Source organism: Cavia porcellus, unplaced genomic scaffold (assembly GCF_034190915.1).
Source record: "Cavia porcellus strain 051 isolate PalLab524CR breed Dunkin Hartley unplaced genomic scaffold, mCavPor4.1 scaffold_13, whole genome shotgun sequence".
Taxonomy (NCBI): Eukaryota; Metazoa; Chordata; class Mammalia; order Rodentia; family Caviidae; genus Cavia; species Cavia porcellus.
Genome location: NW_026947496.1, coordinates 23,709,927 through 23,975,582, shown reverse-complemented (window position 1 = coordinate 23,975,582; position 265,656 = coordinate 23,709,927). Strand labels below are relative to the sequence as shown.

Here is a 265,656-nt window from a genome sequence, read left to right as displayed (position 1 = left end):
GGGACTTCAAAATAAGATGATATTATATCAGCACTAGCTATTATATTATTTGTTTTCTTCAAAATATTATTTGTTTTCTTCAAAAAATATTTTCAAAAAATATTTTGAAGCAAACAAAACCAGAATAGAACCATTCCAATTAATGAAAACATTATAAGGCTTCAAAGCAATATAATGGGGAATCATGTTTACCGCATATTTTTATGTATTCTTACCATTTCTTACACTGTGGAAACTATTCAGTATTTATACATGTGAGTTTGATTTATTTCGCTTATCAGTATGGTCTCAAGCTGTGCCCATTTATTGATAAATATCTCAATGTGATCATTCTTTATAGCTGAGTAATACTCCATTGCAAAAAAAATACCATAACTTTTTTATCCATTCCTCAGTGGATGGACACTTGGGTTGTTTCCAAGACCTGGCAATTACAAATTGTGCTGCTACAAACATGGGTACATATATCACTGTGGTATGAAGTTTTCAGTTCTTTTGGGAATATGCCTAGAAGTGGAATAGCTGGAACAAATGGGACTTCCAATCCCAGATTTTTGAGAAATCTCCAGACTGACCTCCACAATGGCTGTACCAGTGTACACTCCCACCAACAGTGCAGGAGAGTTATTTTTTCCCCACAGCCTTTCCAGCATTTATTGTTGGTAGTTTTCTTGATCCTGGCCATTCTTTAAATAGTGAGATGGAATCTCAGTGTGATTTTAATTTGCATTTCTCTAATGAGTAATGATGATGAACATTTTTTCATGTATTTATTTGCCATTTGTATTTCTTCATCTTAGAATTGTGTATTCATCTCAGATGCCCATTTTTGGATTGAATCTTTAAATTATGGGGGGTCTGATTTTTTCAAATTCTTTATATGTTTTAGACAGAAGTCCTTTATCTAAGGGACAATTCACTAAGATTTTTTTCCCAGTTTGTGGGTTTTCTTTTCACTATGCTGGAGATTTCTTTTGACGTGCAGAAACTTTTTAATAAGAGGCGATCCCAGTTATTGATTCTGGGAAGTATTTCCTGTGCAGTTTGATTCCTGTTCATGAATTCTCTACCTACACCTATGTCTTCAAGGTTTCTACCCAATTTGTCTTCCAATAGATTTAGTGTTTCTGTTTTAATATTCAGATCTTTGATCCACGTAGATTTTTAATTTAATATATGGTGATAGGCATGGGTCTAGTTTTAGTTTTCAGCATGTGGAGAGCCAGGTTTTCCAACACCATTTATTAAAGAGACTGTTGTTCTTCCAGTGAACATGTTTGGTCCCTTTATCAAAAATAAGGTGGTTGAGTGTGTTTGTAGTTGTGGTTGTATCTTGTAATCTATTCCATTGTTCTTCAGCTCTGTTTTGATTCCAGTACCATGCTGATTTTATTACAATTGCTTTGTAGTATAACTTCAAGTCAGGGATTGTGATGCCTCCTGCCTTTCCTTTGCTGCTTAGAATAGTCTTTGCTATTCTAGGTCTCTTCTGGTTTCAGATGAATTTGAGGAGTAATTTCTCTAGATCCATAGGGTATGTTGATGGTAGTTTTATTGGGATTGCATTGAATCTGTATAGCAGTTTTGGGAGAAGGGCCATTTTCACAATATTTATGCTTCCTATCTAAGAGCAAGGGATGTCTTTCCATTTTCTGAGATCCTCTTCAATTTCTTTTTTCAGTGTATTATAATTTTCCTTGTATAGGTCTTTCACTTCTTTCGTGAGAGTAATTCCTAAATATTTCATTTTTTTGGTTGCTACTGTGAAGGGTGTGGCTTCTCTTATTTCTATCTCTGTGATCTTGTTTTTAGTGTATAGAAGTGCTATTGATTTTTGAGTATTGATTTTGTATCCAATTACATTGCTGAATTTATTTATTATATCTAGGAGTCTTTGAATGGAGTTTTGGGGGTCTTCTATGTAGAGTATCATGTCATCTGCAAATAATGATAATTTAACTTCTCTTCCTATATTTACCCCTTTTTTCTCTCTCTTCTCTAATTGCTCTGGCTAGTATTTCCAGTACTATATTAAATAGGTGTGGTGATAAGGGACATCCTTGTCTTGTGCCTGATTTCAAGGTAAAAGCCTTCAATCTTTGGCCATTCTGTATGATACTGGCTGTTGGTTTCTCATAGATGGCCTTTATTATATTGAGCTAAAGACCATCTATTCCAATTTTCTGTAAGGTTCTTATCATAAATGAGTGTTGGAGTTTATCAAAAGCTTTTTCGGCATCAATAGAGGTGATCATGTGATTCTTACTTTTGGCTTTATTGATATGGTGGATTATATTGATTAATCTATGTATGTTGAACCATCCCTGCATGCCTGGGATGAATCCTACTTGGTCATGGTGTATAATCTTCTTGATGATTTGCTGCATTGTATTTGCCAATATTTTATTGTGGATTTTGGCATCTGTGTTCATTAGAGAGATTGGCCTATAGTTCTCTTTTTTAGTTGGGTCTTTCTCAGGTTTTGGTACTAGAGTAATATTTGCTTCCAGGATTTCTTCCCTTTCAATTTCACTGAAGTGTTTGAGGAGTGTTGGCATTAAGTCTTCTTTGTATTTCTTGTAGAATTCTGCAGTGAATTCATCTGGGCCTGGGCACTTCTTTCTAGGTAAGGACTTAATTACATTATCAATTCCATTAATTAATATTGGGTTATTCAGCAGTTTTACATCTTCTTGACCTAGCTTTGGTACTTCATATGGTTCTAAGAATCTATGAATTTCTTATGTGTTATTAAACTTATGAGAGTAAAGGTTTTCAAAATAGGTGCTGATGATCTTCTGTATTTCTACACAGTCTGTAGTCATTTCACCTTTTTCGTTCCTTATTGCATGAATTTGAGCTTTTTCTTCCCTTTTTAAAATAAGCTTAGCTAGGGGCTTATTAATTTTATTTATTCTTTCAAAGAACCAACTCTTTGATTCATTGATTCTTTGGGTTATTTTCTTAGTCTGTATTGCAATAATTTCTGCTCTGATTTTTATAATTTCCTCCCTTCTTTTGGTTTGGGCTTGACCTGCTCTTCTTGTTCTAGATATCTGAGGTGTAGTATCAGGTTATTTATTTATATTTGTTCTGTTTTCCTGATGTGGGAACTCAGTGCAATAAACTTCCCTCTGATGACAGCTTTCATTCCATCCCACAGATTCCAGTAAATTGTATTTGTATTTTTGTTTGCTTGTAGTTAGTGCTTAATTTCTTCTTTAATTTCCCCTGTGACCCACTGATTACTCAAGAGTGTGTAATTCAGTTTCCATGTGTTTGTGGGATTTTTGCAGCATCTTTTATCATTAATTTCTATTTTCATGGTGCTACGATCTGATAACATACATGGGGTAATTTCAGCTCTTTTGCATTTATTTAAATATGTTCTGTGGCCTAATATGTGATCTATTTTAGAGAATGTCCCATATACTACTGAGAAGAATGTGTATTCTGATATTGTTGTGTGGAACACTCTGTGTATATCTAACTGGATTTTAATGCAGTTGTTCACAGGTGTGATTCAGTTCTGTTATTTCTTTGCTGATTTTCTGTCTGGTTGGTCTGTCCCTTGGTGTCAGTGGTGTGTTAAGGTCTCCTGTTATAATTGTGTTACTGCTAATTTGGTTTTTCATTTCTGTTAATACTTGCTTTATATAACTGGGTGCTCTGGAATTTGGTGCATATATATTTAAGATTGTTATCTCTTCCTCTTGAAGTGTTCCCCTAACCAGTATGTAATGACCTTCTTTATCTCTTCTGATCATTATTGACTTGAATTTCACATTGTCTTCAAACAAAATTGCTACCCCCACTTTTTTGGGGGGTTCCTGTTGCATGAAGTATTATTTTCTATCCTCTGACTTTCAGTCTGTGAGTATCCTTTTGGGTTAGATGGGTGCCTTGTAGACAGCATGTGATTGGATGTTGTTTCTTGATCCATTCTTCCAATCTGTTTCTTTTAATTGGTGCATTGAGACCATTTACATTAATGGTTATAACTGTTATATGTTGGTTTATCATTGACATATTATCTTTCTTCTGTTGAATCTTTATCTTTCTGTTCTGTTTCATTATCTGCTTTGCTTAGTGGTCTTTTCCCTAACAGTATCTAAACTGTCTTTCAGCAATCTTTGCAGGGTTGTCTTGGTGATCATGAAGTTCTTCTGTTGTTCTTTGTCATGGAAGTATCTTATTTCTCCATCGATTTTGAAGGACAGTTTTGCAGGGTACATCAGTCTGGATTGGAAGTCATTTTCCTTTAGGATCTGAAATACTTCACTCCATGCTCTTCTGGACTTTACTGTTTGTGCTGAGAAGTCTGCTGTGACTCTGATAGGTCTTCCTTTATGGGTGATCTGTCTTTTCTCTCTGACAGCTTTTAATATTCTATTCTTATGCTGGATTTCTGGGATGGTGATTATTATATGTCTGGGTGTAGTTTTATTTTGGTTATGACTATTTGGAGATCTATATGCTTCACTGATCCTGATGTCAGTTTCCATTCTCATGTATGGGAAAATTTCAACTATTACTTCTCTAAATATTCTCTTGACATCCTTTATGTTGTCCCCTTCTTTTTCATTTATCCCTATCAATTGTATGTTTTTTTCTTTGCATCATCTTGCAGCTGTTGAATTGTTATTTCCTGATTCCTTGTTATTTTTAAAAGATCTTTCCTTTCCCATTCAGTAGCTGCAATCTTGTCTTCAAGGTCTGAAATTCTATCTTCCCTTTCATTGAGGCAGTTTTTACAACTTTCAATGGAATTTTTGATTTCCTGTATATTTCTTTGCATCTGCTTTATGTATTCTGTTTGTTTCTTATGTTGTTCATCCAGGGATTCTGCCTTTTTGTTTAGTTTCTCCAATTTTTTAACTGTGTCTTCTTTAGGTATGTTCAGCATCTCTTTCATTACTTTCATCATTTCTTCTTTTACCTGGGAGATTATTTCTAGATTGAATTCCTTTAAGGCTTCCCAGGGTTGCTTCTTTATTTCAGTTGCTATTATTTCAGATATTTCAGGTGTTTGGCATATATTTTCTTCTATGTACATAGCTCATAATGTTTCTCGGGATGGCCTGAAGGTTTGAGATTGCATTTTGGTCTTTTGCTTTGTCATTCTCTTATATTTTTATGCTTCAAGTGTTGTTCCAAGGCTTCCCCTTGATGTGTTGGAAATCATCTCCTGTGCCCTAGGTTCCTGGGACTGAATGAAAGTTGCTGAGCCTGGTCCAGTTAAGGCCCTCAGGCCCTCCCACGCCACCTTCAGTGTTTCAGGTAGCTGGACAGGCACCTAACTACTGTGGATGATGGGTTGAAACTCTCCCGGGTGAAGACCAATGCCCTGGAACTCACTTCACCTACTCTGAAATCCTGTAATTGAAGAAGGTCACTGGACATACTATAAGTCGTCCACAAAACCTCCCAAGGCTAGTCTAGTGTGCCTGGGCTCTGGATGGGTCCTTGAGCTCTGGAAGAGATGATCTTAAAGTCTTCCAGGGCTTGAGGTAGGGCAAATTACCTCCGCTGCAACTGTTTCCCTGTTTGGGAGAAGGTCACGGGGCGTGTCCTGGGCAGGCATGAAACCTGCCAAGCGCAGCCCAGTGTGGCTGGGCTCTTGGCGGGTCCTTGAGCTCTGGAAAAGATGTTCTTAAAGTCTCCCCTATCTTTATATTATTGTCTGCATTTTTCTTCTTTGTCATTCATTTTTTCCTGCAGTGGTTCTCTAACATTGTTAATTTTCTTTTACTCCTAAGAGAACCCAAATCTCATTTTTCTCTCTACCTTCTCATATTCCACTGATTAATTTTTCAAATTTAGCTTTCTTCATTCTCAGATTATCTTCTACATTTATCAGTGTAGCTACTAAGCTTCATGAATTTCTACATAGCTAGTTAACTTTATGTTACTGCTATTGAATATTATTCTATTATTAGTAAAGGTAGAGTTGTTTCATTTAGTAGATATTCACTATAGATCAATAGTGGGCCAGTGCTTGGTTTATCTTAGTGTTCATTATAGAATTATAGATCTCTTTTCTATGGTTAAGGGTGGTACATTATTTGTCCTTAAGGTTTTTTAATACTCGGTTTGTGTAAGGTTTTTTAATACTCAGTAGGTGTAATTGATGCTGATTTATTGCTGTAGGCAAGTTGATATAGCTGTTGCTCTTAAGTTATTCTCTTGGGATGCCACTATGTTGATTGCCTTGGAGTTAGAAAAAGTATTATGGCCCATTTTTCAAGCATTGGATAATGAGTCAAATATGCTGTGACCTTCCAATCCAAGTAAATAAAGATGATTGTTAGTTTCCGGGACAGAGGCAAAGGCCAATAGTTAGCCACATCCAGAGGACACAACTGAAAAATAGACTTTAACTAAAGTGATCTCCATACTGAAAACAAAGCTTTTCAAAAAATTTATCTGCCAGCCTCAACACAAAGAAACAAAAAATAGCAACATGAGATGACATACCAACAAAATGCCTTCAAGAACTCCCAACACCCCTAAAGCTGAAAGAGGCATCAAAGGAGAGGAATTATTGAAATGATGTCATAGGAGATAATGAACCAGACCAAAAAAGGCATTTGGCAAGCTTACAGAAGAAATAAGTAGACAGACATTGTATTAAATAAACAAAGCAGTCAGCACATCTGTGGAAAATACCAATAAAAATGTAGTAGAGATAAACAGAATGATGTAAAACATGAATGAATAGCATAGGTAAATTAGAATCCTTAAAAAGGTTCTAAGTAGAAACTCCAGCAATTAAAAATTCTATGCAAAGTGTGGTCAGCACAGGGACTAATGTGAGGACAGCGTGTCAGAACTAGAAGACAGGGCTGTTGTTGGTGACCAATTGATGAGAGATGCCTTAAAAGGAACAAGAGAACATGAAAACAACACAAAGAAGACTACTCTGGATTAGTCAGAATTAGTGGAAAATCAGAAGACAGCATAACTAGAATAAAAACCCAGCACACTAAAATAAGGGCAGAAAACTTTTCAAATAAAGAAAATTTAATGAACAGGTACATGAAGAATATAAAACCTGAAGTAGCCATGATCAGAAAAAAAAAAAATAGCCCCATGTGTGACACATCAGACTCATAATCCTGGAAGTCCAACACAAGAACAGAATCTTAAAAGGACTTAGAAAAAAAACAACAAATAATTTATAAAAATAAACCGATTAGAATTACAGCAAACTCCTCAATACAAACCTGAAGAGTCAGGACGGCCTTTCAAATATGCTGGAAAAATAAATTATTTTCATGATAAAGAGCACTTAAAGAAATTCATGACCACAAAATCAGCGCTCCAAACAATTCAGAAGGAGACCCTAGAAAGAGAAAAAGAAACTAACAATGAAAAAATATCTACTAGACTGTATACATCAGGTAAGGTAAGCAGTTAATTAGAAGAAATTTGGGACTCAGCAAAACGAAAATAAGGCAATGCCAGGACTACATCAACACCTATCAGTAATAATGCTCAGTGTGAAAGGTCTCAGAGTCCCAAGCAAAAGACACAGACTGGCAAAGTGGATCAGGAAACAAAATCGAATGGTATGCTGTATATAAGAAACACATTTAACACAAAAACTAAAAACCAAATGATGGAAAATGATGTTCCATGCAACAGAACCCCCTCCAAAAGGAGGTGTAGCTGTCCTATATTCAGACAAAATGGACTTCAATCCAAAATTATTGAAAGAGGTAAAGAAATTCATGACATCTTGGTTAAGAGACTAACACAACAAGAAGAGATAACAATTATAAACGCATATCCACCAAACAACAGCACTTAATGAAAAAGGCACTACTACGTATAAAAAATCAGATAAAAGTAATCACAATTATAGTGGAGGACCTCTATACCCCACCATCAGAAATAGATCAAACAGAAAAAAGTCAACAAAGAAATATGAGTTGAATACAATCTTAAAAAAAATGTATTCAATAGATATCTCCAGAGGATGCCACTAAGCAACAGAATACCTATGCTTCTCAGCAGCACAGGAACTTTCACCAAAGTAAATCATATACTAGCCAATAAAGCCTACTTAAGTGGAAAATATCTGAAATTATAGCATGTATATTATCAGATCATAATGCAGTGAAACTAGAAATCAGTGAAAAAGAACCACAGAAATTATGCAAGTTCATAGAAACTAAATGATATACTTTTAAATAAATAATGGGTTACAGAAGAAATTAAGAAAGAAATAAACAAGGCATTGTGGTAAATACTTGTAATTCCCACACTCAGGAAGCTAACGTAGGAAGATTCCCACAAGTTTGAGGCCATCCTGGACTACACTGAAGACCCTGTCTCAAAAAACAAAAAATGAAATGAAAAACCAAAATGAAACTAAATCAAACTAAACTAAACAAAAAAGAAAAGGGATAGTTTCTAGATAACTAAATGCTAGTACAATTTCCAACAAGAGCAGTCCTAAGAGGAAAGTTTACAGCTGAGGAGCTCCAAGTCATAAAAACAGAGTGAACCCAGATGAATAGCCTAAAAATGAACCTTAAAATTTGAGAAAACAACATTTGAACCCAAAGCTAATACAAGGAAGGAAATTATGTAGATCAGAGCACTAATCATTGAAATTGAGACCAAAAACTCAATATAATCAATGAATCAAAGTTGATTCATGACAAAATAAACAAAATAGACAAACTCTCAAGCTCTTGGCCAATCAGAGAGAGAAAGACAGAGAGAGAGACACACACAGAGACAGAGACAGAGACAGAGACAGAGACAGAGACAGAGAGAGAAAGAGAGAGAGACACAGAGAGAATCTGTGGAATTTTCTAATTGGGGAGACTTTTTGTCATTGCTAAAAGGGAAAGAAGAACTTTCAATGGGAGCAAAAATTCAAAAGGGAGGGGTAGGATGGGTGGCTGGATGACAGGAGAACCCTCTCTGGGGATTCTTCCAGCTAGGGGCTGGCACTTTTGCCTCAAGCCAGGTATACTTAAAAGGCTCTTTTTTTCTTTTACATTTCTCTGGATTATTTGATGTATAGTTATTATGTGTCCATGAGAAAGAAAAGTCTTATAGTTCTCATCAGTTTGTGGAGAACTTGGATTCTCAGTCTCTGAGGACCAGGCTTTCCTTCATTTGCTGCCACCATGGACACAATAGAAGCATTGTTAGGGCTTCTGGTTGGAATAAATGACCACAGCAACTCTGCTAGCTTATAAGGTAGTTTTGTGGAAATAGGAAAGAAAAAATCTCTGTTTTCAAGCTGCCTCCAGTTGGAAATGGTTGCAATGTGGTGATTTTGTGGTATGACCAGATACATAAATCGGTGATGTCATTGAAGGAAATGGCACCTACATACATATAGCCTGTTGTACAGTGCACTACCTGCACACCTCAATATGGCCTTCCCAATGAATACTGATTTATACAGTGTTTTACAGTTTTAAAAAGCTTTCATCAGGCTGAGGATACAGGTGAGTGGTAGAGCATTTGCCTACGATGTGCAAGGCCCTGGATTCACTCTCCAGCACTGACAAAAGCTTGTTTAAGGGCTGTCAGGATGACACAACTAGGTAGTGGGAAGTGCTTTTGGGTCCCAGCTGTTATCTAATGTAATTCCCTTCATATGTTTGTGATATCAAGAGAATGACTTACAGATCAGTATCTTTCTTTACTTGTTTTGCTTGAACTTTTTTTTTTCCCTTTCTTCAACCTTTTCTGAATATCTTTTTAAAAATCTGAGTTGGATTGAAATATAGCTCAGCGTTAGAGTGCTTGCTTGCCATGTACAAGGCCCCAGTATTGCATAAAAGAAAGAAAAAAAGAAAGACAAGAGAAAAAAGAAAGATAGTTTGAGTTGAGGGGAAGTTGCAATTAAAACTGTTTCTTTAGATCTCCAACTTGTTTCCATTTTTGATGCTCATTTGTAAATATTAAATAAGAATTCATCTCTTGAAAACTTCCCTAAAGTCTTTTTTCATTTTTAAGATGGCACAGTAATTGGTCCTTAGTACTCAATGGAAATTGCCAGAACTTAACTTAGATTCCCAAGGAGCTAGTACATTTGACAAACTTCCCAGCCTCAGGAGTTTAATTTTGTCATTGCTTTGAATGACAAAATGAGCATATATTTTAAAGTCTTGTTTCCCTCCATTTATTTAACTCATATATCACAAAATGAAGGAATTTTTTTTGTGTTCCAATAAAACTTTATTTATAAAACACTTGCAGAAGGCCACAGTGTTTCTTTTTTTTTTTTTTTTTTCTTTAAAAGGAAAAAGAGAAAAAAAAGCAGAACAAAACAAAACAGTGTAAGGGTACAAGTAATTCAGAACCACAAAACAAAAACAAAACAGTAAGCTATCACCAGTTAATAGATTACACGCTATCATCTTAGAAACGGTGTTTCAGGTCACAGGATCAAAGCATACAAAGTGAACATTCCAATAGTGAGACTGCAAATAGTTGTGTTCAGTAATCCAATAAAAAATATTAATATGGTCTTCTATTTAACACACCGAAACACCCTTGCTGTTGTATCCTTTAGGGCACTTTTTTTCCCTCTCTTTATTACAATAAAATTTACACATTTTGGGTTTTATTGCTCCCTTAGATCTTATTACTTTTTTTTTTGTAAGAGAATAAAATCAAGCATGATAAAACAAAGCTGTCAGTCAAAACCAAGGATAGACATAGCACATGATGTAAAAATAGAGTACAAGGTTATCAACAATGGTTACCATAATGCCTCTTGCTTCCTTAAGAAGAATTGTCTATCTCATTAGGTATTATAAAGTTGAACAAAACAGTAGAGAACAAGACCAATAAATCCTAAACATTGCAAATTTTTCAGAACCTCAAAAGAAGATAATAGTCAAACCAGAATGGGCATCGTAGTGAATCTTATTGCCTTCAAAGTAGTTGCCTATACTCTGATACTTGTTACTTTCATACAGAGCAGAATAGAGTGTAATCAGTCAAAACAAGATAATGGGGGTATTACACGACTTCAAATTAATAGGAAATCAAAAAAGTTACTATAATATATCCTGCTAGTTTTTTTTATTTTTTCCCCTTAATTTAAAAAAAGAAATTTTAAAAATTAAATAATACAAAATGAAGAAATTAAGAGTGCAAATAGCTTTAGTGGTTAATCTTTTGCATTTTACACTGAGTAAATTAACACAAAGAGATTAAATGATTTAACCAGAACTACAGAGAGAGAGAGAGAGAGAGAGAGAGAGAGAGAGAGATAGAGACAAAACGTCAGAATTAGAAAAATGGTCTCAACTAACAGAGATTAATATATCCAAAATTTAGAGCTGAAGTGAACATCTGTTTTTGTTGATAGGCTGACACTGATTTCTCCTTTGGGTAACAGAATCCCATTTTTTTCTTTGGAAACTTTCCTGGCTTTTAGTCTAAAATGATGAGGTTGAAAGACATATGGTGCAGGCTGGACCACAGTGATGTATCCCTGGCTCTTGGTTCAGAGAGGAACACGTGACCCATCCAGAGCCAGTGAGATTCCATCCTGGGATTTTTGAGGGGAGGATGAAGTCTCTGGTTACCAAGAGGATGAGAGGCAGGCTTGAAACTGTAGGTAGCCATCTTGCCCTCTTAGAGAATGTGTTGCAAGGAAATGGAGCCATAGTAAGGAAAACAAGACCTCAGGGTGGTAAAAGACCAATTCTGAAAACTGTGAGGCCCTGAAATGTAGATGTGGCTGAACGGGGAATATCCTTGGACTCTTCAGTTTCTGACTAATCACTTATGCTTCAGTGAACCAGTCAGTAAATCTCCTTTTTTTTTTTTTTTTTGGTTTGTTTGTTTTGCTTGCCTAAGGATGCTTGAATTGGATTTTTTGTCATTTATAACCACAGAAATGACCAGAGAGCTAACTGATAAGTGTAGGACTGACAGAACCTAGTAGACTCTGAGGAGACATTCTTACTCATAGTAAACTGAGATCTGATTTCCTCAAATATGTAAGTTTGAGAAATTCAATTAAACAAGGTAAGTTTAATTGTGTATGAAAGGGATATTTCTAACTCCTAGAAACAAATGATGATAAACTCCATCCTTTCTACACTGGACATTTCTCCCTTTGGGGGTTTTGTGTGTAACTGTTTTTAAGAAAGGGACAAACTATAAAAATGGGGCAGTGACTAGGCTGGTATGGAATATTACAGTATTATTCAAAGAACAGAAGTTAAGGCAAGGAATGTGAAATCATGGGAGGAGAATCTTTTCCTGTGCTTTAACCAATTATGAGCCCAATTTTTAAGTACAGGAAGTCCAAAGACTGCATGTTTTGTTTCATTAATTTTAGAAGGTAATAGAGCAGAAAATATAAAAACTATAGTTTTATCAAATTTATTCAATACAAGAATTGACTGGTGGAAATATCATCTGCTTAAGAGATGCTCGGGATAGTCAGTACCTAAGCGACCATACTGCCCGAACGACGCTCAGGGTAAACAGTTAAGTGACTAAATTCTGTCCATTGGAAGAAAATGTATAGTATCATTTTTTCTTTAACAAAACTAGGAATAGTGGTTAAGAATTTCTAAAAGGTATATTGTAAATCAACATGATAAAAGAATTTCAACCAATGTACTCTTTTTAGGGTGTCTGTCATGGGTTACATATGAATTCCATATGTTGGTTATTTTTGAGGAAAAACCCAGTTGACATAAAAATGTTTCATTCTTGAAGTAGACTCCCCCTCCTGTCACCCAGTTAATAGCGGAGAGAAGGAAGAGTGTTTATACTTTATTGTATTGAATTTATAGAGCCCAGAACAATGCCAAGGTAACAGTGCTATAAATACATGTTCAATAGATATTATGAGTGCTTATGGTAAAACATTTACACTTTTTTTGTGATAATGTTGATGCAACTCAGGGTTCAAATATGCTAAGCAAGCACTCTACCACTGAACCATTACCCAGGCTTTTAATTTGTACTTTTAACCCACATGGTATGCACAAGCTTAGGCCTGACTCTTATCCTTAAAGAAGGAATTAAATGTTGCTTTATTTAGTTTATATATATTTTATGCAAACTATTACCATAACCCATCACACTGTATCATGTTGTGGTATTTATTCCTGCCAATAAAGCACTCTGAAAAGTACTATGTCTTACCAAACTCCATATGAATGTACTAGTCAGCTCAAAGGGATAAAAAGAACAGGAAAAGAAGGTTTTTGAAAGGAGGGAGTAAACTATACTATTTTTTTTAAGAAGATGATGAATGTTGACATAGAAAACACCAAAGAAGGTAGGTATGGTGGCACAGGCTTGGAATCCCAGCACTCTGAGATGTGCAGACAGGAGGATCACAAATTTGAGTCCAGTGTGGGAAACTTACCAATTTAGCAAGAGCCTGTCTTGAAACACAGGAGAGCTGAAGATGTAGCTAAGTGTGAAGACCCTGAATTCAATACTTAGTATTGGAAGGCAAAAAAGAAAGAAAAAGAAAAAGCAAACCACCAAGAATCTATATACAAATCAAATAAACAAGATTAAAAATAAGGATGTAAAAGATTGTTCTATGTAAGAGAACGCTGTTCCCTGATGGTGTCCAGTGTTTCTAGTCTCGCTCCCTCCTACCCACAGAATTGGCTGGGACGATCGTTGAACAGGAGGAGAAGTTAATAAAAGGTTCAGTTAATATGATTATCAATGTGGGGGAAAAACGGAAATATGATTTCTACTTCACACCATATCCAAAACTTATTTACAGATGAGGCAAGAATTTAAATTTGAATCCAAGTTTTAAAATAAGTAACTTTTATTTAGGCTAAAGGAAGGGGGGAAAAAGTAAAGAAAGAAAAGGGGAAAAAATGAAGGAAGTAGGCAAGGAGAGCGAAGATATGTCCCACGCACAGGATGGGCCACTGCAGAAACAGGAACACAGCGAAACCTGAAGGTCACAGTGGCTGCAAAGTCAAAGGGCGCCATTCTTATACTCTCTCAGAGCTAGTCCATTGGAAGATGTTCTGCCCGCGCATCCTGGCCATGACTGACAGGTCACTTCCTGCGGTCACCATCTCTGTTCCAGATCTCTGCAATTGACAGATTAGATCCTATCTTCCAACCGGCCTGCCATGCCCTAATCTTCTGCCTCAATACCAATTTCAAAAAAATTGCACACCATAAAGAATGATAAACTTGAGGCTTTTGGATGCAATGAGAAGCCATATTCATAAGTGAAATAAATCAGACTTGTGTGTATAAACACTATGTTGTCTGGATAGTGTAAGAAACTGAAAGAGTAAATAAGATCCAAAAGTTACAATAGATATAGTAAAAGGGAAAGAAACTGTGCAAAGGAAAATTACATTGTTTGATCATTCTTGCATGCCTGTATCTGGTAACCTGAGCAATTACTTTGATGATAAACAATGTGCAGTATAACAACCATTGTTAAATTCTTATCATCTTGGTTTGAAATCCTATATTGCTATTGTTTTTTGTTGTTGTCGTTGTCGTTTTGCTTTTGGGTTTTTTTTTTTTTGTTTGTTTGTTTGTGTGCTTCTTGATTTTTCCATGTTTTTTTCTCTTTAAAATAAAAAAATTTAATGAACAAAACACATACTATATAAAAAGAGAACATGTATATTTGCAACAAAAATATAAATGACTAGAACAAATCTAATAAACATGATAAAAGCACTTATGAAGAGAATTGATATTTTATTCAAAGCCTTAAAAACAGTTTGAAGAAATGAAAGGAAATACCACACTCCTGAAATAGAAGACTACATACCTCATAAAAATTCAAATTCTCAAATAGAGAAATAAGTTCAACTTGACTTCAACTAACTCCCAAGGAACAAATAAACTGGTTCTAATACATATGTGTATGTATATATATATATGGAAAAAGTAGAAGATGAAATAACCACTAAAGTCAAGAAAAAGCAAGTTCCAAATTAGTCAATATGCCCCTGAAGAGCTGTATCAGGGAATATTCTTGCCAGATACCAATGATGAGAACATATCTGTAGTAATAACAGCACTGTAATATTGGCCCAGGGTAGCAAGTAAACTCATGGGATAAAATACTGACCTTAGAAACAAATCAATGTATAAATACCAGTTGCTATATGACAGAGCTGGAATTGCAGATTGGTGAGAATAAATGGGAGAAGTTAATAAAAGGTTTTGGTAATCTGATTATCAGTGTAGGAGGAAAAAAAGAAATATGATTTCTATCTCACACCATACCTAAGAATTATTTACAGATGAGACAAGAATTTAAATTTGAATATAAGTTTTAAAATAAGCAACTATTTCATCCAGAGTTCTTTATTTATTTAGAGCCTACACACTAAGCTGTATCTCCAGCTGTTTTTATCCTTTTTATTTTGAGTCATGGCCTCACTAAGTTGCTAAATTGCCCATTGTGGGCTCAGACTTGTGATTCTCTTGCCTCAGTCTCAGAGCACTGGGATTACAGGCATGCACCACTATGCCTGGTTAATTCAGGGTTCTTAAGAAAAATAGAACCACTTGAATACATGGATGTATTAATAGATAGATAAATAGATAATAGATGAATGGATAAGGATTTACTATGAGGAATTGGGCTATGTGCTAATGGATGCCAGAAAATTCTACAATATGCACGAATTAGAAGCTCATATTCTTTGTCTTTTTCCAGTATTGGCGATGGAACTCAGGGCCTTTGCACTGGGTTACATTTCTAACCCTGTTTTGATTTTTTAATTTTTGAGACAAAGTTTTCCAAATTGCTAAATTTCCCAGACTAGGCTCATATTTATAATCCACTTGGGTCAGCCTGCCAGAGTGCTGGGATTTCAGGTGTGTGCCACCACATATGGCTGAAAGATTTTTTTTTTTTTGAGACAGAGTCTTGCTATGTAGTTCAAGCTGGTTTTTAACTCACTATGTAGCCCAACTTGGCCTCAAAATCATAGCAATGCTCCTGTCTTAGCCTCCAGAATACTTGGATTACAGTAAAAGATTCTTAATTATAACACAACAATAATAGAAGAGATAGGAAAGAGTGAATAAATTTAAATTAATACTATTTATTTGAAACTTCAAGATGAAAGATATGTCACAAGCTGGAAGAAGATATTTACATAAATTATGGCACATAAATGTTTAATATTAGCATTCATAACATAAAAAAATCCTAAAATTAAAAAAGGTTAAAGCCAAAGGAAATTATAGAATGTAAGTGAAAAGTAATACACACTTCAGAGAAGAGAACACATGAGCAAGAAACAAATTAAAAGATGCTCAACTTCACTATTACCAACAAGAAATAATAAAAGTCCATCACCTTCTCTGAGTGGTGAGAATTATAGAGACTGACAATATCAAATCTTAGGGAGAAGGTGGAGCATTTGGAGTTTAACACACTACTGTTGTGAAGGATAATTTGTAAACAATCACTTTGGGAAAAAATGGTCTCTATCTTATAATGACGGATGTTGATTTCACCTACAACCCAAGAATATCAGTCCTAAATATATATGACAGAGATATTCTACCTGGTTGCCAGGTGTCTGTGTTACTTTCTTGTTGCAGAGACACAAAACCTGATACCTACAACTCAAAGGAGGAACAGCTTATTTTGGCTCACAGTATGTAGAGGTTTCAGTCCATAGACATCTGGCTCCAAGGTGCAGCATCATGAAGGGTGTGGCAGAGGAGAAAGAGCTTATGGCATATTAGACAGGAAATAAGGATCAAGGAAAGAATGAAAAACATAGACTTTGCAAGGCCATTGCTGTAGTGACTCACCTCCTCCAACCTGGCTTCACCTTCCAAATCACACCAATCCACTGATGAGTGTTACACTCCCATGACTCAGTCACCTTCCAAAAGTCCCACCTGTGAACATGTGAGGCTTTGAGAGGACTTCCAGCCATAAACAGTAGGACTGGGAGTCAAGAATATTCATTATAGAGTTCTTTTTTTAAAGCTGGAAATCTAACAAGAGGGACCAGGGATTTAGCTCAGCACCCTAAGCCCCTGCCTGGCAAGCACAAGTTGTGAGTTCAATCCCTGATACAAAAAAAAAAAAAAAAAAAAATCTAAAAACAACTCAAATGTCCATGAAGCAAATAATTATTTTAAAATTAAGGTATAGTGTGCAAAAGGAATACTATCTAACAGAATAATGAATGAATCATTTTATCACATTTCTATATGGATGAACCTCACAAACATAATATTCAGGACTAAAACCCCACAAGTAAAGGAGGTTTCTTTCCTCTTGCCTTTGTGATCCTAGAGATCAAGACCATGCCCAGCCAAGCATGATAGTGCATGCTTGTAATCCCAGAATTTGCAAGACCGAGGCAGTAGGATTACAGTGGATTTAAGGCCAGCCTGAAATACATAAAGAGACCCTGTCTCAAGAAAACCAAACCAAACCAAGACAAAACAAAATAAAATGACAATGACAACACAAAGCTCAAGATCTTTTAAATGATTGGCATGGAGTAATTCTCATACAGAGGTCAAAACAGATCAACTTAACAATACTACATATGCTTAGAGATATACATGCAATAAATCTACAAAGATAAGTAAATAATTAACACAAATAATTTTACCTCTGTAGCTTGTTTGTGATGTAAGGATAAGAGGCACATGGGAATTTTTAAAGGCAGTGACTTTCAAACACTTGGCTCATATCTCCCTTAAAGAATTTTGAACCATGTACTTGTTTCTTGTGTTAGCTAGATTTCCACCACTACAACAAAATGCCTGAGATAACTAACTTACAAGTAGAAACGTTTATTTTGGCTTACAGTTTTTGAGGGATCAAGCTCCACTGCTTTGGGCCTGCAGCAAGGCAGAACATCATGGTGGGAACACATGGTGGAGTGAAACTAATCACCTCATGGCCAGAAAGCAAAAGAGAAAGAAGGGAAAGACCAGTGTTCTACAGTTCCCTCTGGGGTGCACCCTCAGTGACCTAAGGATCTCCCATGAGACCCCCACATCTTAAATATTCTGTCACTTCCTTGGGGATCAGTTCTTTAACACACAAGTCTGTGGGGGATACTGAACAACAAAACTGCAGAATTTCTCCATTTTAAAAATGATGTCTGCATCTTTTCATTATAAGCTGAACAGTTGAAAAGAAAGTAATTTCTAGCATATTGCAAATATTTCTTAAAAATTAAACTGTCATATACTTCTCAGAAAAGTATTCAGTGAACTCTAAAACTGTAACACTTTGGTACTGCCACCATCGAACCATTGAGAAAGTTCATAAAGTCCTTTAACATTGAAAAAGTACATCATCCTGTTTTCTTCTTGAATTATATCTCTATTCCATCTTTTTTACAGTTTAATTCTAATATAATACACTTGTATGCCTGAATATCTTCTATTGGTTACTCTATCAGGATTATCCAAAACAAAATATGCATATATTAAATTCAAACATTCATATAATAGCTTGAAGTCTTAAGTTTTTAAGGTTAAAAATTCTTCTAGATTGTTATTTTTATAATTATTTTTAGTACACTTTTGATCACAACTACTTAAATAAACTTTAAATAAAATGACAATAGTATGACTTTGATTCCAGCTACTCAGGAGGGTGATACAAGAGAATAGCTTGAGCCCAGGAGTTTAAGGTCAGTTTGAGAAACATAGTGAGTCATCATTCCTGAAAGAAAGAAAAAAAGAAAGAGAAAGAGAGAGAGAAGAAAACTCCTTAAATATATCATAGTAATGATAAATAATTAGGAAAGTTTCCTGGAAATACATCTTTTGATGAGAACAATCATGAAGTACTTAGCTTATTTAAGATTTTTTTTATTAGTAAGAGATAAATGATAATCATTTTATTGGGTGAGATAAGGAATCACTGTATCTATAAAATATTTCATTATATAAGTTACAAAACAGGTTTTTATTAGTACATTTAATATCAGATATAAAAATTATAAGAAATACTGTACAAGTTTTACATTGGGTTTTACGCAATGTGGTCTTGAAAATCTTGTCAAGCCCAGAAAATATTTCAGTCATACTGAAAAGAGTCAGAATCACTTCCTTATTTTTCTTCAGTTACCCAAGATATCCTTATTTCCAGTAAGAGGCAAGGAGAGAGTATTTGGCCTGACTGAAAAGAAATGTTTTTATAAGAAAAGCCCAAGTTTTTAGTATTCAGTATTTCTTACTCGTGTACTTTCATCTATCTTCCCCAGGATGTTTCTCAGGTTTTGAAAGTGAGTTGGTATTTATATATCCTAATTTTTTTGAATTTTTTCTTTAATTAAGACAAACATAAGAAATGACTAAATAATTTTTTTTGAAACAATAAGGGGGAGATTGAGATAAAACAGGACATAACAATATAACAATAGAGGTCACAGCATGACTGTTTCAATAACCTAGTACTTCACCACCTTATAACCTGACTTAATAGTAGTTACCATAGTGTCTTTTTCTTTGAAATATTTGGGTAAAACTTCATATACTCTAGCTTCAAATATTTTCATATCAAGAAGCCCAGAATAAAGCCTTTCTAATTAATGAGTGAAAACTTTATAAGGCTTCAAGGCCACCTAACAAGGGACAACGTTGATAACCATTGTTGATAAACTTGTACTCTGTTCTACACCATGTGCTATGTCTATCCTTGGTATTGACTGACAGCTTTGTTTTGCCATATTTGACTGTATTCTTCCCCCCCCCCAAAGAAAGTAATAAGCACTAAGGAGTAATAAAATCCAAGATGTGTAAATTTTGTTGTAAAAAAGAGAGGGAAAAAAAAAAAAAGAAAAAGAGCTCTGACGGATATAACAGCAAGTGTGTTTGGGGGTGTTAAATAGCTGACTTTATCAATGTTTTTGGAACATTGAACACAGCTGTTTGCAGTCTCCCTGTTTGAATGTCCACCTTGTGTTCTTTGATACTGTGATTTGAGGAACTATTTTCAAGAAAATAGTGTGTAATCTACTAGCAGGTAATTTCTTACTGTTATGGTTTTTTGTTTTGTTTTGTTTTGTAGTTCTGTATTGCGTGTACCCTTACGCCGCTTTGGTTTGTTTTGTGTTTTTCTCTTTTTCCTCTTAAATAAAAAAAAAAAAAAAAAAAAAAAAAAGAAAGTGAGTTGGGGGCCAGATGTGGTGTCAAGCACCAGCAGTCGCCACCTACTTGGGAGGCCGATGCAGGACTATGCCAAAAACGTGCCATCGAAGAAAGAGGACAAAGTTATTATGGTGCATTAATCACTTTTCTGTTGATGAGACATAGTATCAAAAATGGAGAGATTTAATTTGGCTCATGGTTGAGGGGATTCACTCCATGGCCGGCTGGCTCCATGATAGAGGGCTATAGTTGACTCCTCTCATGACAGCCATGAAACAGGCAGAACAAGGAGAAGCCAGGAAGGAAGCTATTCCCCCAAATGTGCACTCCCAGTGGCATGCTTTTTCCAACCATGTCCCTGTTCTAGCAGCACAGTTAGCTGTGAAATCTTCGACTCATTGTGAATCAGTCCACTGATGAGTATAGCACACCCTCTTTGCAATCGTCTCCTCATAGCCCTGTCTTTGTACATATGAAACTTCTGGGGGAGCATCTTAAGTATAAACAACAATATTCCACATTAGTCCCCAAAAGATTCATGTCCAGCTTATTATGTAAACTGCATTTAGTGCATCATTAAGAAACACCAGTCTTAACAGATCCCACATTACTGAAAAGTCTAAATCTGAGATTCAAGGCAAACTCCTAGCTGTTAACTCTTATAAAAATAAAAAATGAGTTATATAATCCCAAAGTACAATGACACAGGGTAAACATTTTTATTCCAAAAGAGAGGGACAAGGAAATAGAATCAGATCAAGTTAAAATGGAAGTTTAGTAGCAAAGACACTAAATCCTGCATGTGGTGTGATAAAATGTGAGTATCAAAGGCTTGGGTAGCCCCACAACAGTGGTCTTGCTAGTTACAACTCATATGACCTCAATTCACTTCACTCTCAGGCTGCCACTGACTTGGGCAGATGCTCTCTATTCGGGGAGTCTCTGACTTCCTGTGGTCACCACTGCACCTTTGGATTCATTCCCAGAGTTTCACACACTGTGCACTTGGGAGCTCCCTGCTTGACATAGCAGGACTTCCTTTAAAATCTTACTGGATGCTTTCCTGATCCTACAACTCATGCATTTGTGTACTGGGAAATCCAGTATTAAGTGGATGTCACAAAGTCATTGTCAGTGAGATCAGTCAACTTGGACTATAGCTATAATAGCATGATGGACTGAACCCTAGGGAATCACTTCTATAGGGATCCTTCTCAAACAGAAGTCCCAGGTGCTCACTTCTTAAATGAAAGGTTCATACTTTTGCGCCATTAAGTCTGTGATGGATAGGGTCTTGCTAATTGCTGAGATGACTTCAAGGCATCTTTCTTCTTGTCCTGGAACAAAGTACTTGGTTTCTTTTTAATGGTGTTAGTTTCTTCATCAACTTTTGGTTCCAAGTTTACATGAAGTTCCTTCTTGATCAAAATTCAAGTTTTTCAACTTTTTATGCTCGCCTTTTGCTCCCAGTTCTAACCTTAAATCTGAATAAAAACAGCCAGCAGTACTCATGCCACAGCCTGAATGTTTGTTTGCCTTGAAATTTCCTCTGCCAGATTAAGTAGCCCACCACTCTTGATTTTGGTATCCTACAAAGGATTATGAAATGAGAAAAATGTAGCAAATTTTCTGCCCATGTATAACACATACAATGTCTAGTCCAACTGCCAATGGAGTCCTTGTGAAACCTCCTAAGCCTGGCCTTTACTGTCCAGACTCAAGAGTCTTCAGTGTTCTGTTCTTTATATCAGCATTCTGTTCTTCTGAGCTCTGACATAGTCATCTGTCAAACTCTATTGCTAGCATTCTAGGGCTTCTCTAGCTAGCATCTGCAAACCTTTCTAAATTCTTCCCTCAAACCAGTACCTTAGCCTTCTAAACCACATGGTCAACTACAGGCACAGCAACAGCCTTACTTCCCTGGTGTCAATTTTCTGTATTAGTTATCTTTCTGTTACTGAGATACAATATCTAACACCCACAATTTAAAGGAGGAAATGTTTAATTTGGAGCACCTGTTTGCAAACCTGGCCACTATCCAAATCACCACAAAGGAAAAAAAAAGAAGAAGAGGAAGAGTCTGAGCAGGAGTAGGAGAGGGAGAAGGAATTCAGGTGTAGAAGGAAAATAAAAGTGATGGGAAGGAGAAAAGGATGGGAGGGACCTGGGCTGCATCTGTGGAGAAGGGGCACTGGGCAAAATTTGCCCGTGGAAGGGTGCTGAAGGATCTTTGAAAACTAGTGATGTCATCTATTTAATGTGAAGGCTTTTGAATGTCTGCACCATGGATTTTCTGATCCTTTTATATCTTTAGTAAATGGACACAAATAGATGCTAAATTTGAATGATGGAAGAGTGAGGGCCAAAAGATCAGGAACAAGGGTTGGGATTGGAGAAATTTCCAATTGGCAAGATCCTACAGCTATCATTTGGCTTATACCTGGTTGTTCCCCCCACCCCACATCCTAATGCACTCACAGGTGAGGGTTAGGGAAGTAACTGAATCATGGAGGTATGATACTCACCAGTAGTTTAGTCCACTGCTGTGTTTATAGGTAAATAAAGAAGGAAGAGAAGCCTTGTCTGAGGAAGTGGGCCAGTGGGTCAGGGCCTGGGTCCATAACCTTCTGCCTTCCTCAACTGCTTTGTGTTTTGCATGTCCACACCATGAGCTGTTTCTCATCTGTCCTGGTCCTCTGCTTTGCTACCCTGCCTGCCTTGGAACCAGCTGACTATGGACTGCAACTTCTACAAACTGTGAGCCAAAATAAACCTTTCTTCCTTACAATTGTACATCTTGGGTATTGTGTCTTAGTGATGAGAAAATAACTGAAATGAGCTGGCATAGGATTTTGCACAGAGTATGTAATCTTAGGCTTGGTTTAATTTATCTGAATTTCACAAGACAGATTCTGGGTAGATCTAAGATCCATATGTGTCTATACAAGCATATGCAAAATATGATTCTGTCAACTTTAACTTAACACACGAATATGCTAAACAAAGATGCTGGCAAGTTAACATGCTTGAAAGTGCCATGAATTCTTGTTAGTTATAAATTGGTAAATGCTTCTTTACTGTATTTAATATTAATGGAAATAATTTAAAGTATAATGCTCAAAAGTGTATAAGTGATTAAGTTTTCTTTTCTATCACTTCTTATAACATGAGGTTATTAAAAACATTGAGACTCTACAATGGGTTGGCTGAGTTCTATTTTTGGTGATAATTTCAGCGTGGTGTGAAGCAGTACATTCTCATCTGAATACGTATCCCTAAAATTCACCTTTGACATAATCTACAATGTGGTGGTAGTTGAAGGTGGGGCTTTGGGAGTTGCTTAGGTCAAATGCTGGAACCTGATTGTGGACTTAGCCTTTAGAATGGTGAGCACTTTCTGTTGCTTATAAATTACTCAGTGGCTGCTGCATGATCTCTCAAGATTATGCCCAGAATCTAATCACGTCTCACCTGTCCTCTTACCAGCCCTTTACCTCTATCCTGGTCTGTTGGTTGGAGTCTTGCAATAGCTGACTATTTTCCTCGCTCTTGTCCAAGTCTTCCTCAGTGTCTATTTTCAAAATGTGACCAGAGTGGTTTTATAAATAGAAACCAGATTTACTCCTCAGCACCAGTTCTTGTAGTAGCTCCCCATGGCAGGCAGAGGAACTGACAAGCTTATTACAATGGCCTCCAAATACCCACAGACCCTCCTCTCCCTGTTTTGCTCGTTCATTTCTTTTCTCTCTCACTCACTCTGTTCCAGCAGTATTGGGCAGACTGCTATTTCTTCCCTCTGCTAAGCCTGCTCCTGTCTTAGGCCTATCGCTTTAGATGGTTTTTCTTTCTGGAAGACTCTTTATGTAGAAATCTTTTTGGGTAACCCGTTCATCTCCTTCAGGTCTCTGTTTAAATGAGATCATCCTAATGAGGGAACCGTAATTACTCCATTAAACACTGAAACATATTCACCTTGCCCTCATTGGCTACATTCTCATTCTTCCCTATGTGCTCATTATCATCTAACATAATACTATTAATTTTTGTTTATATTCTTCCCCTGACAGAGTATAGGTTTCAAGAGGGGAGGCGTTTTGTCTGTTAATGGATATGTAAGTCAAACGCCTAGCACGGTGCTCTATTAATAACAGCCCTTCTGTAAACTGTTGCTTAGTGTTGATCCACAAAGCAAAGCTCTGTAATCTGGGGAAGATCAATTCTGAAGGATGTCCCTGAAACAAGTCCTGTGATCAGCTTAATTTGAATCCTCTTGGAAATTGATGAGTATCCTTTAGGATATTTTCATGATCTCTGTGGGCATCAAAACTTGCTTTAGAAGATACTTTGACAGCATTGACCAATAACAACTGAAAAATGTTTAGAAATGAAATGAAAGGTGTAGAGTATGTGAAAAGAGCCTGGTGAATAGGGAAAATACCTATTTTAGTCCTACAAATAAAAAATTTTCCTCTATAGTCAGCATCTAGGGCAGGCTAGTCTAGTCTGTCCACTGACAGCTAGACAGGCTCAGAACAATAAGCTGGGTCACGAGGATTTTGGTGGAAAATAGAAGAGACAGTCATGAATCTGGCTGGCTGCATTGATTGCCAGGAAACTATCTGCCCATTGATTTCAAAACACTGTCATGTTTGGTAATTATCCTTGGCGCAGGGAATCTTGCTGTACAACCTAGAAGAGGGAAGAGTGAAGTCAAAGATTCAAAGTGTTCTCTGAGAGCAGTACACAGGCCAAGGCTGAAATGCTAACACCTTGGAGCTTCCGGAAGCTGAAGACAACAGGGGCCTCAGCAACAACTTCCATGGGGTGGACAGAGCAGGAGAGATGGAGGGCGAAGTGCTGGGATCTTAGGACCCAAAGCATCTTAGCCTCCAGGGGCATTAGGAGAGGCTGTAGCTGGGTTTTCTTTTTTTTTTTTTTCCCTGCAGCCAACCAGGGAATCTTCACAGGGTCCGTTTTTGTCTACCTCTATGTTCTCAAACATTATCTTTAATCATATTTTATTATGCATAGGTCATTTCTTTGGCAATAGTCAGTATTTGGACTCTAGCCAAAGAAGTGAGAGGTAAGGAAAAAAAAAAGAGAGAGAAAGCCTGTGAATACTTAATCTAAAATGACATAGCATTTATCTATTTAAAGTTGAAGTACTGGACTTCATTTCTTCCAGGGTTCTTTATGTGCTCTGCTGAAGTCTAGTGACTCCCAGGCAATCTATAAAGGTCTCCAGGTCACAGAGGAACCCAACTAGCAAGAACGAGAGTGACAGCTGAAACAGGAGAGCAGAGGAGATGGAAAGACTAGAAAATAGACACAATAATTGAGAATCTTACCCTTCTGGGTGAAGCTGAGTGCAGGGATGTCCTTGATGGGTCAACAGAGTCCAAGAGAGCAGAGTGCTGCAGGAATTCATGTTCACAACAACACTCAACAACATTCAAGAATCACTCAGTGATCACTAACTCTGTATATGGATGCCAGAGCATGTGAGATCCATTTTAGAAAGACCTCCTTCCTCCAAGGCTAAAGTTAAAAATAAAAAGTTAGCTTGCAAAAGGTAAGCTTCAATCAGAGTTATTTTTTAATCAGTTATCTTGTGACAAGTTATTTCACATATTATCTTTCCTTTAGTTCTTACACCAGCCCTAAGAGTTGGTTTTATTTATTCCCACTTTGTAGAGGAGGAAGTTAATTGAATTGCTCAAAGGCAATCTAGGAAAAGGCAGTACTTGTTTTCAGAACAAGTTTTGTTTTGGTCTAAGAGATTGGCTGTTTGGAGTATTCTTTACCTGCCCCAGTTCTATGTTTTAGGCTGAAATGCTGAACACTCAGAAGCTGCACAAAATTACGTGACAAATGTTGTTTTGAGCATTTTTGATTAATGAAATCTTGTTAGCAGACTTCATTCCTGCATCACGGTATCATTAGCTAATTTCTGTTACACATTCTTCATGACTGGTTCCTTTTTGAGTTTGGAATATTACTGCAAATTCTGTCTTTGGACACATTAGTACCTCTTGAGTAAGATGATTTGTGCTGATTTATTCCAAATTACTCAGTGATACAGTATTTCTAAGGGGAAAAATGTAGTAACTCTGAAATAGTTAAAATTGGGTAAGGGCTGGGGATTTAGCTTAGCGGCATAAGCACCTGCTTAGCAAGTGTGAGGTCATGAGTTCCATCCCTGGTACAAAAAAAAAAAAAAACAAAAAAAAAAAAACCAAAAAACAAAAAAAATAAAACAAAAACAAAAAACAAAAAACAAAAAAACTGGGTAGCTGCTCAGTTATTAGTTTCTTTATTTTCTGAATGTGTGATAATATAAAAGCATTTCACTTTGATCTCAAGTTTATAAAATATGTTTGACAGACAATAGTATGTGCTCCATGAAAACACAGATCAGTCGAGCAAAAACATAAAGAAATGGAGCACTGATTACAAAACCTAAACCCTCTAAATATTTGTGGATAAAGTGTAAAGAAACCATTCAAAAACAAGGATGGTCCTCATTTGGGCCCATTTTGACCATTATTCAGATAAGCTGTCAAATGTTATACCTGAAGCTTAATGTTCTATGCAACCAACAATTTCTGTCATTTTCATGAAGATGGACTCTTACTGTAGTAAAAAAAGACTCTATGTAATTAAAAACAACAGAGTAATGCCCAAATTTGAACTTTATTTTTACTGAATAAGTTGGCCACAATGATCAAGAACTTAGTATTCTTATTCATAAAATAGATATGATGATGATATAATAATAAAAGTGATACCAGTAATGTTATCTGCCCTTCCAACTTCACGAAGCTGTTGAAATGAATGAAACAAATTTTCACTGTGAATTTGCAGTTGCATTACATAAATATATCATTGAAATGACAATTTGTATTTACATGAGTCACTCCTGAAGATAGCTTTAATCCAGTTTTGTTAGTGATTATCCTTGATTGAATCTGATTGAATGTATCATTAAAATTTTATCTCCTTGAGAGTTTCTACCTCTGTAAATTTTGAACATGGTCTTGATTCACATTTGCTGTTTGATTATCTCTGGCTGGGTCTATATTGGCATGTGATTGGTATGGCTTTTTATTAGTCTAGGGTAACAGGCAGCCTGCCTGAATGTATCAGAATAATTTTCAAATTTTTCTGTCTAGCTTTTAATTTCATCAGGCTGTGCAGTAAATCTCCTAGATAATGTTCATTTTGAGCTTGGCTCCATAAGTGAGGGTACAAAAACTGTTGTTAATACAAGCCTCATTCTTTATTTATTCTTGGCCTGGGGGTTGAACCCATAGCTTCATGCATGCTAGGCAAGTGCTGAACCACTGAACTAGGACACAGTCTTGCTAAGTTGTCCAGCCTGCCTCAACCTTTCCAGTAGCTGTGACATCAGGCATGTACACCATGTCTGACTGATACTAAGGCTCACATTCTTGCAGAGATAGGACAATGTGCCTTCAGCCTGACCCTTCCATTCTAATTTTTGGAAGCCAAGTATTTTGCCTGGTTCATAGGAATGACAAGCCTGCATCAGATATGTAGGTGGGCTCCATGACAGAGAAAGAAATGCTTTGTTTTAGAGGGAGCAACATGTAATGGCTAGGAACTCAGGCTCTGAAATCAGACATGTGTTACTTAATTAACTTCATTAAATACTACCGGATTACTTAAATTCTTTAAATCTGGTATCTTATTGTAACAGAGATGATCATAATTACCATGTGGATTATCAATGATGCATTAAATGACTTTGTAAAAATTACATCTAAAATATGATTATCATTAGGAATCCACAGTTGACAAAGGATGGAAACTGAAATACAAATGAAGGAAAAGAGAGCAATGTGTCCACAGTGCAGCTGCCCACAGAAGCTTACTTGTCCTGTGAGCGCTGCAGAGGCTGGGCTCCTCCACTGACTTCCTACACCGAGCCCTTCTCTTCATATCCCCTGCATCCCACACACACTGGGAGATGCTGCAGCCTGGCAGGAACCTTACTAGCACTCACTGTGAACAAGCAAAGCTCTCCACCAGCTCTGAGTAAAGAGAGGATAAACAAGGTGACCTTGGCGTGTGTCCTCACCCCCAACTGCTGAGGACTCTCCAGTCTGCAAAGGGAAGAAGGGAATTGTGTGGAGACTCAGGCTTTATGCATAGAGTCATGGGGAATTGCATGTACATTCTCTTGTTGGAGTGTTGGATCTTCATATCAGCTATAATCTCTCCTTTTTCTACTCACCCTTCAGCAAAATGTATATCCCCACCCCAAGAACATGGGAAAACAAGGAAACAAAGACCCTCTATAAGTTGTTCCAAATATTTCAAGGCAAATTGAAGGGCCACTTGTGGAGAGGAAAGCAAGCATCAGGGAGCAGGGGTTTACAAGTTGATTAAAGAAGGGGTAAAGAAACTTAGTGAGTTCAAAGGGGATATAACCCGAAAGCTCATGAAATTATCACACAGAATGACAAATAGCAACAAGTAAAATGTGGAGGAGTTGACCAAAGTGGTTCAAAACATGAATGACAAATCTACCAAAGATTCCACAAAAAGATATCAGACAGAAATAACAGAAATTAAAAAATTGTATAGAATGTATAAATTGCAGAAATGTCCAACGTGAAGACAAGCTTTTGGAAACTGAGGTTAAAAATGATAAATTATTACAAATAACTCAGAAAAACTTTTAAAATGATGAGAATAAGAAAAATTTACTCAATAGCCATTAGACAGCTCTGAGAAGACCAACTTAAGGCTAACTGGAGTTAGAAACTAGAAGACAGTGCACTTGGAATGAAAATTCTCTTTACAGAAATCATAATAAAAATCTTCCCAAGTGTAAGGAAAGACTTCAACATACAGGCAAGCAAGACATAGAACCTCAACCAATTATGATGAGAAAAGAAACTCCCCATGATACATCTTAATCAAAATTCCAGATGTCCAATAAAAAGAGAGAATCTTAAAAGCTGTCAGAGGAAAGCCAAAAAAAAAAAAAAAATTCATGTACAGTGGACCCTTGACTTACACATTCAATTGGTTCCCGAGGGCTGGTTGTGACCCAGGTTGTCAACTGAAGACTCAAGTTCCTCTATACAGCCTTCAAAGTCTCTCTCCTGCATACAGGCAGATCTCAGTGTTATTGCAGAGACACTAGCCCAGGATTTCTCAGTTAACCTCATAGTGGGAAGAATGTTGTAACACTCCTTCCAGAACTCTTTATGGGTTAAATCTGTATTTGAGACCATCTGGAAACATAAGTGGCCAGTACTGTGGTCATAACTCAAGACTTTGGTTGTAAATTGAAACTAAAATTCCAGTCACCACTGAAGTTGTTCATGTGGTAGTCTGGTCATAACTCAAGAGTCTGCTATATAAAGGTAAAGCCATTAAGATTACAGCAGACCTCTTAACACAAACTGTAGAAGCCAGGAGAACCTGGAGTGATGCATTTCAAATCCTAGGAGAAATCAGTTTCCAACCCAGATTAACATACCCTATGAAACTTTCTTTCAAAATATGTGTACAAAGAAGGACCTTCCATGAAAAAGAACAATTTGAGATTCATAAGCTCCAAAATAGCACTTCAGAAAAATAATTAAGAATCTTAGATGGAGGCATAGAGCCAACAGAGCCTAAAATCTAAATGTAATGAAGGCAAGGCAAACATAAACAAATAAAGCAGTCATCAACACAAAAAGAACATAATGACTGGAATAAATCAACAGCATTCAGTGATAACTCTCATTGTGAACAGCCTTAATTCCACTATTAAGAGACACAGAAGACTGGGTCAAAAACAGAATCCAATAATCTGTTGCATTCAAGAAACCTATCTAATAAAAAGATATTCAAAGAATAAAAATTAAGGAATGGAAAACAGTATTTCATACACCAACACTTGAAAGGCAAACAGGGGTAGCAATTTTATTCTCAAAGTAAACTTCAAGTTAAATGGATTAGAAGAGGTAAAGAAGTCAATACTCACTAGTTAAGGCAACAATCCAACAGGTGAGATAATGATTTTGAATATATATGCACCAAACACTGGAATACCTATCTTCATGAAATAATACTAGTAGATATATAAAAGATCAGAAAAAAACATGAACACAATCATAATAGGTGCTCTCAATACTCTAGTTGAACAAGGAACCAGAGCAACAAAACAAATTATCAACAAAGAAATATAAAAGTTGAACCATTTCTTTAAACAAATGGACTTAATAGACATCTATAGAGTATTCTACCCAACAATAGCAGAATACACATTCATCTTAGTAATACATGGAGTTTTCTCCAAAATAGACCTAATTCTATCTTACAAAGCCTGCTTAAATAAATACAAAAGAATCAAAATCATCCTGTGGTTACTATCAGGCCATTGTGCATTGAAACCAGAAATCAATCATAGCAAAACCCACAAAAAATTTAGAAACACCTGGAAACTTAGTATCACAGTTCTGAATCCTTAGTGGATTACAGAAGAAATCAAAGAAGAAATTAACAATTTTTGGAAGCAAACAACAATGCCAGCATAACACTCAGAACCTCTGGGACACAGTGAAAGCTGTCCTAAGAGGATGTTCACTGCAGTAAATGCTCACATTAGAAAAACAGAGTGAACTGAAATAAATAACATAATTATAACCCCAAGATACTCAGAAAGTAAAAGCAATTGAAATGCAAATCAAATTTAAGAAGGACATCATAAAAATATCAGAGTGGAAATTAATGAAATTGAGATCAATAAACAATACAAAGAATCAACAAATTAAACTGGTTCTTTGAAGACAAAGTATAGTATCTATATGTATTGGAACAATGCTTGTGGATAGGATAAAGTAGGATAAAGAAGGATAAAGTAGAGACATTTGTAGGAAAATGGGTATCTAGAAAACATAATGTTAAGTGAAATAAATCAGACATGCAAACTTAAATATTAACTACCCACAATGACTTATGTATCTCAAACATGCACTAAAAAGAATAAAAGAATTATAATAGTAATAATGAAAATGAAGATCTAGAAAATAAGGCCAGGAGGTGGATGGGGAAGGCAAGGGGAATAAAAAGAATCAAGATATGTTCAGTACATGTACCCACTTTCTAAGACTAATATAAACACTGTGTACTTCAAACCCATAGTAATAGTTACATTATTTATAATGAATAGTTACAATATTCATCCACAGTATAATTCATCCTCTCTCTTAGATCTGTGCCTTCTCATAGTCATTTTAGTGTTTATTGTATAATAATGTTTCAGATACTTTTCTCATTGCTGAGACCAAATACCAGACACCCAAAGTTAACAGGGGGAAAGGTTTATTTAGCTCACAGTGTGTAGAGGTTTCAGTTCTTAGCTGTCTGGCTCCAAGGCAGGGCAGCATGGCAGAGGGGCACCGCAGAGGAGAAACAGTCCCTGGAGGGCAGAAGGCAGGAAGGCAGCAAAGCTGTAAAGTAGTGAGATAGCAAGTGGCAAGTGGCAGAAGCAGCCACACCAGCAGAAGCTTCCCTTTGTTGGTCATCTAGGCTACACCTCGCCCAGGATGCGGTTATTTTTATCCACCCTTTTCATCTCAGCATCACACACTATGTCCAGCTACCTCTGAAAAGCCCCTTTTATCACTGCATGAGGGCTTGGGGGGAACATTAACACAAGCCATAACACATAGCATCAACAGAACTATTAAGTTTTAAGTTCTATGACCCTTTCTTTATAAAAATCTAAGCATAGTTTTACTGCATTTGTTTGGCTTTTTGAGGCAGGATCTTGCTGTGTAGTTCAGGCTGGCCTCAAATTTGCAATCCTCCTGTCTCAGCCTCCAGAATGCTGGGATCATAGGTGTGAACTACCAAGCCCAGCTCAGTTACTGCATTTCAAAGATTTTAGAATAGATTATAATCTATGCTTTCTTGAAGAGGAAAAAAAAAAAAAACTTGTTCAGGACTAATTGTTTTTAAAAGAAATCTACGTCTTTGCAAAAAATATTCTTTTGGAGTCTGAGGTGCCTAACCCTGTTTCCAGAGGAAAAAAAGTGGTTTGAAGCATGGCTTCAAATAATAAGTACCCAAACTACTTGTTTAGTTTTGCTTTCTAGCAATTCACATCTGTTTTTTTCTTTTGCTCTCCCTCCTTCTTTCCCGTTCTTTCTTTTGTGAGTTGGGGGTCTTGCTATGCTGTCCAGGCTAGTGTCAAACTTTTGGGGCTCAAGTGATCTTTCTGCCTCAACCTACAAAGTAGCTGTGACTGTAGGTACATACATTTGGTTCTCTGTCTCTGTCCCTCTCCAAAAATAGTGCTTTCAAGTCCCTTCTGACTTGAAATACCTTGCCAAAACTGGGATCTTGCACCAAGATAAAACACACACTGAACAACAGACATGGTGGCACATGCCTATAAGCCCAGTATTTGGGAGGCTGAGGCAGGAGGATCACTGTAAGTTCAAGGCCAGCCTGGGCTACAAAGTGAGTTAAAGGCTAACCTAAACTGCATAGTGAAATGGCCTGGTTTAGGGACGTTTTCGGCAGGGTTGGAGAAAGAACCCTAGCCAGCAGCTCTGGTGACTGCACCAGGAGCCCTGCGCCGGTGGAGAGGAAGTGGCTGCCAGTGTGTGACAGCCTGCAGCTTGATTTGAAGCTGGAGTCTGCGGCAAGTCACTGCTGTGGTCAGATGCTCCACCACTGAAACTTGACTCAGAGGCGGCTTCCGGATGTTTCCCTGTTGAGCCTGATGGCCACAGGGGCTTACTTTCTTCCCTCCCTCTTTCTTTCTTTTTGTGTAACTGGGGACTAAACCCAGATCTTTGCACTGCGCCGAGTAAACATTTTTCAGTTTTTATTTCCAGGCAGGGTCTTTCTAAATTACCCAAGCTGGGCTTGCAGTTTCTTCCATCTTGCTTCAACCTCCCATAATGACAGCATTACAGGCGAGGCCCATGTCTGTCTTTTACTTTCTGCCCATCAGCTCAGGGTACTACTTTTCTTTAACTTTTTTATCCAGAAATTCCTGGAAAGAGGCCTTCCGGAGTTAAAGAACAAAACAAAACAACAGGGTAACCCTATATTATCCAGGTTGATCCCAAACTCCTGGGCTCAGGCGACATCCTCCTATCTCAGCCTTCTGAGTTAGTTGGGACTACAAAGCATGCACCCTCACGGCCGATTTGAGATTTTTATTTTTCTCGAAATTTCTCAACAATTGAAAACCTTTTCCAAGCACAGAGCCAAGTGGGTGCCTGAGAGCAGAGAGGGCGAGGAGAAGGGCCTGGCACTCTTGTGCAGGACCCGCGGCAGCAAATCACTCCACGGTGCGCACTATAAACCAGGAAACAGCATCTCTTAGCGGGGTTAACAATCTTGATCCTAAGGGATCAGAGGCCAGCAGAGCTCCACACGAGCTTGCGCGACACAGGGCGTGTCCCACTGGGGAGCTGGACGCTGAAGTTGACCGGGGCGGTAAACAGTCGGGTGCAGCAAGGCGGGGGCGTAGAGAACCTCAGCCGGCGAGGCAGGAGGATGGGGGCGGGGTCGGGCATGGCTCCGCCCCCGAGCCCCTCCCGGCCAATGGCCGGCGAGCGCAGCCGAGCGGGAAGGCGCGGCCCCGCCCCCTCCCGAGTGCGCGCCCCACCGGGGCCGAGCGAGTGCCGAGCTGTGGCGGGGCCGGGCCGGGCAGCCGCTCCGAAGATGCGGGATGGCTGCGGACGCGCCGCCGGCCGGCCTGTCCCCCCGAACTACGGGCTCCACCTGTCTGCACCCGCTCAGCGAGCTGCTGCGCATCCCGCTGGACCAGGTAACCGCGGGGCCGCGCGCCTGCCGGGCGAGGGCGCGTGGGTGGGGTGTCGCCCCCGCCGGCCCGCTCCCGGCGTTTGTCCCGGCGACGACGTGAACGCACGCGTTGATGTTTCTCTTCTGTCAGTGTGAAAAATACTCGTACCCTGCCGTGGCAAGCTCTCTGAAACTTTTTTTCCGGCTTAAACTCGGGACCTTCTCTAAACTACCTCCCCTCCCCTTTTACTTTTTAATTTTGCGACAGGGTCTTGTCAAGTTGTCCTGAGTGGACTTCAGCTTTCGATCTTCCTGCCTCAGCCTCCCAAAGTACTGGGGTTACATTTCTGCGTTCCACGCCCTGTTGGCCTGAATTTTTTAAAAATAGTTTTGATTTATAATCAAATTCTGAAGTAGACTGTTAAATGAATTCAGTGTTTCTTCCATCAGGGGGGTCGCTGTTACAGTTTGAGTGATCCCACTTCAAATATGAGCCTAATTGATTGTTGACTGTCATCCAGAGCTTTCTGAAGGAGACCCCAGGGTTTTAGACTAAAGATGTAAGACCGTCCAGTCCGGGTGACAGTTATTTTGTAACCACTTTTGATGCCTGTCAGAGAGGGAGGAGCCACACGCAGGATTCTGTGGTTTTGTGGGGGACTGGTTTATTCAGTCTGTGTATTCTTGAAGATAGCCTTGAGGTTTGAGGCTTAGAAGCAGGAGAGCTTAGTGACAAAGGGCAGCCGGAAGAGTTATTTCCACTGTGCAGGAATTAATCTGCTACCACTATAATTACACATGGCAGCCTGGGGAGCTGGTGAACATCTGTAAATACCAGCACGCTGGGAGGCTGAGGCAGGAGGATTCAGAGTTCAAGCCCAGCCCAGAAAACAGTAAAACCTGCTTCAAACTGAAAAATGTGGTGCAGTACTGAAGACCTTGGGCTCAATCTCTAATACCAAAGAGCAAAACAAAACAAGTGAAGATTACAGATGGCAGCAGCAGCTCAGTAAAAAATCTTGTGGAGGTTGAAGCTGGCTGGATCAGGTGTGTACTGATGCACGTGGATGGAAGCAGAGCTGGGCCGGATGCTGAAGGAGGACCCACCGTGCAGGAGCTTTTGTCTCACACTTTCTGGCTGGTTTATTGCGCTTTCTTCTCACTACTGCTCATTTTCCTTTCCTTCTAACAAGAGCGTACCTGCAGCCCTTTCCACTCCTGTCCTTCCAGCAATGAGGAAGTGAGTCCTGGCTGTCTGCCCTATTCAGCTACTGTTTACTTCACCAGCCACCCCAAGCTAAGGTTACACCCGGGATCTGACCACTGCCTTCCCATTGGCTGCAAAATCCAGAAAATCGTTATTGTGAGAGAGGTATATCAGATGTTAAGACATTTTAGCTTCCGGGTCAAGTTCTTTGTTACCTGCAAAAACTGAAATGTCTTTTGAGCACTCTGGGTTATAAAGAACTTTCTGTCTTTCAGTTGAGTCTTCCTGTCATCTGGGTAACTCCAGGGCACCCTGAGATCAGGATGCCTGTGTGCAACTAGGCCTACAGTGGTGAGGAGTCTATCTTACCTTTTCTGTTTCCACGGACTTATGCCAGCCTGGCAACCTCCTAACAATGATGGCTATGAAATTATTTTCTTTAATTAGAGACAAAAAGAGCACAGCAATTTGATACAGAGGGGCGGCATGGAGAAGTGTACTGAAAACAGCACTTGGAAAAGAGTCCTTATGCATTGTGCGGACACAGAGGTCCCATGGTTAGTTGGATACAAACCTTCTCTTACCCAGCGTGAATTAGGCAGGAGCTTTCCTTTCCCTCTCTGTGAGGGTGAAATTTGTCCCTAATCATCTTCTCATGCCTCCTCTACTTTATGAGGATCGTGGAGTGTGACTCAATCTGCCTTTCAACCAACCCTAGCCTTCCAAGTTTGCAATATTAACTCAGCTACCAGCTGGGGATTCTGTCCTGTTGACCTCATTCATATATGTGGCACCTGATTGTGTGTCAGGAGCTAGAAAAGCTGAAAAAGAAATTGTGTCCAGGTTTTAAGGGACTTGCAGTTTGTTGGTGGCAGTTTTGGATACCAAGGATATCTTTCCTTAACAGTACCCCCAAACTTTGTGTTTTTGCCTAGAGATATCAGTTCAATTTTAAGCTGGGATTCTTTGGGTGTCTTTCGTTTTCCTCTCAATTTAGCATCTGCAAAAAAAAGGAGAAGAAAAAAATAGAGCAGGAAATCAGAATCCAGGAAAGGATTTTGAAATGAAAGCTTCATAGGTTTAGGAGCAGTTACACAAGCTTGTGTTACAGTTCAAGTCTGGGTGAGTGAAGACCAGCTCTACATGCCTGGCATTGAGGACAGATGGTGACACCAACAGTGGGCTTTGATTATTCCACGGGTGCCTGTGGTCTTGGTTTCTCTACCCTCATGCAGGTCACCTGGTTAGTTCTCTTGGCCGTGCTTGGAAAGCCAACCTCCACTTCTTATCTCAGGCTTGTCCTTCATTGAAAGCCCAGCTCACATTGCATAGTCATTATTAAATCCATTAAATATTTATTTAATCCTATTAGTACCAGGTACCTGGCCATGTGGTAGAAATTGAAGGTTTAAAAAAAAAAAAAAAAAAGCCCAGGTCTCCAATGTAGAAGAGTCTGTATATCAGGAGAGGAGATGAGAGGGCTGTATACATGTACAGATGGTGCACACTCACTATTGGTAAATATTTTTGGTGCTTTGTGGCTCATAAAGTCTTTGTCACATCTACCTACCTCTGTCTTTTTGGTAGCTTGGGAACAGCCTCAGGTAATAGGTAAACAGGTGGGGGTAGCTGTGTTCCTGTAAAATTTAGGGGACACCCAAGTTTGAATTTCATGTAATTTTCAATGTCATTAAAGTTTCTTGTTTTGCTTTTTATTTTTCAGTCTTTTAATGCTATAAAACATATGTAGCATAAAGGCCACATAAAAACAGTTAGGGAGGGGGCTGGAGTTATAGCTCAGTGGTATAGTGCCTGCCTGGCAAGTGCAAGGTTCTGAGTTTGATTCCCAGTACACACACACACACACACACACCAAAACAAAAAAAACCAAACTCAGCAGAGGGTTGAATTTGGCCCGACGGCTGGAATTTGCAGGCTTCTGCTGTGTAGACCATGGAGGAGATGGAGGAAGTGGTAGGGGTTTTGAGGAGAGTAAAAATTTACAGTCTTTTTGTTTTGTTTTTGGGGATCATACCCAGGGTCTTTGCGCTGAGCTACATCCCTAGCAACCCCCTCTCTCCCCTGCCGACTTTTTTTGAGACAAGATCTTGCTGAGTTGCCCCTGCTGGGATGGAACTTGTGTCTTCCTGCATCATTCTCCCAGAGACCTGGGATTATAGATGTGCATCACCATGCTGGGTTTAGAGTAGTCGATGAGGGGACTGCAGAAGGAGCTGACCAGGCTGACTGTAACGGGCTGCAGACATACTCAAGCCACTGAGAAGCATCCATTTTAAAGCCATGCGTATGTGTCCATGTGTGTCTTTGTCTCTCAGCATCTCCCTTCAGGAACAAAAGTGAAAGACAGTTGCAACTTTTCAGACAAGGCTGTTGGAGAGCTAAGCCTGGTGCCGAAAGATGCTGACAAGTAGTTGGACGTGAATTAACAGTGAAAAGGGAAGATGAGGACTGGGAGGAGCAGGTGCAGAGTTGTTGAGAGAACTCGGGGCTGGGATTTCCTGGGAAAGATGCTTTTCTGGTGAGCGTAGGGCTGAAAGTTGCCTCGGTTCTGAAAAAGGTCTGACCCTTTCTTGCTGACCTTGACTTTATTGTGGTGGTGGTAAAGTGGGAGCAGAGGGAGGTCAGCGGGGAGGGAGGAAGGGGGGTAGGTGAGTCACCGGGAGCAGGAAGTCGAAAGCAGCACCTGGCTGCAAGCTGAGATGTGGAGCTGGTGTTGGGCTTGTGGGCTGGGGGTGAGTGGAAGGGTCTTTATGGGCAGAGGTGCGCCCCTGGGGTCCCAGCGGCTGATCCAGAGTTTGAGTTCCTGGAGCTGCATTCTAATGTGGTGGAGAGTTCCTATGCTTCTGAAAGCAGCACAGGGCTGCGGGTGTTTGGGGGCAAGACTGTGACATGGAAGCCTCTCCTGTGCACAGCTGCGGGGCTCAGTGATGATGGAGTTGGGGTGTCCCTCAGCCCCTTAACCCATCCAACTCACACACAGACTCTGAGTGAGCCTGGACAGGACCACCCGGTGTCACAACTGGCAGACTGACTTGGATAATAATTGAAAGGAGGACAGAGAGAGTGCTGGTGTGACCATGTGGTTCCAGATAATAAAGCAGAGGCCCAGTGGACCCTGTGTGGCTATAACTTTCCTGTTGTGGACAACAGTTGGTCTTCACCGCTTGCCTCAGTTTACCTGCTGTGTTTGTGAGCTAAGTGTGGTGCTGTGCTCCTGTAGTCATGGTTACTTGGGAGGCTGAGGCAGAAGAGTTGACATTTTGTGGTCAGCCTGGACAATTTAGTGAGACATTGACTCAAAAATAAAAAGAGCTGGAGATGCAGCTCGGGGTGAGGTCCTGGGCTCGTCTCCCAGTATGTGTCTTGCACACCTTCCAGCCTCCGCTTACACACTTCCTCCTCCCAGGAGCAGTCTTCCTCATCCCTGGTCCTTGGGCCCTACGAACCCTTTGTTCTCTCTGCTGCTGTCACCCTGACCCTTCATCTCCTCCAGAGCCAGAGCGGGCCCGGCGTTTTCCCCATAGTTCTTACCTTTGTTGTTGCTATAGTTACTTTTATTATAATTTTAACTGAAGACTATATTTATATAAGCAGCTGAAGGCCATAAAGCACAGCCTCTCCTTGTAGTTTGAAAGAAGATCAAATTGGAGTGAGAACCTGGTCTAATACAAGGAAGAAGGCAGACAAAACTGTCCTTTAAAAAGCTACACTTGTGTCTAAAGTACATGTGGTTTTTTTGGAAAGAAAATGTATATTCTTGCTGCCCAAAGTGAACATTTTATTGGTGTTTATGACAAATAGCCTGTACTGTTATAATTGCTCCTCATAACTTATAAACTTGACACCAAAGTAATATAAGGTCATCACCATACACAGGGTACCACTGCCTCTTGAGAGTTCTGACTGGTAAGCTCAGCCTAGTCTTTCCGTTGCTCGGAGCTCCTTATCCTTGCTGAATCATTAGCTTCTATATTGGCTTATACCACAGATACTTATTTCTTTGTCTTTCTGCCCTGACTGAGTCTGGAAGAGTATTTTCAGTCTTCCTTTTGAGTGCACTGTGCAGGATATTGGGATAGAATAGGGACCCAGAGCTTATTAGGATCCACAAACCTGGAAGCACTTGTTAACTTCTGGTCCTGAGAAGAAACCCCTGTGACACAGCAGTCCCGGTGCCGCAGGGAAGGTGGGAATGCCAGGTCTCTGCCTAAGGACAGGGCATCTGGCACTTCAAGGCCTCTACAGAGGATGTGGGGAACTCTGGGAGTGGCTGCCATGGGCGAAGTGGAGGGGACTGTATATGTGTGTGGGGAGGACCAGGGGAAACAGCTGGAATACTGTTCCAGGAGGAAGCTCTCTCAGCACAAGCAATGAGATGCCAGAAAAACGTAACTTTCCTTATGGTAGTGACTGTTAAGAGAAAAAATGTTAAGGAATTGAGTTTAAAATGGAATTGTCTTTCCTGTCTGGTTCATGATTTGGGTGGCATTCTATTTATAAGATAGAAAGGCTATTTATAAGATAGATCGCTGAGCTGTGCAGAGGAGGTGAGCTTTGGCAGGGGAAGCAGAATGAGAAACAAAATGCAGAGTGGTCATTCCAAAGTTGGTTTCCTTGTGGGACTAAAATGATGGGATTTTTCTTAACATGGGCTCAAGGGCTGACTGGCCTCTTGGCTTCTCTTATAGTAAGGACTGAATCCAGGGCCTTTTATTCCTCATTTTGATGCAGGATCTAAGTCACCAGGTTGCCCAAGCTGGGGTTGAATTTGCCATCTTCCTGTCAGCCTCCCAGAGTGCTGGGATTACAGGGCTTACCTGGGCCATGTTTCTTTTGATGGCTGTGAATCTTTGGAAATTGGACCATTTTCAAGTTCATTTTGTTTACATGGTACCTGGCACCGGTGTCTCCATCCTGGTTTGGTCTGATCTGCCCAGCCTGGTGCGAGAGCTTAGTCCAAAACCATGGCGGCCCATAACTCTTACTTCACACCATGGAGAGTAAAGGTTGGACACTTCTGCATGCTTGGGATAAAGTATGAACCAAATACATGTTTGTTGAATTGAAAAGGAATTTTATTTACATTCTTGGTGTGGAATGAATGACTAAGTTACAATGAAATTGGGAACCAGTTCTTTCTATCATCAGAGTTAGGCTTATTTTTTATATGGAGCCTTAATTTCAAGTTGAACAGCGCCCTCCTGCCCCAGTATTGGAAGGTGAAACCAGGCAGCCTCTGAGCCTCTGAGCTGAGCTGCCTTATTTACTTACTGCCTTGGGGATTGAATCCAGGGCCTTCACACTGAGCTGCATCCCCAGTCCTTTAGTTTTTAATTTTGAGTCAGAGTCTCACTAAATTACAGAGTTTTCCAAGCTAAGCACGGACTTGTGATCCTCCTGCCTCAGGTTGTCTTAGTGTGCTGGGATTACAGTTGTGTGCGATCTTTCTTTCCTTTCTCTTCCTCTGTCTGTCTTTCTCTCTCTCATACTGGAATAAACTCAGGCCCTCACTTGTGCTACCCAGACCTCATACCACTGAACAATATCCCCGGCTCTTTTTAATTTATTTGAGCCAAGATCTCACTAAGCCACCCAGGCTGGCCTTGAACTTTAATTCTCCTGCCTCAGCCTTTTGAATTCCTGAGATGACAGATGTGCACCACTATGCCCAGCTAAATAGGCCTGTTTCTAATTTGAAAAGTAATTTATAGCTCAATTGCTGTCAATTAAATGTTCATCTTGGGTTGCTTAATTATAACACACTGCATTCCCATTTCATTGTGTGCACTTCAAATAGTCATTACTGGCAATTGTAAGTGTAGATTTTTCTATCCTTTCTGTTCCAGTTGTCTCAGATTTGTGTGGCCAACATGGAGAAATTTCCTTTGGTAATCTAAAGGCAAGTCACACATATGAGGAACTTCCAGTGTTCTGTATGGTGGGCTTTGGGTTACATTTATGAAGAAAAATAATAAAAAAGATTGCATCTAGAGAGATACAAGCTGGGAATATCTTTTGTACCAAAGCAGCTTGTAAGAAGAATTCAGGATGTGTCTTTTAGTAACTGTGGCTGTGTGCCTCTGAGATTTTCTATTTTAAGCCAGCCAGCCCTTTTAGTAAACAAGATAAAAGGAAAATTTACTGCAGTTTTATTAACAATTTCTAGTAGTTTTGCCAGGAGCAGGATGGAGTGTACTCAGTGGAAAAAGTAACTTCAAGTAGTATATGTTGGTTAAAAAATGTGCTTTATTCAAAGACCACTAACCTAAGGAGGTGAACTGTTAAACTCATTTGTATTGTATTAGTTATCCAGAAAAAATGTTCTCTTGGTGAATTTCCAACTTCCTTGTAATAGTAGAGCTCTGTAAGTTTTTTAAGTTATTGGTGGTTAATTTTCCTTTATTTATTAGTCATACCGATTTCAGTTGAGGTGTAGTTTTGAAAGTCCATAGTAACCTGAAAACATCTAAAAAATATTGAATTAAGATTTCTGAGCTAATATTGCTGGGAATTCCTCCAATCATCATGTAACCATAAGTATTCAGTTCTTAGGGTGGTCCCCCCCCCCCAAAAAAAAAAAAAAAACCCCCCCCACAGAACTCAGGTAGGCTACACTGGAAAATTCATGCTAACATTGTTCTAAACTCTTACTTCAAACAGAAAATTTACTTTAGAATTTTAAAATGTAATCGGGCAGTTTTTCTTTTCTTCTCCTTTTCTTTTCTTTTTTTCCCTTCTACTTTGTCCCATCCATGATTGAGGCAGATGAATCGGCAGAGGTACGCAAAGGGTTGCTAAGCGCTAGAGGAACTTGCTGAAGTCTTTAGTCATTTTGTGAATTTTGTGAATTGTTTTAGCCGTAAGTCTCACTGGCCTGAGGCATTTTTGATTGTGATGCTCCCAATAACCCAATCCCAAGTAGTCTTTTCTTTCTTTTTTTTGAGAGGGTCTTGTGATGCAGTTCAGGCTGGCCTCTATCTCACAGCAGTCCTCCTGCCTTAGCCTCCCAAGTGCTGGAATTACAGGCGTGCACCACCATACCCTGCTCCCCAGTAGTATTTTTTGCTGGGCCTATATGTTAGAACTTTTTGTTTCATCCTTTTTTGGTTTTTATTTGTATAACTGCAGATTAGGAAAATTAACTTTCTGATGAGGCAGGTTAGTGTCAAAGTCACAGGATAAATAATGAAAGGTCAGTCTCTTTCCTCTGCCTGGCTCTCATTTTCCTGGCTGGACAATTTTCTACCCCATGGCAGCCCCCAGGTACATCCTTTCAGAGATAGACTGTATCTGTACCCAGAATCTCTATGCTTTCCTGACAGTGATAGCTTATGTATCGTCCACCTCTTGCTCTTTATGTTTTATTTTTTATTTTCCTTTAGCTTACCATAGTTCATGGGACTTGATTCATATCTGCACATATAGAGCTCTTGAGACATCTAACTTCCTTTCTGAAGGCTGTTTTTGTTCTTCCAGGAACACTCGTGCCCTTTAGCACATGCTGAACACGCCGGTGTGGGGTCACAGGGTTTGAGAGGGGTCTGTGCTCACAAAGTCAAGTGCCCCTTCCCCTGGGAGCTGCGAGAGGACAGCAGTGAGCTGCTCAGGGAGGAAGAGGACCGTTTTAATTTCCATTGTCTCTGCAGATGGAGGGCAGTGACTCTGGATACCACTTGCCTTTTAGGGATGGAAATGGTTCTGCCCCTAACTAAGCTGAGTCACCAAAGCCCTTCTTGGAAGTTCCTTGTGCCCTCAGATGCTAGAAAAGATGCCCTTTAAGAGCAGTTCAGCTTTGAGCCAGCCATGGTGGTGCACTCCTATAATCCTAGCACTCTGGAGGCTGATGCCAGCTTAAGGCCAGCCTGGGCTACATAGTAAGACCCTGTCTCAAAAAACAAACAAACAAACAACCCAACAGCTCAGACTAGATCAGATCAGACTAACTCTGATTTCAAATCCTCCAGTAGGAGCAAGAAAGCATTGGTTTTGATCATTAGAGAAACAGTTTGTTGGATAAAGACAATGAACCAAGACTATTCTTCCATTTGTCAGTGAACTTAGCTAAAAGGATTGTACTTATAAATTTCACTTTTAAAAATGTTTTTCTAGATGAAAGGTGTGGCTCTGGAATCTTCTGTCTTCCCTCATTTCCTTGTTAGGATAAAGCCAGGGTGCCTTAGGGGGTTGTGTGTGTCACTCAGAGGAAGATTGGTAGGGAGGATCCTCTGTTTCTTGTCCCTTGGGGAGGTGGAGGTGCTTGGTTTCCTTTCTCCACTCTGGAGGAAAATTGACCACTGAAAATAAGCATTCATTTGTCCGCAGGTTATTTAACAAAAGAGAAGCAGACCATGGATGTAAAGCAGACCATTTTATGCACATTGTGGAGGGAAAACAAAAAAGATTTTCTAAAAAGTTAAAAAAAAAGTTGTAATGGTTTACAAAGAGATGAATAAATGGTGATCTTATGGTATCTTATTTTCAGCCTTACTGAGTTAATAATGTTTATTCAATTTTATAGTTAAGTTCTACTAAGTAGTCAAACTTAAACTGACATTTTATCTTTGCACTGACTGTATCTAAAGTCTTAGATATAGCTTTATCCAATTGCCTGTTTTGTTACCTTAGTTTGAAAGATAAGCCATAAACTAAAGAGTCATGTTATCAGGACACAGGGCAGGACTGTTTCATCATAATGAAAAATGAATTATGGCTGTGTTGAGCTAGTTACAATTCTAGTGACAACCTGAGGGAAGATTGTGGGCTGTAAGTGGATGACTTATGACTTTTTATGAGAGCAGAAAAGCCACCTCTGTGTACCCAGCAACCTTCAGACACTCATTGGGGTAGTTATGCATCTAGCTTGTCCCAGTGGTAGTTTCCAGAAGAATTGGGGAAGTCAGAAAGGAGCCAGGAACATGTTTATAAGGACAGCACTGAGGCTGAAGATTGCTAAACAAAAGGAAATGAAATTAAATGAGTGAAAAGTGACTAAGAAGGGCAGAAGCCATATGAAGACCTCTGAATGCTGGTGCTTGGTGAGGTGACCGTGGATGGGTGTGGCACTAATGTGTCTCATTTCCTGAAGACAGTGACTCTGAACTTGATGACCCGAGGAGAGCTATTTTGTTCTATTAATTTTTAATGACCTCTCTTTAGGCCAGGGGAAAATTCTCATATCACCAGAGTACGCTCATAAAACCTAAAAACAAACATTGTTACGTAAACTACTAAGTAAATTCCAATCTTTTTGAATTTTGTCAGATTTCTCAGTGAGGAGCCCGTGACTTATAATTCACCTATTAAAGTCTATAATTTAGCATTTTAAGTATATTCACTGGGGATGTACAACCATTGTCACAGTCTAATTTTACACTACTTTTCTATCCTCTAAAAAGAGCCTCATCTCATCAGCAGTCCCATTTCCTTCAGATTCTGTCTCTCTGCATCCCTCTCTTGCCCACCCCACATACGTTTTCCCCATGTAACTTTGCCTACCTGGATCTCACATATAAATGGCCTCATGTGCAGTATGTGGTCTTTGTGGTTGACTTTTCTCATTTTCAAGAGTCTTTTGTGATTTTCTTCTGGATGCTTGTTCTTTGTGGGAATACTGAGAACTGGGTTAAGGTGCAATCCTTTTGAGGGAATAATGGATTTACTTCTGGCAGGCTACCTGGAGCTCAGTCAATCCATAGTCACTTAACACTTTGCTTCCTGCTTTGGATTTTATCTTTGGCCATACGGGGCACATAAGTTTAGACCCCTTCCAAACTCTCTGCCTAAGGGAGTCTTGGCACTTTGGTTCCCTGCTCCGTGTGGCCTGTATAAACACGTGCATGTGCAGTCTCCCTCCGGGAAGGGCCAGCTTTTCTCCTGATGTGTTTCTTTCCAGAGCTTTAGGGAGGGTCCTGGTTCCAAGACGTGGCTTGGCTTTGTGGACAGCTTCCATTTCCTTCTGCTCCTTTCTAGAACTTTCTTTTCAAATTCTAGGCTATTTGGGTAAGAAATGATTCATGTCAGACAGGCACTGAGGGACATGGCTCTGATTTCTTTTTCTTTGGTGTCTGTTTTCTGAGGAATTTTTTCTTAACAGCTTAGCTGTGCATGGGAGTGATCCAAACAGTAGTGTTAACTTGGGATTACTTTAATATAAACACAGGTGACAAATAAGCCCAAGGACACGTACTTCTGTTCCTTTGCTCTGTAGTTGAGGGACCTATAAGAAGTGACAGTGAGCAAAGGGTACACTAGGCATGGATCTTGATTCCTACTGGCAACTCTAATAAAGGGCTTTCTTGAAGAAACAGCCAATTCTAAGACTAGGCCAAGAAATTTACAAGGTGGGTCTAGAACATTTCACAGTGACAGAAAGTATGGAAGTCTTAAAAGACAAAATGAAAATAAAATTCATAAATGAGAAATGGGATGTCAGATGACATAGGAGTTAACTGAAACTGGACAAAGCTAGAATACTTCAGGCAATCATGTAAATAAAGATTGCAGAAGTATAGATTAAAGAAATACAGATTATAGATCTATATTTTAATATCTATAGAAGTTTTAGATTATACTTCAAAGAATAAATAAGCATTCTGTGTATATGTACTGATATACATAAATGATTGAGTAGGTAAATAGATGTAAGCAAATAGATCTCCCTGCAGAATTCTAAGTAGGCTATGTAGACACTGTCTCCTTAAGGAAGTCAAACATACTCCATTCCTTGAAAGGAAGGAAGCCACAGTCACTTCTTTTCCCAGAGAGCAGTATGGAGGGTGGGTGAAGAGACTTCCTTCATAGAGGAGAAGCCTAGCAGACCTTCCCACAGCCAGGTGCTAAAGGTTGACATCAGCAGGGGTAGCCAGCTTGACGGTGTGCCACTTCTAATAGGACATGGTGGGGATTTAGGGCTAGGGACGCAGCTCAGTGGGAGAGGACTTGCCTGTGACCATGTGTATACCTCTGTGCCCTTCCTTGCTAAAACCCATCGCCTATCTAATTATGAGAAAAATACCAGGCAAATCATAACCAAGAGTTTTCTACAAAATACCTGACCTAGGTCAAATAATGATATGTTGTGTATTTCAAAATAGGAGAAGAGTAGATTTTAAATGTTCCAATCACAGATAAGTTATAAATGTTTGAAGTGATGGATATGGCTATTACTCTGTTAATCATTATGCATTGTATTCATGTATTGAGACATTACACTGTGGCACATATGTATGCACAATCATTACATGTTAATGAAGGATAAAAACTAAGAAAATCCTTTAAAAATCTAAAAATATTTTTGTGTATAGCGTAGGTGCCATCAGTATATGAATAAATAAAGAACATGTAGTGTATATGCTCAACTGAGTACTGTTTAGTCATAAAGGAAAAGAGTATGCCATTTGCAGGAAAATGGATAGAACTGGGTATCGTTATATTAAGTCAGATATACCAGACTCAAAAAGACAAGTATCACATGTCTTCCCTGATATGTGGAACGTGCAGTTAGTTAGTGGAGGTAGACTGTAATTAGAAAGAGGAGGGGAAGAAGAGAGAGAGAGAGAGGAGCTAGCTATGTGGGCTGTGTGAGATGGATATGATCAAAATATATGCATGTATGAAAATACCACAAAAAAACCAATATTTTGTAGAATTAACAGAACTAATAAAATGCATTTAATTTTTTTTTAATTTAGAAGAAAACATTGTGCCAATGGTAAGTTTCTGGTTTTGATAACAGTCATCTAAGGTGTTAATATTGGAGAAGAATTTGGGTAAGAAGTATGTGGGAACTGTGTATTGTTTTTGTCACTTTACCATAGGCCTAAAATTATTTCAAAATACAAAGTTAAAAATTTTGGGGGAAAAGAACAAAAGAGTGCTCTGTTGCATAAAATACATACTGATCAAATAGAGGAGGGTGTTGTATCTCTGATTCTCTTACCTTAGGAGGTAAACCTTTATTTTAAAAGATAAACATAACTCACATTAGGAGTGTATATACACAGAAGGAACATAATTCACAGGGAAGAAACCTGTCAAGGTCATCAAAACTCAGGAAAGTTCTAGAAACTGGTCACAATAGGAGGAGCTTAAGGAGACAAGACGGGAACTGTAATATGGTGTCTTGGATGGGTTCTGGAACAGAAAAGGAGTGTTAGATAAATACAAAAAAACCTGATAAAGATGGGCTTTCGTTAATAATGTCAGAAAATGAAAGTACAGCAGTTTACTTTGGGGATCTTAATCAGCCTTCTTTTAAAACTTTTTGTGTGTGTCTTTAAAATTTTTCCCCTATTACTTATTAATTCTGTCTTTATTTTCAAGTCTAGAATAAGGAAATACTTAGTAAAACAGAGCAGATGTTCCAATGGTCCGGGCCAGAGAGGTTGTCTTTGTATGGAGAGGACTTGGAAAAAGCAGAAACATTAAGCCCCTCAGTTTTTCTCAGTATTTTTCTTTTAAAGTAGAAACAAGAAGCTAGTGTGTTAGTTAGCTTTCTGTTGCAGTGACAAAGTACTTGAGGTATGCAACTTGCAAGGAGGAAGGATTTATTTTGACCATGGTTCAGTCCATGGTCTCTTGGTCCTGTTGCTTTGAGCCCATGGCCACACTTACACAGTGGGAGTGCATGGTGGAGGAGGCCCCCCATAAAGCGGGAAAGTGGGGAGGGTGATCTGGCGGTTGGTCTTACAGTCCCCTCAAGGACAAACCCCCAGTGACCTAACTTCCTCTATTAGACTCTTCCTCCTAACGGTTCTGCCCCCTACCAGTAGTGCCACAGGCTGGTGACCAAACCCTTAACACAGGGGGCCTTTTGGGTGATGTTTAAGATCCACACTACAGCAGATGGAATAATAGGAAAGTAGGCAGGTAGGCATATACTTCTAATCTCAGCACCCTGGAAAACTGAGGCAAGTGGGTCACAAAATTGAGCCCAGTGTGAGCAACTTACTGACTTCCTGAGGACCTGTCTCTAAATGAAAAAGAAAAAGGGTTGGGGATGTAGGTCAGTGCAAAAGCCCTGGATTGAGTCCCCAGTACTATTAAAAAAAAAAAAAAAAAAAGAGTAATAGCAAAGCAACTAGTTAATTATCATCAAGTTATTTCAGATTTTTTTTTTTTTTTTTTTGGTATGAGAATTAAAGCAGAGGAAACTTCATTATCATGCCAATTGAAATTGGCCTGGTGCTGGGAGAGTTGTTCAGTCACTTATGTGAGTGATTCCACTTTGACTTTAAGCTTAGTGTTTTGTTACCTGCTCCAAGATCCTCGTTCAAAACAATAATGTCCTATAAATTTTACTTAATAATGATGATAATGTATCAATATAGTTCATTTACTATAATAAGTGCACTATGCCATTGCAAGACTCTATTAAGGGAAGCTGGTTACAGAGTGTATGAGAACTCTGTACTATAGACATGCATTCTCTGGAAATCTGAAACCATTATAAAAAAGTTTATTTAAAAAGGAATATTTATTTGTAACATCAGATCGTTAGTTGTACTGTATGTGAGAACATCAAGCTTGCCATATTGTTGGAAATGGAAACTGGGGTCAGTATTTTTATCCCAAGGGAATATTTTAATCAAAAGAATGCAAAGTCAGCATGCACGTATGTTGGTATATGTTTGTATTTAGATGTATGTACTTTTTTCTTAAAGTTGGCTTCATTAAAATGTTTGTGTATGCCCTAAATGATTTCAATAAAAATATAAAGGGCCCTTCTTTTGTTTCAAATCTTCAAGCTCCTTGTTAGGTAACTTTCTCTGAGTGCATAGTCGCTTAATAAGTGAAACACTTCTCTCCCCATAACATCAAATGGCAAAACCCCACCCAAATAAAACCCTTCATGCAATAACCCTTGCTCACTGAGCTATCCATCCCCTCATTGAATTTGGACCTTGGAATGCTGTTTCGCCTTTCAGTTCTCTGTTTAGTCGATCTTTATTACAGAACCATTCTAAGTATATATTATTTACGCCACAAGAACACATGCAAAAGTCTGCTCCTGAGGGATGTATGGATCCAGCTTGATGTAACTGCAGCTATCTTGATTTTAACTGCCATATTGCCTGCCAGGTGATCCTGGTAAACATCTCAAACCCTGCAGTACAAACAGAGTTTTTAGGATAGAGAGTCAAGTGTTTCACACCAGTGATGCCCAGACTGTTCCTTAACTGACACTGGATGTGATAGTAGTTTTTGAGACAGATCAGGCATGTTCATTTGACCCTGGTCTCCCTTTATCATGCTTAGCACATGAATTGCTTTCTTTCCTGTTTTGCTGCCACCTATGACACACTTCTGTCTGTAAATCTTTAATAAACTGCACTTTGTGCAGTTGTAGAGTCTTGGTTACTTTTACTTTTCTGTCATTGCTGAGACAAAATACCTGACACCAAAGTAGGGAAGGAAAGGTTTATTTATCTTACAGTTTTGGAGATTTCAGTCCATATTCTGCTGGCTCCAAGGCAGGCTGGTGTGGCTGAGGGGCAGTTGTTCATAGCAGCCACAAACACCAAGAGCACAAAGGGCAAAAGAGAGGAAAAAAAAACCCTACACTTTCTTCCCTCCCTTATATTGTATGCCGGCTCTGCCCCTGGGCAAGTGCAACACTCACACCACTAATTGCATCACTAGACAATGAACCAATCACAAATGCTAGATTCAGCCACCTCCATGATAGTATGAGGTTTGGGGGCCACCTAGACACCAACCATAACATGTAGATCTAAGGGAAATTTGCCTCTTTCTTTGTTCCCAGGATGCCTTCTGCCTTTCATGACTGGTTCTCATACACTGAGATTAAGTTTTTCCAAAAGAAAGAATTAATTAAGTAGAAGTAGATAAAACTTCAGATTCAGGTTGTGCAGGGGATATTTGCGTTTCTTCCTGAGATGTGTTAGGTGAACTCACCTTGTTCTATGTTCACCTTGTTCACAGTTCTAACTGGAATAGAACTGTGAAAAGCTGGGTGCTTGGCCTAGAGCCAGCACTTATTAGATGTGTAACCTTGGGTGAGCGATTTAAACTTCCCGACCCTGATTTCTTATCTGAAATGAACTGATAATAACCATATTAAGGAGTTGCTGTGATGATCAAATGAGGTAGGTGATCCATGGGAAAGGTTACGGTGAATAGAGGAGTCAGTGTGAGTAGGATATGTTTGCTGTTGTTTCTCCATTGTCCACTCATGCCATTTTGAAGCTAGTAGAGAAAAGTGCTTCACATTATCATGTTTCCTAAATTTAGGAAATACAGGTTTCTTGTTTCTCAGGTGTTTATTTTTAATGGTCTAGGTTGGACCATGGTTGTACTCCATTGAACTACCAAAGATTTCATATTTCCTTGGGCTGCTGTAATGGACGGATGGGATGCCTTGGCAGGGGGGTGGTATGGGTGGTGTTTGGAGGGGAAGTCTGGTTTGTAGTTAGTAGCTAGAAGAAGATGAAGATTGGAGTTGGGGGATAATGAGGGATGAGGGGATTTAAGGTGCTTGAAGGCAGAAAAGATGGGGCAAAAGAAGGTAGTGAGTGAGGATATGGGTGACAGATGGAAAGAACAGTTCTTTAGATTATAGTGAGATAGGAAGGTGGAAATCTAATCTAAAATGTAAGTGTAATATATGCCGAGGAAGTATGAAAAAAATCTCTTAAAGGGATGACTTTAATCAGGTAAAGATTACTTTTTATCATTGATTGTTGGGTTAGTTTGGGTGTATTCATAACCACAGTAAGAATTAAAAAAAACTGCTGTATTCTTGAACAGACTCTAAGCCACAGTTTTTTTTTTTTTTTTAAATCTGCTTTCTAGCTGTTTGGATATAAAAGACATAACATCTCTGTCTTCCAGTGAAGGGAAGATACAGCCTTGTTCCAGAAGTGTGGGCCATATGTATCCTTATTGTACTCTATCATGTGGGAGTATTTGTACCTTCACCTTTTGGTCAGAACTTTTAGATTTTAATATTTCCTACACTGTTCTACTGTGCTAACCACTCTACATGGATTATCTCATCTAAGGTTCATAGCAACTGTGTGTGATAGGAAATAACATGTTTTCATAAAATGCCTCCCTCTCCCTGGGAGGTAAGTGACTGGTGTGCGATTCATAGCAGGTCAGCAGTCCAGTCTGGATATGGGCCCAGGCAATGTGAGTTCCAGTCCTGGACTCTTATCTGCTCTAGCATTTTATGCCTAAGTGCATTAAGAACCGCCTGAAGGGAGGAGAGATGATTCAGAGGATATCTGAGTGAATGTGGGAATGAATCAGGTTACTAAGCAGTTTTGCAACTGTCTTGTTTAGCTTGTCCAGTGTGGTGAAATGACCCAAGGGACTTGTTTTGCTTTCTTATTCATAGCAGGTGATACTGCAGTAGTGCAGGTGGCTGCTAAGGTCCTCTTTGCAGGTCAAATTGCGGCTCTCCCCACGTTGTTGTGTGGCGTAAAACTGGATTTCAGCTTTTAAGGAAGGACAATAGCAGACTAAGCAGTAGCTGAAGGAAGGTGGGCAGGAAAGTTTGCGGCCTTGAACACAACTATTTCATGAGGAGACGTAGCTGAAGCAAGTGGCCAACCATGGAACCATGTGCCTATAAATTCTCATAGCCAGGAGACTGAGGCAGGAGCTCACTTGAGCTTACAGGGTTGAGGCTGGCCTGGGCAGCATAGCAAGACTTGGTCTAAAAAAGAAAAGCAGATAAATGGAAAAGTAGTCCTGGAGCTTAGATACCATGTGATAGAAGTTGGAGAGAATAATTTCACAGTGTCCTCAGCAAATTAAGCTCCCACAGGTGGAGCCTGTTGTAAAGTGAATGTGCTTATTCAGGAGAGTTGTGATCCCTGTGGAGTTGAGTCCCGAATCCCTGGTGATGTGTCATCCCTGGTGATGAGAACTGTCACCACTGGGAACTACCTTCTTCCTTCATAACATCCCTGCCTGCCGGCCCCCAGTTCTGCCAGTCCACGGTGACTGGTGTTTTAATACAAACTGTGACAAGTAAGTCAGTGATGTAAGGAGAAACTTCTCATTGAGTTTGAGGATGAGAAGATTCCTAAATGTTTAGTAGAGCAAGAGTTAGATTGCAGTATGGTGTATTCAAGCTGTGGAGTCACAGTGTCAAAGAAAATGAGTCTGATAGGCATTCATCGTGCTGAATAAAAGAGTAGGTTGTAGAACAGTGTGCACATGATGGTCCCACCCCTATTTAAATTAAAAGGATAATACTGTATCTATCTATCTATCTGTCTGTCTGTCTATCAGTTGATCTAGTTGAATGATAGTCACCAAACCATAGATAGAAGTCACAGTGAGCTTGAACCTGTCAGTCACCCATGTTACCAGGGAAGGTAAGGGAAACTTTATTTAAACAGGTAAAATAGTGCAAGATCTCTTGTACCACATGGTGACCATAGTTAATAACTATATACCAATTCTTGAAAATTGCAGAGTACATTTTTAATATTTTGATATTTTTTTAACTTTGTACACAAAAATAGGTGTAAAGTGAAAAGTGTGTCAGTTGATTTACTCATGCTGAAATGCATACCTATTTCAAAACAACATGTTCTACATGATAAATACTTTAAATTTTTGTCATTTAAAATCTTTAAAAGAAAACAATGTCTGGTCCTTGAATCAATAGGACTGTAGCATTTGTTTGAATATTATTGAGGTGGGAAGAAGGCTTGAATGGTATCAACTGGAATAAAGAAAAGAAAGAGCATTAAGATGCAAAGGAATCAAGTAATGGTGTAAAATACCAGGCGGTGTGGTGGGCTTCATGGGAGGTGGGGGATATTCCCGTCATGAAGCCATGAGTAGAGGAAGAGGACAGAGGTGACACAGATTTGTGACACAGAGGTGACACAGATTTGAATGTCTTGGAAAGTGGGAGTGCTTCAGAAAGGAGCAGGGGGACTGGCAATGCAGGCTGAAAGGAGACGTGAGCCCTGCGAAGAAGAGAGAAATCCCCAGCAGGCACGCAGAGCCCTGAGGGATCTTTGGTATCCAAGGACAGATGAAACCAGGAAAGCTGATAAGCTCAGGAGGAGAGGGACACTGAGACCCAGAGAGACCCCTGGGGACACTGCAGTTCATGTGAGTGGAGGAGTCCAAGAGAGAGGACCAGAACAGAAGCAAGGAGTTGGTTGAGGTGAGAGGATGTTACCAGCCCTCGGGGAAGAAGGGTTGAAGTTTTTTGGAGAAGAAAATTGTAGGAAACGGTGAATAAGACAGACTGCAGTGTTTAGGAAGGAATGAGGTAGGAGGGAGCAGATGTCTGTGTGGACTGCTCCTCCGGGAAGTTTGATGGCCTTGAAGAAGAGAGGCAGATGCAATGGTAGGGAGGATTGAGGAGAGTTTTATTTCTGTATTTAAGGTAGAAAGGAGCAGGCTGTATGTGAAGACCAGAGAAGATGCTGTTAAAGGCAGAGTGAAAGGAGTATGTAAGCGGGCAAGGGATCCAGAGCTTGGTCACAGAGGGCCTTGGAGGGTCGCTTCCACTGGCAGTATGATTGTGAGCCAACAGCGCTCACGGGGAGAGATGTGAGGAGCTTCTCTCTAATGGCCCTGCCTTGGGCTTTTCATTCAAGTTAAGAATGCTGGGTGAAAATTAATTTATGTGTATTTATTATACAAATAGAGCTAAATAAATGAAAAGGATCAGGTGGTAGGACAAAGCCCAAAGTCTCCAGGACCTAAGCACTCTTCAGGGAACTCAAAATGTCCACAGCTCACAGACCTGATTGCTAGACTCTGATCACTGTCAGTCATCTGGACACAGCTTTGTACATATGGATCCTTGGGCTGTGTCTCTGATTTTTCTGAGTCAATTTTAGTGAATCTGAAGAGTCAGTGTAACCTTTAGAATAAACTGTCTAGGATGAACTGTGGGTCTTCAAGAGGAAGCACAATTTTTCAGGGTAAAAAACTCTTTAAAATTGTGTGAAGAATTAGCACTGATTCCTCTAGGGATTTTTTCTAAATTTTTACTCACTCAGGAATTTCATGTTTCCTATGGTGATCCAGCAACTCGCTATTTCCAAGCTGAGGCAGCCTCAGTGAGTTCAGGTATGTGTTTTGTTATTCACTGTCCTTAACTCTCTCCTGTTCTTCCCAAGACTTGAGGGCATCTCTGAACATCCTTTAATCCAGCCATGAAGGTGATTTCTGGTTCCCAGTTACCTGTCATGCCCCATAGAGTGTTTCAGCTTTACTTTTAGTCTTGGAAAGAAAACCTTCATTCTGTTAAGTTTCGTCCATGACCTGACCAATAGACATTATTCTTTTTTTCTTATTCTTTCATATTAATTAATTAGGAGACTCACTGATTTGATTGATTTCCTCTTTCTCTTTTTGTTGAAAGTAGAGATAGCTAAGTTTCTTATGGTTTTGTCAATTGAGAAATAATAATTTGAAACTGTTTTCAGAGGGGAAGTGGACAGAACAAGTGAATGCTATGAAAGGCCTGCAGAGACTCATCTTGGTGAACAGCTCCTGTTAAGTGTTGTGGAGGAGCCATGTAGATGCTTGTGCCAGATGTGGTTCATGTAGTTGATTAGGGAAGTTTGTTAAGAATTAGCTTAACAATAATTGTATTCCTCTCATCCTTTCATAGGTAGGAAGACTTAGGCCTTAATAACATTTCATCATTTGCCTAACTAATGACAGGTGCTGACTAGTGACAGAACTGGTGCCTGATGTCAAAGTCCGCTTTCTTTCCCATTTTTAATCTACCAAGTACTGTGTTTATTTCTTCAGAGTCACTAATGAAGTGTGGCCATTTAAGAAGACTAGAGGCCAAGTACAGTGGTGCATACCTGTACTCCCTGCTACTCTGGAGGCTGAGGCAGGATTGTAAGTTCGAGGCAATTTGTTAAGATTTTTTGTATTAGTCACTTTTCTATTCCTGGAAAAAAACACACCAGTCATCTGCAATTTAGGGTGGAAAGGGTTATTTTGGCTCACAGTTTAAGAGGATACAGTTCATGGTTGGCTGGCTCCAAGGTAAAAATGACATGATGGAAAGGGATGGTGGAGGAAAGTTCCCAAATGGTGGTTCCCAAACCAGGAACTGAAAAGAAAAAGAAGAGTCTGAGTGAGAGATATGCCGTTTAAATGCATGCCCTGAGTGACCTAGCTCCTCCAGCTGGGCTGCTTCCTGACAACACATTTAGCTATGAACTTCTCAATAGATGATTTCATACTCATACTAGACTCATATCTATCACTATGCACTAAACTAAAATTGAAATGGGTCAAACATCTAAATGTTAAAATAGAAACACTAAATCTTCCGGAAAAGAGAATAGGCAGATCTCTTGAAGAGAGGGAAGGATTTAATGAACAAAAGCATGATTACACACAGGAAATAATACACAAGAATGACTCACTGGGATCTCATCCTATTGAAAAGCTTTTGCACAGCAAAAGGAATAACTAACAGAGTGAAAAGACAACCCAGAGAGAGAAAAAATTTTAGCCAGTTGTCCTTCAAAGGACTTAAATCTAGAAAATACGAAAAAAAAGACCTGACACCTTCCACCAAATTTAAAGACCCAGTCCAAAAATGGTCATCTGAGATGAACACGTGCTTCTCAGATGAAGAAATATAAGCAGCAAATAAATATATATGAAAACATGTTCAGCAACACTGGTTACTAAAGAGATGCAAATTAAAACAGTGCTGAAATTCCATTCCCAGAAAAGAATGGCTATCATCAAGAAATCAACCAATAGCAAATGTTGGCAGGGCTGTGGGAACAAAAGGAACCCTTCTCTACCGTTGGTAGAGTGCGGATTGGTGAAACCACTGTGGAAATCAATGTAGAGATTCCTCAAAAAACTAGAATTAGAGGTTCCATCTTCCCAGAAGAATTAAACACATCATAGCATAGATCACTATATACACACCCATGTTTATAGCAGCACAGTTTGTAATAGCTAAATCTTGGAAACAACCCGAGACCCCATCAACCAAGGACTAGATAAAGAAGATAGGACTTTTTTAATACAATGGAATACTACTCTGCCATAACAAAGATAGACTTGAGACATTTCTAGGGAAGTGGACGTAGCTTGAGACCATACTCTAAAGTGAAATAAATCAGACACTCATGTGTAAACATCATATTGTCTTCCTGATAAGAGAAATTGAAAGAATAACTAGGAACCAAAATGTATAGTAGATTTTGTGAAATGGGAAGAAATTGTTCAGATGGAAAGAGGAACTAGGGTAGGGAAAGAGGGAAAAAAAGATGAGAAAACGGAAAAAGAACCCAGTAATAGATAAATCTGCTATTAAACAGCCTTCCCCGTGATCCAGTGACTTTCCAAAAGCCCCACCTCAGAATACATAAAATGTGGGAGATAGTTTAGGTCTTAACTGTAAGACCCGATCTTAACAAGTTTAAGAAAAGGAGCTCGGAGTGTCATTTGGCATTCCCAGTATTGTAGGATTGGGGGAAGTGCAAATGAAGTAGTTGTTTGGCGTTTAAACATTCCAGGCAGTGTAGGAATTCACTCTTAATCCTTGGAAGGACTTTATATTAATGTCTGAATGAACAAGTTGTGGCAGTCAAAGATGTTTTAGTGGAATAAGTATACAAAGTTATTTTTAATCCCAAAGATGTTGAAATTGCAATAACGGTCTCCAACTGACTTGGTAAGTAGCTTTGTAACCATGTTTACAGACTGCAGATTTTGCTTAAAGCTAAACAGGTCAGGATGCCCAAGGGTTTATACTTTGCTGTCCGTATGTTGGAGCAGGGAACCTGTTCAGTGAATTGGGATGCATCACGGGGACTGACCCAAGGTCCTGTGATTTTTTTTTCTGAGTTTCTGGTTAGTTTATTTTTTTCTGGAGTAGGCATTTTCTTTCTCATGTGTTTCTGCTGAGTCCCAGAGGCAGCTACGGTTTTTCCCCCTTTGCCTTGTCCAAGGGGAACCATTTGTGCTGCTGCTTCAGAGACTCTGACCCACAGTGACAGCGCTGCAGGCCAGCCTTGCCACAGGCCCTCCAGACTCAGAGACCCTGCAGCCAGCCAGGGAAGCTCTTGCTAGTGAGCTTGCTTCCAGGCAGCGACTTCTCCATTCCACACAGGACGGCGCTCAGTTGCTCCTTCTGTTTTTCTTGCTCTCATCACAGCCTGCAGGGAAAGTGAGGAAGCAGAGTGTTTTCAGGTGCTGCCCAGTAGAGAGAAAAGACCTGGCTACAACCACACAAGAGGAATGACTGATAATGGCGTCCATAGCAGATGAAGCTGTGGCCTCGCTGTTTACCTTTCTTCTCTTCGCAGAGGGCATGTAAGCAAGATGGTGCTGTCAGCAAAATGTGGCCACTTCCTTCCTCCCATTTGCTTTTTGAGGTGAGGCAGCAAGTCAGATAGACTCGGCCTGGACAGTAACATTTAGTCTTTTCATCTCTTCAGTGGAGACAGTAATACCTGTCTCATAGGTTTGTCAAAAAGGTAGGATGAAAAATATATAGAGAGTGATTGGATCCTAAAGAATAACGTGAGTTCACGTTTCCATGTATTGGGCACTGCTTAGGCACTGGACTTCCTGTCTTAGGATTCTTCAGAGGAATAGAACCAGCAATATCCATCTGTCTGTGTATATGCCTATCTGATTATTTATCTGTCTAGGTTGATGTATTTTAAGCAATTGGCCCATGAGACAGTGGAAGTTTGGCAAGTCCAAAATCTGCAGGTGGGCTTGCCTGCTGCAGACCCTGAAAAAAGGTTGCAATTCAAGTTTGAAGACCATCTTGCTGGCAGGATTCCCTCCTCCTAGTGGGAGGAGTCTTTTTCTAATAAATTCTACTGAGCAGATGAAGCCCACTCATATTATAAGGATACTTTATTTCACTCATTGCCTACTGATTTAAATGTTAATATTATCTTCAAACAAACAACCAAAAAAAAAAAAAAACCTTTTACAGAAACTTAGGCAATCATAGTGCATCACATATCTATATATCTGCCCCAGCCAAGATGACACATAAAATTAAGCAGCATATTTCTAAAGATGAATAAAACTTATTTCCTGTCTACAGAGAAGTTAGATTTTGCTAACACATACATCCATGATACAATTAAAATGGTAGATACATAGTACTGTAGTGGTAATGTGAGGCAGACCTCTAACCAGGGTGCAAGCAGGAGTGTGAGAATAAGAGAATCCTTCCTGGTGGAGAAAGAGTAAAGGAAGAGGAATTGACTTCTTCATGTGGAAAGTGGGTGAACCTGAAGGCTTTCAGCCTGGAAGAGACATTGTTGGATCTCTCTTCACCATAGTTGAGTTGGTGGAGGATGGTTGGGGAGGTACACAGTAAGTGGCCACCACAAAATTTGGGAACTCTTGTAAACACACCAGAGCTAGTCATCCATCCAGGGATGGAGTCTGAACTCTTTGTCTTGTCTTAGTACCTGCTCTCTGAAGGTCACTGCCTTAACTTTGCCTACCTGTTTGCCAATGTTTCCTTCCAATATGGTCTATAATGGATTATCACCAGATTTTCTCCACCCAGCTACTGTGATATTATGGTAGACAGTGTGTCATCCTATGCTTGTTTCCCTAGGCCCATTAGCATTGGGACCAGGGACACTTATGATCATTCAGGACCAGGCTGGACTTCCCCATCAGCATCAGCACTTGGATGGTTCACTGACATGCTCTCCAGTGGGCCTCATCTAGGCCTTGCCTCTTTGTGCCTATCTTGCTGTTAATTATTGATCCAAAACCCTACAGAGTACAAAAATATTACTAAATTTAAGTAAAAAAGATAAGAATGATGGTTAGGAGTTTGGTGTTGACCAGAGTATTATGGTCAGCAATACTTCGATGGGATTGTAGTTGTCCAGGGTCCTGTCTTAAGCTGTGTTTCTTTATCTGGTTGTTGTTAGGAGACTTATACTTGCTGGAGCTTGAGGATAGACATCAATCCAACAGAATGCTATTTGAGTCATTTCCTGTGGCTAAGATGAAGATGTTGAATGACGTTGGTTGGCCATTTCTAGCTCAGATGTAAGTTGTGTTCTAAAAATACAGTGAATGTTTTAGAAAGTTTAATATAGTAAAAGACACATAGTTGTTAATCCCAAAAATATTCCCCCTAGCTTTGAACACCTTTATCCCATCATTTTTGCCACTTTCTGAAGCAATTCTAGAATTTCTCTTTTGTGAATGGCTTTAATTGTGCTGCTGTGGATGCCTCATTGTTCTGAATCAATTCAAAACATTAACTGTTCATGATCATTTTTCTTTAGGGAAGAGAAGTTGCACAGTGACAGAGATCTGGTGAATAAGGTGGATGAGGGTACAGTACCATATATTTCTAAGTCTACTGTTTTAGTTACTTTTCTCTCTCATGGTTGAAACAAAATACCTAATGCCCAAAATTAGGGAAGGGGAGGTTTATTTCTTTTTTTTTTTGTCTTTTTCCTTTTTATCGGTACCAGGGATCGAACCCATGACTGCCTGCTTGCAAGGCAGGCACTTATGCTGCTGAGCTAAATCCTCAGCCCAAGAGAGAGGTTTATTTCTTACATTTCTTGGAGGTTTCAGTCCATACTTAGTTGGCTCCAAGGCAGGGTGGCATGGTTGAGAGGCAGTGGTTCATAGGTGCCGCAAATGGCAAGTGCGAACTGGAAAGAGAGAGAGAAACACTTTCTTCCCACCATTACACTGTATGCTGGCTCCACCCCCGGGCTGATGTAGCACTCACACCACCAATCCGAGTGCTAGACAATGAACCAGTCACAACACTAGATTCAGCTGAGTCCATGATTGCTTGAGACTTGGAGGAGCCACTGACCTAAACCATGGCATGTACCTTTCTGTTGGATAGTACTTGGCTGCAGCATTCACTTACAGTTTTGATCACACCACAACTCTCTTATGATAAAGGACTTCAAAACTGTTTCAGCAAGTGGCAAGAATGATGAGATAATTGTGTTTGAGGTGAGGGGGAGTATTTTGAGGAGGTTAATGGCAGTGTGTCCTTTACTATAATGACTTTTTTTTTTTTTTAAAAAAAGTAAGTGTCTCCTATGTATTTCAATCACCACTTGTAAAAGACTTTCTCAGAAAATTTCAGGTATAATCAGGAGCTAAGAGAGCTAGCTAGGTGGGTACACTGGTTATAAGTGCTGGATGGATCTACAGCATTTATGTGGCTGTTCCTGGCTCAGCTGGCTATGGCACTTGTTCAATTATGGCATTGGGGGGAGGGCATCATCACATAACCTTAGTTGTTATTTTTGTATTTTACACTTTTTAGTGGAATGCTTATAGACCTCTCCTTTCTGTGAGCACATTGTTTCCAGGTGGATCCTACTGCGGATTAGTTTACAGTTTATTTTAGTTCTAGGCTGGACTTGAGTACAGGGCAGCCTGCCAGTCACCTTGAGTGAGAGAGTAACAAAAGGAAGCAGAGGACAGAGAGTTCTTGGCCTCAGCCTCACCTGTGCTGGGAGGAGAGGGAACTCAGGCCAGGGGAGTCTCACATCTAAAGAGCACTATGTAGTGACTTACTCTTTTTATAAATGCAAGGCCAATTGTTTTCTGAAATTTCTCCAGCAGTGAAAGATTTCCTGTCATTGTCCATGGTTGTGACAACTGTCAGGATTTGAAGGTAGCCTTGTGGTCCTTGGCTGAGCTGCTAGTCAATTAAGAAGGACACACAGGTCTCACCTAAGGTTCTGCACATGCGGGCAGCCTCCGGGCAGGAAGGCAATGGAACGAGAGGCAGAGACTGGATCCTCACTACATTGCCATTCTGCCCAGGGAGGGGATCTTTTTCCCTCCCTTGCGCATTGTGAGACAAGGAGAGGGGAAAATGGAGGAAACAAGGTTACTTCTGGGCATTTTAGAAATGAGTTTTTGTTTATGTGTAGACACAGGAGTGGTGACGCCTGCCAGATACTGCTGTGTTCTGTTGTCTGCAGCCTCCCTGCCCTCAGGTATATTGAACTCTAGCTCCCAGTGCAGTAGTATTAAGAGATGGGCCTTTGGGGGGAAGCCATTAGGTTGTGAGTGCTCTGCTTATCTGTCCCTTTTGCCATTCTGAAACCTCAAGCCACACATCTGTGTGGAGTGAGCCCTGTCCTGATAGAAGACTTGCGGGTGTCTTGATTGTGGACTTTGGAGCCTCCAGATTATGGGACCATAACTTTCTGTTGTTTATCAATGACTCAGTACTAAATTGCTTCTTGAGTAGTAAGCACAGATGGGCTAAGATAGATGTTAAGCGCTTTCCATGCATTACTCAGGTTCTCCCTACCCTGGAAGCAGGTAAGCATTCATGCTCTGGTTTTGTTTTGCTCAAATTTATCCTTCCATCTATGTAGGTAAAGATTACTTAAACCCATTCGGGTCATCATCCTTGACTGTCAAGCCCAGACCATCCTGTCTGAGAAATTGTGTGTGCCAGTTTCCCTCTTTAAATTCATTACAAAGGTAAAATGATCTTGCAGTAATAAGGAACTCTGAATATAAATCCATACATCCATTCTCTTTCATAGCACTCTGTTTTGGGAGATGCATTCTCCACGTCATGTAGTCCCTCCTGGATCATCTGCTTGTAGTGCAGATGGGAGCTGTCCTGGGTGACACCACAGGGTCTGTGTCTCCCATGTATTGATGGTCTGTTGTGTTATGCCTTTCTCCAGAAGGCTGGTACCCAAGCTTCTGCCATTTTGATGAGCCTAGTGCTGCAAAGCATGATGTTTGAAGCCAGAGACCTTCTCTTTGGGAATATTGATGTAATTGAATAAATATGTGACTGCTGTTTCTCTGCTTTAGAATTTAAGGAGGAAGAAAATGAACGAAAGAAAAGTCTAGCAGGAGAAGATTCAATAAGTGGGAGCAAGGGAAAGAGGAAGGTAGAAGTGACATGGTAACAGAAGGAGAAAGAAAAGAAATTTTTTAAAAAAAGGACCTTGCACTAGGTGATGGTATGGGGCAGACTGTTGGGCTTCCTGTGTCACTGAGTGGTCCCATCCTTCTGATAACCCAGGGATGGGCTTCCTTGTGTTATGGGGGTCCTTTGGAGGAGGGGTATTGCCACAGCAGCAGCTAGGGTGCCTCTGTTGTGGCTGGGTTGTCATTTCATAATTCATTTTTTTCTACTGTGGCTGCCAAGCTGGGAGAAGCCCATAACAGGCAAGTCCTTTGGCAGCTGAGAAGCAGGCAAAATGAAATCATTTATTTCCTACTTTACCCTATCATTAACACTGCCTAAAACTGATCAATTCAAGATAATCACTTGCTAATATTTCTATTTTAGTCATATATCTCATTAAACTTAGTTTGGGGACATTAGACTGATTTCTAGGCATTTTGCTATCTTTAATTCTTAAATTTTAAATTCTAATTAAGTCTTTCTGTGGCTCTGGTTTAAAACATTTTGCTCATTTCCTTGAGAGAATCCATTTATTAAGTCAAAGTTTTTATTAAATTCATTTGCCCATGGATAAGTTATGTGTTTCTGAATGTTTAAAAAAAGTAACAAGCAATTGATTTTTAAGTGGTAGAAGGGAGACTTGGTTCATACTTAGGGGCCAGGAATGCTTATTGAAACTCTAGTAATTCAGCCATGTTAAGGGTCAAGGTGGAGTTTTGTTGACAGGTTCTAGGTGTTGATGTGTCTTGAACTTAGTTGGTAAAGATTAGGGGCCGCTGTTCCTGTAAAGCTCAGAGTTAAACAGAGCCATGTTATGGAGTAAGAAGGGGGTTAACCAGCTGCCTGCGGGGCCTGAGTTCACACTTGGGAGGCTGACAGGAGGTAGAAGGATTGAACAAAGGGTGGCAGAGAGGCAGAAAGATGGGCACACCTGGAGATGTATGCAAATGGAAAGTAGGGAAGGCAAGTGGGAGGGTTCGGGAAAGAGAATGAGAGAGAAGCTGGATGTGGCGGCCATATGCCTGTAATCCCAGCACTTGGAAGGCTGAGAGAGTTCAAGGCCAGCCCAGACTACACAGAGACCCTGTTTCAAACCACAACACCCCTACCAAAAGAAAAAAAGAAAGGAACGAGAGCAAAATGTAAGGAAGCTGAAGATCAAGGTGCAAGAGGGGTTTGTTGAAAAAGCCCATAAAAGTGTCTCCTTGGGCAATGCAAAGAGCAATCAGGTCAGGTTCCTGTCTCCAGGGAAGAGACCGTGTAGTAGTGGAGATGCCATACAGTGAGGCGGATACTTACGGTGCAGGATTGTGTGTCACAGGTGCAGTAGGCTGGCACGAGCAAGTTGCAGTGGTCATCAAGAGGAGGGAGAAGCCTGTGTTTGTCTGCCCTGAGTTTTGGAGAGAAGTTTCTGCTTTACTTATTTTTTAATCTAACCATTGGGAAGTCCCTGATACTCAGGAGACACCTAGTGTGTGTCTGGTGAGCTGAGCTTTGAGGAGGAATGGATGTTTTTTGGGAAAGCTTTGTCCCCTTGCCCAGTATCCAGTGCCAGGAGAACATAGTTATTCATAGACTGTCTGTATAGAGAATCAGAGACATTTCACGAATGGAATCACTTAATTATTAGCAGTCAGATGGCAACTGGCCTGCTCTCTTATGCTAATTTACTTCTTCTCAGCCTATGTGTTAAGCAGTTGTAAGACTTTTGGAATTAGAAAAAACCTTCCAAGTTATTAACATAGTTTCCTGATGCCCTGGGTGTGAGATTCCTGGTGCCTTGTTGAGTCGTACTGGATGCTGACGGCAGCCTATGGTTGTGTGTCACAGAGGTGCTCAGTGGCAGACTAGGATTAGGAAACTGACACCCTCACTGTGATGCCAGGAACCCTTGGAAGGACTATCATGTCCAAAACAATAACAAGTATTATTCTCTAATACTTATTTCCAGAATTCTGTGATACTTCCTTGACATTTGCATGTTTCTAGGACTTTAGCCATTTGATAAACATCACAAGATTGAGCCTTCATTTCAGCCGGTAGTCATGGCATAGTTAGCCTGTGCTCAGAAGGGAGGTGGTTTCTTTTATTTTGTTTTGTTTCAGTGACATTGAGAATTGAACCCAGGGGCTGTGCATTGAGCTGCATCCCCTGCTTTTTTACTTTTTATTTTGAGATCGTGTCTTGCTAATTTGCTAAGTTATCCAAGTTGGGCATATTGTGATCCTTCTGACTCAGCTTCCTACAGTGCTTGGATTACAGGTGTGGACCACCGTGCCCAGCTAGACAGGTGCTCTTGTGTGGGGCTGTGTTTCAAAGTACATTATTTGAACATGCTTGCAGGGACTTTCCTGGCCTGTGTCGTTGTGGGCAGGCATCCCTCTGCTCAGCTCACCCGCTGGGAGTTCCTGGGAACTAACGAGTAGCAGCAGACACTCACTTCTGCTTATACCGTGGAATAGTCCAATTCAACTATAAAACAGAAACAGAAAACCACCACAGGAGGAAGGAAGTTGCATTTTGGCTTAGCAGGGTTCCCAAGGTAACTGTTTTAAGGTTTACACTTTTGAGAAAATTAATTGTACAAGATAATGATTGAAAAATAAAGTCAATGTTTGAATTGAAAATTTATTACAGTAAACATATCACCATAATCCCCTTCAAAATATCCCACTGTTGTTGCCACTTTCTGAGGCAGTTCTGGAAATGCTCTCTCACGAGTGTCTTTAATTGTGTGGTTGTGGCTACCTGGATGTTAAAAATCTTTTCAGAGTGTTTCCCTTTCGAAAGGTTCTGAGTCCAGTGGATAGAGTAGATGCGGACATGATGTGATGTCTTTATGAACCTGTCTTTCTGCAGGATGGCACTTCGCAGCAGCGTTCACTGCAGTTTTGATTGCATCTCATAAAGACTCTCAGCAAAGAGGACTTCCAGAAAGAACTGCTTCGAAAAGTGGCAAGAATGCTGGCATAAGTGTATTCAAAGCAAGGAGGAGTGTTTAGAGGAGGATTACTGCCAGGTGTCTTGTTTTGTATTTTTTTTTCCAAAAGGATCATTCCTGTATATTTTAAGGGGTTTATATAGAAAACCTAAGTAGTTTTTCCTCCATGTTAGGGTAGAGTCACTTGAATACTGGGTTGACATTCAAGAACCTTTTAAGCAGCTGTGGAACTCATGCGTGTTGGAAGTGAGGCTTAGCTGCAGCAAATCTGCCAGTTATCTTGTGTTCTGCTATCAGGGCCTTAGAGAAACTGTCATCGGAGTAAGGGGAAGGAGGGAAAGCGGCTGTGCAAGAGTAGCTGGGCTGGGCTGGGCTTTGGGGAAAGGAAGAAAGGGAAGAAACAAAAAAGAGAAAATGGCTAGAGAAAGCTGTTTGGGGGGGGGGGATGCCTCAGCAGCATTTGCTGGGTTTCATGAGAAAGCACCGCACTGCTCTTTTCTTTGTTGGCTGCCTCTGTTTCCTGGTGGGCTTTTGAAATAGGTGTGTTTACTACCACAGCATTCCCCAGGTAGGTTGCAGGGCTTCTGTTTGCTGCATAGGGATGTAAAGCAGGACCAGGTATCACTTCCTGGAGATCAAAGGCCATTTTGCTAGCAGAAGGTGACTCAGTGTTGGCTTGGTTTTCCTTGTTGAAACTCCACCTTTGTAGGCCTTTATCTTTGTTCCTTTCAGAGTGTGACAGAAATTCTTGATGGGTAGGTTCAATTGTTTAAAATTTGGGAATTTCTGATACATGTGAAGTATCTTTGTAAACTATCAAGGTCTATCATTTTAGTTCATAATTTCGAAGCTAGATTTCTTTATAATTTTTGAAATGGAATGAGAATGAGTAATCCTCTTATTCTGGGACTATTTAAAGGCTTAGCTTTAACAAATTAGCCGTCTCTGAAGTAAAATCATTGCTGTCAAGAATAGAGTCCTTACTGGCTTTATTATACATAACTAGTTGTCCTGAAAATACGACCTAATTGGAAAATAACCAATCTTGAAAACTAGAGGTCAGAAATACCAACCCCAGTCAGCCTTACCTGCCTTACTGACATAAGGGAATGAAACTCCTAACCTACTGTATGTCCGGTACAGGTTTGTGTTCTCTAAAATCAAAGAATGAATTTTAGGAACAATGGAGGTTAAGAGTGGAATGTATTTATTAAGAGGAAGAAAACTTCTGCCTGAGAGAGATAGAAGGGGTCCCAAGTGGGCTGCCAAAGACTGTCTTTTTTAGGCACTTTTATAGAGTAAAGTCATGAGGTGAGATGGATCCAAGGTGGGGAAAAATGGGAACTCACAAGGTGGGCATAAGTGGGGGCAGAACTGTGGTCAACCAAAGAGATTAATTGCTCAGGTAAAATTGATAAAGTCAAGAACAAATGGGAGAGTGAGTCATGCAGTAAGCTGCTAGTGAGCAGTGACCCTTCCTGGAGGGGTTGGGATGCTGACTCCTGACTTCCTCAGGGTGATAGAGAACTATTTGGACTGTGGATCCTTAAGATGTTGTGTTTGCTTTGCCTTTTGTCTTGAGATCTGGCCCACAGCAGGAGATGTTTGACTTTTTCAAAGCTGCAAGGTATCTGGCCTTCTGCACTGGTTCCTTTGAGGGCTCAGCCCTGTAATATTTCTAACTAACTCAGCTGCCTGTAACATTACCTTGGCGACTCTGTACTGCAGGTCAGGCAAGAATAGTTCTATTAAGACTGGCATTTTTGATCTCTAGCTTTCAAGGCTGATTCTTTTCCAGTTAAGTCATATTTTGGGGGAAATATGGGTGATATCTTACATATCTTAACGTATGCAAACTGTATATATCTAACTGGATGGACTAGGGAACATTTCTGTTTTACAGATGAATAAGGTAATTGCTATAAACTGTGCCAAAATTAACCATTCCTACTCAAGTTGGGGGTGTCTGATGTTGTATCTCAGAGATGGAAAAGTGACTAAGAAACAAGCATCACCACACTGGGGACCATGTTTCCAGTACATGAACTTTGGGGAGCAAACGTATCTGAACCATGGTAACACCTATATTGTAGGTTTCATTTTTTAGAGCAAACACAGCGCCACTCTCTGGAAGATGGGCAAAGGTCACTCCATTCATTTAAAGTAGCATCCTGAGTAGGTAACTGACCCCTGACTGTGCTTTTGTAATGCAAATATACTTTAGCATAGCAGTAGCCAGCTATGCATCTTAGTAGCTGCACTGGGGGAATATAAGGAGTAATTTTTGTGTTCACTCACAGATAAATGGCAAGATATGTGCCCCTGTGTCAAAGTTGCAGCAGATGAGTTTTACCCATGTTATGTGCCATGTTATATTTTTGAGTATTTTTGTTTTGTTAAATGTTTTTTTTTCTTTTGATTTTTCCCAATTGAGTGTAATGTTGCATGATAATCGGCTTTCACAACTTTGGGAGGAGGTTGAAAGTGAGGTATCAGGCAATTCAGCCACTGATGATAACTTGATTTCATGTAAGTCAAAGCAGTTGTGACAGTGAGATGGAGCAGGATATGACAGAGAAGTGCAGAATGAAGACCTTGATTCAGATGAGGAAGAAAATGGTAATGTAAATAAGTATTTGCCTAGTCAGAATGCAACAAAGTGGTCATGCATACCTGAAGGATCCAGTGTTAGAACTAGGTCAGGAAATGTTGCTAGATTCTTGCCAAGGGTGAAACCTATTGAATAGAATGTCAACACTGTGATGTGGTATTGGAATTGTAATGAATGATATGCTACATAAAGTTGTGAACTACACTAATAATGAAATGCAAATAAAGCATTCTGTGTGTACCAATAGTAACACTCAAAAACATATTTATCACGACACCTCACTATCTGAAATAAAAGCCTTGATAGCAGGATTTCATTATTCTAATTGTTAGAATCTAACTGATTTATGGTGAAGTGACAGAGGTGGCATTGAGATTTTTAAAATAATAATGACACACAAGAGATTTGGTTTCCTTCAAGTTCAAAACCTATGTTTTGAGGGCAAAAAGACCTACCAGGATGGAAAAAAAATCTGACAGTTTGACTGTTTACTCATTTTTGAAAGCTTTCTTTTGAACTGTCAAACATTTTATATACCATTCAAATACAAGACAGTTGATGAATGACTTGCATTATTTTATGGTTGTTGAAGCCTTCAGCAGTATGTCAGGTAAACCTTCCAAATACCGTATAAAAATATATGTAATATATGTTCTGGTGGATGCGAAGATATTTTATCCCTTAAATTTAGAAATTTGGCTTGGAACTCAACCACCAGGTCTGTATCATGCACTAATAAACTGTTCGATGTTGTTGTGAATAGACTTGTTGCATCTATTTCAGAAAGTAAGCCAAATGTCACATTGAACAGCTGTTGCTAACAGAACTCCAGTTGATCAGCACAGGAACTATTTGCTAGAATAAAATAGAGATTTCCAAAAAAATGTTGCAAGTTCACAATAGGGAAATATATAGTACAATCTTTGGGAGAGAGAAGGACATAACATTGGCCTTCTGTATGGTGAAGAATTGGTATTGATAGTGTCAACATTGCACTGTGATGGTAAGATTGAAAATGAAGCCGTGGGTGGTGGTGCCCACCTGTAGTCCCAGTGCTGGGGTGGAGGTAGGGACTGAGGCAGGAAGATCTTGTGAGTTCAAAGTCAACCTGTGCTGTGTAGTGAGTTCAAGGCCAGCCTGGATTACATAGTGAGACCCTGTCTCAAAAAATCAAACAAACAAACCAAAAAGATTGATAGTGAATGCTTAATACTCATGAAGACAGAAATGGTCACATTTTACAACAAAGTAAAAAGCAGAGTAGGTGGTGTTGGTGAGTTATGCAGCAACTGTGATGTCACTCAAAACACAAAATGTTGGCCAATAGTTGTGTTTTACTCAATTGTAAACATGTCAGGCATAATTTACAAAGAAAATGACAAGCACAAAATATCATGGAGAAATTTTCTTAGCAGATTGGCACTGGACTTGATAAATGATAATTATAACAGGAAGAATAGTATATATCTGGCAAAAGACCACCTCAAAAAGATTCTAGAGCAGATCAGTGAATAGACAGGTTCACAAGAATCACAAGACATCTGAAGAATATCACAAGACCTCTGAAGAAGACAAGAAGACCAGTAAGATGTCAAATGTGTCCTACCAAAGAAGACAGGAAAACAAAACACATGTGCTATCAGTGTGAGCAGTACTTGTGTATGGAACATGCTGTTGCATGTGTGAAAACTGTCTTAGTTATGATAATTCAAGTAAAGATTATTTTTGTCCTAGAATTTTACTTGTATTTTCATTGTGGTTCACATAGGAATTTATTTTGTTATTTTTTAGATTAGAAGTAAACAAACATGTTAAAATGTTAGTTTGTTCTGAACATTTATTACATATAGATATTTTATTGATAGTTTATTTTCCTGATAAGTGTACATTGTATAATATAATAAGAAGCTCCTGACAGAAGAGGAAGACAAGAGTGGGGACAAGTGTGGCCTGCTGAACAGGAAAGGAAAGCTAAGCACACATGTGCTGTCAGTGAGAGCGAGACTTGTGTATGGAACATGCTGCTGTCATGGATGAAGACTGTCTTAGAGGAGATCATTGAAGCAAAGATCATTTCTGTGGTAGAGTTTTGTTTGTATTTCCATTGTCATTGACAGAGAAATTTATTTCTGCTGTTAGATTATTGTAAGCAAATAAACAGTTGATGTTGAAAATGTTCATGTTTATTCTAAACACTCTATATATTAAAAATGTAATATTTTTATTTTCTTAAGTACATTTTGTTTAATATAATAAAATTCATAAAATTAAAACTAATAATTCATCTGTAGAAATACTTGTAAAAAATAAACATGGGTGTTATACATGCCCCTATAATGTGCCTATCCAAGAATCTTCTGTGCTGAGAGAGAAATAAGAGAAGCCACACCCTTCACACTAGCAACCCAGAAAATGAAATATTTAGGAATTACTCTCACAAAAGAAGTGAAAGACCTATACAGGGAAAATTATAATCCATTGAAAAATGAAATTGAAGATGATCTCAGGAAGTGGAAAGACATCCCTTGCTCATGGATAGGAAGAATAAATATTGTGAAAATGGCCATTCTCCCAAAACTGTTATACAGATTCAATGCAATCCCGATAAAAATACCATCAACATACCTCATAGATCTCGAGAAATCAATCCTAAAATTCATCTGGAACCAGAAAAGACCTAGAATAGCAAGGACAGTTCTAAGCAGCAAAGGCAAGGCAGGAGGCGTCACAGTCCCTGACTTGAAGTTATACTACAAAGCAACTGTAATAAAATCAACATGGTACTGGAATCAAAACAGAGTTGAAGATCAATGGAATAGATTAGAAGATACAACCACAACTACAAACACACTCAACCACCTCATCTTTGATAAAGGGGCCAAACAGGTTCACTGGAAGAATGACAGTCTCTTTAATAAATGGTGTTGGAAAAACTGGCTCTCCATATGCCGAAAACTAAAACTAGACCCATGCCTGTCACCATATACTAAAATAAAATCTAAATGGATCAAAGATCTGAATATTAAAACAAACACTAAATCAATTGGAAGACAAATTGGGTAAAAACCTTGAAGACATAGGGGTAGGTAGAGAATTCATGAACAAGGCTCAAACCGCACGGGAAATACTTCCCAGAGTCAATAACTGGGATCATATCTTATTAAAAAGTTTCTGCACATCGAAAGAAATCTCTAACATAGTGAAAAGAAAACCCACAAACTGGGAAAAAATCCTAGTGAACTGTCCCTCAGACAAAGGACTTCTGTCTAAAATATACAAAGAATTAAAAAAAATCAGACCCCCAAAATTCAAAGACCCCATCCAAAAATGGGCATCGGAGATGAATAAACAATTTTCAGATGAAGAAATAAAAACGGCAAATAAATATATGAAAAAATGTTCAGCATCACTAGTCATTAGAGAAATGCAAATTAAAACCACACTGAGATTTCATCTCACTCCTGAAAGAATGGCCAAGATCGAGAAAACCACCAACAACAAATGCTGGAGAGGCTGTGGGGAAAAAGGAACTCTCCTGCACTGTTGGTGGGAGTGTAGACTGGTGCAACCATTGTGGAGGTCAGTCTGGAGATTTCTCAGAAAGCTGGGACTGGAAGCACCATTTGACCCAGCTATTCCACTCCTAGGCATATTCTCAGAAGAACTGAAAGCATCATACCACAGGGATATATGTGCACCCATGTTTATAGCAGCATAATTTGTAATAGCCAGATCTTGGAAACAACCTAAGTGTCCATCAACTGAGGAATGGATAAAAAAGTTGTGATATTTTTATACAATGGAGTACTACTCAGCTATAAAGAATGATCACATTGAGACATTTATAAATAAATGGACACAGGTCGAGACCATACTTATAAGTGAAATAAATCAAACTCATCTGTATAAATACTGAATAGTTTCCCTAGTGTAAGAAACGATGAGAATACATGAAAGTACATGGTAATCATGATTCCCAGTCACACTGGTTTGAAGCCATATAATGTTTTCACTCATTACTTGGAATGGTTTTAATTTTGGTGGTTTTATTTTATTGTCAGTGATACTACAAATAACTATTTTGAAGAGAATGAGCATAATAGCTAGCGCTGATTTAATATCATCCTGTTTTGAAGCCCCATCAAGTTGTTGTTCATTTGTTTCCATTGGTTCTAACATGTAGTACCTCATTATATCTTAATGTATGTGATAGTATAAGCAAGTTTTTTATAGACAAAGAGAATATAGAAATTGATGATTGGTTTCTGCTAGCTGGTTCTAAATACCCTGTAATAATTTCATTCTCTTGAATGGTCTCACACTGTCTTGATAAATTTGATGCTATAGTATACAAAGTTAGACTCAAATATTTCATGGAAAGAGTCACTATGGTAACTACTATTAATGTCAAGCTATCTGGGGGTGAAACACAATGATGGTTAAATTTTTCAATTCTGACCAGTGTTGTTACATTGATATGTTTTTTTTTTAATCTCAGTCTCCCGCCTTTTTCTTTCCTTTTTTAAAAAATTAATTTATTTCTTAGTATCTTTTAACTAAGGGAAAACTAAATTAAAAATAGTGCGATAGATTATAGTAATTTTTTTTTGTTTCCCTATTAGCCTGATTTGAAACCCTGTAGTGTTCTCCATATCTTGTTCTGACTGATTTTATTGTATTCTGTTTCACTTAATAGTATCAAGTTTGAGGGTATAGGCAACCATTTGGAAGGCAACCAGATATTCTATGATACCTGTTATTATTTGACTATTATCTTCTCTGGAATCCTGTAAGCTCTCTAATGTGGTTTTATTGGTCTTATGTACAGTTTTGTTCAATTCTTTTATACTAGCTGATATAGGCTACTGTTTTTAGGATAACAAGAGGCATAATGGTAACTGTTGTTGATCACCTAGTAATCACCCCCCCACCTTTTTTTTTCATTTTATGCTATGTCCATCCTCCTGATCTAAATGACTCTGTTTTGCTTTGTCACATTGGGTTTTTCTTTGGTCCATCTTGTTTTGTTTTTTGTTTTTTGGCCTTTTTTTCAATCTTTTTTCTTTTCCTCTTCAAAGAAAAAGTTAAAAAAAACTGTGGAAGTAATGGAAACTAAAATGCGTGATTGTTAGTGTAAAAAAGAGAGGAAGGAAAGTGATCTAAAGGATATAACTGCAAGTTTATTTAAATGTGTAGGATAGAGAACCATATTGCTGAGTTTTTCTTGGATCATTGAACAGAACTGATTGCAATCTCACTGTATTAATCTCCACTTTGTATGCTTTAATTTTGTAATCTGGACAGCTGTTTGTAAGCTGACAATGTGTGATCTATTAACTGGTGAACTCTTACTGTATGTTTTTTCTGTTGAAATTCTGTGTTGCTTCTAGCCTTTTACTGTCTTGCTTCGTTTAGTTTTGTTTTTCTCTTTAAATAAAAAAATAAAAAAGAATCTACTATGCTGCCTAACTGTGGGTCCAGGATGAATCCAGAGTGCACGATTAGCATTATTAGAAAAAGTCACGTGGTATGCCATTATTTTTAAGGTTCTTTCAGATCCTCTCATTTGATTTGAAACACATAAACTCTGCAGGAGGCCTGGTGTTATTGTTAGTCCCACCTTTCATCTGAGTTCACAGAGGCCCCATAAGTGGTGGCGTAGGGTTACTGGGGCCTCCTGTAGCCTATGAACTTGTGGGGTTGGGGGAACTGCTTACCCATCTGGGCCACATTCTGTTCATGTAGCACCAGTGGTCTCCTGGCAGTTAGTAGAGGTGAGCGAAGTCATGTGAGCATCGGGCTAGATAGGCCTTTGCTTTTCACCTCTAGAGCAGAAAGACAGTCTTCCAATGAGTGAAGCAGAATATCTGGGTATAATATTGTCTTTACTGGCCTAGGATGTGACTAAAGGGAAAGCAGAGAGAGAGAGAGAGAGAGAGAGAGAGAGAGAGAGAGAGAGAGAAGTTGGGGTTTGTCTTTGGAACTAGTGGTTATGGGTGACAATAAGTGGTATCTGTTGTGATCATCTGGAACATTTTTAAGCATGCATGCATTCATTTACTCTGTAGAGACTAAATACTTCCTGTGAGCCAGACACTGTGTGAGATGCTGAGGATCCTTGGAGTAATAAACTACTGGAGATCTGTGAATGAGACTTTCACATTATATTGGAAACACAATTAGACCTTGTATAGAGTTTTTATTATTTACATCGTGCTATGATCACTAAGTTCTCATCTGAGCCTTATAACTGGATTGTGACCCTTACCGCATCCTTTTTGTCTTTTGTCTTCTCTTCATGCTTTAAGTACAGTATTCCTAAACAACTACCTGCAGTGGCTAGCCCTGCCTGCAGTACTCAGGTTTAAAAAGTTGTCTGGCTTCTGGTCTACATCTTTTTAAGTCAACCATAATTCTAATTCTTTTTTGTGTCCTCCAGTGGACAAATGGCCACATGTATTTTGACTGTATTTCAGGTGTTTTCCAAAATGAGCCATTAATCATTTCTGATGAAATGTTTCCATTTTGTTATCTTTTAAAAACCTCTTTAACTCTGATTTAAATCCTGGATTTACTTCCAGAAGTTTTTTTTTTTTTTTTTTTTTTTTTAATAGAAGCAGATGTCTAGAAAATAATGATTTTGGTTACTTAGAAGTCACAAAAATCCTCCCTCACCTTTTCTTCATGGAATTCATTCAGGGAAACAAAACCGTGTTTATATGTCTGTTCCCTTTTTGTCTTTTTTCCCCCCTTGTCTGTTATGGATTAAAAACTGGTGGTCAACTTAATGTGGAATTAGATCACCATGGTGCTGAGTGTAGATGTTCACCTGAGGAAAGTTGCCAGCATAAATAGAGACGTGGAAAAGGAGAAGTGAGGTGTTGTGGGTTCTCCTGTGTGTTGCTGTTTGAGCGGTGGTTCTGGAGGAGCTCATCACGACTAGCTTTCCCTAGTGTGAGTTTGATCATTGTCATTGGAGGAGCTCAGGACCTTGTTGGTGAGAGTGCCTGTGGTTCACTTTGGGGGAGCTCTGGTCCTTACTTCAAGCATCACTTCCTGGCTCTGGAGGAGAAGACCTGTGCAGTTTAATCTCCAGGACAAACTCATCATGCTGGCTTTCTGGCATGTACTCAACTGTTCTTATTGTTGGAGGAGCTTGGGGCCTTTGTGTTGCTAAGAATGGCTGTGGTGTTTTTCAGGACAGCCCTGGTTTTTATTATGAGCATGACTTCTTGGCTCCAGGGTAGAACCCTCAGTCTACCATCACAGCTCCCTAACCCTGCTGGCATAGACTTTCCAGCTTCTGCTACTGACCTTTGAGCCTTCCCAGCACAGATCTGTAAAAAAGACTGCTGTGGGTCCTTCTTGTGGGCTCTAGACCTCCAGTTGGACTCGTGACAGGCATTGTTATGGGTTCTAGGTTTTCATCTGGACTCATGCAGGACATTGCTGTGGGATCCAGGCCCTTGGCTAAACCTATGTCTTTAATGTTTTCGATAGATTTCCTGCATTTCTTTGTGTTAAATCTGGGTGACCATCATAAGTAATATTATAAATTCTGTGTCCTGACTTTAATTGTTCTCTGCATAACCCCTAACTATAACACTGTCCTATGTTTTCCTATTATGTTGAAACACACACATTATGTTTACCATTACATAAATTACTGATATTAAATATGCTGTTATTAACTGTGTTACCATAGTTATATACACATCTATAACCACAGTTATATACACATATAATATTTTACATTTTTGTGCTTGTGGGACTTTTCCTTGTAAGTTTTTAATTGGAATTTTTTTGGACCAGAACTTAAGATCTTTGCTAATTAGAAAATGGGGGACTGGGGATTTAGCTTAGTGGTGTGTCTGCTTGGTAAGCGTGAGGTCGTGAGTTGGATCCTTGGTAAAAAAGAAAAAAGAAAATAGGCAAAAAGGCTCTCTTCCCATTCTCACTGGTTTTGAGAGCAAGAGTTGAAGGAATAGGCAGCAGGCCCCTTTCTGATTCAATAATTATTACACATGAAATTTAGCCATTTCCAGACATCAGGGTTTTTTGAAGCTTATTCCACTGCATACTTAATATTTTGTCCTTTATTTTCCTTCCGTAAGAATGAAAAGGACTTTCTGCTGTCAGTGATATTGCCTGGCTTGTATTAGTGTGGTGAACTATATAACATTTTCCTTTTAAATTGAGAGTGAGGATTTGATCTATTTCAGCTATTTCATTAGCTTTGTTTTATATTAATTTCATCTCAACAGGTATATATGAAATAACTGCATATATTTATAATTTGTTGTTGTTTGGCTGCACTGGGAATTGAACCCAGAACTTTTACACTAAGCTACATCTTCAGAATATTTTTTGTTTGTTTGTTTGTTTGTTCCATTTTGGGACAGGGTCTCCCTAAGTTGCCTAAATGGTATTTGAACTTGTGACCCTCCTGCCTCAGCCTCTCAAGTGCTGGGATCCTAGATGTGTAGCAGCATGCTTTGCTGACTTTAATAATTGAAGAAATGACACCTGTGTCACAGAGATGACTACTTCTGATAAAGTCACCTGTGACTCCAAAACATTCCATGCTAACACATCAGCCTTCCAGTATAGGTTTTCTGAGTGCCTGGTATAAGCCTGGAAGATTTTAGAGATCTTTAGAGTTGAATTTAAAAATCCCAAGCCTTCCCCTTCTCCTATAACTCTATAGACCCATGATGGTGAACTTTTCAGAGCTTTCAGTCATACAAACAGCCTTCTGTGCATACATACCATAGGTCCTCCACCACTGCTGTGGAGAGATGAAAGGTGAGAGGATTTCTGTAGGTAGATGGAAAATGGGAGGATTAATAAGCACCAATAGAAAATTGCTTATAATTTAAAATGACAGTTTTTGCCCTTTAATTGGTAACTTGTTTCCTTTTTTTAGACCTGGTCTCACTGGGTGGTTCAGGCTGGACTTGCATGCACTGTGTTGCCCAGGTTGGTTTTGAACATAGTGTGATCCTCCTGCCTCGGTCTCCCAAGTGTTGGGATTACAGGTGGGCATCACCACACCCATCACTTGTTTCCTTGTTTTTGAAAACTGTCATCAGGGCTGCTGCTGAGTAGGGTAAGAGGAAGTAGGGATGTGCAGTTATTTGGATTCTTGGTTTGCACTGGCTTTACTTTTTGTTATACACACATATTTTGGCAAAGGTGATTGGATAATAGGAGTTCAAAATACATTAGTTCCTACGGATCAGTCAGAATTGCAAGCCCTCATTCCAGAATGGCCACAAAACTGTGGGTCTCTCTACTCTTGGAGCTGTGCCATTTGTGCTGTATCCCAGCTGACCCTACAAAATCTGTTTCTTAAAAGCTAAATGACAGTGTGTTTTATTTTCAAATTAAACAAAATTGAAATGAATTTTGGTTTGAGACTTGAGAATTTCACAACACAGTAAGATAGTTGGTCACACCCTAGGGTGTTGCCTAAGAAAATAGAGCCCTAGTTCTGTGTTTTGATTTGTCCCCAAATGCCTTACTCAGACACATCTCAAATAACAAATAGTAATGTTGGAAAGAATGGAGTGTATTTAGCTATAGAGAGCACTTCTTTTGAAATGATCAAGTTTTTACTTAAGTACACCAAGAAAGAAAACGTTTAAGTCGGGGTTTATTTGTTTTGGTTAGTTTTGTTTTTGTTTAGAAGGCAACATAGATTATTAGGAAAACAAGTAACTTGGGAGTTTGTTTCCTTCTTTCTCTTCCTTAAATAACCTTATTTATCCTCTTGTTTTATTCACTGGGAAAATGCTGATGATTTTGGAATTACTGCCTCTTTAGTGATGTCAAACAACCAAATACACTGTGTACGTTGGGTGGGGGGAATTTTTTTTAATAAGAAAGTTGACATGATATCATAATACGATTGATTGGTGCTGGTTGAGTAATTTTTGGTTCATTTTAAATTTCAAGTGTAGATGTGAATGTTTAAGAATTTAAAATCAAATAATAAGATTAAAAATGAGTAATAAATATGGTCTCTTTAAAGCACCATTGTTAACCAAAATCTCATTTGGAAGATTCTGGACCAGTTGCCTTTTTATATGTAGGACGTAACAGTTCCTTGGGTGACAGGAGATTGTTATGCTTTGGCTTTGAAATGTCTCCCAAAATTCACATGCTGAGGATTTGGTTACCAGGTGTTGAGCTCTTTGGAGAGTGACTGGGTTAGGAGGACTGTCAATTAATCAAGTGGATTAATCCATGATGAGATCATAATTTGATGGCATTGTTGAGAGACAGGACATGGTTCTAGGTGAAGGAGTGGATAATGGGCTGTGACCTTGGGGACTGCATGTTGTCCTATGTCCCTTCTCTGCCTCTTGCTCTCTCTGCTTCCTGGCTGCCAGGGGGTGAGCAGCTCTCCGCTATCACATCCTCTGCCATAATGTCATGCCTCACTTCAGGCCCATAGTAGTGGAACCAGCTGACTGTGGACTGAAGTCTCTGCAACTGTGAACCCAAATAAATATTTTTCTTCTCTTATTTGTTAATTTTGGGTATTTTTTTTTCTCAGCAACAAAAAGCTGATCAATACAGAGGTCATTAATTTGTTAGGCTATCTGATTTTGGGGGAGTCACCTTCTTTTGAAGGATGTGGGAAGAAATTGGTCAGCTCTGTTTAGTGCCATTGAGCTTTTCTCCTTCACATTGTGTTGAGTAAACAGTTCGATGGAACAAGAGATGATGATAATAGTGTCTGGCATGTGTTGCCTATTTAATGCTGTGATAAGCACCAGTGCATTGGACATACGTTAACTCAATTCTGTGAGTGTAGCTGTATCATTCCTGTTTCGTAGAAAAGCCAGGGACCCAGGCTGAATTGCTTAGTTAAGGTTATACAGTGATTTGGGTGGGATTCCATCTCAAGCCTGACTTTATAGTTTGTGCTGTAACTCGTCACTAACTCTCAGTTACTGTTGATTGAAATGTATTTCTTTCATTTGGAAAACTCACTCCTTTTATAGTAAATGCATGAAAACAGTACTTTAGTGGTTAATAAACTCATTGACCAAAAGCCAATAATAAATGAAAAAATGTTCAACAAGTAGTCAGACAAGTGAAAATTGAAATTAATGTAATATCGTTTATTTTACCATCTGAGAAAATAAAGCAAATTCATACTTGCAGTGTTGGCACAGAAAAGGGTAGCACACTCTGATATGTGCCTGGCAGGAGTGAAAAATGGCTCCAACTGTTGGGAAATGTCACTGACAATATTCTTTAAAATTTTAAATAAATATGCTATTTGACAGAGTTAGGAATCTATCTTAGAGACATAAACTCATCCGTACCTAAGGATATGGATACAAGGATATTTTTATGGTGGTGTTTGTAATATCAAAAACTGGAAAAATATTCGGAAGTGATTGGATGTTTTATGTCATATCCGTAGTATCAGAGTTCTGGACAGCTAATAAAATAACCACTCTGCTTTCACTCCTAGATGTGGAACTAATTTGGAAACAAGGCCCAGTGAACACACAGAGGGTGATGGAAACGTTAGCATTAGTAATGAAGCTGACTGGCCACTGTAGGTTTCCTGTCTCCTTCTGCTTGAGTGAGACTGACTTGTCCCCTCAGTTCCTGGCACTGCTGAGTGGCTCCATAGACTTTTGGAGGGGTTGGGTGGAGGTGGGGTGGTCACTTACTTTCCCCAGGGAGGATGGACAGAGAGTGGAAATAGTCCCTCCACATTTTCCTTCTTAAGAGTTGAAGGGGACATTACCTGAATGTTCATATATCCTTCCTCATAGTGTGAAATAGTAAGCAGTTTTTACAAGTTAGCTCAATATGAGTTGACTCAGAAAGATGTCCATCTTTTTAGTCGAGTGAAAAAACAATTGACCCGGTAGGTTTTATACCATGGTTGTATTAAACTAAAGGAGAAACGAGTGTATATGAGTATATTTTTGGTTGTTTTTTGCAGTGTAGAGAAAAGTATCTGATCTGCCAAGAAGGAAGGTTGGTGGGTGTGGAAGGCCGAGGAGGGATGGCTGCGGTGTTTTTTATTGTGCATCTCTGTATTGTTTAATTTTAGAGTGAGTGTTTTATAAAAAAATGAAATTAGATGAAAAAGTAAAACTATGTGGCTTCTTATTAGTGACTTCATTTAGATGTAAGTTTTACTGAATATATGGAAGAAAGATCTGAAGTTTTATAGTATGTTTCATTCATTTATTCCTGGAATATAGGTTATTAGTTTGATTAGCTTTTGCCCATTCTGTATGGACCAATTGTTTTTCTATTCCTTTTTGTTTGTTTGTTTTTGTTTTTTGAGCTAGGCTCCTACTACTGTGTAGTTCAGGCTGGTCTTCAACTTGCTGTGAAACTCAGGATGGCCTTGAACTCAGGTCCTCCTGCATTGTCCTCCTATGTGGTAGGATTGTAGACATGCACCACCATGACTAGCTTCCCTACCTTTTTAAATGATATACTACACTAACCTTTCTTCCTTCCCTCCATCTCTCTTCCCCTCCTTTGTTGTCTGGAAGGTTTAATATTCTTTAAAAAGTTTTTTTAGTGTATGTTGTGATACATAACAGTCACAACCACCTTGGTGCAGAGTACATGCACATAGCGTATTTTGATCGTTTTTACTCCTTTCCATTCTTGTCTCCCCTCACTGCTTGTGCAGATCCATCCCCTTCCCATCTTCACAAAGTCTGTCCCCCAGTTACTACTGTTATATCTAGATGTGCCCCAAAGCCCTGTACTGTCACAGGGGCTTATCATAGGCGGCTGGATCTAGAATGTGCGATGCTGGGATCAAGGAGGCAATGCGAGGATTAAGGCTGTGAGTGTTACCTGCCCTAAGGGGTAACCTGGAGAAGATACAAGGGACAGAAAGAAGTTTTTTGCTAGTCACTTGCTGCTTGCTGCCACACTGCTGTCTGCCTTCCGGCTGCCATAAACCATTTCTCCTCTGTGGTGCCTCTCTGTGCTATGCCACCCTGCCTTGGACCCAGCCGACTATGGACTGAAATGTCTATAAACTGTGAGCTAAATAAACCTCTTCTCCTTTAACTTTGGGTATTTTGTCTCAGTAATGAAGACACCTACCCTCTCTCTTTTATTTTGCTCTAGTCAAACCTTTCGTGTAGCCATCTGCTGATTCATTAAACAGGTTGCATGGAGCAGCAAGGGAGTGAGTTTATTTAGCCAGATGGCAGTCACAGTTTTTCAATCAATAAAGATGTCATAGTTCACATTGATGATACGGTTTTGAGTCTATAAAGCTGAAGCAGAAACAGATCGATCCACAGAGTCAGGAGATCCTAGCCATGGAAACCATTTCCCTCTGTGGACTAGATTTCTTATCCACAAATGAAAGCACAGACAGGATGATTGCTAGTAATCTAAGATTCTCATGTCTTTGCTTCACTTTATGCCTTTAAACACTGTATCGTGTACTCACCAATGCCCCTTGCTTTCTTGTTAGTGTGGTGAATTGAAGAGGTACTGTCAGCCTTAGCTACTGGTGTCATCTGGGGAACTTTCAAGAAAAGATCAGAGAGGGACCCTTGCACCTAATAAGGTGCTAACATCAGTCCTTTTAAAAACAAAACTTGATTTTTAAAGTATCAGTTAAGAAAATGAACTTTAATTTTTAAATAGAACACCCTGGTTGATGGGCGTGCTCAGTGTTGAGGGAGCCATTGTCTTTGAGTGGTCTAACTAGTTAGTTGACTTTATAATTTGCAGTGAATCTAGCATTTGTGGAGCTTTATAGTTTACGAAGTACTCGTATTGAATGCCCACTGCAGTCTTGTGGATAGATTGTTCTGCACAACCTCAAAAGTGGTCGCTGTCCCTAGGATCAAGAGAATGATCCAGGCTTAGCTGGGTAGACCAGGTCACATGAAAAACGTCAGGAGTTTTGAAATATGTGTATTACACACATATATATATATATATATACACACATATAAAAACCATATATGAAACAGTATAATTTTATACACATATTACATGTGTTATATATTTACATTATATTAAGTATAATGTAAACATTATACCTGTGTATATACACAGGTATATTAAGTATAATATAAACATTATACCTGTGTATATACACAGGTATATTAAGTATAATATAAACATTATACCTGTGTATATACACAGATATATTAAGTATAATGTAGACATTATACCTGTGTATATACACACACATGCACAAACATACCAACAGTTGCTACTGATCTCTTTCTGTGTATGAAATTGACACTGCTAAGCACCAATCAAGGCAGTAACGTTGTCCCCACACATTCCACTTCATCATCAGTGGTGTGAACCCCTCCCTCCCTGTGGAGGCCCAGGGTTCTTCATTCAGACCTTAGTCCTCGCTGGTCCCCACTGACTCCTGCACAATGTTTTATTTCCACCCCACAAAACCAGGGATGGTGGAGAGCCCTGGGAACACATGCTAGACCTGAAGCAGGTGTCTGTCATTTGGATCCAAATTATCTCCCAGTGGCTCCTGTGTTAAAAGTTTGGTCTCTGGCTGGTGATACTGTTGAGAGGCTGTGAAACTCTTAAGAGGCAGAGCCCAAGGGGAGGAAGTTAGGTCACTGGGGGCGGGCCCTTGAAGGGGATACTGGGGCCCTGGGCCTTCCTCTCCCTTTGTTACTTGGTCACCAGGAGAAGAGCAAGGCTTCATCCACCATGGCTTCCACCTTGATGTGCAGCCTGCCATAGGCCCAAAGTAACAATAAGCAGCCATGGACTGGAATCTCTGAAGCTGAGCCAGAAGAAACCTTTCCTCCTTTAAGATGTCTGTTTTAGGGTTTTTTTTTTTTTTTTTTTTTTTTTTTTTTTTTAGTAGTAGGAACTGAACTCATGACCTTGTACTTGCCAGGCAGGTGCTTATGCCACTGAGCTAAGTCCCCGGCCCTCACTTAGATATTTTGACAGCAACAGAAAACTGACTAATATTCAGGACATGTGAATTCAGCTTCCATCTTGATGCTCAAGGGCTGTGTGGGCCAGGTGGCAACACTTCATATCTCAGGACTCCAGTGTCTTTGTCAGGAAAAGGAGATGTTGGGATTGGGCAGGAATGTTGAATTAAATGAATGCTTGTATCATGACAAGCAGAGGTGCTGAAGAACCAGTATTCTGAGTTTAAATCCCTTTCTTGATACTGACCAGGTATGTAATTCCTGGGTAAATTTTTATGCTCGCTTGTGACTTAATTTCCTTATGTATAAAATGAAAGAACCTCAGAATTATGAAGAAATTACACAGGCAAAAGGCCTTAGGTCAGTTCCTGGCCATAAATTCTAACTATTTTTATTATTAACTGGCTTCCATTGGAATTGACTCTACTGGGGGAATTTTGCTTCCAGAGCAGATGGGTGGACATGTTAATGGACAGGTTTTCCTAAATGGTTCTAAATTTTTTGTCTCTTATATGGCCCTGAATTTTATTCAGTGTTCCCTGTCTACTAGACAGAAGATTATAAGGATATGATTTCTGGGCAGGGAGCAAGCTGGAGGTGATTCTAAGAATATATCGCCTACATATTTTAAGAGCTTTCCTTATCATGGCTAACAAGACAGCACAGCCCCTCCCCACATATCTGTTGGAATTAGTGTTTAAAATGCTTTCATTCTAAATCATAACTCATACATATGTACAATATTCACAGGATAAAGAAAGCCAGAAGTCTTTCTGTGCAGTTAAACTCTAACCAATATGGAAGGACTGTTTCTCTGAGAGCTAAGAGGGATTATCCCATTCCACAGGGGCTTGATGACTTACTTGGAACTAGTGGAGGAGGCTTGGAATGTGAGAAACAAAACGTGAGGAGGCGGGACAGGAGAGAGGGGAGAGAGAATGACTCTCTAAGAACCATGTTTGGAAAGGATTTTAGTCCTAGCCAGATCACTTCAGATCTGCCTTTATGTAAGCCTGAGACCTTGGGGAACAGTCATGCCCAATAGTCTGTCCCTCAGGTGGACTCAGGGTGCTGCCCTACAGCTGAATAGTTGAGGATTTAAACACTTAGGTTCCTCACAGTACATTAAGGATTGTTGAGAAGATTGAATGAGATTAGAGATCTGAAGCATTAGAATAACTACCATTTGTTGAGCTCTTGGCACATCTAATACATGCTCAATAAATGCTGATCAGCTCTGCTTTAGAATTGTGTGTTTGAAACAAATACCAGAGGAGAATGAGCTTTCCCCAGATGCTCAACCCATCATAAGCTCGTAAGTTTCTGATGGAGGCAGGAGCTGAGGTGCAGGGACAGCCACTGCAGGTACCTCTCAGCAGCTGGGTTTGGCCGTGGGACCTCCAGGCAGTTGGTTCCAGCTTCCACTCAGCATCCCACACATCTTTTGGTTTGGGGCCTGGTCGCTTTCCACCAGTGGAAGAAGGACAGTGAAGTCTGTTTCACATCATGTGGCTGAATAGAGGGTTTTTATTGGGCAATTTTATGGGCTGAATGTTGAAGGCCTAACTCCTTGGATCTGAGAATGTGACTATATTTGGAGATGGGGTCTTCAAAGAGGCAGTACAAATGAGATCATTAGGATCGGCCAATATCTAGTATGACTGATGTCCTTACACAAGAGGAGATTAGGTCACACATACACCCAGAGGCAGGACCATGTGTGCACACAGCAAGCCAACCAAGAGGCCTTGGTGGAAGCAAGCCCTGCAGACACCTTCAGCTCAGATTTCTAGCTTCCAGAATTGCGAGATAATAAATTTCTGTTGTTTTAGCCACCAGTTTGTGGTACTTTATTATGGCGGTTGTAGAAAAATAATATAGGCAGCTATTAACTTTTCCCTGAATGGTGGGATTTCAAATGGAGAGAATGTTGGGGTTGAGGAGAGGCAGCCCACAAGTGTGGGGAAGAACTCAGGATGGGTGTTAAACCCTGGTGACTTTACAAAGTTTGTGACTTCAGAATGCTTGGCATTGTCTTTCTATGTAATGTGGGAGCAAGCTACTGCATAATGCTTAAGCAGAGTCATTTAGGAAAGATTTAAGCCTGTGCCCCATGCAAAGTAAGCACTCAGTAAAAGACACAAACGGTTATGATGAGAGGAATTATCAGCTAAAAGTTTGTTTGGTTATAAATTATATGAATTGATTATCTTAAATAACATTTGCTTATCCACAAGCTTGGCCAAAAAAAAGAGCCCTTATTACAGATTTAAAAACATGTCTTGCTGACATCCCAAGGAGTTTGGAATGAAAGTATAACAAGGATCTCTTTGAAAGTGAAGTATGGTACAAACCCTTATTGTTCTGTGGTACAGAGGGAATAGCATTTTTATATTCTTCCCTAACCACACTTATTTGTGGGAGTAATGCAGAGAGTTCTATTAGTGGCAGAAAAATAGTTTGTCTTTAAATAAGGAATTGTTTGATTAGATTGGTTTTATTTTGGCACATACAAGGCAGTGTTGCTGAGAAAACTATTCCAGGCCTGGACAGTTGCCTGCACCTCATTGGTGAACCGCTGGTAAACCACTGTAGGGAGGGAAATAATTTTGGCCTGTTAATATTTGCTATTTGTTAAAAATAGCATACTGCATCTCTTCATTAGGAGCAAGGTGATATTTTTAGCTCCTGACAAAGTTTTTAAAAAATTCTTATTTACTTATTTTATTTATTTATTTTGAAAGCCATGAAGTCTATAATCTCCCAATAATACCTTTTTAGCAGCACACCAAAGTAGAAAGGTTTAAGACTCATGTTTGAAATCTGCAGCACAGTTTGATTGGGGTTGGTGGAACAACAAAGCAAACATTTGGGCATGTTTTTTATTTCCTTGCAGTGATTTTGAAATCTTGCAAGAGCTGTGGAAACTGAGCTCCTGCTGAATCTGAATTCTACCAGTGTTGCTTGTGTTGAGGAATGTGTTGGAAACAGCTGTGGTCTACTGTTTCTTTCTGCAGAAGGGCCCACATAATACTTCAATTGTGGACAGCATATTGTTGGATATCCTGAACGAAAGTACAGCTTTCTTTGCTGTTTTGGAGACAGGGGAGTGATAGAGAAGTAAAAAACTTTACACATATTCCCTTTAAATGTGAAGGGTTTATTAAAGAATATCATGCTGCAGAACCTCTCAATTCTTTTTGGCCACCCATATTGCTACTCTTGGTATTTTGCTGCCTGTACGAAGTGTGTTTTTCTTCAAGATAAAATACTTTATAGGTTGACTCCATTTATGGTGAGGTCCTCTCTAACCTTTATCTCCTGCAGATTTTAAAACAGCATTCCCGAGAATAAATAGAATTAAATGAGGAATTTTTATATGTGGAAGATAGACTTGGATAACAGCCATAGGCATGATAAGCTTTTCAGAACTTTTCAGTGTGTGTGTGTGTGTGTGTGTGTGTGTGTGTGTGTGTGTATGAAAAACTCCACATGAGTTTTACAGCTCCAAATTGTACAAAAAAATGTATTTTAAAATTTTTCCTAGATTTCTGTTACTCTGGCATAGTTGTCATATTCAACTTTATATACTGTCTTTAATTTTTTTCCATATGTCACTGTTGGTTTTTAAACAGTTGTAACTAACTGTACATACAGTTTTATATCCTGTTTTTTAATCAGTTATAGCAAATGTTTTTCATTTTATTATAGCTGCTTTATAAAACCCAGTTTTAATGATGGCATACTATCATATTCAGTGAATTTACCATTGCTTACTATCCTGTTGTTATCCTCAGTCAGATGGCTTTTATTTAATCATGTATATCATGCCTCAGTATTTTGGGGGGCATTTTGTTCTTTATCATCTAATGAATAAATTTACAAGAATCAGTCAAAAGTTATGGCTGGCAGCAAATGCCACCATACTCCTTTTGCAAAGGATAGTGGTGCAGGTAACTTCTTTGGTTGTTCCATATGCTGAGCAGCATCTTTATAGCTGTTGAATTTCTGTCACCTTTTTGCTACTAACAATAATGCTAAGATGAATGTTTCTCATGCAAAATTTTTGTGCATATTTAAATGGTGGTAATAGTATTGGGTTTAAGTTTTATAGCCACACACACAAGTATGCCAAAAATGTAATAACCTTTTAATTTGTCTTTACTGAATTTAGGGTATGTAGCTCCCAAGCTACATTTGCCAATTTTAGGCAGTGTGCATCCACTGTAAGCCTGGTTACCTTAAGGGGTTGTCCATGGCATCTGCTGGAGCCCTGAGGGTTTGCACATGTCCTTGGCTTTGGGAGGGCATCTGTTCCATCACTTCTGCACAGGTGCAGCACAGCCTGTGATCTTGTTTGGCTTCTTATTGCTATAGGTGCTGCTGCCCTCAACCTGTTTGGTAGCTCTGGTTGGCAGGTTCACACTCAGTGATCTCAACTGCAAGGCAATACCCTGTCAGGTGTGCCAGCTCTCATCCTGCTCTCTTCTGTTCCTAGAGCCCTGAAGAGGGTGCTGAGGTGTGCAGGTCTTTCCTTTCACAACCAAGCAGTCTCCTGCAAGCAGTGCTGCCTGACAGGGCTGCACATCCCCTTGCGTGCTCTCTAAGAAGGGAGGCAACCGGCAGGTCTCCATCATCCCTCCAGATGTGTCTAGGGCTCCCATTAGTTTCTATAGTCTTGATGCTTGGTTTCCACCTCACCCCTCACATTCTAAGTGTCAGCTCTGGGTCTCCTGAGTCTAGGGACGCACCCACTAAGTCTACTGACCAAATGCTTTATTTTGTGCAGAAAAATAGCCTTTCCATCATTTAGAGTTTTTCATCCCTCCTTAATTATAGTAGAAACTGTAAATTTTTTTTTGTCTTTTTTTTTGCTTTTTTATCGGTACCGGGGATCGAACTCACGACTGCCTGCTTGCAAGGCAGGCGCTTATGCCGCTGAGCTAAATCCCCAGCCCCTGAGCTAAATCCCCAGCCCCAGAAACTGTAAATTTTTTTTCAGCTTTGCTTTTGATTTATGAAGAAAGGCTTTTAGAATTAAAAAGAAAAAAATTATCTTTCCTTATTCTCCTTCTGGAAACTGTTTTAACTTTCAGATTTGTATCAGCTTCAGGTTTATAAAACTCTTCTTAGGAGCTGAAGACCCAGAGATTGACTCTATTGTAGATTATTTGCTCTCCTTTAGGAAGAAGCCTGAAGTCTTAGGCTTGCTGTAGAATTAGAACTCCCAACCTATTAGATGTCAGATATGCTGAGCCTGTGGTCCCACCATGTTGAGAAATGAAGTTGCAAACCAAAGGAAGAAATTAGGAGAGTTCTGTTGGAAATTAGGAGAGAAGAATAGCTCCCAGTTTTGCAAGAGGGGTCCAGAATTGGGTGGCCTCCAAGGCCCTTTGTCAGGGGTAATTTATATAGCAAAGTCACAATCTGGGCACAACATGAATAAAACTTCCATCAACCCTTAGGATTACAAGTGTAGTCCTTTAGCTAAAACCGATCCAATAGGGAAGCAGGTCATGTAGCAAGAGTACATGGAAAGAACAAAGGTATTTTGGGGAAGGGATAGGTCCAGGTGCACTGATCATCCACCTGGGTGACTGATGCCTATCTGGACGTCGTGGACCATATGGTACTAATTCCCGTATAATTCCAAGTCAGTGCTTATCCTTTTGGGGGACATGGAGGCCTGGCTATTGCATCTTTGTCTTGAGGCTGGGCCTTCTTCAGATGCACCTCCAGCCTCCATTCTAATCTCTATTTTTCGCTGATTCCTTGAGGGCCCAGTCCTTCTCTGACTGCATATTAATTTCTCTCTAAAAAAAAAAAAAATTTCTCTCTAAATTAGCTGCCTATACTAGGCTGGTGTCTGCAAGCCAGATGAGCTTGGTTTGAGGTAAGCAGGGAGGAGAAGACTTTTAACAGCTCCACGGTAGTTAACTGCTTATTGAATTCATTCTCTGCACACTTTATGCAAGTGTTAATTTTGTAGATGTAGAATAACTTAATGGAAAATGCCAAGTACCGTTTCAAGCGATCATATATGAGGTATAAACAAAAATTTTGTTTATTTTAAAAAATATATTACAGGAAAAGACACATGAATCTCTCTCAGAGTGCTCCCTCTCACTTTCAGCACGCTTGTCCCATCATTCCTGCCACTTTCAGAAGCGGTTCTGGGAATCCTCTTTCGTGTCTTTACAAAGTGTGAGCAAAAATGGTGAGAGCTCCTGCCAAGTGCCATCCAATGGAAAGGCAGACTAATAAAAATATTCCAGTGTGTCTCTACCCCTCTTATTCACTGAAGCTAGCACATGTAACTTCTGGGTCTTCCCTAAAATCAAAGTGACCATGAAAGGTAAATATTTTGAATTAATGCTGGACATAAAGTTCTTTCCTCCCCACTGCTTCCTTCTCCTCCCCTCCTATTCTGTCCCCTCCCCTCACTTTCTCTCTCTCCTTTGTTCTCCTCTTTCTTTCTCTTGTGGTACTAGGGACTGAACCTAGAGCCTCTGCATTGAGCTATATCCCCGGCCCTTTTAAAATGTTTAATTTTGAGGCAGGTTCTAACCAAGTTGCTCAGACCAGGTCTGAATTTTTGATGGTTCTGCCACAGGCTTCCAGAGTGCTGGGATAACAGACAGAAGTAACTGTGCCTGGCTGCAAATCTGTATTTCTAACAGGTGTCTAGATGATGCTAGACCAGGAACTACACACTTGCAAGCCACTGCCCTGTCCCTGGAGCATTCCTTATTGCTTAATAATTTCTGGCCAAACCAATAAAAATGGGGCCCATTACCCTATGGCCACTCTGGCCAAGAGCTGGTTCCTGGGTTGGGAGAATGAGAAAATGTGATTGATCACCAGCAGATGAACACAGTCTTGATTTTCCATTTGCTGATTCCTTAACATTCTCAACCTTGCTAAGATGATTTTTTTCTTGTGCCTCCTCTCTGTGTGAATGTCAGTACTGGTTGTTCAATGGCCAAATTTTGCATGGCAGGCTTCTCAGTCACTTTTCCCATGTCTTTTTTTGGTACTGGGGATTGAACTCAAGACCTTGCCAGGCAGGCACTTATGCCACTGAGCTTATCTCCAGCCCCTTCCCCATGTCTTTTAAAGCAGAACATAAAGGTGAGCCATAGTGGGAACAGGTTTTTGGGAAGACTGGAGAAGCATAATTTCAAGTAGAGAGGAAGGTCAAAGCAGTCAACTTTTGAAACCTAAATAAAAATTCACTCAATGTTGTATCCTCTAAAAGTTGTAAGGGGGCTACAGTTTTGTTGCATTTTCCTGGGGAGACAAAATAAGCCTTTGTGGAGCTGATGTCTGCGCACCCCCCCCCCAACCCTGATGAATTTCTGTAACAGCTGCAGCTCACTGTAGCATGAAAAACCACCCATGGCAGTGCTGAGGGCTTATTCATATCTTCAATCTTTTTTTATTAATTGCTTTCTAAAAATGGATAAATGCTGAACTTTTTATCTTGAATATTTCCAAGGGTTTGAGTTATTTTTCTAGTTTTCACTAATGGTTAAGCCACTTAAATGCATTTGGAATTTGATTTGTGTAAATTTAAACTGCAGTGATACATGTTTGTTCTTTTTATCATCATCATCATTATTTTTAAGTGCAGAATATATTTATTGAGGGAAAGCTTCTTCTGAGAGAGAGACAGGAGTCCCGTTGGCTTGCCCTATTACTATTTTTTTGATGGTACTGGAGATTGAATCCAGGGCCTGTGCACTGAGCTACATCATCAGCTCTTTTTTATTTTGAGACAGTGCCACACCCAGGTTGGCCTTGAATTTATTGATCCTTTCACCTCAGCCTTCCAGAATGCTGGAATTTCAGGAATTTTCCACCATGCTTGGCTGTTCATTCCTTTTAAGAACTCCTACAGGCTCTAGGGAGTTGCTTTCTATTTTCTTTTAGATAAAATTTTCTTTGTTTTGCAGTTTTGGAGATTGAACTCAAGACCTCTTGTTTGCCAGGCAGATGCTTTACTACTGAGCTATACACCCCCACCCTGTAGGTTAAATATTCTTGAGGCATATAGCACAGACTTTTTTTCCTAAGGAAGTTTGACATCTACTCTGCATTGTGGACTGGGCTTGGCTCTGGAAGTTTAATGGAAGGCTATGTCTCTTGTGTCACAGCTTGAATTCAAGCAATTATTTTGCTTAGTTGGTGCGAATTTGAAATTAGAAAATATCTTGGTGAAGACTTTGACTTCTTAGGGACTAAACAAGAGAACTATTTTGCCCAACTTTGCATCTTTAAAGGTGCCTTCTTTCTCTTAGGGTAGAGCTTGAGGTGGGGAAAGACACCCAGCTCCAGACTCAAGCTTTGGCTCTTTGTATTTAAAGCTTCTTGTTTGTGGAAGGGAAAGCAGCCTTGGTCTAGCTTCAAGGGGTTGGAGAAGACACCATTATCTCATAATTTCTTTTTTTTAAATTAAGATTTATTGGTACATTTTAGGTATACCATAATGATCACATTCATCATAGGAAATTTGCACCTATACATTATACACCTTAATTATTTTTTTCCCATTCCCCTACCCGCCCTTCAACCTTTTCTCTTCATATTTAAAATTTGCTTTCCATTTTTCCTTCTTTTCTCATTTTTCCTTTTTCTTCCTTTCCCTTAATTTCCTCCTTAGTTTCCTTTCCCGTTTGAACATTTTCTTCCTATTTCACAATATCTGTTGTACATTTCAGTCCTTATTTTCTCACTTTAGTTTCTCACAGTAGACCAACAAGGTGATATTTATACTTGTGTGTCTGATTTATTTCACACTGATTTATGGTCTCAAGGTGTCTACATTTAGCAAGAAGAATCTCAAGCTTATCCTTCAGAGTAACACTCTATTGTATATAAAACACACATCTTCATTCATTCATCACTTGGTGGACCTTTAGGCTGATTCCAGGATTTTAGCTCCTAATTTCGTACCCTACTTGGAGGTATGGTGATCTTTTTTGGCTCTCCCCAAACTCAGGTGTGAGATGACCACCTTTGTGGTGCCAGGGTTGGAACCAGGGCCTTTTACAACCTCAGCAAGCACTCGCCCTCAAGGCCGCATCCCCACCTGGACTTGCATGTTGGTGTGGCCATCGCGAAAATGAAAGGGAATCACACAGCGGCAGCAGAGTGAAGGTCTCTATTCTGTGCTCTCTCCGCAGGTTAACTTTGTGGCATCCCAGCTGTTTGCCTTGCTTGCTGCTTTCTGGTTTCGTGTCTACTTACATCCTGGGAAAACAAGTTCTGAGGTCCGGCATGCATTTGCCACCATTTTGGGCATTTATTTTGCCATTTTTTGCTTTGGCTGGTGAGTATGGATTTTATAAACTCTGATGTTTAGGGTTTGGTGGCAGTATTCTTGATATTGAACTAAGGTAAGAAATATATAGTATTATAAGATACCATGCGATAAAATATGAATTATAAAATATTTATTTTAAGAAAATCAAACCAGTAGATGAACTATTCAGTGGAAGTCAATGACTTTTTTCTTAAAATTAGTCATAACAGGTGAATCTTGGAAGTGGCCGGTGAGTCCATTGGCTGATAAATGAACAAAGAAAATGTGCTATCTATGTATACACAATGGAGTACTACTCAGCCATAAAGAAGAATAAAATTTGAGTTGTTTGTAGGAAAATGGATGCACCTGGGGCCATAGTATTAAATGAGATAAACGAGACACAAAATATTAAATATTTCATGGTTTCTTTCATATGAGAAACCCAATGTATAAATAAAGAGAAAAAAGATAGATGATGGGAAACATGGAGGTAGACTTTGTGGAAATGGAAAGCAGATCTGGGAATAAGGTGCGAAAAGCAGGACAGGGAAAGGGGTGGGGGAAGTAAAACGGTTTAAGATGTGATATGTAAATTTACCAATTCCACATGGTGAGTGTATTGCAACCACATGTTTCTAAAAATAGTTTTCTGAAAGAGTAAACTTCTACAGCCATGCAAGTGGGGTGCTTTAAGATTTAATTTTTGCAAAGAACCTTTCCTGACCTTTGCAGACATTGGTATATTTGCAGCATCCCTGTTGGAGACACTAGTGGTCCTGCATTTCTAGTGGAATCCTGATTTTAGTGCAGGTTTAGGGACTTTGAATTATTCTGTAGTAGGTAGAGCATTGTTAAAGCTGCTAGTCTAAACTTTCCTCTGCTGGGTTAAACCGGACAAACACCTGGGAGCAGCACTTCCTAAAAGTTTTAGGGAGAAACATGTCTAGAAGGGTATCTTCAGGGAGTCTGTGAGTTTGTTCAGGGTACTAGAATACTGCTCCTAACTCTTCAACAAACATTGGAGAAAAGGTGAGTCTTTTGAATCAGGCACTGGGTAAAAGTCTTGGTACCTGGCAAAGCCCAGTTTTGACATTGGTACTTGATAACAAATAAAATAGAGAAGAAAGAACTCCTTTCTGTGGCTCATCAGTTGTATACAGATAGGAAGAAAAAGTAGAATCATTCCATGTATGAGTTCCTGCGTTATGAATGCTACATTTGGCAAACGAGGTCATGATTTCCTGGTGTCATTTCAAGATATAGTGTCTTAATTACATAGAACAGTATTTGGTTCATTTTCTTACGTCAACATGAGTAAAGTGATCACTTGCTTTTTGTGGGGCTAGGGGTGGAGGTGGAGTAGCCAGTAGGTATGTAGTATGAAATGTATTTACCATGAATGTTATTAGGTATGTTAGTATGAAATACATTTCTTTCCTTATGTTTTAAAGGTATTCCATACATCTCTTTGTGCTGGTGTTAATATGCTATGGAATTATGGTCACCGCAAGTGTATCCAATATTCACAGGTAAGACTTTGAGCAGTGCAGGGTGAGGATGTGTGTGTGTGGGAGAGAGATTTTTGAGATGAAGGTGTGCTTTTACTGTTTTCCATAAGTGGTGAATCTTAACTTCCCTAGGATATGTTCTCATGCATCTTCACAAGAAATCTTGTAAGGAGTGTTGTTGAATTTGGGGAAGATTTTCTGGGTGACTATAGATATCTAAACTTCTTGAAGTGTATATTTTAAACCTCTGCAACAAAGCTGTTTAAAAAGAAAGAAGGACTTTTGCTGTGATGTTTTGATTTTAAGCTGCAGTACTAATTTAATTCTACCCAGAAGGTTCTGTGCTTGGATTTGCCATTGAGATGGATGCGCATGCTATCAGTTTTGCTTTGTCTGTGTTTCCCATGGTCTTGCTCAGATCTCAGTGTTGGCTCTGCCTTCTGGGGACACTGGAATGCAAATTCGATGAGAATAAAAGCTTTCTCTTTTGTTTATTGTTGCATGCTCAATATCTAGAATAATGCCCAGCACAAGTAAGGGCTCAGTAAGTATTTATGGGATGAGTGAATTGCTTTTAAAAGGCACTTACCCTTTTCTGAGTTCTCTTCTGATGGCTTCTTTCAAAAGCACATACGTTTTGCCTTTTTTTTTCCTTCAGAAAAATTCTGTGATTAATAAGACTCTCCTTCACACAATAGTTTTCCTTCTCAAAAACATCGGCATTTAACTTTGGATATATAATGGTGTGGTTGTTTGTTACTAGTTTACGATTTTCAGAGGAAAATATTTTTTTTACCTGGTTTAAACTTTAAAGTCATTCAACTTAGCATCCAGATGAGCTCTGAACATTTGAATTTTATTCATCTTTTTTCTCAGCTCCATTCTTGAAAGGATAGTATTATTCTTCCAGAAGGGAAACAGGAAATCCATTTTGCTGTTCTAAAAAAAAAAATAGGTTTTGGTGTGCCTTACAGATGACAAAATGCTTATCAAAGCTTTAAAGTTTTTAAAATAATGAGAGTATTGTGTCTTGCTAAGCCATTGCTAATACCTACGTGTTGTAATTTCTGAGCTCTCCTTACATCTGTGTTATGCTGATGGGTGTAGCCCACTTTTCAGAAGGTCAAGAACTTCTGCACACACCTGTTCCATGGCAGAGCCAGTCTCTGGGATATTCCAGCCTTGGTAGAGCTGAGCGTTCACACCAGGCAGTGACTGTTTCATCACAGTAATACTGTGGTAGCAGAGGGCTCTTCCATAACAGTGAGAAGGAAAGATGCCAAGTTCTTATTCCTTCTACGTGCTTATGTGGTTGCCAATATCACAGGGGAAAGGAATGGGTCAGAGTTCTCAATGGGTGGACTCAGTGTGAATTTTAAAAAAATATCCACAGTTACTCTTTATGGATTCAGGGAAAAAGCACTGGCCTGGAGTTAGAACATCTTGACAGGCCACACAGGTTCTTTGTACACAAATTGGGGTTTAGAGTAGTTTGAAGTTATCTTCAAGACTGTGATTTCATGATTCTTTGAGAATGACTTCTCTTTACTTCCCTAGCCAAGAGTAAGGTTCTGTCATATGGCTGGAAAGAGGAGGGAAAATCAGTATTTGCTGCCATATGCTGCTAACCCATTTCTGAACTGATTTTGTTCTTAGGAAATTTTAGCATTCTTGAGGGTAACACCTGTGTTCCCTTCCCTGCCATTATGTTGGACATGAGTCACAGGCCTCAGTTAACCATGTATGGAGCACCCGGAGCAGTGGTTTGTGTCTCCTAGGAGAGAGACCAGTGTAAAAACAAGGTGGTGCAATTGTCAGTTCTGGAGTGTCTGCTTTGAGCCCAGACACAGAACAAACTCTTCTTGGTATGTTTCATTATTTTTGATGCATCAGCTGTTTTTTAATATATCACTTACTACTGCTTTTCATTATTTCAAATGTATTTTTCCTAAGACAACTTTATGAAATGTAATTTTTTCTCCCTGAGATGAGGAGATGAAAACTCAGAGAGGTGAATAGACACACTGTTGAATGAAGTTTTCACCAAGTGAACACACCCGTGTAACCAGCATCAGGCCAATAGGAGAATATTGCCACCCCTCCTGTACTGATCTCTGCTGCACACTTTCCTAAAATAACCACTCTTTCAGCTTCTCACCCGTGATTTACTTTAACCAGTGCTGGGCTTTGAGCTCCTGTTAGTCTGTCTCTGGAATGCATATTTTCTCAACCACTCCTGAATTCCTTAGATTTTCAGGTCTGTCCAGGGCATGAATGCATTGCTCTGTCACATGGAGATTCAGCACTCCGCTGCACCCTTGACAGCTGGGGTCTAATTACAACAGTTGAGTTGTGTCTGCTTTACCCCCAGAGCCAGGGCAAGGTCTGGGTGGACTCTTGTTGAGGACAAAGGGAAGCAGCAGGCCTGGCTGCATCTCAGCTGGTTCTGGAAGAATCTGCCCTTTCCTTCTGCCTACAGCTGATGCTCCCGGTGGAAGAAGGGAAAGAATGTGGAAGGCAGCAAGGTCCAGCTCTGTTACGCTCCTGTATCAACTCTTACGGGAGTTTTTTTCTTAGACCTTTGCTTTGTTGGCTGTCTTTCTGTTTTGAAAAAATGAATCCAAGGTAGGAAAAAATCTTTTTTATAGTACAGGTTGAGTATCTCTTCTCTGAAATACTTGGGACAGAAGTTTGCGACTTCTGAGATTTTCAAGTTTTGGAATATTTATCTAGACTTTAATGGTTGAGTATCCCAAATCCAAAAATGTGAAAACTGAAATGTTTCAAATCTGAAATGTGTCAAGTTCCAACATGACACTGAAAAGTTTTTAGGTTTCAGAGCATTTCAGATTTTGGATTTTTGGATTAGACTATCCTGTAAGTTTGTGCTAGTCAGCTTTTTGTAGCTGTGACAAAATGCCTGATATAAACAGCTCAGCGGAGGAAGGCTGTATTTTGGCTCATGGTGTCAGTACGTGGCCAGCTGGCTCTATTGCTTTTCATCCTGTGGTAAGGAAACATCACGGAGGAAGAGTGTGGTGGAGGAAATCTGCTCCGCTTGTGGCAGCCAGACAGCAGAAAGAGAGGAAAGAGAGCCAGAGAAGAGGGAGCTGTGGACAAGATGTAGTCTTCAGAGGCCTCCCCTGCCCCAGCTACTTAGTTCCTCTGGCTGGGTCCTGCACTGTAATGGTCCATTCAGCCAGGAACTTAGCGATGGGTGAATCCATCCCACCTCTAAACGTGGCTGCCTCAGAGACGAAGCCCTCAATACATAAGTCTTCAGGGGGACACTTCACAGTTAAATTGTAACAAACATCATGTTAAATGATGGTAAAGAAAAGTTATGGTTATGTAGTGCTGTAGAGTTTATAGAACTCTTTCATGCGCGTTATCTAGCTACCTTTATTGCCTTATTATACCATTCCTTAAAGGTATAGACTGGTATAGGAAGACTTAGTCTTCCTATGTTAATTTCACCATGATTTAGTATTAGGATATTCATCTTTCCTCTTTTATGATACATGTTAAAAGTTACACCTTCTCAGTTTATGTCTGCATCTCATGGGCTCCTGAATCATTTAAAATGTGTAATTATGTATTTGTTTCAATTTATTTTTGTTAATATAACTGATCTCTCCTATGTGTTAAGCCAGTGTTTGGGATGCCCAGTGTCACAGTGAGCTGGGGAAACTGATGTTTTCATAGATAATTTTTAATGTTATAATTACAAAAGTTAGCACATAACACTAGAAAATTGCAGACAGTTGGGGAATGAATGTGTGGAAAAGCAGAGAGCAGGAGGTGGGGTGGGGTGGATGGAGCAGGACAAGCCAAGTGACAGTGAGAAGTGAACTGAGCTGAGCCTTCTGTGATAGAGAGTTTCCAGATGAGCTATAGGATGGAGAAAGGCATTGCGGGCAGAGAAAGGAACATGCAGGACGACACCTGGCCTGAAAACACAGGATGCCATTGTGGAACCTGAGTGATCCACGTCATTTCAATATTAAGTGGACATAGTGCTTGACTAGAGATGAGTTTAGAAAGGTGAGGTAGAGCTGGTAGAGCTTGGGAAGCACTGTGCCTGCCATGCTTGGGAGTTTTAATTTGGCGAGACAGTGGGATCTATTGCAGACTTACAATAAGAGTAGCATTCACAGATTTGTTTATTCACTCAGCGCAGTGTAGTAGACATGGCTAACAAAATACACTTGGCCTTCTCTGCCTTCAAGGAGCTCACAATCTTCTGGTTGTCAGATGACTGAATTCTCATTGTAGTCTCACATGCTGGAAAGAGGATAGGAAGTCCTCACAAGGATCCGTTTTATAAAGGAGCTAATCCCATTCACTGAGATAACCTTAATAACCTAATCACTTTCCATAAATCTTCATACCATTGCATTGGAGGTTAAACTTCAGCATTTCAGTTGTTTTTCTGGGGAGGAGGGGAAATATTCATCCCATTGTACAGATTATCACATATATTTATAACTACAGTTTGATAAATGTTATAAATGACAACAATGTGCATGTAAGAACTCCTGTGTCTGTGTCTGCTGCTCATGTGTGTATTAGTGGTTTATACTGTGTAGAAGTCTGGGCTCCTCTCTGAAGTAGGTCAGGGAGTGTTAATTAGTCAGTGGTACCTGAAGCCGGAGGCATGAGTAGGGAGGTCCTGAGCAGAGCATCACACTGAAGGGGTAGGTGTAAGAAGGTAAGCTGAACAGTGAGCCTCGGAAGAATTATCCAGAGAGGTGGGAAGAAAACAAGGGGAATGGAAGCCAAGAGAAAGGTCAGCAGTGTGATACTGATTTGTATTTTGTGAATATCATCATGTAAAATATGATTATTTGTGAAGAATCACATGCCAGACCTTAGAGATCAGTGGTTCCCTGTCCTGGCTGCTCATTGGAATACACCTGCCCGGTGCACCTGGTACCAATTAAACCAGGATGTCTACGGAAAGGCCCCTGGCATCTGTAGTCTGTGAGACTGCCTAGATGATTGCATTACCCTTCAGGGCTATAAGAGCATGCGTTGCGGTCCAGGTGAGAAGAGCGGGTGAGAGGGTGGGTAGACCGGAGGGACTGCGCTGTAGCTGGGGCAGAGAGACTTGGTGATCACCTATGTATAGACGACGTGTATTGTGTGCATGATCATTATACATAATAACCTAGTCCTCTTGCTTTTGGTTTTAGATACACCTTTTTTGTAGCAATGGGATACCTGACAATATGCCATATCAGCCGAATATACATCTTCCACTATGGAATTCTCACTACAGACTTTTCTGGGTGAGTATTTTAATTTGAATGGGGGAGGGTGAGAGCTGGCTTTGATGAAGTCTCTTAGGGTCAGTAAATATGAAGGTTATAAGAATCTTCATGGCAGGTGAAACCAGTTGGTAAGATACTGTGGAAATGAGGGTGAGATTGAAGATTTGATTGTTCTGTAAAGTTATTACTTATGCTATGTTGTAAAGCAAAGGTCACAAAACTATACTCAGTGTACCTCTGTCCCACTTTCCATTTTCTGGGTTTTTTTTTTTTTTACATTTTTATTGGAACACAACCAGAATTTATTCATATGTTTTCTCTGGCTGCTGCTGCACTACTGTGGAAGAGCTGAGTAGCTGCAGTGGGAAATACAGATTGCAAAGCCTAAAATCTTTACTGCTTGGCTCTTTATAGAAAGGTTGCTAACTCTGATTCTAAGGTCCATAGCACACGGCTAGCATTCATCTCTTAGTTAATAATACAGAATTCTTCCATGCTACTTTAGATAGATAGCTACTGCCTTGACCCCTTTGGGTGTCCCTTGGTTTTCCTGGTCCCTTCTGCAACCTTGTGACCTCTAGAAGCTACAAAGGTAATGCCTCGTGCAGTGCAAGGGCCCCACGTGCTGGTGAAAATCTTAACTGTCACTAGCGCCTTAAGGTGGTGGACCATGGTCACTTGGTAGAGACTAGCTGGATCAGTGAGAATTCTACATTCCATTGAGGTTAGTTAGGGAACAACTTCGAATGACTCTTGAGGAAGAACACTGAAGCAGAATTGTTTCTGGTGACAGGTTTATTATTCACATTACTTCCTGAAGAGTTTGGCGTGTTCTCTGTAGCAGCCTCAGGTCAGGGAGACTCTGAGATCTTTCTGCAATTCAGCTGCTTCCGATTTACTGATTTGTGAGAACATAGGCAAAGAAAGAGTTCGTGTCTTCGAACTGCATAGATTGTGCTTAAACTAAGCTGCCCCACTGAAGAAGGCTCATGAAGGCAAAAAGAGAGTTGTTTGGGGGCAACATTTAAATCTTCACAATTGTGGTTTGGTCTCAGATGGCCTTACATGTATCCGTTCTTACCAAGGCTTCTGGGATTTAAAATTTTTTTTTAAATTTACATGTAAATTTTTAAAGTTCAGAGATTGAACTCAGTGCCTTTGTGTTGAACTAAATCCCCAGCCCTTTGAGATAAGGTCTAGGTAAGTCCCTAACTTGCCCAAGCTGAGCTTGAAATTGCCATCCTCCTGCTGCAGCCTCCCAGAATACCGGGATTGTAAATGTGTGTCACCATGCTGGGCATGCATTTTGGATTTTATATGTTTTCTTTCCCACCATGTGTCTCTCCCCCAACATCATGAAGCGTACTTCTTCAGTTTCTCTGGGAAGAGTTCACAAACATTATTTTATCTTTACATTTTTTGTAGTGTTATTAAAACACAAAATATGGGAGCAGCAAAGGTAATGTTATAGCCAAGAAGTTACAGCATGAACACCTCCCCATAGTGTTTAATCAGCAAACTTTCTGGTTTGGTTTCACCCCGAAGCCCTGTCATATTTAGAAGTATTCTTGGCACTTAATAGGTGGCCAATAAATGATGAATTAATACTCTGGTCTTTCTCAACTCTCCCCTCCATGGTTGCAGTTTCCAGGAGACTCAGTTTTATTATTGAACATGTCGTCTAGCCATGTTGATTAGGATAGTGAACAAAAAATTATTTCTTTTCTTTTCTTTATGATCTTCCTGAGGATTGAACTTTAGGTCTTCACACTGATCTAAATCTACAGCTCTTTATATTTTTTAAAATTTATTTTTATCTTGCTAAGTTACAGGAGCAGGACTGTTAACTTGCAGTCCTCTTGCTTCAGCCTCCCAGAGTCCTGGGATTACACCACACCCACCTAAACAAAAAGCTTTGACTTTAGTCTGTAAGTACGTTATTATTATTATTATTATTATTATTATTATTATTATTTTGGTACCGGAATCAAACTCAGGACCTTGCATTTGCCAGGCAGGTACTTATGCTGCTGAGCTGTATGCCCAGCACTTAAGTACATTATTACACATTTCTTATGCATATCATTTTGTCTTTGGGGGCAGGAAGCATTCATTCATTTCAGCAGCAGTTTTCCGGGCAAGCGCTTATGCTGGTGAGCTAAATCCCCTGCCCTCAGGAGCAGTTTTCGAGCCCCTGATATGTTAGGCACAATGCCAGCTGTCAGAGGCACTGTGCATTCTAAGCAGCAGGAAAGGTACTCCAGGCAGAGGAAATGGCTCTGCAGAGGCACAGAATTATGACACAGATGCCCTGGAGGTCTCAAAAGGTCACCTTCTTCTCTCTTATCACCTTCATCTCTGTGTCACCAGGTGCTATCAGGCCAGTGGCTTGGCTGTCATTAGACTCCAATCACTGCTTCTGATGCCTGTTGCCACCATTCTGAACCACAGTGTCTAGCACCTGCTGACCTCACTGTCCTTCCCTCCACCTTGCCCCGCTGCCCTCTTACCTGTGAGAATGAAGCTCTATTATTATTATTATTATTATTTTTTTTTTTTTTGCAGAACCAGGGATTGAACTCACGACCTTATGCTTGCTCTAAACTACTGAGCAGATGCTAATCTGCACCTGCTGAACTCTGCCTCCTATCCTCTCATCTCCTATCTCTTTGCGCCACGTGGAGTTTATGGTCCACACTTGCTGGGTTAGTTCTCACCTCTGTGCCCCAGTGAGAAAATCTTTTCCCACTTTTGCCAATCTGGAAACCTCTCACTTCATTTTTAAAAATATAAATCAAAGGTTTGATCTTTACAAAGTTTCCCTTATTTCTATACCTTGTTCTCCACTCTGGAGTCAGAGTCATGTATTTTGGACTCTTAGCACCTGGCTTTCACTGGCCAGTGCTGCTAAGGCTTCTCAATCATCATCATCAGTTGCTTGGCATGTGGAGCTGGCACCATGGCACTACTCTTATCATTTGTGGAGTTTGCTTATGACATCATGTGTGTTTATTTCCACACTTGATTCCAACTGTACTTGTGTATTTGTGCAAGGCTTCTTCAGAGAACTGAACAAATATATGTGTGTGTGTGTGTGTGTGTGTGTGTGTGTGTGTGTGTATAAAGAGGTTTGCTGTGGGAGTTGTCTCATGGTTGTGGAGGACATCATGTCCTGCAAGCTTGAGAATCAGAGAGCCTGATGGTGTGAATTCAGTTTGAGACCAAGGGCCTGGACCCTAGGTTAGGGACTGTGGAAGTCTTTGAGTCTGAGGCCTGGAAACATAGAGTTCAGATGTTTGAAGGCATAAGATCAATGTTCTAGAAAAAACATTGTTCTAGAATGTTCTAAAAAGAGAGGAGTTCACGTTTCCTCTGTTTTTTTTTTTTTTTTTTTTGTTGTTGTTGTTGTTGTTGTTGTTGTTGTATCCAGGCCCTCAATGAACTAGATGATGGGTTCCACATTAGTGAGGGCAGATATTCTTTACTCTATTAATTCAAAAACACTCATGTACAATACCCAGAAATAGTGCTTTGCTAGTGGTCTGAGCATCTCTTAACCCAGTCAAGATGACACTTAAAGTTTACCATCATACCTTTTTACATGAGCTGAATTTGTGTGGATGTGAAAGGAGAGATAGTGGTTTCTCTATAACTAGATTAGGTTCTTTGGAAAGCTAGCAAAGCAAAGTTAGTACAATAATAATTGCTGTTGAATGCAATGTGGATGAGAAATCTAAGGATGAGGAAGCATTGTAAGTATTGAGTTCTTCAGTCAGATTGCTTTGTAAGCATCCATCTTTATTTACCTTCTTGTGGTGTGCTAGGAGAAATGACTTTGGAGATGGTGGGTGGGTTTATGTAAGAGGATACCCTCATTCAGCAGATGCATACTGCAAGGAAAGGTTTTGACTGCATCAAACACTCATTGGTTCATTAGTTAACAGACACTGATTGGGAACCCTTTATACCAGGCATAGTTACAAGAGGTAGGAGTGAGCCAAGACTGCAGAATGAGTGTGCACCTGCCTGTTTTGGAATCATGTAGAAAATTAAAATGTGATCATACCATGGTATGCTGGGCTTAATAGTATCTTCCCAAAATTCATGTTTCCCCAGAACCTGTTAGGTTAGGATTTGGAAATGGTATCTTTGCAGATACAATTACTTAAGAAATCAACTCATTCTGGAGTAGGATGTACTTTAGATCCAGTATGGCAAGAGTCATAGTTGGAAGGTCATGAAGATGGTTGTGTGAAGATGGAGGCCTGAAGTGGAGAGGTGTAAAGGTGAGCCGAGAAATGCCATAAGCCACACAAAGGAAGAAGCATGCAGCAGATTTTACCTCAGACCCTCCAGAAGTAGCCAACCCTGTTGACATCCGAATCTTGGACTTCTAGTCTCCAAAGCTGTGAGGGATAAATAAATCCTGTTGTAACCCACTAGGCTTGTGCAAATTGGAAATTCATGACCAGTATTTAATGATTCTGCATTTCTTTGATGCATTAACAGCTGTCTCACGTTCCTGACTGTGTTGGGTTAAGAGCACCTCTTCTGCCCACATGTGTGGTCACTCCTTACGTCTCATCTTTTTGCTCTATTAAAACCATCCACTCTTGAATAATTTTCAAATCATTTTTAGCCTAATCAAAATTGTGGAAAGTTACCAAAAGGAAAAACTATCCAGGGCATTTGGTGGAAATAGCCAAGCGCATGTGAAATGTGTTGGGTTTGGGGTCTGACAGCTGAGGAGGATGGCTGTCAGCTTCTGTCAGCCTCACTTGTAGCAGCAGCCTCTTGATAAATTTTCTCGAGTAATGTTTACTGTGTGATGTTTTTTTGGATCTCTTTGAATTATGAAATCTGACATTACACACAAAGCTGCAGAATGTTTAAACTAGAAAGGACACTGTTTGTGGGTAAGGAATGTAAAGAAAATATGTCTGTTACCTGACTATGACATATAATTTACTTCTCTGATTGCCAAGTGGCCATATAGTCCTGTTTTTAGGTCTGTTACTGGTTTTTGTTTTGATAGATTAGTGTTTTTTCTTGCTATTGTAAATGCATGGTGCCTCACTAATATAAACCCTTGTTTTGGGAGAGGCCTGTCTATGTGAGAGGTATGTGCCACTCTGAAATTGACAGATGTTTCGTATCAAAAATTGTCAGAGGTTCCTTTCCAGTGTCTGTTCTCATTTCAGTCATGGAAACGATCACATGTTCTCTTTCAGAATGGAACTAATTTAACTCTGCTGCTTACTGCAGTTGACATACTATGTTTAGTATTTTGTGAAGAGATGGTGTTTTGATCTTGAACGTGGTGCTGTAAATCAGCCTGATGAGGTAACTTCTCTGGTGAGCATGAGAGCAGTTATATAATGCATGACACACTTGATCAGTGCCTTAGAGTAAGTCCAGATGGGAATTGAGGGGCATTGGACGTTTGGGTCAGGTAACATCTATATGTGCTTTTAATTTTGGAGAACACATATACTTGCTCTTTAGGCTCTTCCAGGATTTTAAATTTTAAGTGATCAGGTTTCCATGGACTGGACTTGAATTAATGGTAAAAGTAACACACCAGGACCACATTTGCTAGTGCTGCTAATACAGTTTATGATAATACCTATAGTGGTAAGTGTTCTTTATGATTTGTTGGTGTGACTTTGGGCAGTGAAAAGGATTAGAATGCTTACTATTTTCCTGGGGGAAGCTAAACAATTGTAACAAACCTGGTACTTGGTTCCTTTTCGGTTTGTGATACTGAGCTGATTCTTCTCCTTTGCTTACAGAAGGGTACAAATTGAGTTTTCTATGAGGGCAACAGCAAGAACTCTAACTTCCCTCTTGCAGTCTAGGCCAGATTCAGGCAGATAATTGATCTCTCAACATGTTAGCAATTCAGGTTGCCTGTGTGTTTTTGAAAACATGAAATGCAAACTCTTGCACACTGCTGGTAGGAGTATAAATTGGAATCAACCTTCTGGAAGGCAATTTTGCTATAAATTTCAAGTAAGAAGTTTTTAAAGTTCATATTGCCATAATAGACTAAGTTTGTAGAAGTCCAATTACTATAAAGAAATAAAATTTATTTGTAACTATGTTCAACTATTGTCAATGACAGTGAAAAACCAGAAGCCTCCTAAGTCAACCAAAAGAGGTAAATGATCAAATTAAGGTGTTAATATGCCTCCGCTGAAAACCATGCCTTCAAAGACTATAAAACCACAAGACAAATATTCATGTATGTGTCAAGATTGCAGGTTTTCTTTGAATGTGGATGTGCGTAGAAAGAGAGGGAGGAAACCATTAAAGTGTCAAGGCAGAGATCCTGCCCAGGAGTATCATTCATGATTATAGTCATTGTACTTACTTATGTTGCTGTCATAATGAGGAGTCTGGAATGTTATTTAAATATATTTGCATGCATCTTAAAAAATTATGGCGAACTATAGCCGGCATGGTCATTGGAAGAATAGCCATCTGAGTTTTCTTTATCTTAGTGGAGCATTGTAGAAGAAATGTTCTTCACCTGCCCTCACTGGTGATGGACATCCTTTACTCTGTGGTTCCAAGGGAAATGTTGTCCTCTGTGACTGTGTAACATCCTGGCCACCATACCTGCTCAGCCCAGTATGTTCAGATAATTGGGTTGTGGAATACAGAAGAAAAGGTATTTGCAGAGATTTCAAAATTTGCCTGTCTCACATTTCTCTTTAGGCCATTGTCAGCTTTTCAGTAATTAGCAGTCACCTGGAGTTTAATTCTGCAGTAAAGTTATACCAAATATTTTTGGTTTGTCCCCTGATAGATGAAGAATTGGTGATATTGTTGTAGTTGGCTACCAAAGTGTAGCGGTTACATTTGTACGGGGGGTAGAACCCATGCCCTTTGTGCTGAGCTACACCTTCAGCCCTTTTTTATTTTTTATTTTGAGACAGGGCCTTGTTAAGTTACTGAGTTGCCAGAATGGGCTTAACTTGTGATTCTCCTGCTTCTGCCACTCAAAGAGTTCTGGAATTATAAGCTTGTATCACTATGCCTGGTTTAGGAGTTAAATCTTTGAAATGAGTGTGAGGCCTCATTGTCTTGAGAAAATTCTTCCCCTGCTTAAAGGAGCCATTTATGAATCTTCCCTTGATTTTGTTCTTCTGAGTATACGTATGTTTGTGTACGAGCTTTGTGTATTTGCCTGAAAGAAACATAAATTCCAACCATAAACTGACAAATGAGTTTGTTTCATATTTTGATTCAAATGCAACAGCTGGTGGAATTTAAGTTTTATCCCAAGTCAGTATTTCTAAGGATTTGATTTTTAATTTCAGTAACTTTCCAATCTAAATTTTTTTGTTTGACCTATCCATAAGGTTAAATAAGTTTATTAATTAAAAAGTATTCACAGAGGCAAGGCTTTGAGTAAGATGATAAGCAGTTTTTCCTTGTACTCTCAGAAAAGTAAGTATGTAGGAGAATTCTAAACCTACTTTCCTTTTAGTGAGCAGGTTCTGGTATGTGGTATGTTGGTCAGCTTTAGCATACTCACTAGTATGTTGTGTTTTTTAAAGCCGTGATTGCATGTGTGAGTTGTTTCTTCTTTAAGTTACTAAAAAAACCCTTCTTTTTAAAAAAAATAAATGAGTTTATTGGTGCATTTAGGTATACATATTGATCACATTCATTATACAGAGTTTGTACATAATGTAACTTGTATAACCTGTATATAATATAACTTGATTTCTTTTTTTCTCATTCTCCTCCTCTCCCTTCAACCCCTCTTCCTCTCTTTATTTACAAAAGCTTTGCTTCTTTTGATATTTAAAACACAAGCATATATTGTTCAAAGTATAGTCATGATAGGCAGCAACATTTGAGCCACAGGATTTTAGTATTTTTTTTTTTTCTAAATAGAATGTCTTCTCTAAGGTGTGACAATACATGGTTCTTACATAGACCTACTGGTCCATTTTCTTACTGATTTAGTAGTTATTGACGTGCTGTGGCTCTCCATTATTCTGTGTTGCCCTAATTTGGATCTTCTGAGAAGCAGATGCCAAAATGAGAACAGATGTGTAAGAGATTTTGGGGGTGAAATGCATTCCCTGCTGGCCAGGCATAAATGGGGAGGGAGATGGATGAGGCTGAGCCTTCAGACTGAAATGCAGATTTGATTTCTATGAAGGAGAGAGAAGGAAGAGAGATGTTAGATGTTCATGCAGTTCTAAGGACATTTTTTATGTTAAATTCTGTAAAGAACTTTTAGCTCCAAGTTAAAATTCCTAGGGTAGAGAAGTACCACAATTTGCAGGGAGTGGCCTGCCTCATTATTTCTGCTATGCGCAGTCACTGGCTGGGTGCTGCTCAAGGAGGCATGGCCTCTGCCTGAACACCTGGGTGAGACTGGAGCACAGCAGCTGGGGTCAAGACCTCCCAGCAGCCTGTGTGATAGAGGCAACCTCATGACAGTCAGATAGGTAACTGTTAGGCTACTAAGGACTGTGCTGAACTATGCCTAATCATGGAATACATTGAACAGAATTTAGAAGAAAACAAATTTGTTTCTACAGAGTCAGAAAGGTAGGCTAAGCCCATGATACATTCTGTTTATTGTATCTACTGTATTTTAAGGTTCTAGGATGAAGTTATGAATTGAGTACATTGTAAGAATGTACATGGTTTGCTGTTAATGTGGTCACTAGAGAGTGTGCTGTACATTTAAAAAATGATGTGCTGGCCTTTGTATAAGAAGGTTGGTTCCTAAGGTATTCAGACTTCTAGCCACCGAAAAAAACAAAAAAATCTTTGGAAAGGAAACTATTATGCTTTGAAGGCCATATTTGGAGAATACCTTGAATGTCATGTCTAGTGTGATCCTTATTAAGAAAAGAGTACATGGCCTCTGTTACACATTGTGGGCTAGAGGTCCCTTTGAAAATCAAGAGCGTGAGCTGCAGTGTTATATTGGGTTGTTAAGATCAAGGTAGACTTATGAAAAAGCTTTTGTGTATGGTAGCCCTTATTTCTAGGACCAAATCTCAGTGCTCCAGAAGAGCAATTATTTTTTCAGTATGAGAGGGTTGGTCTAATGAGTATCACCGATGATCACGTCTTGCTACTTACTCTTGGTGATTTGGCAGCCTTGTTTGCTGCAGTTATTCTCATGATTCTGGCAGAACCCAGCTACCCTTCCATTCTTCCACAGTCAAGCCCATTTCCCCTTGCTTTGTCTTTTTCATTTGTTTATTTATTTTTAAAAAGAGTAAAGCAGAACAGTAAAATGAAACAAAACAGTAATAGGACAGTAGGAAATCCGCAATCATTACTGTATTGCGTATTATTATTCTCTAAATAGTTCCCAGACCATGGGCCCCAGGCCGCAAGGTCAGCCAAACAGCATAACTGTCAGGTGGCTTCCCTACTTCAGTTTTTACCATCTCAGCCTGTGTTGAGTCTGGTTGCTTATAGGGTGGGGTGGGGCGGGGGTGGCTTCCTTGCTGTTTCTGCCCGGCCGGTATCTCTTGTCTTTTTGTGCAGCTCAGGAATCTTGTTTTAAGTGGTGGTCATTGACACTTGGGCTTTTGCAAATAGGATATAAAGTTAGGCATAGGTGTAAAAATTTCAAAGGATAGTTGGTCAATACTTTCTTTAAAGTAGTTTATCTTTTGAGTGTTTATAGTCTAAAATATTTTATGCATGTTATAAGATGAGCAAAATTTGGATAAGAAAGTGTGCTAATGTGAAAGTAGAAGAATATAGACAAATGTCAAATGCAGCCAAAGATGGTTTGTGTCTGACTCTGTCTGCCTGTATGTTGCGTCTGACTGAGCACAAGGCTCAGGGACTGCGTGGCATCCCAGATGACCCCATAAAGCTGTGATAGGACATGAATCAGGCCTCACCCTTGTAAATAAATAAACTGTTAATCTACTGGGCTCAAAGACTATAAATTATGCAAAAAGCCACAAGAATAAAGGTCAAAAAATCAAGCAAGACTAATATGGTAGATCAGTGAGATTTTCTCTTGACTTGTTGAGCAGCGCTAAAGTCCAAATTTTGTGCCCTGTTCAAAATTTTTGTTACCCTCATCTCAGAAGGTCATGATCTTAGGAGGTGGGGCCTTTGAAAGGTGATTAGATCATGAGGTGTGAGCCCTCTTGAGTGGAATTAGACTTGCAGAAGCAGCCCCAGAGAGCTCTGTTACCCTTCCACCACTGTGAGTACAAAAAGATAACCATCTTGAAAGCAAATCCTTAGCTAGGCACAGGATCTGCCAGCACCTTGACCTCTGACTTCCCAGCCTCCAGAAGTGTAAGAAATAAAATATGTATCAGAATGAAATATAAACCACGTAGTTCAAGCCACCTATTCTGTTATGGCAGCTTGAGTGAATTTAGGTAAGATTAGACAAACAGAGTTATTAAAGCTACGAACCTAGAGCAGAAGATTAGGAAATCAAATTCCTTTTATTTCACTATTTTTTTTAAAACTTTTTGAGTCTCACTGTGTTTGTTGGGCTGGCCTTGAACTCCTGGGCTCAAGTGATTTCTTCTGTTGCAGCCTCACGGGTAGCTGGCACTATAGGCAGACACCACTGTATGTTGCTCAGTTTTTAAATGTTTTTACTGTATCTTTTTTGAGATGCAATTTGTATGCCGTACAGGTGAATAGTTTTTAGGATATTCAGCAAATGAATTCACAGAATAACATCACAATTCATTTTATATTTTCATTACCCCTCAAAAGAAACCCAGATGTCATTCTTCATTTCCTCTCATTAAAAAGACTTTTGTTACCTCAGTGAATTATCCTACAATCCATTTTTTATATGTGTACCACTTCTGAGGCAGGTTTTTATATTATGACTTTTATGAACTGAAGGTTGGTGTTTTGTAAATGGTTTGTTGACAGGTAGCTGAATTTTATAAATGCATCTTTTACTGTGTGGACATGGAAGGATTGCCTTTGGCCGAGAAAGCACATTAGAGCGTATTTGTGTGAAGAGGGTAACACAACTGTGTGTCACTTCCCATTGGGAGCACATTCAGAGAAATGTGTTGGTGATCTTGTCCGTGTGTGAACATACTAGCTTCCTTACACAAATCCAGGTGTTACCGCCCTCTACATGTCCAGTCTATAAGGTGTTATATAGTAACTGCTATGGGCAGTGGTCACCCAGCAGTAGGTATTTGTGTATCTAAGCATTTCTAAACAGGCTTATTTACATGAGCGTCACCACAAACATGTGAGTAATACCTGACAGCGGGCCACTGTGATGGCTGCAGTGTCCTCTGGTGACAAGGATCTCTCAGCCTCGTGTTAGTCTTGTGCAACCATTGTTACATATGTGCTCATTGACTGAAGCATTTTACATAGTGCATGACTGTGTATACCAAGATGGGATTAACAACTATCATAAATGTTTTAGTTAAAAATTATTGCAGTAAAAGATGTAAGACATATTGCTATTAACATGTTCACAGTGGGGCTATAATTTGTATGTCCCACTGCCAGGTTGCTGTGGCCTGTCAGTGGTACATGTGTGACTCTTCTATTGGGTGGCATGGGACAGTCATGTACGTACTACAGGGGGTTCAAGCCTGTGGGAGCGTGGTAAATTCCTCCCCTCAAATACTCCTGCTTGCGTCAAACACACGTCATTTTGCCACTTTCGGAAGCAGTTCTGGAAGCCCCTCTTTGTGAGGGTCTTCAGTTGCACTGTGCTGTTTACCCTTCATGTTATTTTGACTTTGGGAAAGAGGCAAACGTGGCATGGGGGCAGAGCTGGTGAATAAAGTGAATGAGGGAACACTGTAATGTCTCTTACGAGCCTGCCTTTCTATTGGATGGCACTCAGTGGCAAGCATTCACTGTATTTTGGAGCACATTTTATAAAGACACTTATGAAAGAAGACTTACAGAGCTGCTTCAGAAATTGGCAGGAGTGATGGAAGAAGTGCATTAGAAGTGGGAGTGGGGTTAACGGCTATGTGTCTTCTATTTAAAATGAAAAATAATTTAAACAGTGTAGTTTATTTTATCACACTGTGTGTGTGTGTGTGTGTGTGTGTGTGTGTGTGTGTGTGTACACGTGCCTGTGTCTGTCTCTCTATGGGTCTCTTGCTCTGTGTCTTAATCTCCAGGTGGACCGAGGCATTGGCTTGGGCGTCTCCCAGACCAGTGCGTCTCACAGTTTAACGTGGGCTTGATGTCCCTCGCGATCTTGTTAAATAGACTCTGCACTGGCGTCTGGGCAACTGCATTCCTCCAGGCGATGCTGTGGTGCTGTTGCTGTTGCTGTTGCTGAGGGACTGTCCAGTGTGCTCTTACTGTCCAGTGTTGCCATATCTATTTATTTAAACTGATTTGGGGGGAAGTAAAAATTAAATATTTTTAATTCAGTGTTTTTATACTTTGCTTAGTAAGCTTTGAGGTGGAAAAACACCATGTAAACAAACAGAATAGAAGTTCCTATTGTGGTTTCTTCTGCTTTTCTTTTTTTTGGCTGGTCTTGATTTTCCTATTTTCCTTCTAGGCCTCTGATGATTGTCACCCAGAAGATCACCACCTTGGCCTTCCAAATTCACGATGGTGAGAAAGGCAACCCTCCTTTCAGTTCTCAGAGTGAACCTGTCCTTTTTATATACATACGCAGTCTGAAGTGTAGACAAGTGCAGACAGATCCTGTTTATCTTCTTTAGAACTTTGAGACTTCTGTAGCCAGAGCCTTTTACTTTCCCAGTGAATACCCACTGTGTCTCATGTGAATGTGTCTTTTGTATTTGCTGAAATATTTGCTGTAAGAACAGTGGGTTTTCTATTTATTTTTGTAATGTTTTAAAGCTAATTTGTGACACTTTCTGACCTTCTTATCTGTTAAGAAGTGGCCTCTTTTTTGCCTTGGTTTAATCTCTGAAAAGCTTACAAGGTAGTAAAAGATGAAATGGCATTGACTACTTAATCGTTTTTTAATGCTAGTGTTTTGGCTTGGAAAATTTTCTGATGCGATTATCCTGACCCTATGAAAGCTGGCATGAGGAGGAATCGTCTGTTTGTATTAAACTGAACATTTTTTTTCCACTCATGTTCTTTCTAGAAATGATCTGAATGTGTAATTTACACTGTTAAAACTAAACTCCTGGGGAGAGAAGATTATTTCAGCTGGGCAGAAGATTTCAATATGGGTTTAGGAGATCTCCAGGTGCAATTAGCAAAAGTATATTCTGTGGATTTGTGCTGCTCTGGAAAATGCTTCTGACTATTGAAGTTTCTTTATGTGTGGACAGATTGAGAAGGTTTCTCTCTGATGGCTAGTTTTTTTTTTTTTGTTTGTTTGTTTTTGCTTAAAGCTTGGGAGCTGATTAAATTTCATTTGACCCCGGGTGTCCCTACTTCATACTTGGTTGGTGTTTATTTATTCTATAGAGGACCAAGTAATTTTATACCAAGGATGGAGTCTTTCTAGGGTGACCACCCTGGTTTGCTCAGTACTGGGAAGTTCCCAGGATGTGGGGTTTTTAAGTGCCATTGTCAAAGAATCCAAGGTGAGAGGTGAGTTGTTTATACTAAAACTCCATTTGGTAGTGGCTGTAGATTAACATGAGCAAAATAAACCAATAGCTAAAGTTGATTTACTCCCTAACATTGCCAGTTATGTACTCTTTGTTGAGACCTTCAACCTTCCAAGGAGCTGGGGTTACAGGCTTATTCGACTATATCCTATTTAATCTTTTTGGTTTTTGGTAGTGTTGGGGATTGAACCCAAGTCTTACCCACCCATCCCCAATTTTTAAAAAAAATTTTAAAACAGTCTTGATAAATTGCCAAGTTGCTCTTGCTCAGACTGAGCTCCAATTTTCAGTCTTTTTGCCTTAGACTCCTAGAGTATTGGGATTTCAGGGATGTTCCACCATGCCCTGCTAAATTTTACTTTTTAAGATATTCTTAGTTTACTGTATTTTCTGGAGCATCTTTTATGTGGAGCAAAAATGTTATTTGCCTTTGGCCATTTTTCCTGTGTGTGGGAGGAACAAGGAGATTCTGGAAGCCTCCGCCTTCTCTTAGGCACGTCTTGAATTGCTTTCATAGTTGGTGATCATAATCAGTCGTTACTGATTGGGTAGGCTTATATTGCTTGTAAGACAATGTTTCAGTTTCTCTGATCCCAACTTAACTGATATAGGAAGAACATGTGTGTTTTGGTTAGGAGTTCGTTGGCTGTAAATGTATTTGAAGAAGAAAAAAAATCTGATAATTCCTTTGTGCTTTTCTTGCACTCGGGGTTACATTTTTCCTGTTGTTTGGAAGAGGAAAGTCCCCATTTTTTCCCTATTATATCCCATCACAACTGTCTCAGCTTTTAAAAGATACTGCACTGGCATAATTGGGGGATTGAAACTGGTGCAGCCTGTGAATGACAAGCTCACTGTCTGCTGTGGCAGTGAAATCATACTGTGGCAATGGTATGGGAGGAAATGGGGAAGGTCCATGTCAGGCTCTGCACATTAAGTAGAAGGAAGCTTTGAACGCAACCCCGCTTTTCCTAGGAATCTGTAGAGCACACACATTTGTGACTTCAGGAGCACTTTGATCCAGGCCCTCCTTAGCCCTGACCCACAGGGGACGGAGCCCAGGGCCTCTTTAGTGCCAAGCACACGCTGCCTCTGAGCATGGCTCAGACCCCCACAGGACATTAAAAAAAAAAACCTCAGGAATTCTTGATGATTTATAAGGTGGTAATAATTTGTTTCCCAACTGAATTCAATAAGACTCCTCTAGGATTGTTTAATTCACACGCATCATCTTATTCATAATTTTTTTTTTTTTTTTTTTTTTTTTTTTTTTGTATTTCACAGGACTAGGTCGAAAGACTGAAGACCTCTCTGGTGAGCAGCACCGACTTGCTGTGAAGTGAGTTAATGATATACTTCAGCCCTGTATATCAGTGTCTAGAGATTTTTCCTTCCTTTTTGTAATAGCTATAGATTAATTCCATTATTTCGATCTGATAGTATTTATTTAATGAATATGTTATTGATAGATACTTGGACTGCCTTCCAGCCTTTGAAAGATGGTGAGTGATGAGTAACCTTATGCATGAGTCATTTTAAATGGATTTGTGTCTAGCTCTAGGACAGGTTTCCAGAAGTTGTGTTGTTAGGGCAAGGAGTAAATGGATCTGTAACTTTGTTAGCTGTACAAGATTATCCTTTATCAAAATTGTTTAGTCTACTCCAGAATTATTTTTATTGAGCATGTGTCTGGGGCCCTCAGGTCACAGCTGATTATTAATGCATGCCAGTGTGTTAAAAAGCCAGAGCCTGGAAAAAGATAGGAAGCAAGGAAGGAAAAATAAATGGGGCTAGGGGAAGCTGGAGGTGAGCATCGGCCTATGTTGATGGGCACTAGAAAGGGGGGCAGTGTTAGAGAGGAAGGAAGGGCAGGTATCATAAAGTAGGAGAGAGTGACACTGATCTGGCGATGAGAGAGACCTCTGAACAGGACGTTAGGGCAGGTGGTGCAGCCCTGGCTGGGGCTCCTGCAGGAGACTATCACGGGATAACTGGGGTAAGTAAGGAGGGTCCCGGATGCTTCCTTCATTAAGGAATCAAGACGTGGAAGCAAGGGAAACCACTGGAAGAGTCCAACGCATCAAGTTCTTTGCTCAGCATTATGGAGCATAAGTGATAGTGGGCCCAGGCCCAGTGGCTGGGTGGTTAGCAGTGCGCTTCTGGAAGCCTTTCCCACAGCACTGTCCTGCTACAGCAGGCTCCCAGCTGCCGCTCAGTTCTTGCTGGAGCTTTCCCCTGCATCACTGTGGTCTCTTGTTCAGACCCTCATGCCTGGATGACAAAGCAGACAGCGAACTGCAGTGGGGCTGTGGCCTCTTCAAAGTGAAAACTGGATCCACTTGTGCTTTGTTTTGTATTTATTTTGGCAGTCATGAGGGAGTTGCAGTTGGGGGAAGTTTCCTATTTCAAAGCTTCTCGATCAGCTAACAGTTCAGGTTTTCAACTTGCCATACATTTATTACCTTCATTACTTGCGGTGGAAAATAAAGCCGTGAGAGAAAAGAGTATTTCCTAACCCCAAAGCAGTCCTGCCTGGAGCCTGTACAGCGATATCACCACTAGAGGGCGCCACACAGCCCTATGTCTTCTCTGACACCTGCTTCATTAACTTCTCCTTTCAACAAGAGTCCACGGGTGGGATTTTTCTAGAAAACAGACAAAGGAAAGTCTAATCACACATAATAATCTACCAAGATAACTATTGTGTGTATTACTCAATTACTTACATATTTTGAAAAAAATCAAGGGTTGAAAGATTTTCAACTTTTAAATGTTATTTTCACAGGGTGAAGCCTTCTTTTTTGGAATATTTAAGTTACCTTCTCAATTTCATGAGCATTATTGCTGGGCCTTGTAACAACTTCAAGGACTATGTAGCCTTCATTGAAGGGAGACATGTACACATGAAGTTGTTGGGTGTGAACTGGAAGCAAAAAGGTTTGCACAGCTTGCCGGAGCCTTCTCCAAACGTAAGTGTTTCGTGCCAAGCGTTTCCTCAGAGGTCCAGAGGACAGAGCTTTGCTGCCAGACTAACACACTAATAATTGTTCTAATTAAAAAGCCCGAGTGGAAAAAAGAAATAAGGAGAAAAAGATGAAGGCTTAGTGAGTAACTTCCCCCCCCAGTCTGTAAGCATTTGCTTAAAATACCAGTATTGACATTTTTTTGCATTAAAAATTTTTGTGTGTGTGTTGGAGTGCTTAGCTGGGAGCCAGGAACTGTCTCCAGTACCTTGTAAATATTCATTCACTTAAGCCTGTGTTTGCCCTCTAAGAAGGAGATGTTGTAATGCCATATTATAACTAAACTGTCGTTATGAAGGCGAAAGTTATAGATCTGTGGAATGACATTTCCTGGAATGTTACAGAAACTGAGCCAAATCGTTACCTCCAGAGGAATTTAAAAACTGAGCACCTGTTAAGCCCCCAGCAGAGAATGCGTGAACCATCCTAGAAGGCAAAAGCTTTCCACTACCTGGTCAAGTGTTGGGTCATATGGTGGCTCAGGTATTCAATCTCCCACACAGAGTTCCTGGTATCTGAGCCTCTGTTCTCTTGGCTACCATTTCCTGGGCTCTGCTGGCTACAGTGTGGAAGGCAAATAGACATTTTTTTGGTGGAATGCTGCCATCTGGGATCGTAGCCATTTCTCTTACATTTTAGGTAATGAAATCACTTACCTTTTGTATTACCTCACACCACAGCTTAAAGGAGGAGAGGTTTAATTTAGCTCACAGTTTCAGAAGGTTCAGTTCGAGGCTGGCTGACTGCAAGTCAGAAACATAGAGCAATGGGATGACAGCAAACTGGCTGAGATGCAGAGCAGGGGAGCAGTTTAGAGAGGGGTGGGAGAGGGACCAGACATAGTATCTTCATGATTCACCCAGACGGATGCCTGAGGGCATGCGTAAATAATCTGTGAGAGGTTTCTTAGTTTGATGAAATTGATATGCCAAGACGAACAGTTCGTTGCACCTTTTGCTTGTAGCATTTGCTGAAATAAGTTTTCCTCTACCTGGTATACATTTAGTCTCAAGTGTATATTCTGCATCTAAATACGCCCTCTAATCATTGTCATGTGTTCTGTGTCATGAGGAACAGTATCTGTCACTCCTCCTTCTGGGAATAATGCTCTTACTGCTGTTGGAGCAACAGTGTTTTTAATGTACTCGTCCCCAAATCATTGTCCTCATCGCAAGCCTTCTGAGTGGTTATGCTGATTTTCTCCCGTTTCCAGAGAGCTGTGATTCAGAAGTTGTGCGTCACCTTAGTGTCTCTCCTTTTGTTTCTGACACTCACAAAGACATTCCCCATCACCTGCCTTGCTGATGACTGGTTTGTGCATAAAGCAGACTTTCTGACTCGGCTCTTCTACTTATATGTGGTCATGCAAGCTGCAAAGCCCAAGTATTATTTTGCATGGACATTAGGTAAGTTGGATCCAGTGGCCTTCAGTGAATGAAAAATAAGGTGGCATTCTTTGAATGGCTTAGCAAGAACATTTGGGATCACTTAAAAAAAATAATCCAGCTGGGAACAGTTGAGCCAGACTCACTTTAAGCTTTTCAATACAGCCTTGTTTTCTTCTACCCTTCATGAACTCAGTTACCTGTGATAAGGGGGAAACCAGTCCTGGCAGAGGTCTAAACCCACTGTTATTAACAGTTGCAGGACTGCAAAGCTTCGGTTTGTATCAATCAAACTTGGTCTTCAGGTGCAGTGAAAGTTAAGTGAAAATTCCAGAATGAATAATAATACAGGGTGCATACTGAGTTTATTTTACCACCACATGAAATTTAAATCACACTTGTTTATGTTGGTTGAAAAATGTTGGTTAAGAATTAAATTTTAGAAAGACACTGATGGGAAGTTCTTTTCATTTTTTAATATAGAAAATTCAACTTCATTTGGCTTATCATCCTTTTTTTTTCCCTGTGGGGCAACTTGGTCAATAGTAAGCTTTTATCTCTTCCTTCTTAAACAATTTTAAACTGGAGGTTTTTCTTTTTTTGAAGCTTTCGTGAGCTTCAAAAGTGAGCGATAAACTCCTGTGTGTACCTGCTGTGGCTAGTAGAGGATTTTGATAAGGTGTAGCAGCCATATCTATTTCACACTGGGGTCTTTGTGAGGATGAAAGTTTAATATCTCAACTGGACTGGGTGTCTAGTTACTTCTCTCATTTCTGACACAAACTACCCGACACCCAGAGTTAAGGGAGGAAAGCTTTATTTAGCTCACAGTTTATAGAGGTTTCAGTCCGTAGTCATCTGGCTCCATGGCAGGATAGTGTGGCAGAGGAGAAACAGCTCATGGTGGCCAGACTATAGCAAAGCAAGAGGCGGAAGACAAGCCTCTCTGTTCCTTATATTGTATCCAGGGTACTGAGATTAGGGCGGTACCAACCCCATCAGTGGACTGATTTAGTAATTAAGCACCCTTAATCCTGGTATTGTACCATGAAAAAGTCATCAAGTCTAGACTCAGACACCTCTGAAAAAGTTGCACCGGTGATCTCATGAGGCTTTGGGGGGACATTTAGGCACAAACCACCACAAGCAGCGACTTGACTACTTGAATCAAATGGATTATGGAACTCTGTTCTTAATGTTTAGCCAGTATTTCTTGAGTGGGGGAACAGGACTTCATTGATGTTATTCTTTTAGCTCATGTTTCAGGTTTTAAGCTACAGATAAAATTTACAGATGCCAAATTACTTTTTTTGATTATTATTTTACTGTAATAAACTATATGTAACAAAACATGTACTTTAACCATCTTAATTGTCGGGGACCTGGCTTATATTCCCAATCTCCCAAATATGTGTATGGCTAAGACCTAAATAAATGAGACAACTGGTATGATTTTAGGGCTCCATGGGGGTCAAAACCCTGTTGCAGAGTTCTTGACTCTGTGGCTATGATGAGGGCTAAGACAAAGAGCTTCTCTGGGCTGCCCATATTTATTAGTATTCAAACAAAGAGAGGGGATACTGAGGAAAGTGTGGGAAATGAGCAGGACCTTGGGAGTCACTTCAAAGACTTCTCCAAGTAGTAAATTGTGCCAATTTAGGAGAACTGTTTTATCTCTATGATATTTATGGTAGGAGTGAGACTGCAGGAGTGAGATCCCTGCAGCTACAGTCTCTACCTAGTTAACTAGGGTTGGAGCCAGAGTGTCCGCAGCTGTGGCCTCATATTGTCCTTGAGGTATCTCTGGCCTCTACAGGCCTTGGCCAGGACCTGTGATTCATAGAGGTTCACTTACTATGAATCAGCGCCCATCGCCAGGCAAGGGGCCTAGGCCGAAGACAGACTCACAGATAAACATAGAAAGCCAATTAGTTAATTTTAAATCTTGCTCAGAGCCGCTTCCTAGTGGTCTCCTACACTTAGTATGTATAATTCTATGGCATTAATTTCACTCATAATCCTACAACATCACCCCATATGGAAACTCTGTATGTATTAGACAATAATTTCCCATTGCTTTCCTGGGACAGGTTTTTTTTTTGTTGTTGTTGTTTTTTTGAGATAAGATCTTGCTGTATAGTATAACTCAGGTTAGCTTTGAACTCCCTATGTAGCTGACCTTGAATTTGCAGCAATCCCCCTGCCTCAGCCTCCCTCATGCTGAGGTTACAGGTGTTTCCCTCCACGCCTGATTTGGCCCAGGTAATTTTAAAGAGCCAGATCATTCATGCACAAGTGACAGTCAGGAATTCCTGATTTAGAGCTATTCTAAGATTTGCAGTGTATGGCATCTTGATTCTGGTTACTTTCAGTTTAATTCAAGGAGCTTTTGCTGAGTACCAGGCCTAGTACTAGGAGGTATGAAAAATAGTTAATGTTTAAAGTTACAAGATATCACAATAAAAGACACATTTCTATTAATCCTTCCAAAATACATCTTGCTTTGGACACACTTAACCCATTGTTCTCGCAATTTTTCTGAAGCAGTTCTTGAAGTCCTCTTATGGGAGTGTCTTTGTGCTGCCCTGGCTGCCTTGATGCCCTGAATGATTCAAAACATTTACCTTTCCCTGTCATTTTGACTTAGGGAGAAGCTAGAAGTTTCATGGTGCCAGATCCACTGAATAAGGTGGGGGACGGCACACTGTAAGGTTTTCACGAGCCTGCTCTTTTGTTGGATAGCCTCTACAGCAGCATTCGCCATGTTTTTGACCGTCCCTTGTAAAGACATTCTTGAAAGAAGACTTCCAAAACTGCTTCAGAAAGTGAAAAAAAAAAATAGGACACGTGTGTTCAATGCGATGGGAGAGTATTTCGATGGGAACGGATGGCAGTGTGCCTTTTACTGTAACACATTTTAAAACTTTAAGCAAATACTGTATTTTTAAAATCAGTCCTCGTGAGAGGAACTCAAAGCTGGGTAAGACACCTGCCCTGCCTCAAGATAGTGACGCTTAGGGGAACACAGACATGTTCCCGTGCCAGGCAGTCTGTGCCAAGAGCTGTCCCACTGATGGGAATGCAGAGACAGTGATACATGTGCACTGGTCTCTAAGGAAGGCTTTAAAGGTTTCTTTTGATCTGATTCTTTGTTCTGCTCTTGCTTTATTATTTAAAATCATCCTTTCTGTATGTGCATATGCAGGCATGTAGCGGAGAGGGAGAGCATGAGAGTGACCCCCCTCCTTTTACAGCTCTCCTTCCTCACTTACCGTCCTTTTCTCTGCCTTTTTTCCCTCCCCTCCCTGTTCTTATATTTTGTATCCCAAGGCTTAAGGGCTGGCCTCTGGACTAAATCAGCTCCTGATTAAGGAGGAAAGAAAGGCCATTCCGTGGCCTCTAGGGAAAGTCGGCCATGAGGTGGGTTGTGGGTTTTGCTGGCGGGCCTGGGCGGGGGTGGTACAGGAACGGGGTGTCTGCACCGTTTTGCCCTGTTGGGTGTTCCCTAGATGTTTTCAGTGAACAAATGACCCGTTCTGTGTGGGCTGAACTCATTTTCTTTCCCAGCCCCTCTACTCTTTTCTTTCTTCTTTTAGCTGCTCTAGTAGGAATGCTTCATTAATTCGTATGGCCTCAATTGTAAGTTTGTTACAGTTCAGACTGCATGGGCTGGTCTGAAATTAACCTTTGTATTATTTATGAATAAAGAAGCAACGAATAGTGTATCAGGGAATAGTTAAACTGCTTAACTGAATAATTATTTTAGCCAGCTCTTTAAAACACCATTTACATGTAATTGATGTGGTAATTACACGATTATAAATTTAATCCTTAAAGCTGGGCCTTGCAAGGCATCTCAGCTGAGCCACACTCTGTTAGCCTAGCTCTAGATACTGTTTATATTAGAATAATATAACTATTTTCTTTGGATTTAACATCTAATTCTGGTTATTTCCCTGCTACTAATTGGTTCTAATTAGAGAGATGCAACTGTAGCCCAGGCTGTGTTCTTTAGGATCACAGGCTGCGACACATGGGTATCCAGAATTTATCTGTAATAATGGTTCATGCACAAGGGAAGGAAGTTTGGGCCAGCAGCTCAGAATCGCTTAACCGCTCTGGGGCTAAGACAAACTGCGGGTTCCATGGTTATGCGCAGGGTTTAATTGTTCTGTGAGTCAGTACTTAGGTCATTTGCTATTTTGTTTCAGGATGGTTAACAAGTCATTGAGTCAGAGTTCTAGTATTCCAATTCTGGCATTGTTTACCACCTGACTGGACTTAATGTTTACCTACATGTCTAACCTCAGTTCCCCTCACAGGCTAATTGAGGGTGGCAATAATAGTAAGAATGGTTGGAGAATGTTTCTTGAGTGTCTGTTACCTTAATTCAGGCTCTGTGCTGAGCACTTTTAGTCCTTCCAACAGTCCTTTCAAATAGGTGCTCCCCCCAGCCATGGGGATTGAGCAGGGCCTTTGCATGGGACTCTAGCTCCAGCTGTTTTTTAAACTTGGAGACAAGGTTTTGCTGTGTGCCAAGTTGCCAATGCTGGGCTTAAACTTGCAATCTTCTTGTTCATTTGTGGGGTTACAGGTGTGCCCAACATGCCTGGCGCAAACAGGTGCTTTTTACTTAGAGAATAGGTTTCTAGGAGTCGGACGAATCCCATGAACATACATGCAGCAGGCTGCCGTGCTTACCCTTACCAACCTCTTAGCACTTGAAGGTTCCATGAGACACACCTGTAGGGTACTGAGTCCTGGAAAGAGGAAGATGAACACTGAAACAGATGCATACACACATGCACATATGCATACACACACACACACACACACACACACACACACACACGGGTTATCATTGTTCTGCTCTTTTAGGTCTGACCAGGTGGGCCAGAAATGGAACTGGAGGTGGAAGCGTGAACCTAGGAGCCTGAGGCAGTCCACTTACCCTCTGAGTTGTCCGCACAGACCTCTGGGGCTCTTCTTCGCCCAGTTCATTTATCTCTGTAATTTGCAAATTTATCCCACACATGTAAAACCATTCAGTTTCTTAGGGGCGTGCATACTCTCACTTTGCTGTTCCTTTTCTTTGCTACTGAGTTTCTCTCCAGTTGGCTTGGGAGGATCAGACAGAAGGACTTTTAATCCTTTCTTCTTATTCCTCCTCCTCTTCTTTCTCATTCACCTCTTCTTTTTCCTTCTCCCCCTTCCCCTCCTTATTTTTTGAGTCAGGATCTTGCTTTGTAGTCCAGACTGGCCTTGAACTCACTATGTGGCCCAGGATGGCCTCAAACTCAACAGCAGTCCTCCTGCCTCAGCCTTCCAAGTGCTGGGATTAAAGGCCTGTATTACCATGCCTGGCTAATCCTTCTTAAAAGAAACCAGATCACTGTACAGTGAGATCAAGCCTGAGGCAGGCAGCCTTCAGTCACCAGCTATACCAAAAATAAATCAGACAAACATCATATAAAGTGTTTGTTTTCGTTTCGTTTTGTTGTCTTCGTAGCGCTGGTGATGGAACTTCGGAGACGAGTGCCTCAGTGACCTTTTTGTTTAGCTTCTCCAGTTCTTATTATCATGTTCCATATCCTACAGACATCTTGCACCTTTCCTCTTAGCAGGTACTCACTAAATGCTATGGAATAAATAAATAAAAATCAAGGCTGTGAGCAGCCAGCACCCACTTAACCTCATTCTCAGCCTAGAACAGGTTATTATTTTAAAATAACTCTTTTGAAGTCCATTTTGATTTGGACTCAGACTCTTACAGGAAGTATTTCTCTAAAATCTCCTTTAGGTCTAAAGTCTTTTCCTTAAGACTTAAGGAAATCAGTTTGATTGTTTCCTTTAGGAAAATATACTAACACAATTTGAAATACAATAAATAAAAAGAAAAACATAGCCTCTTGATCATCATCATAAGTGTATTGGGTTCATCTGGTCAACACGTGATTACAAAGACACTTAATTAAGGAACTGATTAGAGGTGAAACAGTCACTGTAAGGGAGGCAAGTTCTTGTAGGTCAGGGAAGAAGGTAAAGACGTTTGAAATAAGCATTCAGAATGACTGCATGAGTCGGATGGCTTTGGTCATCTGTCCACATGTGGCCTCCACTGCACCGGGCCCAAATTCACAGCCCCAGTTCTGTTCCTTGTCTTGGATTTTAAACGCTTTTTCTACTGCATCCAGGCTTCTGGTGTCCTGCTACAACTCACGTCTGACGTGTTCAGGGTCAGCTTCAGTTCTCCTTCCAGCGCTGGTCTCCTCTTGCCGTAGTGTGCTTCTTAGTAACGCCCTGCCATGTGCAGTGACAACTCTCCATCTTCTGCTGGGTCCTTTGATATTTTTTCTGGAGAGCTTCTGAGCTTAGGTATATTTTTGTCTCCTTCTCCTCTCATAAGAACTTGGTCACTAAATCCTACTGTTTACCTTTCTGTTTAGCTTCTCCAAGTTTCATTTATTTTCATTTTTGGAGTTCTATAAACATCCAGCACCTTTCCTTTTAGCTCACTGACTGCTATGGAATGAATAAATAAAAATCAAAGTCATGAACAATGAAAAATATTTTTCAGGCTCATACTGCTATCAGGTCCTTTGGTTTTATTTTTGTTCCTTTTCTGGGGCATTACCATATATTTCTCAGTGTTGAAGACCCTTGGCTTCTTTTACGCAGTGACGTAACTTTCGGTCCATATCCTAAAGTATTTTTTTGAAAACTACAGCTGATGCCGTCAATAATGCAGCTGGTTTCGGGTTCAGCGGAGTGGATAAGAATGGAAATTCCCACTGGGATCTTCTTTCGAACCTAAACATCTGGAAAATTGAGGTGAGTATGTCATGCTTTTGAATCAGACTTCCAGGTAACTCAGTTTGCTTTGAGTGTGATCTGAGTTCCATTTCAGGTGTTGATGCAGTTCTTATCGAATGTCTGAGGGAAGAAGAGCTGCTCTCGGATATGCCAGGCCTCACAGCCTCTTGGACATCTTGCATTTTAGAGAATTTTATTCTTTAAGAACAAAAATACCTGCTTTCTTGACACTTTTAATCATTCAAGAATGACACCAAAAGTCTGAAAAAGAGCCAGGCAAATCTTTATGTTGTTTACTTTCTTGCTCTTTTTAGGCTTAGAAGGAGTGAATGTCAGTTTCTCTTGTCCACATTTATTTCAGTCAAGAACACAGGCTGGAGGCGCCTGTATTTGGAGTTTAAAAACTGGTTTCTTTGGAAACAGTTACAATCTACTTGCTTTTAAGAAAAATTGTCATGGGCAGTTTTTTTCAGACCACTAAGTCAGTGTGGTTTTTCTCTTTCCCTGTTTTTATTCTTGGACCGTGATTCTCTGTGTGTCTTCACCATCAGCTGTGGTCTCTTTGGGCTACACCCTTCTTGGACTTTTTTTTTTTTTTGGCTTTGTTGACACCAGGTAGACAGGAATGCCAGGTCACACAGCTTTTTCTCCTCGCAGTTGCGGAGGAAGAACACACAGAAGATTTGGCTCTCTGGCCCAAGTGACTCATCTTTGCTATTGGATGGGGTTTTCTGTCTTCCTAGGGCAGACCCAGTGTGTTTGGAGAGTTTGGGCAGGGGCTGGTATAACAGGAAGCAAAGGATGTGTGGAGACTGAGCATCTCTCACCCTCAGGGCTTGGTAGAAACTAGGCCAAAAAGAGCCAAGGAGAAACCACCTTTCTCCTGAGGCTTTTTGCACTGGCTGCCTGCAAAAAAGTGATCTGCCTTTACTGAACAAAACATGGTAGGATTAGATTTTCTTTCCTTCTCCTTCCCTTCCTCCTTGCATTGAGTCATGGTTACTTCAAAAGCCAAACAAGGAGAAAGAAGCAGGAGCACTGAGACTGGTACCTTACCAAATTCATATGTTCAATTGAAATTCTTCATGCTGATTACTGAGGTTAAATTCAACAGATATTCATTATATCAATTGAAGGCCACTATGGGCCAAATAGTTACTTTTGGGTAGTTCTAAAGGCTCCAGGTGCTCCTGTGGGCAGCAGACCTTAGAAGATGTGTGAACGTGGCCAGAAATCCAGAATTTGTTCTGAATAAACATTCATGCTTTGACCTTTGGTTGCCTTGTGAGAGGCAAAAAGCTGGGTCCTGTCAGAGAACCCTGTCTTAATGGACAAGTTCCAGCCTTCAGAATGCCTACCCCAATTTTTGGAAAAGCAGTATGGGTCATGTTTAAGGGTCTCTTTCTCATATAGGTGATGTTGGAGAGTCTGGAGAGCTTAACGACTTTTTTTCCTTTCCCACTACAGTTCCATTCTCTCTCCAAAGTTGTAGGGCACTGCTGGCAGCTCTGGAACTGTGTGGGAAAGGACTTCAGAGGGGCTCCCCTGAACTGCTCGTTGCCCACTGGTGTATCTCAGCCGTGCACCAAAACACAGACTCCCCTGCTCCAGGCAGGTGTTCAGGGTGAAGAGCAAAGCTATTAAGTTAGATTTGTTATAAGAAAACCCAAAAGATAAAGGTGAATTTTCATTTTATTTGATAGAGAACCAAGAACTAAAAAAACAAGGAAGTCTGCTTTAGTTACGGTAACTTGATGCTGTGGTTATAGCATTTCATTACTATAGGGACATAGATAAAGTGGCTCATGGTTGTAATCCCAGCACTCTACAAGCTGAAGCAGGAGGATTACCATGAGTTCGAGGCCAGCCTGGGCTACATAGTCAGTTCAGAGGATCAGCATGAACTACATACATAGCAAGACTCTGTCTCACAAAACAAAGAAAATAGGCAAAACTGTTTACGGCTTTGAAATAAAAACTTCTCTCCCATCTATCTTCTTCCTCCTCCTCCTCCTCCTCCTTCCCTTCCACACATTACATTAGGCTCCTATGAGGCCTGAACAAGAGTTTCTAGTAATTGAAGAAACTGAAAAGATAAAGTGGCATTTCCACCTTCTACTTTCTTTAAAAATTGTAGTCCTTTCTTTAAGAATTTCTTTAAGAATGTGTGGTTTGCTTCACACTTTTTGCCACTTTGATAACTTCTTTTTTAGAATGAGAAAACACATTTATTTTGCGATGTCTCTTTCTCAGTGTCGATTGACTTAATCTTTGTGAGTCGGTGATGTTTCTTCATTTTCTTTTCTGTATTATTACCCTTTCATGCATAAAGTCTCTCTTCCACACACAATTGGAAGCATTTGATCCTACATAGCTATTTATAGGATTAACTGCACAAGCCTGACCTACTTTGTACATGGCCACGTACACTTAAACTGTCTCTACAAAGGCACTCAATTTGTACCATTGAACTTTTCCTGTGGTATGTCCCCTTTTAGAGTGTTCAGTTTTAAAAAGATAGAATGGAAGGGAAACCCACGGAAACACTCCTTCAGCATTCTCGTAATTTGAAAATAAATTTGGGAGAGGAACTGGCATGTTGTAAGCTGAGTTTTTAGTCGCAAGGCAAATCTTAGAAGCACTGGAAAATTTTATTATGTAATGAAACAGCCGATTTTCTTTTTCCTGTTATTAGAAACTTTTGAAATGCTTCATCAAATCTGTCACCAAGGAGGTTCTGGGGAGGACTTTCCATTCCTTGGGTTTTTTTTTTTTTTTTAAAGCTAATGATGGCTGTTATTTTTTTCTTTATAGACTGCCACAAGTCTCAAGATATACTTAGAAAACTGGAATATTCAGACAGCGGCTTGGCTAAAATGGTAAAGAAAACAAAAATGGGCTCATTTGTTATGGCCCTGGGACATGTCCGGATGAGATTCATAGTGAACATGCCATTACTGTGTACCTGTGTCACCTATTTATTATTCCTGTCCATCTCACGGGATGCCACGAGTCTGTATTTCTGCTTTATAGATGAGGAAAGTAGAACACAGAGAGGTTATGTGACTTTCCCAAAGTCACACAGCTCATAAGTGATAAATAGGGGGAGACACTTGGTCTCCATACTAGGCTGCCTGCTGCACAGCAGAGTCACAGCTCAGCTGTCACTGTCAGGAAGGTCACTGTCAGTGTGGAATCATTGAGGATGCTGTGTTCATGTGTAGCATTAAAAGTTTTCTGGTGCTCTAAATATGTATGCTTCTTAAATTTGTATTTTTTCTGATATTTCTCTGTCTTTTGGTTTCCTTAGTGTTCCAAAACTAGAACCACTTCTTCTCAGGGAATTAACATTATGCTATGCTCAAAGCCAGCAAACTGTACCTGGTGAATGAATAACGAATGGAGAGAAAGTATCGAGATCTTAAGCGTTAAAGCAGATCCTGCTGTTGCCATGATTAGCTTTGTTAGGGTGAAGATACTGGTTTAAAAGGAGAGACAGTGGGTAGGAACTGTCCCAAGGCGTGCTCTATGATATTTTCTGAAAACTGTCCTGGACATGTAGTTTTTGCATCTTGGTCCATCATTGCTTTTAATTAATTTGACAAATAATTTTAATATAAACATATTTTTTCTTTATGCCAAGTAATCCACATGTACCAAGTCAGTCTATAATACAAGCTTACTGTCTCAGATGACTACAGGTACATGTGTGCACATAAAAAATGAAAACAATATTTTAAAAATGTTAGTAAAATATTTCGTTTATACAAAAAGAATCAAAGAGTAAGAAACAAACACATATACTTCTTATTTCAAAAAAATGTTACACATAGGTTCTCACTCATGCATTTTTCTGCTCAGATGATATATTTGCTTACAAATTAGCAGCTGTAATCCCTAGTTTGGATGTGAATCAGTTGCTTTTGACAGTTTGTACAGTGATGGGTTGATGATAACTATTTCTACTTTTTATTTGAGTCCTCATTTAGTAGACAATGTGATAGATTCCTTAGGAGCCATTGGCTGTTTTTAGGTGGAGGTTTTTTTTTTTTTTTGTGTGTGTGTGTGTGTGTGTGTGTGTGTGTGTGTGTGTATCCTTTATCACTTTGTTTTAATAAAAAACAGAGAGGTAAAGGGTATTTATTGCTGACATTTTCTAGATTGTCATAACAGAGGTTGAGTATCCCTAGTCTAACAATCTGAAATCCAAATGCTCCAAAATCTGAATCTTTTTGAACACTAACCTGATGTCTCAAGTGGAAAATTTCACATCTGCACTCATGTGCTAGGTTTCGGTCAAAACATATACACTAAAAATATTGTATAACATTACTTTCAGGTTCTATAAGGTGTATAATAAATGGATGAATTTTGTGTTTTACATTTAGGTCCCACTCCAAAATAGCTTCGTATGTTTATGAACATACTCTAAAATCCAGAAAATATGAAATCCAAAAAAACAGTTCTTTTCCCAAGCTTTTAAGTAAGAGATTCAAAACCTGATTACCCTTTAAGGCAAATTCCTGGACTGGATGGACCCTGTGAAAGCTGAACAGGTCATATTATTGGCATATTGAGTGTATGTTAGAGCCACTGCCAAGAAAGATGAAAACACTACATGGAGATTTCCATTTCCATGGACCCTTATCCCCATTCCAAAATATTTAACACCAGTGGCATTTACGTAAGTAACCCTAGTGGATTAAACCATCAGTGGAATCGGCTTCTTTAAGTCTGGAAGTCTTGTTTCTGTAGATAAAAAACGGCCATTCAGATCTTTATCAAGTGTAGCATGATGGGGTCCAGAGGTTAAAAATTTGTAGCATTTTCTAAAAAGGCTGAGCCATGAATTGTTTGTCTGCTAGTACTAAGGAAATAAGAGCCATCAGAGTTCTTGCATTTCATTGCAAGTCCTTCAGGAGGGTTAGGCCTAATGGTTTCTGCGTGGTCTGTTCCAGAAGGAAACAGGTGTACTTTGAAGTTTCTGGTGTGTTTTACCTGCAATTTGTTGTTCTTTCCTCTCTTCACAGTGTTTGCTATGAGCGGGTTCCATGGTACCCTACGGTGCTAACCTTCATCCTGTCTGCTCTGTGGCATGGTGTCTACCCTGGGTACTATTTTACCTTCTTAACTGGAGTCCTTGTCACGTTAGCAGCTAGAGCGGTAAGCTTCCTTTGGGTGTAGGATCTTTTCTTTACCAATCTGATGCCAGTATATCTGGTATCTTTTAGGTCCTAGTAAGAGTTGGGAGTGAGAGGGTTAAGATAATTTGTGGAAGTTGTCTTTTTAGAGATATATTTCAGTAGATAGGAGCTTACATAATGGATGTTACAAAACCAATGAAATGCTTTATCTTCATTTATTTGCAGAGGGTATTTGTAAAACAAAATGAATTTTAGGAGCAATATTTACTACTTTAAGAAATGAACACGTTATTACAAGTTATGAATTACAGGTTATAAATATACACAGTTGACTAATTGCAGGTGGTAATGACAACATGGGCTCTGTAGGAGTGCATGTTGTCTATACTCTGCTTAATTTTTCATTTCATTATCTTAATTTACAAAGTCACTGACGAGTGAGGTAGCGGCCATAGGAACTGTGTCTGCTGGAGACTGAGCTAACCTCTTATGTTCTCATGTCTGATCCAGCTTAGTTTGTATAAAATGCTTTGTGAATTTCATAATTTTGGTTCTTCAGGATTCTTTTGTTTTGAAGAGCCTTTAGTTTGTCCTAGATTTTTTTTCCTACAATTTGCTTGTTATAAAGCAAGATAATAAAGGAAAAATGTGACCATCTTCAAAGAAGATGGACATGTATAGAAGTAATTGTAATCAAAGTGCTTTCATTGTCAAATACATTTTTGTGTTTGATTTAATTTTAATCTTTGATCATGATTGTGGCCTTGTTTTAGATGCCAAGAGGTTTTAATGACATTTGTTGAACTCTATTTTCAATATGAATTTAGGAGCTCCAGGAAAGCTATTTACTCCTGCTTAAATTTATTTATTCTACAAATATTTCAAGACCTCTACTTTATGTCAGTCAATGCTGTAGGTACTGGGTTTTCATGATGAACAAGATTCCCTCCCCTGAAGAATTTCTATTTTAATTAGAGGAAGTGTGTCAGAATCTGTATGTGAACAAGACGGGTAACTGATTGCTGTCTGTGCTGACTTAAACTTCTGAAATTAAATGCATTTGTACATATTTATACATAGAAAAGAAGGAAGACATTTTCTTTTCTCTCATTTATATATATACTCAGATTATAAAAGAAAACTAAAGAACAGATGGCCTGAATAAACTATGAAATAAAGGTCAGAGTCTTGCTTGTTAATATATTCAGAATATTATTCCTTGAAATATCTTTAGGTTGTGGTCTCAAACTAGCATAAAGGCTTTGGTTCATGTAGATCTTTTCTTTTGGAGAGCTTGGAAATATTTTTTTAAATTTTATTTTAAAGAGAGTAAAACTAAACAGAACAAAACAGAACAGAGCAGATCAGAAGAAAACTATGTGACACAGATTTCAAAGAAGACAACCAGAGGTCATCACCAGCTATCATGTTGTCTCTTGTTTTCTTCTAAATAGTTGTCCATATCTTCACACACAGTGAATTCATACAAGACAAATAGTATTAAACTGATCAGCACAGAATGATGAAGGCATTTTAGGCCTTCAAAACTAGACAATAGGGAAGTCAACAATGCCTGCCATAATGTCTCTCATTCTCTTCAAAATAGCTGTCTATACCTTCATGTATGTTGAAATTAAACAATATAAAACAGACTAAAATCACTCTGAACAAAGAATAATAGTATTGCTGGATTTCACAGCATGACGCTATGAAATCAGCACATTTTTTACAAGTAAGTTTCATAGAGAGTAGAAAGGAGGATTGATGAAACAAAAGGTTCCATTTTTTCCCAGAAGAGTGAACTCAACAGTCATGAAGTCTCACGTCTCTGACAGTTACGTAATAAAATCTGTCACCTGATGCCCATATTGCTGATAGATGGACCCCTGGTCTCTGACTTTAGGAACTTAAAGCTGAGGATCGGGGTACATAGCCCATTAGATAGTGCTGGACACAGGAGCCTTTCATATTTTAGGGCTTAACTGCTCATTGCTGGGACAAAATACCTGATACCCACAAGTTAAAACAAGGAAGAGCTTATTTTAGCTCATAGTTTGTAGAGGTTTCAGTCTCTAATTGGCTGGTTCCAAGGCAGGGATCCATGACAGAAAGGCACAGCAAAGGAGAAACAGCCCATGGCAGAAAGCAGGAAGCAGCAGTGGTCTCCCGTTCCCTCTTTATTCTGTCCAGGCTGAAATCCTATTGGTTGGTGCCACTCACACCCCAAGGTAGGTATTTTATCTGCTGTAAATCCACCCAGCTACAACCAGAACTATGCTAATCCAATCAGTAATCCAGTTATTACACATCCTTCATCCCATATTTACACAGCCAAGATCCAGCCACTCCGAAAAGCCCCACATATGAGCACATGAGGCTTGGAGGGGACATCTACATACAAGTAATGACAACTGCCTGTAAGCCAGTCATTGTTTTCAGTATTGATTTTGATTCTTAAACATGGAAATAGGTGTTGTCTTTCTGGAGGTAAGGCTAGGCACATGTGGCAGAAGCCCTAAAAAGGAATCTATCGTTTGACCCTCCATTTTCCATTTCAAAGAATTGTTTCTTTGCCTGAGACTCAATTTCTTTACTTGTAAAATGATAACAATGATGCTTACATAGTTCTCAGTGCATATAAAACATTGGCACCGTCTTGGCATACCATAAACATACCAATGAATGTAGCTACTTTTATTATTAGTGATAATAATTTTATTTGTATTACCATTACCCAAAAGAAATAGAAAATAGAATAGAGATTTATTTACAAGGGTATGCATCACAGAATTTTTGTAGCAGCAAAACTATGTGTGGGAAAATAAACTAACTTTCCCATAATTCACTTAAAATTATAGTGGAGGTTAATATTCACTGACATGGAAAAAAGTTCATGATGTATTACTAATGAAAAAAACAGACTAAAAAATCCATTGGTGCCATTAGGAATGTAAATGTGGATACATATAAATAGAAGCAGCAATAAGGGAAATGGGCCAAGTTTTTAAACAGTGCTTTCCTTTGGGAGATGTTCAAAAAGAAAAAAAAAAAAAAAACAATTACTTAGTTGTTTTTAAAATATTTTTCTACAGTGAATTTATGTACTTTTTTTTTTTAAATAAGAAAAGGTACTTGGTGTTTTTAGTTGCAAATAGAACTCAGGGGGTTGCTTCATTTCTGTAGCCTGTGTTCTGGTGGTGTCCCACCTGCTTGCAGAGTGAAGGTTGCTTTATTTCTTAGCCCCTGCTCCCTACTCTTCTGTTTTTTGGTTTGCAGGTGAGGAATAACTTCAGACAGTACTTCCATTCTTCCAAAGCTCTCAAGGGTGTGTATGACGTGGTGACCTGGGCTGCCACGCAGCTTGCCATCTCTTACATAGCAGCACCCTTTGTGATGTTGGCAGTTGAACCAACTATCAGTTTATACAAGTAAGTTCCCATGGCTCTCATGTGCTGTTTCCTGTGTTTGACTTAAGCATCAGTGAGTTGAACCAATGTACTGAGATTGAACTGAAGATTTCTAAATGTGACTTCAGTATAAAAAAGGCCCATGGAAGATTTACAACATACAATGTACAAATGTCAGTTTCTAGGAAGAGGGTGAATGAGAATCCCTTAAACCCTTCAGAATGTCAATAAGGGGTGCTCAGGCAGTGTGGCCAGGATGGACCTGGGTCAGAACTTTAGAGGGTGAATTATGGCCCTTTACTTTTCTTCCTGAGATTCGAGCTTTGTCACAGATCCTGGGGTGTTGTGGGGTGTTCTCAGAGCAGCGTGGAAGATGAACAGGAGCTGGGGAGCTGCTGGCTGCTGGGATGGGCTGACTTGCACACTCTTGTAAGGCTGTGTGTGCTTCCCTGAGGTGGCAGTTCTTTCCGGGGATGTGCAAGGGGATGCACATGGTACAGGAGGATCTGTAGAATTTAGTGTGGAGAAGGAGGCTCACACAGAGACTGGAGCCCTTTAGGGAAAGATTGCAAGGCCCTATATTCAAACACCTGTGCTCCACACGTACTGACCTGTCATTGCTAACTTTTATTGTTTTATGCTTGTATTTAATTAAGTCATGTGTTTCTACTATTGTGAAATGGTTGAGCACATGGCTTTAAAAACAGATTGTGTGACCTCACTGTAAAAGGGGGCAAAGAATAGAATCCACTTCAAAACCGTTGGTGTTAGGATGGAAAGAACTGAATGAGGAGAATGTGTAGAGGACGTGGGCTGGCACCTGGGATATAGTGTGTACTCAAAACCTGCTAATTTGTATTAGCTAATGGGTAGCACAGTCTTTCTAGGTTAAATTATGAGCATCATATGTTTAAATTTACTTAAAACTAAACAGTGCAGTTGCCAAGGCTCAGGAGATGGCAACTGAGAATATGATGCCTTGTCATGCTGAATTAGAGGAGAATCAGAGTCTCCCTGATCATCCTTCCCCAGTCTCTTGCCCTTCTTTTCTTGACAAAGTGCAGTAAGGCGTTTTCTTTAGGTCTCAGAGCCATGCAGACCTTGCCACAGGCCATGGTTTGTTCTTTAGGCCTATTACTCCCTCTAAATAAGTTGTCCTTGCTCTAAAATTGCCTACCGTTCCCCCTTCCTTTTCTCCTATGAAGGTATTTAAACTTCAACTTCTATACATCTTTGAGTATCCTTCTGAAAGAGTTAAAGATACCACATTACAGTGATACATGCCCACCTGTGTTTATAGCAGCATAATTCATAGCAGGTAAATCTTAGAAGTGTCCTGTAGGTCTGTCACCAAATGAATGGATAGGGAAAAAATACATACATAATAAAGTATTACTCAGCCCTAAAGAAAGACAAACTTAATTCTTTTGTAGGAAAGCAGGTACACCTTGAGTCCATGTCTTGGTTACTTTTCTCTCATTGTTGGACAAAATACCTGACACTCCAAATTAGGGAAGGGAAGGTTTATTTAGCTTACAGCTTTTTGGAGGTTTCAATCCATACTCAACTGGCTCCCAGGCAGGGTGGCATAGCTGACAGGTGGCTACTCATGGTGACTACAAATGACAAGAGCGGAAAGGGCAAAAGAGGAAAGCGTGCCTCCTTTCCTCCTCTGCATAGTATGCTGGCTTCTCACCCCCAGGCAGGCTCAGTGCTCACACTGCCAATCCCAGCACTAGACAACCAACTGATCAATAACACCAGGTTCAGCTGCCTCCATGACTGCAAGAGGCTTGGGGGACCACCAGACACCAACCATAACAGTCCATAATACTAACTGAAGTAAATTAGACATGAAATATTGAATATCTATTTTTTATTTTATACGAGAAGCCCAAAATATAAATAATTTAAAGAGCAAAATAAAAGATACATGATAGGAAGCAAAGAGACAGACTTTGTGGAGATGGGAAGGGAGGAGATGGGAGGGTGTGGAGGGGAAGGAGAAGTAAAAATGATTAAGAGGTGATATGTATATATACCAAATCCCCATGAGTAATGTAATTATCAAGCATCATAAACGTACACTAATTTTTTAAACAAAGGAATAGTAATAAGCTTCAATCATCTACTCTTCGAGTTTCAGACTGTGTAATTCCGTGCATCTAATGAATTTGTATGCCTTTTCTCCTGTTAATCTGCCTATCATCCATTTGTTTCAGCGGACACAAACCTGCAGAAACACATCCTATTTTTAAGCTGAGAATACTCTAGTTGACAGGCTGGTCAGCAATGGATCCAAGAAACTTTATTATCCAACATAAATATCAATATCTATAAATAGGATAATTTTTTAAGGTTAGAGCAAAAGAAGGTGGAGAGAAAACTATGTAATAATTATTGATAAAGTCTACTCTGCTGTGTGTTTCTGGTTAATAATATTGGAAGTTATATCAGCAGTATAACATGGAAGTTGTGCTGCATTATATACAATTTTTCAATCGCGAGGAATACAGGAGAGCAGGAAGAGAATTATAGTCTTCAGCCAATTTTAAAAAAGCTCTCAGATCAGCCATTACAAAGGTAGAAGCTGTTTCTGCTGCAAACAAAAATAATTGGATTGAATGTTCTTCACTGGGATTCCCTTAGGAGCGCACCCTCCATCCTGCATCATTCTGGCTCAATGCTTTCCGAACCCTGTCTTCATTCCCATTTGGTCAGTGCCCTTAAGCCAGCATTTGCCCTGTGTTGTCTGCTGCATTTTTAACAGCTCCAGAAGCAGCCTTCAGCCCCTCTCAGCTGTCTGGCTGGGCTGTCCACATTGTTGCTATAGGTGCTAATTGTATTTGTAGCTCTCTAGTTACAAAGTTGTGTGCGTCTAACGTGAGTTTTCATTATAAGCCCTATGATTCTAAGCTTATGATATTACTGCCTGAGAGTTTTTCAGGAATGTATTATATCTACCATATTTAATGCAAAAAGCTTGTGTTTAACTTAATAGCATTTACTACCTAGAGTGTGCTGGGCACTGTGCTAGCAGCTGGAGAAATACTGTCAAGCAGATATAAAGACCCTTTCTGCTCCCACAGAGTTGGTAGATAATCTGATAGAAGAGACAGGCAGTAACACATTTATATCACACGCTAAGATTGTGCTATGAGTGAGTAGTTCAACAGTTTATGAGTGCATCTAACAGTAATGTGACTCATCCTGGGAGGAAGTGGCATTTGGGCTTGGTCTGGAGGCTGCGCAGTGGGACTGAAGCAGGCAGTGTGTGGGAGGGCAGTAGGTGAGCAGGGCTTTGAACATAGACTCCATGCATGGAGGATGGTGGGCTGAAGAGACAGTGGGCATCCTTATGCCTGCTTGTCATGTGGAGAAGTGCAGGTTCAGAGAGGGTGGCTGCATCTCCCACAGCAAGTAAGTGCTAGACCTGATTTTCAGACTCACAGTTCTTTTAACAGCAAGATTAGGAAAACAGTTACTAAAAATTTCTTTAGAAGAAGCTATTTTGGAAGCAAATTACTGCTTGCAGATCAGACTAAGTTAAATACATGTTTGTGTTAACGTGCATTTAACCAACTAAAGTGTATGCTAATTCCTGTACTTAGGCAGGTTATCAAGGGCAAAATCCAATTGCTATCAAGCAATTTTCCACTTCTTTTTAGAAATAATCTAAAATACTTTTGCAAAACACCTTTGTTCAAGATGAAACAAAATTCTTTTGCCCAGTTGGTCTACTAGAGATGATTTAATATAATGTTATGTTTTTTGTATATTTAAATATTGGTATGCATGTAAAGTAAATTTTCTATTGAGATCAACTCTGTCCAATAGAAGACTCTAAAATGAATAAAATATTTTTAATCTGTGCATTAGAAATAGCAACCATTAGCCATCAGCAAATGTGGGCATGATACATGGTCAGTGAGTCTGAAGAACTGAATTTTAAATTTCATTTTAATTAGCTTTCTTAACTGCTATGTTGGCTTAGCCTTTCGTGCAGGTGAACCTAGTTTTGGTTCATCTCTTACTCAGGGCTTTAGGATATAGCACTTACTTGCAAATCTGTTTACTACTATATCCTTTGCCACTTAACCTTTGAATTCCTAATGTACTTCCCTTTTGGTCTGTCTAGAACATCTTCAAACTTGAGCTTTATATTTCTGAACTTTTTTCTTTTAAATTGTCAGTGAGCTTCAAATTTAGCAAACATTGAAATATGTTATGAAAGACACATTTTGCGATCATTTTGAAAAGCTAAATCCTTGTGTGGTAATTTGCCTTTAACTAGATAACATGTTCCTAAGTTCAGTGTTAGAATTTGTGTGGAAACTTCTGTAAGAGCAGATTCCTTGAGAGCGTGCACTATGCCTTACTCATGTTTGCAGCTGGAGCACCTCGGTCAGTGCCCAGGGTATTGAATAAGGGTTATAGCTGAGTTGAGTTTTTCATAATAGAAAGGATCCCCACAATTTTAGAGAAATGAGAGATGTCAGAATAGGTTACTAACTCAAGTAGGGGATTGAAACTCATTTCCCTCGCTTGTCAAAGTATTTGGAGTTAATCTAACATAATTTTTGTTATGTAGATTAGACCACATATGAAAGGTAAGTCAAAACAGAAGGACTAAGTATGTCGTGTGGACTTTGAAAGCTGTCGTTACCAATATAGAGTTTGCCATTGAGGATCCCAGTTCATACCTGTTGAGCCAGAGCATTTAGCTGTAGAGCCCTGGTTCACTTTTAGTAGTGCCCTTTTGACAGTAAATTAGGTGGTCAGTTACTAAAACTATTCACTGCTTTGCTACATTAATGACCATTAACCGTGTGCAGCTGACCCTGTGTATCCATAACATACTTGGAAAAACACTGTGTCGTTATTGGACGTGTACAGACTTGTTTCCTTGTTGTTATACCCTCACCAATATAGGATAACCGCTATTTTCACACTATTTACAATATACATTATTTGGTATTACAAGTAACCTAGAGATGATTCAAAGTATATGGAAGGATGTATGTAGGCTCCATGCAAATACCACTCCAAGATCTGAACATTTGCAGAGTTTGGTGTCTGCAGTGGTCCTGGAACCAATTCCCTATGGACACTAAAGTCACACCACACTTGTTTTAATACCACAAGGGAAGGGACAGAGGCTTTTTGTAAGAGTCCAGTTTAATGTTTTGTACCTGTGTGTGTTTGTGTGTGTGTGTGCACGCACGTGTGTGCTGGAGACTGAACCCCTGCGCTCATGTAGGTTAGGCACACACTACCACTAGGCTGCCTCTGCAGCACTTTGCTTTGTACATTGTAAGCAATAAATTTTTAGAGAAAAAATAAATGAATCAAGATACATTCGTGCTCTTGACTTCTGTAGACAGTTTTAGGGAGTCATTCCTTTTGCTAAAGTGTTGGGCCCTTTAGGGCATGCGTGAGTTACCCGGTTCTGCAACTCATGTGTCCGACACAGTACACAAGCTGAGGAATGATACACACATCAGTTGTGACTCCCTCCCTCTTTTAGCATTATTTTCCTTTACCTGTAAGAAAGCATTAGAAAAAGTGTAAGTTTAGCCTTTCCAAATGAATCTACAACAGATACGCTGATGCAAGCTTTTTTTAGTCACATGCATTTATTCTTATACCATGCCCAATATTTATTGGATTTCTACATTATGTGCACTCTGCTGAATACTGTGCTTTTGCAATAAAAGCCAATGAATCTCAAAAGTAAAATGTGTTTCTAATTAGTTTGCATGAAACTTATTTTTAAGGTTATAGGCTAGGTTTTAAAAATCTGGATCCTTCTATTTCATAAAACACAGGAAGAAGAACTCTTTATGCTTAGGAAGAATATATGGGACAGAGTATTTTTTATATTTGTGTATAGGGGACAGAGTGTTGGGTTTGAAAATGACCTTGTCCACCCTTAGATTTTGAATATTGGGAATTTCTGGCATTTGTGAAATTAATTCTCTCGGCCTGCTTACTATGTCAGCAGAATAATACTTTGTCTACCTACAGATGAGCTGCTTGTTTTTTTGCTCCCCTTGGTGGTTTCAGTCCATCCCTGGTCTGCTCACCTACAAATCTGTGGTGGAAATGAAGGCAAGCCTGACATAGCCTCATTCCTGTTGCTGAATGTAATGTCTTCTCTTGTACTCCTGGAGGTGATGTGATCATATGGCATTTCCCATTTATATCCTTCTTCAAAATATAATTTCCATGTGTTTTTATTCCTAGGTCCATGTACTTTTACTTACATATCATAAGTCTCCTGGTAGTACTTTTTCTGCCAATCAAACCACAAGCCCATAAGCCAAGGCAGCCTCGGACTCTGAATTCTATTCATAAGAAGAAAACAGATTGAGACCTCGGACATGAGATGAGCAAGTGACACTGCGAAGCGTTGGACAGGAGATGAAAAGCTCGAGGGTTCTCTAGTTACTTAGAGGCAATGTTTACACACAACCTTTGTTTTTGAATCGCAGGGAGTATTTTTATAAAGCCTTTACGCATAGTTAAATCAGCCTTGTCAGTTTAATTGCCTTAATATTTCATAGGACCTTTTAGTGGTATGAAGATTTGAGAATGTACCGAAGCTTCAGAGACAGTTCATTTGGGGCTACTGGGTCTTTGCATTTTTGGCATGATTTCTAGCTACTGAAGTCTGGATGCTGGGAATCCAGGCTTTGGCCCCAGGAGTTAGAAGATGATTGCTTATGAAAATTTATCATGGATTTCTTAAACGAGAATATCCACATACATGATTGTTTCTCAGAAAGGTCCAAATTCTTCGACATGGTGTGTGATATTATGGACAAAATAACCACACTCAGAAGACCCCGGAGGAGGAGATGGATCATGGAGGGAGGTTTTCAGGGTACTGAAAGCTCTGCGAGCTGGGGCTACTAACCTGAACACTTGAATGGACTGGTGTGCCTGCAGCTAGGCTGCACTTTTTTAAAGGAATGTAACCCTTTTTTTTTCAGAACTGAGCCTCAGTGGAAATCAGAAAGGCTCCATCTATGTATGGGGGATCCTACTGTTTCCATTTCATGTGCACTTGCTTTCATCAGCCTGCCCAGGAATGGTCTGAGAAGACACCCAGATATTCCCAGCAACAAAGACAGGAGGCCTTTTTTTTTTTTTTTTTTTTTTTGATACAGTAGATTGAACTCATGACCTCGTGTTTGCCAGGCAGGCACTGTGTCGCTGAGCTCTATCTCTAGCCCCAAGAAAGCCTTTTAAAGAAACAAAAAAGTCAAAGTTATCTGGAAGTTTGTTGAGAAGCAGCAGATGTGTCTCTCTTTCTGCCTTCTTTTCATGGGGGTGTTAATGATCATGACCATGACACACACATGGGCTGATTTTCATTTTCCCAGTTTCATAATTAATTAAACCCAGCTTGGCATTGTTTTTGTTGAGTCATCATATTGAAAACAAAAACCAAGAAAGTTTTCTATCTTTGTTATGAATGTGCTGTGATTCCTTTTGGCAACTTCTACTGGGGGAATATGTTGTGCGGGAGAAGGAGATATGGTATTGTGTTGTGGAAAATAATAATAATGATAAATATATGCTGCAATAATGTGCCTTCAATCAAAAGACTCGGGAGGAGAAAATTTGTTCAAGTCAAATGGTGAAAAGTTAGTTTTTCACTGAATAAATGCTATGTTTCTATATAAGAGAAATGTTTCTTAATAGGAGTGTTGCTTTTTGCGTCGAGAAACTTAATATGTAGTGTGTGTGTGTTAAACAAATGTGCACAAATTTGAGGTCTCACTTGCCTGTCATTTAAAGAGTATAACGTGCTCAGTTTTTACTGTGTGTGTCAAATATGCAAAAGGTTTTGTTTTTGGTATGATTTCTGATCTTCATCACCAGCTTTGCAGGTGGGATATATTTCCTGTGAAGAAGAATTTTGAATTAGAAAGAAATTTACTCATTGCCTGAGGGTCACAGAGGTGGTGGTGGGGCTGCTGGTAAGTGCTTTTCTCCTGACAGTAGAATGTGAAAGTTAGTTCTTTGTTTTTTTTTTTAAACTAGAGACTGGACCTAAGGGCTTTGTACTGAGCTGCACCTCCTTTATTTTGAGACATGACCTCTATAAATTGCTTATTGGGAGCTCAAATTGGTGATCCTCCTGCCTCACACTCTCAGAGTTCAGGGATTACAATGCCACCACATCCACTTGTCCTTGTCCTTTTAAAGCACTTACGCAGTCCTACTGCTGGAAGTGAGTACAGTCCTTCTGCCCTCTCTGTCTGGAGGACTGGTTCCAAGACTCCTTTGCCATAGCAGAGTCTGGGGATACTCAAGTGTCTTGTATCAAGCGGCACAGTGTTTGCATAGAACTATGGACCTCTTCTTATAAACTTTAAATCATCTTAGGTGACTTGTAACACCTAATACAATAAATGCTATATAAATAGTTGGTGCATTATGTAGAGAATATAATAAAAGAAAAATTTCAGCACAGCTAATTCCTCCTCTGGGTTTTCAGTTGGTAGCAGATGGTGGGCAGGAAGTCTGCACTAGTGGAAGCTGCAAATGTCAAAGGTAGCAGGAAGTGGAAGATGGTGGGAAGCAGAAGAGGAAACTGCAGCCCTGGGGGCAAGCAGATGCTGGAGTGTATTTGACCTTTAGTCCTTCTGCAGGATACACGATTAAAAAATGGGCAAACGAATTGAATAGATTCTTCACAGAAGACATTCATATGGCCAATAAATACATGAGGAAATGTTCAACATCACTGGCCATTAGGGAAGTGCAAATTAAAACAATACTGAGATTAAAGAATGCCAAGATCAAGAAGTCAAATGATAACAAATGCTGTCAAGGCTGCAGAGGAAAAGGTCGCTTTCTACACTGATGAAAGAAATGTAAACTAGTACAACCATTATGGAAATCAGTATGGGGATTTCTCAAAAACTAAAACTAGAAGTTCATGTGACCCAGTTACTCCCTTTTCTAGGAATCTTCCTGAAAGTTACAAACATACTATTACAGTGATGCATTTATATCCATGTTTCTAGCAGCACAATTAATAATAGCTTAATCTTGGAAGCAGCCATCAACAGATGAATGGATAAAGAAAATATGGTGTTTACGTTAATCTGCCATAATAAAGAATAAACTGCCCCTACTTCTGTCATCCAAGGGAAGCAGTAGAGTTCATATCAATGTAGGATGATGGTAGGGAAAGTCTTACTTCCTTTGTACTGGTTAGGGAAGGAAAATGGAGGTACCTTGCAACCATAATATTAAGTGAAAAATCAGACACAAGTTTTAAATAGTACAAGGTTCCTTTTAAATGAGAAACCACATTATAAATAAGGAGCAAAATAAAAGCAAATAAAAAATAGGGAGATCTTTCTCACCTGGGAAGGGGATCAGTGGATGGATGAAAGGGAGGAAACGGATGAAAAATGGAATTCAGATATGTGCATGTACCAACTCTACACAAGTAGTGTAAATACTGTGTACTACAAACGTGTACTTTAAAAAATGTGTAGGTCAGTACATTACACACACCTGTTTTACCAGAAAATCCAGGAATTCTACTGGGAAGCTCCCTAAGAAGTTTTGGTTATAAGGAAAGAGAATGTAAGTGTTTAAAATTTGTCAGCCTCTCCCACAGGGACACTTGGAGATTCAAGATCAAGACAGATGGACATCTTGTACCTGTTGAAAGTGGTAAATAGCACCGTTGGCCTGAAGGATATAAAATAACCCATATTCCATCGAAGTCTTTGAACGTGTAATATGGTTTATGACCAGGTTTCATTGAATTTAAATATCTGGATTTCTCAAAAAACTTTGGTGCTGAGTGAAGGGATCACTGGGGTGGTCAACTTCTCATTGTGAGGCTTTCTTTGGTATCAAGACAACCCAAAGAAGAGAGATTAGTGTCCTCCTTTCCCGAGAACCATTTAACCATAGGAAAAAGTTTCAGTTAATATTGGAATTTAAACTGAAGATTGGGACTTAGTAGTCTTAAGTATAATGTACATTTAGTAAAGATATATTGGACTCTTAAATTTTTCAGTGGAAAAGATCATTTTTTTAAAGACGAATCTGAAATACAGGCAAATCTCAGTTGTGAGACTTGACTTGTTCCATGATTCTGGGAAAGGTGGCCATGTCTACATTCGTGATTGTCACGTGGAGTTTGCCAAACGCTTCTGTTTGCAAACCAAATTGTTTGCAAACCAAAGCATTCCTGAACCACCGTAACTTTGTACTGTTAAAGTAACTTTTAATGTTACCATAAAGAATACCATTATTATTGGGTAGTTGCAAAAAGCAATAAATGTCCAGCCTGATAGTTTAGTGAAGAGAGAACATGGCAGCAGGAAGAAATGGAGAACAGAGGAGCCAACAGGTGGCTCTGCTGGTGTAGAGCTGGAACTGGTGACCTTGTGCTCTGCGTTATCAGAGTTGTACCTGGGCAGCAAGTGGGTGGTCCTCCAAGGCCATCTTTCTGAACCCCTTTGGCACATGGAGCCATGCAGGAAGCTTTAAAAACTGATTGCTACCTGAGCCTTCTGGGGACTACATCTTTTTTCTTCTCTTGTCTCCTGTTCTTGGCATAGTGCCTGTCATGTAATGAAGATTTAGTGAGTATTTGTTGAATGAATGAGAGATTGAATGAATTAGTTTAATGCTTCATTGCACTTGACAGTTTTGATTGAACCACTTCTGCACTGGGAAACATTGTTTCTGCTTTTCAAATTGGCTTATGAAATAAAGGCTTATGTTTTCAGGGAATTCTGGAAGCACATTATGTGAAATAAGCACTCAGCCGGCTTACATCGTCTGGACCCCTTTGATCTATCTATCTGTTAATAAATGCATTCATCACTTTATCAAATGTGTCATCTGGTGGGCACTTTGTTAGGAGCTGCAAGTAAAAGATGTGGACGACATTTTGTATCCTCGGCAAGCTCACAGTGAGCCCAGAAAGATGTGACTTCCAGCCATGTGCTATGGGGTTATTCAGGAGAATCGCAGAATACAGAAGTCAGAAAGTGATTAGTTGCTTATCCTTGTTTGTCTGCAAGTTTAGAGCAACTCTTTCAGGGTTCTTAAAGGCTGTGTAGGACAGCAGCATCACTGTTCGGCAGCCTTTTCCAGAAATGCATGCAGACCTTGAACATGCCGGGAAAGGCAGGAGTAGCAGGGTAGCAGCGTGTGCTTTTGTGCTTGCTTAGCGAGGTCATTTCTTGACTCAGCTAATGACTTCCTGAGCCCAGGACTAAAGCTACTTTCTTGGAAGAGACCAGCTCACATGAGCTTTATTTTAACTCCCTCATCTTATGTAAGGTGACCTACTGTACGCTGAGGAAAAACAAAACAACTAGCATTCATTGATAATTACTTTCTCTTGTATCACCTAATTGAGTTCTATGAACTAGGCTGTATTCTCTTCATACAGATGTAGAAGCCAAGTCTCAGGGGCTCTGAGTAACAGGTGTCAGAAGCCGAAATGACAACAAATTTAGCTGTAGATCTACTCGACTTTGATTTTTGATTCACTAATTCAAGCAGCTTCTTATTTCTACAAATCAGAATGTGAGTTACCCATGGCAGGGCCGTCAGTGGGTCTGTAACGTGGGAACGAGGAAACAGTGGTCGGGAAATGGCTGGCTGGGTAACATCAGGTTATTTCACGATGTTCATGGTGAGGGTTAAAAGCGAGGGAATTTCCATATTTTAGTAAATAAGTACAGTGGAATTTCCCATTTTCTGGGAAAACTGGTCTGTTTGGGGATTTACCTGCTTCTTTAGCATGAGTGATTGCACTGTGGTTTGGTCTGTGGTCTCCTGGGGTCTCCATGCAAGAGTGCAAGTCCCAAACAGTGGCCTCCCACAAGTCCCTGGCCCGAGGTGGCCCATTCCAGTTAGTGACAGGGATGCAGTTTGCATCCTGGTGCGGTGGACTGCAAAGCCTCCTTCACCTCTTACTGCAGAGGTACATGTATTTTCAGAGAGGAAAAGAGTTTGAAAGCTGAAAGTAACTCCAGCAGTTCCCTGCTTCAGTGCTTTCCAAATGCGGAGGGACTCATCCTGCCTCCTGGGGAGCCTGCTAAACATGCAAGGAGTTGGAAAACAGATTTGCTGTAGAAAACAAAAATGCTGACCATTTCTACTTCCATCGTCCGTGGAGAGCACTAGAATTCCTGTCAGAGTAGGACAGTGGTAGAGTAGCTGTTACTTTCTTTGTGCTAGTTAGAGACACTAAGAAATGGAGTACAAGTGGAGGCCAAGCAAAATTTTCCACATTAAAAAAATATTTTGGACCTTCTGTCATTGCTTTTGTTGGACATGCAGGGGTCACCCTAGAATCTAGGTAATTGATGTTTGCTGTGAGAAACAAATTGCTTTGCTAGAGATACCAACAGAATTTTAGGAGAATTAGGCATAGGACACTCAAGAGTAGAAGAGGCATGGCAGAAATTTGAAGACTGAGGAGGAGACTTCCTAGTACATGAGTGATCCTTGAGAACAGGAAGTTGTCTAATTGCCGTGCTGTTGCAGGTTTCTCTCTTAGGTAGAGAGACATTTTCAAATTTTCTTATTTGTAGTGCTTAAGATTGAGCTCAGGGCTTCATGCATGCTGGTGGTCTACTCCTGAGCTACACTTCAGGGCTCTGGAGATATTTTTAATCTTAGAAGAGGATACAGTTTTGCTTAACACTGAGAGAAGAGGGGAGGGGAGAACCAACTGAATAAGATTGGCAATGCTAGAGATTTAAACAAGGCATGCTCAGAGAAACCAAGCTTTCCTGCAAGAATTCCCAGATAAAATGGCCAAGGTGTTGTCCGCAAAATTTGGGGTTTTCTGTGCTTCTCATTATTTGAATTTCTAAGCAATTTTATAAAGCAATTTCCTTGAGAATAACAGATGTCTTCAGAGATACTTTATTATAAACAAAGTCCCACTCCTCAGATACTTTGACTCGGTTGGTGTGGAGTTATACCCCAAAATCAGTACTATTAGTTACTTGTCCACATAATTCTGATGCAGAATTCTATACTGCAATACTAAATTCAGATTTAGTAATCGAGGGCTTAGTTGCACTTTGTATATCTCAGGCAACCTAGAGGGTGGTGATTTTAAAGCCTCGCTTGAGGTGTCACAAATCTCTAGCAGAGATGAGAGCAGAAGTGCATTTCCCACCAATAAAGTTGCTTCCCGTGAACATCATCCAGCACAGCTGCACTTCCTGGGAACAGATTGGTCATGGAGCCCTCTGTATTTCCTGTATCCCCCTCCACTCTAAGAACAAATGTACAGGTGAGTGTCTGAGTAGCTTCCGGCATCTGTACATCTGCACTGCCTGGGTCTCAGCTGGTCTGCCGGATCTTGGAAGTTTTACCACAATTGCTGATCCAACCAGTGGAGGCAGATGGAAGAGGACCTTTTGCACAGTGTAGCACTTTTCTAGAGAAAAATCCATTTGGGATCCACGTGGCCCTCAGGATCCACTGGTCCCTTTTGTTTTCAAACAATGAAAATTCATACAGGGTAAGCACTTTTGACATTAAAGTTTACACAGTCAAAGCAGTTGCTGGCAACCATTTCATTAGGGCACTTTTGTCTATTGTCTTTGTTTCACAGCCAAAATGACCTTTCAGCATGTCTAGCTGCGGTCTAGGTTGTGATGGTGTGTGCATGCACCAGTGTGGAAAAGCTCCTGTTTGCCAGGGCAAGTTTTCTGGCTGTTGTCACTAGCCTTTTCCCTTCAGCCCTATATGCTGCTTCAGGGACTTCCTGGATAGCCCATCAGGCCATTGCTGATCACAAGCTCCTGTGAGCTCCGGCTGTCTGCAGCATGAAGCCCACCCTTCTCCTCTCCCCTACCCAGGCTTGGTTCCGCCTCTCACTCCTGCAGCTGCTCCTGTGTGGACCTTTCTCCAGCAGCCTGGAGCTATTGGCGACTTAGTTCTGCTGCCTAAAAGACCTTCCTTTAAAACATTATTCCAATTGTGCATCTGAATCGGACAAATGAATGAAGTTCATTGTGACCATTGCTCCTGTCCGCCATCCCTATTAGACCTGCCTTTTAGATTTTTTTGTTTTTCTTTCTAGTGCAGGGAGTTCTACCACTGAGTTGCATCTCAGCCCTAGACTTAATTTTTTTTCTTTGAATAGGTACCTACCAAAGCAAAAAAAGCATGAACTAACATGCTACTCAAAGAAAAGTTTGGACTGATATAAAGCAAGAGAAAATACAGAGTAATTGGCTCATTATTAAGCATTTATAATGTTGATCTCTACATTTTCAGGCAGGTGAAAATGAGTTCCATGCACCACGGCAGAATTGTTTTTCTGGGCTGAGGCAGAGGGACGTCTTGGAGAGCTGGGTTGAGTTTGGGGCTCTGACCTTTGCATTTGGAGACCAGCATTATAAATAGCCCTAATGGTGAACCAGTGGCTCCATACCTGTTTTTCCCTTGGAGACCAGCTTTTTCTTAAATATAGTGCTGCATCAAGCTTTTTTCTCCAGTAGGATTTGGGTGAAGTCAGAATTGCATGCTGGAACCCTGTTCCTGGGAGTGCTCCTTAGTGTTTAGATCCTTATCTTTTACAATTTTGTGTGGTTAGTGGTTCTGTTAAAAACAGTGCAGTCCTTCATTGTCTATATAACTAAGTTGGTATTTATCTATCTCACTATGATGAACTTTGTATTAACTAGCACTGCCATGATCAAGTACACTGGCTGAGTCTCTTAATCAACAAACATTGCCTCATAATCCTAGAGGCTGCAAATCCAACCTCAATGTGTCAGCAGAGCTGATTTCTTCTGAGCCTTTCTTACCTTTAAAATGACTGTGCACTCCTTATCATTGTTCTCCTCTTCCTCCTGCTCATCCTCCTCCTCTTCCCTTCCCCCTCCCCTTCTTCTTCCTCTTCCTCTTCAGTCCTTTGGATTAAACCCACGGTTTTGCACATGTGAAGCAAATGTTCTACCTCTGAGTTACATCCCCACCCACTTTATGTTGAGACAGAGTCTTGCTGAATCACCCAGGCAAGCCTCAAACTCTGGCCATAGCCTCCCAGGTAGCTGGGATTACAGGTGTGCACCACCACACCTGGCTTTAATCTCCCCCTTTAAAAAATCTGATCATATTGCCCAGCAGAAAGTTGTCACTTTAGCCTTTTAAAGACTTTATCTCCAAATACAGTCACATTCTTATGTGCTGGGGGATAGGACTTCAGTATCTAAATTAGGGAGGACACATCTTGGTCTGTACAGACTCTTACTTATTCTCCACAGCAACAAACCATGCTGCAGCGAGCATCCCTGTATATTTCTCTGGCGCACACGTGGGATACGATGCAATTGGTAGGGGGTAGTAGGGTAGCAATTCTGAAGCAGGATTTCAGGATCTTACTGTAAGGAAATGGACCTTTATCCTGCAAGGCGCTCGTTCTCTGGAAGGCTGTGTGAGCCTTTCCCTTTCCTGCAGTGTGTAACAGCTCTCCTTTGCCCATTCACATTGGTACTTGGTCTTAGCAGACTTTTATTTATTATTTACTTACTTGCTAATCTAATCAGTGTGAAAACAATATACAGAGAAAAATAATCCTGCTTCCTAGGCCTGCTTCTGGCTTTTTGGTCTTATTTCCTGCAAGCAGCCATTGTCATCTTACACAGCTTGTCTGAGAAGTTCTGTGCCGTGCGTCTGATTTTTTAGCTTGCTGCAAGTGGATCCTGTCATACTCATTTCTCCACGTTATTACAGAAATTTTCTAAAAGTTACTCTGAATGGCTGCATAATCATCTGTGAGCAAATGTGTCATAGATTTGCAAAACGTTTTCCTAATTCTTGGGTAAATTGGTTGTTGATTCATTTACAGAGTATAATATTTCTTCTAGAAAGTTTCGAAAGCTTGTAAATAGAATAAATCATCCATTATCCCAGTAGGAGCTGACATTTTTAATTTTAGTTTTTGGTTTCTGTACTTTTGTTTTTATTTTTAGTTGTTATTTTATGTGGGCATTTCTTTTTACAAAAGCCTAACACTTCCCGAGGTGTTTGGAATTGTAATTTTTCATTTAATTTAACAGTGCGAGCATGTTAATGCCACGAAAGCTCCCATCCCTTCCCTGCTCCAGTGAGCATACTGAGAAATGAAAATGGAGGGGGCCAAAATGACAGTTGGCTTGAACATGGCCTAGCAATTTTTTTAAAATTTGCAAACCTTAGCTCTTTGAACTATTATTTCTGTAAGAAATTACTTAGGTGTATATTATAGTCCACCTCACCATGGACATCGAAGCCTGCTTCTCTGTAGCATTTGATTCTCCGTACAGAAAGGGACCGTTTATTTTCTCTTTCAGTAAGTAGAAAATGTATATGAAACATGGATTTTTTTTTTCAGGCAGAACTGCTCTTTGGGTCCAAAAAGCTGAGTAACTTTCCCAGAACCTACCAAGCAATAAACAGAGAATTTACTTTCCTCTCAGTCTTATCCAACTTAAATTGCAATTCATGAAAATTATTTCTCAACAATTTCAATAGAAAATATTGGGAAAAGGAATCTCACTTGGGAACAGTAATAAAATACAAATAAAGTACACTACACCTCCAAACTTTAAAGACCAACAGTCCCCAAATATATTTTGTTCTGATTTTATATGAATAAAATTTTTAAAACAAATTTAAGTTGTATTATGTCAATGCTAAATCTAACTGATGTTGGAACCCTGAGCTGGTCAAATGTAATTTTGGTGTTTTAACACTTTTAAGAACTTGAAGTACTGATCTGTAAGCTGAATTCTAACGTTGTTTTCTTTTCTAACACCAGTAAGCACAAGATAGCTGTAAACTGATAGTCAAATGGACGCATACATAAACTCACAACAGTAATTTGAACTTTGGTCTTGGTAAGGAACTTGTGACAGGAAGAAGGAAACACAATTTGAAGCCCCTACAGCCCGCGCTGCCTTCTGCCTGTTGCTGAATCAGCGTTTCCGGAGTCTGAAGCAGGGAGGTGGCAGAGTTACAGTTGGGTGCTGGGAGGAAGCTTTGCAGAGTGAGCAGGGTAAAGGGAGTAAGGAGAGGTGTGTGGCCTGCCTTTGTTTGGTTTGATTTTTGAAACAAGGTCTTGCTATGTTGCACCAGCCAATTTCAGACTTCTGAGCTCAGATAGTCTCCTGCTTCAGCCTCCTGAGTGGTTGTGACTAAGGTCCATCACTGCACCTGACTCCTGACTTGGTTTTGCTGAGCAGCAAGCAGGTTAAGGCTTCCCAGTTTTAGAACTTTCAGTGTCTGCCTTATTTTTAAATGTACACTTTGCGCTGTCTCTTGAGGTAGATATGAGAGAAACAAGGGAGCAGACTCAAAGCATATCAGAAACAGTCTCCCGCAGTTGTGAGTGGAACTCACACCTGTGTGCAATGGATCTAGAACATTTGATTTGGATGTGGGTTATTTTCTGAAGTGGTGTGAACTAGTGACATCTTGTGGCCATTTCGGGTAATTTCAGGTGGCGCAGGCAGGTCGAATTACCAAGTCAGTCATTGGCTTGCGGCTTCATTCGTTAGCTGCCAATGGATACACTGCACACCCAGCAAAGACCACTTTTACCTGTTTGCTCTTCCTTTTGAGCAGAAAGTGATAGTCTGTTTCAGTAAATGTCAGATTCTAATGACTGTTTAGGGTCAGTACTGAATCGATCCCCTGACCCGCCCTCTCCTTAACTGTAGAAACAAAAGCTGGGTGCCTGTGTGTGAGCTGCAAGGGTATAGACTTCTCACTTGCTGTTGGTTGTGGAGAAACCTCCCAGTACTTCCCCTCTGAGGTGGAGTAAGAGCAGTAATTGCTAAGCGTTAAACGAGTTAGGCTGTGAAGTTATTAAGTTAATAAATTTCTTCCACGATGTAAGGTGGAAGCAATTAAGTCACTGTAATATGAGGCCATGTACATTCTTTGGGTATCATTTTTTCGTCTCTAATAAGTGGGTATTAAGCTAACCAGTGAAGCTGCTCCTATAATTTTTCTTTGGTTGTAGGTGTATAATCATTGTATAATTTTTTTTTCTTTTACACTCTACAAAATTGTCCATTTTTAGTAGTGCTCTCCCAGCCAGTGGTTCTTAATGTGATCTGACTTTTGTAGCCTATGACTCTGTGGTATTTTGTTTCTGAGTGACCACTCAGAGCAATAAGTTCTGAGTGACCACTTGCTAAAGGAATACATAGACATTCTACATGTTATCTTTCATCACTGCTAATTCGGTTTTATGGTTGGGATGGTTAGGCAATATTCTGAATCTGAAAGAAACAGATTAACATTTTGACAAATTTAGGTCTTTGTTGTGTCCAAAAGGCACAATAAATAAAAGCTTCATTCACATCTTAAAATACAACATAGGAAAGTATAATGCACTCCCAACTGGAAAGACATTCTACAAAATAAGTGCCATCTGTCTGTTTTTTTAAAAAATCAAAGTAACAAAAGATGAAAGATTGAGGACCTGTTTCCAGTTGAAGGAAACTACAGAGACATGGCAACATGTAATCCGTGTTAACTTCTGGATTAGAACTCTTCTTCTTGATAGTTGTACAATGATTATTGAAAAGAATGTCCCAGCTTTACAAACCAAAATATTTAGGGGTAGAAGAGTGTGGAGGTTACTCTCAAATAGGAAAAGGTACACTGAAAATGGGGAGAGAGAGAGAAGAGAGATCATAGAAGAGAATGATGAATGATAATTCAGCCATATAACAACCTGAGTTCGAGGAATTCTTTACAATTTTACAAATTCACTGTGAGTCTGAAATTACTTCAAAATGGAAAAGGTTGTATAAGGTGTAGTAGGAGAAGCCATTAGGAAGAGAACAACATGGAGTTTGTGGAACCGTTTTAGCAGGTGGCACAGTCAGCCAGGAGACCGCTTCCCGTCACGTGGAGTTGAGTGGTGGCAGCGGTCGGAGAGAGAAGGGATGAAATCAGGAGGTGCCCAGGGGATGAGTAAACGTGAGTTTGTGAGGGGCTGATGGGTGATGGCGACACCACTGAAATAAGAGAGTAGATGCAGGCTTGGAGGAAAAACTGTTGAGTTCCTTCTTGTAAAGCATCTAGAAATTACCTTCCTAATGTTCACGTGGATTGTTGCAGCAGATAGTGGGTTGGTAGAACTCCAGGAAGAGCTCAGGGTTAAGGACAATAGTTTGAGGCTGTTTAGCTGCGGATAGTAGTGGAATCCATGTGCATGGGTGAGGTCATCAGAGAGAGAAGAGAAGTGGACTGAGAAAACCCAGCATTAAAGATTGGGTGAAAAGGAAAGCAAACACATTACAGGATTGGGAATAAAAACAAAGATGCAACCACAGGTGTGCGTGTGGTAAAAATAGTTACAGGAAGAGGTTATATACAATTTTATGACATATTTGAAACTCTATGGGAAATTTTATAGCAAAATCTTATTTTATAGCAAAACATGTATTACCCATTATACTGGAGCAAACCATACTTACAGAACAAATTATAAAGGTCGTTAAAGATCTAGTTACTATCAAAAAAAGACACACCAGATATCTTTTATACTTGAGTTCTTGCTAACCTTAGAAAATTTCTAAGGTCTTAACCTTGAAAAAATTTAATTTGGGAAAAAGTATTTAAGAAGAAAGGAGAGAATTAAGAAGAGAATAAGAAATGCAGTGATACCATGATGAAGAAACTGGCTCTTTACATCCTGCGTTGACTCCTGTATCAGAATTAAACATAACATTTTCCTGGTCACTACTCAGTGGAGATGGTAGCAGAATCTCTGGATCAAGTCAGAATATGAGGACAAGAATTGTGACACTTTTGAGTACTTACTTAATGTGAAGTGTTTGCCATGCAATAGAGAGGTAGTCCATAAATGCAGCACTAGTTATAATCTTATCTTCTAAGAATCTGTCCTGGGTTTGAGTACAAGTACACTGTTTTCCCCCTCATCCATGGGAGACACATCTGAAGAGCCCTACTCTTGCCTGACACGCTGGAGAAATGCTGAACCCTGTATACACTGTGTGTTTTTCCTATGCAAGTATAACTACGCCTTGGTCAACTCCACGCCTGTGGCTTGTGCACTCTGCCTGTACCCCCTGCCCACCCAAGCCTACCTCTGTTCTGTTCTTTGTTTCCCCTCTTCACAGGGCAGCAGAAGTACTGACTAAACAATCAAGCTGAATGTGCATCTTCATTGTTACCTTCCCACAGTGACTTAGGTGAGAGACAGCCCCAGGAGACAGTCCCAGAGAAGACCTCCTGGGAGGTTTAAGCTCAGGCTAAGAGGGACAGTGCCCTGCCCTCTTTAGAGAGAAGTCTGGCCTAGAGAATGTGACTTTCATCATCAGCTGGCTCTGGAAGCATCAAGTCCAGTGGCCTGCTAGAAATCCACTTTGCTGGCTGCATCCAGAGGAGACAAATGGTCTGATTGCTTCCCCCTTCTACCATTGTGAGTGAAGACATGCCTTAGTTCCTTTTACTATTTTTTTTTCCTGTTTTGATATTTTGAGACAGGATCATGCTGTATAGTATGAACTGGCCTTGAATTCACTAAGTAGTTCAGCGATCCCTCTGCCTTCAGCCTCCCAAGTGCTGGAATTATAGACTGTTTGCTCTTTAACAGGATCATTGGTCTTACTTTCACTCTTCTTCATCTTCCATTAATATTTGAAATTTTATTTTTTTCACTTGCTTATTCTCCACACTCTCTTTTTACTCGTATTGTGATACCTTGGCTTTTGAACTTATTTTGTTCCAAATTCATGTTCAAAACCAGAAAGAACTGAACATATTTTTCTCATAAGAAATAATGGAAAACCTAATAATTGGTTGTGAGACCCAAAATTACACAAGCGCAAGTGTGAGATGTTGTCTGGGCTAGAGTGCTGCTTAGACTGAAGCTCCACCCCTTTCTCTCTGCAGAGAGATGCAGAGCTTGACTCACTTTTGACCCATACAGGTTCTTTCAAGCTGGATTTTTGTTTCAACTATGGAGCAAAGTTCAAAACACTGAGCAGATTTTCCCCCTTGAATTTTGATGTTCAAGTCTGGAAAGTCCAAACTTGGAGCCATTCAACAACCGAGCATCATTAATGTTAAGCTTTATTAATCTTCACATAGTTAAGTCTATGTTATTACTGTTGAATACTTTTCTCCTTTTAGCAGAGGTATGGTTGCATTTAGTAGATATTTACTGTATGCCAATATTTGACTTGCCTTTGTGTTTACTATGAGTATAGATCTCTTTTATGGTTAAGGGTGGTACATTACTGCTTTATAGAGCACATCAATATCTAGTTTGTCTTTGATACTGTTACTGTTTCTATTTTATTGCTGTTGCTAGGACGGCATAGTTGTGATTGACTGGATTTTTCTGTATGCCAATACTTGCATTGCCTTCATATAATTAACAACAATGCAGTCCATTCCTGGAAAAGTTGGTGCTGGATCATTTATACTGGAGCTTCATCTCCCAAATTAACAGAGGTGATTGGATCTTGGGAGAGAGGAAAAGGCCTATCGTTAGTTGTGCCCCTGAATGCATTAGTAAAAAATGGATAGTAACTAAAGAAGTCCCCAAGCTGGGGATTAGCTCAAGGGCATAAGTGTCTGCTTGGCAAGTGTGAGGTCATGAGTTCGATCCCCAGTACCAAAAAAATCCTGAACCAAACCTAAACAAACTAATAAGTCCTCATGTTAGCAATAAAATATTTCCACTGTAATCTGCTCAGAAATGTCAACACAACACAATACAACACACACATAACAATAGAAAAATGAGAAGATCAGACAACAAAAATGCCTCCCAAATCTTAACTCCTCAAAGCTAGTCCATGGGAAATCAAAGGGAATGAAATCAAAAGCCATGTAGCTGAATTACTCAAAATGATAAAAGAGGAGATACAAAAACCCAGACCAATAAGTGCTTGGTGAGCACAAAGAATATGTAACTAAACAAATAGTAGACATAGTAAGCAAAATGATAAGCAAGTAGATAGAAGACACCAACAGAAAGGCAGTGAGCTGAACAAAAAGTTACAAGACATGAATGATCAGGTAACAGGTATGGCTGATGTTGGTGATTCAGAGATACCTTAGAAACAAGAGAACTTGAAGAATGGATGCAATTGCAACTAGATGATGCAAGAAGACTAGGGTTAATTGGAATTAGTAAAAAATTAAACCAGAAGGCAGCATAAACAGCATATAAAACCTGTTGACAGAAATAATAAATTTCCAACTATGGAGAAAATTTACCATGCAGATAAGTAAAGCCAGAAGAGCTTTGAAGTGAAGTTTCAGGCTCTAAAAGAAAATAATTTTCAAACCAGACTGATATAAGCTGCAAAACTATCTCTCACAATTGATAGAAAAATAAGATATTTTGGTGACAAAGTACACCTTAAGAGATTTGTGACTATCAGAACAGCAGTACAAAAAATTCCTAAGGATATCGTAGAAAGAGGCAATGAAGCTAACAAGTACGAAGGGTCTAATGGAATGAGCACATTACCCAGGGCAAGCAGTCAACAGAAGGGGAAAAGGGGGAATTAGAAACAGGAAAACAATGCAAAGACAGGCATAAGTCAGTGCCTTTCAGTAGGAACTGTCAATGTGAGTGATTTCAGTTACCCAATGAAAAGAAACATTGGTAGATTGGATCAAGAAACAAAACCCAATAGGCTGCTGTATACAGGAATCATATTTAACCCTCAAAGAAACTCATAGCCCAACAATCAAAGGATGAAAAATGATAGTACATGCAAGGGGAACACAGGAACTGTCTGTTTTCAGATAAAGTAGACTTCAGGCCAAAGTTGATCAGAAAAGGCAAAGACAGTCACTACATATTAGTTGAGAGAATATTTTAAAAGAGAAAATAATTATAAATATTTATGCATGGAACGTTGGTGCTCCCAACATCATAAAATAAACACTACTGTTCATAAAGATTAGGTGAACGTCAACACAGTTATAGAGCAGGATCTCAATACCCCATTGTCACAAACACTCTGATCAACTAGACAAAAGATTGACAACAACAACAACAAATAAAACTTGAACCAAACCTTTGAATAAATGGACTTAATAAGCATCTCTAGAGTGTTCTATCCCCAAAACAAAGAAATACACATTCTCAGCAGGACTTGAAAGTTTCTCTAAAATAGAACACATACTAGTCAATAAAGCCTGCTAAATAAATGCAAAAGAATCACTTATCCCATGCATTTTATCAGATCACAGCACAGTGAAGTTAGAAATATACAAATACATGGAAATTAAACAATACACTCTTGAATAATGGATGGGTCATAGAAGAAATTAAGGGAGAAATTAGTCCCTGAAATCAAATGATACTGCCAGTGCAGCATACCAGAACCTATGAGATACAATGAAAGCAGTCCTAAGACAAACTACTAGGAGCAAACCAGAGAAAGAATTCTTTCGGCAGTGATGGTGATATCTTTTAAATTTCTTTTATCTTTTTGTGGTCCTGGGGATTAAACTCAGGACCTTGGTACTGAATCTTGAAAAGAAATTTTTTTTGAAATTTTAAAGCAAGGTCTCCTAAACGTGTAAATGTTGGCAGGCTGGGCTTGAACTTATGATCCTGCTTCTTCAGCCTCTCAGAGTGCTGGGACGATAGGCACACACCATCATGTCCTGTGATGGCGGCATCTGGAGGGTATCACATGAGCCGTCTGCGAGCCAGCACAGGCAGGCCCAGCTTCTGACCAGTGTGCTCTAGTGAGGACAGCAACCTTCTCACTCACTGATCTATGTGTGTGTGTCCTGAAGTGCACAGGACATGGGGTGAGACTCTGGAAATGACCTGGGTCACTAAACGGGGAGCTCTCCAATAGCAGGGACCATGAATTATTTGTGTTTCCCACAATGTCTGCCATGAGGTCTCCCTCAGTCACTGAGTATTGCCTAATGACTGTAGATGACCAGTTTTCTTTCTGAAAAATTGAACATGCATCCCACTTTTTAAAGTTCTTTCCTGAGATTTTGGTTGATTGAGTTCCTAGGGAGACCATGTTCTCTTTTGGATCTTGGGCTGTGAGATTAACCCCAGATTCATTCTTCCCCAACTGCTTATCCTTTGTTTTATTTAAGTGAGACTAAAGTTGATAATCCTACTTAGAATCAATAGAAACTGCAGTTCTCATGTTGTGTTGGATCATTTAAAATTAACATATGCCATTGATATGAAAACCTCTTATAAGATAGTAAATAAGTATTGCATAGCTGACAAAAAAGCACCCTTAATGTGCTCCTGGTTCTCCTCTATTCACAGTGCTATTAGAGATGCTGGGGCAGGTTGGAGCTAAAGTTATGAGACAGCAATTCAGACATTGCTTCTGCCATTTGTGAGTGGTGTGTCCTTGAACATGTGACTTGGTTTTTTACGTCTCACTTTCCTCTTTTTTATTATGAAATAATAACAGTAATTATCTCAAAGGGATGTGTTAAAGATTAGATGAAAGTGCACATAATAACCTCCATATGGCAAATATAGCACTCAATAAATATTATTAGTAAATGCACTGAATTTGAATAAATGCATTAAATAATTAGACTTGAGCAATACTGTAAGGCTCATCCTGAACATACATAATAATACCAACAGCGACTAAACTTTATTAAGCATTTAATATGGAACTGCAACTCTATGGAGAATTCAACCTGGGTTATCTCATTTAATTTCCATGCATTATTAGATCAAATTGGCAACTAGATTGTGATTAGTTTGCAGTGTCAATTGTAAAATAGCATGAGAGAGAGTCCAATTTCATGGGAAGGTGGGATGCATTATGATGTTTTCCCCAAAGTTTCATATTCTAATTCTCAAAATACATGAATATGTTACATGACAAATGATGATGAAGGTTGCAGATGTAATTAAGGTTGCTAATCAGTTGACTTTAAACAAGAAAAAGAAATAAAGCATCCAATTGGACAGGCAGAAGTTAAATTATCCTTGTTAGTAGATAATACTATTATAAATATAGAAAACTGTAAAGATTGCTCCCAACACTGTTAGAACTAATAAACCCATTCATCAAATTTGCAGAATGTAAATTCAGTATCAGTAGCAATGTTTTACAATTAACAATGATTTCCTCAAAGAAAAGATCAGTAAAACAACCTACTTGCAATAGCTCCAAGGAAAAAAAGTGCTTAGGAATAAATTTTACCAAAAAGCGACATACTGAAAATTATAAAAGGCTGGTGAAAGAAATTGAAGAAGACACAAATAAATATTCCCATGTTTTGGAATAGAACAATTAATGTTGTTAAAATGCTCATATATCCCAAAGCAGTATATTGATTCAGTGTAACCTCTATCAGAATTCCAGTGATGCTTTTTATAGAAATAGAAAAAAAATTCTAAAATTCATATGACACCACAAAAATATCAATTTATCAAAGCAGTCCTGAGCCAAAAGAACAAAAGCAGAAGCATTATGCTACCTGAATTCCAAATATATTAGAGTTCTGTAGGGGTATATTAGTGCCATAAAAACAAGACCCATAGGCCAGTGAAACAAAATAAAGAACCCAGAGATAAATCCATGAACTTATGGTCAGTTTTATTTGCTGCAAAGGTATCAAAGGCACACAACAAGAGAAAGATTGTCTTTTCATAAATGGCCTTGGGAAACTTGGCATGTATATGCAGAAGAATGAGACTAGACCTTTATCTTGTGTCATATACAAAAAACAACTCAAAATAAAGACTTAAGCATAGGACCTGAACTGTAGAACTATTAGAAGAAAACATTACATCGGTTGAAATAATATTTTTGACAATCTAAAGTATATGAGACAAAAGCAAAAATATGTCAGTGGGATTTCATTAAAATAAAGACTTCTGCACAGCCAAGGAAACAATCAAAAGCGTTAAGAAACAACCAATGAAGTAGGAGAAAATATGTGCAAACCATAAATATGATAAGAGGTTAGTATGCAAAGCATAAGGAACTAAAGAGCAAGTAACTTTATTTAAAAATGGACAAAGGGACTGAATAGATATTTCTCAAAAGAAGATATACAAATGGCCCAGATGTATATGTTAAAATGTTTAACGCCACTAATTATCAGAGAAATGCAAATTAACACACAGTGAGGTGTTGCCTTGTACCTGTCAGAATGGCTATTATCAAAAAGATGAAAGGTAATGATGGCAAGGACATGGAAAAAAGGGAAGTCTTTTGCTTGGTGGAGATGTTAATTAGGACAAGTTTTATGAAAAGCAGTAGAGGGTGTTTCAAAACTTAATAATAGAACTGCTATGTGATATAACAATCTCACTAATGGTTTACATTCAAAGAAGATGAAGTCAGTGTCAAGAGGTCGCTGCACTCCCATGTTCATTCCAGCATTATTCATGGAATCAACTGAAGTGTCCACTAACAGATGAATGCATAAAGCAATGTGACTGAGATATACACAGTATATATACGAAACACACACACACACACACACACACACACAGAAGAGAGAGAGAGAGAGATGATGGGATACTGTTCAGCAGAATTATGGAAGGAAAACCTGTGATTTGTGATATGGATGTACCTGAAAGTCATTATGTTAAGTGAAATAAAATAAGCCAGATATAAAAAGATAAATAATTCATTTGTCACATATGAGTATTGTCACATTGAGTATTGAAAAGCTTAACTAATTGATGTAGAGAGTAGAATGGCAGCCACCAGGGGCTGGGGGCCAGAATGGGCCCATCCATGTAATCTAGGACATCTCCCAATTTTAATGTAGGAATAGATATAAATTCTACAAAATCTGAAATCAGAAAAATAAAGTAAAACATCATCCTAATCCTGCTGTCAATGAATAGTTAATGCTATCATTTTGATGAACATTCTTCTGGACATGACTCTAGGCATATTCAGATATGTAACAAGCTAATAATAACTTGGTGTCACTATAACAGCTAAATTTTTTTTTCTCTAAAGGAAGTCACACAAAGAATAAGAGCAAGGAATTTCCAATTTATGGCACACAAAGTGGATTATAGGGCAGGACAGTAAATGGTTATTGTTTTGTGACAGACAGTTTCACAAGTAACTTGATTTCTTTTCTTTTTAGCATCTCAAGGACCTGGAACATTAGTCTCCAGGTCTTGTTTCACAAGCCTTGCAGTTTATAGGTAAAAACAAGAATGGATGAAGGAGGAAGGGATAAAGAATGATTTATTTTCTTCTGGTCCTGATTGAGGGTGAGGAGAAAATGTGTGTGTGTGTGTGTGTGTGTGTGAGAGAGAGAGAGAGAGAGAGAGAGAGAGAGAGAGAGAGAATATATCTGTCCTGGTTCCTGGGGAACATGGAAAGTAGAAGAGACTTTGTTCTGACTGCTTATTTAGAACTCTAGATGGAGGTTCCTTGGCAAGTGCTAATTTCAGCTTGGGTGTAGCCCTACTATCTCTGAGGAACCCCAGTTGGACTAAGGGAGGAGACCTGAGGTTTATTTCCTGATTCCCCAAGTTCTCATATGGGGTAGATGAACATGGTGGTCTGGAGGGCTTACTTTGGATCTTTCCAAGGTGAAACCCAATAACTTAGATGCAAAGGCTAGGGGAGCCTCTGGGAGTCCAAACTGGACAGAAACTTTGGTAAGGACCTTGGGTCTAAGGCCCATGAAGCCCAGTTAAGCCACAGTTAGCTAGGAAGGAACCTCCATTCTGAGCACTTCACTCTTTCGGAGAGAGACTAGGGACCACTTAGAAGTTATCTAGTACAAAGGGCACTGGCCTAGGTACCAGAGATTTCTCTGTAGACCAACACATATCTAGCTTTTCCTCCACCATAATGCAAAGCCTCCAGAACTGGGCACTCTGGTAAAAAATGTGGGCAAAGGGAGTGTACGAGTCAAGGTTTCTCCAGAGAAATAGAGCCAGCACTGTATACTCCAATTGGAGAGAGACAAATTAAATAAAGAGTTGGCTTACGTAATTATGGAGACTGAAAAGTGCTACTAAGATCTACAGTTGGCAAGCTGGAAGCTCAGGAGAACTGGTAGTGTAGAGTCTAGGCTGAGTCTAAGCTGGAGCATGAGAAGACCAAAACTCAGCTGAAGGACACTACTATTCAGGGCTCCAGGGAACAGAAAGAACCCACCCACTTTGGGGAGGGCTGTCTACCTATCACAATGTACGTATTTAAATGTTAATCCTCAAATCCAGAAACCCCATGTTATGGCCCACTCAATCTTAACCATTCCAGGGAGCCATCTAGAAACTGTTTTCCTAAAAGAGTCAGAGTATCAGCAAAGGAGACTACGTGATCATTTGGATTGAATTGGATGAGGATTTGTGATTTAGTTCTTTTTAAACATCCTTGTGACTGCTTAACAGGAGATTATGAACAGAATAGATTAGCAACAAGAAAAAGTTACATATTATACATATATACAGCCCCAGATAAAGATATAGGATCTGGGAATACACCATGTTCATCTTGCAGCCTGCTTTATCTGCCCATATAAACAAACATCTGAGATTTCTGAGATAATAAATGTAATGCTCCATATAAAATCATTTAAAATTTTGTTTGGTAACTCATTTTCGATACATGTCAAAATTAGATACATGGATTCTTGCTGGTAAATATTTAGGTTGTTTCCATTTTTTTTTTTAAACCCTTACAGACAACATCGTACGTAAGAGATTTAAATGTACCTAATTTGTCCCAAAAAGCTTTCAGAAACTCCCAGCTGTAACTACAGCTTTTAAAAGCTTGTTTTGCCATGGTATGGAGAAAAACCACTGTATTTATTCTCTGTAAATGGGAGCATGGGGAAATGAAAGGAAGGAGACTAGGAATTTGACAAGGACTGTGTGACTGTGGGGACACAGGGAGATGGGGCCTGTGCACACCCCCATTCCTGCCCAGCCCTGATAGAGCTGGCAAGTGGCCATCACTGTGCCTTTCAGGAAATTCTGCCCCTTTGCCACACACAGGGTTTCCACAGGTCCTTGCCACGTTACAGACTTCTCTGGGGTCTTTGGCAGAGAGGAAGAGGTGAAAGCTGAGTAAAAAGCATGCTTCTGCTTCCCTGCTGTGCTGATGAACTGGAGGAGGCAGGAGCTGCCAGGGCCCCTGAAGGACGGCCTGCAGCCCTATCTCAGCGGCACAGGACGTGGGCTGCCATGGGCGAGCTCTGTTTATCGAGAGCCGCATGCTACCAATTGCAGGCTACTGCATGGCTTCAATTAGACTTTTTGACTGATGGCCAGTTTAATGAGCCTATTTACAGAGGGTCATTCAACATAGCAATTACACCTATAAATCTATTTGCAGCAGGACTCGAATAACCTTCTGCACACAGCCCTGTATAAAACTGCTGTCTGATTAATTAACATTAATTTCCCCGCCGTATGGAACCAGCTGCAGTTGGTACAAATGCTTCCAGCTCTCTCCGCAGGCCCTGTGTGAATGGCAGGGGTTTTCTGGTTGGGGTGGGGAACATTTCAGACTCTGGGGTGGAGGGAAAGGCTGGTGGTCATGTAGTTGCCCTTGCAAAGAAGCTCATAGTTTTTCTTGTGTCCCTCTGTTCTTTCTCTGGTCTGTTTGATTGATGTTTCGGGGCAGTGTCATATACAGGGGGCAAAATTCAATTAATTGGATATGAAATATTTATAACCCTGCTCTATGTGTCTATCAGAAAAGAGCCCTTAATAGATCTTCTCATTAGTATGAGCTGGTGACTCATTTCTCTGCTTTCACAGTCATTCGGAATTAAAATCCAATTAATCTAATATCCCTGTGAATGTTATTAAATTATTGGAAAAACTGCATTCAGGAGATAGGATGAGGGGAAGGAGCCGGCCTTGTGGATTTCCTCATTTCCTCTCTGCAGAGCACACAATGCCGAGAGACCAGCCCTACTTCCTTTGGGCTTTCAGCTTCCAGCTTTTGGGTTGTGTCTACACTTGGCAAATGAAGCACAGGATTGTGAACCAGGGGCTCTCGGCTGCCAGTGCTGACACTGCCAAAGCTAATAACACAACAACAGCAGAAGCAGCAGCAGCAGCCGCCACAAGCCCAGGACACACTAGGTTCTGAAACCGGCAAAGCATTTGCAAAATGTAATTAAGTGAAAAGGTAAGACTTGCACTGTTTTAAGCAGTTCTAAATGTGTCGCTTTAAAGTGGAATAAGCATTAAGAAGGGAGGCTGAATCAGGGGCTCCCAGGTTCCATGAGGTTCTAGAATGCTGTGATTTTATGAACTCTTAAATTAAGTGTTCTGTAAAATAGTCATAAGTAGCAATATGATTTCATAGGAGCAATAAGCAGGACAAAGAAGGCCAAGATTCCTCCTTGTGTTTGCAAACCCAGGGACCTATTATTATTCATGAATTTTCATGAAAGTATTTGGGATTTCTGCATTCTGGGAGAGGAAAGCAAGGAAGGCAGTGGTTGCAGTAGTGGCAGCCACTCTCCTAAAGCCTTGATTAATCTGATGACAGTTTTGCTCATTACTTACATGTTACCAGCTTTAAACTTCAGGTGATGACTGAGACATGATGATTCTAGAAATCACTGAGCTAGGCTCTCGGATTGTTCCCTTTTTCAGAATCTAATACTACAGCACTGATCGAGTTCCTACTGCGTACCAGACACCATGGCACTAAGGCCGACACAGTTACCGGCTGTATACCCAGCAGTTCTTGACTTGCAGTGGTTGCAGTTAGCAAAGGTTTTGAGTTGTGATTTGTCGATGCCACAGTGGCGCTAAACCCATGTAAATTAAGAAGAAGCTGTTCTTTGAATTTTGATCTTTGTATGGGCTAAGAATGTACAGAGACAGCCCCCTCTTGGGAGATGCTAGACAGCAGAACAAGCTGCAGCTTTCAGTCAGCCACAGTTAAGATGGGGACCCTGAGAACCCTGCTACCGAGCTAGGATGTTTGGAAAGTGAGGGTTACTAAATGTATTTTCCACCTACAATAGTGTCAAAGTATAATAGGTTTTGTAGGCTGTAATCTCATTGTTAAGTCAAGCAGCATCAATACATTTATAACTGAAATGTTCTTCAAAGATGTGATGAAGACTTGGCGTTGATTTTTGCAACAGTTATAGAGGTGAAAAAAGATCACTGAAAACAAAATGGATTGAACTTATTTGCATAGGAGGAGAGCAGGGAGCCTAAAGGATGTCAGAGAACTTCCTGCAAGGGTGGTCATTGCCTAGCTGACTCTGGGAGTCACAGCAGGGATGGGTTCCTGTGTCTCTGTGATATTTCCCTCCTTCCTCACTTTAGTTTTGTCTTTTCAAAGGCCACATAAATGATGTGCTGTACTTAATCTTCTGGGACTGACCTTTTACTCATCCTGATGCCTTTGAGAGTTTTCTGGGTTGTGGTAACCAATAGTTTGATCCTTGTTATTGCCAAGTGATTCATTGGAGTGGATGTCCCTTAATTTGTCTATCTGCTCACCTGGGGATGTTTGGGTTCGCAGTTATGAATAAAGCTGTTATAAACATTTACATAAATGTTGTATAAGAACATCTTTTTATTTATATAAGGTAAAGAAGTAGGATTTCCAGGCTGTGTGGCAAGTGCATGTGTGGTTTTATAGAAAACTGTCAAAGCATCTTCCAAAGGGGCTGTGCTGTTTTGATTCCCGCCAGTGATGTATGAGGGTTCCAATTGCTTCACATTCTTGTCAGTGTTTGTTATTGTATTTTAAAGTTTAGTTATTTTAGTAAGTTATAGTATTGTGCCACAGCTTTTGTTTGAATTTCTTAAGTGATTTGTGCTATGGTTTTTTTATTGTCCATATATACTCTTTGGTAAAGTGTCTATTTACAGGCCAGATATAGTTTTTGGACATTGAATATGTATTTATTTAAAATTAAAACTTAAATATAGTTGCCTTGTTCCTTAGGTCCCAAACTGTATTTCCTTATTCAAAAAGGGATTCTGAATGTGAGGAATCACTTCATAATGCCTTTTGGAAATGGAAGTGATAATTCTTACTCCATCATCCAGGAGTTAACCCTCATGGGGAGAACAAATGACAAAGAGAAGACCTTACCTTCCATGGCCCATACTGGTGTTGAAGATTTAATGGTGAAATCTCAAGTTCTCAGATGTTGTCAGAGAAAAAGGCCCCACAAACTCACCTGCTGCTGGTTATGGTTTCAAAGCCCTTAGCAGAAGAGAGGAACTTTTGTCCAGATACACAGGGGCCTTATTTTGCATGTATGTTTCTGAGAGTCCAAGTCAACAATTGGCAAAGGCTTACGTAAACACATGAATCTAGCATTTTACACTGAGAATAGCAATTTGAAATCAGTTTTGGATGACCCCGAGGACTCTCTCTGGAGCCATTTTTCTTCTGTTTTACTAGGGAGAGCCTGGAGCCCTGTTTTTTGTGAGTCCGCTTGGCAGCAAAATCTGTTACCATCACTTAAGTGGGAGAAAATGAACTCACAACCTCCCAATAGCCCAACATCAATTTAATTCACATCAGCAAACATTTTGAACCCTGACTCTATGCCCAGCCTGCATTCGGAATACCATAATAGTCCCTGGTTTCAAGAACTCTTTGGAAGCCAAATGCCATTCATCATGAGGGACATCGCAGTGATACTGAGAGGGAGGGTGGATCCTCGTCTCATAGACAACAGCTACAGAGAGGTTAAGTAATAAGTAGAAGATCTGGGATTTAAACTGGTCTGTCTGATCCCCAAATCTGTGCTCTTCCTAATGTAATAACGATTTATTTTGCCATTGAACATTTTTATGCTTATCTATATATAATTTTATTTGCCACAATAAGGGGGAAATTTAGACATGAAGTTTAGGCTGCTGAAAAACAGACTATCTAAATAGTATTAATATCTTCATTCCCTTTAGAATAAGTTTTAATGAGTAAAGTTTTAATATTAAATATATTAAAAATCCCAAGCCTATCATATCAAGGCCATAAATCAAACCAATGCAAGTGGGCTAAGCAGCTTCCTACAGAGAGCTCATCTCAATGGTCACTGAAGAGTGGCACCTTTCTAGGGAGCTATTCTGTGTTGGGGAAAGGGCTGCCTAATGCTAAATCTTATGTGGAAAGACAATTTTATGTATTGCTTAAAATAAAAATTTAATAACCTGCCACAGACCTTACAATGAGGAGACAGTTATTCCTAGAGGTCCAAGAACTTGGGAAAACAGGTCACTGGCAAGGATGGTTTATAGCCAGAAAGTCACAGGAAGCAATGAAACTAGACGGGGAAGACTGCCCTCCACGATCCGTAGCTCCCAGGTCAGCTTGCACAGCTCCCTCCAGGAACAGCCAGATTCAAGAAGCAAAGAATTTATTCTTTCTGGTCAGCTCCCTCAGATTTGGACATTTTCCACTACTGAAACCTATTTTCAAAGCATGCTAGTGATAGTTTTTAAAGCAAACCTTTAGTAGCTCCAATGTCATGTTAACAGAGTGTGCACAGATTTTGTGGGTAAAAAAGAGAAAGAGAACTGTATTGTTATACAAAGAAAATGAAAGTTTAAGTGAGAGAGGCATTGTGGGGTACTATAACAAGCTGAATTTTCAGTGGAGTCCAGATTATAAAGTCAAGAAATTTGATTAAAAAAAAAAAAACCTTCTTGGGGATTTAGCTCAGCGGCATAAGCGCCTGCCTTGCAAGCAGGCAGTCGTGAGTTCGATCCCTGGTACCGATAAAAAGGAAAAAGACACAAAAAACAAAACAGAACAAAAACAAAAACAAACAAAAAAATCTTCTTGCTTCAACCATAATGACCAGGCATAGAAAACCATTTGATAGATGTCAACTTCCACCACTGGCCAGCTGATGGAATGAAGAACCATTCCCACCTTTTAAAATTCTTTAACAGAATTATCCCAAGATATTTCAATAATTTTAGGTGTTTCTAAGGTAAAAACTTTAGTCTATACAAAATTCCCTTCCTTTATCATCAGTTTTCAGTGATAATAATGTGCAGTGTGTGAGTATTGATGTGTATCCCAGAGAAAGATTCCAGGCAATTGTACATAGTGGGGAGAAAAGAAATGATTTTTTTTCACCTAAAAGGCTCTTAAATCAATAATCAATATAAACTATTCTGAGAATCTCCTATCTCCAGCGACTCATATTTTCTGTTGACAGTAGTAGTTGCTTAAATAGTTAATGAAGTTTTATGTGGCTTCAGTGAGTTTTGCCATGTGTGTTGTTTGATGGAGAGTATAAGAACAAAAACAATTCTTCCATGTAGGAAGAAAACTCAGTGGGAACTCTTCTGCATGGGAAAGAAAGCAGTAATTTGCTGGGTGTAGATTCCATTTTAAACTGCAGAGTCAAAGAGCTTTCCTAGTGTCCTGAAGAAAGCAGCAGGCATGTCCTGACATTAGTAAGGTCTCTGTCACATGTGAAAATAAATGTCATCTTTACATCTAGAGAACAGAGGCCCATTTGGGGCGGGAGGATTAGGCAAGTGCCTGTAAATATAAACATACACTGGGTTGTGTGTGTAGTCTTTTGGACAAATGCTTACTGAAGTTGAAGATTGATTCAAAATCAATTTGATAAAATAGCTTTCTTCCAAACACAATAACTAGAAAAGAATTTAATAAAATCTTCTGGGATGCATTTCCAGGATTGTAAAAAGCATTTATATAACTAATGTCATCTGTACCCTTCCTCCTTTGTGGACATTGTCCTTCAAATCACCTTCAGAACCCCTACCAAAGATGCTGGTGTCTACTGTTGAGTGGGCTTTGTTACTGAAGAGCTAATCATGGGGCTTTGCTTGCTAAACCTTTGCCCTGGCAATGTATGCGATGGCAGAGCCCCACCTGTGCTCCCACAGCGCTGTCTCTGTTGATAGCTGTGTGTTCCATTATCAGTAGGCTGGGGAATTGATGGTGACCTGCCACTGTGGTGCTCAGAGGCACAGGCATTGTTGGGTAGAGTCTCTTAAACATCTAAAGCTAATACTCCTCATTTTTATTCTAATTTTGAGACAGGGTATCATTGAGTTGCCAAGGTGGCACTCCAATGTACAATCTTCCTGTCTTACCATCCCAGAATGCTAGGGCTACTGGCATAGGCCACTGCACGCAGAAATACTCGTTAAGAACATCTTGTTTCTCCTCAAAAAAAACCCCTGATGTGTCCTTAAGCATAGATACTGCCTTTAACTTTAACAACTGAAAATAACAGGTGTTAAGATTTCAGAAACATTCAGCACCCAGCAACACAGTGCCTAAGGTGCTGGAAAAGGTGAGCAGTCTCCCAGTCTCTGCATGACTCCTGAAGGTTCCAGGTGGGTCACCTTCAGCTGCGCTTTGCAGGCCTCCCTGCGATGCTTTACTTGAGAATGTGTTGTCATACCCACTGGGACTTCGGGTTCTTCTTACTGAGGCCATAATAGAAGGGCTGCCTTTCTCCCAGCCTGAGAATCCTTAAGCAGGTACATTTTCCCCCTTCGCCAGCTTGGCCCCTTCCAGCCTTCTTCTTTGGAGCCAGCTGGGCCTTTCTAGCTGTCAGTTCTGCTCCTCCTTACAAAGCCTGCTTTGGAAATCATCTGGCCGGCCTCAGGTCATTCGTTTTGCCTTGCTCTTCTGGTTAATGTCCTCTGGGGAGAAGGTGGCTTCTGGCTTTCCTCCTGCTCCCACCCGTAGCTAGAGTTTCCCTCACACCCACTCCCTATAGCCGTGCAGCTGAGCTGGGGATAACAGAGGGAGCAGAACTTCTTCACAACACTTGGGAGGACCAGCCCCTAATTTCACAGTGCCGCTAATGATATGCTTTCGTGTTGTTTTGGGACCTTCCTTGACATTATATGGAGCTTTAGATTAAAGAAATTTTTTTATGGCTCTCTGGATATGAAGATTAGTAAAAAAGAAACTTTATAAATTCTTCTTAGTTGGCAATGTTTAAAAAGAAGAATCAGGTTAACTACATGTGTTTCTTCATAACCTTTTCCACACAGTGATGTACCTTGGGCAGTTTGCCCTCTGTATCTGCAGGTTTCATATCTACAGATTCAGCCAATGGCAGATCAAAAATGTCATTAGGCCTGGGATGGCTTTGTCTGAACTGCATGTGTACAGATTTTCGCTGTTATTCTTTAACTCAGTGTAACAGTTATTTACATAGTGTTTATATGAGCTATTATAAGTAATTTAGAGATGATGTAAAGTATATAGGAGAATGTGCAAAAGTTATAGGCAAGTACTACACTATTTTTATATAGGAGACTTGAGTACTGATGTATTTGGGTGTCTTTTGGGGATCTTGTAACCTATCCCCCCCTAGATACTTAAGGGCAATGATATATGTGTTTTGTTCATTTTATTAGGTTTGCCAGCTATCTGTTACTTTATCTGTAACAAATTAGCCCAAAGTTTACCAGCTTTAAAGGATAAACATTTACCTCTCTCAGTTTTTTAGGGCCCTAAATGCTTCTTAGTTGGGAATTCTGGCTTTTGAGGCCACGTGGATTGTCTTCCCAGGGTCACTCCAAGATGTGGTAGCTTGGCTTTCCTCAGAGTGAGTGTGCCTAGAGTGTGAAACTACATTGTGTTTCATAGCCTGATTTCAAAAGAGATGAGCCATCACTTCTGGCACATTCTGATGATTAGCCACACCCTGGCATGGTGTGGACCACCCAAAAAGTGAGATTCACTGGAGACCAACTTGAAATCTAGCTACCACTCTGTGTGTGTGCGTGTGTGCGTGTGTGGGTGTCCCCTTTTATAATGACTTTGGCCCCAAGATCTCTCCTAGTTCACACAGCATACACAGCTGGACTAACTTTGCCATCCTAGCCTCTCCTCTTCTTCTCCCTTTATTTTCCAAATGGAAGTGATGAATTTCCAGAATAACTTGTATTCCCACCTACACATACCTTCTCCTGGTCTAATTTCAGTCCAGATATCAGTTCTTCTTACAAACCTGGGCCAGAATATCCTGGTCTCTTAAATTTTCTTGCTACCTCTCTGTCTTTCTCTGCCAGATGCTTTCACATGAACTTATAAATTGTATTGATATTACTGTCTCTGCTTCTTGAGCATGGTCCTCATGTTTCATTAATGGACTCAGCTTAGTGCCACTTCATGATACACAGGCAACCTTTTTTTGTTGAATGCACAAATAAAAATGCTATGAACTGTCTCAGGATTCTGGGGTCCAAGACAGCTTGATGATAAGACTTTTTTTTCCCCTTCACCAACCCCCACCACCATCACTATCACACACTATAATTCTGTTGTTGCTAACTCCCTGGTGGCTCCAGCCTATCCAGGGCTCTGCTGTGTGAGCTCTTCCAGACCCAAAGTGTGCCAGCCAACATTGCAATCGAGTTTTGTTTTCATTATGCAGGCTTCCTGTGAAGTTTCAAATTAATTTCAATCCTCTCCTCACTTTTAAGGCCTCTAAAAAGGGCTGTGTACTCGCCTTCCTTGCTAAACTGGGGCCTATCCCATTTCCCTAGGCCGGCTTTCATCCTGGCAAGGTCTGTGTGCCCCACTTCTCTGTGCCAGGGCAGCGGGCTTCCAGCCTTCCAAGCTGTGGGTGGCTCTCCACCTGGGCTTTGGGGAAGCATGCCCAGGCCACCAGAGCCATGCCAATACCCACCTGGGTCCGATGGACCCTTAGATTTTAAAATTCACTCCAGAACATGCATTATTTGTTTTGTTTGATTTCATCACTGTTAAAAATAGACAATGGGAAACCAGTTATTCTGCAGAGCTCTAAAATGTTTTTAACACTCTTCCTGAAATGTTTGATCTGAAGCTGACTGAGGCAGTAAGAAATATGGCCATTTCTTGGTACTGAGGGGATTGATTTCAGGATTCTTGCAGATATCAAAATCCCTGGGTGCTTAAATCCCTTAGGTAACATGGTATAGTATTTGTGCATAACCTAAGCACATTCTTCTATGTACTTTGAATCATGATTACTTATATCTAATACAATGTAAATGCTGTGTAAATAACTGTTATAGTCTATTGTATAGGAGGTAATGCCAAGGAAAAAAGTCTACGTTTTCAGAATAAATGTGCTTTCTGGAGTATTTTTGACTTGGGGTTGGCTGAATCCACAGATGTGCAATCCCCCGACGCAGAAGGCTGACTGTACTTTTTTTCTTCTTTCTTGATACAGATTTCCATTTTCTTGCCTAGAATCACTTAGACCCACTCAGGAAGTGAATGTGGAGAAATGGAAGTGAGTCTAATCATCAGTACCATTTGTTTAGTGCTTACTGTGTTCCAGGCTGGGTGTTAGTCATTTTCACCTTCTTGATCCCCCGAAGAGCCTCGCCTCAACCATACGCAGCAAATACTATTAACCTCACTTTGCAGAGGGTCAGAGAACTTGAATAATTTGCTGAAGATCACAGAGCTGGCCATGCTGAGATCTAATCTTTTGTCTTCTGATTCCAAAGCTCCCTCTTGTCACCACCCAGGCTCTCTCGCCCGGCTTCTTACATTGCACGAATGTTCAGGCTGCCTGAAGATGAATTTTTCATCGAGAGTAAAGGGTTTAGTGATTTCAAAAGTTATGACAAGTAAATGAAATGAGGCGCTGTGTTCCTCCTGCTGCTGAGGTTTTAAAGGGGAGATAAACCGAGCAGGTTGGACATGGGTTTTTTTTTTGGAAGTTGGGGGTTGGCTAGAGTGAAGCCTTCTCCAGGTGGCAGCAGTCTGGACATTTCTGTGCTGTGGGGTGGGCAGTGGTGATGCTGTGACCCAGAGGCAGCTCAAGGGGGAACTATTTCAAAGCCACTCCCACCTCCTGTGGGAGTCAATCTGCTTTCCTAAGCATTGAGACCTCTCTATCTGTGGTTTATTTTTCTAGAAACACTTTTAGGACCCAGAGACTACTAGATGCCAGGCAGAACAAAAGTCATGCAGGCTGGTCTGCTTACTCTGTGAGTTACTGGGAGAGTCAGTTTCCCCAATTCATGCCTGGCCACCAATTTTTAAAGAAGAAATTTGGTGAACTCTTCCATAGCCAGGGTCAGGTTCCCACTGTCAGACCTGTACATAAGGGTCCTATATTCATCTCAGGCGTGGGCCTCCCGTGTGGCAGCTGAGCCATCAGGCCGGCTGTTGAAACGCCTTATTTTATTTTCTGCCTAACATCAGGCTGCAAATGAAAATACCTTTTCAACCCTGGTATCATTACCCCTATGGATGGCACCTTTAATGTGTGCTATTCATTGTTATAATGGCTGCACCTGTGTAGCAAGCGCACATTGGAGCTGCAGCAGCTGTGGACTGTAATTGCAAAACATTATTTTCTGTTTCTCCCTGAAAGCTTTTGTGCATGTGTGCATGTGTGCGTGTGTGTATCTGTGTCCATGTTTGTTTCATCTGTAATGACTCTGGCCCAAGGATTCCCCCTACCCCTTCTTTTAAACACAAGGCTAAATGTAAATACATTTATTTCTAAATGCATTTTGCCGAGAAAGTCAGAAGCAACCCCCATCCTTCTACCACACACAGTCAGCAATGAGACTTCAGAGAGCTACTTGGGAGCGCGTGGTCTGTGGAAAGGTTTCCGAGATTGCTGCTGCTGGGAGCAGTGGTCTTTATGTACTTGGCACACACAGGCTCTGCCATGATTAATGCATTTGTTCCTTGATATTCAGCCCCCGGGTGTCTGCAGGACAGCAAATCAATTTAGCACTTGCAGGCCCAGATTATCACTAGCACCAAAGACATTTCTGCACCAGGGACTGCTCAGTTCAAAACAAGATTTCTAAGAACATGTTTTCTTCCCCCCCTCTTTCTCTTTCCCCTTTTCATTTTCATTCTGCTCTTCCTCACAGCCGGTCCAGCCTCCTCGCCACACTGCAGCCACTGAAAAGCCACTAGTGGGTTAGCATTTCAGGTTGTGCTTTTAAAATCAGCAGTGTGGCCAGTAATTGAGGGTTTCTGTGGAGGCAGCCCACCAGCTGCCCCGTGCTCTCTCCCTGGGCAGCATCTGGCCGTTCCGCTAGGGGCCCTGTTGTGACACACATCTAATCACTGGCTCATGGTTGATATTTTATGTAGTTAGCAAGTGCCTGGTGGATGATGAAAAAAACCTGCCAGTCTGTCCCCCTCCTTCCCTGGCACCTATCTTATAGGGAAAGATACCCAGGAACTCGCCACTGCCTCCAGGCAGAGAATAAATGTGGAGGAAACAGAGGCAGCACGCTAGCACAGATTGAATTACCACCTTTGATTGGGTGACTGAGCTCCGGATCAACTTCCCCAGGGGTGAGGGAACAGAGGACAGATCTCCCTGTGGCTTGGCGGACACGCTGCAAGACCAGGCCTCACCATAGAACTTCTCCCCTTGCAAACAAGGTGTGTGGGGTTATCAGTCATGATCAGCCACACCCTCACAGACAGTTTCTCAGAGCAATGAGCAGAGGCTTGCCCTCTGTGAGATCCCCAGTGAAGAGGGACTTGGCGTACTGCAGAAAGGACATGTTTGTTTACACAGTGCTGAGAAGAACAAGCAGTGCTCATGGAGCACAGCAATAAACTTTGGGTCTTACAGTCCTCTCCCCGTGGCCGCATAAGCGCCAGGCACTAACATCCTAGAGAAGACTGGGGTTTATTGCTGTGATCACGGTGCTGACAGTGCGTGCTCCTTCTTTACGGCTTACCTGTTTCAGATGGTTAGGACGCTGGGCTGTTCAAACAGACTCACAAGTCTGCCTTACCTCCCTCGTTTTTTGAAAGCATGTTTTTGAAAGCATTTGAAAGCAGATAATCAGCATGAGCACTTCTCAGTTTTGAATGCTCAAACTATTACTGGTGACTTTAGAAATACTGAAATATGTAAAAATAAAATCAAAACTATCTGACTAGAAAAATTTGGACCTATTTTTTTAAGAGGGAAAAGTAAATATTAATTAAAAACACTATAAATAGAAAATCTGGGTGATATTCTTTTATCAGTCCCTGCAAGAGTTAGGAAGTCTGTGAGGTTTTGTTGCTTGTTTGTTTGTTTGTTTTTAAATCTGGTAAACCCTGTGATTGATTCTTTTTCCCTTTAAAAACCTACTTAATTGGTGAGACGGGCTTTATGTTCTGTTATGCATATGATTAGTGTTTTTATAGTGACTGGATTTTTTTTTTTTTACTAAATCAATGTTGTGCCATAGTAGTAACAGAAAAGAAGCCAAAGCAAAATTTTTTATTAACCCATGTAAATGAGGTTATAAGCAAGCAGAATCTCGATTGTGGTAGCTGTTCATCAAGCTCTTGTCCAGAAGGTGGCAACATTTCCTTAAGAATTTGTGGGAAAACACTAGCTTTCGAAAATGACAATGTATCTCAGGATGTTGTGTTTTGTTCCCTTCTCAAAGGTGCAGCACAAAAACATGTGGTCCCCACGCCCGTACTTCCCCTTTATTATTGATAGATTAAAGAGAATATTCTTACGTTCTCTAGGGAGCACATTTAAATCACTGAGATTTTCAGGCTGAAATAAGTGGATGTCAAAATGTATTCACGTAGCTGGAAATTTCAGACTGTTTGTCTCCCCATCCCTGGAGGAAGGCTAGTTTTTGAAGAATGGAGTCTGCGTGACGTTTGTGATACCCAGGGCCATTCAATCAGATGCCCACAACTGAGAACCTATCATGCTTCCTGAAAATCCCGGTAATCCTCCAGATGGTTCTTTGCAATGGCTCTCTTGCCTCTGATTGCTTTTCATGCTGCTGAGATTTAGAAGTAAGAGGGGAGAGAGTGAAGAGCCTTGACTGGGCTGGGGAAATGAATGAAAAGGGTACAGCGGAGTAGGCTAGTGAGATCTGACTACTAGGAGTACCAGACGCAGTACAGAGCGCACGGAGCAAGTCGGGGAATAGTGTTCCAGGAATCAGAGATGCTGGTGTGGATATCTAGCCCACATCACTCCCTACACCCCCACTTCCCAATACATTTTAATTTGTGCACAGTTGTAGATATGCATGTACACAGAAATGGTCTGGTCTAAAGTAACTTTGAGAACAGCAACTGTTTTACCACGATTTGTTTCTAACCAAAATATCTACATGGAACATCTTCACTTTCCTAGTTTGAGGAGAGATGTGAGCCACAAGATGAAAAGGAAAGTTTGAAAATGCTAAAGGTCTAAGATGGTAAGTATGCCAATCATTCTGATCTGACCATTACATATTGTATATTACAGGTATTGAAATGTCACACTATATCCTATAAATAGGAACAGTTACTACATGTCAATTAAAATAAAAACATGGTGAAAAGTAAAGTTTGAGTTAAATATTAGTTATAGGAATTGTTTTAAATTGTGGCAAGAAATAAGATTAACATCTTAAGCTTTATAGGGAGTGACTGTGGCCAGGCCTTTCATGTTGGAAAGATAAATAGTAGTTCATTTCCCATAGATTTCTCACTTGGCAGTCTTACTGTCTCAGTCTCTCTCTTTCTTTTTCAAATGCACCCAAGTGAACACACACACACACACACACACACACACACACACACACACACACAGAGTTTCCAGTAGGATTTCAGCTCCTTACCTCTGGCTCAGGTATCTCCATTGCAATTTATAATTCCCCTTGGGCAAAGAATACCAACTAGCCTCTCTAACTGCCTCGCAGGGGGCTGTGTGATAGGCCCACTCAACCTCCTGGAAGCTCTTGGTCTCCCAGCCTCCTCCTGGTACCCTGGGGGCTGAATCAGAAAGAGCACCTGTGCCACTAAGAATCCTAAAAGTTACTGCATGATGAAGATATATCAGATGTCTCAGGCAAAAATTCTGTAAATTAAGCCCACATTACTTATTAAAAATGAAAAAAATGACTACGAAATAGAGGTAGAAGAATGTCTGTACTCTCATTGTTGACACCAGCACTGAGGTCCTGGTTGAGCTCATTTTCTGTCGGTTAGTAGGGGATTATAAACTTGAATTTCAATGGTATGTGAGAAGCTCAGCCTTAGTCAATATTGACACATAATGATAGTTCTCATCAAGGCAGAAGGACTTAGTTATGAAATGATTATACATCACAACCCATCTATAAACAGGATTTTAATTATCATTGACAGCAGTAACAACAAACATTTACTGAGGAGTTATCCTGTGCCATAATTGAATTAATGAATGCGTTAATCATTGTTTTCTTTGCCCAGAAATACTGGTTCAAGTTCAATCTCAGTCAGATCACATAGAACCAGGTCAAGAATCCTGGACAAACATGAACTCTTCCTGTAATATGAAGAGGTTTTTACTGGTGTTTGTAAGTGGAGCTAAATTCTCCCAGCAACACAAGCCTGACAAGGCACAATCAGAATCTCCATCTACAGTGGATTTTTGTGAAGCTCCCAGCAGTGGGATGTTTGGATACGGAGCCCTCAGGAGCCTGGGAGAGTTTGAGTGTGGGACAGGTTGGCCTGTTCTGTCCTGGTGCTACAGGGTGCTGTGTCTTCTCTTGTCATTTGTCTGATGTGTGTCATTGCATGGAAACAGGAGCTCACCTGTCCTATTGAGTTCTCAGGGCCCCTTCAAGCTGGTTCTGGGTATCACACTGTCCTGTGGCAGAGCTGTTCCCTTCTTCCCGGGCGCCCTCTGCTAGCACTGGCCTGGTCATCACTCTGGCCATGGAATGAATGATAATCTTCCATTTAGGCTCAAAGGTAGGATGTTTGCAGATTTCTGTCGTGGTTTTTGGAGGCATGACTCTTTCATTTCAGCTTTCTCATTTCATATTCCATTTAATTCACTCCTACTCCCAAGCTTTGTGAACCTGTGCCCAGAATCACTTGAGGGATGGGTGGGAAGGCACACAGGGCACTGCCCTGAAACACCCATGATTGTCTCTCAGTTCTCACCCTTAGCCAGTGTCCTCAGAGCTGATGCACCTTGACTGTGGCTCTTGCGACTTCTTTGCTGGGGAAAATTGGTTCCACCCTGTTCCCACACCAAGATGTCATGGGCAACTCTTGTGCCCTGATGGTTTGAGATCAATGAGACAGGATATGTTGCTGAGATTTCAGTTCTGCTTCTTTCTTTAAGTCACTTTAGTCTTCCATTCCTGAGAGAAATCTGGGGCTTGCCCTCTATTGCCTCAAAAGCAGAAAAGTTTCCTTATTTTTGGAGAAGGCTAAGCTCTGGTGAAATGCTATGTCCCCAGAGAAGGAAGGAGAACACTGAGAAGGGAGGGGAGAGATTATTCATAGCACACTGGGAGGAGGTTAGAGGTTTATCGGTAGTGGGGAGCACGTACCCCAGTGGCGGCCACCTAAGGGTGGCTTGCACTTGGAAGGCATGCCTTCCTGGTGTGCCTCAGAGATAGCGGCCTTCTAGTTTGCCAACTATTTTCTGGAGCCCATGAGTAGAGCCAAGAGCCAAACCAGCTAAGCCGCCATGTTCCAAAGGCCAGGAGTATGATGAGTCCACGGTATTTGTTTCCCAGTGTCTCACCATCAGTGGGGCCTCTCCAGTGGTTGGTGCTGCTTGAAAGCCTGTGTAGCCTATGGGTAGGGAGCTCCAGTAATGACAGAGTTTGACTTTCTTTTCATCACAGGGAGTTGTATTTGGAATTTCACTTAAATTGATGTAAAGAAAAGTAAGGAAATGTAGTGTTTCTTGGACCCTGTTCTAGTGAATGGCTGTTCACAGTTCCTGCAACCCTCAGGAGGCCTAGCACAAATACAATTCTGGCTCCCCACTGACAGGCTTCACTTCATGTCATGCGCATGCTCAGTGGACAATTTTGTGGGGCCTTGAATTACTGAACACAAAGATTACTGAACATTCAGAATCCACATTTAGTTCTTACTACAGAAAAGTAGTTTTTTTAATTGTCTAGATCAAAACGAAAGCAGCAGGTTGAATTTGTTGCGTGTGATAAGTTTACTCAGGTTTAGGAGCCTGAATACACAAGGGTAGGAAGTACAGGCAGCAAGAAGCAGAACGAGTGGGTGAACAATGGTTTGAATTGTGAAATCATGTTAAACTTTCCATGGGATGGCCTGGTTTAGGAGGGAGACTTCCATCACTATTCATTAACACCTGCTGGTTCTATGCTACTTCTTTAAGCAGCCTACATAGCTCTGAACTAAGCATGAGTTGTGTGTTTCAAGTTGTGTATTGTGAAAAGTGTTGCTATTTATTTCCCTAAACCACTCAGCATGGATCTCGGAAGTTAAACATTGGTGACTCTTTTCCGTTTTCTACCTGGAGGTTTCTTGCATATAACAGGTGATTGGCACTGAAGGTTCAGAAGGCTTGAAGGCCCTTCCTTGGGGCACCTTTAGTGCTGGAGGAGTGAACCTAGAGTCCTAGTGGTGCAGGAAGAGCCTGTTAAGAAGGGGCCTTCCTATTCACTTCTTTCTTTACTAAGAAAATGTGGGAGACAAGATATGATGTAAGAAATTATATGTTCTGCAGTACACAGGCTTAGGCCGTGCGCTGTCACCTTTGTCCTGTCTTTTTTGTCAGGAAGCCTTGGACTGACAGTAGATGGAATCATCAGTAGATCATTCCCGCCAACTCCTACCCTAGGAATGGTAATAATCAGACATATAGTAGTGGCAATAGACGTACAATAATGCATAATAATGTAAAATAATGTCTCAAAGTAGTACATGATCTGTGTCCTTTGTGATTAAACTCCCTTGTCTGGTTGACCATTTTCTTTCTTTTCAGTTTTTTTCCAGAAATAAAAAATTGTCTCCTCTGTCTTATGCTTTGATCATGTGAATTAATAAGCCAGAATTTAGGAAATTTAACAAGCAATGCTACTGAGAAACCTCCATTCTAACTGTGGAGAGAACAATAAACCCCAGTTGAGGATGGAGAGAGGATGTGAACCTGAATGAAATAACCTTTATGTGTCCAGTATTTCATATGTATTGTATCATTGAATCTTCACAACTTCGCGAGCCAGGCACCAGAGTAGCCATTTCATAAGTGAAGAAATCAAGTCTAAGAGAGGTTACATACTATTTAGGGACTACATAGACAGTTCAAGAAACCATAATTTAAATACGGTTTACTTATACCTGAAGTCTGTATTCTTTGCAATCTTGCATTTCAGACTTAGAAATTGAACCCAGAGTCCAGTTGCTGCAGAGACAGGGCAAAAAGAAATCTAGAACTACAGAATTTTAGGTTGCTGGTAAGTAAATGGAACCTACAAAATAACTGGTCAATTATTTGATCATGTAATGAGACAGAGATCTGACGACTCATCTCAGAGCATAGGCTAAATGGTTGGGTTTAGATTAAAGTGTTTGAGAAATTCACAGGAGTGTTAAAGTATAATCACTTTCTATTGCTTTATTTAAGTCATAAAAAGATTAACTTGTTCTAAGCTAAACTGAAATGACAGGAGCAAAGCTAACAAGATGTAATTTTGCTTTTGACAGATCCCCTTCCTTATTCCTCTACTCGCTCCAGATGGAGGATAATGTAAACTTTATATCATAGGAATAAATGCCTATTGATTGATTAAACATTGATGATGACGCTCTGCCTCCATCTGTATAGGAGAGTGGCTGTTTTCAAAATTAACCCTTTTATGGGTCTGACACATGTTATCAAGATGCATCCTGAATTTTGGAAGCCAGACTGCCCACAGCTGTGCAATTATGTAAATTAGGCTATTCTCCAGACATCATTTGCATGCAATGGTAAAAAGCTACTTTTGCAGTTTAGTTTAGATACAACACACATTGGAATACTGTTATTGACTTCATTTTTTCAGGTGCACATGATGCCTGCTAATTATTTGGGACTTTCCCTTAATTCTACAATGAACAGATTTGCTCTAAACAAAGTTTATCATAAAGGAATTTCCCATATAGACAAAACAAATGTCTTTTACTTGAGATTTTTTTTCTTATCAAGGCAGTATTTTTGGTTTTATGGGAAATACGTGTATCTGCCTTCTTGCAGTCAAGAGTTGAAACTAAAACAGGGTCTGGTACTTAATTTTTTCTTTTTCTTTTATCATAATGGCAATATTTCCATAATGTACGTTTTTTCATTTAGCTAGTAATTTTAGGTTTTGAGAATTGTGGTTGGTTTTTACCTGAAGTTCATCTCTTTTGGGGTCTTACTCTTGACTGGGGTTAATTGTTTTCTTCTGCTACATATCAGTCTTGAAAGCCTAGTGATATAACTCAAATATTCATTTTGCCACCACTCATCAAGTTTACTGAGCAGCTGAGCTTTGCTCAGTAAATTGTTACACACCATTGAGGGACAGAAAAATATGAAACACAATTACTGCTTTGAGAATTTAGTAGTGAACGAAAATAGTGCATACATAGATCTTGATATAAGACATGATAAGAATTGCTATGAACGGGAATAACTTAAAAGTAGAGGTGTCCTCAGACCAAGAGTTATTGGGTGTATTGCCATTTATTATTAATGCATTATGCATAAACCTAGCTAAATCCTTTGTGAGCATTTGTTTTCTCACCTCTGTTCTAATCCAGGGCTTCCTTTTATTGATGACATCTCAGAAGTTATTCTGTCCTCAAAAATTTAAGAGTGGTCTTCTATAAATTTCATGTTCCTTCTTATTTTTGGAATAAAATTACTTAAGAGTTTACTAGGTGCTACCCAATTGTAGATTTCTAACTACCAATTTCTAACTATGAAAGCATTCTAGACTTTCATGAATTGAAAGTAGATTAGTGTGCAAGTGGACATGTCTAGCATGGCAAGAAGAATGATTAAATAGGTAGGATAAAATATTGGGTGCTAATTCCGGAACTGTCATTTGTTCACTGGGTAGTCACTCAACTGCTCTATATTTTAGTGCTTATGGCAATAAAATGTAGATACTAAGATTTAAGGAGCCATTATTGGGACTTAATGGTAGATTAGATCTTTATAATCCTAATATTTTAAAAGAGCATAATTTTGATCAATGTTCAAGTATAATATGCCAGAAGGTAAGTTAAAATATCCTTGATGTAACATTATGGAATGATTATAAATATATAAAAATATACAGATAAACACTGGACTTCTTCATTTTGAAATGTCACTGGGAATCCCAAATCCAGCATATTGTTTTAGGCTCATCATTTTCCCTAAGTCTTCTTATTCTTTGTTCATTTCTTCAAAATATAGAAGCCTGCTGAGTGTCTCCTCTTCTTGTATCACATCAATTGCTAAGTTCTGCTAATCCAGCCTCATAAATGTTTCTCAGTTCTGTGTCATATTTTCTATTCTCACTGCCATTGCCATGGATCTGTCATGATTCCTCTTTGGGAATGGGTCAATACTTCCCATTAACTGAAGTCTTGCCCTACTATTTTCTGTCTTTATATTTCTATCAGAATAATTTATATGAAAAACAAATAGAGAATAGAGAATACCTGCCGACTTCCTTAGCACAGCACCGGCACCCCTCTGTGAATTCCTATAGCTACCTTTTCCCCTCTATCCCCTGCCACAGCTTGTGTTAAATTCCCACAATGCTGCCTGCTCTGCAAACCCCACCTCCCACCTCAAAGCACCTGTGTCCCTGGATCCCTCATGAGAGTGAGCCTTTTTCCTAACCTTCTTTCTGCCTGAAATACTTTTCCTAGCTCTCCTAACTTTAGGCTCCAAATCATTTCCTCTTGAAAGTTTCTCCTGCTTCTCCTTCCCTAAAAGCTCAATTTTATGCCCTGCTTCTATGATCTCAATGTATCCTTTGATGCCCTTATTAACCTCACTACATTATACAGTCTTGAAAAACTTTCCTATGAATGGATAAATCCCAACACTATACTTAGTCACTCAAGAACTTTGGATGTGTTTGACTTATCTTGGTATTTTCAGAACCTCAGCACAGAAGGTATTTGTCATGGTTTATGTCGGTGGCTCCCAGGCCTCATGCGTTTGCATTGTGCATTTGTGATTGGTTCATTGTCTAGAGCTTGGATTGATGGTGTCAGTGCTACACCCGTCTAGGGGTGGAGCCAGCAGACATTGTAATGGCAGGAAGAAGGCGTGTCTCTCTCTCTTGCTGGTTTCCGCCTTGCTGTTTGCAGTGGCCATAAACTGCGGCCCCGCCATGCCACTTCAGGAGCCAACTGAGTATGGACTGAAACCTCCAAAAACTGTAAGAAATAAACCTTTCCTTCCCCAACTTTGGGCATCAGGTATTTTGTCTCAGCAACGAGTAGCTAAGACAGTATTTTAGTAGTATCTTTCCAATTTCCAACATGTCATGTCACACACACACTGGTATACAGAGAATTTCTAACCCTATCAGTGGAAGGGAACCATCCCATCTTCCTGTCTCACCTGTTGACTTTTATTCCCACCAACGGACACAGTTCTCTAACCATAAAGACACCAAAATGCTGGGAACTTGTGTTTGAACTAGTGGATCGGTTACATAGGAAGAGCTGAGGTCTCTAAACCCAGAGGGCAGTCTTTAATAGACCGGCTGATGATTGACCGATTAAAGGACTGTTGACTTTTGGTTTCCTGGAGTACAGGATATATGAAGTTGGTGGGTAGACAAGTAAACAAGCAGTGGTTGTTTCCCGACTTGGTCGGTACCTGTGAGGTTCCCTGGCATTGTGGCTGCGTCTTGGGAATTTCCATGCTACTCGGGTCACTCAGTGGCAGGTGATATCTTGGAAGAGCTCATAGTTGAAGATGGCAAGCTACTAATACCTTGTGTTTGCACTGTGCTCATGTCTGATTCATCTCACCAACATGCATCTGAACTTAAGGTGAAGTCCCTCGAGTATCTCCTTTGTGTAGTCTTCTAATATAGTTAAGAATGAGGGTGTAAAACAGAGGTTTTCACTGAACTGAGTGAGTCCAAACTCCTTCACATGGCCAATACGTCCGTGTAGGTCTCTCCATCCCCACATTCCAGGACTCTGTCCTCCCTTGCTCCTCTGTCTATTCCACTCTGCCCCCTCACACCATACTATTTGGTTTTTTCTTTCTGTCACTGCCCCACTCACCTGAGGCTGGCTTTGTGACTGACTGATCAAACACACACAGTAGATGTGGCCCTGTTCTAGTTCTGGCCTTGTCACCTCCCCCGTGGGAAGCTCAGTGCTGTGATGGCAGGAACCAGAGAAGCTGAGTGACCAGTAAATATGACCGAGAGCCAAGACCCCCAGATGCTAGCCAGCACCCACTTTCTGGCCTGTGAGTGATTTATCTTAGAAGCAGCTCATTCCTTTCCACCTGAGTGGCCCCAGCTGACACCACATGAAGCAGAAAATTCACTGTCCTCAAAAGTCCCACCTAAATTGCCAAACCATGAGCAAACAAATGGTTATCAGCATTGTAAGCCACAGGCCAGGTGCTGATAGTTAGTTTGTAATAGTTACCTGGAAGTTTTGCTCACCTCTCAAGCTCCTGCCTGCCTCTGGACCCTTGAATAGAGTCTTTATGTAAAGTACTTCTTTCCTGTTTGGGTCATGACTACAGTTTTGTCATTTTCAGTCTTATCACCCACTGAATCTGACCCCAAAAACAATTTATTAGAACTGGTTTTCTGTTTTAATCTTGATTTGCCAGTTACTGTTTGATCTTGAGCAAATGATCCAAATGCTCTGAGCCTCAACTGTTCTTATCTTTAAAATGGGAGGTGTAGATAATAATTATCTGATAGGTTTGTGTAGGATTGGATAAAACTATGTGAAGTACTTATTGCAATGCCTCACACATAGTAGGCACTTCACAGTAATATGTAAGTGACTGGTCTCAATCTGAGAGAGGCTTTTATCTGGAATTGTCTTTAGCTCCTAGGCCTTACAGAAACACTGATGCAAGGTGGGTGATGGAAGAGTGTTGGTGGCTCCTAAAACATTAGTTACCCTTGGATGAACCAAGTGTCATCTATATTGATGATCTTCAGACCCTCAAGTGTTTTTGGGACTGGGGATGACAATGGTGGCTCCTTCTAAGAGACTCGTGTCTGGTGTGGTGTTATAATTCTACCATTGCAGTGCTTGTCATCTCTTTCTATTTGGATGGTTCTTCTCCTACACTGGACAGGGAAGATAATGACCCTCATTTGTATCAGTTAGGGTCTCAACCTGCTCTGAAATGTTCTTCATTAGACTTGTAAGATGTATTTATTTTCATTACTCTTGTGCTTTCAAAACTATTTGCCACTGCTTTTTCTGGACATTTCTCCCTACAGGTTTTTTGTTTTGTTTTGTTTTTTGTTTTTTGCTTGTGGGAAGTGCATCTTTTTATCTCTCCTTGTGTCATATATTTTATTTTTATAGAACATACAGTTCTTATCATTGCTGGCACAACATACTTTCTCCCCTCCCCAGAACTAGGTCTGCACCTGGCCAAGATGCCTCTCCCATCCATCTTCCCACTGGCTTAGTGCACTGACCTGAAACTCATCCTCCTGTAACTGTACACACACAAACTCTTGAAGGTTTGAACTTTTAAACAACTCTGTTCAGTGGTGGTGATCACCCAGTGAACCACAGTTGAGTTCTAGAGAAAATGTTTGATTGGGAAAATGCTAGTTTTTCCCTTCTTAGAACAATCAGACAGCTAATAACAAGGAATATTTCCCAATGTCTAAGCTTGTGAGTAGTCTTTGAAGAAAGAGACATCAGCTCAAAATGCCTGAAAATTCTGGACATAGCTGCCTGGGAGCTGCAGGTTCACTTGGAGAAGGGGTAGTCTGGGACCTATCTGGAGTCCTGCCCTGGTAGGACGCTTCCAGTACCTGATGGGAGTCCTTGCTCTCTGGCTCTGCGCTCCTGATCATTGAGAATGGCCCTGCCTGGAGCAGATCTCTCTCAGAGACCTAAACAAACTCTCCTTCAAGGTGCCATTGTGAAAGTGGAACACATTTGGTATTTACTACAGCCCTGGCTCCCACGTGGTCCTCTCACAGTAACAAATGTAATTCTGCTAGTAACTGTTTTGGTAAATGAGTCATATTGTAGCAATCTTCATGAATCAAAGATAATTATATTTTTCCTCAGTTAGCACTGGTTAAGAAAACTCTCTCATTCTTCAATTAGCTGTCTTTTCACTCTAGTATTTATCCAGAGGGTCTGTCATATAATTTTAACCTAGTTCCTTTCTCCTTTCTCCCAATCAGTTAATGCCTTTTTGATTTTTATGCCTCCCTGTGTTTTCTCATATATTCTTCATCATTGTTCTTTTTACATTCATGGGAAACCACTGCAGTGGATTAAATTAGGCTTGCCCAGAGGGGACAAAGATAACATTCTTCCATAGCCAGGAGAGTTATTTATAAACCATGACATTAGTTTTTCATCCTTCAAAGAGAAGGTTATTGTTCACATCTCATCTGTCTAACACTAACTTAAAATCTTCTTCAGAAAGACCATGGAATTGAAACTGAATTGCTTTAATTATAGCTACTATTTTTGACCACATGTACCGGAAAACTGTCAAAAGCTTTATACATTCAGTTTTTGAGATGTCACAGTGACTGTGAATTAGCTTTTATTTTCTCCATTTAGCAGATGAACAAACTGAGGTTTAGAAGTTAAATGATTTGCCTGAGGTCATAAGCTGTGGCAGAAATATTAGAACCAAGCCATGATGCAAGCATCCATTCTATGGTGCCTACTTTCTGGCCTTTGTTTGTTTGTGCTTCTATAATAAATTACTGGAAATTGGATAAGTTATAAATAGCTTGTGTTGATTCCTCTGGTTTCTGGAGAATGGAAAGACCACAATCAAGGTGCTAGAAATTTCCATGTGTGATGAGGGCCAGCTTCCTCTCTACTTCCAAGGTGTTACTTTGTCCTTGAGTCCCTACATTGCAGAAGACAAAGGACGAAAGAGGCCACTTGCATGTGAAGTCTTCTTAGAGCAACTCTTGTGACCCCATCATCTCAGAAAGGCCTTTTATCTTCTAAAGGCCTCTTGTGTATCACTGTTGCTTTGGGGACTAAGTTTCAGCATGAATTTAAGAGGAGACCCAAACATGCAGACCTCAGCATTCCTCCTGGGTGAGATTTACACCACAGAGTCAGCTGTGATTTACTCCAGGACATGTGACTAGGGGTCCTGCAGGAGGAGAGGCAAGGCCAGGCCTCCCGAGCTTTCATTTCTTTACCCACAGGGGCTTTTCCTGATGATACCTGGGCCTTGAAAAATTGGAATACAGATCACTTTGTTGTTGAGGACTTTGAGCTCGCTTTTGTGTCTTGGTCTCTTCTACCTGGTCCTTACCTTTCTAGAAATTGCCCACGACAGACTTTTTCTTCAGAGACTCCAATGCATTTGGCCAGGCCTGGCTCCAGGCAGCAGGTAGTTTCAGTGTACAGCCAGGTTGTACGTCTCAGACTGCAACACACACAGTAATTACCAAGATTCTGATTCAGTGGGACTGACTTGGCCCACCCATCTGTACTTCTCTAAGTTCTCAGGGACTGTGTGTGGTTTGGATGAGCATCCCCCAAAGCCCATGGGTTAAAGGCTTGTTTTCCAGCCTGCAGTGCTATTAGAAGGTGGAAGAACCTTTAGGAAGCAGGGCCTCGTGGGAGAAAGAGAGTCACTGTGTTTAAGGGGATATTGGGAACCCAGCCACTTTCTGTGTCTTTGCTTCCCGGGTTCCATGAGGTGAAAAGTTGTGCTCCAACCTGTGCTTATCTATCACGATGTTCTGCCCTGCCATGGATTCAAAAGTAACACAAAGCTGAGAGCCTGAAGGATCAGGCTTCAACTAGTCTGCAATATAGCCAAAACACGAGAATGTTTAAAAGCCTCTCCCTATGAGGTTAATGAATTGTTCAAGTTGGGAGCCTCTAGAATAGGGCTTGCTTCTCTATTTCTCCACATCAAAAGTTGCTCTTGCATGTCCAGACCAAATCCTGGACCTCCAGAGTCAGGAGGATTTTGGGGAGGTGGTAACCCATTCTCCTTAGGACCCCACAACCTGGCAGCTTCTATCTAAGACTTGCTTTTCTGTTAGACTTTGGTCACTGTGTAGTCTCAAAGGCTCAGCTCTGTGCTTGCTGGGTGACCTTGGGCAAATATGCCCACCATTCTGGGTCTCAATTCCTTCATTGTGAGAAAGTGGAACCAAGTACCCATGAAAGTCTGGGATTCCTCAGGCACTCTACCAGAACAGCGGCATCGCCCTTCTGGGGAAGATTTGTGATTGCTGCTGCTTTGGGAAGGTGGGGGCTTGGGGAGCAGGTGGGAAGGCAGGTTGGAGGAGGAGTGGGTGGCTGCTGCCAACGCCTCTCTTCCTCATGGGGAGCCTTTGCCCTCATTCATGGGAGACGGGACAGTGCAAAACTGAAAACCCCTCCCTGAGAGTCTCTGCCAGGGAATAGCACAGAATAAAAATATCTGCCAGCTTCTCAGTCATTTCCAAGGTGATATTAACACAGGGGCATCTGCACAGCAGCCTCTTTCCATCTGGGAGCCTCCCCAGTTACACCAGTTCCTCCCCTTGAAACCAGTGAGCCGGTGGATGGATGTGACGGTATGGCTTCCCAGGGAATTCGTTCAGTATCTTTCATGTCTGTGGAATCTGTGAGAAACAGGAAACTGTTTTCCCATCTCATTCACATAATAGATAAGATGAGAAATTAGCTGCTGGATGAGCAACCTGGGGGCTGTTCATTTTGTCACGATAAATAAGGGTGTGCTGATGCTGGTGTTTGTGCAAATGCGTGGGTATGTGCTGCACTGCCTCATGTAATAACCCCCAGCTTCATACACACATGGTTCCTTTTCTGTTCTTGCTTCAGACCCAGACAAGAGAGATCTGGATCTGGAACATTGGTGGCCACTTGAAGCTTTGCCACTGAGCAACCGTTTTCCCGTGCCGAACACCTCACACCATAATGGGCTATGATCTTCACCCTTTACTGAGCTACAACCTGCTCCTTGGAAGTGGATCATGCACTAGTGGAATCAGTGCCCCTTGGGTGCCTGTTAAGTATGTGGCCTCTCAAGTCCCGCCCTACACTGCTGAGTCAGAATCAGCAGCTTTACAAGATCCCTAGTCAATTCATTCCTATGCACATCAAAGTTTGAGGAGCGCAGAGCACTGGTCTAACAGAGCTAAGATGGATTTTGTAAATTTTGGAGGTGAGGAGATGTAGCCTTTGGCTTGACACTGGGGTCTTCTGGTATAGCATCTCCCTTCAGGTCACTGTCTCAGTACACACTCATTAGTCAGATGTCTGCTCAGGGACAAAGAAGGAGATATGATTGAATCTCTGAATATGTTAAGGACATTGATACTGGTATCCATCCCATAAGTGCCCTGATGTCCTAGAGTGGTGAGAAAATGTTTTAGAGACCAAGGGCCCAAACTACAACCCTAGACACACCTTATTTATCACTCAGTATTAACACTGTAATTAATCCTGAATATTGATGTGTTAGTTTAGGAAAACAACATGGGCACTTGGCTTGCGTGACAACGGAGTGCTCTGCCTGCCCCTGTGGCACTCATGCCATAGATTTGCCATCATGATCCTAGAAGGAAGGTGCTCTGATGCTGTCACACACAGGAGGAAGGGATAGGGTGTAAGAGTTAAAGTTTCTCTTTCTTTTGATGACTTCTTTAGTATTGTAGTTAATGATACAAGAAAATCATGGAAGGAGTGAAGAAAATGAGAGATGGATTAAGGTGCTATGGATGTTAGCGGTGAGGGTTCTTGCTGCATGCGAATGATAAGACAGACCTGGGATTGTTTCTGAGGGCTGCTGTAACAAAGCACCACCACTACTCATTGTCCCCAACTGGGTGGCTGAAACAACAGAAGCTCATTGTCTCACTGTCCTGGAGGCCAGAAGGCTGAGATCTAGGTGTCAGCACATGTGGTTTCATCTGAAGCCTCTCTCCTTGGCTTGCTGGTTGTGTCTTCACGAGCTTTCCCCCTTCTGTCCTTGTCTGTGTCTGAATCCCTGTTTTTGTAAGAACAGCAGTGATGTGGGCCAGGGGCCCATGTTGTTGCCCCGTCTTAACTGACCTGTGTAATGAGCAGGGCTGAGTCTCTTTCACACCTTTCTCATGGCTTCTGGCATTTCTGGCAATGTTAGCAGTGTTCGGTTTGTGGATGCTCCACTCTGCCCCTGACTTGCTATTCACAGAACGTCCTCCTGGCGTGGATGCACCTGTATGCAGTTCCCCTCCCTGCAGGACATCAGTCATATTGGTGTAGGAACCACCTTCACGACTTTTGCACTTGCCTACCTCTGCAAAGCCTTTCCACTAAGGCAACATTCCAAGGTCCTAGCCATTGGGACTCCAAGGTCTATTTGTTGGAGGATAGATTACATAACAGGGCTGAATTTAAGAATTTCATGTAAACTGCCCCAGGGTCACTAGGTGAAAGGAACATTGGTTTCTTGGTCCTACTTTCTCTCTGGAAGCTTTTGAGATCAAAAAGTAGGGGGCTGGTAAAGAGGCAGGATGGGCAGTGCAGCTGGAAGAGAGAGTGTAGCAAAGGCAGGGCTTTCTGTTGTTTTTGTTGTGTTGTTGTTTAATGTTTAGAAAACTAAAGAAAGGGAAATCAATTATGGGGCCTACCTGAATTTTATTTCCTCACCAAAAACCAAATTACTCAGCAAACTTATCGCTTGCTATTGCAGGCTTTGGTATTAAAGAAAACAATCAGGCGGCCAGGATTAATCTCTGACAGCTGCCTTATCTTTAACTTGCACCTTTGTTATTTTCTGATGAGCTTCTCCTTTTCTGCTGCCACGTTGTACCATACCTCACTGGTTCCTTTCATTTTATCATCAGGCAAGAGCGGAGGACCTTTCAGTTTATTAAAAAACCTTTATTTGTGAAGAACAAAGAGGGGGGAAAAGGCAAACAATGAGGTCAGACAATCTCCTTCCTGCCAGGAGTCACTCACCTGTTATTTAGAGTGTTATCAGTTAGGGGGAGACTTGCATCCTGGAAAATGAGGCTCTGACAGGCTACTCGGTTACACACACACACACACACACACACACACACACACACACACACGTGCCCTCGCATCTGACTGACATACATCAACCTCCACAAAAAGGTCCTTGACTAGCAAAGCTGCAGTATTTTCTTTTGTTTCTAGGCTTCTGAAAAAAGCATAGCAAGCCTGCCCATCTGTCTGTCTCCAGGCTCTCCCACTTTCTCCTTCTATGTAGCCAAGACTTCCTGCAAAGAAGAAAGCCCTGATCTTTAGTGGTCACCTAACTAGGTCCTGTGTGACTGGGAACTTGGTTGGTGGTCACGGGAACTCTTGGACCATCTACACATTTTATCTGCCATTTATTGTTTTGGGGATAAGTGGGAGGAACGTGCTGATTTTGGTTCATGCTGATTTGTCTTTGGAAATCATTTCCTGCTAGAGGTTATTTGTTGCAGGACTTCATCTGCTGTGTTGATGTGGCTCTGGTACTTACTAAAAACATTGCAAGTTCTTTAATATTTATGTTTCAGTTTTGTCTCATCTTGGAGGACATTCGAGAAGATGGTGTTTAGGACTTGCAGTTTCTGGATCGGCAAATGCATTTTGCAATAGACCTATTTTCAAATATATTCATGTTTAAATATCAGCACTCTGTTTGCTATTAATTGGTTGTGTGGCTTTGAGAAAGTCACCTCTCTGAATGCTGGCCAGCACGTTCTTTAAGTTCGCATGTGGAATCTATGCAATTATAATGTGTATTTGTCTACTGTTCCACATCAAATAGTACATCAAAGAAACCCAAGGTTCAGGTTATACCTATGGCTATGTCCTCCATCAGATAGATGAGGTGAATTCATTTTTATGGCTGCACAAGAGCCACACAAGTAGCCACAGTCTCTGAGGATCAGAAACCCAGATGCAGGTAGGTCTTCTGCCCCGGCTCTTGCCAGGCTGAGGTCAAGGTGTAACTGAGACTGTGAACTAACCTGAACTCTGGGCCCTCTTCTGAGTACACTGCAAGGCCAGGAAGCATTCTCAGCATGAGGCTGGCTGTTCAGCAGTTCCACCTCATGTGGGCCCAGTTCACTTTCAGGACTGTGGGACAATGTTTCTCTGACACTCCATCTTTTTGAGAAACTCCTCTGATTAGGCTAGACTGACCCCTTGGGAATCTTCTTTTTGCCAGTGGATGATATTGTTTGTACTCTCAGCTCCCACATGTGCAAGGGGAGGGTGTGATACGTACACAGGCTTGCATATCAGGAGATGGGAATCCTGGGGGCTATCTGAGAACCCCAAATTCTCTGCTGTACTAATGTCTATCTAGGGTTCATTGCTCCCTAGGACCAGTCTTTAATTGTTTGCCTGTTGGTTCAGGAGTGGGGCAGATCCATTTGGGGCTGGAAGCTCTAAAGTCTCTGTCTGCTCTGTTCATACCACTGAAAACAGGGAAACAAGTATGGTTTGCTTGACAGCTGTGTGAGAGGACCTGGGGGGTATCCAGCCCTACGGGAGAGAGTGGATAATGTAGAAATGGCTGTCGGCTGGGTGTAAGAAGACACAGCAGTGGGTCCATCCAGGGGTGATGTGGATCCCACCATAATGCTGGTGATCTGCTTCTTGGTGCTTAACAGGATTTACTAAGTGATCTTGAACCCTCAAGTATTTTCCTGTCCCCAATTTCCTGTGTAAGTGATCCCAATTTAGAAGCTCAAAACAGGCCTTCCAGTTTTTTGACCTTGTTTCCTGTTAATTTGCCTCTATTTCACTCCAGATTCTAATCTCTGAGGTCCTGACCTTCCTGGAAACCTGATACCCAGATTCTGAATGTCTCCCTTGTTAATATCTGATGCTATCTTTGAGTCCAGGCTGAATTCTAACTGTCATAGGATTTGCTTTGACAACTCAGGGGGAGGAGCCTAATCCCATTCCTTAACAAAGGTACCTGGAAAAGTATGTTCCTCTTGTTGGTCATATGGGACTCTAGTGTGCCCCTAATTCTCCTACCTCTTTCCCATTGCCTCCTATTTTTTTCTCTAGGGTTTAAAAACTCCTTAGGAAGTAAATTTCAAAAGCTATGGAAAAAGTCCAGCTTCTCAGCTTAAAGTGCTTTTGTGAACTCTTGTGAATTTGCTCACAGCATCTGGGCTGAGATCAAGAGTTATATCCTCTCCCTAGGGCCTCATGTCCTGGCTTTACTGAGAGGTTGGGGCTTGGGATCTAAGGATAGAGGTCTTCTCCAGTCCCAAGAGAATCAGCTGCTCTGTTTTGAACACATTCACACACCACAACCAAAACCGCAGTGAGATACCACTACACACTCATTAGGACAGCTATTATTAAAACAACAACAGAACATGATCAATGTTACTGAGGATGTGGTGAAATTGGAACCCTCATGCTTTGTTACTATATGTGTAAAAATGTCACAGTTGTGGAAAACAGTATTGTAGTCCCTCAAAAAGCCAAACAAAGATTTCCCATATAATCCAAGGCATTCCACCACTGTTTGGTTCCAAAAAGAAGAAGAAGCAGGAGCTCAAAGAGGAGAAGCAAGAGCTCATATGTACATACCTATATCCACAGCAGAATTGTTCACAATAGCCAAAAGGTCAGACAACTCAATTACCCATTGACAGATGAGGAGATAAACGCAATGGTGTACGCACACACAAAGGAATATTATTCGGCCACAAAAACAGAAATCCTGACAATGCTACAGCACAGTGAACCTTTAGGACATGATGCTATGTTAATAATCCAGGCACAGAAGGACAAATGGTGTATAATTCCATTTATAAAAGGTGCTAAAGTGGTTACATTCATAGAAAAGGAAAACAGAATGTTTAGGGTTGGAGGGATGGAGGTTAGGAGGATGGGAAGTTTATTAAAAATGAGTGCAGAGCTTCTGTCATACCTTGGATAAGCATCCCCTGAAGGACTGCGTGTTGAAGGCTTGGTTGCCAGCCTGTGGTGTGGCTTGGTGGGACGATAGTGGAAGCCTTAAGAGGCAGGATCTTTGGGGATGGAGGAAGGTCACCTGGGGTGTGTCCTTGAAGGGGGATATTGGGCCTTTTCTCTCTATTTTTGCTTCCTGTTTGTTATAAGGTCAACCACTTCCTCTCACATGCTCTCCCAGCATGGTGTACTTCCTCACCACAGGCCCAAAAGCGACATGGCCCTGGCCATATGCTGATACCTCCAAAACTGTAAGCTAAAGTAACTTTTCCACTTTATAAGTTGATTATTATACTATTATTTTTTACAGTAATGGAAAGCAAACATTGTTTCTGCTTAGGGTGATGAAAAAGTATTGGAGATGAATTGAGGGGATGTTGCACAACATTGTCAAAGAATTTAAATGCCACTTGAAAATGGATAAAATGTAAATTTTGTTAATGTACTTTAACAAAATACCACAGGCATGGGTATGTATTTTGCACATAGTAGATTACAGAGAAACAGAAGTCTTATGGAGAAATGGCATCTCTTAGCTCATGATACCCTCTTAGGCTGAGGGAAGCTCATGGGAGATCCCCAAAGTGTATAAAAGTTCTTTCCAGCTAGATGGCACCACATGCAGTTGCATTTATTTCACACTTTGTAATTAAACACCGAAGCAGCGTTTTAAATGGAAGCGCCCTGCTCTGTGTTTTGTAATCCACTTCTTAAAAATGCTTAATGTATATTTTTCATGCCAACAATTGCATAAACTACTCTTTGATTGTGGAATCTCAAGCAGTGTAAAAAAATGAAAAGGACAGGTGAAATAAACAGGGCTCACTATCTCAGGCAAGGAAGGGATGAAGGTAATTAGCAGAGGCGACAGAGTCCTGGCCTTGGAAGCAGACCTGGCTTTGATTGTGCACCAGCGGCTTTGTGACATTTTGGCAACTCCTTTAAGTTTTTGAAACCTCAGTTTTCTTTCATATAAGAAAAGAAGAGGTGAATTTGAGTCATCCTTTTATTCCTACTGTGCACTGAGGACTCTGCTAGGTGGTCCATACCTGCTGGGAATCATAGGGGCCCTGGTCTTGGCCACTGTGGCATCTAAGAGCTGATATGCCTCCCCCATCTACAGATTCCATATCTGAGGGGTCAATCAAAGATGGTTGAAAGTATTTGGAAAAAAATATTAAGTCTGTGCTTCACATATGCAGTCTTTCTTGTCACTATTTCTGGAATAATAAAGCATAAGAACTCTTTACATGGTATTTACATTATATTAGATATTATAAGCCATACAGAGATGCCATGTCATTTAATGTGTGGCACTGGAGCATCCTCAGAGTTTGGTTTCTGTTGGGGGGAATGGGAACCAACACCCCACGGATACCAAGGGTTGGCAGTGCACCACCATCTTCATTCTGGAGATCTCTTGCTGAGCTCTGTCTACCTTGTTTACAGGAATCACTGTCTTCCCTTCTCCTGGCATCACTGTCCTTGGCTGGCTCAGCAGCTCTGGGTGCATTGTACATGGCCCCTGGGCTGTTAGCCCCAGAAGTGAGAGAGGCCAGGGTGAATGGGATGCATTACACACATGCCTGCTTGCTAGGTTTCTTCAGAAAGACTTTTCTAGTTTTGAGTGTAGTAACATGATGTTTAATTGGGAGACAGTGGATACATATAAAAACCATAGGGGGTCCTTGGCCTAGACCAGGAAAAACAATGGAACCTGAGCTCAGGACCTGAACAGAAAGAAGAAGGAAGCTGGGGGAGTGGTGCTTAGCAGATGGCACTGGCTTGACTTGGAACTCAGAACCCAGAGCTCCCTGGTGGGGATGCTGCAGGCCACACCCACTGTGGCAGACTGGGGGCATCCAGGCAGCGGGTGAGGCTCTGTGGGGAGCATGGAGGCAGGTGGCATGTAGAAGCCCAGGCAGCTGGTGGGTGTTGGAAAACTACAAGCTGAGGTGGGTGGGGCGAAGCACAGGAAGCCAAGGTGGGCGGTGAGCTCAATCAGGTTGAATTAGCTCCCTGCAGGACCTGCAGCAGACGGGAGGCTGCCTGGAATGGAGCAGGCCGGAATTCCCTCATGGCCTGGCAGCGTGAAGCAGGACCAGCCTGGGAGGACAGGGATAGGGTAGAGCATTAGGTTAGAGGCCCGGAAGGGAAGCATCTGATAAGAACTGGGCACAGGGTGGGGACTTGATTGCAGAGAAAAACCAGAGGCAAGAATAAAACAGGGCTTGTTGTTTATTCAGTGCCTGCCTCGTGAAGTAAATACCAACTGTGTACCTGTTATGTGTCACTGGAGTCTAGGACAGAAGTAAGATACTCAGGGCTCCCGCATTCTAGCGAGAGAGAGTATACGACAGTCAAAAGCATAAATGGATAATACCACAACAGATATGCATTGACAAAGGGAAGAATAGCTGAGGTGGTACCTTTTGTGTTGTGTCAGGAAGGATGGGAAATGGGGAATTGTATGGAGGTCCCAGGTCCATGAAGACGACAAGGCCAGGTTCCAGAGTCCATGAGCAATGCGGGGGGTGAGGGTCAGGGGTGAGGGAATGGACGGTGGTATCCTCAGGTGACGCTGGAGAAGGAGGCCAGAGCCACATCTCAAAGAATCTGCTGGGAATTTTATTTTAAGAAAAATGGGGAGCCATTCAGCTTTCAGGGAAAGGAAGTGTCTTTTTGTGCCTAGAGTTGTTCTATGGGAACCGAAATTAATTTATGAGATCATGGTGCCAGCACAGTCGGGTTCTGATGTCTGTGGCTGTACACAGCACCTCCTCTTTGTGTCCTCACAGAGCAGAAAGAGAGAGCAAGCTCGTTTTTATTTCTCTTCTTACAACAGTACAATCCCGTCTTGGGAGCCCCACTCTCAGATCTCATCTGAACCTAATTACATCCCAGGTCTCCACTTCCAGATACCATCACACTGAGTGGCATGATGTCAGGAGAGGAATTTTGGGCAGAGACATTCAGTCTATAATAGAGGGTGAATGGCCATTTCAGAGCCCTCCTTCTGGCCACTGCCTGTAGACAGAGAGAGTGTGTGTGTGTGTGTGTGTGTGTGTGTGTGTGTGTGTACATATGTGCTCCTGCAGTGGTGGTGAATACAACAGGAAGAAAGAAGAGGGATGGAAAGGGAGAGACTAACACAAGGTGATTTTGATTCCTGCTGTTTAAATTATAGCCATCTGAACAGCGGATCAGAGCAATTCAGATCTCAGCACACTTTCAACAGAGGTGGATTGAACTGTAACACACACATGCAAACATGCACATAGCTAACAGGAAAACTTGATGAGTTTCTACAAGGTGAGCACATGCAGGTCACCAGCACCCAGCTCAATAGAGAGGCCCCCTGTCCCTTCACCTCAGCCCTTGATTCTAACAGCGTGGATTAGTCTTTGTACTTAAAATAAATGGAATCACTGGGTGCTATTTGAAAGCCAACTCCAAAGCTATTTTGAAGCTTTTTCCAAAATGACACCCTTGGAAAGGGGGACATGACAACTTGGAAAGAGGGAAGCAACAGAGTAAATGAAGCCAGGCTGTTGAAATCCACAAAGGTTCACAAATGAAGAGGTTGCTCATGATGGTGGTGACCACTTGTTCCAAAGTGTCTTTAAGTTAGGGAAGGAGCCCGGCGTGTGACCCCGACAGCCAAAGCATGCTGGTTTTTTTCACAGTCTCATCCCGTGCCCCGCTCTATTGCAAACCTGCCTGGCTGGCTGCAAGGAAAAATGGAGGTGTTAGAAGGCCTTAAACAGACTGGCTATGTTGGTTCCTTTCACACTTTGTCTTTTGCAAAACAAAATAGAAGAAGATAGTGAGGAGACAGATTTTTGTTTCACGTGTATCTTAGTCTTACTGCACAACCATCTTTGAGGTGGGAACTCTTTTATTGGGCAGGTGAGGAAACTGAGGTTCAGAGAGGTGAAATAATTTGCTGAAGGTCACACAGCTAAAACATGCTCAAGTCATTAATTTTTCTGCTCTAAGGTCCGATCTCTTCATCATATCACACTACCTCTGTCTATTCCAGGATATTTCAGTGTCATTTTTCTTTTATCTGTATCAAATACAAAAAAAGAACAATTATATATGTTTCATTGATTGATTGATTCATTCAGTCATTCAGCTAATGAGTGGTGCGCCTCCTTCTGTGCTGAGCAGAGCTCAGGCATTAGAGAAATGCTGATCCGCAAGTACATACATTCTGCCACTGTGAAACTTACAGTTCAGTGAAGCAGATTTGTGTTAATAAAACAACCAGCAAATTAAAAGTAGAAAAAAACTGTGAGAAGTGCAAAGCAAGAAAGAAAGGTGCTAGGAGAAGCTGTAAATGGAATTGGGAAGCCGGGATTTCTGACAAAGGTTCCTGGAGAACGTGGTCTTGTGAGTGAGTTCTCAGGGTAAGTGGGAGTTAACAGGTAAATGACCAGAGGAAAGGCATTCCAGGTAAATCCAGAAGCATGTGCCAATGCCCGGGGGTCAGAGGGGTCATTGAGGATGAGGGCGTGAAACAGCAGTGTGGCTGAGTGCAGACAGCCAGGCAAGGTGCACCCTGGAAAAACCAAGAAAGAGACTGCAGGGCCCACACCATGGCTTCATGCGCCTGTAGGAGTCAGAAAGCAACTCAACAGTGAGTTTTTACTGAGTGATAAAGCAAAAGAAGCATCATTTTCCAGCTTTATCATCTCCTATATTTTAGAAAACACTTTGCAGTGAAGTGTGAAAGTCCCTTGAAGTTAACAATGCTTGTTTCCTTTGGGGAAATGTGTTCATCCCATAGTGCTCTTCAGAACCACATTAAAAATAAACATCGAAACCAAATTAGACTGCCTGGAAACATGAATGATATAAGCCAAAGTGACACCAAGTTGAAATGCTGAGTTCACATCAGGTTACCGTAACTGCAAATCTACTGACAATTTAGCGTATTTAATTTTGTATATAAAAGCTCGACATGCCCACTGATGAAGCAGATTGTGTTACTCGCATTGCACAGAGGGAGAGGCTGTTACCATTCCCACACCACTGCTGTTACGGGGCCTGATCCCTTCAAGGTGGGTCACGATGGCTCAGACCATATCATTTTGGGCGACTTCATTTCTACTAATTTCACGCTGTATTTGTGCTTTAAATGCACAGAGCTGGCAGCAAACCCACAATTATATATACTTTATATTAACGCTTGCCAGTCAGTGGGTGGCAGACCCCTAGGAAGACTTGAAATGACTGCAAAGGAACATGTGACCCTGTAGACTTACTGAATACTGTGTATTCCATAGATGGAATGCAGATAAGACCATCCCTCCCCCAGTGTATAACCTGTACGCAGATGCTTTGCGATTATGTAAATGTATTGTGTGTCTGTCCTATTTAGTCCTAATCAACAGAGAGTGCAAGTGTAACTGCTCTGCTGGAGGTGGTCCTTGCAGGTTGTTGACATTTACAAGGGGGCCTCATACTCAGAAAATATGTGACGCCCTCGCTTGATTAAGCCATTGGCATGTTCATGGTTGACAGCATTCCATGAGTGTCTACAATCCTCGTCATCCTCACAAGCACTCTGGAATGCTGGTGTGAAGGATCGGGAAACTGACTCAGGTACAGCCATGAGGATACGCGGTGGCTGATGAGAAACACTGTCTATAAAGAACTAGTGAGGGAAATGCTGAGCCCATTAATCATTGCTGAGATTTACGTCTGCAGCACATGTAATGGAAGTGCCTGTCTCTGTGACCTAAGCTCCTTGCCTTTGTGTGCAGCCCACATGCTAGTGTGTGTGGAGATGGCTGTGAGGCTGGAAGTGGGTGCCCTCCCACATGCATCTGAGTTAGATTGAAATAAACTCCTGGACTGGTTTTCTCCCCAGGATCTCTGACACCCAAGGTGAGTGGCTTAGGGTCTGTGTGACGCGGTCTTCCTCCTGCAGAGGGGAATGAATTCTTCGTGATACCAGTCAGTCCCCAACTTCAACATGAAAAGTATTTTTAATACTAATCTTCTGATCATGTGTATTTTTCATAAACCACTGTGTTTTGGAAGAGAATCTGTCCCCCCCCCCACTATTTGCTTGTCAAATCACCTGAGTGTTTTATATCCATTTTCAAGAAGGAAGACCTTCTTTTCAGGCAGTTTCTACACAGAGGTGACCCCACGTCAGAGAAGAGAAAGGGATACCTGTGACCTCTGCACGCCTGAGTTTGCACACTTGGTCAAAGTCATACAGCCAAGAGGAAGAGCAGGGATGTGAACCCAGGGCTGCCCGATTCTGGTCTGGACTCTTTCCTGAACACTTTGTTACATCCCAGTCACACAGAAGCAGCCAGAAATTGGCTTCTACAGAAATCTGCTGCACATGGGGGTTTTGCTTTGTTAGAAGAACAGACATTAGGCCTCCAAGTGAGCAGAAGCTGGTCAACATTGCCGTTGGTGAGGGTGAGGTGGTGACTGTCTAGAAGGCCCACAGTGAATGTGGTAATTTAGACACAAGAATATGTGAAGATGTCTTTGTCTCAAATATTCCTTTTTGTGAAGCCTGCCTGTCCCATTAGCCCGAGCTTGGCATTAAAATCTGGCTGGGTCACCAGCAACAAAATTCAATTCAATTCACATTAATTTTAATGTGTGTGTACATATGTCACCCAGTCTTTTTTCCCTTTGGGTGATTTTCAAAACTCTGTCATAAAAACAAACAAAAACAAGGAAGGACAAGCCCAAACAGGTTGAGAATCACCGGGGTACTGATGAAATTAGACTTTCTTATTGGCACTAGGAATGCCTCCTGCTTCAGGATACATTTGTTTTCCCTCTTTCTTTTTCATTTTTGCTGTCTGTGGAAATGAAGAATATGTTATCTCCTTGGGTACCTGAAGACTCTTGTACCACTTCCCTGCCTTTTCTTCCTTAGGTACAATAACCCACTTAATCTTTCCTCCCAGGTCCAGTTTTCACCTCTCTGGTCAACATCAGGAAATCTGCTGATCCATGCCAGTCTTCTGGGGTTAGAATGATGGCCTGGGGCTATTTGGCCATCCTGTGTGCACTGGCCCTTTGCCTTTCCCCTTCTTTTCACTGTTCTTTTTTTCTTTCTTCAAATCCTTTTCCTTAATGTCTTCTTAATTTCTTCCCAAATAGTCTTAGATGTTTGAAAGACATCAGAAAAATCCTCAGCAGAAATCTTGCTCATATGTAGGCTTGTGCTTTATGCTCACAAAGCCTTTGAGGGAGATGGTGGTCAATGCAATAAAATTGAGCTGATCAGGGGGACAGTGAGAATGGTGGGGAGGGCCACCACCTCTCTCCTAAGGATGCTCACAGTTCACAAGTGCCACCACCACCACTCGAGGTGAAGGTTTCCACTCATATTAATTCCCACCAAGAAATTACTTTAAGCGAGGACTAGTAACATAGGGGTTCTTGGCTCACCAGGAGGGTGACATTTTGAGTAAAGGTCAACATATGTCACCTTTGTCAGTCATCCCTTGATTAACAGTGTGCTCGTGCGGAAGGAAGCTAACTGCTTTGAGCATATTTCTTTGTCTGGAAAATGGAGATAAAAATGCTACCTGAGGGCTCCTGAGTATGAACTGAGGTAACACAACTATCGCACTAGTGTTGAGATAACTATTTTTCTGCACTGCTGTCAGCATCAGACTTGCAGACATAGCCTGGCCCTGCCTTCATGGGGCATTCAGTCCAGAGAGGGCAACAGCGGCAAACCACCCAGGTCGAGGCAGATGTCTCCACGTGCTTTTAAAAGTGGGTATTACTGTCTTAAAGTTTCAACAGTGATAAACTCGGTGAAATGAAGATGAACGAAGAGTCCCCAGATAGGTGCATGGTCAGAAAATTATAAATCTGAACACAACTTATATATGCAGTGTTATCATTTGGGATGGATGTTCAAAAGGTGCAAATGTTTTCTTTGTTTATAGCATTGTAAGTGAGTATGATTCCATTCTGGCGATTTAGAAGAAGTATCTAGTTTTGAGTAAAGATAAGCCATCCTTTATGTGTGTACACACACACACACACACTCACACACACACTTCTCACCCCACTTCTTATCAGTATAAGGGAAAGTTGCTGTGATGACAACAGCACGCGTCTGCCTTCAGTGAGAGAGTGTTCTTGCAGAGTGTGAACTCCTCAAGTAAGCTGTGTGTGCCAGGAAACGATGCAGGGTGCTGTGTGTTCTCACTGGAGGGAAGGCCAGGTTGGGTGAAGGATGCTTGTGTTTGAAGGGGCCCAGCACCACTCATCCTGCCCGGGGCCAGGCCTTTTAGGACAAGGGGCTGTCTCTGGAGCCAGGAACCAGATGGTGGGAAAACGTATTTTATTTCTACTATGATTTATTTCCTAATTCATAGAAACCTTGGTTGGGGTCCTACTTCTGTTTTGCCTATGACTCTCAGGGAGCTGCTTGTTCTCCTTTCCCTTATGCACTGGGAAGAGTTTACATCCTGTAAATTCAGCATCAAAACTTACTGTTAAGCAGCCTACCTTTCTGCTTGCCAAACCCTACTGTCTTGTTAACTGAAAAACCTCAGTTTTAATGCCTTTTGAACTCCATTCATTTAGATGTTTCCATTTCTTTCTTTCAAATATCTTCTATCTTAATGAATCTGATCTTGATTTAAGAAAGAACATTATTTTTTTGGTACTGGGGATCGAACTCATGACCTTGTGCTTTGCTCGGCAAGTGCTTATGCACTGAACTAAATCCCCTGCCCAATATTTTGATTTTGAGTCCTGAAGACGGATTTTTTTAAAGAACAAGTTGCTTTTTTCATGAGTTGCAGAGATAGATATATCATATGTATTTCTTATCAAATATAAATATCTCAATAACATACAAATTACACAATTGTGTATATTTTGTGGTAAAGTAAAAGTAGTTTTTTTCTTTCATATTAAAACTTTAATAAACAAAAGGTTATTTATTAATAAGTACAGAATTTATTTCATTAAAAATGAATCTTCTAGTGATTATATATATATGTCTGATGAGTGAAATTTTAAAATATTGCATTGATAGACTACAAGTAGATTTCTATAAGTATAAGGAGATAGCAGTTATCAGATTTACTAACTTTGAAAGAAGATTGGAAAACCAGATGTTCTTTAGTCATTTTACTCCTGCTTGGCATTTATAGGAAGCTGGAGTCTGATGACCTCAAAGCCCAGCAGATGGGTCTCATTTTTGTGGCTGTCAGGCCAGAGGCACAGCGTGGGCCCGGTGAGTCAGCACCAGGCAGAAGCGGTGGAGCCTGCAGACCGCTGAGGCCCTCTCCTTGCACCAGAAAGGAGCAAGTGGAGATCTGCTCAGCTGTCCTGTTCTCTGGGAAGCTCCCTTCACTTCCACTTCCCAGGCTGACCGATGTTTCGTGGGGTCCCTCTTGCTAGTAGGGTGTCACCTGGAATAGTTCAGTTTACTGCCTTATTACCTCTTCCCTTGGTGACTCACAGGTGTCTGTGGCAGGGGCTGTGTCCTGGTCATCTTTGCCTCCGTCATTAGTAATTAGAGCAGTACCTGGCACATGTGTGGTGGAGGACCAGAGTTTGCTGAATAAGTACAACTAATTGCATGATGTATTAACAGAGCAACAGGATTTAAATGAGAGAGAGACAGAGAGAGAGAGCGACAGAGAGAGACAGAGAGAGACAGAGAGAGCGACAGAGAGAGACAGAGAGAGACAGAGAGACAGAGACATAGATAGATAGATAGATAGATAGATAGATAGATAGAAAGAGATTGTCTTACATGATGGTAGAGCCCTGACAAATCAGTGCGAAGCCAGTCAGCCTTTAGAACCAGAAAGGCCTGATGACTGATGCTTCAGTTCTAAAAGTTATCTTCTGGCAGAGTTATCTCTTGCACCAGGGAACGAATTCATTTTATTTTCTTCAAGCATGCAACTGACTGGGCGAGACCCACCTTACATAATGGGTGGCAATCTGCTATGCCAAAAGTCCACCAATTTACATGTAAATGTTATCCAGAAACGTCCTCACAGACATATCCAGAACCATGTATCTGGCCCTGGTGACCCGGCCAAACCAACACATGAAAGTAATCATTAGATAGAATTTAATCAAATTTTAGTGGGCATACTCAATTACTCTCTAGGCAACTCTGAAGCTGTTGCTTCCATCAAGGAAATATGTAAATGACCTCAATCTTTTTTGCTCAGACAAATATTCTAGGAAAAGTTATACAAGACAGAACAATTTTAGTGTCAGGGAAATAATAGATTACACTTCTGTGTCAACTCCAGTGCCCAAAATGACATGTAACATAAAATCTGAATTTATTTCGGGACTAGGGAATTATTTTCTTTTGGGTGTTTCATCATCCAGAGACTGAAACTTCAGCATGATCATTTAGTTAAGAAATAATTAAATATTTTCATTGAATTTTAAAAACACATAATAATTTTTAATTATTGAATTTTAATAATTATTTTATTATAATTTTATAATTATAATAATTTTAATAATTATTGAATTTTTAAAACACAAGTTTAGTGTAAGTATAAAAGAATTCTTACAACAGTTCTCGTATTTACTTGGTCTCAACCCCACTGGGTCCAGTGAGCTTTTTATCTTATTAGTTAAGAAATATAATTTCTAGGGTTTCTTTATGCTGTTATAGACAAATTCAAATGCATGCTTTTATATTTTTCTTTTAAAATGTTTAGTGCAACAAAACATTTCACTCAGGCATTAAGATCAAACTTGAAATTTATTCACTAAGTACAATAAACTAAAATGAAAATTCAACTTTAAAACTTAGCTAAAAGAAAAAGACAGAAAATGCTATGGAGAAAGAAAATGACTCAGAAGAAAGATAAAGACAGACACAGAAAGAGAAGCCAGAGAATTAGAAGGAGATTGGAGCTTTTGTCTGTGTTCATCACACACTGATACAAGCTAGAGGGGCCACACCTTGAGACAGGTAAAATTTACGTGTGTCTTTGTGGATTTAGTGGACTTTTGTGAATCTTTGTAGACTAATGACCTCACATTCTAGTTTGCTAAGATGTTACTGTCAAATACCTTTCAACAGATACATTGAATTTCTTTCAATAATAGCTACAAATGCTGATTTTTGGTACCATTTATGTAAGGTTTTATATGGAAAAAAGATTACATATGTTTTTTAGCCTTTGGAAAAGGATACAAGGAGATAAATATTAGCTCATTAAAATTATAGCAATTTGTTAAATCATGAATTTTTCATCTCTAGTAGCAGTCAAGCCTAAGGTAGAGACCACTGCTTAGAAGTACGATAGGGAAGATTCAAGGATTAGAAGGAAGAATGCAGGTTGGTTTCTATCCAGCAAGTGTTCATCTTGACTTCATGAAATGTAACACTTGAAAATTCAAACATCAAATTCAAAATGTTTTTAAAAGGCTTGTGGTAAAGAAAAATCCAGTATGATAAGGTTTGGTTATTGCTTATTCTGACCACATGTGTCATTACTTTGTTAAGTATAAGATTTACCAGCATGTCTTTAGCCTTCATAAACATTCAAAGACAATGGACTTAGAAAGGTGAAGACCTAGACATCACCGAGCCTATTGGACGTGATATGCAAGCTCGTAGGAAAATAAGCGTGTCCCCTTTGACCATTGCTAGATGTAAATTATGGGACTACCTTTCAGTAGAGTAAAAAATCCTTTTTAAATCCAAGGAAGGTGGAAACAAAGCCAAAGTTTCCATTTTGATTAATATTATTCTCTAGCTCAGTACTGTTGAATGTGTAGGAGAAGATGAGCTTTCATATGTATTAATTTCCTTTTGCTAAAGTTGTCAGTGTATAAGGTATAGTCATAAGTAACATTCAGTTTAAGGTATAGTCATAAGTAACATTCAGATATGCATTTATATATTTTTAAGGACTTGTCTAAGCTGTATGCTACTGTAACAAACACTACAAATTTTTATAAAGAGAAAAGGTTTGTTGTGGCTCATGGTTGTGGTGCTTTCAGTCTGTGCATGGTTAACTCTGTGGCTCTGGAGTTGTGGTGAGCAGTGCATCATGGCGGGGAGTATCTTGGGGATGAACATTGCTCATTTCACCCACCCGACAGAGGAAACAAAGAAAGAAAAGCAAAGAGAAAGTGGATGGGGTCCTGCTCTGCCTTTCAAGGCCACACCCACAATGACCTGAGGACTTCCTAGTAAGCCCCGCCTCTCAAAGGTCCCATCACTTCCCAATAGTATCATGTCACTCTGCAGAACAATACTCTTAGGATATCAAGCTTTGGGAGACATTCCAAATCCAAACTGCAGCAGTTATCTTATAGACAGTAGATAAACCCAGGATACCAAAATGATATTCTTAACAGTCTCACCCAGAGGAGAATGTCTCTCCCAGATTTGCTGATTTAAAACATAAAATGCTTAGAACTCATGCATGTGAAAAGATGGAGTAGGTTTGCCTAGGCAGCCACCAAGGAAATGAGTATAAGTTAGTACTTGTAGTAGTCTATTTTGTGTAGTTAGGACAAAATGCCTAAATAAACAAAAGTGGTTTACTTAGCTCACAGTTCTGGAGATTCAGGAGTGTGGTGCTAGCCTCTGCTTGGCTCCTGTGAGAGCTCCACTGCTGATGGTATCACAGTGGAGAGTGTGTGGGTGGAAGAGATTACATGGTGACTCAGGAAGCAGAGGCAGGGCCAGTGTTGCTTTATATTTTAAAACAACCCACTCTTTCTCAGAGGACTTAGTCTCATGAGAGCCAGGACTTCCTTGAGACAGCATGAATCCACGCGTGAGGGTACCCCCATGTTCTACATTAAGCTCTACCTCTTAATGCTTCTGTGACATGTCAACACTGTAGATGGTGACCAAGTTTCCAGTATGTGAACCCTTAGGCGAAACATTCAAACCCTATTCATGTCATAGTAGTCAGATGGCACAAAGATTGGGAAACCTACCACAGCTTTTAGCCCCCCAGGGTGGACATGGCCTGCTCTGAGACCAAAGCTTGAGTATGTGAGAGAGGCAGGAGTAAGAAGCATCATGTGTTTCATGGCACATTGGCAGTAGGGATTTCTGGAAGAGTCCAAGTTTGTGGGGGTTTTTTGTTGTTGTTTTGTTTTGTTTTGCTTGACAGGCAGTTGCAACTGCACTGTTGCTCCCTTGGATACAGAAGCTGGTGAGACGAGATCCTCTTCTCTCTTTGTGCCAGTTACTATCGATGGTGGTCAGAGCATACTAGCATACTATAGGCGAATTTGGTACATGGGATGTGGAACCAGGCTCACCTAGGTTAGAATCTTTCTTTGTCCTTATTAGTGGTTTATCCTTACTTAGTTAATGCATTGTTAACTCTCTTAGCTGAAATATGATAACATTAAAATTGCTTACTTCATAGGGATATTGTGAGAATAAGTGAAAAGTATATTAGCATAGTGTTATGGGTTAAAAACTGGTGGTCAACTTAACGCCAGCAGAATTGAATCACTATGCTGCTGAGCATAGATGTTGCACCAAGGGAAGGTTGCCAGAATAAATGGAGACGTACAAAAGGAGGAGGAGAAGCGTTGAATCATTAATGTGTTGAGGCGTTGAGGCATTATGGATTCTCCTACGAGTTGCTGTCTGAGCTGTTGGTTCTCCTGGAGAAGCTCTGGTCTTCACATCGAGTATTGCTTCCTGGTTCCGGAGAGGAAGACGTGTGCTGCTTGGTCTCCAGGCTGAACTCCTCACGCTGGCTTCCTGGCACGTACTCGACTGTGCTTATCGTCTTTGGAGCTCAGGGCCTCTGTGTTGTTGAGGATGGCTGTGGTGCCTTTCAGGACAGCCCTGGTCTTTGTTGTGAGTGTGACTTCTTGGCTCTAGTGTAGAACCCTCAACCTACCAACACAGCTCCTTCACCCCGCTGGCATGGACTTTCTGGCTTTCATCGCTGACCTTTGGGCCTTCCTGGCGTGGTTCCGTAAAAGATATTGGCGTGAGTCCTTCTTGTGGGCTCTGGGCCTCCAGTTGGACTCGTGGGAGGCATTATCATGGGTTCTAGGTTTTCATCTGGACCCATGTGGGACATTGCTGTGGGATTTAGGCCCTTGACTAAATATTCTATGTCTTTGGTGTCCCTTGCAGACAGATTTCCTGCAGTTTCTTGTGTTAACTCTGGGTGACCATCATAAAACAATATCATGGACTCCATGTCCTGATTCTAATTGTTCTCTGCACAACCCCTGACTACAACACACATTTAGACAGTGTCTGACCCAATGTGCATGGTTGTTCCTTACTATATCACGAAAGGGTGTCAGAATTATCACACATGTGCAGGGGAAGTTGTACTGCTGAAAAAGTCAGTGGCAGCATACACAGAGGGATGGAATAGCTGGGTTCTGGGGCTGGAACTTCTGTATTCCAGGGAAAAAATGTGACAGACACAGAGTAATGCAGAGGTGAAGGTTCTGAAACTTTAGTTCAAGACTTTGTTCTGTCACTGTATAGAGGTGTGGTATTAAGTGCTGTTTAAGTACATGCTAGTTACTATTGTAGTGGCATTTATCTCTTTAGAGCAGTGATATTTCTGCCTCTTAGTAAGTTACAGAGCACAAATCTAAGGCTGCAGAAGTGAATTTAACATCCTAGGCCACTCCCTGAGTTGCCATCTTTGGTGAATTATGGTGAAATTATAATGATTCTCTAAAAGAAGTCAGAGCACCATCTTGGGCCTTATCATGAGCCAACACCTGGAAACAATGGAGACGTATTAGAGCTAAAATTGATATTCTCTGATTATCCAGAGCTTTCAGGCTCTTTTGGGAGGCGTGGAGCCCAGTTGGTAGACAAAGGGCTCAACAGTTCCTTGAGTATCAAAAAGGTACTTGGGGGAAGGTTCTCTATAGCAGTCATAAAAAATAACATTTTTTGTGTGTCTCCTACTTGTCAAGCACTATTTTTTATGCATTAGTTCATCTAATTTACACAGCCTTCTGAGAGATTTATTTCCTCTAAAATTTAAGTATGAAGAAACTAAGAGAATAAATAAAAATACTAGATTGACTCAAGGACTGGTCAGGCTGGGATGAACATCCAGTTCTAGATGATGTCGGAATCCATCCTTTTAATCATAGTGATATTATGAAGCCATGTGAAAATTATCAGGTGACACTACCTTGTTTTGCAAGTGAAAAAACAGAGCCACGATTGGCTTGACAAAGTGCTTTCTGAGCCAGTTAGTGGCAGAACTCAAGCCACAGTGACTTCCTCGTCAGTTACCCAGACTTAGCTACAGGGTAACTGAATGGATTTCCACCCCTGCTCTACCTTCATCTGACTGAATCCCATAATATTACTTTATTTGCTGTATTTTCTGTACTATAATCTACTCTTGCAGTTGTGTTCTGAGCAGGTATATGCTCTCTTAAGTTTTGTAGTAAATTTAAAGACTAAAAATCATATTTGGAGCTAAGATGAAAAATTTTGCAAAATAGATGTTTAGCCTAAAAATGTTCCTGATGACCTCTGCTTCTCAAATTCTTGTTTTTATACCCTGCTTTATAAACACAATGTATCTTTCCAACTAGAAAGTAAGATTCTGATATGCAGCTGCTTCACTTTAAGCCTAACAGAAACAAACTAAAAAGAAATGCTGTCTAGAAATATAAATTATATATTTGCACATGCAAGAAAACTATGTAGAAAGGATGGAGAGACTATATTCCACATGTGTTGAAAAAACTTTAATCACTTACAGTTATCAAAATGCTATGAGTTAGGCATGAGGAAAGACAAAGAGATTATGGACCAAATCAAAGTTAATTAAGTATGTGACAGAGATGGCATTTCAATTCAGCTATTAAAGGACAACACTGGCAAAGTTATTATCCATCCAGAAGGAAAAGAATTTGTACCCCCTATTCACATTGTGTAGAAAATCCTACATTTGAAAATAGAGCAAAAAGAACAAAAAGTTTTAGAAGAAAATATAAAATAATATTGTTTAACTTAAAGTGGGTAAAGGGAACTTATTTTAAATCAGATTGTGATCTTAAAATCTATGGAATAAAATATAAATATATATGATTACATTTACTTGTGAGACACAAGAAAGCTATGTGATAAATTCAATGCCAAGAAAAATATGTCAGAGGGTCAACATCCATAATACAAATAAAGAATTATGTCTCAGTAGAAGAAATTGGACAAAAAGCATGAGCAGGCAACTTACAGAAAAGTGAGTGGCCAATAAACGTGTGAAAAGAAGCAGGAAAATCCGAGTTCATGGGCCAGTATAATTTCAACCTTTTCATTCAACTGCTTTCCAAAAATTAAGAAAATAGTAGTAAAACCCTTGGAATAAAAGGGTAGTTTTGTTGATTGCTGAGGGGAACAAGGAAAAAATATATTATTTTGGAAAACAATTGAGCAACATGTATTTTAATGAAAATATGCTTTAATGAAAATATGCTTGAGGAACACACACTCAACAATGAAATGTATAGGAATGAAGACTTCGGAGCCTCACTATTCCTAGTGGCAGTATTTGTGGTGGAAGTGGCCTCCATGATCATTGTTAGAGATGTGGTTGAGTACATTTAGCTACATCCAGCCATACAATGTAATACATCTATCAAAATGATGAATTAAAACTATATCCATTACCCAAGAGTGATCTTCATGGTGTATTGTTAGGTGATATTACAAAGGACAAATGCATTTTATAAAAAGCATGTGGAATGGAAAATCTCTATGTGTTCTTATTAGTATCTATGTGTGTTTATAGGATTGTGAATAAAGATGTGTTTTTAACACTGAAAACTATGATGAGGTGATGCTAGAGAAAAGAGAGGAGTGAAGCCAGATACAAATCAGTGAAAAAGCAGAATTTTCCCAAAATGCAAACAAGCACATAAATAACAAGCAGGCACTACACAATTCTCACATTGGAGTAGGAGGTGGGAACAGTTTATCTGCAGGCTTCCAGACTCGCTTCTGGAAGACGGCCGCAGGAGGTACCTGGTGACTAGGACTTTTACCATGCAAGATTTCTGGATGAAGCTGTTGGAAATTCTGTTGGGATCTGCAATCCCTGCTCTCTTTGTGCGGTTTCCCTTGGTACTCAGCAGGGTGCTGAGCACAGGTGGGTGCTCAATAAATGAGACGTTATTGTGGCAGAGGACGAGGACACAAAGCAAAAGTGCTGAATGCAGTTGGGGGGCCGTGGGGTCCTGTTCTCCTGTGTCTGGAACTCAGCTAACAAAGCACAGCCTGCTGGGCTTTCTGCCTGTGGTGGCACCAGAAAGAAAGAGAGAAAAGGCCATTCCTGGACACCCTTTCAATAGGTGTATTGATTCTTTGAACAAAAAGTGAATTTGGAGCTGGCAGAAGCCGGGTCCAGTGGCCTGAACAGAATGAGAAGGGTTGACTGGGCAGCATTTATTTCCCACTGTATTTTTGCCACAGAATGCAACAGCTTTGGAATCGTCTCCAGGATGGGAATCCTTGAGTTCTGGCATGCATTTTCTGTGCACTGTGGCATTCAGTCCCTGTCCGGAGATGGAGAACCGACAGAAGCGACTATCAAGAGAAGCAAAAACCATCTTTGCCAGGACAGCAGAACTGTATGGGAACAGCAGAATCTGCAGCAACACTGTCGGAGCTCAAACCTGCTCTTCAATAGCACTGTCCCTACACATCCCTCCCCACTCAGAGCTCATGGCTTTCTCCCCTCTGCTCCTTGTTCTGTGTAGTGGTTTGAGTTCGTTTGCTTGGATTCTTTTCACTACCAATTTCAATTCAGCCATTAAATTGAATGTTGTCAGAAGAGACCTGAAGCATGAGGGCAAGCCTGGAGAAAGATGGTGGAAATAGCAAATCTTTAAAGTTGTTATGCTGGAGAAAGGGGTGGTCAGTGAATCACCTCTCTAGCTGGATATGCTCTAGGCTTCCTTCATTTTTCCCTTCTGGTCCATTTACCTGCTAATGAGACTTCTCCATTGGGCAAGGCTCCCTTTAGAGAGGGAATTGAATGAAAATGTTGGTCTTGTCCCTCTGAGCTTTCACACACACACACACACACACACACACACACACACACACACACAGACGTATATGCCCCACATACGTCTACATGCATGAATTCACACACACATATACATTTTCACACACACACATGTATGTACAACATAGTGTGTATTGCCATTGTTTTGAGGAAAAATGAGTTCTTGCCTGTTGTCCAATAGTGTGGCACAAGGCAGATGATGTCTTAAAAGTTCTTAGCTTAAGGCTGGGGATTTAGCTCAGTGTTGTAAGCACATGCCTGGCAAATGTGAGGTTGTGAGTTCGATCCCCCATACCAAAAAAAAAACCCCAAAACAAAAAAAAGATACCAAAAAAAGTTCTTAGCTTAATTTGAATGAAATAGAGATAGATTTTTGTAGCCTTAGGAAGATCTTTTACAAATTCTTGATTCTGTGTTGTGTCTGATTCTGAGTGGCTTGGGTACATCAGACCTCGGAGCTGGCTCAGCAGAAGCCACCCGTTTTTGCAGATGTCCATATTAGGTTCCCAACAAGTTATCACAACAGCAGTTTATTGTTTCATGGCTGTGTAGACTGGCAACCTAGAGCCTCTAAAGGCTCCGAAAAAGAATGTTTTCTTGCTGTTTCAAGCTCTGGTGGCTTCAGTATTCCTTGGCTTGTGGCTGAGTGATTGTGAGCTGTTCTTCCATTTCAGGTCTCTGTGTCTTTTCTGCTGGTTCTTACAAAGTAGTTTCTATGAAGTTTAAGGCCCACTTGGTTAACCCAGCATAATCTCATTTTAACATCCTTAATTTGAATTCATCTATTAAAAAAAGCCCTTTTTCTCCATAAGGTCACATTCAGGTTCTAGGAGTTAAGACTTAGATACATCTTTTTGGGGGCCACTGTTCAGTCTGCTACAATGTTCAAACACAAGGCAAGGCATCTCCATTCAAAGCACAGCCCTGGCTTTCAACTGCATTTAGTTAGGAATTCCTTTGTATGATTTACCAATCCTTGCCCGCTGCGACTTTTCTGTAGCCCTCGAGTACCTATTCAGTTGCATCAGCAACTCACGCTGCCTTCCCTTTCTCCAGCAGGCTGAACGTGTCTCCTCCTCAGACTTTTGTCCATGCTGTAAGTCTGTCTAGAATTCCTTCACCCCTGTTCTGCACTGGGCTGGCTCCATTTCTTTGTTTTCCATCAGTTTAGATATCATTCCCTTTAACCATATGTAAAGCAGATTTTAGCATCATTCTCTTTACTAGTAACTTCTTGATTATTTCCTCATCATTATTTACAATGATGTAACCTTAGGAAGGTTATTTGTTGATTGCCTGGGTCTAGGCTAGGAGTTCTATGAGCCCTGTCATGGACTTTTCCTATTTTTTTCCAGTTTCACCCCCTAAATCTAGCCCATAGTAAACAATAAAATACATGTTGAGTGAGTAAATGGGTAAATGAAGCATACTTTTAGTTTGGGAGAGGCCTACATGACACCTATGGTGGTGGTACTTCAAGCAAACAAGGACTGTGCCAAAGGCTTGGATGGTTAAACATGAGGCCATTTCCTCTCACACATACCAACAAGGTTATTATAACAGATTACTAAGAGGTTCAGACCCTTCTGCCTATGTATTGGGTTAATAATAAGATTGGAAAAAACTTCTAAGGCAGCCAAAGTAAGACAGTATTAGAGCTATATTAAGGAGTAAAACTCCTCAACAGTCTCTACTTTTCTTTGCCATATTTCACAAAAAACCAGTGGGTTGTGGTCTCTGTCTTCAGAGAAAGAATTGTGTTAACCTTCAGAGAGATGCATTCCATTGCTCTAGAAGAAACAGTCTATGAAATGAGATTTCTGCTACCTTAAAATTTTGTCTAATACCCTAAAACTGAGAATCGTGGATTTTGAACCTCACAATTTACCCGGACAGTGGATAAGGAGAGGCTGCCTGGGCTACTTCTTTGGGGCTGTAAAGGAGCACTAGACTTCTGTAACCCTCAGCCTACCACCTCGTGTAGTAGAATCTTAGAACTAACAGAAGAAGGGAGTTTGGGAAGCATTATAGCATCAGCCCATTGGAGTGTGGTGAGACCTGGAGGTCAGAGCTCCTGGGGGAATTTCCCTAGAAGAGCCAGGTGGAGGAGAGACATGCAGGTCTAAGAGCAGAGGGGCAACTGGCCAGGCGAGAGAGGTCTGGAGACTGGAGACGCTTAGCTTTCTAGCACCAGAAAGCGAGCCTCAGCTGTTAAGTGGGATTCTGCTGAGTGGGAAAGGAAGAGATCTGCAGCTCAGATGCCTTCAAGGAGTAGACAGGGGTCACGAAGGAGTGTGCTTGCAAGTTGTGGTTGGAAAAGAAAATCAAAGCCATTTCCATTTTTTAATTTATTTTTTTCTTTTTCGATGTGGATTGTTAGTCTCTTCAACAGACCACTTATACATATAAATGGCAAAATTCGAATTTTTTACTTAGAGCAGTGATTAAACTTTGCTGAACCTGATGTCAGGCTCACTAAGCACTTATAGTGCACATGTATTTATATGTGTGTGCATGTGTATGAATGAACACTGCTATGTTCCCATTCTCATACATTTTGGTGGCAACCTGATAAAGCAGGTGTGACTATTTTCATCTCACTGTGGACGAGTTAAAGAAGGTATGAGAGGCAAGGTAACTTCTCTCAAGTCACTCATATACTGTCAAAATTAGGATTTGCATTTTTCTCCAACTGCAAGGCTCCAAGATGTTACCCACTTTTGTCCTGCCCAAATTGTCTGTAAAATATATCGACATATAGACACCTGTTCTGTTTGCTTGAAACAGAGGACCAAGAGTGGAATGTTCTGGTTGTTTTAAGGAATATGCACAACTGTCACCAGGCTCTGTACACAATGTATGAACAGACTTGGCTGCATTTTGTCCTCTGGTTGTTACAGTCTCAGTGCACAGAAGCGCTGCCTGTCCTGTGGTGGTCCTACGGCTACTTTTAAGTTCTCAGTTGTAATCTAAGTTAGGAACCTGAGAGTGCAAGGAGGAGGATTCTGAGGACTGCCCAAGGCACAGGTTTGGTTTTATTGACATTTTAAAAATGGCTAGAAAAATGCTCTGTACATTTCTGTCTTCCTGTTGATGCCTGGGCCTTGTGGCCTTTAAAATTCTGAGGGAATTCAGAACAGAAAATGGACAAGTGTGGTGTGGTGGTCTGTGGGTCGCATGGATGGTGTCAAGGGAGTTTGGTTAGAGGGATCTGCCATTCTCCAGAAGTGTGATCTTGGGCAAATCATTTCACCTCTTGAACCACTGTTTCCTTCCCTGTAAAATGAAGTAATTGGGTTCTTTTCTAAGGTCTTTCCTGATTGTAAATTCTGTGATTCTGTGAGACAGTGGGAAATGGTTTCAGCAAGCAGTGGGAGCAGGAAATGAGCAGAGCAAGAGAGAAGCACTTAAAGCAAAGTGGAACTAAAAGAAAGCTAATTATTGACCTTGTCACTTCTGTTTATTCCTAAAGATACAAAGTCTAAAGAAAAAACAGATTTGTGCTTCCTTGGACAACTTGCACCAACAGATAAGCCAGCAAAGGCAACTTAAAGCCATAAACCATCTTCCTATTAAACATGAAATTCATCACATCTAGGAGCTCGCGTGCTTGCTGCATCCTCAAGCAGACCCAGCAGGCTTGGAAAATTGCCTGATAAATACAGGGCATTGCCCTGCCCAGGTTCTAATGCAGCCCTGGTCATGTCAGCATTTTGATGCCTCCTGAGACCCTTCTCTTTCTCATTAGCATTTTTAGAAGGCTGTATGACTCAGATCGATTAGTCACCCCCCTCCCTGCCCACCCCTAAATTGTGAAGGGGGTGGGGAGAGTGAAGCCAGGGCACTGATCTTGGAGGAAACTTACACCCCACCCTGTATTTCCCTGGGGACTGGAAGAGTCCGTGTGTTTCACGGTGAAAGCACAGGTGATGACCTCTTCAGACACCGTCTGTGGAGAGGGAGAGGTCACACCCTGCAGAGTAGGGGGCACTCATCTGAAGGACCCTTGCTATCAACCCATCTCTGTCCTTGAAGAGACTTTTAAACTTTTATCTGTGGACACTCAAGGCACCCCGGTGAGTTGACCCCAGGAACTCACATCTTAGTGTGAGACCAGCTTTCTGGCTGTCACTTTCACTACAGCCAAACCCTGCTTTCTTGAGAATGACCTAGAAGTGACCCTCCAAAGGTTACTGCGTATCTGTGGTGTTTGGCAGCACAGATTACTATGTCTCAAAAATAGCGAGCAGAGGATGAGGGACCAGGAGCCCAAGGGCACCCCCGGTGAGCTACCCAAGAGATGGGGGAGCTAAGCAGAGGGGTTTGAGAAAAGATCAGAACAGCATGAGGCAACCTTTTGCTGCTGTTTAAGAAGAAAGTGATGAGGAAATGAAGTGTTGCCCATTAAAGTGAGTTTGTGGGGACCAGTGGTAAGCGGATTTGAAATTAAAGACAGAATTTGAGGAAATCTGCTTACAGAAACCCTAGAAAATATATTGATTCTCTGTATAAACACATGCAGATTCATCAACACAAATGCACTTATACTGTCTGCAGGCTCGGCATCAATTTCATGTATAAAATGATTCTAAGTCATTCAAGGCTGGGACTCTGGTGCTGTCTATGGGAGCCAAGAAGTGGCAAAGGAGATTCATAGAAAGCTTTAGTTGTGATTTAATATTAAGGTAGTGTGAGCCACGAGAAGAATTTTCTACAAATCAAAAAACCAGAAGTACTGATCTTGAAGAAAAGTTCCTTGATGAAACAGAAAAAGAAAATAGATAAAAATGTGAAAAAAATACTTGAATCAAATATTTTGGACAAAAGTGAGTATTCTAAATATCTAAAAAGTGTTTTCAAATAAGAAGTGAAAAGGAAGGAAGTGAAAAGAAAAGAAAGATAAAATGTAAACCAAGTTTTGCGAATAAGCAGGGGGAGAGGGGTTAAAAGGAGGGGAGAGGAATGGGAAACAGCGGAATCAAGTTATATCACGTACAGGTATTGATTCCCCACGATGAATGTGATCATTACGTATGTCTAAATTGTGCCAATAAACTTTTAAAAATAGAAAAAAAAGACGCAAGACTCTACAAGAGGTGCAGAGAGGGGAAGTCAGTGGAAATGTCACATAGGGAAAAATACAAACAGGTTAATAAATTTAGGAAAATGTTTCTCCTGGCTAATAGTGAACTAAAGATTTAAATAGTGGAATTTTCAGCAGCCACATAGTTCATTTTAAAATGGTAACTTGGTGCCTATGCCATGTTGGGTGGATCATTCTGGTAAGGAATTTGCTGTGATACATATATACTGTATTTCATACATTCAGAGGTGTATGTCATATTTGAAGACATACACATGTTTCTTAAGAGACTTAAAAATGTTCCCACCCTTTGATTCACATTCTGCTTTTCTATGTGTATTGTAAAGAAATTATCAACTTTTAATACTGATTTGTCAAATGTTAGAACAGCATGAGTAAGGAAGAGGAGAGCCAACAAAATGTCCAGTGTTGGAGACTTTCAAATAAGTTGTGGCATAATGTAGTATATGCTAAACTACATGAAAATTATTTAGATTGTATTTTTAAGTGAAAATTTATATATAATGCTTATAAATAGTTTTATGCCATATTTGGTACAGTTTTTTGATACATAAAAAGAAAATATGATCAAAACAAAATAGAATTCTATGTTTCTGCCCTCTATCATATAGTATAATGCATGGACATCATTATAGACGTGGGCAGATGGAATATTATTGATAGGGCTTGTAGTATTATGAGTTATAGCATGATATTAAAACTTTGCACTCTGGTATCTCTTAGCTTCCAAGCCAGATCTCCAGCGAGGCCACCATTTGGGACTAGGTATTATTAAGAAGTAATTTTGGGTAAATCAGTTTACACCTAAGCTTAAGTTTCTTCATCTTTAAAGTGGAATAGTATGTACTAGTTCAGATTTCTGGAGCTGTATTGTATTAAACCTAAAAATGATAATTCATAAAATGATAATACAGTATTGTTTTGAATTTTTGACATTTAACTCAGTAGAAAATATCTTACGAGGCTTCAGCTCTCATTTCCTTGATTATGAATAAGGTTGATGTCATTTTCTATGCTTATTAGCAAATTGAAATTCTTTTGTGAGTTATAGCTTTTTATGATTTGACAAAGTTCTTTACATATTCTGGATCAGAATCTTTGTTACATATGTTGTGAATATTCTATCAATTTCAATTGCTTCTTTGCCTTTTGGCTAAGATAAACGGTAGTATTTTATCACTTTCTTTACTGTTCTTAATCTTTTTATACAGAAATTTTCACTGTACAGAATGAAATGTTTTTATATATTTAACTCTGCTTGTCATTATTGATAAATTGACTCTAGCATGAAATTCTGGCCACCAGTTTATAAAAACCTGCCATTACATTCTTATATTATACAGATTTATAAATCTTAAATCTAAAACTCTTATGTTCCACAAATCTGTAGCACTGGCATCATCTAAGAGCATTTTTAAAAATTCCAAATTTCAGGTCTTGCCCTGTAACTTAGGTCTGTGATTTAGGACACCTTCTTACCACACCAAAGCTTAAGAGGCAGAAGTCTAGACAATACTTTGATGTGTGAGATAAGATATAATACTGCATTTTGCTATTTTCATATTCAGTTTGCCAACACCATTTAGTTCTGTGTTTCTCTGGATTGCTGTTTTAGCCCTGTACTCAGCCCTCCAGAGTTGATGTTGAGGAGGAGAAGAATGTGGATCTAGAGAGGGAGAAACATTTTTGCTCTTTTGGTACTCAATAGATCAAATAGGAAACCCAAAAAGTGTGTCTACCACATGCAGTAATCCTGCAGATGCAGTTAGAAGAGGTGGGAAGAAGACTTGTCCAGGCTGCAAGTTATTTAGGAAAACATTTAACACACTCCCATGAGACAAAAATTTTTCCTATGGAGTTGCCGTTATACATGTTTTCAAGTCCTGTTCTTGTTTTTTGAGAGTACAATTAAATTAGAGTTGTACAATGCATAGTCCTTTGATACCGTCAAGGCTAGAAACCATCATGACTCATTAGTTTAAGTGCAGAGGTAAATGATACCAGCCCCAAGCCGACACAGTGTGCTCCTGCACACTGCTCTTGCACGTAGCTGCAGGTGGCAGGGGATGTAACAGGCCTCACAGGTTAGATGCTGTGTCCTCAGCCCTAGAAATATAGAACCAACTGTTAAAGGAAATAGAAGCCAGATAATTTTTATTTTTAAATATTACAATTGTTTTGTTTTCCTGGAGACCCACATGAAAGAGAGCCTCCAATATGGTTTTATTTGTTGCAAGGGTAAGTTTGTGTGCAGAAATGCTTTGTGCATAAGGAGTAATAGGTTTTTAGGTGGATCAAATTACTCAAAATACAAAGCGCCCAGATTGTGGGTGACTTAAACAACAGAAGCTCATTCTCTCACAGTCTGGGCATCTGGGAGTTGGAGATAAAAGGTGTCTGGCAGAGTTGGCTCCTTCTGAGAGCTGGGAGGGAAAGAAGCTGTATTCTAGATCCTTCTCCATTGCTGTAGTGCACTTTCTGTGTCTTCATGTGGCTTTTCTTCTATATGTGTCTGTCTTCTTCATACAAATACACAGTCATACTATATTAAAGCCTAATCTAATGACATCAATTTATTTGACTGTCTAAATACCTCATCTCCAAATTAGGTACAGGTTACTGAAGGTTAGAACTTCAACACAGGAGTGCTGGGAAGACAGAGCTCAGCCAGTAATAAACGGTGTCCTGGGAAGGACTGTGCCCAGCAAACCTTCACGGGGTAGCTTCAGCCTTGTCTCTGGCCAGGTCCTCTTACATTAGTTGTTTGAAACTCTGGGTTTCTGCTCCTGCATCAAGCCTTTGGCTTCATGCTAAGATGCAAGAACTTATAGCCTGATTAGTGAGCTGTTTTCAGATGGCTTGCAGGCAAGATACCCCTTTCCTGCAAGAGTTGTGGTCATTTTTCGCTTTGACATCCAGGTAATCACGTGGTATACCTGGTGTTCCTCGGCTCTTCAGAAGGGCTTTCTTAAGATTGCTGTGCTGTCTTGGGTGCCGAGACTGCTGTTTTCTTAGGTGTTTGTTGTCAACAGGGCCCAACACTGGTTCCCTTTCCCAAAAGTGCCCTTGTAAGGGCTGTTGGTGAGAAGAGATTTTGTAGGAGTCTTTAAGAAAGAGGTAGCAGTAAGACAATGATTAAAAAGTAGTGTGCTCAAGAAAATTCTTTAAAATGAGTTCTAGAACCCCGTGTTCTAAAATTTCATGGCCATTTCCTAATTCAGGGCATCTCTCCTTTAGCTTCTACCTCCTTGTTATGGGTGATACATTGTGTCAATTCGAGAAGTTTAGAAGTTTAGCTGACAGACTCCAGGGACCCAGCGTTCTTACTTTATAAATATCTTCATCCTGTGCAAAGGAGGACAAGGAGATTTTGTGAGTGCTAAACCTGCCCGGAAGGGGAATGATGTCTGTGCAAAATAAGCCAGGAGGAGAGGCTTGCCTTTTCCTTTGGCTATGGCTGCTTTTGCTTGCTGCTGCCTTGAAGTGTTTTGTTCTGGTACCAGCCCACCCTGCCTTGGAGCCAGCTCCACAGTGAGCTAAATAAACCTTTTCTCCCTTCCTTTTGGGTGTCCGGTATTTGGTCCCAGCAACAAGAAAAAAGTAACTAACAGACTTCCATTTCAGGATCCCTTTCTTGTCTGTCTCTTTCTCTCTCTCTTTCCTTTCTTTCTTTTTTTCTTTCCTTCCATCCTTCCTTCCTTCCATCCTTCATTCCTTCCTTCGTTCCTTCGTTCCTTCGTTCGTTCGTTCGTTCGTTCCTTCCTTCCTTCCTAGATGGAGGTCTAGCCATGTGTCCAGGCTACAGGTATGTGCCATGACACCTGGTCCTTGGTCCCTTTGTTTTCTGCAAAATCTTTCTTCTTTTCTTCGTCCTTTTCATTCTTGGTTCCCTCATAAACCTCACCTCAGTCTGTCAAGGTGTCAGAGAACACTACCTAAAATCCTATTATTTTCTTATGCAAAGATGTAATTTTTTTCCAGTTGAGTTTATTTTTAGACTTCCCCTGGCAATAATAGTGTGAGAGATTCATTTTCTTTTTCTTTTCTGTTTTTCTTTCCTTCTCTCTCTCTCTCTCTCTCTCTCTCTCTCTCTCTCTCCCCTTCTTTCTTTCTTTCTTTCTTTCTTTCTTTCTTTCTTTCTTTCTTTCTTTCTTTCTTTCTTTCTTTCTTTCTTTCTTTTGTGCCAGGGATCAAACTCATGACCTCGCATACACCAAGCAAGCACTTATGGCCACTGAGCTAAACCCCCGGCCCTCACTTTCTTTTTTAAAAAAAATGTTTTTTGGTGCTATTTTATGCTTTATTATTGGTACATGTATGCAATACACAATGATTATATTCCTTGTGGGTTTTCAACCAAAGCCTCATCAATAACTGTTCCATCACAAAGTTATCTGCTCTGCTGTGCATTATGCTCCTCACACGGTGGAGCGGTGGAGCTGCTTGGTTTTGTAGTCTGTTTTGTGCTGCTGTAACATGACACCCGAGACCTGGTGGTTTATAAAGAACAGAGATTTACTTTTTTCTGTTCTGGCAGCGGGGAGCGTAGGGTCTTGGTGGTGGCAGGTTGCAGGTTGGGTGTCTGGTGAGGGACTCTTGCTGTGTCCTTAGATCATGGCATGTGTGCGGGCAAGAAAGGAGGTAAAATGCTGTGTTTTCATGGGGCACAAGACTAGAAGAGGGCAAACCGGTGCCTTCTTGTCCTTTTTAATAATAGCACTAATCCATCTATGAGACAGAGCCCTCCTGACCTAAATAGCTCCCAAGAGGCCCAGCTCCCAACACTATGGCACCAGGGATCAGGTTTCCCACATTTGCATTTTGAAGGATACACTCAGCCCGTGCAGTCTGTTTGATTGGAATCAGGTCCTCTTCTTTTTCTCCTGTACTCTCTCCAGTCACACTTTCAGCAATAACTTTTGGAGTCACTTTTTAATCTGTATTATAGAGGAGTAGCCAGCAGCTTTTTGGTGACACTCAGGTGTTTTTGTGCACGGTGGGTAACAATAGAAAGAAGCAAGAAGACATACTTTGTTATGCTGGTTATACAATACTGATAAATATTTTAAGTAGAAAAGCGGTATAGTGGCCCTACTTGCCTTCCTATCAGTTGAGATTTAAGTGCATCGAGGAACAGAGAATCCATGTCATTACTGTTGGTGGAAGCAGCCCACCGATTTTCTTCCCCTAACCCTGAATCACCTGAATGCTCTTGCAGCTACGCTAATGTGTTGGTGCTTTCACCTTGCTAATGGTTTCTGTGGTCATGGTGGCTTGTTTCAGAGGACTAACAGGGCACAGAGGAGCTTAGTGCAAGAGCAAGACTGGAAATAGAGGCATGGGTTTTAATAGTTGCCTGTGACTTCTACATTATGTGACTCTGGGGAGGTCACTACTTTGCTCTGTCTTGCTCTCCAGAGCATGTGAAGGGATCCTGCTCACATGGACATGGGTGCAAATAAAATTTATGTATCTACAAGCATGTTTTTGGCTAGAAAGACATGAAGCCAAGGCCAGGCTGGATACCTGCTGTGTCTCTCGATGTGTCCAGGCTTGTCTGGAGGTATAACTGGCACATGGGCTGGGGTTGGGCTTGCCTGACAAACCCAGGGGAGGCATAAGCACTAGCCATATGAAAGCTGATGATTGGCCCTTTATGAGTAACAGTGGGTACTGCATCTCAGGGAGAACGAGAGCAATGGTGTTTATGGCAAGTCCAGGGATGCCTGGGAGGAAGGGAGGAAGGGAGTAACTGTTGTGAGCACAGATGAAAAAGAACCTGCATGTGGTCATCAGGTGTAGCCTTAAGAGAGTTTATGCCATGTTCTTGTAGAGAAGAAAAGTTGTGTGAACAGTGGGTCAAGAGAGGAAGGCCTGTCCCCAGAGATGCTCCAAAGTACCGAGATGATCATTCTTCTATAAGCCCTGAAAACTCTGAGAAGGCAGTAAGTAATGCTTGCTACTGTCTTGGTTGGACACAGTTGCAGTGAGGTCTGATGTTTGTATAGTATTAGAAAAGAAACATAAAATTTGGTATTAAAGTAACTGTTTCTTTAGAATGATGCCAAATCATAGCAAATTGCACTTTAAAAAAATGATCAATATTACAAATCCCAGAAAAATAACAATGTGTTTTTATTCTCTTGCATATCTTTTATACCTTTTTTTCTTACTTTCTTTGATACCATATTTTTTGATCAACTTTTCTTACGACAGTGATTTTTTTCATTATCACTTTATGTAGAGAAAATAAACACATTGATTGATTTTTCTTCTAGGATGGTTCATCAAAATTAATTCTCAATTATTGGTTGTGAAGATGAATAAAAAGAATGAAAGCAATGCAAACAGTGCATTCTTTGTAGTGTTCTTAAAGCTTGTGTTCAATAAACACAAGGATTCTGAAAATTTCTATTTTGAGTGATTCCTACAATGAGAGGGAAAATATATGGCACATTTGTAATTGTATATACTGACAAGAGACAATCTCTGTTTTGACTAGGCGTTGATGAGAACCAAATTGTCTGCTTACACATTTTGCATAACTAATGGTTAGAAAAAGTTCTCAGGAAGAAGCGTCTGTGAATTTCAAACCCAACTGCTCTTTCCTACCAATGCTTTAGTGTCAGTACCACAGGCCTGTACAACATGATGTAAGGCCCCTAGTTCTCCCCCTCCACATTTAGACATTAGGAAAGTTGACACGGAGGACAGTAGGTGAATTACAGGAAGCCATTTCTAAAATGGCATAACTAACAATAACGTAAGTATTCCAGCAAATGGTTTTGAGTCATTAAATTTGAAATGAACTTCTGTGATCGGAATCCAAAAATGCCCTTGGCCACTGTAATATTATTGGGAAATATAATGGGTTGGGGTAGGGAACGAGGAAAAAAGCAGTGATCTCAGCCACATGTAGTTAAAATATTTTCTCTTTGCAAACTTTAGAAAAATGATTGTTTGAACTCATTGCTGGGGTCTTTCCCCCATTCTTGGAAGGGGATCATGAATGAGAAGGGTATCCAAATTTAGGACTCACTACTTTTTCGGGAAATATGTGTTTTGCTAGATAAATCCCCAATTATGGTGGCTTCACACGGTAGTTTATATTTTGTTTACACAGATCAGTTGGAGGGTAGTGGTAGTGGGCTAGTGTAGGTTGGGGTAAGATGTAGGAGAAACTTCTCTCCTTGTGGTCCTTCAGAGACCCACGTTGACAGGGCCACTAGCATCCTCACCATGGGACTTCCAGGGTTTCTGTGAGCGCTGACAACTAGCTGCTGGACAGAAGAAGAGGGAGTGAGCCCCGAGATGACCATGCAGGAGGTTTAATGGGCTGGCTCAGGGACTGAATGTGTATCCTTTCCTCCATAGCCTGTTAGCCATACAACTGCAAAGGACACTGAAAATGTATTAAAACTATGAACCCAGGGGAAAGGAAAATAGATTGTAGTGAATTGTAGTTCTCCCTGACTTAGGAAGGGAGAAAACATTCCCTCAGTTGGAATTGGAGTAGCATGAGTATGTCAAAAGCACAGTTAGAGCTGTAAGTAGCTCACTGAGAGACCCTTCAGTGTACTCCTTTTTATGTTTTATTTTTATTTTAAAGAGAATAAAACAGAATAAAGCAAGTCAGAACAAAACAATGCAAGCAACACAGATTTCAAAACAAGACAACAGGAAATCAACAATGGCTACCATAATGTCTCTTATTTTCTTCTAAATAGTTGTCCATATCTTCACACACAATGAATTTAAACAAAACAAAATAGTATAAAACTGATCAAAACAAAGGAATGAAAGTGTTATAGACCTTCAAAGCCAGACAATAGGAAAATCAACAATGGTTGCTGTAATGTCTCTTGTTCTCTTCAAAATAGCTGTTCATACCTTCACAGTATTAAAATAAAATAATAGAAAACAGACTAAGATCAATCAAAAACAGAGAATAAAAAGTATTACTGGACTTCAAAACAAGATTATAGAAATCAGCAATTGCTACCATAATGTCTCATTTTCTTCAAAATAGCTGTTGATACCGTCATACGTAATAAAATCAATTCTTGTAAATTCTGTAGGAGAAGATCTAGGCATGTATAAGCCTACACATGTACATCTACTCTTTCTGTATTAGAGGGAAAAATAAAACAAAACTAAATATAAGAAAAACAAGAAACAAAAAGAGGCAAATAAATAACAATAACAAAGAGCCCAAAACAGTAACAATATAGAGTTTCAAAACAAGGTGATAGGAACATGACTAAGGTTATTTTGCATAGTTATCTTCAAAAGAGGTATTCAGATTATCAGATATAAACATGAAAAATTGATCTAATCCTACGAATGTTAGTTGTTTTGTTCCAAGAACTAATCGAATTAATAGTACAGTTATCTTAGTTATCTTAAGTGTATATATACAAATTTATATCTTTTTTGTTTTCCCTCCTTCTTTTCCCCCTTTTCCACTCTTGAACCATGGAAGATGTTCAGGGAGTGGCACAAAGGTGTGGTGTGCATATTAACAGACTAATGTTTTGTAACTAGCATTTTTACCCTTTGTACCTCCTTACACTACTGTGGATTCAGGGAACCTGACTAGAAGCCGGCCTAAGGAATATTGTGAATAAAAAGAGATTTTTAAGAAGTTTAGCAAATCGTGTCACTACATTCTACTTACTACCACTTACTGACAAATTTCCAAAGACTGTTTCTATTAGATTGTGAGCCCCAAAAGTGAACATGTCTCATTTATATTTGGGTCCTCTGTGCCTACTGTAGTGCCATAGTGGATCATTATAAAGAATATTTTTCTTGCTCTTCTAAATTTGTACATATTTTATAAACACATAAACACTTTTTAACATGCAACATTGTTCAGAGCCTTGACAGGACAGATTTTAATACCCAGTGTCAATATATTATGTCTGCTTGATCCAAAATTCTTCAGTATCTCATAGTAAAGAACTTGGAGTCATGCTTTGACATTAGACTTCCCACTAGACCTTTTGTATGGTAATAAAACACATTAGGTTTGTATATGAAGCAGCTTTTTGGGGAGCTTTCTTGGAATATGGAAAATTTGCAAATTAGTTGGAAAATATAAGTTCTTATCTTTTCTGGCAAATGGAAAATTACTTTTCTCTTGAATTCTTTTTAATTCCTGTAAGTTAAAAATCCATTAGTAAATTAGGCTTAGCTGCATCCATTCATTGATATTTGATCCTGGGAACCTCTCAAAGAAAATCAATGTGTAGCTTTTCAGTTAATTAACATAATGTTAATACAATATGTAGTGCCAGCATAACTGGGATCCTCATACTTAGCTCTCTGCTTAGGCTAAGTGAGCAGAAAGGGCAGATCGATACTTTTCAGAAGACAGCACATCTGGATCACTCAAGAGAGATGAGCACAGGGCTACTCAGCATAAAACAGTTTCGTCTGCCCATTCCTGTCTGCTTCCCTGATGGCGGTTGCTAAGGCAGAAAGAAAATGGTTGGAAAAAAAATCTAAAATGAGAAGGCAGGGGATGCAAATTCTGTACAGGGTAGGGGAATTAGTAGTAGCAGTAGAACTTGACCTGAGCAACAGATTCAGAGACACAGAATTTGAAAAGGGGCTGTGAGGAGAAAATTGGGGCCTGTTGAATGAATTGCTTATCCACGGGATTTGACGGTGAAAACTAACTTCCCAGAACTAACCTCAAAGCATTGTATGTCCATGTACAACATTTTCTCCCCTTTCTCTCCCTTCAAAAACATTTTTAATTACAGTGAAATACATGTAACAGAAAAGTTATATTTTGAACCATACACTTGTAATTCAGTGGAATTAAGAGGCATGTTATAATACAGTGTGAATGGTTAAATAAATTAAATAAATTTTAAAAATTATTACAGTAAAAGACACATTGCATTTATTCCCCTCTAAATACTCTCCCTTGCTTTAAACATTCTTATCCTGTCATTCTTGCTACTTTCTGAAGAAGTCCTTTCGTGCATATCTTCATGGAAAATATAGTAGAGCTAAGAGTCCAGGATGTCCTGAATTGATTCAAAACTTTTATGACAGTTTCTATCAAATATACACACTATGGTGTGTCCTCATCCCCTTGTTCCCTGGATCTGACACCATGCAACTTCTGGTTCTTCAGTGAACACAAAAGAGAGTTAAACATTTTAAATTGATTAAGGTTATTAAGGTTATTCTGCCACATCAGCAGAACTAAAAGACTCACAAAAGAGGACTCCAGAACTGCTTCAGAAAGCAGCAAGGATGCTGGGCTAAGTGTGGGCAGAGTGAGGGGGAGCATGCTGAGGATTACTCACAATGTTATCTTTCAATGTAGTGCATTTCTTCATTCATTGTGTTTTTAATCATGTCGCAGAACTATTACCACTATTCATTTCCAAATTCCTTTTAACTTGCAAGAATGAACTTCTTTAGCTTTTAAACAATAACTCCCCATCTCCCTTTCCTGCCTCTGAAAACCACTCCTCCATGGATTTCAGTATGAAGGATGGAATCAGATGTGGCTGTTCTTTTGACAGGCTTATCTCGCTTAGCAAATGTCCTCAACAGTTGCCCGCCTTATAGCATGCATCAGAATTCCTTCTTTTTAAGGCTGAATAATATTCTGGTGTAAGTGTGTACTACATTTTATTTATCCATTCTTCCCTCTATGCAGCCTTGCCATGTTTCCATCTTTTGACTGTTGTCAGTAATGGTGCTGTGAATTGCTTGTGTACAAATCTCTTTGAATATCTGCCTTTGATTCTTTTGAGTGTATACCTGAAGGTAGAATCATGAATCATATGATAATTCTATATGTAATATTTTAAAGAACCACTCTACTGATTTCTATAATGGTTACAGTGTTTTACATTCACACCAAAAGTGCTTGGGGTTCCAATTTCCCTACATCCTGGTCTACTCCTGTCATCTTCTGAGTTTTGAAAAATCATTTCCATTCTAATGGGTGTGAGTCAGTATCTTATTGTGGTTTGGGCTTGTATTTTTCTAATAACTACTGAAATTGAGCATCTTTTCATATGCTCTCTAATCTTTTGTATATCTCCTTTGGAGAAATAAAATCTATTCAAATATTTGCCTATATTTTAATGAGGGTTTTTGTTGTTGTTGTTTTTTTGAGTCTTTTCCTTAAGATGTGGCATGCTGCCTAACTCGGGTTTTCTCTATTTGATCTTCCTGAGAGCACTGGCTTGCTGTTTGATCTCGGTATCCTTTCAGATTGCACTCTACTGAGCCTTGAAGATTGTGACAGAAGCCCAGGGGCTGACTGGGAGAAGGGAGGCCAGGGTGGTGGGGAGGAGGGGATGCACCCACTTCAGCTTCAGCCAAAGCAGGCTGTTTCTATCTATTTTACCTATTGGATCTTGACAGTTGGTATTCTGTCTCCAAGGGAAAATTTGAAAACACTTGTCATAGGGGTGAGTCTGGCTTTCATTACTTCTCTCAGCTTTACAATGTTGAAAACAGACCTGCTGCCATGTTCTTTAAGTTGTTTTCTAGAAACAAGTGGAAGGGAAGCAGCATTCACAGAAATGCCTCTGTGAATCACAGAAATGCCCGCAAGGCAGCAGGCATCGTCTGGACCTCTTTGGGATCTGAGATGCTGAAGTGACCAGGTGAGCGAGTCTGGGGCTGCAGTGGGGTCTTAGCTCCACATGCTTGATTCTGGAGTGTCTTTTCTCCTGTGGAGCCAGTGGCTTTCTTCCTGTTTGTGCTGGCCTCTGAAAGGTCACGCAGGCAGTTGTTCAACGGACTTTCTCTCCACTTGGTCTCCTCCAGACTCTTTCTGTCGTCCACACCTCACAACCCCCACCACCAATCTCACGCACCATCTGCTGTGACTAGTGTTCTCATTCACCTTTTCTTGCTTATCTCCTCTTCAGCAGGAAAGTGCTTCGGAGGCTGACAGCCTAATCTCTCCAGCGATCCTGTGTTTCTGAATTCATCATTCCTTCCCTCAGGCCGCTGTGCCCACTGCTGCCTGCGCTGTATTGCTGCCCAGGCAGACAAGGAGGAAGGGAAGAGGAGAAGGGGGAGGCTGCACTAGACCCTTTTAAGAAAGGAGGGTGGAGAAACAGAAGGAGGAAGGAAAGAAAAGAAAAAGAAAAAAGTGAGTGTCATCCAGGGCCTGGAGAATGAAGCTGTGGCCTCTGGAGGGCTCCAGGACTCAGCGGACTCTGGTGGAGGCTGGAAAGTCCTCTGTCCCCATTACTTCAGGGAAGGAGGCTGCTTTTGGCTGTTTCTACTCTGAGCTCTGCCCTTTCTGGTCTCCCAGAGCAAAGTTCCCTGAGCAAAGTCGCTTGCTCAATGGTTTTTCTGTATTGCTGTTCAGATACTAGCTGTAAGCTATATTTCCTCTTTCTGTTTTTTATTTTACTATTATTATTTTATAATTGAGAGAAGCTGGAACTTATCACCTAAAAAGAGATATGAAGAGATTCTTCAGTTACAGAAAGGATACCTTAAAGCATAGACTAAGGCTTACAAAGTGTAGCCACTGAAATAAATGGTGTGACCACAGAATTTTTTAATGTATATTTTGCATATCTGTCCTACCATAAATAATACCCCCAGTCCCCTGCACTGTGGAGTTTTAAGAAGCCCTGATTTATAAATTATTGTTAGTAACACCTCATGCCGACAAGACCTTTAACATTTCCAGAACATTTTCTTTTTCTTTTTTCTTAACATGTACGCACAAATTCTTCTGTGCTGTCTTCCCTCTCAAATCTGGCAGATGGGTTAAGCCATTTTTTTCTGGCTCATTTTAGTACGTTGTATAAGAATGATTTACAAACAATACTGAAGTGCTGAGGAGTACACTTTGGGGAAATGAAGCTAGGTGATATGACCACTCTTTGGAAAGGGGAAATTATGATAAAGTACTAGAGTTTTGTCACTGTTAACTGAACTGTCGTGTTTCAGAAGGAAGAAAATTGTCATTATTACAGCTGTTCTAGTCTCATGTCTCTTTCCCTAACAATAACTTTTTTCAGGTAATAAAATACATTCCTGAAACACATGAAAGGAACAAAAAAAAGTCTGTACCTTTGGAGGGTGGGGAGGGATGCTTGTAAAACTATGAAATTAGGTGCTGACCTTTCATTATCTTTTTTTCTGAGGAAGCTGTGTATTACTTTTTCCTGTTCAGTTGGTTTAAGCTACAAGAGTTACATTTCACAAGGGCACTGTCACAAGACGTGGTTTTGCCTAGCTGGTCTACTAGCCTGATTGTATTGGTTTTAGAATGCTGATGTTTCAGGGTTTTTCTATTGAGCTTTATTCTTGTGCATATATGTACATTTCATTCACGAGCCACAGAATACTGCAACTGGAAGAAGAGACTCAAGAAATCTTGCACGTAAATGCCATGACTAGCAAACCATGATTTCATAGCTGCATGTGGGAAGGTCTCATATTTGCTCAAGCTTTATTTTTGGGAAGAAGCAATAGAAAGTAATCTTTGACCAGAGGTATTGTTGTGAGGTCTACAAAAGTCAACAGAAAGAAGGATGGTTTCTTACAAAGTTAAACTCATACCTACCTGAGAATTCATCATATTCAATCAGGGATATTTACCCAAGAAAAACAAAAATATATATATCCTCAAAAATGCTTTCTAAGAATGTCCACAGTTGTTTTATTCATAGCAATTCAAGATAAGGAGGGCCCAAATGTCTGTCAACAGGAGAATGGGTGAGCTATTTGTAGTATATTTGTATCTTTGTATTTGTATATTATTCTATAGTAAAATGGACTAAACTCTAGATAGACAAAATAACAGAGATGACTTTTACAGCATTTTTCTTGTGTGAAAGAAGCAAATACAAAAGGGTATATATTGTATAATTTCATATATTTGAAGTCCTAAAACACAAAGCTAATCACTAGTGACAAAAATTAAGATTAAATTAAGTTTTAATTCATTATTTTGTCACCTCCTTTGGGGTCAAGGGGGATTAACTGAAGAAACTTTCTTTTTTAAATATATTTTAATTATTGCTTATTAATTTTATAAAATATTAGGCTTCAATAGGTATATATTGATATCTATCCCTCCACTACCATTTCTTACACTCTCTTCCCCTATCACTTATTCTTTTTCTCTTGTCTAATAATAGTCTCCTTTATACTTTAAGATTGATTTTTAGATTCCACATAATAGGTATAACATGTAATATTTGTCTTTCTGAAACTGGCTTATTTCCCTTAACTGATCTCAAGTTCTGTTCATTCTTTCTTACAGCTGAGTACTACTACTACTAATTAATATATATCTATATCTGTCTATCTGTCTATATGTATATCACATTTTCTTTACCCTTTCACCTGTTGATGGATATCCAGGCTGGTTCCATGTCTTGGCTGTTATGCATACTGTAGGAACCATGAGTGTGCAGGTATCCTTTTTGTATGTTGACTTTAATTTCTTTGATATGTACTGAGGAATGGGATAGCTGGCTCAAATAGTAGCTCTTTTTTAGTATTTTGAGGACTTCCAAAGGAATTGTACTAATTTACATTCCCACCAGCAATGTACAAGTTTCATTTCTTTCCCGCATCTGTGGGAACTTTCCAGGGAGAAAGAGCTGTTCCACATCTTGGTGGAATGTAGACCATGTGGGATTTATATTTGCCAAAACTCATCATAACCCTCTGAACTCAAAGTTTCAGCTTGTGCCTTACACAGAATATGAATTTTACCTCAAGAAAAAAAAGTGAAACCAATGTTTTAAAAATTCATAGCAAATATGGTGACCCATAATCAAAAATATTTTATGGGTTCCTGCCGCTGTATCTGTCCTTCTCAAACTTGGCTGTATGTTTTATTAAGCTTATCTGCTGAGCTTGTATTGTGCAATGTGCTGGGACTGCCCACCAGAATCCAATGCTGCAGAACTGAAGGGTTGTCCAGGAAACTAGATTTCCAGGTAAACCCAGGCTTTCTCGTAGTGTGCCTGGGAGAGGAGAGAATTCTAGGGGTTAGATACTAGTGGCATTTGTTAAAATACTGCTCTGGTATCTGCTCAAAGTTGCATCTGATATTTTGAGCAATAACACTGGTAAATAAGAAGATAAATGTTCTAGTTCAAACCTATGCACTCATTTAAAACATATGTGTGAGAAATGAAGATGGAATAAAGGAGCTGACAGAATGTGCCGAGATGGTGGTAGGCAGGTGAGGCAGTTGAACAGATAATGTTTGTTAATTTCTCTAAGAAGTATATCTATCATTTATTATTCATTCTCCAACAGCTGCTGCATTCTAGGTCTCAACTATTGAGCACTGTCTTTTATGCTACAGTTAAGCCAATTGTCTGGCAAATCTCTCAGGAGGCCAGTGTATTTCAGGACCTCCCTCCCCATCTTTGTAATGTGTGCATTTTTCCTAATCTGCTGGATGTATTTCTTCTCTTTCTCTCTTCATTATCCTGTATTATATGCAGTGCAGAAATTATATCTATGTGCCTAGGATATGATCTATTATTCTGTTTCCAAGGTGTGACTTGGAGTTCCCCCATGTAAATTAGAAACAGTCTTTTGTAACCCGATTTAATGTTAAATCTACTTGAATAGGGAAAACACTACCAGAAAATCTTGGTAGTCAAACGTAGGTTTCCACTCAACTGCTTTCTACTTTCAGTGTAACATTTATCAGATGGAATTATAATCTTTTTACACTTCTCTTTCACCTGCCAGCTAGAGATCATCTGGAAGATAAGACCATGTCTTACCATGTCTAATTCATTCCTGTAATCCCAGGACCTGGACCAAAACCTGACATCTATTCAGTGTCCAATCAATTATTATTGAATGAATGTTTAGTTGAATGAATGAGGTTGCCTTTCTTGTCCTTAAATCTAGGTGGTACCTAGATAGTGGATCTCCAGGAAAGCACACCTCAAGATAAAATGCAAATGCTCAAAATGGTTCTCAAGGATCTAATAATTATCTGCTCTGTCCCAGACATAGTTTCAAACTAATCTTGTCACCTAATGAATACTAACTTCCCTTGTCAAGATATAAGGATCTACTACTTGAATATTATCCACATTTTTTTTTCTGTGTCCTTGGTTAAATGACCCTTTTCTCCAAGGTACAAGGTAAAAAGTATATGCTATCAGAATAGCCAAATGAGTCTTGATTCTTACCATGTTAGTTGTGTGGCTTTGGTCAAATGACTTAACATCTCTTAACTTTGTTTTCTGCCATTTAGGAAACAGAATAATAGATTACCCTGGAACCTGCAAAGCCCCACAATTATTATTATTTTACATATTTTTCTGCATAAAGCTAAAGATCCAAGTACTTGTTAAAGCTAAAGGGGAGAGGATAGTTACTTTTTTGAACCATGTATGATAGTGGTTGAGTAGTATTTCTATGGAAACTGAACAAAATAAATAAGCCCTTAGTAGATCATCATTATGCACAGAACAACTTGTTCTGTACTTTTAAGTAATAAAGTGAGTGTAAATATTGCAATTATTATGTAAAGGTAATTATTACTGATGCATAAGGAATTCATTTGGAGTGATAAACACATTTTTGTTCTCTAAGGAGATATCAACTATGATTGCTTATCAGAGAATACACCTTGAATTGATTTTTGAAAAGTAATGCATTATAAAGTCATATTAAGAATGAAATTTGACAAATAAATGTGGCTTTGGGCAAGTTTAATAGAATTTTAAAGTTGCAAAAAATGTTGGTTCATCTAGTCTGTCATCTAACGTGGCATCTCTTTAGTACAATCTCTGACAGAATGTTTTCCAGATACTATTTGAACACCTTTCTCCAGAGGTTAAGAAAAAGACAACTCTGTCTATTTTTGGATAGTTCAATTTCACCTTCTCACTTATGCTCATTGACACAAGTTCTGCTTTCTAGAACCATACTGACAGGTCTAATCCCTTAGTCCTTGTCATTCACATCTAGATTATTTTTAGTCTGTAAATGTCCTTCTACAAGTTTTCAAAGTAAACAGTGAATGCAGAGCTGTGTAGCATGTGGCATGACTAAACACAGCTGACTCGTTAGCGCTAGTAGTTAGTTGTATTTCTCTTTTTTATAGCATCTCTTCCTTTCTGTGAGCTTTATTGAAATATAACTTAGATACAGTGTGATTCACTCTTTTTAACATATAGTCCTGTAATTTTGATGAACACATGAAGTTGTGCAGAACAGGGCCATCACATCCCTGTGGCCAACTCTTCCCTTTGTCCTCAGCCACTGGCACAGCCAGCCCACTCTCTCTTTACATAGTTTTGCTTTTTTGAATTCTGTTACATTTTGATTCTTAAGCACACTATAATTTCAGTTATGAGCTCTGGCACTAAAAATATGCAATATGAATGACAATCTCTAAAGTAAAGAAAGAAATTTAAATGTATGAGAAAAGATGAACTAAAGAACATTTGAACAAGAGGGAAAGACTGAAGAAGAGGAAAAGAATGATCCAGAGAAGGGCCTCGGTGCCTCAGACATTGATGTTTAACACCTGTTTGGAAATCGTATCTGTCTCAGTGGTGAGTTAACCCAGGACACCGCCTGGAAACCCAAGAGTGTGGTGCTGGTTGCACAGAGGGAGACGCAAACCTCCAAAGCCTCAGCACTCAAGAAGAGTGAAAGTAAAGGGCCAGAGAGAAAATAAAGGGCCCAGTGTCCTCCTCTGTAACCGCTGCTACTGTCCGCGGTGCTGAATCCCTACGATGTGTAACTAGATGTGATAAAAAAGAAATACAGTGTGACTAAACATTTTTAAAAATGAATTTATACAGAAAAAGCACATTGCCGTCAATCACATCCAAATATTTCCTTCTCACTTCAAACACATTTGCTCATTTTTTTCTCCTTTGTATATATATATTTTGGCAGGGTCTCATGTAGTTCAAGCTGAGCTTGAATTCACTGTGAAGTCCAGGCTGGCCTCGGAGTCTCAGCAATCCTTCCCTCTAACCCACCTGAGTGCTGGGGCTACACCATTTGCCCCATCACGCCCAGTTACTTGTTTCATTTTTCTTACCATTTTCTGAAGCAGGTCTGGAGGTCCTCTTTTTTGTCTTTAGTTTCATTGTTGTGGCTGCCTTGATGTCCCCAGTATATTCAAAACCTTTACCTTTCATGGCCATTTTGACTTTGAAGAGGAACCAGAAGTTGCAAGTGAACAGAACCAGTGAACAAGGTGGGTGAGGACATGAACCTAATATTTTTATGAGCCTGTCCTTCTGTTGGATGGCACTGATGTCACTGCTCTTAGCAGGAGCACCAGTCACCACATTTTTTATTTGTTTGAAACTTGTAAGGACATTCATGAAAGAAGACTTCTGAAGCTGCTCCAGCAATTAGCAGGAATGATGGGACACATGTATTCAAAGAAAAGGGGCAGTATTTTGGGGGAAGATTGGCCGTGTGTCTTTTATTGTGATACTTTAAAAAGTATAAACATAGAGTATAGTTTTTGATCTGGCCTTATACCTTAGCTTTAGGTTCTGCTGATTTCTCTCCAGCCTCTTCCAGGAATTTGGAGCTAGAAAAGGGGAAGAGATTTTTGGTTATATGCTGGGTTTGGGTTCTTGACTTTTAGAGACAGTTTCAGAAAACAAAAGAGACATTTATTTTAAAATAAATTTCAAATAACAGTTACTTTCAAAAACTTGTTTCTGGTCAGCTAGGAAGATATATTCCCTCCTCTATTTTCCTGCCCCATCCATATTTGTGTTTTACAATTCACTTCTCAGACAGAGCTGACTATAATTTTTCCTCTTGGTTTGTAGTTCTGTGGAAGGTACTCAGAGCTCAGTGTTTTGAGATTTGGATTTTGGTCTCAGGTCTGACCCAACCAGCTGGCTAATTTGCCTATTACTTCTCAGGACTAAGAGATATCACTGTTAGACTGAACAAATAAAAATACAGGACTTAAGCTATATTTGAATTTTAGACAAACAATAAAGACTTTTTAAGTTGTTAAAATACCCTGAGATATGCAAATGTTATCAAATGTCAAGTAGTTGCATTGTCTAAAAAGGTGTTCTTGACTTATGGGTGCTCCCTAGTGATTTAAAGGGACAAATAATGGGTAACTCTTGTCAAAGAGGCTATTGTTGAATTGGAAATATTGAAGGTAACCTCAGTCTGTGAAATCACCAGTTGTAGTGGTCTCTGGAGGTCAGAGAGAGGTCCACAAAAGTGTCTCTGGGTAATGGTGGGGCACAGCTGAGGCCATTATGTTTCCTTTGATGTCACTGCTCTTAGCATAGGTGAGTTACATTTTCTGTGATTTTTCAAATGGCTTTTCTTTTGTATCTCTTCTTCTGTTTGCTCATCAGCTCATTTTGGTTTCCCATTTGTGCTTTAAATCTTCACTGTTTATTTTCATTTAGAATGACATCTTATGAAAAATAGATTTTTTATTCTGTGCCATGGACACAACATTACCAATTTTTATTTATTTACCCATCTTTATCCTGCCTGAGGGAAAACAAGTATTTAAAATGCATTGTTGTCACATCTGTGAGTAGATAAATTTATTACTTGTTTGTAATGGTGCTATAGTGTACTGTTTTACTCCTAATTTTGCCACCAGCAATTATTTGGCTACAATCTTGAGCAGACTGTCTATACTCTGCAGGATCTAAGTATTTAATCTTATAAGATTGATAAAAATAGAACAAACAATGGGAATGGACTTTGGATAATTATGGTTAATTCTTACCGAAGAGTAAATTTAGCTCCAACTTTCAGCTTTTTAGAAAATGGCTGTATTAAAAATTTTATAAGTTCATCTGTCTATCAAAAATCTAGCAAGTACAGATCAGAATAACAGATTAATGTTAAACATGATTTCTGAGTGGCAGGAAATTTCGTTCTAGATGGAGCTGATGCCTCATACATGTGTGACTGACAGGTTCATAATGGTGTACTACATTTACTCTCCTACTTCTCTCCTGTGTAGATTAAAAAAGATCACTTACAATAAAAGTAGTCACGTTTCTAATAACTTACTGTTAACTCCTCATGTAATGGCAAGTGTATTTCAATAATAGTTGAGCAGTATATTTCACGTTGTTTTTTTCTTCTAGTGGTGCTTCTGGCTCTATGAGTCGTGAGGTACTTACTGAAAGAAGTAAGTCAGGAAAGCAAGATTGTGGTTTCCAGAACATGGATACCTCAGTGCTTTAGAACCAGCTAATAAAAATTGGCCTTCTAAACGTCACCTAGCATTTATGAGCCCCAGAGCTGGGCATTGCTAGATTTATGAAGGTCATAGTAAGGGACTGTTTTTCAAGAGGAAACTCAAAGATTGGATAATAAAGCCCCACGCTCCTCAGAGAATTGGTGGCAGGGACAGAGAGAGCAGCACATTGTGGTCAGCACAATGGCTCTTGTAGTTATTCTGCTAAGCTTCACTCTCTTATAAAAGCGAGCATGTTTTGAGCTCTCAGGGACTGAAGAGGCCCTCAACTTGAGCATCTCTTTTTATCCATGAAGAATCTAGTATCTGGATGGGTCTGTGGAGCCACTCAGTGGCACAGACAGCGCTCAGGAGAGTCAGGGTCAGCACAGGGCTCTGAAAGTCTTCCTTCCCTGCTCTTCTGAAAGGAATGAGCTTGGAGTGCAGGTTTGAGCCTCAGTAACGCTGAATCTGAATCAAGTAACTTTTTTAAGTGACAGAGTCCTTGAGTGCAGTTTCCTTGTCTGTAAAATAGGGATGACAATTTCTGCCTGTTTATCTTTCAAAGATGTTATGGTTGTCTGGTATGATAATGCAAAGTATAATTAAAAAAAAGAAAGAAAAAGAAAAATAAAAAAGCCACTCCAAAAGAACCAACCCTGCAGTTCCTAGCAGGTGGTGGTCTGGGGGCCTCAAAGCACATGGACCTCTGTGAATACTCACAATTTGGAAATCAGTTTCCTGGGAGCAAGTGAGTGAGAGAGTCACAGTGGGAGCAAGGTAGAAACAAGCTGTTCTCCCCTCCTCCAATCTTAGAAATGCTATCTCATCACACTGGCTGTTTTCTACTTATTAGATGCAGGTCTTTAGGTCCAGCTCTGTGAAGGAGCACACAGTTCACACAGCCCTGAATGCCAGGAGGAAAAGATCCTTGGAACCATCTTACAGGCTCCTACTACAAGAATTCATTTCATTTTTATGTGTAGCTCTGAGGAAAGCATTAGGTGTAAGATAAACGTGTGCTTTAATAAATGAGAGACTTTTGCAAAAAAAAGAAAGTCGTATTAATATTTTCATTATAGCTCTTGGTTGTCTCTGAGCTTCTAAATGAGATTTGAGGTGACATTTATATCTACCTGCCTGCATCTGTTGTTCCTCCTGTTTAGAATACCCTCTTTCTCAGTCCATGCTCACCTGAGAGCTGCTAAATCCACCCAAATCCTTCTGCAAATCCACCCAAATGTTATCCTGTAGATTTGTTACTGTGGTTTCTGTATTATGTTTTCTAGTGAATTTGGCTTGGGACATTGCACAGTGTCAAATACAGTTGAATTTTCTGGGTGTATCACAGTCAGTGCAGGTGTCTGGCAGTTCCTAAGTAGGTCTTTTTAACAGGAACCATAGTGAATGACCTTCATCAGAGGAACTTATGTCTCCCTGTTATTTTCTAAAGTTGGATTTTCAATGATTTGTTAATAGTTATTGGGAACTTTCCAGTTTTTTTCCTAGGCATAGAGATGTATATAAAGACTTCTGTTGAATGGAATATTTATTAAAGTGAAGGCAGAGAATCACTGGTATATCAAACGTTTCAAAGCTTAACAAGAGCACATTCCTGGGCCTTGATTCAGACTTGCTAAATCAGAATCTCTAGAGCTGATTCTAGAAACATGCATTTTTAACAAGGTGATTCTGATGTAAAGCTTGATAGTCTAAAAGAATCCCAGGAAGCTCACTAGTGAGAGTATCCACACGGATCTTTTATCTGCCTTTATATTGGCAATGATTTGTGATTACAATCTTCTGCCACCAGTGACTGTAAGAAAGAAAGAAACAAAACATCTGCTAATTACAATTTTGAGGCTCTAAACATTGTAAGGCTGATCTCATTTCAGAGATGTTAAAATATGAGAAAAATCTCAGAGTTATCATATGACAAAACATTTTTCTTTTCTGACCTGACCAGATCTCCAAGATAGAAACTCTACAGTCCATTTGCTAAAAACATTTTTACATTTATGCACCTATCCAACCATCCATGCACTCATTCTAAAGAGCTACTGAGGTCCTACTGGGTGCCAGGAACTGTGTTTGGCAGTGGGAATAGAGTGGAGGCAATGTGCTCCATGAGCTTTATTCTTCAGGGAGAAAGACAGAAATGAAATGAATAATCACATAGATAAATATATGTCTGCTAATTAGGATAAGTGCAATTATAGACAAGCAAGAACTGTCACCTGGTGTTACTCTGTGGACAGAGAAGGTTGAAGGGACTGGCAAGGGTCTGAGATATCCCCCTGCCCATGGGGCTGATGCTGGGCAGGGAGAAGCGGAAGGTGATGGTCCTGTAGGGTGATCTGTGTGGACCAGGTTCATGCCAGTGCTGTCAAGTTATCTTCTCTGTGCTCCAGTGTAGACATGGATGTGTACAGCATGTTTGTTCTCCTCAGCATCCAGAAGATGATGCTCTGCAGGGGCCAGCTGTCAAAAGACTGAGCACTCTTGAGGATATCCGACATCAGAGCCAACAGAAATGGCCAGGGTGGGCTCACAAGCGGCCTTGCAGTAGTGACTTCTGTGCTGTGTCTGTTTTCCATTCTCGCAGCATTCTTTGGGGTAAAGTCCCTCCTTACCACTGCCATATACTTTAGTATTAACTAAGATAAGTCATCAAAGAGTGACATTTTACAACCCTTAATGTGACAAACAGGACTGATCTCCTGTCTATTATCTGCAAGCTTACATCTTCCCTCTCCTCTTTGCTCCCTACAATGCATGCTGTGAGGGAAAGGTGCTTTCTTGTGAACGTCCCACATTTACATTCTATGGTTAGGTAACATGGTGAGATCCAAGTCCACGCCAGCCTTCATTTTCTTCTCACACTAATCTGACGTGATGGAATTCTGCAGTCTTGTCAGCTCCTTAAACATACTTCAATCTCTATTTTGTGAGAATTATGTACAGAATTGAATCAATCTAGCTGCCATCTAGAAGTGTAAAACAAATGATGTAAAAATGTTTATCACTGAGCAATAATTTGAATATGTCCCATAAAACAACAACAACAACAACCCCTTGGTACAAGGAAAGCAGATCAGTTGTCTCAGAGAAATTTAGAATAAAAGGCACTTTTCATCTTAAAAAATGGAACTCAGGATGTTGTCGAACTAAGTGCGCTGTACATTCTGTATTCATAGGGTACAACATAAAAGAAATAACATGGAGTTTTTATAAAGATATTTTTCTACTGCATGCTGCTTCTATCAAACCACCTGAGAGGTGATTCGAGAAGGGCATTGTAGAATAAAGACATTGTTCTGACAGCAAATACAAATGAAATAAAATTGGCCCAAAGCTTTGATGCCAGAACTCACAGGGTGAGCTGAGACATAGCAACACGCTAGCTTAATGCACTAGAGGAATAGAAGAGCCGCATAATTTGTGGTAGAGTGCGAGGCAAAGATGAAAGCAGAAAGTATTTTTTAAAAAGCAAGAAATAAAGTACACGGAGATTAAAACACACTTTCCAGGTTGCATTAATTCCTCTGTTGCAAGAACTCATCTAACCACACAAGAGTGTGGGAGTTCAGCTGTAATCTTTTTGTCCCTTTTGTCAAGGGAAGATTCATGAGAGGGGAAGGAAGAACTGTGTTGCTCTAATTTTAAAGAGAAAAGTGAGGTAGATGTCTCTCTCCTTCCGGGCAATGATGAGATTCTGGCATTAAGTGTAGGACATACCATAAAATGAATCCCAAGCATACTCTAAGCAGCTGGTATTAATTTTGCTCACCTGCGTAGTTTTGCCCTACACATGAGGAAGGTGCTTAAAATGACTTCTAGTCAGTTAGGCATAAAATGAATAAAGAAGAAATCAAAACAACAAGAAAAAAAGAACGAGGTTGTCACAGACGTCCCAGTGGAGTCTGTGTCCATGAGGTATTTTTGACAGCCTGATGAGAGAGAAGCTTAAGAAGTAGAAGCTCAGTAATTTACCCGTCCTTGAAGATGTCTACCTGCTCATTCTTTGTAGACCAATCACAAAGCACCGAGACGGAGGCCTGCAGAGAATATTCTGAGCGACTCCTTTGCGTTAATAGTGAAGAATGTGCTGTGGAGCTGTGGAGTGGAGGCGAAAAGACCAGATTAGGTGTGCAAGAAAGATACTGCTGATCACTGATAATTGTTCCCAAAACCTGCTGTTTTGCCTTCAATTGAAAAGCTAAAACGATTCTGGAGATTTTAGAAAAGATCCTTTTTGAATTCTTTTTCTGCCCTTTTATTTTTAACCTGGAGTCAAACTCAGGACCTTGAGCTTGCCAGCAGGCATTGTCCTGCTAAGTCATATGCCCCGTTCTCCTTCTCTGCTCTTTAAATCTCTGAATGAACCAACAAATATAGGCAGTGGAAAAGGGCAGTTTAGTTGCCTCTGAAATAATTAAATTCATCATTTTTTCTTGATAAATGATTTAGCCTGAAAGGAAGGCTACTTCAGGCATGTCTAACATGGGAAACAATGTAGAAACAATACAATGATCAGAGACCAGTTTTGGTTTTATTATCTGTGTGACTTTGGTCAAGACACTTAGAACACTTTTTAGAGCTTCAGCTTATGTCAATATGGAATTAATATCTATTTTCAGGATTTTCATAAAAGTCAAATGTACCATATCCATTTGCTTAGCATGTCTGATGCACGTATTGCTAAATATAAATAATATCCCCTCTAAAGATTAAATATTTAAATAGCTTTCATTTATAATAGAAGAGCTAAAAAGGGCAAGTAAAAAGCTTCAAATGTTTTAAATGTTTAATTTTTCTAATTCTAAATTATAATTAAAAAAATTTCAAACAGTAACCCATATTCTTATGGAAAAGTAAACTATGAAATGCTGAAGCAGGAGCTGGGGATTTAGCTCAGTGGCATAAGCACCTGCCTTGTAAAGCAGGCAGTCCTGAGTTCGATCCCCGGTACCGATAAAAAGGAAAAAGACAAAAAAAAAAAAAAAAAAAAATGCTGAAGCAAAAAAGATTTTTATTCACGAACTTACTACCTTTAATATGTGTCTTTTAACAGTGTAATGCATAACTGGTAGTTTTTAAAAAAGTATTTAAAATTATATATCATTTGTACATATAATAAAGTAGGAAGGCCCCTAAAAATGTGTTTTCTAAAACCAGATACCTCTTCTAATGAATAGAATAAGTGTTCTGTTTCTCTAAATGTAATTCATTTTCTTGTATTATTAAAATCTCCAAGTGCATATAACTTCTATGAATTGTGTATTCCATAAATGTATGAGTGTGATAACACATGAATATTTTCAGTGTTTTGCTATTGAAATTTACATTGAGATAAATATAGGCACATGTTTTTAAAATTTTATTTAATTTTCAAATATTTTCTGTAAAAGAATTTCAAGATAAATGAATTTGAATATTTTTAAGACTTTAAAAACATGGCCAAAACTGCCTTCTTGCATAATTGGCTCAATTTATACCACCAGAAAGAAATGTGAGAGTCTTAATTTTGCTTCAGTTTTATTAACATTGAATATGGCTATTCAGAAAGTTTTCTAAACAGGAAAAGTGGTATTTTTGTTGTTAAATTTTTATTTACTATTGTGGTTGAATGCTTTGAATTGTTTGTTCACAATTTATACCCATTTGGCGATTTGGAGCCTTGCATTTTCTTATCCACTTAAACGTACTCACTTGATATACCGGATAGACACTTGGTCAAATTTGCTGTGAATATTTTTCTACATGACCTTTACCTTTTATACATATGGAAGTTGCTTTAAAGTCTTAAAGTTATATTTATTCTTTTTTCATTTATGTTCTTTTCCCCCAGAGTTATCCTATAAGAAACAGTCCTGAGATTATTTTTTTCTTTTGAAAATTTTGGCATTTGAAGGTTTCAATGTTATATCCAAATAATTTCCATATTTTTTATTTTTTGTGACTTCTTCTAAAATTAACTCTTTTGATGGATTTTATTTATTGTAGAAGACCTAAAAAAGCAGAAGTAAAAACTCTAGTTTTTCAAATGTTATTAAACTGTAATTTTTTCCAACAGTAACTGCTATTTTTAGGAAAAAAACTAAGATATAAAATATTGAAGTAAAAAGGGTTTTTAATCTGTAAACTCATGTGAATGGAAGGATAGAACAGGAGAAAAAGATCACAAATGCAAATCTATTTCAAACATGATGAAAACAACTTTCAAGTTTTTAAAAAATCAAATGTCAATGAAATTTTATTGTGTGGTTTCAAGGTTTGTAGAGAATAGAAAGAGTTGTTGACAACAAAATGGAATGTTAAAATCAGCAGGTTTCCTGACAGATGGGACAAACAGTTATATAAGGGGCTATTCGAGACAAGAGAGACTATAGTAAGCTGTAGCATCTACCCAGGACTTAGCTGCTCTCAAACATTGTGTTTGTCTGAGCCTGCCTCTGCCAGATCTGACTGAATCTGGCCCTGGGAACCTATAAACAGCAAAGGAGAGATGAATGATTTTGCAATGAAAGGAAAGCTACAAGAATGTTATCCTTCCTCATGCTAACAGGAAAACAGTATGAAAAGTCTTTCTTAGTTTATCGACATTCTTTGTAGCAATTTCTCCACAGTTGTCCACAGACACAGATTTCAATAAAAAGACATTTTTTTTTTTTTTTTTGGTCTGAGCGTATTTTCTACCTTTACGTTTTCTTTTGAAACATTAATTCTAGAAAAAAAAATAGAAGTCACATCAGAAATTCTATTCTTTCCAACTCTTTCCTGGTAATAAAAATTAATTATTAAGCTATAAGTTCTGCCGTAAGGAGAGTTACATAGCTACCACACCTGATTTTAAAGAGTGAGACAGGAGACTGTGCTGGTGATATAACATATAGAAAACTGACAGTAAGCTAGAAGGATAGACCAAGAGATTTGCACACGACATACACCCAGAAGAGAGGTAAGTCCCTTGTGATTAGCACCCAGTCCTTAGGGTACTTTTTGTGAGGCAACAATCAGATAAAAACTCTCAGTAACACAAAGTAGAAGGGAATTTCTTCAGCCTTAAAAAGGGCATCTATGAAAGTCCTTTTAGTTAAAGATCATGCTTATGATCATGTACATGGCAGAGCTAATGAGATCTGCAGAAAAGCTTCTGGAACTAACATGTGGGGGGTGGCAAGACAAGGTCAAGCTGGTCCTTGTTTATCAGGCAAAAGACTTGGGGTTGTAAGTGGTGGGAGTCACGGAACACTTTTAGACCAAGGAGTGAGTTGCCTGCTTCACATATGAGAAAGCTTCCTCCGTCAGGGCAGTGAAGAGTGGGCTTGCTCTCTAAGCTGGGGCAAAGAGAGCATCAAGAAAAGGTGAGAGCCCGAATGGTAATAGGAGGGATGGAGAGGAGACAGGGGGTCTGAGGCTCACTTAGGAGGCAAGTCTTGGAAATGTGGAGAATACGGGAGGGTGAGACACACTGTTTAAAACCAAAAGTGCATCAGTGCTTCTGAGCTGGTCAGAAATGCCAATTCTGGAAGAGGAAAATGGCACTGGACACTGAGTTAACAAAGGACACAAATACACATACAATTTGTACCCTTTAAACAGGTGAAAAGGGCTGCGTATATATCTCAGTGGCACAGCCCCGGCATGCACAAGGTTCTGAGTTTGATTCCTGGTATAAAAAAAAAAGTGAGAATACATTGCATTTTTTGATCCAAACGTGCAGGTTAGGATTATAATTTGTCAGCTGTTTGTACTGAGTAATCGTTAACATGATTTAGAGTTTTGATGTCATTTTGTGCCTTTCTGCAATGCTCATCGTGGTGATTTGAGCTTTGAAAGACTGGCACCTGCCAGGATCTGCCAGCTGTGATAAGGAAGCCTTCTTTCTCTCTCTCGGTAGGTGTCTGAGAAGGAGCCAGTGTTAGAACTGTGTCATTTACTCCAGAACTAGTACAAGTTTTTAAAGATTTAGAGTCCATAATGATTGAAAGTCTGAACATAATAGTTTCACATTCTGACCTTTTCCCTAATGCTTTCAATTCCTCCATGCCAAATGTGAAATATTAGCAATGTAGAAAGAGACTTTTGCGTGAAAAATGCCTTTGCTTCTAGGAAAGCTTGTTATGTTTCCTTTTTTTTTCCCTATTCATTTGGGAGTAGATATTAGCCTTTTTTGTTCTGCAGTTATTATTTGAGGAGGAAAAAATACAAATAGAAGCCAAGAATATATTTTAAAAATTGAAGAGCATCAAGACATTACAGACTGAGCTGGCCCTAAAGATTTACAATTACATTTCCATCACAAAGAACCTGGCCCATCGTATTTGGCCATGACCATTTATGTTTTGATTTCTGTTTCTTTGGCGGGACAACACCCCAATTAGACAGATGAGTGTTCCGTTCTGATTTTGGAGCCCGTCCTTGCTGGCCTGGGTTACTCCGGGACTCCTATGGCCATTCTCCACTTTACTGTGCTTTGGTAGTTACCATCCCACTATCAATCCTTATCATATAAAAATCTATCAGGTTAATATACTCAAAATCATTTAATATTGCACACATCAGGATTAACTAGATAATGACCAGCATTCTCTCAGTTCTTACCTCCAAATCTTTTTGCTTTTTGCTAAATAGATTAAGTGGTGGCAATGGGGGTGGGAGGAATTGTCAGGAATTCATTCTTTTCTTCTTAAACCTTGCATCTGGGTCAGACTGCTTTTGCCTGCTGGTAGCAAACAGTATTCTTCTTTAAAATATCACCCTGAAGTCATAACTGGAGAATTATTATTATGAAAGCTGAGTTGTTACTGCAGATTCTGACTTGCGTGGAGAAAGCACCATTTTCATTTAGAACTCATATACTGCTAATACAATATATCGCTCACCCTTTCAAAATCATGTATTATTCTGTACAGAGGTTCACTATATGTCTTCAGTGAAGGAAATACAAAAGGAGAAATAGCCAGACTTCCACTGCTTGCAAGAAATGAAAGCTACAGTCACAAACAGGACTCACCACATATTTCAAATCATTCCAACAAGGGTAAAATAAAAAAAAAAAAAAATTAAAAGTGACACCGTGGGCAGATTTTCCTTTCATGGGGTAAGAGCTGCATTTCATTACTTTAAAAATCCTCCTTCACTTAAGCAACACTAAATGCTTCCTGGTCTGGATGTATAAAATTATTGGATGGCCACTGCTGGCCATTCATCTGAGACCCTGATGTGCCACAGTCGATTTTTGAGAACTGCTCTGCCACTTAATGTGACAAACATCCAGCCCTGCCGTTTAAGGGATCTTTGAGAAAGGCCATCCCCACATGAAATGAATTTAACAGCAGCAATTTGTCATTTTGCCCTTCCTTTGCTAGGGGAAAAAAATGCTTGTGATTTCTTTTGACTTAAACTGGGCATTCAAAAAGCTGTTTTTATTAATGAATCATATTAAGCCACTAGTGAAAGGCTCCCTGACTCTGTTTAAATAACAGGCTATGATTCCTCTCCCCTCAAGCTCCCCCCTACCCCCCATTTGGCTCTGCTGCTATTAATTGAGGAGTTTCTTTGTTTCTTTCCTAATGAAGCTAACAGAACACATCTGTCAGGTGCCCGTATTCTTTCCCTGTCTATAGTATGTAATAGACCAGCTGGAGGCTATAATGCTACACAATACCCCTGGCCGTTACAGCAACTATTTATTCCTGGGCTTTTCCTCCGAAAGGGATTTGAAAAAAAAAGTCTGAAATTTGGACCTAATTGCTATTTACCCAGCGATAGACACCTGTTCTAGCTGAGACATTGGCTCATGAATCCCACACCTGAGACCTTAGGGAGAGTAGAGGGGAAATTTCCAGCAGCTGCCAGTCCATTTAGATATAGAGCGCTTTAACTTGCAGAGTTTCTGTGTTTATATATATATGCATATATTTTAAAATACTGTATGCTTAGTATGCACACCCATAACCAGAGGGTATATATTAAAAGCTGTGTACTATTATTTCACGGTCAATTGCTTATCTGAAGGCTACACACATACTAGCATACAGCTACAACTGTGATCTCTTTAAAAATAATGCACTGAGGCTGAATTCGGTATCAAGAACAGACACGTGTCCTTCAAAGTGTCCATTTAGGCCCCTGGGGGAAAATCGTTTCTTAGGATGGATCAAACATTAATGAAATGTAACTTTTCATGGAAAGATTCAACTTTGTTTTAATCATTTACTTTGCCAAATAGCTACAACATCTCTCATTTGACATCTCGGACTTGTTTTTTCCTGTCTAATTTTGATCTTAGTAGCACAGTCTTCTGTTCCTTTTTTTATTTTTTAAGTCAACAGGAATATTTGCCTTTCTTTTCTTGGCTTGGCTTCATAATGTCTGTTTTAATCGTAAAAATTTAAGAGAAATAACCCGTGGTCATGATGGCAGCATTTACTTGTGAAAAAAAAATAAGATGAAAATATTAAAAAGTAGTATTCTGTGTAACATGAGTTAATATATGACCTAATGCTAAGTTCATCATAATCAGAATTTCAAGTTTGTTACAATGCTATTAGATCACAAAAAGCACTTCCTTGCATTTGTAAAAGAATGGCAGTTACAGGAACAGATAGATATATAGCATGTTTGTAGACAGTGTATTCCCTACCTTCACACACTCCAAATTTATTATCTTTTTTGGTATATAGACTTGAAATAGATTTAACAGAACCTCAGTGGTAACAAAGCATAAAGAAATGAGTATTGCTCTGCTATTTTATCTGGCTTCTAATCAAAAGACACTCTTGCCGCAGAGGCTGATGTGGGGATTGGGCTGGGCTTACGGGGTTAGATTGGGAAAGGAAGAGAAAGGAAAGACAAACCTTTCCCCCCCCTTCCTTTTCTCTTCTTATTTTTCATCATTTTTGCCTAGTCAGTAGGACATCTGTGATTTCTGATAGATACCCCATTGGTTACTGCAAGATCATCCTCCTGTTTACTTAGTGTTTTGGGAAATTTGGCCTTTCTGAGCAAATCAAATATGTAAATAACTTCTAATTTATTACCAAACTAGAAAATTATTTATTCTTTCTCCCAAAGCATAGATGAGTTGCATTCTTCACTTGTGCAAGAATTCACAAGATAAAAATTAAAAGGAAAAAAGGAAATTTAAATAAAATGCAAAAATACAAATCATAAATTATCTGAGTGATGTTAAGCTTAGATGCACTGTCTCCTGCATGTACGCATGTAAACGCCACACACACACACACACACACACACACACACACACACACACACACACGTGCAAGCACTTTCTTTCTCTCTCTCTGGCTAAGAAATTCCCTTTGGTGTCTTCTGAAGCCAGAGATGACCGAAGAGCCAGCGAGAGCCTCAGGAGGTAGCTGGGATGACAGGAGAGATGGACAGTACTCACATACAAATGAGTGCTTTGCCTGGGGGCTCACACAGTTGGAGAGAGAGCTGATGCCGAGACAGAAATTCATTTCCCATGAGAAAGGAGAGAAGTGCATCGGGAACTCAGGGTCACACCAGAACAGGTGATAATGAAATTAGAGTTAATGAAGGCTGGAAGAAACCAAGGCCAGATGGGTTGGTGAAGCTGTTATCTGAGATGCACACTAAAACCAGACATGCTATCTCAGTACGGGAGAAAACAATTGTTGGAGGCACATGATAGAAAAGTCCTGGGAAATATAAGAATCCTGTCCTCATCTCTGAAGCAGGTCATCTCTTTTCTATGTTACAAGATTGTGAAATTGGATGGTTCTGGGAGGCAGGTTACATGGCTGAGGGCAAGAGAGTATCTTTGAGCCTCGGTTTCCTCTCTAGTAAAATAGGTCTAATAATACCTACCTTCTTTGAAAAATTATTGCTTGTAGAACATCTAATACTGGTATATATAGTTGATATTAAACATATGATAACATTTTTGTATTTTATAAGCAACTTAAATATTTTAATAAAAACATCAGTAAAGACAATGTCTATATCCAGAACTCTAATAGTGAACATCACAAAAAGAATCTCAAATGTATCTTGTTGTTCTTAATAGGATTGACATTTTCAGTATATTATGAAACAGAAGAATTGTTTCAGAAGGAGCATGATATCCAAGACAATTACTAAAAGAATATTTATATTAAGGCACGAATCATCCTATTGAAGTGTATTTTGAGCTTGACAGAGGTATAGATTGAGATACTTAAGCAGACTTTTCCTCCCCAAACAAGATTCCTCCCTATTAACTGAGATGGGAGGCATTTTGTGGGTCATTTTTCAAACAAATCCTTTCTTTGGCTGTGATTGTGTGCCTTGGAGCACGTTTTCCTGGGATCACAGGAGCAGAGAATGATATTGGACATTGTGTCTTCAATGGAGATGCTCAAAACCTTTTCAATACTCTTCTTATCTTGAATATATTCCACGAAAAATCTTACTTCTTGAGCAGAGAGCCCAGATACCCCACTGATTCTCTCTGGAAGCAGAGGTTTTGGTACCCGACCCGTCAGTCAGTATGCACAAGTGACATACGGATAAAGGTGCTGTGAGAAGAACAGTCTCTCAAGAAGCTCGGTAGCTAAGATGTTCAATTTGTGGTTACTGGTGCTGGAGAGCTTCTAGCATTCAGGTATGAATGTTGTGCTGCCAAATGGCTTGCTTTCTGAGGACTTGATAATCACCCTGAACAGGTTGGGGATGGGTGGTGGACAGGGTTCTCTTGGGTAACCACAGTTCTCTTGGGTAACCATGTGGTTGTGGAGAAGTTAACTCTGTCCTGTCTCCACGGATAGGTCAAGCCTATGCTAATCAGTGTGACTGTACTTTTGGCTATAGCTAGGAAGAAGATGTTCAGTCTAAGGAGACACAGGGGAAGTGTTCTGGATGCTTCTGGGAAAGATCCCCTAAAAGTGTTTTCAGAAACATTTGTGTATCTCTTCATATATATTTTGAATCCCTTAGGATTGCTTCCTGCCCTCTGTTAGCTACAAGAAAGACCCCATATCCAAGATGCATGTGATACAATGGAATAGGTGAGAGAAGTCCAGAAGGAAGCTGGCTATGAAGTGCTATCACTGGGCCAACAAAACTCTTTTTCTCAGAAGTCCAGCTAGATATGGATGTTTTCATAACCGGAAGCAATTAGTAGTCTATTTTTATTTACCATTGTGCACTGGATTCTCTATTACTTGCTGAGTAATGCAATCTAAATACCAAATAATATTTTTTAAAATCCGTAAGATACAACTCATGATATGACTCACCTATATTTTTTGAATTATTAAGAAAGAGAAAAAATCTGCCAACTAATATGATGCAACATTTTTATTCCTTAGAATTTTTATGCTTTATTTTGCAAAAGCTATTTAGGTGTTTTGTTTGTCATTTCTTGTTTCTCATTATAGTGAATGCTGATTTTTGATAATTATCTGACCGGTGCAGAACTCAACTCTTCTACCTAAATTTTCTATTCATGAGCTTTGTCTTCTGTGCACCCTCCTGTCCCTGTTTCATTTCCTGTGTCCTAAGGACAGGCAGGATGTGGGATTTCTTAAAGGAGTGGTCACTCTTTACTCCAAGAACGCTTCCAGGATGCAGCTACGGAGAGGCAGCTACACTCTTCGTGGTGACCCAGATCATTTCTTTCATAGTAATAATGAAAGTGCTCACCCACCAAGCCTATATACTCAGTATACTTTAGCTTCTTAGTTGCTCAGGTAATTGTTCCTGTCCCAGTTCTGGCTGCTCTGTCTCCGAGAGCGCTGGTCACTGTGATGCATCTTGTAAGAACCAGTCAAAGCAGCCAAGTACTCTACCTCAGTACCCACCCGCCTTGCAACTCCATAAAAACCTCCCTCCCTAAGCCTTTGAGGTCTGATATTCCGAGGAACAATTGATTCCTTGTCAGTACCTGTGCGATGTTAAATAAATCTGCCTCCGAATTCTGAGTGTTGTTTTGGCATTTCTGTTTGCCGTAGGACATGCACATGTGCATCATGCCTCCCATTTCTCTGGCCCTCCTTGCTTCACATTCTTGCTAGGCAGGTACTGTTTTTTGAAGAGCTCTGCCTCCAGCTTTTCAATTCTGTTGATCACTTACTCACCATGGTCACACTCAGGCTTCAAGACCAGTCAGAGACCATCCAGTCCCCTCTGTTCTTCGTGGGATGAAACAGATTCCTTGTCTCATGCTCAAAAATTTCTAAGACCTCACTCTTCTGCATGTGCTTTTTCCTTTAGAAACATGCATTCTTATTGTGCACCTGGTACTCTGCATATCAGCTACTTTTCCAAGAGGTGTGGACAGAAACATAAGATAGATATTTTCTAAGGTTGGAAGACAGAAGGTGAGCCAGTAATTATGTTGCACAACACACACACAACCTGTGTCTTGTTGATGACATGAGTGTGGACAGTGAAAACTGGGTCATTTTAACAACAGAGAGCTGAGTTAGTATTATATTTTTACCTTATTTGAGAAATATGACATCTTTTAAGCCACTCCTCTGGGCTCCAAGTCCCCATTCTCGCATTTGTTTGCTATGTGCCCAAACTCTGTGCCTTAGTCTCTTCATTTGTAAAAGAAATATAATAATAACTGACATTTAAAAGACCTGTTATGAGAAGAATTAAATAAATTTTAAAATATTTATAATATTCTTAGAACAGTGCCTACAATATAGTAATTGCTCAATCAGTGTTTCTATTTTACAGCCAGTTACTGTCTGATTTTCTTTCCCTCACACTGGGATTTTAAAGTTCTCTTTGGAATGCTTTAATTTTGCTCTTCCTTTTGGGTACTGGCTTCCTTCAAGCCACCTTTGGAGAAAGGGGCTGTTAAAAATGTGCAAGGTCTGGCATGGTCCTGGGAAGCTGCCTAACGACCTTTAAAGAAACAGCTGCTTTCTGTTTTATTCTCTCCTGAGCCCTGGGACCTCTGCTCCAGAGTATTTCTTTCTTCATGTGCCTCCTTTTATTTCTTTCTGCTTACTGACTTCTCTGCCCTGTATCTTTGGAGAGAACCCCACTGACTAGAACACAGACTGACTTTCTTGCGCTGTGACTTGTTATGTAGATCAGTAACCCATGAGGGAGCTTCTTGGTGCAAGTTGCCAAACTTATTTCAATCCTGAGCTCCCCTTGTGAAAGGGTTAGCTCAGCTCTGATTTGTTGACTCAAAAATGTAGCTGGATAGTCAAAGTGTTATCTAAGAACCAATCATGGACCACAAATTATACAAATAGACAAAGTGACAGAAAAGCAATGCTGAAGTGAGTATTTAGAAACTTTTACAACAATTTGACTTTGCTGAAATAGCCAGACACACCATCAGTTGTTTTGTTCTACAATCGGGATGTGACAGTTGTGTTGTTGTCAAATGCACCTGATAAACTGCATGCTTTTCACAACATGTATTGGTCACATACAGTAGTACCAAATAATAACCTCTGTGGACTAGAAATTAAAACAAACCAACAGTCCTTTTCTGTAGACCAGGTCAAATGCATATTATAAACATTATTGAATGAATTGTAACCAGTATTCTCTATGGGATGACAAATCAGTCAAAGGCACCTTCTCTAGGGGAGTAGAGACCTGGGGGACACACAGTGAAGGAGGTAAGTGCCCCTGAGGTCTTCAACTCCAGCTCATGCCTTGGACTGGGGCTTCCATGCAGTGCACAAACCACACAGCACATGGAGCCTCACACAGTAGCTGTGCCTTTCACCTCCCAGCTTCAGGGATCTGCCTCAGTTCATACCTGGGGATTTCTGTCATCAGGAGCCTTTTAAGCAGCAGTCTGATCACCAACACAGGGTAGAATTTCTGATATTTGTCTGCAAAGTTTTACAGCCCAAGTACATCTAAATATGTTTATGGCCACTGTTTCAGAAATTCCCAAACATAAGGGATTCCATGATGGACAAGATGCTCTAGCAGCACTCTGTGATATTTGGAAGCTGGTGTTTCCAGAATCCCTTACTGACCTGTAATGTAGCTGTTACTTTATTCCTCCTGCCATCTGTAGTCGGTAGATATAATAGCAGACCCAGTGAAATGTGTTCCTTGGGTCCACATGCTTTGGCGATGTGACAATCTTCAAGAGGCTAGTTCTGTCTTCCCATCCCTTTCAATCTGATCTGATCTTGTGACTTGTTTTGATTCATAAAACACTAAATTCTGAGATGATTTGTCATTTAGCAGTGGGTAACTAAAATATCATCCAATAAATATCATCCTCTGACCAACCTAAACCCTGTTATTGTGTAGTGTAATTATTTCTGTATACAGCTTACTACTTCTACTAAATCATGAGTCTTGATTGTGTCTTGTAGGTTTTCTCTTTTATATCTAAAAACTAATGTCACTGAAGCTTCCACACGAGACACTTAAAAAATATATGTACTTTAACATAATTCACGTAAAACACACATAAAACAATATCCTGAAAAGGAGTGAATCCATCAGAAATGCAGATGGAAAGATATAGCAATTTAAGGAACTACCTTTGCTACTTAAAAGGAAAAAGGAAAAGGCAGGAGAATTTGAGACCAGTACTTCTATGTCCCTGTGAGGCTTTGGAAGGCTTCCCTGCAGGTTCTGCTCAGTGTGATTCCAGGGTGGATTTCAACTTCTTTTCTATTATGAGGCTAGGTGGTTATGAATTGTACAGATTGTGTTGATCTGGCTACAGCAGCCATGATCACTTCTCTGTCCCAGGAGAAACAATTCTTTTCTGATGTCCCCCACAGTTTGACATGTCCTTCTCTGCCAGGAACCGTTGGTAACTCCCGGCTTTCAGGACAGCTCTCATACCATCTCCTCTTCTGACCACGCTGTCTTGTGTTTCCTCTGCCAGAGCTATCCACAGTGTGGCATGGTTCACACTGAAGTTTCTTTTTCCATGTCTGCCTTCCATGGTGGCTTGCAAATTCTATAAGGGACTAAGCCTTTCTGTTTCTGGAATTTGGATTTAAAGAAGCTCAAGGACTAACCTGTACCGTGCTATGTACACTTTACTAACATGTGCAAACATAATTACCACATGATCTGTTTAATCTATTTTGATACATGAATTTTGTGCTTCTTCCTTGTCATAGCTAAAATTAAAGTTCATTTAAAAATTTGATATTGGTTTATTTTATTTTTCCTTATTATGTTCTAATCATGGTGTCATAAATGGAAATAAATGATTTCTAATGTTGACCTGATCATTTCAGAATCCACGTTGACATGGCTTTCCTCTTGTGAAGGTTTTCCTTACAAATATCCATTATTTTAGGTCCCAAACTCATATTTTATCCATGTAATGTTCTTTGTATAAATGTAACCTATGACAAAATAGCCAAAAGATGACTTTTTATATTCATTTTTAATGGTACTAGATCAAAATCTTTTTTAATGGTCAGCTAAATTAAATTTATACTGCCTTCTCATTGCTACCAGTTTATAAAAAAAGACTATTAGTTTGTTATTCATAATGCTACTTTAAAAGTATAGGCAGTGTATAATTGATTACATTTTCAAAATTCCAATTATGATATTTGTGTTACCTGCTTTTATGCAAAAATTTATAAACTTATGGATATGAATGTATAGTTGTTTGGCATGCCTTTTTCTGATGCCTTTAATAATATCAATAATCCAAAATTTCATTTTCTGGTAATGATAGATTGGATGAGAAGGAAGACAAATCCCAAATTAGAGCCTATCAGGAAAATGCAGGTTTGCTTTGTGCATTATGTATTCAATGTATTTATCCTTTACAATTTCCTTTACAGTGGAGCTCTTGGGTTGATTGCAGGAGAATAATAAAACCTGGCATTAGAAGACAAAGAATTTTAATGATGGCTAAATTTAAAAAATTATTATTACTGACTAAAAGAGTTGATCCTTTGATTTTGGATAACCATTCTTTGTCTGAAACACCATATAGTTGGCTTCTCTAGGCACTTGTGAAAGTTTTAACCAGTTAACCAAGGCATGAATAATCTGGAACTAAATGAAAGTTCAAATTAGGGAAAAACATTTGTGCCACAATGTAACTAACTATTTACAATCTCTTCTCCTTCACCTCTTCCATCTTGGTGACTTCTGCTTTCATCTTATCTTAGCTTGTTCTCAAATTAATTGTAGATCAATGATGGCTTAGGTAGGAAAAATTCAGAGTAGGAAAAAAACATGATAAAAAAGGTGTAGTTAAAATTACATTTAATATTAAACCACTGCTTATAAGAAAATTATATTACTATATGTGAAAATTATTCATGAATAATTCAAGTGAACTAAGTTTATATTGGCTAAAATGTTGTTAAGACTTCTCATTGAGGCCAGGGGTTTAGCTCAGCAGTGTAAGTGCCTGCCTGGCAAGCACAAGGTTGTGAGTTTGACCTCTGATATACTCCTTCCAAAAGCATTTATCATTGTCCAACAAATATTTATTGAGTATCTGCTATGTATTCAGGCACATGGAGGTTCTCCTATACTATGTAATCTTTCTGGTATCCCCAAAGTCTGGGACCCTGTCATATACTTCATCAAAGATTTTAAAAGAATTGCCCAACTGCAGGAGTGCTGTTTCCAATATGCCCAAGAAATGAGTCACAATACAGAGGCATATGTTTTGGGAGATGATGTTGGGGTACACTGCCAGTGTAGAAGTTTGAATTCTTGCTTGTGAGCTGTGATCAGTATCTAGAAAGGGATCTGGCTGGTCCAGATAATCCTGCCATTTATGTTTTCTTGCTTCTTTTCCTATACCTCATCAGTGGAGAAAGTGTCAAGTTTCTGGGTTCCCTTGTTGCCTTCATATCACGGAACAGGGCAATCTGATAAACGTTGTCTCCACTTTCAACAGCCTACCAGTCAATAAGCAAACAGAGGAATGAGATGCTAAGTAGACTTGCAGCAGAGTCTCTAACTCTGGAACAAATTCTGACTAAGCCTGGGTTTGAAGAATGAGTAGCTGTGGGTAGAAGGGGTGGGAGAGTCTTCTGTTGGAGAAATAAATTGATTGGAAGAACCTAAAGGAAGTGCAGTGGGTACCATCCCAGAATGTGAGACCAGGTGTGTGGTAGGCTTGGATTTGGCAGCTGTACATGAGTGGTAAGCAGTGGTAGAGATTCTAAAGAGGGAATTGACAAGTGCAGCTCATAAATCCCCAGCTCTTTGGTGATCAGATCTCCAGTTCAGATGCTTCTTCATGGAGGCTAGAGATCTGGATTAAAACACACGAGGTCCAGATAATTTTGATGAGCCTTGGAAATTGAGTTCAGTCAGTGTAGATATCAGTACTAAGGAGACAGTCAAACAAGAAGCTCTGATCTGTGACTATCTGTACAGAGAAAAATATTGCAAAATTCTGGACAGTCATTTTATAGAATATTAAAAACTATTTTATAGAATCAGTTAAACTAAAGAATAAGCCATATTTACTGAGCCGAAGAGTATAGTCTCTTAAGAACTGTCATAAGTTCACCTGACATAATTAACTACAGACATAAGTGGGTTTCTTTTGTCTTATGGTTGTGGAGGTTCCAGTCTACAGCTCGATGGGCCTATTGTTTGGGGCCTGTGGTGAGGTTTTTATCGTGTGAGTAGCTATGAAGCAAAACATCCAGAAAGTGGAAAAGGAAAGGCTGGGGGCTCACAATTCCTTTCTAGAACATGCTAGAACTTCTAGAACATATCCCTGATGACCTAAAAACCCCTAGACCCTGTATCTGAAAGCATTTACCACCTCCCAGTTGTCCTACCCTGAAGACCAAGCCTTTAAGCTATAGATCTTTCAAAAATATTCAAGGTCCAAATGATAGCAAAGAATGATGGTGTTTATTATGTTGACACTCTGTTGGTATGAACATAAGAAAACGTATTTTGCATTTCTTGCTTAAACTTGCAAACCCAACAAAGTGGAGTTGTACTTTGTTTATATGTTCATTTTTGATCAACCAGATTGCATTTCAACTTACAAAGAACAGTGTTTCAGACTTGTTTTTAATTTTTCAAGTCAGCTTTCCTATGTACTAGGTTGTAGGTGGGCAAGCAGCATGTGGAGAGTGTGGATTTTTTGAATTTACTGTTTTTTATGAAGTCTGGCATTTTGTTTCCCTTTCTGGGAACCCTTTATTGGTTTACTGTGGCTGCTAAACAAATTAGCACATACTTAGATTCTTAAAACAGAATAAATGTATTATCTTATCATTTGGAAGTCAAAAACCCAAAATGGGTTTGGTAGGGCTGTGTTCCTTGAGGATATTAGAGGGAATAATCTACTTCCTCACCTTTATTCTCTGTATTCCTTAGTTCATGGCTTCTTTCTTTTTGTTTACAACACAGCATCTCAAGCCCTGTTCTTTCGGCCTTTGACTTTCCGAGTCCCTTTTATGGAGGTTTTCAAGATTACATTGAGCCTTCCAGAATAATGAACAATGATCTTTTCTTCTCAGAATCTTTGCTCACACCTCTAATCTAATCATTCCTTCAAATAATGCTTACAATTTTGCCTTGTCAGATAATATTTACACAGGTTCTGAGGGTTGGGCCTGCACATCTCTGGAGGGTATTATTCAGCCTACCTCAAGCTGTGAATAAACTAAATTCTTGAGGCATGTGCTTCTAATGTCTTACTGATATTCTTTTTTTTTTTAAAGAAATTCATCCAAATATTATTCAATTGTATAGGGACTGTATCTATGTATGACTTTGCTATTACTATTAATTACTGGTTCTGAGCTGGGCAGTAAGTTAACCTGTAAACTTAAAATGAAATGAAAATGCTTATTGCCCAGGCAAGAACCCCAAAAGTTATCATTTTATTACCTCATAGGACATTAACCTCCTTTTTCTGTAATACAACACATTTACTTTAGACTTATCCCCCTGATTAAATATTTGTTCCTCTTCATTTTAGTTAGTGTTACCATTTCCACTTTTACAACACAGATTCATGCAATATTTATATGATGGTCATGATCTTAACTTTTTGACAATTATTCTTAGTAATGAATTTGTCCCGTAATCACTACCAAGTGGCCAGCAGCAAACCATATCGACTTAGCAGGTCTCTCTCTCAACTCCAGGAGTCTAAGATAATCTTTACCTCAGCTATGTGCTCTCACACCAATGTCATATTTGTAGGAAATATAGATGGAATTTCAATCTAAATCTTGAACCCTAAGATTTCTTTCATGACTTGGATATAATTAATCATTTATACTTTACTCTTTCTGTGAGGTTGGTGGTAATAATGATAAAAAGCATGTTATAACATTCACCTAATAATAACTTAGTGGAGTTCGATGGTCAGAGGTAAGTAAAAAAGAAAGATTGAATCTCAGAACATGGGATGTTGGCATGTTCAACTTGGATGTGAAGAGTCATGATTAACTGAGGTGGCTACGAATAGGGAGTAAAACCAACTTGTAATGTGATAAGTTCAAAATAGGCAAAATCATGAATCTTAAGGAAAGGCAATGAACTACTCTATTTAAAAATAAAGAGAGGGAGTCATTATTGACTTTTCTTTTGAAGGTAATTGGAAATGACATTTAAATTCTCCTATGAACATGTTTTCAGCAATGTGGGACTGTGTTTTGTGTACTCACATTCGAAGTATGGCATTTTAATACAGTAGAATTGTGTAAATAACTGTGTAGAAAGAAACAAGAATACTGTATTAGGATTCTGTGGATAATCTTGCATCCCATTAGCAACTCCGAAGGCATTAACATGAATGTAGCAATGCATTATTAAGAAGGCATAGAGGCTAGGCAGTTCCACATTACCACACTCTGATATTATTTATTAGAAAATATTCTTAACTACCGAAAAATACACTGAGGGTCAGCGAGCTCTAGAAGGTTATATGGATCACACATTCTCTGTATGATGATTCTCTTATTGTTCAATTTGGTAGGAAACATAAAAAAGGGGGAATAATATCATATAGATGAAGAAGGGGGATAGCAGAACCCATAGGGAAACAGCTGGATACAAATAATACTGGATTCAGGACTTTTTCTTCAATTTGATTTTCATTCAATTCTTACAGTCGAACAAATCCACACTTTTACACTTGATTTCCCCTGCAAATATTTATTTTCCTACATTGCCATTCAACCTACATTTTTTATTTCTAACTAAAATAGGCATGTTTGTTTGCTCCTCTATCAATGTCTATGTTAGGAAATCAACAGTCTCTTTGTTCATTGCACTGTGAGGGCTCATAGTTCAAACCTTCTGGACATGGGTGGAGGATAGAGTGGGAGGGTTTTTTGCTAAATAATAGGAAGAATGCTTATTACTGTTCTGTTACCTTAAGGCAAATGTCTAACAGAAGAAGAGAAGGCTGGTATTTGAAGTAGGCAGATCATTCCGAAGACTGAATGTGGTGATTTTTTTCTTTCTAATGTGAAGTCCAATAGAAACATTCAGGAGACTCCCTTGAGATGGTGGTACCAGAGAATGATTTCTGAGCACTATGAAGAATTTTAATTAGGCTGCTATGGATACCTGTAGATAGCATCAAACAACTTCCATTTGGCTGCCTGACTAGGGAATAGTGGCCTTGGATGTGATCAAAGCCCTCTTGAGTTCTTGGGGTTCCTGCTCAAATGAAGCCCATCTCAGTCATTTGGATGCTGTGGAGTGTTTGGCAGGGTGCTGGAGTTGCTTTTCCTCCCAGTACTTAACCTCTTTTCCCCTAAGATACAAATGTCAATATTGGATTTAGTCTGGTTGAATGGATGTGTCAGAGGGGAGATTAGTGACTGGCAGCCACTAAAGGGTTTTTCAGTTGGCAAAAGTAAATTTCTCACAAATGAATCAAAAACAGTTTGAGGTAGAAAAGAAGCAGTGGGGGAAAAGCTTGCCAAATTTAGTCATGATGCCTCATTAAATGGATTTGAAGACTTCAGCATGGGCATTTTATCTAGAAGCTACTGGATGCACCCAGCAGGGTGCTTGCAGAGTAAGGGCAAGAAAGTGACTGCTTTAGTATCCCCAACAGGAAGCTTCCGTGGGAAGTCTCACTGTATTGTCCTTTTCTATAGCATGACACTATCCAGAGCCTTGCTCCAGATGGCTAGTGAGCCCTGTTTATTATAATAATCCTTAGAACATTTTATGCAATATAAAATCATCACGTGATAGAAAATGGTTTTTATCGATGGTTACATTCCTGCCTTTAAAAATGGTTATGCTGCTTGTTTTGTTTTTTTAAATTTTTGTTGTGAACGCTTTTTAATGGTCATATATCCCTGCTTTGATTGGTTGAATGGAAAGTTTCTGAACAATAAAACTTGTGGCATAATTGCCAAGGTAATGTTTCTGTGGTTACATTTATGTTTCTGGTCATTTCTAATATTATATGTGTGTCTTCTCAGAACCCATATTCTGGTTGAAAGAAAAAGGTAGAACAACATTTCTGGTATTGTTATTGATTTACTGATTGAAAGCAATTTAAAGTTAGCCTTTTCTGACTTGATAAATTACAGTAATCTTATAAACTTCAAAGTTTTAAGAGTGAAACTTGAAGGTTATAGGAGAATAAATGGTGCAAGAAGATTTATCAGCCTAAGTCCACTCTGCAGATTCATTGAGAGCTATTGACAAAATATTTTAAAGGATGGCTCAGAAAATCCTCAGAAAACTTCATTTACAGACATCACTTCATTTATTTAAATCTAAATTGACATCATTTGCCAAATAACTGAATGTAATAGTTACTCTGTTAATGTCTAGGATCAGAATCTCCAGCTGACTCTTGCTGGATCTGTGAATTTTGATGTCAAAAGATCGCACCTGGAAAGTTTCTGCTTTGTAGGATACATTAAAAAGACTTTGGTCTCCTAATAATAAAAGAATTACCATGCTACATAGGTTAAGGCTGGGTTTGACCCCATGTGACAATACCAACCTCTTAACCACACGAGTTCCATTGTCTCGCATGGGCCAAGTTCAAGGGTTTGGCAGAGGAAGACGGATATGGTGGCTGCATGTGTGATCAGGCATCTCATGGCATCTCCCTGGGCATTCTGCCACCTTTAGCCTGGCACCACAGCAAGCTACTTGCAATCATCAGCAGATGCTTACTGTTTTATAAGAAACAGGCATATAGAAATTTAACTCTATAAATAAAGTGACAGTGTAAGAATACAGAAGCAAGATGGATTGTTTACTAAGAGAATTTAGAATGAATGAAATAGGAAAAAAATATTTGTGTGTGGAAAATAGTAAGGTTTTTCTTTTCTCTTCCTTCTCTCATTTATTTCCCACTGCTAGGCAGAGAATTTTAACCTTTCATATCTATCTTTCCCTTCCCTGTTTTCTTTCCACACTTACCTACAATTTTAATATTTTAATTCCTTCTTTAGAAAACTCAAATGTATTATGATCTCCTAAAGGGCAGGCTACATGTTATGCATCTGTATGTCAGTACTGCCAAGACTTTGCAATAAGGATACAAAGCTGTATGTAACTCTAGAATAAAAACATCTGACTCGGTCACTCTTGACCCTTATAAACAGCAAATTTGTTTTGTGTCAAAACTCATCTAGAACATTCTAGGAGAGCTTGTCTACTCTCCAGAAGCCCTGCAAGGGTAAAGATGAAACTATGAGGGTGCCCTGTAGACTAAGGTGGACCTAACTCTGGGAAGCCTCCAGCTTGTGGTCACAATCATCTCCTTGCCAGGAGGTGCAATATTCACTGCCCTTCAGCTTATTGGCTCTCTAACGTCCTTGGGTTACAGAGACTGCGACCTTTCCTTAAGTTGTTCTACTGTGATGGATTACAAAAGGGTCAGGAACTCAGGTTTTTAAAATATTGGTAGAAAATTGACATCCACAGGACAAATGTGACTTGAAAATGTTTGTGCTGTTTTTTTTAAAAGTAGTTGCCACAGTTGAAAAATTGACGGATTTCAACAAACAGATCCCTGGTTTCTCTGGAAGAATTGTTTTAGCTCCAAGTCTCTGTAAAGCAGCATCCTTCCGAAGATGATCAGCTGTAGCCATTTTAGATAGGACATAACCTCCAATTTCCTTCTTGTCTATCCTCTTAAGGCTTTATATTACCTACCTGGCCCTGTAGGCCCTTGCATTTGTAAATTTTATTCTTAAAATATTTATAATATCCTAAAGCTACATCCTGAGACTGGCATGTTATTTTAGGGCCCCAGTGTTTATGCCAGGATCCTTGCAGTTTTGGGATGTCTCTCTTCGTATTTCTTCATAGTAGCATCATTTGGGAATATGTTCCTTGAAGATGGGACTTCATGTCTATTTCTGGGCTACATCCCATGGCAGATCATAGTCAAAACAAATTAGAAAGGTCGGGGAGACAGAATGCAGGATCCATCTGCCCCCTTGTGTCTACCTACTAGGGGTTATTGTGGGACTTTAGGTCGTTCATGTGTACTTGGAATTTGTCCCATACCACTTGTAAAACTCATGAAGAAAGTTATAGAAAATAGCAAGCTACCCTAGTAACTAGAGTTGTAGGATCAGAGGAGCAATCACTTTGTATCACCTATTGGATCTTAACAAGAGCTAAGTGGGGCTTTCTAATCACCCTCTGCTGTTTACCTGTGGTGAATTCCTCAGTGGAAAGTGATTGTGCTGCAGTCTGAACTATGTGAGGTTGCCAGTGTCCTGCAGAACCCTCCTGGAATGAAATAATTAGGAATATCTCAGCTAAGTGTCTTTAGGGCAAGTTAAACTTAGGAAATTCTCATTGTCTATGACCGCATTGCCCTTTCTCATTCTAGATCTACGAGGTGTCCACTACTCCAGGCTATTACCTAATTATTGCCAAACAATTCTATTATCTCATAATTGTCATTAGGACAAATGAAAAAGTTAGTAACTTTCTAGTTCCTCTATTCATTCCTTTGCATTCTTATGAGTTCCCAAGCATCTAGAAAGTGACTTAGAAGTAGCCAATACTTAGAAATAATTTAGGTTATATCAATCTCTACACCCAAATTACTTGTATAGTTCAGGACACTGTACTCCCGTTAGGCTTAGCTGACTGTATAAGAGAGTACAGAGGTAAACATAACAATGGAAAACAATCTGCGTGTGTGTGTGTGTGTGTGTGTGTGTGTGCGCGCGTGTGTGTGTGTTACTATGGACTGAACCCAGTGCCTTTGCACTGAGCTAAATCTCCAGCACTTCTAAGATTTTATTTTTATTTGGGGACAAAATTTGGCCAAACTATCTGGGCTAAGCTTGAACTTGCAATCCTGCTTCAGGCTCCCAGAGTGCTGGTATCACAGGCATGCACATCATGCCCAGTTAGAAAACAATAGGTAACCTAGTATTGAATATGTGCTAAGGACTGGGTGAATCCTTTGGCAGCTCTAGCAAGAAGGTAGTTTATTTGCTCCTCTTCACAGATGGAAGAGCTAAGGCCTGGAATAGACAGGATAAATACTTTGGTTCATAAAGGTAGAAAGTGAGTAGCTGAAATTTGAGCTAAGATATTTGACTTTAGAGTCTATACCCTTAAGCAAAAATATAATTCCCCTCACTTGCAGGGCAGAATGGTTCTGCATGGTGAAGCTAGGCTTTGTTCCTCTTCAGCCTCCCTTTATTGTAACTCACTTTCGTGAAAATTAAGTACCCAACAATAAAGAGCTGACTAAACCAGGCGCTGCACTTTCATTAGGGAATTCTGTGTAGAAATAAAATAAATAAGAGCACATTTTAAAATGAAAGTATACCTATGCACAGATAATTATGTAAGCATTGGTGTAAATGATCAGTTATATTCTAGTTCTTGGACATTGGGTTCTTGAGTTTATATTACATTACTAGAAATATAAATGAAGGGAAGGCCACTGCTGGATGAAGGAGGAGTGTGGCATGAGCCGAGAATTATAATTAATTAGTTGTGTCCATGTAAGATTCACTTTAAAAAGTCATTTATAAAGTATTATAAACAACATAACCCTAAATTTGATTAAAAAGAATATTTATGAGTCACATTTAGTCTTTCTGTTTATCTTATTGGCCTGGAATCTTATTGGTCATTTCTATATTTTTTAGTTTTAAAAAATATTTATTAGTATATGTTTGTAGTATGCAGTGATTACACTCATTGTTGGGATTGGCACATCCCAGGCATTCTCACTTCCTCTTCTCCTCTCCTAGCTTCCTCCCCCTCCATTTCTTAATTTCCTTCCAAACTGCAAAAGATTGATCTCCCTGTTTCCTATTACCTGTCTTTCATTTTTCTCTTTGAATTATTTATGCTTTGGGCTTCTTATATAAGAGAACCATGGAATATTTAAGCTGTGTGTCTGATTTATTTCCCTTAATGTTCTCTCAAGGTGCATCTATTTTCTTACAAAATGACTCAAATTCATTCTTCTTTATGGCAGAATAACACTCTATTTAGTGTAAATACCACACTTTCTTTATGCACTCATCCTTTGATGGATATATAGACGGCTTCCAAAATTTAGCTATTGTGAGTTTTGCTGCTATAAACATGGATACATGTATATTACTGTAATATGATATATTTAACTCTTTCAGGAAGATACATAGAAGGAGAATAGCTAGGTCAAATGAAAAAAAAATTTTTTTTGAGGAAGCTCCATACTGATTTCCATAGTAGTTGTATTAGTTTACATCCCAACCAACAGTATGAAAGGGTTCCTTTTCCCCACAGGCTTGCCACCATTTGCTATTATTTCATTTTTTTGATAGTAGTCATTATTTCTGGAATAAGATGGAGTCTCAGTGTTATTTTAATCTTCATTTCTGTAGTAGCCAGAAACTTTTTTGTTATGTATTTATTGGCCATTTGTACTTCTTCTGAGAAGTGTCTATTAATTTAATTGTTCATTATTTGATTGGATCTTTCACTTTTGGGCTCTAACTTTCTTGTTTATTTATATGTTCTAGGTAATTATCTTCTATCTGCAAAATAGTTGGCAACATTTTTTTCCCATTCTGCAGGTTTCTTATCCATTCTGTTGTTTCCTTTGCTGTGCAGGAAGCTTTAATTTACTAGAAAACCATGTGTTGACTTTTGATGTCATTTCTTGTACAGAAAGTTATGATGATTGACTGTGTCAACTTGAATAAGAAAAGCTCAATTAAATTGGCTCAGCTATTTCACATCATAGGGTTTGGAAGACCCACCCTAGGATGGCTTGTCACCTGGATGGCATGAAGAGGAAATGAAGAATGGCAGATCTGCTTCTGTTTGTTCAAAGGAGGTCCAGTATTCACCTTCACAATGGACATCATCTCCTGGCTTGCAGTACAGATGTCAGCTTCTGTCTCAGACCCTTTGGCCTCCTAATGTAGAGTAGCGTGAGACACTGCAGTGAGCCCCAAACCTTCGACTGGATCCTTTGGTTGGCAGTGTACAGACAAACTTTCTGCACTTTTGTAGTTTGTAAGTACATCTGACTAAGTAGCCATAGTAAACTAATCTTGTAAATTCTTGCATATTTGTGTATCTTTTATTATATCTTTCTCTAACACTGACCGATACAGAAAATTCTTGCCTATGTCTATGCCTTTTAGTGTTTTACTTATTTTATCTTGCAGTGTATTAGGTATATGTGTATTTGTTGATCCGTTTTTGCTTCAGTATACGGACCTCGATTCAATATTCTGTAGATGGATAGCTAGTTTTCCCAGCAGAATTTATTAGGAGAATGGTTGTCATTCTCCAGCATAAATTTTTGTGCTCTTTATCAAAGATCAAATGGCTGAATATACCTGGGGTTGTTTCTGCATGCTGTATTCTGTTCTATTGTTCACATGTCTGTTTTATGCCAATGCTATGATATTGTTTAATCACTGCAGCTTTGCAAAAGTAACTGGGATTGTGGTGGCTCCTGCTTTTCCTGCTACCCAGAATTACTTTTGCTATTTTAAGTCTCTTCTGGTACTATATGAATCTTGGGATTGTTTTCTCCAGTTCTGTGAAGAACAGTACTGGTATTTTGATCAAGATTGTATTAAGTCTATATATCAGCTTTTGAAGTATGGTCATTTTGACAATATTGGTTCTGCCTATGCAGGAACAAGGGATATCTTTCAATTTTTTTTTCTGATGTCTTCTTCAACCTCTTTTTTCTGAATACTATAGTCTTCATTATAGAAGTCTTCCTTTTCCTTTGTTTGGGTAATTCTTAAGTATTTAATTCCTCCGAGGCAATTATGAATGGTATTGTTTTCCTGCACTCTGTTTAAGTGGGCTCATCATTTGTGCAAGGGACACTACTGATTTTTGTATGTTGATTTTATATCCCACTACCTTGCTGAATTTGTTTCTTAGTTTTAGCAGTCTTTTGGTAGAGCTGTTTTGGTCTTCTATGCAAAGGATCATGTTATTTTTGAATAAGGATAGTTTGACTTCTTCTTTTCCTTTATGTATTTTATTCCTTTCTCTTGCCTGATTGCACAGGCTGAAGTTTTGAGTACTATATTGAACAGAAGTTGTGAGAGTGGACATCTTCATCTTCTTCATGGTTGTAGAGAAAGTTTTCAGGTTTTTCACATTTAATATGTTGGCAGTAGTCCTAAATGACTTTCACCAGGTGGAGATGAAAGCTATTTTTCTCAGAGATTTTATTATAAATTAGTGTTAGATTTGTCAAGTACTTTTCCGTATCTAATGAGATGATCACGTGATTTTTGTCCTTCTTTCTGTTATGGTATGTATTACATTTATAGACTGATGTATATTGAAAAGTCCATGCATTCCTGGAATGGTGCCTACCTGATGGTGATGTATCATCTTTTTAATGATTTGTTGCTCTTTGTTTGCTAGTATCTTGTTGGTGATTTTTGCATCTGTGGTCATCACAGAGATTGATCTGTGCTCTTCTTTTTAAATCAACTCCTTATTTATTTTTGGAATCAAGGTAGTACTAGCTTCCAGGTTGAGTGTGACAATATTTCTTCCCTTTCAGTTTGATTAAAGAGTTTGAGAAATATAGAGATTTGAGCTTCCTTGAAGTTCTTCTAGAATTTCATGGTGAGTCTGTAAGGTCTCAGGCTTTCCTTTGCTTCAATTTAACTATCTGTTATTGGATTGTTCGGGGTTTTTGTATCTTGTTGGTTCAGTTTTGATAATTCATATGTGTCTAGTAATTTATTTATTTCTTCTGGATTCTCTATTGGAGTACAGATTTCAAAGTACTTATTAATAATCTGGAATTTGGTGATCTCTGTTATGAATTGCATTTTTCATTTCTCACTGCATTGAAATGTAGGTCTTGAAATGAAGAAATTGAAATGAAGAAATATAGGTCTTCCTTTCTTTTAGTAAGATTGGGTAAGGCAGTGGTGGTGAACCTACAGCATGCATGTTGCAGTGGACAATTTGTATCATTGAAATCTTTGAAAAGTTTTCCATCACTGGGCTAAGGGTTTTTAAAAAATTTGTTTATTCTTTCAAAGAACTGGCTTTTAATTCACTGATTCCTTGTGTTTTTTTTTTTTTTTGTCTCAATGTCATTAATTTCTGCTGTGGCTTTTA

The 265,656-nt window shown here is 39.9% G+C and overlaps 1 protein-coding gene across 1 annotated transcript; it reads left to right on the top strand.

The window, feature by feature from the left end:
- The first annotated feature begins 33,738 nt into the window (after positions 1 to 33,738).
- Positions 33,739 to 139,640, top strand: Mboat1 (membrane bound O-acyltransferase domain containing 1). Its single transcript, XM_063259944.1, has 13 exons — positions 33,739 to 33,913; positions 91,704 to 91,849; positions 93,277 to 93,354; positions 98,529 to 98,624; positions 111,136 to 111,191; positions 113,456 to 113,510; positions 114,957 to 115,140; positions 116,408 to 116,600; positions 123,307 to 123,410; positions 126,207 to 126,271; positions 128,423 to 128,555; positions 131,813 to 131,964; positions 138,190 to 139,640. Exons 1-13 carry the CDS (start codon positions 33,815 to 33,817, stop codon positions 138,314 to 138,316), a joined length of 1,488 nt encoding a protein of 495 aa, XP_063116014.1. The 5' UTR covers positions 33,739 to 33,814; the 3' UTR covers positions 138,317 to 139,640.
- Positions 139,641 to 265,656: the final 126,016 nt, after the last annotated feature.

Bases quoted from the DNA above. Each gene is read 5' to 3' on its own strand.
- Mboat1 (XM_063259944.1), top strand. From the start codon at position 33,815: ATGGCTGCGGACGCGCCGCCGGCCGGCCTGTCCCCCCGAACTACGGGC. The intron at 98,625-111,135 runs GTGAGTATTTTA...TTTTCCTTCTAG, and splicing joins CTCACTACAGACTTTTCTGG to GCCTCTGATGATTGTCACCC. The intron at 126,272-128,422 runs GTAAAGAAAACA...CTCTCTTCACAG, and splicing joins ACAGCGGCTTGGCTAAAATG to TGTTTGCTATGAGCGGGTTC.